Genomic DNA, 288,358 nt, shown 5'->3' on the forward strand with positions numbered 1-288,358 from the left:
AGACTCAAGTCATTGATCAGAATTCACAAATATATGAAGTAAAGAGAAGCATCTGACTCCATCATGACTTCATTGGGTGCAATTCAATGTTGAATGTTCTTGACCATTGATTGCAGAGGGGTTAAACTTGTTTAACTCATTTGATAATTCCATCTTCAGCACTCTGTCCAAACTCTAATTTAGGCCATGTATGTGTGGAAACTGTTAGCTTTCATTGTATACTTTGGAAGCCAATTCTACTGGTGGGCAGAAGGTAGATATTGGGATCTACTGGTAAATCTCTCAGTGATTTACAGTAGATCACAAAGTGTTCCAATTCCTAATTGTTTAACTGCAAAACTTTAACAGTGGCGGCAGCAACAACCAACAGGCTTCTCCCCTTTTAAATGAGGCTGCTGAAATGAAGAAAGTTTTGAAATTAACCCTCTTTTGACTCACCTCATGTTACCAGCCAAGTGCTTTAGATTTCCCTTGCAGATGTGAGACAGAGAAACTCTTTTGACAGGAGATGACATGGGAAAGTTCTAATGAAGTGCACCATCATGTTGAAGTATTGTGACATCACAATCCTGGCTACATTGTCTGTTGAGCCTTGGTTTCTCATTCACAGGTGTTGTTTCTCCACACAGGTATTGGTAATGTAAAATCTGTTTCATAAATCTGTTATAACTACTGTACTTGCATCTGTGACCATGTTCTCTAATGGGCATGTTGCCCTGGTTGAATACGCATTGGCTCCCCATTAAACTGAGCCATTGGTTTTGAGCCTTTGAGGGAGTCTCAGTGAGGATGCTTCCTCCCAGGTTGAACCCATGAACCTGAGATGATGCGGGCAAGAGTCTCTGCCTGTATTCCCCCCCCCTTTCTAATTAAACATTAGGACTAGACAAGGCCCCTGATTTGGTTCATGGCCAAAACCGGCCCTATCAGGATCACCACATTGGACCCCAAACCAAATCAGGGAGATCTCTCACATTTTGTTTGCGTTTCTAAGCATTACTTACATGTTTACTTTCAATATGTGAATTTGTGCAAAATTTGATATACCCACCTAGCGAGTTTCTTTGTCTCTCCCTACTTTGTACAAACAAATGTGTGCTGTTGATCTGCTTGTTTTTTCTTCAACTGCTGGAATGGATTACTTGTTTCTATAGCTGGGTCATTAGTCTTGGACTACTCAGTTATCACATTCTTTCTTTTCACCCAATTTGCACAGGACTTGGAGCCACAGTGCTCCTTGGGAGACTGCCATGGTGTCTACACAACACAACACAACCTCTTGTGCCACTTGCCCATTCCAAGTCAGATTATGTCTCATTAATTGGACATTCCAGAATCATGTGCTTGCATAAGCTATATGTAAATGAGCTTAGCCTTAATGTGTCTGTTAATGAAAAAGATTCACTAGGAAATTAAAGAAGGGTTTATTTAACTTAGTTTAATTTAAAGGCCACTTAACACACTGAGCATTAATGATGCAGTCTACGGTAAATGTATCTCCTCTGTCTGCCAGCATTGCTGCAGCGGGGGCTGCATTGCGCACATGGGGCTGAATCCAACAAACTACTCAGAGTAAATCCATTGAAATTAGTGGACCTAAGTTAGTAATGTTTATTAATTTCAATGTGTCTACTCTTGAGTATGACTAGCACTGGATAGAAAAAGAAATAGAAAATTGTCTAGGGTAGAGGTCACACCAGTCACCTGCTAAAGATAATATTAAGATAATGATTTTGTTTTCCCAGCCTTAAAGAAGAGAGAGGCCACATTTGAACTGAATCTTTTGACTATTTTACTATTTTGACCACCTTATTTTTTGCTGCTTTTCTCAATGGTTCCATTTTGTTTAGACTCTGAGTCTGGATAGAGTAAGTTGCATGGTTTGAGGAAGCTATGCTTCCAGGTGTCATAAGAAAGCTGCAGAGATAGTGCAGGATAGTGTGCACCCCAGAAATGATCTCTTTCAGCTTCTGCCTTCTGGAAGAGGGTACAGGGTTATAAAGACTAGGATTAGCCGCCTGAAAAAGTTTCTATCCAAATGCGATTTTGGTTTTAAACGCAGTATAAGGTAGTCTCTATGGGAGTATATTGTATTTCATTACGGGGTATCAGAGTTTTTAGGGGGTTAACCAGGCTGGGATAGCAGGCATGTTAGTTTTTGAATGTCTGGTGTAGATTTTTTCAATTTTGTTGTTCTGTATGGGACAATGACAATAAAGTATCGTATTGTATCATCCTAAGAGCTCTGCAGACAATTTTAAAACATTTGTATTCCTGGGTCACAATGTTCAGTTGTATAGAAATTATTTGAAAAGTAAAAGATCACAAAAAATGTAACTGGGTGAGGTAAGAGGAAGGTTCAGAAAACTGCACGCATTCAGAATGTTTGTGATGATGGACAGTGCTTTTTTCTGGGGGGACGCAGGGCTACACATACCCCTAAACATTTTGTGAATCTTTGTACTTTTGTCCATTTACTGTATTTATTTTTCCCGACTTGAACTATAAAATGGTGATTTTCTTGAGTCAAAATGAGAGTACCCCTAAACATTTTTAAAGAAAAAAAGCACTGATGATGGAAGCATCAGTAGAAGGCTTAACAGAAGTGTAGAAGGCTTAATTTCAGAACTGAATAAGACTGATTGGAATTTTGGTGCAATATTGGAATTAGAACCACATAATTAGACTCATATTTCCATGCTTAAAAGAATTTTGTTACAACCTATTTATAAAATTACGCATTTGCTCTTATACAGTATCTGTCTCATGTTTTGTGATGAAAACCATCCACTCTACACTGAAATATTGGCCAAAATTCATTTCAAATGCATGGTGATGGCTTTCAGTTGCTCTCTGGATTACTCTCTCCTAGCAGACATATCACATTTAAATGAAGGATTTATAGACATTTTCAGCTCTTTGTGGCATTTCAAGCTTTATGTTCAGCTGGTGTTTTTGGATTTGGAACCAACTTTCTACCCAACTTTTTATGAGCAGGATCATGGAATTGGTTAAAGCTCAATAACTGTTTTCTTGCACACAGTGTTTGTAGCAGCTCACTGCATTGTCACACAATTCCTTCTCCTAAGGTGCCTTTGGCAAGAATGCATTTCCCAGAAGGTACTGGGCTCTCCTTAAAATGAATAATTGGTGTTCAGTACAGTCTGATCAATATGCATTATTGCTTTATATACTCTACTGTACTATCAGTGAATAAGCAAGAGGCATTGTTAGTATCAACAGAATAAATGGAAAGACCACACATAGAGAAGTCAATCTAATGCTGGTTTCATTGCTATCCAAATTGCAAAATGGGGAAGACTGGCTGAACCAACCCATCTCTTGAGAGAAGACGTTGCTCCTCTTAAGAAGGGTAACATGCAAATAGACTGTGGTGGGGAGGTGTGTGTTTCAGAACAAATATGTCAAACACACTTTTGAATGGTTAGTTATGTATACGTATCCTAGTCAACCTTTTTTTCAAGGAGCTCAAGACAACCTATATGATGTCCCTTCCATTTTCTTTCAGCAGAAGGAAAATTTTGATTTATCCATTTTTATTGTTTTAATGACTCTATTTTTTACTTTTAAATGTTGTTTTGTATTTCTCTTTGTAAGACTCTTAGAGAATTTTATGTAAATTTAATAAAATAATCATAATTGTTAATTAGCCGTTTGTAGTTGTCCAGGCTGGGAGAGTATGATAGGCCAGAGGCCAAGTGGAGATTTGAGCTTGAGTCTTCCTTGTCTTAGTCCAACACCCTAACCATTACACTATGCTGGCCACACCATGTCCTTGGGCATACAAGCATGTGATGAGAGATCTGTTGAAGGGCTGTTAAAAATAAATCAGTTTAACTAATGGCTGCTGGGAGGACCATAGCACCCACACATGAAGGAAGATGGGGCCCAGAGTTTGTTCTGGGAGTGTCTCCTTACAGCTTGTCTCTTCTCTCTGTATGTGGCTAATTCTGCTGTGTCTTTGCATTTAGGGCAGCTGAATGAACCAATCACACCTGAAGCAGAGATGCAGCACAATTGCTTTCCATCCCTCAGAGCTGTTTGTTGTATCTCTGCATTAGTTACCTCTGAGCTCGCCTTTTTTCCTATCAGGGCAGGGACTCATGCAGAGACACCAGGGGTGGCTTCCTCTGTAGAAAGATAATTTTTTACTTTTTCACATGCGTAATGTAAACCTTTTGGGATATGAAAGTGAAGTATATCTCCAGTTTTAAGAAGCTTGGGAAAAACTGGATTAGATGCTAATCAATACCATGTTCATTTCCCTCTCCCCTCCACACACTCCTTTCAGAGGATTATACTGCTTGTTTTCAATGCCTCTCTCTTGAGTGACATCCATCTTATTTGCATTGATCAGAAATAATGGCTGATGAAGCCTGCTGTCTACTGTGATCCAAGCCAATTTGTGCAAGTATTTTTTAAATGCCGAAATCAAATAGTTGACCTTTTCTGATGACTGTTGGCAGTTTGAATGGTCTTGATAAAGCAGATGTGAAGCAGCTCCTAGGTGGTGGGTTTCAAAAAGTGGGTTTAAAACATGATCAGGGTAATGTTCAACGTGTGTGTGTGTGTGCGTGCGTGCGTGCATGAGCTTAAAATGTACTTGGGAAATGGCAGGCTTCTATTAGCAATGTTATTTTTTCAGAATAAACAGACCAGACTTCATTGTGATTTACTATTCAAAAGGACAATTCATTATGTTGGTGAATTCCACATCTGGGGGGGGAAACTATTATTAGTTATTGAATTTTTGTTTATTGAATTTATAGCCCACATTTCCTTTCAAAGTAGCCCAGGATGGCAAACAGATACACAATTTAAAAGCAAAAACCAAGCAAAAGCTTTTTTTTGTGTGTGTAAACTACTTTGAGGGGTTTTTTACAATCAAGGGGTGTAGAAATTTTATGAAATAAATAAATGAAAAACATTCTAAAACAGTTTAAATATTCTGAGTTATGAAGCTTTTCAGTTGTGTCAATTAATTTATCCAATAGCAGGCAATAGACAAGCCCTGAATGAAGATGGAACTTCACAATCAGTGGATGTTCCTCTGTGGACACAAATTTTCCACTAACTTTCCTTCCAGCATAACTCCTTAATGCATTCACCAGGTATATATCTATCACATGGAAAGTATGGCAATCCTGATTAATCCCACCTACAGATGAACAACTGAGAGATTAAATTAGCCAATGTCCAAGTCAACTGGCTTAATATCCTGTACTTTGTTTCCAAGAGGAAGGTTCAGGAGCAAGACTCTAGAGATCTCATGCCTTTTGAGGCATTGGTTTTTAGCATGGCAGATGTGTCAAGGCACCTGGTTTTAAAGATATACTGTGTATCTGCATTAACAAAAGAGAGCATGGGAATGATAGTTGGTCAGAGGCAGGTTTAGGCATAGATATTAGTCTATGAGGATAACATCCAGAAGAAGAGCAATAAAGCTCCTACTATAGCCCTCTGGTTCAGCAAACTTTAGGAAATTGCCAGTGTGGAGATGTGTACTATATGTGTCAAATCGATGTCATCAAGGGGCGAGGAAAACAGGATTTCTGTTTTGCAGAATGGAAGAGTTTTATTTTTAATACTAGTAAGACTCACAGTGCAAGGACACTTCCAGTCCAATGTGTGACAGTTTGTGGAAAAAATAATTAATGATTCAGGTGTCTGTTGATTTTTCATCAGTTAATGTTGTTTATGAGGCCTTAATTCCCTCTGTCTAATGAATAGGACATTTCAGAACTTTGTGTTCAGCAGGTCAACATGTCATAGGAGGAATCTGCACACATATTAAAAATGCTTTTAAAAAAATGTTTTGAAAAATACACTGAATTTTTCATAGTGTAACATTTGTATATTGCACATTATAACACATTTATAATGTTTTGTTTGCAGCTGTGTAGCTGAGTCCCTAGTTGACATGTTGCCTGCCAGTTGCATCATCTGGATGAACTCAACAAGCCTGAGTGAATTGTTGGGCTAGGATGTAGCTAGGAGGAGAATTTCTGATAAATTTAGTTTCACTTTGAAATAATCTCAGCTAAGCCTGACATTTGCACCAGGTTTAAAACAAGCTCTGGACAGTTTTATAAGAAGCTATCTCCAAACCGATACGATGTTTAACATGAGATGGGGAGTAGAATATTGATTTTTATTTCATTTATTTTTTTGGTCTAGCCTTCCAGTGTTTGGTCTGCAGTTTGAAAATGTGATTATTTCTAAAAAGTGTCCAGTCCAGTTAACAGCAATGTTCTTACTTGCCTTTTAGTTTTCATTGGTTTGTATTTCCTTTGATTATAGAGTTTGAAGTACGAATGTTCTTTTTTCCTTTACAGTTTCGTATTTATGCACACTTTGAATGACAATGCCCAATACCCATTTGTAAGAAAACTTCCCTTTTTGCATGTTAGAAGGGCATCTAGTGAGGAATGGAGCGGCCTGGGTTTGAACACCAAAGGGAGGGAAATGGCCTCCATACCTCAGGCAGAAACATTACAGGGTATTTTAATCAGATGTGATACCTCCAACTGCTCTAAAAAGGCATTTCAAATCAAGTGCTAGGGAGGGGTTTTTTATTATTAGGAGAGGAAGCAGACTGAACAAAGCAGAACCAATAGACATCTCCACTCATACATTTGCTTGACAGAAATATATCTGAAGTATAAAAATTATAGTCAGAAATGGGAATCTCAATTACCTGCAGAGCTTTCAGTATGATGCAGCTCTTCATATCAGGACCTGAAAATTATCTCTCTGTGTCTCAGTTTGTTAGGGTATGATAAATCTCATTTTAGGGGTTGACCAGTTCAGCCATGAGAAGGAAGGGATTTCATGTAGGCAGTTTTCTCTGTCTTGCTTGTTTCCCAAAATAGGAGAGCATCAGTGTAGTTATACTTAACTGGTTGCTACTCTCTGAGGATGTGACAATGAATTATTGGCTTTGGTAGATAATACATAATTTATCTGATTGATTTCACAGATTTTAAGCTTTCCAGTTGTTGAATTATTGAAAGTTTTGATATTTCAGATCTAGTAGCACCATTTCAATCACCCTCCATGTCCCATTTCAGCCAAGGCTCCATAATGTGGCAAAGCGGCGGCATGTATACAGGAGGGTATTTTCCGGTGCATTCGATCAAATGAATGAACCCTGGCTGGCATGAAGTGCTGTGTGATGAGGTTTTTGTAATCTTTCCCATTAAGGTAAAGGTAAAGGTACCCCTGCCTGTACGGGCCAGTCATGTCCAACTCTAGGGTTGTGCGCCCATCTCACTTAAGAGGCCGGGGGCCAGCACTGTCCGGAGACACTTCCAGGTCACGTGGCCAGCATGACGAAGCTGCTCTGACGAGCCAGCACCAGTGCAGCACACGGAAACGCTGTTTACCTTCCCGCTATACAGCAGTACCTATTTATCTACTTGCACTTAGGGGTGCTTTCGAACTGCTAGGTGGGCAGGAGCTGGGACCGAAAGACGGGAGCTCACACCGCCGCGGGGATTCGAACCACCGACCATGCGATCGGCAAGCCCTAGGCGCTGAGGTTTTACCCACAGCGCCACGCGTCTTTCCCATTAGCTTGCTACTAATTTGCGAACTGGTCAGGATCAGCTCAATGGAGAATGCATTGTGAAAGCACTCGGAGGTGATTTGGACACAATGTGAGCTTACTTTGATAGCCAGTCGACAGTTTTTCACGTGTACCTTTAATATACAACTAGTGGGCATAATGTAAGGTAACCAGATGTCCCTGTTTCCCGGGGACAGTCCCTGGATTTACAAATTAGTCCCCATACAAAATCCACTGAAGTTGAAAAGTGTCCCCAGATTCACTGAAAAAAATCTGGTAACCTTAGCATAATGTCCAGTTCAAGCTATGGTCACACTGGCAATTATTATGCACTCACTCTGTTTCCAGTGCTGGGTTTTTGATCTGTGGTTACACAACAATATCCAAAATGCATATGCATCAAGTTGTTGTTGTTACTGTTTAATATGTTGATTATCAAACCTGTTTGACACCAATTGGAGTCTTTAAGATGTTCCTAATTTGTCTCCAGTCAAGTTGTAAACAACCTTGCTAAAGTGTTCCCTTCTGCCTCTTCTCTAACCTCCATCTCCCCCGCCTTGTGTACTTTCAACTTTAAGCAGTAAACAATTTTATATTTGTAGTACCACCCATGGCTGAGCAGCCATTTAGTGATCCAGCTCCACAACTGGATGGTGGGATCCTGCAAGTACAAGGGGGGCAGCAATGAGAATCTTAAGTAAAGGGGAGGAGGATTTGTTGCCTATCTGACAAACACATGCAAAGGTTGAAATTATATGTAATGTTGCCTTATATGTAAATGTCTAAACATATATTTTCATCAAACGTTTTTGGACACAGTCCACCTGGACCTGCTCTGTTGAAAACCCTGTGCAAATGGAAACAGTACTGCAGAAAGAAAAGGTTCTGCTCTTGCATAACTCTGCTCCATAAACCAGTGAGGTTTATGAAGCAGAGATTCCATGTGGATTTCATCCTTTTATAACTAAAAATGGTGTGGATGGATAAACTGGAAGCAAAGTGGTATAAGGGGCACCCTTTCCATTCATAAATAAATGTAAAGGGTACCCTTCTGGCACATTATATGTACAGTTAATTTATAAGAGAAGCACAGGTTGCTAAATTTTCCTTTACACTGGGAAAGTGTGACGAAACTGCTGGGGAAAAGACCAGTAATGTGTAATATTGCTTCCCCACCCTTACTTTGAAGGCAGTCAACTCTAAATAATCTGATTATTCATAATTCACTGAGAATAAATAATTAGTTTTTTCATTAACTAAAGCTTTTGTGTAATAACATATGTTTTATTTTAAAGTCAATTTAATATTAATTACAGGTTCAGCTAGTGGAACTTCTGGAGAAATTACTCCAAGGTGACGTATGCCATCTAGGAGACTGGATATTAGTCTCTTTGGGGCCTCCTGGACTATACAGTCTGCTTTCCTTCTTTGGGATTTGGTCTGGAAGATAAGGGATCCAAATCGTGCAGGGACCCCAGAAGCAACTTTAGCTCACATTGCCTAGCAGACCCAGTTTGACTGGCACAAACTCAAACTGATTTATTTGTTATTGTATATATTTCAACAAGCCCAAAGTTTGAGAGTCAGTAGCACAGATGTTGTAAAGGTGTGGTGATCTGTCATGGAACAACCCCACTGAAGAAGATAACAGTGGTTACCCAGACCTTGATGCTGTTGCGAAGGGGCCCTGTGACTGTTCAAGCTCCAAAAATATAGGTCCACCATTGAGAACAGACTGCGGTTGGTGGGACAGTGCCCCATTAGCCCTAATGGACCAGCCATCATTGTTAGGAAGTGGAATTCAGCCACCAAACTAAAGTGCAAGTTGCTACTGAAAGTATATAGCAAAAATGAGTGGTGTTGGCAGTGGCTGGCAATCTTACCTTAATGGAAACGCAACAATATATATTTACATATATATTTACTTGAAGGGTACATTTGCCCTGAGAGATTATTTAGAATCCAGTGGTTCAGCTAATATCAAGAGTTTTTTATTTCTTTTCTGTCAACCCATTTAACTCTTCTCTGGAAGAAAAGCAACATTATATCCTTTGAACTTAAAAAAATTATTTTTATTTTTGGAACCAATAAAATTATGGTAAATATTTACAAATAATTATCTCACATAAAGGTTACATAAAATCAAAATGTCCACAAGTAACAGTCACTCTCATGAAAAGACACACAGATATTGAAACTACGCCAATCTTATTGCATGTTTCTTCAACTAATCTAAAATAAAATGTTTGCAGTCAACCATTTAACTTAGAATAAAAATCACAGTCCAGTATTGACAAGAAAATTGAGAACCAAAGCAAAAAGAAATCAATTTATTCCCCAAACACCCCTCCCTTTGACCCACACCTTAAACACCCACCCAGCTAAAAAAAAAAATCAAACAAAAACATCCCAAAACCCAAAACAAAATTAAACAAAACAAAGTGTTCGACATCTTTGGCAAATTGGCACTGCTGTCATTACATTCAAATATTATTACACACAAAAGCAACACACAACACTAAGAAAAAAACACCAAGATTTCAAGTCAGTTCTTTTCCTACTAGAAAAAAAGAATACAAAACATACACATTTTAAGAAGCAATTTTATCTGTGTGGAGACAGTCATCTCCTACGTTCAAAGGCAATTCAATTGTATTTTTATGTTTTTTTATTTGTTTTGTCTATTTTGTTGGTTTTCAAAAGTAAGCTTCTAAACAGCCATCAGAGACTTTGGTGAATACAATCAACATTTATTTCTTTGATGCTGGATACCCTTCATAAAGGGAGTTTGTCTTTGAAAAAAAATTAGCATTCACTCAGAAAGGAATCCATTTGCAATGTAACATGTTTCTGTGTTTTTAAAGGCCACTAGAAAGTGACAGACCAGGACAGTGTCTTTTCCAATGCAGGTCTGAGCAAAACAAAAGAAAGAAGAGGTTTGTTCATGCATTATGTTTTTTGCAGGATTCATTCCAGGGGAGAATTAGATTTATCCTTTATTAGTTGCCAGCTGTTTACATTGGCCAGGATCCAAAGCACAGCGCAACTAGTTCCATGCCCCCAAGAAGGCTTTGGGCTCGTGTTTCTCAGGTAGCAGCCTCCAGTGTTTTATGGCAAGTCACTATTGAAATGAAGGGGACTTTCCAAAGCTAATTGTGATATGGCATAGGCATCTGCTGTTGAAAACGGAAATGGTTTTAGCATCACATTGGACACAACCGAGCACTCAGGGACCCCTTATGTACCACTTAGGACCTCCACATTACACTTAGGTTTTCCATGACCTCCCTCATAGAGTTTCTTTCAGAGGTGAATTACCTCTATGAATTGTTTGGAGATAGACTTAAAGCTACTTTGCAGCAGGACAATAATTACCTCCCAATACAAAAACAAGGAGTAAAAAAAATGATGTGCATGCAAGTGCCCACCTGACTTAAGTTTGCCTTGCAAGGCAGGGTGAAAAAATCTCAAAGACTGGCAGTGTAATTGCAGACCTCACAAACACGCTGGAAAATCCAGGATTGTAATGGACTTTGGACCAATTCCAATAGGGATGTGTACGCATCCACACGAAGATGCAAGCATTGGCCAACAAATGCTCTTTGTGCTGTCTTGGCTGTTATATTGAAACATAGAGTACACAGTGATATTGAAAGAGGGACAATGGGTTGGATCCAGAGTTTTCTCCCATCGGTGGTGGCATCCACTGAACCAGGTTTCACTCAGGATGTTCTTGCCAGCGGAAGAGATGAGAGGCATTTGTTTTTGGCCAATTTTCCCATCCCCCTGCCATTTCAGTGTCATCTCTCATGCTGTTCCAGAGAGTCCTCCAACCTTCCAGAGTAGATCTGAGGGGGCAAAGGGGACTGCAGGGGAAGGGAGAACCAGCAAAATCATATTCTGGAATTGCTTTTCCATTGGTGGGATTCCTCTGCTAAATCAGAAGCCTCCCATGGATGGAAGCAGCTTTTCTCTTCAGAAACCAAGTCTGGATACTGTCCAGCATGTAAAGATGGTCACATGATCTGACAGCCAAGCTAGCTGATGAATACTGATTTTAGACTCTGCATCATAGACTTATGGAGCGCTACTTTTAATGTAAATAAGTATATATGAAACTTTGGATTGCGTCTACTGCTTCTGTCCCTTGGTGCTGTTTTTATTGTTATTTCTGTTGTCTGGTCTTTGACTGTAATAAAGAGTAACTAAGCTATCCGACATTAATGATATTTCTGGTACTGTGCCTTGCATGGTGTATTTTGTTTGGCATTGTCATGTTGACACCAGTCATAAAATGATAGCATGTAGGATGGAACCAGATTTTACACACACACACACACACACACACACATATTTCAGGTGTATTCTGGTATATACAGTGTAGCAATTAAAAGTTGACTATTGATTACTCAGAAAGTTTAGCTTGCCACATTCATAAATTGATAGTTGCAGCCTGAGCGGGGGGAAAATGTGTGGTTTCATTTATGAGCTTCCTCCCTGTTTCAATTCCAAGGAAAATGGAAATATGATGGATTAAATATCAGACCATAAATGAGAAAATACATTGTCAGGCAGGTCCACAGATATAGTCTGTGAACCCCTTTATTCAGCACAGTTAATTTTGGTGGAGATATTTGAAATACTTCCTGCTGGTTTGGGGTAGGCTAAAATCAGGGAATCCCCATACATTCAGAGACCTTAGAAACAGATAAAGTGACACAAGTCACTTTACTATTGAAAAACTAGAAATTTAATTTAATTTCCTTTGTCTAATGCCCCCATGCCCCAAAAGCCAACTTTTGTTCAGAACATAAAGTCTAAAAAAAATTAACCAATTTAATATTGAAAATTAATTTTATATCTATATATGTATAGTACTGACAACAGAACACTCCAGAAGGAATTGAAACTTCAAATTCTAAAACTTCATAAAGTTTATCAAATTCAGTTTTCTACATACGAAATCTGCCAATATTTTTTAATAAAGGAGTCCTATCCTGGTTAAAATCTTCTAGAGAAGCTGTAAAAATATGATCGTATAAAGATACATTATATAAAGTATATATTTTTCTCTCTGAGAAATAATATATTTAATGTAGCTCCACTGGAAAAAGCTTTGAGGTCGGGAAAGGGGATAGAAAAGTTAAACCTCAAAAGAACTGGAGATGGTTCAGATAAGCATCCACTCTTTTTAGGGCTTATCAAAAGAGAGTCACACCTCCAGATCTTTTGAGAGTGACCGATCAATATTCAACAGATGTAAATGATTGCTTTCACTATCAAACCATGTACTTCCCAGTTAAAGCTGGAGGGACTCTCTCAGAGTAAGCAGTTTCAGGACTGGAGATATTTGCCACCAACTTTCCTTCCATAAACAATAGGACTCCTTTAATAATATTCTGGTTAAGCTTGGGACACCAATGTCCATTGCAGAGTAAACACAGAAGAGCACTGAGTGCTAAGCCACCTGCAAAGTATCTCTAGAAGAAGAGAAATGTGTTCTCTTTTGCACCGTTAAGGCAGTGGATACAGGACTTCTACTAAAACCCCAAACGTTTTCTGGATCTTTAGTTGATATATATTGACCTATCTTCACTAATGTGAGTGTAGACTTGCTAGATAAAACAACAAAAGACTCTTGTGGCACCTGAAGAGCAAATAAATATATTGTGGGCATAAGCTTTTGTTGATTCTAGTCCATGAAAGCTTGCGCTTTAATAAATTAGCTAGTTTGTAAAGTACCACAAGACTCTGTTGTTTTTGCTAACAGCTAACACAGCTACAGCTACCCCTTTGGATGAAAAAGTTCCTAAGGCCTTTTCAGCAGTCGAAAAGACTGTAATTACAGCATTACTTTTGCAGCATGGAAACGGCTTCAGCATTGTCTAGTTCATAGGTGAAGACTATGATCCATAGGGCACGATAGAGTCCACCGCCATCACATTTTGCACAGCTCACACAAGGTGCTAGCACCCTCAGCCAACTGCCAAGTCATCCCTCCTCCCCCCCCCTTTCAGTGCCCAGTGCCAGAAGTGAGGACCCTGATAGGACCACCTTTTCATGATGGCATTTATATTAGAGAGGAGAATGCCTTTCCTCCTTCACACCCAGCAAAAAGCACCCTTCAAGGCATTCTGAGTTGTGAACTGGCCGCCCTGGTATCAGTATCAGTAGCACCGGAGCCAACAATTTTAGCCCTTGCTCTCCCACAGTGTTTCACGCATAATAGAACTGTGGGGGAACAGACCACGCTGAGGCAGCTTTCAAACTGGAAAGGTAAAGCTTGAATTGGATCTCAAGAGTATCTGTTGACCTGATAGTTAGCAATTGATAATATTTTTCCCCTCAATAAACTTGCTTCTATTGACAGAATAATAGACTGTTGTGAGCTGGTCCACACGCTTGTTTACCTGGGAGTTTTGTGTACATGGTTGGGGCAATGAATGTATGCCTCAACCACAAATTATTTTATTGTGGGAGCTGAAGTCCCCATGGCCCTTAGGAGTTGGCTCTTATGCATACATGTACATCTGCTCCTTGCAAGTCTTAATATCTGAAAAAGGTTAGATCCTAGGAATCTGTCAAAGATATATGCAAATGAATGCTTATTTGTTGTCCTGCTATGTTTATGGGGTTACAAGAGAGGCAAAGGGTTGAATGAGCTGTAAATGTGGTGGTTCATCTGTCCTCATTGTGTTATCTTACATGGCTGATTTTATCATATATTAATAAATATGATTGTCTAAACTGGCTGTGAGGAAACATTATAAAATGAATGTTGCATGTGCATGATGACTTTAAAAAAAAAATCAGTATCATTGAAATGCGTGTTGTGGGGATGTAATGAATAATTGTTTTTTCAGATGTTCATAAAGCCCAGTGGACATTGTAGACTTAGAATTAAGGGTGGAGGTGCATATTCTTTCTCCAAGTACATGTATATCAATGGTAACCTTAGAAATTGCAGTGTACAATACATCTCTGAATGGGAACGGAGCTGCAGGCTGCTCTTGCTGAATATTCCCTCCAGCGTCTTCACCCTGCTTTTCTCATAAGCTCTGCTCCTATACTTCAGCTGTACATGTGAGGGACTAGAACCTAGTCAATAGGTGATAGCAGAACCAGTAGTGTGGAATTTTCAAAGGCTGCATACATAAAGGTCTGCCTAATCTACCGCAAGCTGTTGAAAAGCTCCTAGTTGTGTTGGGGCACCATGCCAAATCAGATAATGCTTGAATGCTCCTTATCCTGTTTTGCCCCACCAACGTGCAAAGTATGTATGGCAACATCAAATACTCAGCAAGTCAAAAGCATTTTAATATTGCCACACAGAATAAGTGAGGGTGTTTTTGGCTGCCTGCACCTAGGAAGAATAAAAGCTTACCTCAGCTGACCCTCAGAAGCCACACATTTGTGGTAGAGGAAGAAAAGGTTCTTGGTTTGCTATCTTGAGGAGTGGCTGCCTTTGTGAGTTATGGACACCTTAACTATTTAGTATGGCACTAAAAAGCGGACGTGAGAGCCTGTTATAAGAACATTGCCTTCATTGTTAATCCATAGTTTGAAAGTAACCAATTTGGGCTAGAGCTTGGTTAAAGCACCCCCCTTTTTTTGTTCTAACACCTTCCCTAGGAACACCTGCTCTTCAAAGTTGAATCAGAGATTTAAATTGCCATTTGCTCAGATTCTGCTTTAAAGAGCAGGTTTTTTGCAGGGAAAGCTGGGGGGGGCAACTCAGTCACACAGTATTAAAGTGCAGACTAAGAGCAGGGCAAATAGAAAATGTGGGAAAGATCTAATGGATGGTTTTTTTAGTGTGAAGCCAGCAGATCTAGGCCATTCCACCCCATGTTAAAATTCCTGCCATTCCTGTAAATATCATAGTGTTATTTTTCACATTTGCAGACTGTACATTGTGTGTGTCCACTGAGAATGCCATGCAAAATCAAATCTACCTACACACAGAAGACTGGCACAAAGGGGACTGCTTGGTCAGTTTTTTATTTCAATAAGACCAAAGGTGCAGGTGGGAAGCAAGAGTTTGCAGCAATCTGAGCCTTGCTTTGACCCCTCTGTACATAGTGGAAGGGCAGCCACAATCCTACAAAATTGTGGCCACAGCCTACCTGGAATTTGTGTAAGTCTCACAATGCAATCCTCTACATGCCTACTCAGAAGCATAAGGTGCCAGCTCCCTGGGTGCCTGAGCACCCACAAAATTCCCCATGAAGGGGGTGGGCACCCACAAATTTCGGCGCCAGAACCAAGCATGCTGCATGGCACCCATGGCCCTGGGCACCCACAGTAGGGAGCAAGCCCTGGCGCTGATGCTCAGAAGTCGGTCTCATTAGGTTCAATGGCCCTTGCTCCCTGGGAAGTGAGTGTTGGATTGCAGTCTCATTCATACAGAAGGTCGCAATGAACTGTGTCTAGAAAAGCAATTTCTTAAAGCTTCTTGCTGCATACTTGGTATAAAGATAAACCAAATTTTGTATAACTCCTCTGGCTATACAGTTTGAATTGTTCAATTTAACTAGAAATAAAGAGTCGTTGGCTAAAATTCTTCATGTGCTAAAATTCCAGATTACCTGTTCACACACCCCCTCCCCTCCATTTTATCTTTTTTTTAAAGCACAGGTTAAGAGAACTTTTTAAGCTTATATATTGACTGCCCAATTCAACTGAACTGTGCTTTGTTCCTGATTTTACCCCCAGGTAAAAAATACTATAATTTTTCACAAATAAAGGATTACAGTGGTACCAGCAAAGATGAAATATGGAGAAACATGGACTTTTAAAATAGCACCCAGTTGTTTCTGGTAGTAAAAGCTAACATTTGGTGTACCACTTCTTAATTTTTTGAAATATTCTTAGAAATCAGGAAAAATAATTTCCCCTTCAGTTACAGATGAAACTCTTATTTTCAACCCTCTCCTTGCTTTCATACAAACACATTGAAAGTTAGGCCAAAATGTGTTTCTCTTGAGCTATGAAACTGAATGGTCACACGTAGGTTTGTAAATCAATTTTCCTTCCAGCTAGCAATGAGCATACTGAATCAGACAAAGATCCAGTAGTTGCCATGCAGGCTTTTGATACCGAACATGTCACTAGTATTATGCAGTTAGACTTATTAAAATGTGTGTGCTTTTTATACTAAGGCCTCTTTAATTTTGTTACTGTAAATATTCTTGAATCCCTTTCATATATTATAGTTCTAAAATGGGGACCAATAGCAATCTATAATGGAAATGAGGAATTGGACGATGAAGGTTTTATACATGCATCTTATTAGACAGCAAATAGAATATGGGGAATGCATGAGATATGGCTTTTGTTAGCATGCCTACCTCTGGAACATATCCCAGAGGTCCTCTTTGGGACTAGAAGGCATTACACAAAATCTCATCCATCTCACAGTTCTGCATTGTTCTTGTTAACTCCTGTAGGGTTTGAAGTTAATCTACTGGTTATCTGTGTACTGTATATTTAGTTTGTATTACCAAATAGCATTTTTTACATCAAAATGTTGAAATAAGAAATTCTGATATGATCAACAGAAAATGAAGTTTTTCTTCAATAGCTTATTTGAAGCGAAAGATGCAAAAGGGAGTTGCAATTTTACAGGCTAAGGGACAAATCAAAGTTTCAGTGGAGAAACAGGTCTGGCAAACATGTAAAGAGCAGTAGTGGGAGGGTCTGATTTGAAGAAGAGCACAGCAGGTGGGTGAGGGGGATGCTTAATCGTTCATATATTATCTCTCTACTGCACTTCTCTCCAATAGTAATATTTCTCATAGCCATAGCTAACACCTGGAACTTTGACTGGGGGAAGGTGGCAGAAGGAGGGCAAATCAGGAAAGACCTGGTGGATGTGGGAAGGGCTAAGAACTTAACTCCCTGTGAAGTTCTCCCCCCGACACATTTTAGATAGTCAGCAAGGCCCCAGGATCCCAGTCAGACGTCACATTTCATCTTAAAACAGGACTCAGAGCTGCTGTTCTTGAAAGTGATGGATTGCCTGAGAAGCAGTGCAAAAGCATGTGATGCTGAGCATCACTTACAGGTCTACTCAAATAGAAGGAGATCCCATTGTATTGAAAAGGGCTTTCTCCCAGGGAAGTGGATATAAGATTGCCTAAGTAATGCAAAAACAAAACAAAGAAATTGAAATGTTTGTACAGAAACAACACACATGCCAGGCAGCCACATGAAACATTCACTAACACCATTCAACATTTATTCCATTGGCTTCTGTGAAAAAGGAGCTATTTCTTCTCTTGTAATTTTCCTTTCTTTAGACAGGCCATCACTGGGTCATATTTTTATTTTTTTTAAGAGGAATAAAATGACTGTTTTTTGAGTTAAGGGAATTTTATGGCACCACAGTTGATTGATGCCCATCTTTTCCACCACTTGTAAACTTCATTCTGTATGGATTGGGGTGCATGGAACATGAAATAAAATGTCGAAGAACTATTAGTTCCTTCAGGGGGCAGTGTTGAAGATGAGAATCTACACACTTCATGGTGTAAACGCATTCCTAGTGAAATTATGGCAGCTTCAGATGATTTTATTTTTTCACTGTATGTTGTGTTGTTTCCAAGGTGCCTTGAGAAATGTGAGCAATTTAGGTATCCCCTAATGACATGACTTCTGTCACAGCCTAGTTTTAGAAAGCAGAATGCTGTAAACCTCATTCACACGTGTAACCAAAGTCCGAAAGGGAATCTGGTTGACAGTAAGGGGAGTGGAATGCTAAGAGAGGGAAGGAGTGCCAATTGGGAAGGTCAATTGGTGGATTAGAGGAAGATGAGACAGACAGTGAGAGGAAGGGTACAATGAAATACATTTATAAGAGAGATAGGATAGTTGTAGAGACTCGAGAGCAGACATGCTTAGGCAGGACGTTAGAATTACAACTGTGTAGATGTTACTTGCCTGCACTGGTGGGTGGGTTCCTCAATTAAATAAAAGTTCAAGCTTCAGAACTTGAAAGGATGAATTCTGGTCTGGGTAGATTCTAACATAAACTATGCCACTTGCCCGCTGCCTATCGTGCCATGGGTGATGGAGAAAAGTCCTTCCGCTGTCCAAGTAGGTAGGTCATGGTAACCGATATGTTTGAGAAAGGTCAGGACTAAGTGGAGTAGCTGAGGGACTGACCTTTAATGACAACCTGGGGAGAAACCTTGTGATGGACCCTGGGGGTGTCACAATGTGTTATGCTCATGAAGAGATTCACATGATTAAAGGATCAGTAGTATGGTCACAATATTGGCTCTGCCCCTTAAGTTGTGCAGCTTTTTGGACAGACACACACACACACACATGTCCATGTATCAAGCAGGGATGTCTACATGGGAAAGCCCATGTGTGTGGACTTCAGAACATGTAACCTGATCATGTGGAAGAACCTGGCAGTGTGAATCAGCTCTTAGTTGGATAGAAAAGGATAATGGTGCACATGTCAAGCACAGTGGCTAAGAACAGCCAACACTGCCACAACATTCGATTTGTGCACAGTGGTAGAACTTGCAGCAGTCAAAAACAGTAAACCTAAGTGATTAAGAGGCTTAACCAGTCCTTCTTCCATATCAGAGATCATAACTATTTTTATCAAGCCTTAGAAATTTTGTAAAAATGTTTGAGGAAGGGGCATAGCTCAGTAGTAGAGCACATGTGCAAATGGTCTTGAGGTAAATATGTCACATTTCCAGGGTGGATATACAAAGGCTCCCTGGAAGACTGCTGCCAGTCTATACAATAGTGAGCAAAAGGAACCAGTGGCCAGAGGGTGATGGAAGGTAGTTTTCTAAGTTCTTAAGAAATAAGCAGATCCAGAGTGCAGGGGGGCCAGGCGAAAGGAACAGACTTGCACTAGGGTTTTGTTTCAGGGGTTTTGTTGGGAGAGGGGTTGTTGTTGATATTAATTTTTTGTATCTTCATTTTTATATCTTTTTAGAGTTATGTGGGAAATGTTCAATTTGGTTGTTTAGTTTTTGATTTGTTTATTGTTTATGACTACTTTTGTTATGTTTGTAATTGTGCACTTTTTCATGTAAGCAGCCTTGAGCATGGTTTTAACTATGGAAAGATGGCATACAATAAAATGATTGATTGATTGATTGATTAAGTAATTAATTAATTAATGCAAAAGGGGCTCTAGTCGAGGTCTGTAACCTCCATGAGTTCTAGTTATCTTAAGATGTTTACACACAGGAGGAAATTTGATTTATTGTGCATTTACAGCCGAACCTATCAAATTTGCTGTTTCTGAAACAATATGTAAACCAAAACATAGCTATTCTTAGAAATTTGCACTAATCTGAATTTTGTGGTGTCGTTCTTCAATCAGCGTTTACAAAAGTGCATTTTAGAGGGAAGTGTGAATAAAAATGAATCTATTAGTGAAAATAATATACAGAAAATTGCTTGCAAACTGTGTATTAGTCAAAACTGCATATAAAAATATGAAATTCACAGTAAAATAATGAATTTTTACACTTTTTTTGAGAGAAAAAAATTGCTGCAAAGTGTGGAGGACTAAATTTAATATTGGAGAAATTGAGAAAACCCAAACTGACAGATCCTTCCATCCCAACTCAACACCTAGACATTTGGGTCAGGGAGCTGATCAACCTTGGACCACTGCCCCTTTATTAATGTGAAGGGAACTTTAGTGTAGCTTTCATAGTGGCCCCCAGTTGCCACTGTTTAAGCAGTTTGGAAAAAGTACCACCTTAAATTTCTGCAATTGCAATAAACATAAGGCTTTCGTTATATGGAATCTCTTCTGTAACATTTAGCTAAAGCTACAGCCAGTGTGTGTGTAACTTTGCTAACAGTGACTGCAAATAAGCATAAATTAATATTCAGCAGTTAAAACGTCGCTAATTGCCCATGTCTGTCATTTGCTCACATGTTCAATGCCAACATATGGTGCATATATGCCCACATGACCATCAGATTTGAATTATGTATCAAGAAAGAACAACAGCCCCAGAAATAGCCACAATGAATGTTAACCTGGTTCAAAGTTGGTTTAAAGCTTACTGAATTCTTGGAGTCAGTGCACCAGTATCAAAACACATTTTCCCACTGTATTTTAAACTCCTCATTTGTCCCTTGATGCTGTTTATGCTATACCACTCCATAGTAACACAAAGAAGTAAGTTATTTACATTGGTGCTTTGTCATTTGAGCGGACCATTTTTCCCCCCTTAATGCCCTCTCCCTAAAATAAACTTCAACCCATACAGTCCATGTTGAATCACGCAACATTAAAGAGAGACATTCAGTGGAGGACTGCTCAACATTTAGAACTGCTTTGGTTCCCCTGACATGGTCAGGAGAACAGAGAACCAGCTAGTTAGTCCAGAAGCAAGAAGACTGTGCGTATCACATGGCTACTGCATCTTGCAAACCACAGGGAATGTCAGCAAAACTGATTCTTTGTTTGTTCTGTGTTTTTTTAATGGGAGATTCAGTTAAGGTCACTAGAATTTCAATGATTAAAAACAGTAATAAGTGGTTCACCTAGCTGAAAGAATAACATTCCAATTGTTGCATGGGTTCATGCGGGTTATTTTCTCTTATCCATCCTTGTAGTCTGATTTCTGCAGTTACATGCTAGGTGGTTCCAGTTGTGTCATCCGGCATAATGTGTTTAATAAGTGCTTCTTGGTTCCATGTGTCAGTGGCGATCATAAGCAGCAGCGGCTGCTGGAGGTGCTGCTCCCCGGGCCGCAGCACTGTAATAGTAAGGAGAGCCTAGAAGAGAAGAGATGCCATGGTGTAAATCACAAATCTTCAGAGGTGTTACTCATCACCAAGCAAATGAAGGAGTTAGAGAAAGAGTAACAAAGCCATCCTCCTCAGTGTCTTGTCCATCACCTAACATATTACTTAGTCCGTGTTTCTCAGATCAGAGTGTAAACACAAGGTGCCAGGAAAACCTACAGGATAAATAATACAGACAACTGTAGCATATACCCAGGTGTCTCAAGTTGCACATCCGTAGTCCACACTTGTCCCTAGACCAGCTTGCATACCTACTCAGAGTGGGTGGATTGATTTAAATTAGTGATAGGCCAACTATCCCTGTTACCATGGCCATGACCGAGCACACCCAAATGTTTTTTTAAAAAGGGAGGCAGAAGGAAACAGATAGAGAGCAGGCAGGGGGGAAATGCTGGAATGGATCTCCAGCCTCTGCCTACTGCAGATCCATTCCAGTCTTTTTCTTCTGCCTGCTTCTGGCTCTGTCATTGTCTGAGCTACTTTCACTACCTTTTGCTCACACCCGGTAAGCGCTGTCTCATTCACTAGAAGAAACAATCTGTTTTGGTCAACTTGGGTTAGCTCATTATATGATTAAAGATAAAGATCATGAAAATTGACAGTATATTTGTATATGCCTAGTTATCACTACAGCAAATAAATTGTATTTTTAATCTCATTTTTAAGTTAGTATTTTTAAAGTAATGTTTAGAGGTCAATTTGAAAAAAAGTTTTAGTTTATTTAGTTTGATCGAGGAATAAAAAAAAAAGATGCAATGCTGCTAGAATTTTAGGGGGCTTTTTGGTCAAATGGGCTCCTGGCCAGTTCCCTCAGACTGTGCCTTTTTTGTTTGGGCATTGCCTTCTGTCTGTGACTGCATTTCAGGTTACACTGAGAAGCTCATTGGGCTTAGGGGACAGCAGATTCAACTTAACAGCTGCCCCATCCCTAGTTTGTGCCCGCTTTTTGTGATGAAGGCATATATCAGCAGGCCTTGGTTATTTATTTGTTCTTGAGTAAGAGTCCAGGGGCATGGGTGGCGCTGTGGGTTAAACCACAGGGCCTAAGACTTGCCGATCAGAAGGTTGGCGGTTCGAATCCCCACGACGGGGTGAGCTCCCGTTGCTCCTCGGTCCCTGCTCCTGCCAACCTAGCAGTTCGAAAGCATGTAAAAGTGCAAGTAGATAAATAGGTACCATTCCAGCTGCTCTGGTTCGCCAGAAGTGGCTTAGTCATGCTGGCCACATGACCCGGAAGCTGTATGCCGGCTCCCTCGGCCAATAAAGCGAGATGAGCGCCGCAACCCCAGAGTCGGCCACGACTGGACCTAATGGTCAAGGGTCCCTTTACCTTTACCTTAAGAGTCCACCCCTTACAGAGTTTCAGTTTTGGAATGTGTTAAGCAATGGCATTGTTCAGCATGGTGCAGCAGCAAAATGAGCAAAGCATATGTGATTGCCTCACCAGGAGCCCACACGCTCACACATTCCTTTTAAACCCTGGTTTTGCCTTGCATGATATCTGAACTAGGCCATGGTCAAACAGAAAACAAACAAGTTCCAATAGCCTGGTACAGATTCAGAAGATCAAGGTAACAGTGAATCATACAGAAATCCCCTGAAGAACAAAAACGAGTAAACAGCACAAGAATGTGAACTAAAAGAGGGTACCTTTGCTTAGGAAGTACTTGATAGAAAGCCTGCCCCAATGCACTAGCTTTCCAAATGCAATGAGATTTTTGCATGAAAGTGAATTCAAAATACACCATCCTGGGACACCTATATCACATGCTTTTTTTCTGAACAACAAATTGTCCATAAGAAGCAGACAATAAACATGGGAGTTAGATCTGGCAGCTTAATAAATCTCTCACAACAGAAGCGAAAGATGTTCTAGAGAGCACGATAATAGTGTGTGAATGTGTGTTCCAAATTCTTTTTTTAAAATGACTCAAACTTTCTCAGAAGCCTGTTTTCAAATCAAAACATATACATCTTCTCCATACTGTAAAAGCAATGAAATTGCTAACCAGCAAACCTTCCCTATTGTAGAGGACTCTACTGACAGTTTTAAAGGAGGAGAAACAGGGAGAAATCAATACTATAGTGACAGACATCATGGAGAAGTCACAAAGTTCAAGACATGTGTAAGGGACCAATATTTCAAACAGATGAGCTTGTGAAAGGAGACTAGAGGCACCGTTGCACGGCACTGATGAAAAAGACTTTCTATATAATACTTAAGGGGAGGCAATTGGCACATATTTCAAAACAGGAAAGACCTTTCATCAGACGGCATGCTTGCCACAGTAGGGGCAAGAGTAAATAAGTAACGTCTTTCCAAGCATTCCTTGAGAATATCTGTAATAAACTGATCTGTGCTCATTGAGAACGTTCTGAGGTTTCCCTGGATGAACTGCAACCTCAGAAACCAATGCAGCAATACACTTACTGCAGAATGTGCTGCTACAAAAGCAATAAGGTTCCTGTTGCAGCAGCTTATGCAACATTATATTTCATAGTTTTTTAAGCATCCACCACACTATGTTGCAATGTTTACCATATTTTGAACCTTATGGTTCTGACCCCCACCTTAATCTTTTTGTTTGTTTGAAGTATTTTTGCATGACCTTTCAGGTCATACAGCACTATCAAGGTGCTTCACATCATAAAATAAAAGTATAAAATACAAATTTAACAATAACAATTCAGTCTTTTTTTAAAAAAAAAAATAGCAGTTAAGTTAAAAGCCCAGACCAGTCCTTAATTAATTGTTTCAAAGTGGATGCAAACAGCCAGGTCTTTAGAGGAGAACTAACAGAGCCACACAACCCACACCCATTCCCAAGGTAACGTATCCACCAGGTCAACGTATCCACCAGATCTACCAGATCAGAAACCAGACACTGGCCAATAGTTGTCCAAGATTTGTTTGCTTTTTAAACATGGGACTAACCAGTAGCAGTCAGCAGGATAAGGCTCACCTGACCTGTAGCCTGTGTCACTGCTTCTTATTGGGAAATTGAATGGAGTGAGGAGATGGTGTGCTAGTACTTTGGTGGAACCAAATCAGTGCTTCCACCGGTGTGTTTGCACTTCATCGACTACACTGCCACTTTGCCCCTTCCCCTCTACCTCCTGGAGTAGCAACACAAGCAGCAGGAAGTCAGGTGAGTACCACTGCCCAGCAGACCACCACTGAGTCTAACTGCTTCCTCTTTGAGGGTAGTGGGCACTACACTCAAAAAAGCATTAACTACTTCTGAGGTTCATGTGGTGAGTCCTAACCTGACAGGTTAATTTTTAAAATAACCAAGAAGGGCAGGGTTCTCTAGGACAGGTTGTAGTTCTCAAACCTCCAAGAATTGTTTTGCATGTCATCAGGCTGTGCAGATTTATCTGCTGCTGAAATCTATCCAAGGCAACATGATTAAATGGGACCCTAGCTGCATCCCTCCCTGGCTGGTAAAACAGCGTTATCTGGGGTCAGAAGAAATATGAGTAATTTTTATCTTTAAAATGTAAAACAAATCCATCAGTCTCTAAAGACCACAACTGCTTTCCCACCCCTGCAGGTATGTCAGTGGACAAAAGCAGTGGTGGTTAGTGCTCATTGGGACTGGCAATGTAGGTAGCAGGTGGGGACTGGCTGGCTGCAGACTGGGGTTGGTGGGACAATGCTCCATTCACTCGAATGGACCAGCATCCACTGGAAAATAGATCCAGGTGGGACGGGAAGGGGAGAATGTAACATTTTAGGTGTGTGGTTATCTGTATCTAGTATCAGGGTTCATGTACTCTATCTTGTTTGATACTCAAGTTAACAATATGTGTGAATGAACTATTCTGTATTAACTACCACAAATATAATTTTCAGATCGCCCAGTTTTGCATACACAATATATTTCAATGAGACACAATTGACACATTCAGCTCGGAGGCATCAACTGATGAGAGATTAAGTGCACATGAGTAAAATAACTATCAGAAGCACATAGCCATAGTCATATTCTGTTGAACAGAGCTATCCACTGTTTGCCTCTATCAGCTTCCACACCCAGAAATATTTGTTTGAACTTTTCTTTGACACAGCAGTTGGTCTCAATCAGGATCAGAGGTTTTTTAGCAACTGACATTTGAAAAAAATAAAATGAGTAAAGACTAGGAAAACAGTATTAGAACAACTTCCTTCGGATGAAAATGGTTCTATAGGCCACTATTTTTCCTTATCTTCCAAATTTGACCTTCTGTCTCATTTCTTACATGTGATATTTTTAACATAATCAGACTATTAAAATATAATTTTTCTCTGCAGCTCCCTGACAGCGTTTTATATATCTCCAGGGTTTGACTTTCCCCTCCTATTCACATTTCTGTAGTGAAATCAAAAAGGCCTGCATTTAAACTGAAAAATGAAAACTTCACATTGCAAAACATTCACTCTTTCACCCTGTCATTACACTCTCCTCTAGAATAAACTTGTCCATTCTTCTGTCATTTTTCCCTTTAATTCATATTATCATCAATTTATTTCTTGACACAGTCATTTCTGGCTCATACTTGTTCTCTAATCCTTTTATAGAAACCCATAGAAGTACTGATTCTAATCCTAATTGACTGGTTTCAAACCTTTTCACCTCATATGAAGCCATGCCAATATTGTCAATCTTGTGACCCCGTCCTCTGTAACAACAGCTATATATATAGCTCAGGTGTAGCCAAAAGGGAGCCCTGTCAGGCTCACTTACATTTCACAATGTGCACAAATCACATCAGTTCAGAAGAGAGAACAGTGCATCAAACAAGATCTGCCATGATCAACATCAAGTCGAAAGTAATGAGTGAAAATGGTAAAGAAGTTATTACAACAAACCAGCATGAAATTGAATCATTTTTCTTCATTAGACTGTGTTGCTATTATCCACTTTTAGCATGTTTGTATTAAGTAGACTTTAAACACGCAAGCTCGCTAGGCTTCAGTGACTGAAACCTCTTGGGGTATGTGTGTGTGTGTGTGTGTGTGTGTGAGAGAGAGAGAGAGAGAGAGAGAGAGTTAGTTTTCATAAAAACCAAGGCAGCCATTATTATTTCAGTGCTTGTATGCCATACACAGTTTTCTCAAATATTTCTAAATTCATAGCTGTGTCAAGTTAGAAAAGCTGGACATTAAAAACCAATAAAGTCAGGCAATAAGATCTAATCATTGCTTCTGCAGTACTAGGTGTGTCTGGTGCTGTACAAATGTAGAAATTAATTCAAGACCTTGCTTGAAAATAACATAGACTACACAAAGAAGAGAGTATGCAGTGGAAGCAAAATACAGAGGGGGGAAAGTGGTTAAAAGTACGATTTTAGTAAATGCATATGCATAATTCAAGGCTAAATTCAAATTCCTAGGCTTGAATTAGCAGCAAGATTGCTTCAAGCAAAGGTAGTTGTGAAAACCCCTTAGGCTTCAGCAACACAATTGAGCATTTTCTTACTAGAATCTGAAATGAATGAGCCTGTGAGTTATGACACATGGCAGGTGCCAGTCAGGTCATTTAAGAAGCCGCAGGAAGGCGCTCATATACCACAGTGATGGGTTGCAGTCAGGCCCTGCATAGTACAAATAGTATTATGCTGAGATTACTGACATCAGCAACATGATTTATGTCATCTTTAGATGTTCTTATAACTGATGTGCTTATCAGATGACATTCCAAATAGTGAAGTAAGGAAATACATATCAGAAATCTGATTAGATTGCTTCAGTTTGATCCATCTTTTTGCTTGCTGTAGCCCTCAAGTATGGCATTCAGAAGAACAGGCTGGGGAGTAAACAATGCTATGGGAATCTATCACACTCATTAGAAAAGTTACTCGAAGACAAAAAACATATTAAAGCATTTCTGGTCTATGTATTAAAATAATTGGTGGGGAAGGGAGGGATGTGTCCGCACTGGTTGAGTTCAGCTTTATCACAGATAAGTGGGAAGGCTATATAAAATATAAAATTCTAAATTAAGGGTAGCATTTGTCCTTAAAAAAATTATTTGTTGTTTTCATAAAATGTCCTATAACTGAAAGATAATTGATAAAATGTACAGGTTGGGGGGGGATGAAATTTTTGGCTGGGCATAGTGTGTGTGTGTGTGTGTGTGTGTTTGTAATATTTAAATTATATCTTGTTCATTTTACAACCTCCTATTGTGGGAGGAAATAGAAATGAAAATTATCCATGCAAAGCACAAAGAGCAATATTTTGGGACCTATTGTTCAGAACAGAAATTAAGTGAACAATAATGGTCTGTCCGATTTGTACAACACTGTTTCCCCAACAAGATCATGATCACCAGTGTAGCTTATCTCTTCTATTTTCTCAACCCTATAATATGTCTAAAAAATAGTGACCTACCAAAGTCTATTCAGTCTGCAATTCTATCTTTATTTCCCCATGAGTAACCCTCAATGGGACTTATTTGTGGGTAGACATAACTGGGCTGAGCTATCAATGAGCTTGCACTAAGTGTAGGGATTTGAAGGCAGGCATCTAAGGCCTTATCCACATTTGAGCATTATCTAGCTGTTTTCCCCCATTAGAATGATACTGGATTAGTCCACACCCAGATTTATTGGAATTAGTTTATGAGGTGCAACTTCAGTCTTTCCTGTTCATACCAGTAGGGTCTTCCCTTTGGTCAAGGTTCCTCCTTCTAAATTCTTAATTCTGTTATGCCAATTCAGTACCAACAGGGCATGTGCACAAATAGATATGTGCACTTTTCTTTCAGGAGCATGCCATAAATCTTTTCTAGCATAGCGAAAAAAGAAATTAAAAGCACCATTTTCAGTTTGCTGCCCAATATCTGGTTATTATTTTTTAAATGTGGTTTACTTGTGTAGGGTTCTGGTTTTGTGCAAATGCATGGGATGAGAAGAAAAAACAACAACAAGGCTATGCTCCTCCATTCAGGAGTGAGCCAGAAAGTATTACAAGAACAGCCAGAAAAAAACATTGAGGAAGTACTGGACATGGAAAGGAGAGCAGCAGAGCAAGGTTTGGGATTTGTGTTGTTTGAGGGTGATGTCATGTGGACTAGGCGAATTAAATGGAAACACAAAGAGCTGCAAACACACAGTAAACAAGCCTTGCAGTGAGCCAGTGTGGTGTAGTGGTTAAGAGCGGTAGTCTCGTAATCTGGGGAACCGGGTTCGCGTCTCCGCTCCTCCACATGCAGCTGCTGGGTGACCCTGGGCTAGTCACACTTCTCTGAAGTCTCTCAGCCCCACTCACCTCACAGAGTGTTTGTTGTGGGGGAGGAAGGGAAAGGAGAATGTCAGCCGCTTTGAGACTCCTTAAAGGGAGTGAAAGGCGGGATATCAAATCCAAATCCAAACTTCAGCATTCTAATCCATTATATTAAAATAATGGTATCAACCTCAAATTGTATCAAGAACCAGTGATTTTTGTATAATTTAAATAGTACAAATCAGAAAGGGGTGATATTTTATGGAGGTCATGACAAAGACCTTACTAACAATCTTATAACATTGTGCTATGTGCTGATGTGCTGGCAAGTATGTGCCATGTGGGGCAGCTGACAGAACACCAAGTCCTGTGGCATTGCACTGGCTCTACCAGCCAGCCAAGAACACGCTTTCAATGCAACCTTGACATAGTTTATGCAAGAGCCCTAAATAAATAAGGCTTCCACATGGGCACAAGTCACCAAGTTGCTGTAGCAGTTATTAGTTTTAAGAGCTGCTACAGCCACACATGGCCAACCTTTTACCTTCTCAGCATCTCTAGTCTGTGCTAATTTGTCCCCCCCCCCGGGCAAATAACTATTCTCATTTCACCCCTCTATTGCCTTTTGGGGAGACACAGGGGGCAGCATTTTGTTTGTGGGCAGTAAACAAGCAATCACTAGAGATCTTCAAAGTTTCAGTCCTCCCAGAGGCCTCTAGAAGGTAATGTACAGAAAGGAAGGCACTCAGATGCAAAATGCCCTCCCCATAACTGTCTAGCAGATAATAAATATTGCTGAATGTGTTTGAGTTAGCTTGAACTTTAAGCTATCTATAGGTACAACTAGATTAATTTTGTGATTAAGCATTCTGTTAAACATTATTAGGTTTCTTTTTTAAAAAAAAAAGAAAAAGAATCTTGTTATGATCAGTTTAGTTACAAACCTTCAGCAGGCAGTGCAGGGCAGACTATTGCTCAACATATGAATAAAATATACAGTAGCAGGGAGAGAGTCTTCAGCAATATGTAGGGAATGTTGAGGAGCCCTGGCAGTGATTTCTGATTGGATGGTTTGGTATTGCAGGGAACTATGGCCTGTCTGTGATATGCTAGCTTTTTACTTACAGGGAGTTATACATGTGGGAGATTGTTGTTTTTCAAAGCATCCTCTCAAACTGCATTCTAAAGTGGCACAACCCATTCTCAGGACCATACCACTTCACTGTGCTATACATATGTAGACCAGGTGTTTGCCATTGGTCCCCAAGTGCTAAATAACCAAGTAATGAGAAGTCAAATTATGTACATGTGTGTGAGAACCAGCCCTAAGAGCTGCCCTCCATGCCTTTTTTAACCTCAAATGACACTTCAATCCACTCTACATGGGATTATGGCTTTCATACAGAGGTTTGAAACTAGCATTGAGTAGAGTGACAAAACGGTAATAGGAAACAGCTTCCCATTTGGGCAACAAAAAGACCCTTAGCTCTAGCATAGTAAATGGCAATTTTGTACTGTAAAAAGCAGTGCAACACAGAATGCTATAGCCATCAATTACTCCCAAAGGATTTAAGGGCAAGGAATGTGATGGGTAGAGCTTAGGTGGCTCAATTACTTAGGGACTCAATTACTTAAAACAAAGAAACTGAATTTTAAAAAATGACAAAAATTCAAAATTATTTCTCTGCTAGAGGTCGCACATAACAACCTTGACATCCATAAATCTGGAAGTCTCTAAGGCACAATATCTCTCTGCTAGAGAGGTGACAATTAATTGGTATTTTACTTACCTCATCCGTATAGATTATGCAGGAGAATTCTAATCACCATGTGCTACACACATGTAAGGTCAGGGTGGGCCAGACTTTGACAGTAGTATAAAATGGATGTTGCTTATCCTCCTTATTAAAGTGAGGGAGTGGGTGTGCTACTCAGGGATTTGCTATAGCAGAAGCCAAGGGCCTGCCAGGAGATTTTCCAGAGCCAATGGGATTCTGCCTAACTGCAAAAGTATGTTGCTGAAACAGGCCATGCATACACTGGACTGCACATTTGTAAGGGAAATCAAAATGAACAGGCAAGAGATTGAAGAAGGTGGGGGAGACCCTGGAAGAAAGGCGTTGTTGTTTTTTAAGAAGCTAAACTGCTTTATTTTATAGTGTCAGAAAAACTGAAGACTACGTGGCACAAATATATTTGGATCTCAATGTGGAGAAATACCTTTTTTCCAGTCAAAAATCAGTATGTGCATGGATTCATATACCCTATTATTCTCCCTTCAGCATTTTGCAATTTAAAAACTGAAAACAAACACTATAAAGCATAGCACGTAGCAAAAACTGATTACTGCCAATAGTTCTTAAGGGAGTTCAAATGGGCTTATGAAAAGTTTTGGCTTCCTGATGAACACATTTCTTCTGCTGTTAAACAGGTTTTCCAGAGTTTCACATTATTTAGCAGAGAGGAAAGTGGAGCAAATATATATGTTAAGGGAATGTAAGTTGAGTGGTTAATGTGCATAATAACCAGCTAATGAATATGAGAATCTCCCTCCCTCCTTCTCTCTATATATACAGTCCTACCTTGGAAGTCGAACAGAATCCATTCTGGAAGTCCGTTCAACTTCCAAAATGTTTGGAAACCAAAGCATGGCTTCTGATTGGCTGCAGGAAGCTCCTGCAGCCAATCAGAAGCCCAGAAGCCCGGTTGGATGTTCAGGTTCCAAAAGAACCTTCACAAACCGGAACAATCACTTCTGGGTTTGCGGCGTTTGGGAGCCAAAACGTCAGAGTTCCAGGGCATTTGGGATCCAAGGTACGACTGTATATATAATTTTTTACCACTATTTATAAAAAGTATCAGAGTGGTTTATTCATAAAAAAATATTAGAGTGGTTTACAACAGTTATAACACCACACAATAAAAACCACATAAAAATGTTAAAATCAGAAACCATCTAGCTATTCTAAAAATATGCAATATGCATCCATCATTGCCTGCATAAACCTGATGGTACCTAAAAGTTTTCAGCGGGTCTTTTGAAAGTTGAAACAGGAGGCACTGGCTCAATTTCCATTGGCAAAGTGTTCTACAATACTGGACCAATGACATGAAAGGTTCAGTTTCTTGTTATCAAATGAGCTTTACCAACCAATGATGTTTCTGCAGATGATCTCAGTGATCAAGCTGGTATATAAGGGTCAGGAAGTGCACATAATCCTTCCATACACATTTCCCAGTAAATATACATAATCTCCAACAGCCCTTGGAAACTGTACATATAACAACTGAATTTTGTACTTTATACTCTTTCTCTCCCAGCTAGGTTTCCCTTAAGCCCTTCCTAAATGTTTAAATCTTCCCTCCCCTGTGATTCTCATGGTGATTGACTCCATGGTGCTATTAAGCATTTTCCCTTCCTTAATAGCAGCATGGGGATAATTTCCATCTGTGTGGTGGAAATGGGAGAGAAGATTTAAAAATTTCATCTCCCTGCAACACCCCTTGTGCTGCTCAGCAAGCTGAGGAACAGCTGAAAATGATGAAAAGGGTGCTGGCCTGGAGAAAAAGTTAATATTTAGCTGGAGCCCCCCTTAAACCTCTTTGCTGCTCAGCAGGAGGGTGTATTGTGGGCCATGTAAGAATAGGCATTGGGCTACAGGCATCCTGGGAACAGAGACTGTACACTTCTGCACATGAAATAGAAAAAAAATGCATGTTTCTTGGAAACTCTGTATGCAGACTGGAGATTGTACATATTGTCCAGGAAATGTACAAAATTCAGAGATCATACAAATTTCAGTCACATGCACATTTCCAAAGTTCTCTTGGAAATTATGTCTCTTGACAGGGAAATGTGCATAATTCCCTCTTCATAGAAGAATTATGTGCACATTTTCTATGAGGCCTAGTGAGTGTGCACAGTGGCCAGTTGTTATGCACTTTAACTGCTCAATCAGCGTGGCACTCTGAAACTGCCTTTAACTCCAAAATAAATGTGGCTGAATTTGTGCATAACCAGTGTTACAAAGACAACCTGCAGGAAGACTTGGGCTCTCATGCTCTACCCTTCTCCATTTTGGCTCCATGGAGGGGTTAAAAAGCTTTTGCTCTTTCATTTGAAATTAACTACAACTTGTTGTTAAGTTCAAAGGTAAACATATTGTAGTTAATCTTAATTAACCATGGGTTGCGAAGCAAGCTTACCACAGCAAACCATAACTAAGATAAGCCACCATTGAGGGTTTATATGTAACACTAAACTCCTATTAATCTAAATGGAAGCAGAAGCTTTCAAAGGCTGTGCTGGGGGAGTAGAGGGGAGCCAGAAAATTCAAGGCTTGTTGGAGTTCATCCTCATAATGCTAAACTCACCATTATGCGCAAACAAAACTTTTGCCAGTCCCCATCTTCTACAGAGTTAAAGTAAGTATACATTTCCATTTTAAACAGAATTCCTTAAAACTAAATCCCATGGAAATCAGAAAGGCTTCTGAGTAAAGTTTAAACTTATTTAGGAGTTTACAGATTGCTGCTGAGCATGGATAATGAAAGGATGTGAAGCTATAGAAAAGTCATTCCAGAAAGTGGCCTTATATGCTTCAAAGATAATGGCATATGTGTAGTACTGCATGGGCTGTACTGCATTTGCACCAGTGCCTTTGGAAGCATAAGTAATAAATTGTTCATTGTCAAGCTAAAATCTGGCATATTTCAATGCTCTTTCTTTTCTTGGTGGCGATAATTTATATGATATAGTTCAAAGTAAGCTATACACTCTTTAGGCTAGAGAGGGCTGCACTGTCTTTTGGTTTAGTAGCTCCACTGGTGTTAGCCTCTTTTGGTGCCTAGCAAGTGTATAGATGTCAACTTCCCTAGAGATGGGGGATAAATCTGGTTCCATTCACCTTTTGTGCACTTCCTGATTTGCACTTCCTGAAACAATACACAAACTGAAACATATCTATCTTTCAGAAGTCATACTTCTCCAAATTTTGTGAAACAGCCCTACAACCAAATAAAATACATACAAAAGTCCATATACTGAAGTGTGCAAAACAAAACATGCATTGATGAAACTAACATACAAAATATATTAGGGAAAACTGCATGCAAAAATTTCCACATTGGGAGACATATACACTAAATGCTGACAAATTCTCATAACTTTGTTTTTTTAAAACAACAACAACAACACAAACTGATGGAGAAATGTGGGGAAAATATGGGGGACTGCACTTTAGAATAGAAAAACAAAAAGCTAAGAGAAAGTGAAAATGGTTGATTCATCCATCCCCATCACTACTCATCTTTCCCAGTTATAGCCAGTATGGCAGCCCCATGCTTGCCCCCACTTGCCTTTTGAACTATGCTGCTGATGGTCCAGTTGTAGTGGGGGGAACTTACCTAGCAATCCGGGATTAGGAAATCTCCAGGAATCATTGTATGTGGAATACTGTGGATGGCTATATGGACTTCCAGAAAACTCACTCCCTGCATTCAAAAAGAAAGGGAATATTATATAAAATTTAATAATCAAGATCAAGATTAAAGTAATTGACTGATGGAAACATATTGAATTCTAGCAGATGACTTGATAGTAAGAAACAGCTTTCTTGGTAGTAGAACCTAATGTGTGGTCTGCTCTCCCCAGAGAGGATTGTCTGCTGCCCACACTTCTTTGGTGTAATAAATACCTTTATTATTTTCCAAGACTTTTTAAACTGCTAGTGATGCCGATATTATACTGCAGTTGCACCTGCTGTTCTTATTCTAGTAGTATTTTATCTGTGTTACAGTTGTTATTATTTTATTGCTTTTGTATTGCTAGCCACCTTTGAAATACTTGTATTGAAGAAACAGGATGAAAATCTATAAAAGTTAACTGCACATATAGGCATATATGGGGGAAATCCCTGTTGACCACAAGGTTGGAGACAAGCGTTCTCTAGGCGTTATTTTCACACCTGAATTGCAAATAAAGTTTCTGTCTTAGATTGATTTTCACAAGCAAGCAGCAAATAAATGGAGTTGAAAATAATTTTAATTTCCGTGTCTACAAATCCCAAATGTGATTTGACAGCATTTGAATATCTGAATGGCAGTTTCTGAATAAAATTCAACAGCATGAACTTTCGCATTTTCCATGTATTTGCTTTCTCAAGTTTTCAGGTTCACTATTTGACATAGCAAAAAGACTGCCTAACTAATCCAGAAAGGGAGATCTGTGTGTAGAAACATACCAAGTCAGACATTGATCCATCAAACTCAGTATTGTCTACACTGACTGAGATTTTCCCAACCCTGCCTGGAGTTTCTGGGGATTGAACCTGAGACACAGCCTTCCACCAAGGAAAGTAGTCTTCACTGCATGGTAGCAGCTGAGAATACAAATGTGCACCTGGATGTGCATCCCCATTCACACTGTGATGCCTGCTAAAGCTCCTTTGAACTGGCTAGATACATCTTTTGATCTGCGTTCTATCCAGGGTCGCCACTTTAGCATCTTTTGCTGTGTGTGTACTGTGCTGCTTTCCTCTTGGGTTGTGTACTATAACTTTTCTTTAGAACCATGGTTGGTATTCAACCATGTTTCACTCAGAACAGACCTTCTGAAATGACTCCCCATGACTAAGGAGGGTCTACTTTCTACAGTGAGTTGAATACTAACACTACTCTTCATCTGGAAGCCACTACCTGTACTAACACAACTAGGGAAGGAGGCCAACTTTTTCTATGCCACCAAGCAAACTAGACATAGGCCTAACCATTAAATATATGGTTAAAAATGTGTTGGTACAAAATCAGTTGTCTGGTAGAAGTTTGTGTTAGAATAACACCAGCAAGACAACAAGGGAAAATATGGCACTCCCCTACAGTGGTACCTCGGGTTACATATGCTTCAGGTTACATATGCTTCAGGTTACAGACGCTTCAGGTTACAGACTCCACTAACCCAAAAATAGTACCTTGGGTTAAGAACTTTGCTTCAGGATGAGAACAGAAATCATGCTCCGGCAGAGTGGCAGCAGCGGGAGGCCCCATTAGCTAAAGTGGTGCTTCCGGTTAAGAAGAGTTTCAGGTTAAGAACGGACCTCTGGAATGAATTAAGTTCTTAACCCGAGGTACCACTGTATTTATTTATTTTCAAGAAAGAGAAACTGGCAAATGACACAAACTCTGTTTAGTCAACTTATCTGTGTGGAATGAATCTGTGTGAGTGGGGAGGGAACTTATCCACTGGCTCCTACCACAACAATCATGCTTTCATCATAGCTTCAAAACAGAATGTTTTCGCCTAGGCTCTGCTTGCCTGATCTGTATCCTGCATTTTTATGACCTCCATCATAGGTGCATGATAAAACAAAAAGTGCTTTAAAGGACTAGTATCACATAGTAATTTTTCACAGTTTTTTCTCCACACACCTGGGGTTGTGTAGTAAGATGTGTGCTTCACATCTTCTCTACAAATTATTCTGATCAAGGGTGATTGGGAGGAAATTTGACATGACAGGGAGGGAACAGGTCATTTATTGATACTTAACATGAATCTGTGGTTAAGGTATCGGCTTTGGGTACACTCTGGCTGAGGGGGTCAGGAAATTTACCAGACTTCACATTCAAACCCCATCAAGATAGTTCAGGATGTGTCTGAAGGTGAATCAACACTGCTTCCCCACCAATAAAAATATATACTTCAAATATTAACTGGCTAAGCTGGTATGGTCCATCTACAAGATTTCTGACCTCAGTTTAATGGGGAGCATTGCTTTTGGAAGCTGCCCCATATATCTCTTTGTGAGGTAGAAGGAACTGACGTAAGGTGTAATGTGCAAACAATGACTCCCCATCTCCAAATGAAACTTGAGGTGTAAAGTCCCAGAATGAACCGTGGCTTCAACTGAGCATGAAAATAATGTAGGAATTGTTTTTGTATGAAGTAGCACCAAAATAGGTTGATTTTAGCTGTGCCAGCAAAACAAGCTCTTTCAGGGGTGGGGGAAGCATAGCTGGACTGGATAAATCAGCCCAAACTCCTTAGGAGCCACTTCACACAGAGAAAAGGGCCCTTTCACTTTATCTTTTCTGTTTCAGCCACGCTGCCAGCACCATGTGGGAAAAAGGTATTTACGTTTCTTTTTTAACTGGAAGGCAAGAACTAGATTGAATACCTAAATAAACCTGCAATGTGCCCCAGCATAAGAACCAAATTTAAACAATATTTCAATCTTAGAAATGGTTCTGTTGGCAAAACTCTACATCTGACTCCTTTTCCTTTCCTGCTTGCTCAACTCAAACCCCGTCTTCCTTCCTTTCAACATGCAACTGACCCCCTCTTCGTCTGGGACTACTAGTGGCTCTCTCAGATGTTGTCCCATTGGCAGTTGGCTTTAGTAGCAAAGCCTATGGGATAACAAGATGTTTATTAAGTGCCTGAATGAGTAACATGCTTATCTCCTTATCTAAAGTGTTTGGGGAACAGTGCCTCCTCATGATATTTATTATGCAAAAGTTATCTGAGCATGGAGATACATTTTGTAAGCTTTCTGCCTTGACCACAATCGCCTATATTGCTATATTCCCACTGGCAAGAAAATGTCCCAATGTATCCAAATAAGGTTTGTAACTTCTTCACTTGCAAGTTGTTTCACGCGGTTTGAAGTTACCCAGGCAACGGGGATGGGCCTCCTTGTTACATCCACTGTCTTTAGCTGAAATGTCCACCAATTAAATCCAAATCCAAATTAGTTTTATTTACCTTCACTCAGCTAGAATCTTTTATTTTGAAAGGATTCTTGCAGCAGGTCGGAGCTCGAGACTTCGCTCCCACAGAGACTTGATATTGCAAAGTTTGCTGGCTCACTCGCCATTCCCCCCCCCTTGCTCCTTTCAGACAGGAGTTTAGGAGGTTGCTTGAGAGCCTTTTGCAAGCCGCTGGACCCTTTGGAACCTCAGGAGAGCCTCCTGAGGCTTTTTAGGAGGTGCAACTCGTCTTGTTGCTTCCCCCCTCTCTCTATGGGGCTCAAGCCCGTATCTCTTTATCAGAGCAAACGGACTTGCACTCCATTCTCCATTAGCAAGAAGCAGAAGTCCCCTTAACACAACATATTCTAATTGGGTATTGTCTTAATTACTTTTTTAAAAAAATCACATTGACATTGGTATATATAACAAATACTATTAAGATGTAACTTCATGTATCAGTGGGGAGGTGACCATTTTCTATATTGGCATACAGCACTTTGCCTTTACTCAGGTATCTGCTTCTATTCCATGCAAGGGTTGATTAACCATATTCTACAAATTAAAGTCATTATACAAATATTACCTCTATATCTTTAACATATATAAGCATTACACACAGACACACACCATACGGCGCAAACTGGATTGGTACAGCCCATAGAGTTAGCTGTGGCATTATGTGAGCCAGTTTGCTCATTCCTGACTCCTTGGTGAACCTAGTACATGAAGGAAGCAAGTGGGATAATAGTATATTCCGGGACACCCTAACAAAGAACAAAAGTTCAGAACTTGCCTCAGTTTCCCTAAAAGGGAGCTATGATAACAAACAGGTTTATTATTCTCAATATCTGAAATGCAACTCCATTCCTAAAGGACCTTGCATGTTTCTTGCACCACCTCTTCACACAACGGGGAGCTTTTTAAGAGGAGTTATTCCATCATCGCCATATGGTATGGGGGGGGAGGCCCACTGCAAGTCTCATGAACTCTCCCCGCCTCTGGCTCAGGTAAATCTCCTCCATACTCCTGCAGCTAGCTAATCAGGAACAGCCAGACTGCCATTCTCCTGCCTGTGTGTTGTAAAGCAGGAAACTTCACTTTTCTAACAATAATCAACACTCCTGCACAAGTATCAGTTGAAGTAAGCTGACATTTCATGCTCTGATTTTGTTCCCACCACTACTTCCACCTCTACTCGCTGCTATCCTCTCTCCCTCTCTCTCTCTCCCTCTCCCTCTCACTCTCTCTCTCTCTCCCTCTACACACACACACACACACACACATCTCTAGGCGTCTCTGGGGGACGCTCTAGTGCCTGACAGGCTGAGGCTTCCAATTCTCTGTTTTTTATGCCTCAGTGGTCAGGGTGTCAGGCTCCTGCAGTACAGACCAGCCAAGAGCTAGAGGAGTCACTGAATACCATCAGTTCGGTGACAGTATTGCTCGCTTCATCCCACATACTCTGCATATCCATCAGCCATGCAAAAGGAAAAAAAGCGGAGTGGGGCGGGGGGGGGGAGAAGCACGCACGAAACAGAATGGGTAGGAAGAGACTAAAAGGAAAGCCACCGGCCCTCCTATTAGCATCACAGGCCTTGGACAGACAAATGGAGCAGGAGTACAGTGAAACTAAACGAGATGAATGAACACTGCATGAGTGCCTCGTGATTTCCAGCAGATACTCCTGCACCCATCAGATATACTTCTTGACAGCACTGTTTAATGATCAGCCCAGTCAAAAGCAATACTATGCATCAGCTACCCAGGGGAGTTGTGTGTGCTTGTCTGTAGGGAGGGGTGCTAGTGAGAGAGGTAGACGATTAGGAAGATGAAATATTTTGCAAAAGGATGGTTCAATACATTGCGGAGGGTTTTTTTCTTAGTGATTATGCAGCTATGCCCTTCATTAAGACAGCACCTTTTTAAAGATTACCATGTCACCCACCTACAATACAGAAATGTTTTTCAGCCAATAACACACAAAGAAACGGCACAATGATTTCCATTGCCTATGACCCACGACTCTAAAAAATGCTTCTAATGTTTTCCATAGAAAGGTCAAGATTTATTATAACTGTAATTCAGGACCATTGACCTAGCTGACAACCTGCTAGACTTAGTATTAAGTATCATTCATTTAAATTGTGGCAGTACAGGGCAACAGGGCTTGTCAGATTCAAATTTGGTCAACAAAAATACATGTCTGGTTGGCTGGCAGTATTTAAGACTTACAATGTTCTACACTCACCACTTTCTGGAGTGGTAAGAAGTTTCAGGACAATTTTGCAGGGTAAGTTTTGTTATGAGGTGACTAGTGAAGTACCTGCATATTTACAAATATATAGAACAAGAGGAATGCAAACAGAAACACAAACAGGCAGTTCTAGTTGCAAAGTAGCATTACTCACCCACCCCAAAGCAACATAGACCCTTGCAGCTCCTCAAGGCTGCTTCTTGCAGCCATCCCCCGCCCCATCCACATTTTCTTCATCTAGCCAGATTTTTTAAATGCAACCCTATCAAACTCCCTGCCCACTCAGCTCTCTTGACCAAACTAGTTTCAGCCCAAAACTTAAGAAATAAAGAACCTGCATAAAGAACCTTCAAGAACAGAAATTTTATACATCTCAGATACTGATACTCTCAAAGTGGAGACCACATTAGAATGGAGCCAAGTGAGGATGAGCCTATGTTTGGCTTGACTAATCCTGAGACATCTTTACTGGTCACAAAACTAAAAACTCAATCTGTTTTGCATTCACTTTGTGTCTTGCCAGTTTAACTTATGAATCAGGTCTGAATCAGGTGGTGGTGGTGATAACAATAATAATAATAATTGTTGTTATTATCATTATTACTGTACCCCACCCATCTGACTGTGTTGCCCCAGCCACTTTGAGCGGCTTCCAACAAAATATAATGGGACAAACATTAAACATTAGATATGATAAATCCAAAGCTCTTCCCCACACCCAGCAGTGAGGAATCTTTAAAAAAAGCCAAGCTCTGACTTCACAGACCTTGTTAATGGTGCAATCTGACTCAGACACGTGAAAACCTCATGTAAATCTCCACCCCCCTTGCCTCATAATTCAGGTTGTGCATAGAGCTGATGCACACACCTAGTAGATACTAACTTGGCATTTAATAACATCAAGTTAAAAAAGACAGTTGTGAAACTCTAATTCTAGTTATCCCCTATAACTCTTCCACTATCTTGTACTAACTGTTCTTTCTTAAAACATGTTGAAAGAATGGATTCCCACCCACTTTTCTGTCTTTTAGTATATACTTGTAGAAATTGTAACCGTATGCTTCCACTTCCTTTTTTCAATTATATGTACAGAAGTATACATATAATAATTAAAAGATGTAAAAATATGACAAAAATTGTCTCTATTTCTCATAAGATACCTTGTATTTCTAAGACAGAGGGATGGAGGCAACCATTTAACCATTTGTAAAGTATAAATAGCAGAGACATCACCTTGCCAACAAAGGTCCATATAGTTAAAGCTATGGTTTCCCCAGTCGTGATGTATGGAAGTGAGAGCTGGACCATAAAGAAGGCTGATCGCCGAAGAATTGATGCTTTTGAATTATGGTGTTGGAGGAGACTCTTGAGAGTCCCATGGACTGCAAGAAGATCAAACCTATCATTCTGAAGGAAATCAGCCCTGAGTGCTCACTGGAAGGACAGATCCTGAAGGTGAGGCTCCAATACTTTGGCCACCTCATGAGAAGAGAAGACTCCCTGGAAAAGACCCTGATTTGGGAAAGATTGAGGGCACAAGGAGAAGGGGACGACAGAGGACAAGATGGCTGGACAGTGTTCTCGAAGCTACCAGCATGAATTTGACCAAACTGCGGGAGGCAGTGGAAGACAGGAGTGCCTGGCGTGCTCTGGTCCATGGGGTCACGAAGAGTCGGACACGAGTAAATGACTAAACAACAATAACAAAGTATAATTGTATCCACAACCCTAGTATAATATTAATAAAATTGATGGTGCCTCTATCTGAAACAAAATTTCCAGATTCAAATGTTGGGGAAAAATTGCAATTTGGCTAACTTGTTTTTCTGCTATTCTTTAAAAATAAATCCCAAGCTTTGCCAGTTTTGAGATAATGATATTAAATATTAACTTGCAAATGTATATATAACTAAGTTCCATAAGTGAACAGACTTTTTGGTATTCTGTCTTTAACATTCGTCTCTTTTTTTGGAGGAACGTGGCTCATAATTCCCCCCCCCCAGTAGTCATTAACCAGGGCGTTGTGATATGCATGGCTGCATGGAGAACAGGGCTAAATACTACATTTAGCAAACTAAGTATACTAAAACAGTTTGCTTTTTATGTATTCTCATTATGAAATAGCAGTTAAAACACACACAGCTTTAAAATCTATTACTAAAAGAGGGCTGTTTGCAAGTGGACTTAAATACAATGAGGGGAAGTTTCAGTGGATAAACTAAAAAGCTGCAAAGTTCCTCTGTTTAAGAAGAGTATTTCCCTGCAATTGTTAATCTGAACTACTGGTATTTTAAATCTAGCCATTTGTGCCATAGGAAATGCCAGGACAGTGCCATATTTTTTAGCTGTTGCAATGACAGTCTATACTACAATAAAGCAAAGTAATTATGTCCAACATTATGAAACACTGTTTGAAGCAAACTGTGACCCAAATACAAAACCAATGATTAGAACTGCCGTTGGGTTTTCAGTTCATGTATTTTGCACATGCAGCACTGTCCTGTTATCATTTTATCTAAAGAATCCTACCCATGTGCCATTCTAATTCCTTAACAGAATTTGTTTAGTTATAGAAATACCACAATCGTCTCACATTTACCACTTTGTTAAGATACATTTATTTATTTATTTATTTACCTCATTTATATCTGTCTTTCTGTGCTATCAGATGCCTCTTTCAATGTGAATCCCAACTATAAATTAATTTTGCAAATACATTAGGGATGGTTCACACAAGAGTTCTTCACCTGCAGCATCAAACAATATCATAACATGTTAGGGTGACTTTAGATGACCAAATTACTAAGTAGTTAAATGGTTGGAAGTTTGCTGGGTCCTTAAAGCACTGGTGGACAACAACATTTGAGAGATTGTTGGATTCCCACCTCCATCAGCCCCAGCCATCTTGGTTAATGGTCAGAGATGATGGAAGCTGTAATCCAATAACATCTGGAGAACCAGAGGTTCCCAATTCCTTCATTAAAGGAAATGGCAATACTTCCACTGGGGGGAACTTTATTGTACCCAGAAGATATGAACATCCAGTGGCTAATGTTCCTTTCCTGGGCAGTGTGCTCAAATGTGTAGTTGCTGGCCAGCTCCAGGTATTCTTTGATAAAACTGATTCTCTAGATCCGTTTCAGTTAGGTTTCAAGCTTGGTTTTGGAACAGAAACTTCTTTGGTTGCCTGTGGGGTGTTTGCCTATAGAAGAATAGGGGAAGTATGACCCTGCTGATTCTTTCATGCCTGTCAACACCTTTTGATACCATCAGCCACGGTGACTTTCTTGATAAGCTAGCCAGGTTGAGTGTTGGAGGTACTGTTTTACAGTGGTTCTGTTCCCACTGAGGCAGCTGATTCCAGAAGAAGGTGCTGGAGGAATTCTGCTTGATTTCATGGCATTGGAGTCCCACAGAGTTCTATGTTATCTCCCATGCTGTTTGATATTTACATGAATTACTGAGTAAGATTACCCAGACATTTAGAGTATGGTGTCATCAGTATGCAGATGACATCCAACTCTACTTTTCTTTTTCTACTTCTCTCTTTTTTTCTTTTTCTTTTTTTGGAATGAGGTCCAATAAATAGCTGCTCAAGAGAGCGGTACTGTTAGTGAGTGGTTCATCTGTCCAGGCAAGTAGTGCCAAAGCTGTTCTGGATGGTGTAACTCTGCCTGTAAAGGAATAGTTTGGAGGTGCTCATTGATCCATCTTTGTCACAGAGGTACATGTGGTTTAGGCTGGCACACCATCTACAACACTACCTGGACAGAGATAGCCTGGCTTCAGTGACCTATGCCCTGATATTAAAAGGTGTTCCTGTGCAAAACATGCAGAAACTTCACCAAACAGCAAATATTAAAATATTTCAAAATATTTTAAGAATAGAAATCTGAAATTTGTAACTGAAAATATAAAAACCCATGGAGAAAAAAGCAAGGGAAATAAATTATTCCTTAAAAACAATTCCAGCCAAGATACCCAGTTGCTCAGGATAATGTTTTCCCCATTCAGTATTTTATGTCATAGATTTACCAAGGGATAGGTGTGGGAACGTGGGTGGCGCTGTGGGTTAAACCACAGAGCCTAGGACTTGCCGACCAGAAGGTTGGCGGTTCGAATCCCCGCGACGGGGTGAGCTCCCGTTGCTCAGTCCCTGCTCCTGCCAACCTAGCAGTTCGAAAGTACATCAAAGTGCAAGTAGATAAATAGGTACCGCTCTGGCGGGAAGGTAAACGGCGTTTCCGTGCGCTGCTCTAGTTCGCCAGAAGCGGCTTAGTTATGCTGGCCACATGACCCGGAAGCTGCACGCCGGCTCCCTCGGCCAGTAAAGCAAGATGAGCGCCGCAACCCCAGAGTGAGTCACGACTGGACCTAATGGTCAGGGGTCCCTTTACCTTTACCTAGGTGTGTGAAAGCCTTGCCACTTGGTATGTCTGCTTAGTGAGGAAGCCTCTTGTATTCAAGGAGACTCCTCTGCATTTTGGAACTTCCTCTCTAAAATGTGTCATGCATCAATGTTATTGGCATTTCATCAACAGGTTAAGATTTACCTCCTTGCCTAGGCCTTTGGGAGAGGGTGAGGTTTAGTGTCTGAAGCTGTGTTATCTGAATTATTTGTTTGCCTGCCTTCATGAAGGATGATGTTGGGTTTTTTAAAGTATTGATTTACTATTTTTATGTGCATGATATGTTGTTAATTAGTGTTTTAACATTGTATGCATTCCTGCCCCAGGACCATGCAATGAGCGGTATGTTATAAATGTTGGCAATTAACAAATAAATAATAAAACCAGGGTTCTAAAACATGCAGGAACCTTTATGAGTACAGGTGGCTTCCTCACTGCAGCCAGTTGCCCTGGAAAACATGGAGGGCAATGGAGATAAGGTGCGCTCAGGCACACTCTTCCCATCTTGCATGTTTGTTAAGCATTATTGTGCAGTGCTTTTGTGAGCTGTCCATTTTTTATGGCATAGAGACAAATGCCCATTTGGGAAGGTTTCTATGGAAAGTGCTTCCCTATTTCTAACACCTCAAATTATTCTTAAAACGAAGAGGAAGAGCGTGGGGCTGTTTAAGAATGGGAGTTACATGTTCCTGGCAACCCTCCCCAGTCAGGAATTGGGCAGCAACATTCTGCAGCATCTGGAGTTTCTGGACAATATCCAAAGGAAAGACCATACACTATGCATTATAATAGTAACCAATCCTGAAGGTTAGCAAAGCATAGCAGCAAACTGGCGAAGTCCATATGCTTCAGGAAGGTGAAGTGGCCAATCAGATATAACGAGTGATCCCATCTATCCATCAGCAACTCCCCCACTATCACAAACAGTTCAAACCTGTACATGTTTATTCAGAAGTCTCACGATGTTTAGCAAGACGTACTCATAAGGAGTGTGTGTCAAACTGCAGCCTTTAATTGAATCTAATCTCTGTAATCTAGTTTATCACAACCCTCAGATACCAATTCAGGACATCAACCACTGCATCCACATGAAAATTGGATTTGGGTGTACATCAGTAAAGTTAGGGTTGCCATATTTCAAGCAGTGAAAATCCAGACAGAAAAGTTGTTTAGCTTTTTTGTCAAAATTGCCCCCCAAAAAGCTGGTTTTGAGCTATTTTTAAGGAAAATCGGCAAAAACGGCACTGGCATATGTCTGGATTTTCCCTGACATTTCATCGATTTCTGCAAAGACACTACTAGAGACAGCAGTATTCCAGATATGTCTGGGAAATTCTGGACGTATTGCAACCCTAAGTAAGGTACTCCAAATATTCTGAGAATTACAGTAAAACACTCACACGTGTCTAAGACATCTGGAGAGATACACCATATATAGATGCTTATATGCTAATGCTAGAAGCCTCTAAGCTAAGCAGGGTGAGCTGAGGCGCTTTGTCTTAAAGGAGAGCATAGAGATATAGAAGGCATAACCTGGTGGAATGAAGAGAACCCAAGCCAGGAAGCCAACTGCTTATAGTTTGTTGTGTATTGAATTTGCAGGCACAGCACAGCAGCAGAGCAGTCAGGAATTAGTTAAGGGAGGTAGTGAGTGCTTTTAATTAGCTTCACCTGGGTTGGGTCGTCCTAGCCCAGGTGCCTATATATAGCAGCAGGGCTGGGGGGTTTGTGTGTCTTTCTACTTGCTTGCTGCCATGAATAAAGATGTTACCATACCACCACTGGCTGGACTCACTATGTAATATAGTTCAAGGCTACTGGTGCTTCAAGTTATCTTTTATGGCTTACCATCCAGTCCACTAAGCTTAAGACCTTTCTGAGCTGAACAGTGCTAAAAAGAAAACCACAGAAGGAAAAATAGCAGCTGCAATCATATAAGCTGTTAGTTATCTTCCAATTTAGAAAACTAATCTTAGTTTAGGCATAGCCAACTTTCTTGTTCTCTCCCACACCCTACTTTTTGTTATATTAAAATTAAATGCTATGTTTAAAACACACACGCAGTAGGCTTATAGCAACTGCAGATGTAGTATCAACTTGTCTCCCTGGAAAGACCGTCTTGAGATATTTCATAAAGATGTCCAAGGCAACATTAAATTTTTATGGCAGGCAGCACAGGTCAAGAATGGCACAGTGGCTTCACAGCAAGGTTTGCCCACCTTAATCCACAACTAATTAGTCACTGGTAGGTAATTGTTGTTCCTTGCAGCTCTGCAGCAAAAAACAGGAATTATTAAAATGTTGCAAGTTCCTGAAGTTTCTAAGTTATTTCAAACTACTGATCACAATTATTATTTTTTGCCTGGGGAGGGGATAGAAAAGAAAGAATGTATTAGTATACTTAGTGAAATATAGATCAAATAATATAACCCCTGCTTATTATATCATTCCTAGCCTCCAACTACTTCACTTTGGGGTAGGGGAGCAGTCAGGGAGGTCAGGTTTTTCAAAAAATGTAAAGCCAAGATAAATATTATGGGCTGTATTGATTGTGATCTGCAAGCTGATTAATATTTTTTTACCCACACAAAATATGAAATTTGGAATTGAAGATTGGCTAGTGCTGAACAGTTTTGCTTTCCCACTCCTAAATTGTCAGGATCAGATGAGCAAGAGGAAACTTCATATGAGGAATTTGTGGTGGGGACTTTATTTAGTAGGGTAGGAGAACTGGGGGGGGGGGCAGGGATTAGAATCTGGCAACAATACATGGGCAGACGAGTCTAAAAAGCCCCAGACACAAATTTTCACAGCCCTCTAGTGGCTATGGTGGCTCATTTACCAGAAGTAATGTATTTAGCATTAACTCTGGAGGTGTATCCTCGATTCTGACCAAACTAATCCTCCTAGGATGTATGATAATGGCATGAGCATTAATTCACCAAAGCCCAACTACTGGTGTATTCTGGAAGTGGGGTATACATTTTTATTTAAATTGGCTTTTGGTTGTCAGGGGTTGCGTAAAGCAAGACAATGTCAGATTTAAAGTAATTGGGAGTATTTTAATTTACATAAAATCTATGGAGCCTACCCCAGTCCATGGGATGGGAAATTCTGTTTCTTACTCTTTTTTGATAGGAAAAGGCCAATGTTTAGGTAAAACTATTATTTATTCATTACACTTGAATCGCACCCTTCCTCCAAGGATTTCAGCATTCATGGTTCTTCTCTCTCTTTTTATCCTCACAACAACCTTACTGTGGGCAGGTTAGACTGGGAAATAGTGACTGGTCCAAGACCATCCAGTAAACATCTTGGCAGACTGAGAATTTGAACCTGACGCAGGGGTTGCCAGCGTGGTGCCTGTGGGCACAATGGTGCCTTTGAGGTCTTACCCTGGTGCTACAAAGCCTCTGAGCCCCACCCTCTCAATTTCACTGCCTCCTTTTCCATGAGGTGGTGAGGGTGGCTACACTATTCTCCCTCGAGAAGAACATAGAGCTTCCTCTTTCAGTTCTATGTGCTCTCTAAATTTCAGAATAATTCAACTGGATCCCATTTTACTCAGGTCCCCGGGAAAGCAAAGTGTTATGTGTTCTCATTTTTTCCTCTTTCTGTCTCCTTGTGGGAGCCAATAAGGAGAAGAGGGGAGAAAAGTGTCTGCAGGGGGTGGTGCTTACGGCAGTTGCTCATCTGAATGATGTGTCCAAAGACCTACAATGCTGGCAACCCCTGCTCTTCCCTCTATACCAAATTCAGAACTTTGCTGAGGCATAGCCTAAGTGTTTGACAATGGGCCACATTTTAAACTGACTGCATTCAAACAAATCAGCACGCAAAACCAGAATTGGGCCTTTTCCGCCTTCCACTAATCTTCCACCACCATAACCTTGTTTCTTTACTAATATGTGGCAGCCGCTTCAATTACTCTGCATGAACTTAGCTGCTGCAAAAGAAGGCAAGGGCCTTCAGCTTGATGCAAAAAGGAATTACTACGAACACAAGCTTTCTCCTATTAGTTCTAAACACCTATGAATGGGAAGTCTTTTTGCGGTGCACACTGTGAAAATCAATATCTGAATACAAAAATCTTTTGATGCACTCCCTTGCCCCCACAGGCAATGTTTCAAACAAATTGTTTAGGGAGCACCAGGAGACCTATGTTCCCTGCTGCAGGCCTTTGATGGGCCACGGAAAGTTTGGGTTATTGGGTCTGCTGGAAAAGGCTGGCCTCCTGGCCCTCTCTCCCCCTTCCCCTCCAGCGTAGCTTGCTCACTGCTACCAGTTGACGTGACTGATTTATTTGACTGAAGCTGGCCAAACTGTCACTCAGTAAGTGCCCCCTTGGTGCCTCCTCTGGCTGGAACTACTTGAGGGTGGGATTGCATAAACCGGTCCTGTCAGGGATTTCAAATGGAAACAAGCCACTGAATGTGAATCTGACAGCTCGAGTACTGAATTAGGGCTATTTGCATGCTAATTTTCACCGTGCTTAACTCACTGGCAGACCTAGAGCGAGGAGCAGTCTCCGCATGTTTGGAACAATGCTTGACTGATCTAGCTGCGTTAACGAGCAAATTATGGTAATTTTGTTATTACAAATGCATAGAAATTTCCAAAGAGTGGAGCAATACAATATGTTTTTCTCTCCTCCTTCCCATTTCTAAATATGGAGGCTTTTGTTTATACACACTTTGCCTTGCTTACTTATGTTTAGATATGCATAATGTTTCACTTTAAAAAGGGAGGAGGAAAAAATGAGGCTATAGAGCAAAGAGAAGTAGACTAGCTCTTCTGTACACATTACCAAGTCCTTGAGTGGTGTGAATCAGCACAGGTCTACATAAGTCAAAATAGAACTCTGCCACTTTATACCCACTGAGAATCCACCTCATTAAAAAAAAAAAATACTGCTTGTGAAGGATGGAGTTACCCTATCTGTCTCTACCAAAGTAACTTCAGAATAATAATGATGATGATGATAAATATGAGGACATTATACTAAATGCAGTATTATATTGATTCTATACAAATCAGAAAATATTGTTACAAAAGCCCAGTGCCTCACCCTCTTTCTGCCAAGCGGTGGCTAGAGCACATGGGCCACAGGCGCGCACACACAGGGTGTGTGTCCCTTTGGAGAATGGAAGGCATGGCAAAGACTGTCGTATTTTAAGAAATATGGTTTTATTCACATATTTACACCTTCAGTCTGCATGGAAGGAGTCCAGATCTTACAGCATGGCCCAGAGCACTGCAGGCAGTCCTTCCTTCTCCCTCGCCAAGATGGATCCTCCCTCCCTTCCTTCCTTCCTCCTCCTTTTTCTGAGAAGCTCCTTGTCCTCCACAGAGTAGTTACCCTGGCAACCTTCCAACTCTCCAGTCGCTGGTCACACCTGGGGCTAGAAGTGCCATTGTCTTGTTAACGACCCACAATGGCTCTCTTAACAGCCCTAGGTTGACCAGGCTACCCAGGAATTCCATTGCAGCTTATATTCTCCCTTCTTATTATAAATAACCCAAAACCAGGGCCGTCTTAAGCATATCCAGCGCCGTGGAGCAAAGCTCCCTCTGGCACACACACCCCGTTTCCCAGAGGTTTTTTAGGGTGGACAGCGCTGCCAGCAGGGCTGGAGGAGGCAGGCAGCAGCTGGAGGGCGACTCCTCCGGCGGAGAAGAGGCAGAGGCTGGACGTGGCACCTCCCAGCTCAGCTCACCACTTTGTGCCATGGTGGCCATGGCAGACGGAGGCTCAGGGTGCGGCGCTGCTTCGGCACGGCATGGCAGAGGTGGGCAAGGGCGGCGAGCTGGTGCCAGGAGGCGCTGTGTCCAGCCTCCGCCTCTTCCCTGGCACCCTGGCACCCCGCGCCACTAGCCTCTGTGGGTAAGATGCCCCTGCCCAAAATCCTAGCCTTTATTAATTTCAGAGTTTGGGGGGACCCCTCCCAGTTCTGTAACACCATCAAGAAAACAAAAATTATGTTTCTTACTGTAGCATATTCAAGTTGTATATACTATCTATGGACAAATATTGACAGCACAATCCTAACCATGTCTGCTAAGGGCTCACCCACACTTTCGCTTTGGCGGTAAACCATGGGTTTTCCGAGGGGAAAGCAGTGGGGCAAGCAGAGGTGTGGACAAGCCCTCAGAAGTCCTATCAGATTCAACAGGGATTCCTCGCAGGTGAGGTTAGGACTGCAGACTGGGAGTGAGCCTCACTGAACACAGTAGGACTTCTTGCCTGTATTACTTCTGAGTAAGCATGCATAGGATTGCACTGCAATTCAAACAGCAAATTAGCAAAGGAAGTTGTCAGGCGAATTAATCTGATTAATGAGGCTTATGATGGTATGCTTGCCATGTCACCCACAACTCTTCCCATCTTTATGAATAGATTAAAAATATCTGAAATGTGCTTTTCAGTTTGGCTCACAGCAATAAAACACAAAAAATAAGTTAAAACAGCAGCAGTGAACCGAATTTTAAAAAGTCAAATCAATATGTATTTAAATGTCTGAAAACAACACTGTCTGAATCTGATGTCTGAATGTCATCAAAGAGTGTGCCAGACCAAGGGACCAGGGACAGTGTTCCATACACAAAGTACAAGTTTGTATGGAAGCCAGCCTCATATTTTGACAAAGCTACGTGTAGCATTAAATGTGTCTTTTCAAGTTAAAACAGCAATACAGTGAATATGGCACTTATTTCTGTGGGTTCCAGTTTTCACAAAGGCTCACCTGTGCATGGCATCTCTGAGCTAGAAGTAGGAGCCCTGAAGGGCAGGCACCCATTTTTTCCTCCACTAGGACACTGGTGGGAAGAGAGTCCTAGTGGGGAAATGGTCCAGAAAAGCCAAACTCTGCTCCATTTCCTGCTATAAGTTTCAAGATAGACAGTTAGGTATAGTGAATAGAATTTTGGGCTTGGACAGGAGAAACCCGAGTTCAGTTCCCACTCGGCCATGAAGCATGCTAGATTTACCTTGGGCCAGTCACTCTCTCTTTCTGCCCCACCTACTTTACAGGGTTGTTGTGAGTAAAATGGGACAGCTCACAAATATGTACACCACACACAAATGTCTTAATTATAACAGGGCCTCTGCTGCACTCTCAGTCAGGGGTGGCCCTGCCAATAGGCAACGTGAGGCAACTGCTTCAGGCGACAGGTGTCAGGGGCAGCAACAGCAGTCCACTGTCTGTTCTCCTTAGCCCCAAGGACATTCCCCTCTGTTTAAGGACAGAGCTGTGCACACTACACCCCCAGTAGGTGCATCACTCCTGTTGAAGAAAGATTCAACTGCTGGTCCAGTTCACAGTCTGGACAACTAGTTGCTCTCAGGCATCATTGACAGGTACTTCCAGTACTCTTGTACTGCCTGCTGCCCCTCATTGACCCTGGCTTGCCCAGCCTGCTACATGCCTTGACCACAGGAAGTCAACCACAGCTCCCTCTCTTTACCCTTGCCTGTCTGAAATCACCTGCAGCCTGTCCATCCACCAGAACTGGTCCCTGAAAGGTGACTCAGGTATTGAATACCTGGCATCTCATTATATGGAGTACAGCAACACAAAGAGATCATACAAATGTTTTCTCTGTCATTGCATATATTCTGCTATTGCTTATATTCTGATCCATGTACCCTCAATACACATTGCCAGTGGCCTAGAGAGAAGCATTCCCTTGCCAAATGCTTAACTTCAAAATACTTCTGCCAGGTAAACAGGTCCATGGCCGAAAGGATGAATCCTTTATATTTATGCTAACATATCCTTACCTCAGGGATAATGCATGCCAGTATCTAGAGGTGAATTCTCAGAAATGGTTGCATTTCCCCCCTTTGAAGCTCCACATGTGTGTTACTTTACATGGGTTGCTTTAAGTGAGGATAAGGTCTTTTTAAAATTAAATTTAAAAAATTAAAAGCATGGGTGGTGGATATGGATCAAGACTGCAATGCACAAGGAGAAGAGGTTTAACCATGATCCTGAAAAAGTATCACCATCACTCCTTGTGCGGCAAACAGGGTGGTAAAAACAAAGAGAAAAGATTTTCTCTTGGGTGTGTTTTTTTACTATTGCTATTTGCTGCCGGGAATGGGTTTGAGTTTTTTCCATTATTGTGGCAGGGGAGGTAAAGGCCTTCCTGTGCACTGTGATCCTGATCTGGATAGGAATGGCAAGGGTGGGGGGCATGGCTCAATTAAAAAAACAACAACACCCTGATGTCTCTGGAAGTGCTGTATTAAAAGCAACACAGAGATAACAGGTGCCTTAAGCATTCTAACCCCAACCCTAAAGCACGGGTGGCTTTCTGGATGCCTTGGCTACATCAGACTGTTGATTGTTTCCCAGAAAGTAGTCTAAAAGGCAAAAGGGGGGGATTCCAGAAAACCACAGAGGCAATGCATGTGTACTATTATGCACATTAGAGTGGTACTACATCATACAGCAGTGTAGTGTAGTGGTTAAAGAGTTGGACCTGGGAGACCAAGGTTAAAATCCCCACTCAGCCTCAAACTCATTGCCTCTCAGCTTAACTTGCCGAGGGGGGAGAACGTTATATGCCACCTTGAGCTCTTTGGAAAGGTGAGATAGGTGAAATATAAATTAAACAAATAAAATAAATGGTTGGGACTAGACTTAAGTGGCTCAAGACTAATTTACATTACATGTTTTGCCTTTTAATCTAAGTAGGGATGTTAGTGGAATCTGCTACAAGCAGACGAAGCCTCAAACAGGCACATGGTCTCTTTGTGAAGCAGTCTTGATTGAAGTGACTTTCTGCAGATTCCCCAGACATCAGGTGGGGTTTTACAAAATAATTTTTCAAATGTGACAACATTTGTCCCAGTAAGATTTAGTCAGCTACCAGTCACCATCAAAATTTGATCTTAACTGTTTGCGAACTGGGTACTGCTGAAATGTGTATTCACTTTAACTTCTGCCTCATTGCTTCACTGTGGAGGTGATTATATTGGCTATTAACCAGCATTAATGTTCATTGTTTTATTGCTAAACTTTCCCACACTTTTTTGCCCTCTGTGACTTAGCCAAACTACAGCCAGAAACTGCAGTCAATGTCACCAAAAAGGGTTTTACTTGCGCCTCATGCTAAAGAACAGTAAGAGAGGTGGCGTGTCCCTCACCTCCTCATCTTCACTTGAACAGACAGTAACCCCGAGGCAAGATGCATACTTCAGTGGGCAGTTACTGGCTCATTGAGTTTTCAGCCAGCTCTGAAATGGTCATTAGAAAACAAACAGTAACATTATTTTTGAAAAGATAAAAATAGCAAAGTAAAAACTGAAGCTAAATGATATGGGTGATGAGACAATCAAAATGTAATCCAAACTAGTACCTAGAATTGGATCACATCCCTAATCTTAAACCACAAAATATAGTGAAGTGTGTAGGAAATTAATCTCTACCTTCCAATAGAAGCTGAATTATTTGCCAATACACTTCTTTTTTAATTTCCCAGTTTTGTTTCCTGTGCAGCATTCCACACAACAATAAGGGGGCACAATTAAATAATTGTGAACCATATGGGGAAAGATCAAGAGCTATAAGTTAAATCTGGTGTGGAAAAAGTCTGTGCAGATCCTTACTTGGAGCCTGCTGATGCCAAGGGCCTTTAAGTTGATTTTACTAGCCTTTAAATAGAATCTGGAAAAGATGTTATATGTCTTTATCGGCCCCGTTGTTGCCTAATCTTCCTGATGCAAACAGGACAAGGATTTCTGAAAAATTATTATAGCAGTTTAGCAACTCATGACAAAGCAGAGCACATAGGATTATCCTATATTGTACTCACAGCACACTGTGAGGTAGGTTAGACTAAGACCCAAGCCCACTCAGTATGTATCATGTGCAAAGATTTGAAGCCAATTCTACCGTTCTGTTTCATAATGTTGTCTTTTTAAAATGAGTACAATTAGGCGGATATCTTGTTGCATACTAGTATAGCAAATGGAACACTACCTCAGTCCTATGACTTTGCCACAAAAGCCAGCTGAATTGTTCCAGGCACACAATGATGTACATCACCAACTACTTACAAGCAAGGGGGTGGGGGAAGCAATGGTTGTCATGCCCTCTTCATCAGTTTCCAGAGGCATTTGGATGACCAGTGTTGGGAGACATAATGCTAGTCAGACCTTGGCCTGATCCTGCCAGGTAGTGCTTAAGTTCCTACATGAATACACTCCAAAAGCTACTAGCAGCTCACTTTACAGCAACACATACGCCTTGACCATGAATTTTCTGTTTTTATACTTAATAGAAAATCTATCTGGAGCAAATGAGAAAGAGAGGCATACAGCTTGCACAGTTAGCGCTTAGAGCCTGTAAAATGTTGCTTTTGCTAGAGCACAATATAAGCTCCCACCACAAGAGTGTTGAAAAACCATTTGTCACACTATCGGTTTATGAAGCAGAGCTGGGACAGCGAACAGTTGGATTGAAAAGAGCATGTGTCTCCTTCCACTCACATCTGTGTAATTCTAAATTCAATAAAGTCACACCCGTGTAAAAGTTATGTAAGCCAGAAGGAAAATAAAACACTGGTTTCCAATACTGCCGCCTCAGCCACTAGGAGTCAGCACTGGCTCCTGCAGTTGAAAAGCATAGGCGACTTTCACTTCCTACGCCTCTTGGAAGATTCAAAGTGGCTAAATGCTAAGCACTACTTTATAATTTCACAACTGATGTTATGTTCATGTAAATGTTCTCAAGAGAGGTAGCTTGGTGGCAGAGCATTGTCCTTGCATTCAATCCCTGGCATCTCCGGGTCGGACTGGGAGTATTCCCTATCTGAAATCCTGGAGAATTGCTACCAGTCAGTGTAAAAAAACATTGAGCTATTCATCTGACTCATTATAAGGCAGCCACCTGTGTTCCTATGTCCATGGAGGAAAAAGATGCTATAGGAGATCCTATGTTCTTGAGACCTCAAGTCCAACTCAACTGCATTGGACCCAGAGAGAATATGTGCTGTGTTTTCTTTTCTGGGGGAGCTTGAGAATATATTTCTTTGCAGGTTTAGTTGAATTGTAGAGTGTTTTCACATTTAAAATTTAAATTGCCTCATTCAATTTACATAAATATTTTATTGTTAATGTAGAAAAGAGCCATTTGTCATTTGAATTAAGTTTTGGCCGACATAGATTTTTAAATTTGTATTAAAAGTCCATTGAAGCAAGAACCGTTCTAAGCCTCACAAGTGAAAATGCTTGGAGTTTCACAACTGAATTAATCTAATAATGAAAACAACTCTTTTTCTTGATTACTCTTCTCAAATATGATTTCCCACCTTCTTCTTACTTACCCCTAACTCCTATGCATGTGGTTCTAGAGGTCTTTTGAATGCTGTGTGTTTTTGACCCAGCAATTCAAACAAAAGGGTATTAGGCTGTAGCTACTGTATGTTTTAGTGAACCCTAGGTTTGAATTTGATCATTTTCAGATCCCTTTATTCGGGTAATTGCACACATAGACTTCGTATAAAGGAAATTCATTTGTTCAGGGTCACTGCATGGTTTTTCATTAAAAACAAATTACCAATGTTCAGAAAGGACATCTGGGTTTCCAGAGTCCCATTAATGACTATATTTTCAGCATCACTATCCCGGACGGTCTATCCTTTCCTGTCACCCTCCGTTTAGAGCCCCAAGAGGACAATGAGAATGACAGTCGAGTGAATGGCAAAGCATGAGGGATGAGGCCAAAACCTTAGTCCCCAGGGAAAGGAAGAAGGTACAAGTGAAATAAAAAAAAATATCCAGAGGGTAACAGGGGCCATTGTCTCAGCTTTTCCAATACAAGAACCAGAACAAATATTTAAATGAACAAGCATGATTATTTAAGCATAAGCTTATTCCAATTCAATTATAAAACACGACAAGCCCTCAGGGCAAGGCAAGCTTGGGTGATGTTTAGAAAGTTTTCATGCTGAAAATACTAGTCAAAAACATGTTATTTCTGCAGACAAAATTCCTTGATCAAAAGTAACACCTAGAGAAAGCAGGCTTCATGGTGTGATATTATGATGCATAGAATGCATGAGTACTTTGATAGAAATTGCAAAGGACAATGTTTTCCAACCTGAGAGGAGTGAATTGAGTGCATGCATGTACACATAGAGCACACTTGCTATGCAGATCTGAACCAGTCACTCAGAGGTATCCTATTCTCCATGTAAAAACAAGGAGAATGACTGATGCTGCATTATGACTGAATGAAAGGCATTAACAACACAAAACAAAAAAAATCTTATATCCAGTGTTGCTGCTCCTGCCATTTTAGAAGTAACACATTTCTTTGGAAAGCAACGGTAAAATATACAGTTTCCTCCTCATACTGGATGTGCCCAGCCCATGTATGTAAATATTTTTATTTCTGACCCTTGGAGGGCTAGGAAATTGTAGCAAGCTCTCCTCAGGTGTAGGCAGGTATTTGTTCAAATTAACTTGCTGTTTGCATATCACACTTGAAGGTTAGGAGGAAAATTGAATTAAACACTAATATTAAGGAGGTAGGATTAAAAAAACAAACACCATGGATTAGCCAGTATCAAACGGGTTGCTAACTAGTTTTGTGCACCCAATATATTTTAGTCATGTGTTGCTCAAACAGCACCTCTTTTCAATAAGTTCAATTCTATAATTTTGGGTCTATTGTGAAGAATCACTCTGCTTATTTTGAAAAAATTTAAGCTCATACCTCAGGATAAATACGCTTCAGGATAAGTATTTTCGGGTTGCGTTCTGCGGTGACCCATAAGTAACGGAGCGTGTTACTTCCGGGTTTGGCCACTCGCGCATGCGCAGACGGTCAAAATGACGTCACGTGCACGCGCGAAGCGGCGACCCACGCACGCGCAGATGTGCAGTTGCATCTTACGTTCTGTTCAGGATGTGAACGGGGCTCCGGAACAGATCCCGTTCACATCTCGAGGTACCACTGTACTTGTATTGTCACAGACCATGAGTTGTATCCAAAACTGCATATGCAGCGTTCCACTCATGTAATGGGACTTCGCCTTCCTCTTCTCTCCCTGTGCACCCCCAAAAGCCACTCCAGAGGGTATCCCAACCATCTGGAGATTTTTGAGGGTACACAGGGAGCTGCAGCAGAGAAGAGGGGGTATAGAAGTTCTGTTGCACAAGCAGAACTCTGTTGTGCAAGCAGAATGGCACCACTGGATATAGCCCTATACTTATTTCTATGTCATTGCCATGTAAAGCAAACAGTTACATTTTCCCTTGTTTACATCCATGTGTATGTGTGTGTGCGTGTGTCCTTGCAAATTGTGGATTACACTTCATGCATCATTTAAATTGGGCTCTAGTCTATGAAAGTGTATGCCATTGTAAATTTGTTTATTTTTAAGTGTTGATTTAGCAGCAAATATCTGTGGATATAAACTCTATAGGAAGGATGAGGAAGGGCATACTGCCAGTGGTGTTACTCTTTATGTCAAAGATGGCATTGAGTCCAGCAAGCTAGAAAACCAAAAAGAGCCAGCCACAGAATCATTGTGGGTGGTGATACCAGGCTCAGCAATAATTGAGTGGAGGGGACGTGCTATTGTCCCCCTGATCAAAATGCTTAGGGAGATCTTGTAGTAGTAGGAAACTTCAACTACCCTCATGTAATCTGACTATGTATTTGTTCCAGTTATGACAAAGAGGTAGCATTTCTAGATATGCAATACATAGTTAAATTATCAATCTCACTTCCACAGGAGGCAGTGATGGCCACCAACTTGGATGGCCTCAAAAAAGGATTAAACTAATTCATGGAGAGAGTTGTCAATGGCTACTATGAAATGATTCAGCAGAGGAAACACAGCCCAGAATAACTAAGGAGATAGTACAAGAATACTTGGCTAGTTTAGATGTATTCAAGTCTCCAGGGCCAGATGAACTGCATCCAAGAGTATTAAAAGAACTGGCAGATGTGATCTCAGAACCACTGGCAGTCATCTTTGAGAATTCCTGGAGAACAGGTGAAGTCCCGGCAGACTGGAGGAGGGCAAATGTTGTCCCTATTTTCAAAAAGGGGAAAAGAGAGGACCCAAATAATTACTGCCCAGTCAGTCTGACATCAATACCAGCGAAGATTCTGGAGCAGATCATTAAGCAAACAGTCTGTGAGCACCTAGAAAGGAATGCTGTGATCACCAATAGTCAGCATGGATTTCTGAAAAATAAGTCATGTCAGACTAACCCGATCTCGTTTTTTGACAGAATTACAAGCCTGGTAGATGAAGGGAACGCAGTGGATGTAGCCTACCTTGATTTCAGCAAGGCATTTGACAAGGTGCCCCCTGATATTCTTGTAAAGAAGCTGGTAAAATGCGGTCTTCACTATGCTACCACTCAGTGGATTTGTAACTGGCTGACTGACCGAACCCAAAGGGTGCTCATCAATGGTTCCTCTTCATCCTGGAGAAGAGTGACTAGTGGGGTGCCATAGGGTTCTGTCTTGGGCCCGGTCTTATTCAACATCTTTATCAACGACTTGGATGATGGATTCAAGGGCATCCTGATCAAATTTGCAGATGACACCAAACTGGGAGGGGTGGCTAACACCCCAGAGGACAGGATCACACTTCAAAATGACCTTGACAGATTAGAGAACTGGGCCAAAACAAACAAGATGAATTTTAACAGGGAGAAATGTAAAGTATTGCACTTGGGCAAAAAAAATGAGAGGCACAAATACAAGATGGGTGACACCTGGCTTGAGAGCAGTACATGTGAAAAGGATCTAGGAGTCTTGGTTGACCACAAACTTGACATGAGCCAACAGTGTGACGCGGCAGCTAAAAAAGCCAATGCAATTCTGGGCTGCATCAATAGGAGTAGAGCCTCTAGATCAAGGGAAGTAATAGTGCCACTGTATTCTGTTCTGGTCAGACCTCACCTGGAGTACTGTGTCCAGTTCTGGGCACCACAGTTCAAGAAGGACACTGACAAACTGGAACGTGTCCAGAGGAGGGCAACCAAAATGGTCAAAGGCCTGGAAACGATGCCTTATGAGGAACGGCTAAGGGAGCTGGGCATGTTTAGCCTGGAGAAGAGGAGGTTAAGGGGTGATATGATAGCCATGTTCAAATATATAAAAGGATGTCACATAGAAGAGGGAGAAAGGTTGTTTTCTGCTGCTCCAGAGAAGCGGACACGGAGCAATGGATCCAAACTACAAGAAAGAAGATTCCACCTAAACATTAGGAAGAACTTCCTGACAGTAAGAGCTGTTTGACAGTGGAATTTGCTGCCAAGGAGTGTGGTGGAGTCTCCTTCTTTGGAGGTCTTTAAGCAGAGGCTTGACAACCATATGTCAGGAGTGCTCTGATGGTGTTTCCTGCTTGGCAGGGGGTTGGACTCAATGGCCCTTGTGGTCTCTTCCAACTATGATTCTATGATTCTATGATTCTACTAGCCATGATGACTATGCTCTGCCCTCAAAGTTGGATGCCACAGTGTTTCCAAACACATGTGCTCATGTTCAGCTTGCTCCCTTCCCACAGGCATCTGGTTGGCCACTGGGGCTGGGTAGGCTATTCGGCTGATCCAGCCCACTCTTCTAATGTTCTTAGCTGCATTTACCTTGACTTGTTTCCACCAACCACTTTTTATAGTGCATTGTAAGGGAAGACTGACAATGGTGGACAAACTGTCTGCCATTCCTGGTCTTCTCACTTTTGAACCCTTGACAAGCTTTCAGAGAACACTAGATTTCCTCTGACAACCTTTGGTTTACTTTAGTGCTTGGATTCCAATTACAGATCAACCTCGGCCAGCATGACCAGTGGTCAGAGATGATGGGAGCTGTAGTCCTACAACATCTGGAGGGCCACAGGTTATCCACAACTACTTTACTGTATGGTAATAGTCTGTAACATTGGATCCTCTTTCTACACAGTATCTTCTGTTTTAAAGGCAGCTTATTCCATCTATGTATTCTGATTGAACTACTAGCATAACTGATGTGCAGAGGCAAATATATTGCTTTGTTCTTTATGGTTCATTGAATTAATCTCTTTGACCATTCTTGCCTTCTGTGTTCACAGTAAAAGACAAAAAGCATACAAAATGTGGAACATTTCTGTGGGACATATTCAGTGATTCCATAAAAATGCATCCTCAAACCTTGTTAACCTGTAATAGAACTCACGCTTTTACATATCCATCCATGAAATGGTTTGACAGTTTCAGTGTCAAAATAGGAATCATAGATGATAGAATACAAAAACTGGAAATGATCTGAAGAAACGAAACATTAGAGCTACCCTCTTGCTTTAAGAAAGAATCCTCAACAAATTAAGACATAACACCACACATTAATCCAACCAATAACATCACACACCCATATCTCCCAAGATATAGCATGCTGCAGGAACAAAGCAAGAATGGACAAAACGACTTGTTGGATCTCTATACAGTCTGTCCAGTGCACAAACTAATCACTGTATGGAGATAACAAAGGACCAATTCAGATTTGGAGCCAAAAGGACATAGGTCACACTCAGTAGCTTCTTCCCATGATGTGCCACCAGTAAAGTGTTTATGAAGGAATTATGTGGGTGGGGTCAAATACATATTTTATTCATGCAAATATAATATCCCCTCCCCCCATATGTACATGCTAGAGTAATGTAGTAGTTAAGAGCAGTGGACTTGTAATCTGGTTAACCAGGTTCATGTCTCCGCTCCTCCACATGCAGCTGCTGGGTGACCTTGGGCTAGTCACACTTCTCTGAAGTCTCTCACTCACCTCACAGAGTGTTTGTTGTGGGGGAGGAAGGGAAAGGAGAATGTTAGCCACATTGAGACTCCTTAAGGGGAGTGAAAGGCGGGATATCAAGTCCAAACTCCTCCTCCTCCTCCTCCTCCTCCTCCTCTTCTGCATAGCCAATTAATGTTTGTATGGAACCAAATGACATTATTGATCCATACCCTTTTTGTTCCTTCTTGATCTTGTTATGGGAAAGGCATAGGAAGAAGCTGTGTGAAAGTGTCACTGCCATTAAGGGTCAACCAGCCTGAAGCACAGTTTTCATGTTACTTCTGCAAAGTGGTTGCTGCTGCAACACTGTTCACCTGCACATGCCCCACACTCTCATAAAAGCACTAACCACATTGTCTGCCTGCATCACAATGTGGCTCCAGTGGAAGTGCAGAACATGTGATAAATAGTCTTACAAATTACTAACAAGAATATGCTGAATCAAACCAAGAGTCCACCTGTCTCCTACAGTCACCTGCAAGATGGCCTCAGAAAGCTCACAAGCAAAGCATGACAGCCATCTCCTGTTGCTTGCTGCCAGAGTCTGGTTAAAAACAAACAGGCAGACATTTAATAGCTCTGCTTGTCTTTCCAGCACCCAAAAGCTCCACCTATTATACTTACATCTTGCTTTTCCTTCAAAAGTCTCAAAGTGCATAGGAATAGAGGAAGCTGCCTAATAGCGAGTCAAACCCATTGGTCCATCTAGCTCAGAACTATTTAGCAGTACTTCTCCAGGGTTTCAGGCAGGATTCCAGGGATGGAATCAGGGAGTTTCTGCATGCAAAACATATATTTGCTCCACCACTGAGCTCTTTCCCCTAAAGGACTCCTAGTGATTTACCATGAGATCTCACCTTGGGAAACATTTTTGCAAAAGCAACCACACCACAAAGCAGTAATATATGCATTGCATCTTAGCTACTTGAGTGCAAAAACAACAACTGGAAATGCTGTCATGTTAGAACTGGTTTTAAATCCCAATAAGTAAATGAGCAGACCAAAACAAAAAGCATGTTTGTAACCATCTACCATAGGTCTACACCATCATTTGTGAGAATCTAATACATGGGAGAATAATAGTACAATCTCCACAAGTGCATGCACATTGAGAAGCACATATGTAACGACACGTTAAATGAGATAATCTACATCCAGCCTGGGAACTGTGGGCTGTGTAACCACTGAGAGGCCATCTACAAATTCAGGTTCACACAGTATTTATGTATATCATGCTAACCTCTCTGCTTATTGGATCATGCTCCACATTTCATATTATTTCCTAAATATATGCCACAGAGGGCCAATTTAGACATTGTTCTCCCAAAAGAAGACTGCAGGAATGGAAACTACCTTGCTCATGCCATCGCTCAGGAGAGTAACATCTGAAAGAACCATATATGGTGCAGTTCTTCACATGAGTAGTAGCTGCATACCAGCACTACTGTTACCTAGCAGTTCAAAAGCACACCAGTGCAAGTAGATAAATAGGTACTGCTGTGACGGGAAGGTAAATGGTGTTTCTGTGAGCTCTGGCACCTGTCACAGTGTTCCATGCACCAGAAATGGCTTAGTCATCCTGGCCGCATGACCTGGAAAAGCTGTCTGTGGACAAACGATGGCTCCCTTGACCTGAAAGCGGAGATGAGTGCCATACCCCATAGTTGAATTTGAAATTTTTAAAACCAGCAGATAACTTTCACTTTTGTAGAGCAGAACGTTGCTATTAGAAGAAAACATGGAACTTTATCTGTGTAGGTGTATGTTGTTAGAAACATAGTTATCCATCCAATGTAGTACTAAGCAACTGTCGCATCGCCCGGCTAGCTCAGTTGGTAGAGCATGAGATTAAGCAACTGTCCCATCAGTGCAATGATTTATGCTTGTGCAGCAGGGCTCCCCCCCTCCACATGCACCCTTCCCTCTCCCCAAATCTGCTCTAGAGGGTTGGGGAAAACCCAGAACAGATTTAGGGGATGCATGGAGGTGAAGGGGAGAAGTAGTGTTGCACAACTGTAAACCTTGCACCGACAGGACAGTTACTTTGTGCTGTGTTTGATACAATTTAGGGTCTTAAAAGTTAATCCAACCCTGGGGGAGGGTCAGGACAAACCCTAGAACAGCTCACTGGGGAACGATCATATTTGTGTAACACTTGTGTAGCATATGTATACACAACCTTTATGACAATACTTCAGCCCCCAATGCACTTTTACCAATATATGAATATATATGGGGGAGGGGGCCAAAAACAATCCAATGAGGGCTGAATATGCCCATTACATACAGAACTGTGACTGGCTGTTGCTGGACAAGAATAAAATGGAATGTCTTAAGAAATTGCTTGGCTGGCTGGCTGAAATCTTAAACAGGAGCACTCCATACTACAGGTCCTAATTCATGTGACTTGACACCAAATACTTGCTTTGGTTTTTAACATTTTAATAGCAACTCATCATGAGCGATGGGCCAACCATTTTTAAAACTCAGAAGTTTTAAAAGGAGCTTGTAATATGGCAGAGGAACAGACTGCTAGTAAAAGAAAAAAAGGGGGGGAGAGACTGCCCAGTATGCAGAACATTTGTCTAAAGGATCAGCCTGAATTATGACCATACTCTCCAATTAGTCCATGTTGTGTGTAATGATTGTAAGAAAATATGCCTATTCTGAGAGTGTGAAAGAGGATTTCAGGAAGCCGGTACAACATTCAGTTCGCATAAGCTAGGTAACCGGCCAGGCAGTGGGGATTCAGTTCCATTCACATTTTCGTGTGGCTCCCTAATTCATTCTCAAACCACACACAACCCAAAATTCGGTGATCCTTTAATATCAGCACTTATCCAAATTTTGCAATGCAGTTCACCAAGCAAATAACGTGTAGAAAAATACATTTTCTACGCTTGTGCAAATAGTATACAAAATGCAACTTAGGGGAATTGCTTGCAAAAATTAGGAGAATGCACATTAAAATGCTTACAAATGCTCTTGAAAACTTTTTTTAAAATAATGGAAGCTGATGCAGGAATGTGGGAGCGGGATTTAAGATTGGGAAAATGAGAAACTAGGAGATTCTGAACATGACAGATTCATTCATCCCTAAAGCCAGGTGCATGTGTGAAGTAGCACTATAGCAGAGAAGATCTTTGGGATTTTCAAATTATATTTTTAATTTGAGCTAGGGAAGAATAGAGGGGTTGGTTTATGTTGGTAACAATGAATTTGGTGGGGGGGGGGGACTCAGTTATTTAATCCATCATAGACTCACTGAACAAAAAGTCCATGGCAATGGGGAGAAGAGTAGGTGATGTTGCTTATATTACTTGTGTTTGGACCAATAAACTTTGACTGCCTGAATGGCCAGAGGAAGCAGAGTGCAGTTGTCAAGGATGGAACATTCCTGAATCTTTTTCCCAGTGAATTGAAAATGTGGCTTTCCAGTGGGGGAAGAGAAGTATCTTTTCTAAATATATGAGAAATTCCGCCAGTCCTTCTCTGTAAACAGTAACAGTTTTCTTAAATTTAATATTTCTACTACTTCACTACAGTTCTAAATATGGGCAATAATTCACCATTTCCTAATGTTACTAAATACTGCCCAGTATGCATGCATTATTAAAGTCTGATGTTACAAAGTACTGAGTAAAACTTTTTCAACTCTTCCCCACTGTCAGAAAAATTTGAAAGCCCTGCTCCTGGCAGAGGGCACTTTCAATTATCATAGCCAAGCTTGAGATGTTCTTACATCAAATAACAGCTCAGGAAATGGTTGGCTTCTTTTAAAGCAAATATAAGAAAGACCAAAGGTGAACAAAAGGGAACATTAGGTGATTCACTGGAGACATTAATGGCTAAGATCTCATGTGTGAAAAGCCTTGGAAGAGATCATTTGCAGGCACCCATATTAAGCAGCATAATTTCAAAGTATGAGATTCCTCTGGCACAATTGCAAGAAATGCTTATAGCAAAGTTAATTAAAATGATTCACATGACAAAAATTCAGAGAAGTGAGGTAACTCTGAGATTAACCTTATGTACATTTTATCATGTGTATCGAACAGCCATGCAGCAAGGCTAGACACTTCTTTTCCTACATGTTTTGACCGAATAAATTCTCTTTTTCCAGTCTACAGTCCTATGTAACCCAAGGCATATGAATTTAAGTCTCCCTCTAACTTCAAGTAGTCCTAAACCAGCTTGAACTCAGTTTACTTGAGCTATAGAACAGCAGCCTAGGTGAAATTAAAAGACTGTGAGAAAGGCAGTAGTTCAATTTGCCTGTTTTACATCTCCTCTTTCATTCAGTGCCATTACTATGCCTGCCAATGGTATGAAAGCGGAACACAAAGGCAGCACTTGGCTTTGCTGCTAAAAGACTGTTTCTTTCTTTTCTTTCTTTTTTTAAATGGAAACTCACCAGGCACCATCCCTGTCAGCGTTGGAGCAGAGTAGCTGCCCTGTCCAGCAGGGGGGACGTGCGGAGGGTATCCAGGGAGGGTTGTGCTTGCCAAATCACGACCTGAAGAATCAAACCAACAAATCACCATGTGAGCATTCACAACAACTAGACATGTTTTTACATTTCCCTTAACACTCAGAACACAGGCCATGCATTTGTCATAACTGTACTGCGAATACCAAAGTGGGATGTTTTCCCCCCAGCCTTAGCTTTGGCAGAAATGAGAAAGATTTCCCTTTCTTTATAAGCTGCCACAAAGTAAGAGACTGAGAGCAATGGCAAACAGCACTGCAAACAGGTTAGTAGCAAACCAGCTTTGAACTCTACTTGTTCCTGCTTATTCTTAAGTTTCTTTGCAGATCTGACATGTCAAACAGATTGAAAACAGATTTATTTTTCTGAGCGATGTGAGGACCCTTTTCTAGATCTAAAAAAGTTAATGTAAGAGGCAAAACAAACCCCCCAAAATAAAACAATCTTCAATCAAGGTATAGGTAAAATATACTCTTATTAAATAGAAACAGAAGCACTTCTAGACTATTGTCAACTGCATACCAGCAAATTCAGGTTGCAAAATTAAATGGATTTTGCACCCTTGCACAAAACCAGTTCAAAAAGGGAAAAAAGCTCTCTTAGTGGTAAGGATAAGGAAATGCACTGGAAAATATGGGATAACAATTCTTTGATGTGACATCATATAACCTCCCAGCAGACAACTCAGAATGAATGCTCAATAAACAGGTTGACTGAAAAAGACTGCCAGAAGATAACATAGCCTGAATGAAGGACACAACTAGTGTGAGAGCTATCTCAATAACTCATTGAAAAAGTACTGGTGAAATGTGTGGCATCTGAGAAAGACCATCATTGACATACTGAATTAAAGGATACCATGTTATAAAAGCAAATCTGCTACAGTCTGTTCTTCTGAGGGTTTGAACTAATGTATTAACTTTCCTGACAAGGCTAAGTGCCATACTCTTTGACACCTTTTGGCTATTTCAAGTCAAGTTATTTGACTAAAAAAAGGTTATGACAAGCTCACTTATGTGATTTATTTTATCATTTTTGATACTTCAGCAAAAAAGCTGTACTACAAAAGTATATTACAATTTTATATTCCCACTACATATGATAAAATAAGCCCTTTTCTTGACACCCCCATCACCATTCTGGTTTGGTTAAGACTTGTGATTAACAACACAGTGAGGTGAGCTACCAAGAGTGCAAGATTTTCAGTGTCTTTTCCCTAATGACTGAAAAAGAGAACGCAAACTGAAGACCTCTCTGATAAGAAGGGCTATTTAAATATGCACAAGAAATGTAGAACGGAACCTGCAAATTCATTATGTTCTGAATATATCTGAACAGAATTCTATCATCATTCATCCTAAAGGACATAAGGATGAAAGAAACAGAAATGCCCTAAATATGCCCAATTTCCAAAAACATACCATTTATTGTGAACAGCTAAAATATGTTGTCAAATAAAAGAAATTTCAACATTCAGCTCCTGTGGATATCCATTACTCATCTGTGAATGGAAAAACCAGGGGCTTGAAACTCATTGATTCTAATAAGTGGTTTTGTTTATTCTGGGATGGATCTGTCACAAATATTATGATCTTGTAACCATGGAGTCATCAACACACTCCTAACTGCTGCAATGATGTCTTTGAGGACCTCTTAGGGTGCCTGTGAAACCTCTGAGCACCCCAACTAAAATAAGGGTCCTACTTACTGTCCCTTCATCATGGTGTGGAAAGCGTAATTACCTTCCCCCATGTGAAAAGTATATATTGCTGAAGGTGGAAGTTGGAAGAAAACTCTTTCTTACTTTCTCCTTCAGCTCTGTGTACTTTGCAAGGCTCAGATTAACACCTGAAGAAGCAACATTATCAAAAAGAAAGGAGGGAAAGGGAAGGTTTCAAACCTATTGAACCTAAGGAAAAGGAATTTGACAGAGACTTTGCTGAAATTATGAAACTATGAAATGTTACATCGCATGCTGTATTTTAGTTGCATTGTATTCAGGTTGCTATAAAGAATACTTTAAGCACGTAGCCAGTATTTTTCCATATGGATTGTGGTAGCCTACCTTGTGACTGAGTTTTACGTTTGGATCACAAGTTAAATCACAAGGCAGGGGTGAGAGAAGCTGTTACCTGAGTACCTTTGCTAGTGTTTATATATGCAGATGAAGCTGCTTGCATCACACAAACACAGAAATAAATCCATGTAGCTGTTGGTCTTTGGGTGTTGGCCAAAATACATGCAGCAGAAAGAGCAAGACATAGTATTTTGATCTATAGCTAGAAAGCTACTTTTTAGTAAAATATATTTAGAGGCTCACAATGGGACCAGTTTTACGTTTGTAAAACTGAAAACAATGTATCTTTGTTATTTTATAACATTTGAAACAAGTTCTGCAAGTAAAGTTTTGAAACCTTATTTCTAGTGTTGAAGAAGATTTACTTCTGTGTGAAAGTAAGATCAGAGATCTTCCGCTGTTACAATGCTTACATTTGTCTTTGTCAAAAGTTCAAATAAACATCAAATGCAATATTTGGACATTATTATCCTTAGGGGCCAAAAAAAGGATAACGTAACCATTACCGCTCAGTTACATTCAGCAACATTTCTTGCCATGAGAGCAATCTACTCATTCAGAACGGGCACATGGTATAAACATTCTGGAACTTTACCACTTCCAAAGTCAAAAGGAGCATTGCCTGTTTCAGTGCCAGAACTGCCAGCCTGAAATTGTCTCACTTTGCCTAATGGTAAGGCCAGCCTTGCATGGGAGATAAGAGTATCGGGACATTGAGCTCTAGTTCAACCTTCTTTTTGGCAAAGTAGGTTTTACATGCAAGGAGTTTTGAAAGGAGCAAACTGAAAATTCAAATATGGCATTACACACCTACATTCTGAAATAATGCAGCCTCAGCAGTGCTGTAGCACATGCTTTTCTTGAGTATTTGGAGAACTGGACATTAATCTGCAGACAATAAAGCTTTAAATAATTCTTGGTATTGCTACACACACACACACAAGATGAGAAAATAGTCCATAAACAGTTCCACTGGAGGAAAAGGTCAAGTACTGGCTGGGGTTTTTTTAAAGCTATCAGAGTAAGGTATAGCAACAACCTGGACATAATGAAATCAGAAAAAATAAGCTGCAGATGTAAGGAGGCTTTATATTCAATAGACTTTTAATGAACCGATGAACTGATATTTGCTTTGCAATGTTTATGCTACTACACACTCTAATACTCACACTCCCAGTGTATTACAACAATAATGACAATAAATTATTCTATACAGGCATACCTATAGTTTCAGAGGCAATCAGCAAGGGTAGGCTTTAAATCAGCCAACCAATCAGCAATGACCTTCCTCTATGGCATGTACTGTTAGTAACTACCTGCCATGTTGATGATGGCTTGACTGAATGTCTTTTTTGAAGGTCTGAGTAGGTGAGAGTGATCTTACGGTTTTTTCCACATTTCTAAAACTGAACACTTGAGAGGTATTAAATGTTAGCAACCACACACTCATAATTCCCCCAATCCCCTCAAAAAAACACCCTGCATTTTTTAATGATGGTTGCTCAGAAAAGTTTCATGAAAGACATGCAAGAGACTGAAAGCCTAAAGTCATACAGATGCTTCAACAACCACCCTGTCTTCCCAATACTTTCCTGACAAAAGTGGCTCACACCTACCCCAAATCCCACTCCTCCTCTCTTAAAGCTTCATTCACTTTAGGGTTACCAAGAACACCTCTTCACCAAACTAGCTGGGAACTTAAGTCCAAACCGCAAGGGCACACAGAGAAGATAACAATGTTATCCTTGTAGCAGAACTCTCTTTTCTTAGAGGTAGCAAAAGCATGGCTGGTTCTGCAAAGTTAACCCTGTTCGTTTTCAAACTGCCACATTTCTATCTCTACCTAAGCTTTACTTTTCAGAGCACTGTTGATCATAGCAAACAGTCATTGTTCTTTAATCAACTTGTCAAACCACTACCAGGAATTATCCACCGACAAATTGTTTCTTATGATGTCAGCAGGATTTGATTTGAAATAAATAATTTGTGAGGTTGCAATGCAGAGAAAGCCATACATACATACATTCAATAGTTGTCAGTCTCAACAATGTATCAGATTTGTGCTGTATGCCTATTGGGTTTTCAGTACTATAAAGCATCTGCTGCATTTTTGGCATAAATGGCAGCTCCTTATATCGGGCGCACAGTCCAAAAGGATATTTATCCTGCCACAGGCCACACTGAAATGAATCAGAGTTCTACGAGACCCAAGTAGTGCCTGGTGACTCAAAAGATCTACTCACAAAATAAAGACAGAATTAAAATCAATAGAAAAATCTCAACCTGGCCCAAAGACTCTCATGAGTGTATCTTCTAACAGGGACCTCACCCAAGAATCATGCCTCACATTCTCTGAATATTCCAGAAACAGAGTATATATTTCTGAGAAGAATATGAGCCTCTGCCTGGCAGCTCAGGCCTTTTGAGTAAGGACTGATGAGTCTGAGTCAATCTGCCACCCAAGGCTATTGGCTCACTTGAGTCATCCCTAATCAAGGTTACAGAAGATACAAAGGCTCAGCCTTCAGCATTAAGCAATAGAATACAACTGAAAACACAATATGCTAAGATAACAATCTGCAGCATATAAATGTCCAAAGGGAAGAATAAAAGCAAGTAACCAGAATCTACACAACACATAAACAGTGGTTTAGAATATAGTAACATTTTGTAAAGGTATTCCAGGTCTCCCTGGGGAAGGTATTCCACAACTTGGCTACCACCACCTACAAGACCCTTCCTTGGTAGCCGCCACCCATTTAACTTAAATCCCATGCTTGCTTTGATATCTAAGACATTTAATTTAGATAGGAATGTACCTACTGCTATATATACCTTCTTGCTCAGAGTTTTGGGTGGGTAAAACATTGTACACATAAACTATAAATGTAATATTTTGCAGAAATACTGTATGTACAACTAATATACCCCAATGAATCATAATAAAGAAATACGTGATAAGCTGCAAGAAGTAGGCATAAAAAGCAACGAGATAGAGGAAAGAGATATTTAAAAGTCCAATGCAGAGGCGCCAACTTGCTCCCAAGATTGAGGGGGCCCAGTGCACATCGTGCACATGTGACATCAAGCACACGATGCTGCATCATTGGGAGGAGGCTGAGTGAGGAGCCCCCATGGCATGGCTTCAGTGGCCAGTGGCTCCTCCTCTCTCACGCTCAAGAGGAGCCAGCCACTGAAGCCGCTCCACTGGCCTCCTCTGTCCCCTCAGCCTTGTGGGGGCCTGGCCCTCTCCCAACAAATATTGGGAGACCGAACACACTCTTTTGCCTGCCCCCCTTATTTTTTGTTTTTACTTTCAGTTCCCTTTTGGGGTTCTTATTTTTCTTGTATTTTAGTAAGCTGTTGTCCTTAAGAAACCCATTGGTGGCCCGCTAACCACCCACTTGTGTGATTAATTGTTTTTCACAGGGAGACTTTTCTGTCACTGATGGGTTAATGCCTACACATATTTAAAAAGCAATCCAAGCTATAGAAAACCAGTCTCATATTGAAATCAAATATGTAAATCCACCTTAAGAAGAATGCCATTGAACCCTGATATTATGTGTGAGATGCTAGCTTCCCAGACAAGAACCATGTAGCTTCTATGTTATGAACAATGCTCTACACACTATAGGTTCTATATAACTACAGTGCACTAGTAGAAGCAGCAGCAGTCAAATTAGTTGCAAGCTTATACTTTCTCTATCACTTAAAATATAGGATTCATTCAGAAGTCAAATACACTGAACATGGAACGGTCCTGAGATGTCCCATTAAACTGGGTGGGAGGGATAAAAATCAATTGCTGAATTATTACCTATTAGCAGCCCCTAATTGGCTGAGAACTGGGAGTTGAACCAACAGTTAGCTAGAAATGTTGGCCTTTATTGTTCATCAAAATTAAATCAGAAAAGAGAAGAAAGGACAGGGTATAGGAATCAGGAAATTCATTGACTCAATCTCCACAAGCTCAAGAAACTCGGTAACAAAGGAATGTAAAACAGATCACAGGAGCCAGTGGAGTTTGTAATATCATAGTTTAAAAATGCCAGCCGACAGTTCTTAGAGCTGCCCAGTCTCACTGGGAAGGAAAAGATGACCTTATGTCAGCTCAAACAGGGCTGACTGTATGTCATTGTCAGTGACAGAGGGAACATATACAGCTCACTCTTGTCTATCCGTAACAGGAGTATTGTCTACTGTTAGCACTGAGCCCTCCAGATAATTGATTAGCTGACAAATGGCAGTTTATATTTTGCTGATAATCAACTGCTTTCCACCTTCTGTGAAAACGCAAATATGTTATTACAACTGTTACTTTACTCTCTTTAATGTTAAACACTATAAAAGGAAGGTTCCTAAGCACTTCTGCACATTTATATGAGAGCCATAGAAAATGTTCACACAAAAACAGCACTGTGCCCTTCTGGGTGCTTTGTGCCAGTTGTGTTCTTATGCAATTCCTATTCATTCTAATGTATCTTGACAAACTTTGGTGGATTATATCCCATTTCAGTCCTAATGAAACCTGCTACCTAGGTACTATATGACTGCAGCTAAAGCAATCCACTGTCTCCATTGTCTGGTGCCACTGGCTACATGAAATAACTTGCTGCAAAGGTCATACTGCCTTATAATGCCAACAATAATAATAGCAACAAGGATTTATTCAAAAATAAGCATGTCATCCACTATATGCAGAGTCAGCAGCACAATAAACAACTAATATTTGATATATCCATGGGCTATACACAATACTAGAAAGTCACCAAATCCTTTAAAATTGTTATTTTGTTCATCATAACAACTTTCCTATTATAAGGTATCTTAAAAGTCATATTAAACAAATTAATATTTATATACCATTTAACTGGCATGTCATTAAAAATGAATGAATATCACAATAACCAAATACTAGGGTTGCCAGATTTCAAAAAGTGAAAATCCGGACACAAAAGTTGTTGCCATACATCTGTATTTTGACGATTTCCACCCAGACACTGCATCCAACATATCAGACATTGGTTTCTCATTCCTGGATTTGATGTTCTTGTAGCGTTTTACCCACAAGTGAGTCTTAAATAACGGCATGCCACATAGTAGCATATTAAGGAAAATGTTTAAGAGATGGCTATGACTGTACAGAAATTCTGCGGATTGCACCAAATATGAAGAGGCAGGGGAAAGACTGCTGGAACCCTTTCCTGTATATTGCAAAAAATTAGAAACTCAGTAACACTGAAAATTATCAATAAACATTTATGTTTTGAAGTTCTATAATACAAATCAATCAGTGTATTGTTCAAATAAACCACACTGAAAGGCACAAGACAGTAAGGAACTAAGATTGTACACCAATAATTTGTCTTCTGGCAGTCATACACTTGGTACAGCTAATTTCTTCTGTGAGATTCTGAATTTCAGGAGAAAAATGACTGAGGAAATAATCTTAAACTCTGTGGGAAGGTACCTGAGGAGTCACTGGATGCTCTGAACTCCTTCCCCTCTTTGTGAACAGAAACCTCCTTGTTTCAGCAGTACAAAACTGTACTGTGATTGCTGTCCCACCAGCAGTGCTGGAGGTGGGCACAAATCCGGGGCATGTTATAAGAGGCCATGGATTAAAACTATACCAGCCCTGGGCCAGGCAGAGTTGTGGAGGGGGGTTCAAAATAGTTTATTAAGATTTTCCATATCAAATGGGGGGAACCAATAACAATAGCAATGTGGAGCATATGCACCTCTACATTTGTTTTCAGCAAACATAATAGTACACACTGCAGTGAGGGATGGATGTCATTCCCATTCCTCATCTTCTGCCCTTGGTGAGCTGAAGGTAAAGGGACCCCTGACCATTAGGTCCAGCCGTGGCCGACTCTGGGGTTGCGGTGCTCATCCCGCTTTTATTGGCCAAGGGAGCCGCATACAGCTTCTGGGTCATGTGGCCAGCATGACTAAGCTGCTTCTGGTGAACCAGAGCAGCGCACGGAAACACCATTTACCTTCCCACTGGAGTGGTAGCTATTTATCTACTTGCACTTTGAGGTGCTTTCGAACTGCTAGGTTGGCAGGAGCAGAGACCGAGCAACGGGAGCTCATCCCATCGCGGGGATTCGAACCGCCGACCTTCTGATCAGCAAGTCCTAGGCTCTGTGGTTTAACCCACAGCGCCACCTGTGTCCCAGATTGGCAGTAGATCTGCCAAAAAAGTGTCTCCCCACCACCACAGCTTTGCTGGATTACAACTCCTGACATTCCTCACCATTGGCCATGCTGTCTAGGGCTGATGGCAGTTGGAGTCCAACAACATTTAGAGAACTGTGAGAGAAGGAGATTTCCACCTTCCTCCTATAGCCCCTCATGCCCACTCTTCCAGAGGGCCCCCCACCAATCCTCCATAGTACATATTCAGAAGGTAGAGGAGGTTAGGAGAAATGAAGAACAAGACACACAGCAGTGAAATGAGTGGAATTCTGTTCATGAAAATCTGTTCTGAGTAAGGTTTTTGCACATTCTACAATAAGCAAACAAGCTATAAAAAATTAAGTGTTGTTTACAATGTCATAACTAATATACAGTGGTGCCTCGCAAGACGAAATTAATTCGTTCTGTGAGTTTTTTCATCTTGCGAATTTTTCATTTTGCGAAGCACAGTCAAGTCGCAACTGCACCTCTTCAAGCGGTTTTAAGAAAAAGGAAACAAACTTGCAAGACGTTTTCGTCTTGCGAAGCAAGCCCATAGGGAAATTCGTCTTGCGAAGCAACTCAAAAAACGAAAAACTCTTTTGTCTTCCGAGGCATTCGTCTTCCGAGGTACCACTGTATGTTAGCAGGCATGTGAAACAAGGAGGTGAACACAATATGGACTTGTCCTGGCAGAAATTTGCATTCTAAAAAGTGTTTGTGGCACTGGATGAAAGTTTTAAATCACTGCTAAAAATCACTGCAACAAGAAAAGAACATGTGCCTCTAGCTGAAGAAGAGAATAAAACATGTTTCTATAAATGTTTTGTCATTTTTTGGAAAACACTGCAAAGTTCTGAGGTCTTATGTTTCCATTTTTACCTCATTTCTTGCACCCTGAGCTAAATATCAGGAAGCTATATACCCTGTTGTTGTATGTATTTCCTCTCCTGAAATGAACACTATCACAAAACTGGATATCAGGCTTCATGGACCACTGATCTGACCTTGCCAGTCTTCCCCTGTGTGCTGCAAGCCTGTACACACAGTCTGTCTGTTTAAACTGTATTAACTTCAGTAGGAGCAGGCTCCAGTCCCATGCACATTTACCTGGGAGTAAGTTCCATTGATCTCAGTGGGACTAGCCTCTGAGCAGATAGACCTCCAGCTGAACATTATAAAGTAGTGGAAGGCTGCAGCAAAGGTTTTATAAAAAAAGCCATTGGGGAGTGTGTGTGTGTGTGTGTGTGTGTAGAAATATATAGGTATGAAGACATAAAAGCTAAGACAATGGGGTCTTTTTCTGTGCCTTGCTTACACACAACTGTCTTCTCACAAAAAAAAAGAGCCTTTCTGGGTGTATCTTTGTATACTAATGGGTGAAAATGTGAATCCAATTAACTTCAAATTTAGCTCATAATGAACTTATCTCATTTTGCTACCAGCTCAGCTCTCATCCGTGGCAGTAATTAACCACTGGGGGTTGTCACTCCCAGGCACATGACACAGAGAGAGTCCCCCCACACTCAAGCGCTTCAAACCCTTGCAGAATTCATTACCCTGACAGTGTGAAAACCCTTCACTTTTAATACCATAGGGCACCAACATTTTTTTTCACTTTATCTACCTGATTGCCAGCAACAGTATGAAAGAAAGGAATCCACAAGAGATGTAATTAATTACTGCAAAAGATACATTAGAAAATGAGGAGGGGGTGCAGGTGGTAGTAGGATGGGTTGTAAAGCCACTTACTTACCCATGCTACGGATACTTATTTACGCAGGCTTTTTGCTTCATTCCTAAATTATACCATACTGAAAAAAGAAACATTCCCTAGTATAGGCATTTATCAGTTAATGTGAGAATTTGTTTTCTTTTTCATGGCTACTGGTAAAATTACACAATAGGAGCCAAGATCAGGTACTACATAACAGTGTATTGGATTAATATACTAACCTCTCTTCCCTAGGGATCAGAGTTCAGATTTAGAATAGGTCACACGTAAAAATGATTTTGATTGTCACAGATTAATCCCTAGCGAGTTTTTGTGCAACTCACAAGCATCACAAAGTTGTCAGATTCTGAAAGAACCTGGTTTGATGAACCTTCATGCTCCTGCTATCTAATCACAGCCAGTAAAACTACTTAAAGCTACACAGTAAACACAAAACTACAGAAGTACCGTAAAGATTCGTGTTCAAGAGGCCTCATTTATATTTCACAGTACAATGTATTTGCATCTTGCTTCCCCCATTCCCCAAAAGCTTCAGGGGTTGAGCTGCAGTTCAGACTTGAAATGCAGAATTGTGACCTAAACATGAATCCCAGCTTTCAGTCTGATGCCTCAATCTTTTTATGTACAGTGGTACCTTGGGTTAAGTATTTAATTCGTTCCGGAGGTCCGTACTTAACCTGAAACTGTTTTTAACCTGAAGCCCCACTTTAGCTAATGGGGCCTCCTGCTGCTGCTGCGCCGCCAGAGCACGATTTCTGTTCTCATCCTGAAGCAAAGTTCTTAACCTGAAGCACTATTTCTGGGTTAGCGGAGTCTGTAACCTGAAGCGTATGTAACCTGAAGCATATGTAACCCGAGGTACCACTGTACTTTACGTGGTATGTGAATGCACACTTATGCAGAGGTGCCTCATATTCTTATTTTGTTATGAATCAATAAACAATATACAATTAATCTCATAGTTGTAGATATGAATAAAAATAGAAATGATGGCTACCTTAGTATTGGAGACCACATAGAGAAATATAATGTTTGAGGTGTGCCATGGAGGCTGATCCATTAGGGCAAATGGGACACTGCCCCACCTACCGCAGTATGTTCTTAGCCAATCTCGACCTGCCTACTCTCTTAATTACTTATTCTCAGCTTCTTCCTCCTTAGTGTCAGTGTTAGAATTCCACTGTCAATATACAACAGCAGGAAAACCTAGATGAAAGGGCATGTGGAACTCTGTACTGACCTATATTCCAGCATGCCTATATCCCTCCAGCTGAAGGAAGGGCTTTTTGAAAACCAAAATACAGATACAGCTTCTTTTACTCTCATCCTTATTCATCCTTCCTTGTCATCACCCCCCCCCATTTTTCTTTGATTGGGGGGTGGCATTGTACATCTTGGCCTTACAAGTTTTGAGAATTTTTTTAATAATATGAATAACAGTCACCATGCTCAGTATTTTTAAAGGAGTTCAGTCCAAGGGGCAGGATTGGTATAATGTATTCCAGCCCAGAACTGGTGGCAGCAAAAAGCAGCTCTGGCTCCCTTAGCCCTACCCATTGCCACCCCACCACCGCACATACCTGACGTGGGGGTTCTGGATCGCAGGCTCTACTGGTCAGAATGGGAGCATAAGCAATCCCCTCTCCCACCGGAAACAAACCAGGACTGCTCCAAGAAAACGCGCATGGCAAAAAGGAGCATTAGGACTTGGTGTGCCACCCCCTTACCTGCTTTTGATTGGCCAAGTGGATAGCCAGTCAATCAGGATTTTAAATAAAATAAATAAATGATTCCCCCCCCCCTTCACTTTTCACTTCCCTCTGTGGCCCCCCATTTATGCATTTTTCACCTGTGGCCACCCTGGAATATCCTGGGACTCCCCAGGGAGCTATATGGCCCCCGGTTGGGAAACACTGATCTGCATTCTTTGTGCTGTTGTAGCTCCAGTAAGACAGGATTTATTTAGTCTCTGGTGGAGAACCATACATGGTGGGTAAGTTGATGCTTTGCTACTTGTACAAACCTGAATTAATCTTAATTCTCTTCTTTTTTATACGTTCATGCTCCTGACTTTTGATGTTTCCTTAGGGTATATGGACAGTTACACAATGTTTTAAAGCATAGGACCCTGTCTAGTCAAAGTTAAGCCTTTTAAAAAACATAATAGTAGCTTTGTTGGATCAGACCAAAGAGCAGTTTAGTCCAGCATCAAATTTCCCACAGTAGCCAACCAGTTACCTTTGAGAAGCTGCAAATAGGACATAAATGCAATAGTATTCTTTCTATTATGATATATGTGTGTTGTTTCTAAGGACTTACTTTAAATTAAAATCAGTGGATTTTAAGTACTTTCAGCTTTGACCAAAATCTCACTTCCCTCTTTCTATAAAGCCTTTCTTCTTTGGATTTCCAACTTAATTTTGGAAAACATTAAACCTGATTTGTATCTCCTTCTGGCCCTTAATACTTCTGTCATATTAATCTAGTAAAGTGTGCCAAACAATCTCATTTTTCTTCCTTTCAGTATAGTTTCTTCTTCTGTTACTTGCATTTCTCTTTTTCATTCATCTGTTTTTAGTGACTTAACTTTTAAATATATGAATTTATTTTTCTTCTCAAAGAAAAACCAGAGCTCTAATTCAGCTAGTGAGTACTTTCATATGGAAACAGGGTTCCCTGTATGTACCTCCCAAGATAAACATTAAAGAGGCTTCACAGGATGGAGGGATCCTCTTGAAGTAGTAATGGGGAAATAATTCATTCAGTCTGCCTTTAACAGTGGACCAACATGATTTGATGTTCCCAAACCTGCAGTTCAGAACATGACTATCAATTGGATTTCCTATTTCTGCAGATTTTTTGATGCAGTTTCAGGCCCCAGAAGTGCACAAAAAAGATACATTTTACTTTAAAAAAATGTTTTTGGGGAAAATGCATTGAAAAGCACTTCAATACATTGAGGAATGCATATTTTACAAGAAGAGTGTGAACAATTTACATGCAGATTTTTGATGTGCTCATTTGGACCTATGACTGAGGAACAAGTAAAACTGTAATGGAACAGACGTAGGCTGTCTATCCATCCCTACCTTGAAGTAGCACCTGGGATTTCATGCATAGTATTCACTCCAATCTAGAGATCCATGAACGCAGCAGGAAGCTGAATACCTGCCAGTGTGCTTATGGATTCACCCCACCCTAGATCAGACTTCCCCTCTCCCTTACCAGGTGATCAGTTTGAAAGCTTGCAGCAATTTCAATATGAGAGGCTATACTGGGATAGATGTGCTCATGACCCTTTAGACTTGAGATAAGAATGCATCTTCAAATTCTTCAACAGTATATTATGGTGCTTCAAACCAGAAATGATGTATTACTTGGTTTTTAAGAGGGGAAGGATCAAACTTTGATTCAAAGTTTGCAGAAAAATAGAAACCCCCATATATGGAAATATAGCACACTTGCATTGCTCAGTGGCAATGCATTTTGGTTTGTTTGTCATTGTTGTTGTTTCAGATGCTCAGTACAACCCATCATTTGATCTAAGATATGGACAAGATACTCCATTATTTGAAACACTTAGCTCTGTGGGACTGTAAATCTATGTAATGTTTTGAGTGTTCATTGGACAAATATACAGGTGACTGCATTTAAGCATTCAAATCTGACTTTGAAAGCAGTTATCATTATACAGTCAGCTCAATACTGCGAGAAACATTATGGCAGAAATTATTAAAGTTATTTTATGGTTTCCTTATGTCCTCTTTTTCCAGGACATGTCCTCTTTTTCATGGGTATTGTCAAATGAGAGTCATCATAACGATCCATAGTTAAAAGTAGAAGTCAGCAAATGTGTCCTCTTATTTTGCTGTTCAAAATATGGCAACCCTACACCCAAAGTCTAATCCAACATCTATTGAAAGCAATTATGAGAATTTTGGCTAGCTTATTTTACAGAATGGAAAAATAATAGTGGGGAGTTCTCTCTGAAGGTGATCACTCCTACAGTCCCAGAGTTTAGCAGATCTTCCAGAATGATATTCTCCTTCATTTTCTGCTGGTCAGAGTAATTGGAAACAGCATGAAGCCCTGTAGGGCATAGGTGGTAGCAGATTGCCATGCCCTATGATTAGAGGGGCCCACAGTTGAACTAGTGAAGCACGTCATGTGCAGAAAGTGCAACAGCAAAGAATATGCAAATCAAGTATGCAAAACCATGGACAGCTCCCTGGCACACAACTTTCCTGACAACCACCAGATTACAACTGATTCAAGCACCACTGCTCAATGAGGATCAGATTTCTCAAACAGGCTACACTCTAGCATTCCTTTGGCATTCTGTAGCCTCTTGGCAGGCTATCTCAGATAAAGAAAAACTGGAGAATACTGTGTTCGTGAAACAGCTCATTAGAGAATTTGAGCTACTGTCTTGGGTAGTCTAGGCTGAGTCCCTGCCTGGCAAAAAGGGTCTCTTCTCTACTAGAATGCATCTTCATTGCTAGATTGGATTTCAGGACCTATGGGGCATGCCATGTGACCTGGTTCTGCATTTCCAGGTCAGTATCCACACAAGGATTACTATTCTGGACCACTTATGTGGCAGCATGTTCAACTGAGTTTGTACATAACTAATTGACGGAGGCCATGGCACACTTCAATTACTATCTTAATGCCACATCCTGGTGATGCTCACGTATGTATTTTTTTCCTTTCTCCTTTTTTTTTAACAAAATCCAAAGCAGAAGATGCCAATAAGTCAGAACTGGTCCAAGATGTTTTGCTGCCTGAGACAGAATAGCAAATTGCAAACCACCACACCAAGTCAAGGTGCAAGCTAACCAAGTGATTTTGGTTTCTGAAGCATATAAACCCCAAGCGTTTATCCCAATTATTGTGTTGTAAAAATAACAATAAGATTAAATTCAGTAACTGGCCATTTGTTGCCCTTTAAAAAGGTAAAGGTACCCCTGCCCGTACGGGCCAGTCTTGACAGACTCTAGGGTTGTGCGCCCATCTCACTCAAGAGGCCGGGGGCCAGCGCTGTCCGGAGACACTTCCGGGTCACGTGGCCAGCATGACAAAGCTGCATCTGGCGAGCCAGAGCCGCACACGGAAACGCCGTTTACCTTCCCGCTAGTAAGCGGTCCCTATTTATCTACTTGCACCCAGGGGTGCTTTCGAACTGCTAGGTTGGCAAGCGCTGGGACCGAACAACGGGAGCGCACCCCGCCGCGGGGATTCGAACCACCGACCTTTCGATCGGCAAGCCCTAGGCGCTGAGGCTTTTACCCACAGCGCCACCCACGTCCCTTAAATGGTACTAAAACCAGGTGCCTATGGAAGGCACCTCACTCAGTCTAAATGATAAGATCAACTCTGACACAGGGGCAGACAATTTTTAATCCCTCTCCCCTTCAGCATTTTTTTCTGCAAAAGTTCTTCCCCCAGCAAGGGAAAATATAAATGTTACCCATATCATTCCCACAGCATAAGTTAAAGCAATTAGAATGTTGATTTTAGTGGGGGAAATGCCAGAAGGAAAACGGTTAAGAGACCACTCCTCTCAAATGAGTCTTCCACTGAAAATTGCATCCTCTGCAGTTCATAGAGGTAGGTGTGTGGAAACGGGGGGGGGGGTGTCCTACATGTGAGGCAACAATACATGTATTTTAGCCCCCAGACTCAAGATCCCACTTGCATAAAGAGATGTATCCTTTGAAACAGACACATCAAGTTCATAGCCAGAAACTTTGCTAAGGCAGATTTGCTAAAGAAGGGGCAATTTTAGCAGTTGCATCTTGCCATGGAGAAATGACTCTGGAATCCTTTTTATCCTGAAGAAACCTTATTTTTGAAGAAGAAAAGAACCTTTTAGGTTCCATTTAGCAGTTCCAAACAACCTTTTTTAAAGTCTGTGTGATGTTGCTCTTAGTACAATATTTGACTCTATAAATAAAACGTGTAAACGATTACTACCACCAAAAATCAGTTCCTATTGCAAAATTTATGTTGGATCCAAGACTGACATTTCTTCTTCCAAAAACAAGTCAAGAGCAACTGGTTTGTGTGTATACTGCTGTATCCAAAAACAAAGGCATAAAAAGGGCTGAGAGTGTTAGGAGATTAAATTAAATAAAAATACCCAAATGAACTTGTCAAAATGTCCTTTTTTCCCCTTATCACATTGCCCAGCAAATATGTATGGGCATCAAATCTAGTGTAGCATGCTTACTATGATCTGCTACCTCTCTTGCACCTAATTAGGAGAGAGATAAAACAGTGGTAACACACAGATCAGCTGTAATGATTTTGTTAGCTCGATTATTCTTCTGACAATTAGGTCCGGCTGCCATGGCCTCACAGGAATGTCAAAGTCTTCTTTCTACAAAGCAGGTAATGTCACAGGTGTGACCGTGAAATCAATAATGAGGCATAGCTCTTTGCAGAGGGCATCCAGGTCAGACAGAACAGCCCTTAAATTAAACATTGATAAGCAGAACACAATTATCCATCATGTTTAAGTGCCTGCGTGAAATTAGCAGCCAGGGAATGGGAGCAGTGGGGGAAAGATTAGCAGAGGATGTGTTGAAATGCACAGTGCCCACCAACACTGTTGCTGTTTGTCTCTGACAGCAGTATTCATAGCTGATATCTAAAGCCGTAAAATTCAAATTACAAACACGGCAGAAATCATGGTCCAGATGCTGCTTTGTTTATTCTTGCTATAAAACAGCAACATCAAGGTGTGGAACTTACCTTTTAGAGTTGTTGGCCATGCTTTACCCACACAGAAATGTAGGGAAATGAAACATACATTTGTCATTGCAAGAAAGATGGTGGAGACAAATTGACATTGGCTTTTATTTAGCTGGCTCAGTTCCCTATGTGGGGAATGTAGTGAAACTGTTTAGCTTAAATTTTATGTTTCCATATAACATAAAATTATTTTACTGAAATTTAAGCTAAGTTGAAGCAGAATGGTTTAAGCTGAAATGTATCATCAATATGGTTTTACTAAATTGGTTTTTCATCACTATTTAAACAAGCTCTAAAGGAGTAGGTCTTAAAGTTTTTATAGTGGGATCCCACAAAACAAGAAAAAATAAAAGAGTGCTAAGCACTATTTGACTAAATATTACTTAAATGTACCAGAAGGAATAATTAACTTGGTTCATTAAATATCATAAAAGCCATAAATGTCTATTTAGCAAAAAGAAAGCAAGATTTGCAATATTTTACAACAATGTGCCCATTCCTTCTTATACCTTCCATCGCTTGAGCTCTGCGAGTGCAGCTTTCTCCCGACTGAAGTGCAGAGTGTTTGAGGACCGCGACATTCGCAGGGAAACCAAAAGGCTTTTTTACAAAGCTATTGTACTACCAACCTTACTATATGCTTGTGAAACATGGACCACTTATAAACGCCATCTCCAACTCCTCAAAAGATTCCATCAACGGTGTCTCCAAAAAAAATTACACATCACTTGGGAAGACAGGTGAACTAATATCAGTGTACTGGAAGAAGCAAAGATCACCAATGTTGAAGCAATGATTCTTCAACATCAACTTTGTTGGACTGGTCATGTTGTGCGGATGTCTGATGATCGTCTTCCAAAGCAACTACTCTATTCCGAACTTAAAAATAGAAAGCGTAATGCTGGTGGTCAACAAAAGAGGTTTAAAGACTGTCTCAAGGCAAATCTTTAAAAATGTAGTATAAACACTGACAACTGGGAAACACTGGCCTGCGAGCGCTCCAGTTGGAGAACAGCCTTTACCAAAGGTGTCATGGGCTTTGAAGACACTCGAACTCAGGATGTGAGGGAGAAACGTGCTAAGAGGAAGGCACGCTTGGCAAATCCACACCGTGATCAACTCCTGCCTGGAAACCAATGTCCCCACTGTAGAAGGACGTGTGGATCCAGAATTGGCCTCCACAGTCACTTATGGACTCATTGTTAAAACCATGTTTATGGAAGACAATCTTACTCGGCTACGCGTGATTGCCAAAGAAGAAGAAGATACCTTCCACATCCTTTCTAATATATTCACAACCTTCCCCCATCCCAGCCCCCAGTTTTTTACAGTTTGAAGGTATTATTTGTCAATCATAGCAAATTTAAGTCAGGATTGGTAGAATCACTAGATTCTGCTTCAGAATATTTTGGCAAACCCTGAGGTGAACTAATCCCAATATTTCCAAATTCCAGAGTGGACAACAGAATGTGTTTTACAATTCACAGGCCATTCTGAATGGCCTCCACACATGTAGGAACAGCAGTAGCAATCTGCCTAAATGCCAGAGAACTTCTCTGGCCTCCACTAAGCTAAGGTTTCATTTTGACAGAGCTCTGTGCAAATCACAACCCCAAAGTACATTTAGAATGCTATGGTACATATGTAGGAAAGAGCTGCTTGTCATGACCACGGATGGCCAAGTGGTCACCCACAGGCTCATTTCCATTCCTAATAAAACTTTATTAGGTTCTTAACTTGCCCTCATCAAATCCCATATTTTCTGTGAAACCTTTGGCGCAACCCCCTGATCCCCATACTAGACCTAAGCACATGCAACTGAAACAAACAGCTGTCAGCTGCTAGTAAGTTAAGACTTTCCTCCATCATGGTCTGCTGTTCAGTCCCACATCCTCGCCTGAGAGATCATCAGTGGAATAGTAAAAGTCCGTTTGTCCACTTAAGCTGTTTTGAGGGATAGGAAATTATCAACTCTGGATTGCTTCACATGTGGTTTAGACATCATGTCACTAAAGGAACTGCATCTCTTCCTGCCTCTCATAGTCCCTTGAGCCCCAAAAGATGTCTAGAGCACCAGAACCAGAGATTAAGTCACCAAATAATTTCAAAATAAGTTTTAATTTAAAAAAAAAACAAAAGACATTAACTTCCTTAAGAGATCCTCCAGTGGTTTAACCAAGAAATACTGTAAAAAAAAATCTAACATTTAAAAAGTTTGAAGCACTTTATGATAGCTCCTCACAAGTATGTAAAATCATGTTCTTGCTTGATACTGTTCAATGGAAGGATCCTGCTCACAATTATACGTTTACTTTCATTCTTGCATTGCAAATAAGCATTTTGCACCAGTGCTGCTAAAGTGACAAACCACATCTGGCAATGGAGACACAGCTGTCCAGTTCCCAAGCTGACCAAAGAAACCACTTATATAGAATTCAGCTGCATGAGTTGTACCATAACTATGAGTCACTGCATTTAATGTAACAGGGGCTGTTTCGTAATACAGGGGCTGATACTGCCTGGGACTCAATTCTAATCTCCTTGCATTAAAAATGTGGGCAGATACCTGTGCCAAATAAAGGCCAGTGGTTCATCTGGCACAATACAATAGATGGCTTTGACTTTCTGGGGTTTAAGGCAGGAGTCTTTCCCAGTGCTACCTAAAGACATGGGGAACAGAACCTGGGAACTTCTGCATGCAAAGCTTGTTCTGATACACACACACTGAGACCCTTATGCGTGATTGTGGAAGCCATTTTAATTTCATTAAAGATGTATAAAAGAGCATATATATTTTCCTCCACATACACAATAGAAATAAGAATTGCATCAAAGGCCCTGTAGAATCAAGACAGTTCTGTTTAAACTTTTTCTTCCACTGCCTTTCATAAAAATTTGCTCAATGTAGTGAACAATTTAGCTCACAAAGTGATGTTGAAGAAAAGGTAAAGAATGCTAACTCTATAAAAAACCTTTGGTGTCAATTACACAGAACTACAATTTTGAACAATTTCAGGAGGGAATTCTTCCCCTGTACATTGGTGTTTTGCTTGGCAATCTGTGTTAGTTTTGAACTGACATCAGGAGTTACCTTCAAAGGCAAAAAAAAGCAAGACAAAACCCAACAACAATGTGTCTATTCACTTGAGAGCCCAGTTCACCTACTCCCGTCATAGAGACATGTTGAAAACTGAAACAAAAGGAAGCTTTTTTTAACAAAAGAAAAGCAACTGGTTTTACCACAAATGGTGAGCTTAAATGCCACAAAATGATCTTCTTTATACAAGATGAGCTATGTTCATCTCTGAGTTTTGCAATCAGAAATGAAATGAAAATTTAATCTAACGAATAACTTCCAAACAGATATAAAATATTAATAACTGGAGCAAACTCATGGGGAAGGGCCATTTTCTGCATTTGTGCAATGTGCACCGTTTATTTCATATCTACTTCCATTTCAGTATCGAACTGCCCTGATGCACCTCACCACCACTGCCAAATTAAAGATGGGTTTTTTTCACCCCATTATTTCTGAAATGTACTGCAGCCAGCATGCTATATGCAGTGAATGGAAGAACTAGGAGAATTAAAACCACGCAATGAAACAGCTTTTTGACGGATAAAGCTATGGAAATTTTAGGCTCCATTTACTTCTCAATCTAATTTTGCCCTCTGATGCACATTATGCCCGAAATGGGATCTCATGTGGTTTGATCAGTGCTCTTAACGCGTGCCGGAGCAACACATTCACTCTATTGTTGTTTCCTTTCAGTGGCACAGCAATACTTTTAATAAGAGCAGCTCAGCAGGCACTTAAAGGACATCTCCCTACTATCTCTCCACCAGTATCAGGAACTGCAAAGATTTTAAAGATAACCTCCCATTTGAAATATCAACTTACAAAGTTTTATGCAATCCTGATGCAGTTAATAAGATTATGTTTACAATGATATTTGGGGGCAATTAATTAAACTATTGAAAATAATTTGAGCAGCTCAAGCCACAACTTCTGTAAAAATTCTTTAGCACTGGCAGCAAAGGCATTTATATTCATTGATTAGTATTCCATATTTCCAACATTTTAGGAGGAAACTCAAAGCCTAAACAGAAGAAGAGAGATTACTAAAAGCTTCATAGTCAGTCCTTCTGTTAGACTTCCTTAGTGCACAGTAAAACCTGAAACTCTATTTTCTATCCACCTTTGAACTCTTTTTAAGGTCAGCTTAATTTAAAGAGGATTCTAATTACGTAGGGAGGACTATGGTAGAGAAAATATTGTTTACTCTTAGTTCACACATGCCTATATCTATCTCACTTGATGATGTACCATTCCATGTAGCTTGTAAAAAGCATTGTGTTTAAAATGATGTGAAGTGATCTGTATGTTTTGGCTGTGGCATTTGATGACATGTGATGGATCATTCATGGTGTGCTCATTGTCTACTGTTGTTTGTTTTATGTTTTTTGGTTGTCTGGTTTTATTTTATGCTCTGCATCCCACCCTAGAATCTATAGATGAATGTTATAAATATTAAATAAATCAAAGTCATTCTCACTTAGAAGTCATCATTTGGTCCTACTGCTTTGGGTTTGATTCAGTCTGGTAAGAGAAGATCTCTCACTCCGACTTTATCCTAACCCCATCCTCAAAAGGTGGAAGGGCACATGGGTGTGCAAGCTATGTTCATATGTAGGGTTTCTGTGTGTGGGCAGCAGCTGCTATTTAAGGCAATCCCACCCCACAGCCCTTTCTCTTTGGCTTTGGGCACTCACCCATCCCTTAAGTGAGTATAGGATTAACCAGATACCTGTTAGGGAACTAAGGAGGAATTTTCAGGTGATTCTCTCAATTGGCCTCAGGAGCACCTTTCCCCACATTTTGCATACTCTCAGTCATCAGGGATGATGGGCTAATTTGGCTGACAGGTTGTTAGACCACCACAGACTGGTAGTTCAGGCAGGGAGGAATCTTAGAGTGCTCTGGTGCACATTAGGATTAACTGTCTTGGTGTGCATGGTGAATGGAGGACTGCCTAACCTAGACAGCTCCTGACTCTAGCCCCCTGCCCTCCTGAAAAGCTGTTCCTGAAAGTTGAGGGACCCTCTGGAACATGGTGGGATGGGGCTTGAGGGGCTGTTGCGGGAGGGAGGAGCTGCCAAAATGTGAGCAGAGGTTCTGCATATTGCAGCAATCACTGTGGGGGAGTAGAGGCTCTGTGTATTGCATCTCACTAGTGTTATATGGACATAGCAGAACAAGTCAAGAATGAAAGAAGGGTTAAAGCCTATCTAGTTTAGCATCCTGCTCTCACAGTGACCAAGTAGATGCCTATGGGAAAACCAGAAGCAGGACATGAGCCACGCAGGTTCCCAAGATTTCCAGAGGCACGGTGCCTCTGATACGGGGATGGCCTTATTCCTCATTAATTTCTCTAATCCTCTTCTAAAGCAATCCAAGTTGGTTATCATCACCACATCTTGTAACAGCAAATTCCATGGTTAATCCCTCAGTCAACCAGGAAACATTTTGCTCATCAGCAGGATTGTCCCCAAGTAGGACACTTTATTTTTTCCCCAGACTGAATGGCAGACATTAGCATATGAGGGGAAACAAAGGGATTGCATTCAGGGTTACTGGGAGGGTGGGGGGAGAATCAAGCTGGCTGTTGGGTGAGAGACAACTGTGACACAGATTGCAACTTTTACATATCTGATGAAGTGAACTATAGCTTGCCCAAACTTGTACTACAATAATTTTGCTGGGAACCTTCCATACTAGATGTTTACTGCGGAAGTACCACACTTTGTTCACTCCATTTCTTTTTCTATTATTTACACAATATTGTCATCAAATTGTTGTCCACCTGCGGTTTTCTGTGTTTCCAACTTTTCTCAGACTGCAGCTTTTGCCACAAACTGAACAATAGCACAACCTCCAGATCACCTTAGTGCTGGTGTCCCCAAAATGGGAACCATGTCACCCTCAGACATCTCCCAGTACCCAACAAGGCCTCTTACACCTTCCAATTTTATTTTATTAAAATGAGTTTAATAGGACTTAGGGGTTGCTTGGCTGGGAGCTGCCTACTTTTATCCCTCTTTCAACAAATATTCAAAGAAAATATCAAAGTGAAATGAAAGGAATTTACAGACATCTGAATGCAGTTATGTAAAAACTGAATGAATAGAAGCATAAGACATAACATTCAGAACCTCTCTGACAAGACACAGCACTCTGTCTTAAGAATCTTAACCTCTCTCAAAGGAGCCAACTCCTAGAGGCCGTGGTGGTTTCAACCCCCACAATAAAATATTTGAGGGGGATGGGCTCGCACAAAGTTGATGGGCACTCCCATTTAAATGGTGTATGTGTGTGTACTATGTCATGTCTGCTTTTTTTTTTTAAGGAATACTCTGGACATGTGCAGTTTCACATTTTAAACTCACTTAAATCATTGCACCAACATGACTGACAAAAAAAAATGGAGTTTAAGGTCTCATCTGCATTATACATTCATATTGATTTTATGCCACTTTAACCATCATGGCTTTCCCCAACAACTGTGAATTGTTAGGTGACTCCTTCCCCACTCACAGAGCTACAATTCTGAGTTCCCTGAGAAGAGGAGTTGATCACTGAACAGGTTTAAGCCTGTGGCAGGGAAAGGCATCTCCTAAGGGCTGAGCCCTTTTGCCCCCCTAATATTTTTGGGAGGAGGCATGCCCCCCCCCAGGTTCAGAGGGAGTGGAGGAGGCCAAGTGCAGAACCGAGTGCATCGCAGCTTCAGTGCTGCCATGTAGGGAAAGGAGCGGCAAAGCAGTCCCTGGCCAGTGTTGAAGGCATGAGGAGCCACCAGCCATTGAAGCCACGCTGTCATCACATTTGGCTCCACTCCTGGCTCCTCCCAACATCCTGACGTCACGCACACAATGTCCCCCCTCCCCATTCTCCCTCAGAATTTGGTGCCTCTGATCTGTGGTCTGGATGTGCCCAAGATCTGCTGCCCTGCTGGTAAATAAGTACCATTTTGCTATAGAAAGTGACAATATACTTTTAAAGTGAAAATTGGGGGGGGGGGCATCTGTAATCATATACATGCCCAGCTAGCTGACTTGTGACTATAAAATGGTGCTGATTCATAACCCGTTTCTCACTGCCCTTTATCTGCCATTCTGGGTGGTGATTTTAGGGAGAGGGTCTTGGCTGTAGGTTCCTTTAGCCCAAAGACAATCACTAGTTACATAATTGTCCTTTGCTACAACATAATTACCTTCACCAGGGATATTTTTGGAGAAGGATGGGATATCACAGGAAAGAATCTTCAAAATTACAAATTAGCATAAATAATTCACTAAAGAAATGTTCCATAATACAGAGTCAGAATTATGAACCAGAAAGATATATTATAAGTCAATGATTAAAGTAACAACAAAAGCCTTGGGAATGAAAACTTCAATTGGTTTATGTCACAGAGGAGTTAATCCCGTGTTAAATTTCCTATTTCAGAAAAATCAATATTTATGATCTGCATCTCTGGAATTAATTTGGAATGGAGAGACATCAAAATTCAGAATGATTTTAAATGCAATGAATAGAGGTTTTAATACTGGGGTTGGGGGGGGGAATAAACTTAGCCCTAACCTTAACATCTGATTTGAATGCATGATGGTCTTGCCTCAATAATTATTGCTAGGCCACCACATACAGGAGAATCACCAATGCCTGTTTGCTTTTTTGGTCAGCAAAAAAAAAAAGGTGGCACAGTGAAAATAATGGTGATTACCAGTTTCAGTTTTTTGGCCAGCCAAATGCAGTTAGGAAATGAGTGCAGAAAAAGAAAAACTCACAACTGAAAAGCAGTCATCTTAGATTTCAGGTTACTTTTTAATTGACTACAACTCCCATAATCTGTAATTTTATTTTATTTTAATTTTATTTTAATGCCTCCCATCTGACTGGGTTTCCCCAGCCACTCTGGGTGGCTCTCAACAGAGTATTAAAAACACAATAAAACATCAAACATTAAAAACTTCCCTGCCTTCAGCAACCGCTGTCTATGGTTGATGGGGCCCAACATCCAAAGGCCCGCAGGTTCCCCACCCTCACTTTACAGTGACCAATGAAGCTGTGGGTTTATCATTAAGTGACTGGTAAAGGTTTAGTCATTTCCTGTAAACTTAAGGGTGATAGCTGAAAAATAATAAAGGCATGCTACTGCCGCTGTTAATAGGGAGACTTGCCCCTGTTAAACTGTTGAAGAATTTCTCTTCCCACTGAAGGGATTTGGTGAAGGAGGAGCAGAGCCTTTTCACTGACAGCACCTTCCGTATGGAATTTTCTGCCTATTGAGGCCTGCCTAGCAGTTTGCTGAGTTCAATCAGGAAGAATGGAAACACAGCCCAGAATAACTAAGGAGATAGTACAAGAATACTTGGCTAGTCTAGATGTATTCAAGTCTCCAGGGCCAGATGAACTGCATCCAAGGGTATTAAAAGAACTGGCAGATGTGATTTCAGAACCACTGGCAGTCATCTTTGAGAATTCCTGGAGAACAGGCGAAGTCCCGGCAGACTGGAGGAGGGCAAATGTTGTCCCTATTTTCAAAAAGGGGAAAAGAGAGGACCCAAATAATTACCGCCCAGTCAGTCTGACATCAATACCAGGGAAGATTCTGGAGCAGATCATTAAGCAAACAGTCTGTGAGCACCTGGAAAGGAATGCTGTGATCACCAATAGTCAGCATGGATTTCTGAAAAATAAGTCATGTCAGACTAACCTGATCTCGTTTTTTGACAGAATTACAAGCCTGGTAGATGAAGGGAACGCAGTGGATGTAGCCTACCTTGATTTCAGCAAGGCATTTGACAAGGTGCCCCATGATATTCTTGTAAAGAAGCTGGTAAAATGCGGTCTTGACTATGCTACCACTCAGTGGATTTGTAACTGGCTGACTGACCGAACCCAAAGGGTGCTCATCAATGGTTCCTCTTCATCCTGGAGAAGAGTGACTAGTGGGGTGCCACAGGGTTCTGTCTTGGGCCCGGTCTTATTCAACATCTTTATCAACGACTTGGATGATGGACTCAAGGGCATCCTGATCAAATTTGCAGATGACACCAAACTGGGAGGGGTGGCTAACACCCCAGAGGACAGGAACACACTTCAAAACGACCTTGACAGATTAGAGAACTGGGCCAAAACAAACAAGATGAATTTTAACAGGGAGAAATGTAAAGTATTGCACTTGGGCAAAAAAAATGAGAGGCACAAATACAAGATGGGTGACACCTGGCTTGAGAGCACTACATGTGAAAAGGATCTAGGAGTCTTGGTTGACCACAAACTTGACATGAGCCAACAGTGTGACGCGGCAGCTAAAAAAGCCAATGCAATTCTGGGCTGCATCAATAGGAGTATCGCATCTAGATCAAGGGAAGTAATAGTGCCACTGTATTCTGCTCTGGTCAGACCTCACCTGGAGTACTGTGTCCAGTTCTGGGCACCACAGTTCAAGAAGGACATTGACAAACTGGAACGTGTCCAGAGGAGGGCAACCAAAATGGTCAAAGGCCTGGAAACGATGCCTTATGAGGAACGGCTAAGGGAGCTGGGCATGTTTAGCCTGGAGAAGAGGAGGTTAAGGGGTGATATGATAGCCATGTTCAAATATATAAAAGGATGTCACATAGAGGAGGGAGAAAGGTTGTTTTCTGCTGCTCCAGAGAAGCGGACACGGAGCAATGGATCCAAACTACAAGAAAGAAGATTCCACCTAAACATTAGGAAGAACTTCCTGACAGTAAGAGCTGTTCGACAGTGGAATTTGCTGCCAAGGAGTGTGGTGGAGTCTCCTTCTTTGGAGGTCTTTAAGCAGAGGCTTGACAACCATATGTCAGGAGTGCTCTGATGGTGTTTCCTGCTTGGCAGGGGGTTGGACTCGATGGCCCTTGTGGTCTCTTCCAACTCTATGATTCTATGATTCTATGATTCTATGAATGTGAAAAAAGTTTCTGTTTAGGGAGGACTTTGGTTGATGTGGCTGCTGCTGCTGTTAATGTCTTTGTTCTGACTTGCTTGGTAGTTGTTGGGGCTTTTCTAGTTTAAATGCTTTAACTGTTTTTATTACATTTTGTTTGTTTTAATTAATCGTTAGTGGAAACGAGAGCTTTTAAAGTGTTAAAAATTAGAATGAATAAATACTTTGGCTTTTAAAGAACACTGCCATTACTTCATTGAACCAACCAGTAAAACAGCTCAGGAAGATAATCTGGATGAGGGTATGAAGCAGCAATCAACTTAGAACCCAATTGACAAAAGTGGGTTCTTAAATCTCAAGTCCTTTTTACCATCGCAAACACAGTGGTGTTTACTTCTGAGTAGACATGCATAGAATTGTAGTATAAGAATCTCATAGCAACCATTTTTGGGAAATCTGGACTGGCAAAACCTTTTCCATTTCTTTTCCAGGCTGCACAATCACAATCCACCAGGCTCTGACCATCACCTACCAGAATTCATCCTAACTCCATTCGCTCCTGTCCTCTCCCTCCCAACCCTTCACCTTCTTTTAGAATCAAACATTGACCACCCTATTTCCAGCACCAGCAGAATGGATTGTACTCTGTGCCATTTATCAACAGCTCCTGAAAAGCAGTTCTAAATGTTTGTTTTGTAAATATTGTTTTAATTAATTAATTAAACTTGTTGCTTTTTTTAACAAAAGTAACTCAAAGTGACTTACAACGCTAAACACTTTTGATAAAATAATTAGTTTCCTTTTATTTTCTTTGTAATTCCTGGTATCCACTCACCAAGGAATAAATCCTTTAAAAATGTATGTTAATCAAATAATGATTTCAGAAACTTTTTGTAATTATATTTTGGGTTTCAGAAATACAATGTATGTTCATAGTTTGGTACAAGTTTGGGGGGTGAGGTTATCAACATGTGTAAAACAAGTTAACCATAATGGAGGGATGTTTCTTAAAAGCCTTTAAGTCCGTTTTAAACTTACTTTCCCTTATCAGAGTCTGGTAACATGAGAATGGATTGTCTGATCTACCAAGAGGTGCTTCCCTTAATGCCTGTGATGTAAACTGCCCATATCTATAGTCCTTATCTAGCACTGTTCTTACATGGACTGTCTGGCATTGCTGAAATCCCAGGTTAGCATTGCAATTTGAAAGCCCAGTGTAATTACCCATTTGATGTGATCCCTGCCCCACCTCTCCCCACTAGTCTCTGCCTCCCCTCTTGAGCATCTGGTGGAGATTTTGGCTGTTGGGGACTCCCATGCTTTTAAATTACAGTCTGAATGCTACCCTCTGATGAGTATAATAGTGACAGTCAAGCAAAGAGCTGCGAAAAGGGAGAATCTATAAAAGTTTAATGAAGATGGGGGTGAAGGGAGGGGTGGTTGGCCAGAGCAGTTCATTCTGCAGGAGAGTGGGTGACGTCAGGATTTATAACTGTATTAAACGCCATGACAGTGAGCCATGATAAATCAGTTCCCCCTTCTTCCCAAATCACAGACAATAAAAGCTTTGGCAGTGAAAGTCATTCATCATCATAAAGACTGGAGACGTTCTAGTCATCAATTTCACTCACATCCCTAATACTCTGGAGAGGAGTGCAGGAGTTTGAGGGGGGTGGGGTTGGGGAAGGGAAAAACAACACGAAGAAAGATTGAACAGGAATAATTATAAAGGTCAAAAGAAAGAATCCCTCCAGGAAACAAGTTTGTATTTTGGCAGACAGAACGACCACAGCACTGACACTTGAAGAGTGCTATTCCTGTAAAGCCATGCTGCATCCAGTGTCAAGAGTACACACAGACAGACAGGTAAAGAGATAGGGGAACACCAAACCTCGTCTTTGAGCATGTATGTGACCCATAAATAAGGACTACCTTCTCCCATAGGAACCCGCTTGGCTATAGAAATCTCTTGCAAAGGTGTTGTCTCTGTGTAGTGTGTCTTAAGGTCCAACTCTGCTTACCCCACTACAGAGCTGCTCCATAAAAGACAGTATAGCCCTTCCCCGCCAGGTTGTCTCCACACCAGGCTCCTGGTCATGTAGCATAGCAGCCAGGTCATTCTCCCCATGGCAAGGTCCTTCCATACTTTCCCCCAAAACAGGGATGGAGAGCATGGGGGTCACCATGGCCAATGGGCAAGGATGATGGGAGTTGTAATCCAGAAACATGGAAAACTGCTTTATCATGAGTCAGACTATTGGTCCATCTAGCTCTGTATTGCCTACACTGACTGACAGTGGCTTGCCAGGGTTTCATGGAGGAACATGTCCCAGTTGTATCTGGAGATATCAGAGGCTGGATCTGAGACCTTCCTTTACCATGAGCTGTGGCTTTTTCTTCTTTGTGCTTTGCACATCACCACAGGCAGTCTGAAACTGGAAAAGTCAAGTGACAAGCCTTTTTTAATCTCTGAATCTTATTTGGCAGGGGCTAATTTGGTCACTGCAACTCCAAGGCACTCAGAACACTTCAGAGGGGCAAGGCAAAACCAACAAGTCCCTGCCCATATAACTAGGGATCAACACATTTTGTCTAACTTTTGTGGACAGCCACTAATTTGTTGTTCCCTCCTGCAAGGAATGGTGCCTGGTTCCAGACCTTGCACTCCACCTTCAAAACTGTGTGAGCTCAAAAATAATCTCTTACTTCCCTTTCTAGCCCCAAGCTTGGAGCTAGGGAGGGAGCTGGGGACTGTTCCTAGCTCTCCTCTTGGAAGTGTAGAAAGGGCATAGCTGTCAACCTTCCCTTTTTTTGCGGGAAATTCCCTTATTCCAGTGCTGTTTCCTGCTGCTTCCTGCTGCCATCCCGGATTGTTATATATCCCATAGACTGTCCCCAGGACAGGTGAGGCTGCTGATCCCTTATTTTCGAGGCTGCTGGTCCCTTATTTTCAAATCTGAAAGCTGACAGCTATGAGAAAGGGATGAATATCATCCCCACAGTTGCATTACACTTTGAAGGGCCTTGGAAGCCTGGCAGTAAGAATTATGCAGTAAGGATATGGTGTGTTGCCCCGAGGCCAAAAGCTGGTGTGCAGGGTGGGAGGCAGCCCACAAAAACAGCAAAACAAGCAAGAGGCAGTTTCAGAGTTGCCAACTTGAATAAAATATGAGAGGGGCAGGTAAACCCCACCCCGCATAATCAATCATATGATGTGGTGCATGCACACCATTTGAATGGCAATTCCCATCAACTCTATAGGGGCCAAGCCCCCTCAAATATTTTATTAGGGGGGTGAAGACCCCTCGGCCCCTAGGAATTGGCTCCTATGGGCAGTTTTATTAGGAATAAGAGTTTCAATATCTTTTGAAGACACTAGCTAACCCAGTGTAAACCCTGTGTGGTTACTTACACCCTGAGACTTATGCCTTAGGTCACTTTTCTCACAGTTCCCTGCCATTATATCAGATTCACAGAATATGCACACAAATAAAAAGCCAAATATTATCCTCCTCCTGGCATTGATCATATTATGGCCATATTCATTTCTGCTACTTAGTAAGTGGTCTGAAGTCAAGATGGTTACTTATGCATGGAACTGTCAGTCCTCAGGAAGCTATAAATAGTACAGAGCATCATGACCCCCTCTGCAAAACTGGTTATTGTTAGCACACTGGCCTTATTTCTTGATTCCTCATCATACATATTTAAACCTTACATTCCTTCCTTAAAGTCTCGTGATACAGGAAATATTTTTAAAGTCTCCAAGATGGGGACCCTAAGCAACAGTTCTGCCTGCCAAGGAACTGTAGCTGCCTCATCCAAAGGTGGCTCCAGTTTCTGTGGAAGACGTTTGTTTAATGTTGCATCTTCTAGCTCCATCCAACTAGATTTCTTCATTTAAAAATCATTAAAAGGTAGGATGTCAGTGTGCTGGTTTATGATATTATCCTTCCAATAGAAGTGTTGAACTTTAATTATAAGATAGGTCAGTATTTAGTGGCTCAATTTTGAACCAGTCCCAGTGTGTTACTTAGGACTTAGTCAGAGGTGCCCTTTCATTTAGTGTGCCCCAGAAAGTAATTAGTTCTGTTGTCAATAAATTGCCTTTCTTAACAGATTAAAGTCATAGCAGAACATAGTTATTATTTGGGCAATTGAATTTGCCCATTATTACTTTCCAGGGTAGTTTTTATTTTATTTTATTTTTAAAAACCCTCTCTCATTGCTGTCATCATAGAAGATTTTTATTGTTCTCTTGATCTCTAGACTAGCTGTTAAATATTGTTCTAATGACTCAGCGTCTGTATGCCTAAGTTTTTTTTTAAATGTACAGACCATTCTGTCCAGAAATTTTATTTCAAGGAAACAATGGAATCTTTAACCTTTCGTGCTGTACTACTCTTTTATTTCAGAAACTATCATTCAGCACTAATTTCTTCATTAGCTAGACCATTTCTCTCTATATTATCTTTATTTCCACCCCAGGGAACAAGACAGATTTACCTTGAGTCACACAGGGCCAAGGTTGCCAAAGGCTCAGCGGCCTACTATCCTCTGCTCAGCTCAGCTCATATTGCTTCATCCTATGGCCACCCTGAATGTCCCCTGGCCCATGAGTCACCTAGCCCCTCTGCCCTTGACAGGAGATTTCCTTGGTGGAAGTAAAACACTAATTGCAGATTCGGGGGGGGGGGGGACCCAGGATAACTCTGCCTGATTGACCACCTCATCGTAACTCCATGTTTAACCATTAATTACCCAGGTAGTTAAAGGCTCAGAAGATGTTATCTGCTACCATACTACCCCATTCGTCATGGCCAGAGGAATTGTTAACCACTTATTTGCATAAGTTACTAGAGTGAACCTGACATGGAGCTCATGCAGATTGCTAGGAACACCTTACTCAACATGGAAATGGGGTCATTTCCTGTCTGCAAGACTACATAAACATTAAGTTCTCCCTCCTGGAAAGTTGACTATGTCATACCCTCCAACATTTTTCTGATGAAAATAGGGACATCCTATTTCAGTAGTAGTAGTAGTAGTAGTAGTAGTAGTAGTAGTAGTAGTAATATTTTAAACTTCAGATATCTTCTAAAGGTTGTATAGTTGCTTATCTCCTTGGTTCAGAGGTTGCCTAACTCAATATCCTCCAACATTTCTCTGATGAAAATAGGGTCATCCTAAGGAAAAGCGGGACGTTCTGGGATCAAATCAGAAACCGAGATGGCTTCTGTAAATTTGGAGCTGTCCCTAGAAAATAGGGACACTTGGAAGGTCTGCTATGTGTGACTTTGTTTATCAACCCCAGTATCAGCTTTTGTCCACAAATTACAAATCTGAGCCAAGATCAGAGATGGCCATTTGGGGAAGTGTGGGGAGTGGGTCACAGCAAGACAAATCCTTTCTAGTGTGTTCTCCAATAAATATCAAGCCATCCATATGTTGCAGTAGTGCACTGGCAGGAAAGACAGACAAAAGCACAGATCTAATTCTGTGTTGACAGTTCACAATTTATGATCCACCAAGCTGAATGCAGCTATGTATTGTGTCCTCCCAAGTGCTTGACAAACCCATGTTTTTGCAATCCCAGGAGCAGGGAACAAAACCAGAAGGTGGGCTGCCATACACAGTTTGCTGGTGGGCTGCATTCAGCTAAAACCATTCTGTTTCTGCCCAGGTGAAGAAGAAGAAGAAGAGTTTGGATTTGATATCCCGCTTTATCACTACCCGAAGGAGTCTCAAAGCGGCTAACATTCTCCTTTCCCTTCCTCCCCCACAACAAACACTCTGTGAGGTGAGTGGGGCTGAGAGACTTCAAAGAAGTGTGACTGGCCCAAGGTCACCCAGCAGCTGCATGTGGAGGAGCGGAGACGCGAACCCGGTTCCCCAGATTACGAGACTACCGCTCTTAACCACTACACCACACTGGCTCTCACCAAAAATACCACGAATGGTATGAATAAGGCAGCAAAGGTCCCACACTGGAAACCTAGTTCTTGTCTAATGGAGAGACAAGAGCACTTAAATATGACACTTCTGGTTTTTGAAACTGGCTGCTGTTTGAAGAGAGTTTATGTGCCTCTTTGCCAAGTCCTTAACATGACAGGCCCCATTTGGAGTGACAAATAGATTATTGGAAAATGCATCTGCACTTTTATCTATTAAGTACAGTGAGAGGGAGCTGTAAATCTGGTATTGTGCTGCTCTTGGAGAAGGCATCTACTAACACCCAACTGTATACGATAGTGCAGATCAACACTCTACAGTCTTACAACAAGATTATATTTCAGTATCATTCAAATGCCCCAACAGAAATAGCTGTTTTGTTTGTTTATCTGCTATTATCAGCCCAAGCCTGTTTACAATTTTAGTATTAGCGTTCAAAGAAGGTTTCAGCACCTTGATTTTTCAGAACAAAACTTGGTATATGCTTTCCCTGCCAGGGGCTATGGCCTCTATACCCAAGACCAATCCTGAAGTGTGTCTTCTCCAATCCAGGATTCCTGAGCTCAGTGTCTGGTGCTAAGGGCTTCCCCCACCCCCCTTTTTATCCGTTTTAAAAAAGTTATGTAATTACCAGGCATCTAAGGGCTAAACTAGATGTGACATTAATTGTGCAATTGCAATTAATGGGACTATTTAAAAAAAAAAATGAAATAACAGGGAGGGGCCAAGATTGATATTGTGGTGCAGGGGGAGGGGTGTCTAACCCTTTCCCTTCCGTGCAAAGATCCTAATGACCCAGGAGGAAAGCGTCTATTTTCACCATTGCAGCTTGCTTTCTAGGGCAATAGTAATTTGGGACAGAGCAAATTTCATAGGGATGTCAGTGTTGGGGAAAATAATTAACCTCCTCCTTGCACACTGTGAATTTGATTGTGGTTCACCACCTGCATCCACAACTATAGCTTCAGTTTAATTTATTAATATTATCGCCTGGCTGTGAGTGCTGAAGGCCACTCCCTGCAAGGCCCTTTCCACCTGGCCTAGGGGGCGGGGCCCAGACTCACCCAGCTCTACTAAAGAGGCGCCTGGTGAGTCTGGAGGGACACCGCTATGCCTGACAACAAATCCTAACAATTGGATTCTTTTGCCCCATCTTTTTGTGCCTGCCAAACAGCCGTGTCATGTTTATGATCATATTTTATTCTCTTGTTAATTATGCTTTTTTAAAATGTGTTTTTTATATTTGACTTTACTTAGCAATTTTTCTTTTTTGAAATGTTTAAGAGTTTTGTTAACTTTGTTTGTGATAAATATGTATTCTGTAGTTGACCTCCTTTGTAATGTTTTATTTTGAAATTTTTAAGATAATATTTTAGCTTTCTGTTAATTATGTTGCTTTGACTGTATACTCTATATTTGACTTTCTTCAGAAATGTTTGATTCTGGATTGTTTTGTTGATGTTTTAATATGCTGTAAACCACTTTGAGATTTTTCTTAAAAATATAAAGCGGTACAGAAATGAAATGAAATGAAATGAATAATAATAATAATAACAACAACAACAACATAGACACATCCTTTGCAATCACACATTTAACATCACATCTAGTTTGGCAACTAAACCAAGAATGTGAGACGAGCCCTGCTGGATCAGGCCAAAGACCCACCTGGTCCGGCATCCTGTTCTCACAGTGGTAAACCAATGTAAGAACAAATCTCCCCACTTTTGATTCTGAGCAACTGCATACTGCCTCCGACTGTGGGGGGAGAAGGTGGCTGTAATAGAGCAACTTTTTCCCCAAAAAAACAGTGTGGTTGTAAAAGGTTTCTCTACGATATAGATTGTAATAAACCTGGGCTATCTTTTAGGCTGCTACCTTTCTTTAAAATAAAAAGGTTTGCTTCATTATTCCTCCTTAAGATTTTATCACCATATGTTTTATAAATAAAATTAGCATAAACCACATAGCAAGTTATGGAAATATCCCATTGCATCAATCACTGTCCACCAGCTCAATGGTCTTCTAAAAAAAATGCATGCCAGTCCATCAGCTTAGCTGGCATCCACCATCCCAAAAGTGCACATAAAGCTGCTCAGGTACCCTAACGAGAGCTTGCATTGGCTCCTTGCAAAGGCAAGAGAGGCTCTTATAAAGCATGCCTACCACAGAAGTCAGACAGAAGGAGAGAATCAAGCCTGTACCAGTTCTGAAGTGCCTCCCCAGTAAATCAGCACAGCTGCCCAGGGCTTATGATGGTTCCCTCACTCTCCATTATTTACACAAAACATCTTGGTTCCATTGGTAGTAGAGAACTACATGTGATCAGTTCTTTGAATCTTTTTAGCTATGGCAATTGGTGTTATAAAATACAGCCACTGAAGCTGCAATTTAAAAGTGAGATCAGTGTGGTCTCCACAGCTGAACCTCTATGCTAAATAAAGAGTCCCATCATACACTAATATGAAGCAAGCCCCCAGTGCTCCCTCTCAGATGCTCCCAAACTCCATTCTGTTCCATCCCCTACATTCTCTTTTCTTTTCCTATTCTTGGCTCTTTGAAGGCTATGGTCACAGGGACAGTTGTTTGGTGGTCATTGCTGCTGTGGTGAGAGTAAATGGAAACAGAAGGAATTTAATATTTTAAACACTGGAAACAAAAAAGATTTAATGTAAAAGAAAACACCAATAAACTTGGTTATTTCTCATTCCCTCTTTTGTTTTTCTTCTACCCTCTCCTCCACCTTTCACTTTCACATTACACTTTCAATTTGACACAAAAGGAATTTAGCTATTTTGGATCATCATCCAAAAACAGGTCATAAAAGGCAGGTCAAATAAGGTGGTCTAACTAAATGATAAATGGCCCTTTCGTCGCTTCTTTGGCATCAATCCCAGAGGGGTTGAAGGGAGCAGAGCACTATCTGTTAGTTAAACTTTTTTCTTCTCCTTTCATCATGACTAGAATGAAGAAGAGATAAGGTGGGGGGGGGAGAACAGCTGTGATGATATGGAATGAACCTGTTTGTGAAACCCATGAAAGAAATAAAAAAGCATTTACTCTAGGCAAGTGGTATAAATTGTTTTACCAACACATACAAGCCTATTCTGTGAAAATCACGTTTTGCTTTGATGTAGTCTACCACACGGCAGGACTTTCTTTCTTTCTTTCCTTCTTTCTTTGTCTTATTCATCAAAATATTTATACACCGCTGTATCATGAAAAAGTGCTACTCTCTAGACACAACCTTGAAGATACAAACAGAAACACTGTAATAGTGCACCTCCAATGCCCAACTCACTAAGTCGTTCTAGGAGGATACCATGGTCAATGGTCTCAAAAGCTGCTGAGAGATCAAGCAAAAATAAGAGGATCACACTGCCCCTGTCCCTCACACAATAAACGTCATCCAATAAACGTTAGGGCGACCAAGGCTGATTCAGTTCGAAAGCCAGGTCTGGACCAAGATTGTAGTAGATCTAAATAATCAGTCTCTTCTGGGAATACCTGCAGTTGCTCCACAACCACCCTCTTCACTACCTCTGCAAAGAAAGGGGTGTTGGTGATCAGTCTATAGTTGCTACACTCAATTGTGTCTAGGGTGGGCTTTTTGAGGAGTGGATGTACCACTGCCTCTTTAAGGGCAGTGGGCACCACTCCATTATGCAAGGATGCATTTACCACACCCTTGGCCCATTCAGTCATTCCCCCCACCCAACTAGCTTTAATAAGCCAGGATGAACAAGAATCTATGGAGCAGGTGGTCAAGTACATCACTGTAAGTATCCTGTCCACATCCTCAGGCCACATCAACTGGAAATGATCTCAGAACACCGGGCTCAATGTTAAATCAGACACTTCAGGTGATACTGTCACAATAGCAGCATCTAAATCACTGTGGAGCCAAGCAACTTTATCCTTGAAGTGTTTAGGCATCCACTTACAGCCAGTTACTGTGTGCTCCAGAGGTTTGCACACACACATCTCACCTGGTCAGGGGTAATAGAAAAGAACCCTATGGGACCCCAAAGCATAACTGCCATGGATTCCCCAGCACCATCTTCTAAAACTGGTGCTCAAGATAGGAGTGAAAGCACTGCAAAACTGTACCTCCAACATTCAGCTTGGATCACCTACGCAGAAGGTCACCATTGTCAATAGTACTGAAAGCCACCAAGAGGTCCAAGAGAATGAACAGAGCTGTACTCTCCCCAATCAGCAAAGGTCATTCCACTGGCCAATGAGGCCAGTTTCTATTCCAGAACCGGGCCTGAAACCCAAGTGAAATGGATCTCAATCAGTTTCATGCAAGAGTGCCTGGAGTTGGCCAGCAACCTCTCACATAAGCACCTTGGGGGTTTAAAGCATATCATGTTATATGTTTTCCATGTAAGCGATTATCAAATTGGAAGAAAAGGATAAGATGGTCTTGTCATACAGTATTTGTAAGGTGGGAAGGGTGGGTAGGCGTACTTTAAAAAATCAGATGACACAATCTCCCCCAAGCACTGCCAACTAATAAATTATACAGTTTGGCGTTTTAAGAGAGGAGAGTGATAGCATGTTACTTCTTCAAATGTACATAAGCACACAGAAAGTTTTGCCTTATAATATTAGAAATCAGAGATACAAATGGAGAGAGATAATTGGATTTCATCAGCATATTGATGAAGGCGAACTCCAAAATGACCTCTCACAGCAGCTTCACATAGATATTAAACAGCATGTGGGGTAAGATCAAACTTTTGTGGCACCTTGCAGGACAGCTCCTACAGGGTGGAACAATTCTAGCCAAGCATACTTTTCTGCATCCTTGACAGGTAGGAATGGAAGCATTGCAACATGCTATCTCCAACGCTGCCAAGCAGCATAGAAGGATGCTATAGTTCATGATATCAAAGAAGAATCAGCATTGCAAGGTCGTTCTCTCTCTTCACCAGCTCCCACTCTTATTGCTAGTGAACATAATCCACCAATATGACCAAGGCAATAACATTATAATATGAAGCCAGAATAATAAAATGGATTCATGTACAGTAGCTTCTCTTTCATTCGCCTGCCTTCCTTAACCATTCTTTTTAAATGTTGGTTATTTCACAGCCTTTGCTGGTTTGTCTGGGTAGCTTCCTGCTTGATAAATACCAGCAGTTCTAGATTTGCTTTACTCTATAGCTTGCAGGCGTTTTTTTCTGCATCTGAACATGACTTCTGCTTCACTAGTTACAAGGATACACATCAATTGTTTACATTTGCCTCCTAGATATCATATTACTAAGCATACTGCAAAATATATTATGGTTATTCTGATAAATCTTATTTGTAAGGTAAAGGTAAAGGACTCCTGGCAGTTAAGTCCAGTCGCGAACAACTCTGGGGTTGTGGCGCTCATCTCGTTTTACTGGCCAAGGGACCCAATGTTTGTCCGCAGACAGTTTTTCCGGGTCATATGGCCAGCATGACTAAGCCGCTTCTGGCAAAACCAGAGCAGCGTACGGAAATGCCCAAGCAACGGGAGCTCACCCCATCGTGGGGATTCGAACCTCTGACCTTCCGATCAGCAAGCCCTAGGCTCAGTGGTTTAGACCACAGCGCCACCCGCATCCCATTACTCATGTAGACTTGCATATAGAAAGTAGTATAAATTTCACCCATGATACAATGTTATGTCAGTATCTGGTCACCAGAGGTGGATGGCATTCACCTAGAAGTCCTTAGAGATCCTGTCTCGTCAGAAGTAATCCCTATTTAATTCAATGGAGTGTACTATAATACGAAATTATTTATCTTTTTACCCAAATAACATAATTTCTCACTAAAACCAGCCTCCTTCAAATATTTTTAATTGAAGATTATTAAAATCAAAACCAATTTCCAAAAAAGGGGAAGGGGGTTCAGAAAATTAACTACCCCCAGTTATGTTGCTTTGTAGTATTCCCACGCATTATCTCAGTATGCCTTACAAAAGCCCCTGTGAAGCAGAATTAATACACAGAGCACGTGTTGCTATATGAGAGGGCAAACGCATTTCAGCCAGGGGCAGTGCCCTCACTGTACATCAGTTTAAACTGAAGTTGTGAATGAAATATTGTAGGTGACTGGGTCCTCCTCATAGAGCCCATAGAAAGTAATACAACATGACTGACATCCAGCCATGCCTCCCCCTCTGTGGTTTGATATGACATTTTTCAAGGGGACTTTGCTCCCAGCTTTATGCCAGCTCCTCTTTCTCTGTGCATTTAGGTATGTGCATTGTGGTGGGTGCCAGGGTCATGGCTTCTAGGTGCTCCTTTTGGCCCTTCTATTTCTGGGGAACGGGCTGGGCTCCCCTGATGTCCCAAAAGCACAGAGCTTTGGGGACGAGGCAGGAGGACTCCAGCATCCTGTCAGAAGCCTGGCACCTCCTTCCCAAAGCCCGGGAAGCTTCTGCCTGGCTTAGGGAGGGAGGTGTGGTGCTCCAACGGGGTCCTAGAGCCCTCTTTCCACCTTCCCAAAGCCTGGCTCCAGCCCCTCCTGATGACACATGTGCAATGTCACATACACCCCAATCACCCACACAAGCTGGACCCTATGGTGGGTCAAAGCCTGTCATAGTGAGTAGGAATGCTTTCTATTATGGCCAGGGTGTGGGGCTGCAGGCAACCATAGCACAATCTAGACCTATTGTGTAATCACTGTTCTGACACTTGTGACCTGCCACCCCAGATCAGCTGGGGGGTCTGGTCTAGAGCAGGCTGGCTGAAGTTCAGCAGATAGAAGCCTCTATTCTGTTGGCCCAGCAAGGACTTCTGGAAATTGTAGCAGGCCCAGACAATCCAGAGGCTTTATACTTCTTGTCAATCACAGGGATCACAGGGGCCAGTGTTGCACATGGCAATACTCCTCTGCTTTGCTTAAAGAAGATGCTGGTACCAAGACTGAGTCCCAGTTCAACCCCATGTGAGGTTCCCTGGCACTATGAATACAAAGTGAGCAGTAACTTCACTGCTGCAGCTGAAGAATCATAAGATTGTGATCCTCTCTTCATTTCTCTATATCTCTCTGAGGGTGCAGACACAGAGGACCTTTTCATGGGCACTTGAAAGGTTGGGGGCAAATCAATAAAATACAATGTTGGCAAAGATAAGTTATTTCACTCTGTTTTTAAAAGGTGTATGTGTGCATGTGTCTGTGTCTGTGTGCGTGCAAACACACTCATTTATTATTAGTGAAGATGTAATATGGAAACAAGGGACGCGGGTGGCGCTGTGGGTTAAACCACAGAGCCTAGGACTTGCTGATCTGAAGGTCAGCGATTCGAATCCCTGCGACGGAGTGAGCTCCCGTTGCTCGGTCCCTGCTCCTGCCAACCTAGCAGTTCGAAAACACGTCAAAGTGCAAGTAAATAAATAGGTACCGCTCCGGCGGGAAGGTAAACAGCGTTTCCGTGTGCTGCTCTGGTTCGCTAGAAGCGGCTTAGTCATACTGGCCACATGACCCGGAAGCTGTACGCCGGCTCCCTCGGCCAGTAAAGTGAGATGAGCACCGCAACCCCAGAGTCAGCCACGACTGGACCTAATGGTCAGGGGTCCCTTTACCTTTTTAATATGGAAACACAGGAGCCCCCTTCAAGTGACATCACTTGATAAGGGAGCATGAGCAGAACAGGGCTGAAGGGGTGATGCCCATTTAGCCTCCCCCCCCCACCTGCGCGTGCACACACACACAAGTTTCTGATAAACTTCTTCAATGGGGAGCACTGTGTATCAAGGCTCCCTCCCCACCGCTTAGGTTAGTTGTAAATGGGTCAATCTCTCAGCTCCAGCCCTGCTCTGTCTACGTTCCCTCTTTGGACAGTAATGCCTAAAAGAATACCAAGTTTGTTCCCCTGAAAGGTTCACAGCTTCTGGATTCACTTCTAGATATTTGCCCTGCAAGTATCTTCTCTAGAAAACAGACTTTTCTCATTTTATGGCTGAGATCCCAAGAGGCTCATGTGCTCATTCAACCATTTTCCACGTATGCATCATTAATCTCCCAAATTTTCCTTCGATGCTCTTATGTATTTCATTGGAAGCCATGTCTGAGTATTGCTTGCATTTCAGGAGTGGCTTTGGGGGAAGCTGCATGTATTTATGATAACCTTCTGCACGTATTCAAACATATGATTCCCCTACCTACACTCTGAAGTGATGCAGTGCAGGAAAAAACATGAGACTATACTGACTAGATCATTGTGTGGATTGGCTCAGCCACTCATCCAAGAAGGCTACTGAACGTAACACAGCAAGTTATAGCGATAGCATGTTGGGGAAAGAGAGATTTTTCAAATCTTCAAATGCTCTTGAAGAACTAAGTGACCTGGTTTGTCAGTCTGAACAGTCTCTAGAGGCATACCCACAAAGCAGTTATGCCATTTGGAATTGTGTGTTGTACAGTTCACATCTGATCCCGCTGAAGTGAAATATTCTCATATAGTTCCCTTTTTGCTAGGTCGCTTAGCACTCTCATCCACTCATTTCTGGGCACTGCTAATGCAAAGTGACTCTCCAACCAGCTGCAGTCAGAGTTGCCTGTGGATTTGTCAATCTGCCCTCTGTGCCTTATTGGAGAGGCGAGCAAAGGTGTCAATTTCAGTGCCACTTTGTCCTCTCAAAGTGATAGCGACCAAGCTGAAGTCAGCACAGCAGAGCAGAGAAAATGCATCTGCAGGTAATTAGTAACAATCAGGGGCTGCTCAGGAAATGCTGACTACAGCAGTAATGAGCTGGGCACATGTCATTGGCTTGCAAATGGAGAGCACGCTTATGAACCGTGGCAGCAGGCAGTAAGAGCGAGGTTTTTTTTTAACTTAATATTTAATGTGGCATAAAAACGATGGAGAGAAATCAACTAGTTCTCTAATCAGATGTTCAGCCAGTGGTCCATAACCACAAGCAAGTTGGTGGATGAAGCAGTATAGAAAAGTGTCATCAAAATTTCCTTTTACCATAATTTAGGCCCATTTTTATGGACATGCTGATGTGAATGCCAATGTCTAAACAGTACTCCCCACCCCCACCCCCATTCAAATGATATTACTACAGATCAGATCTGCAAATCTGCTAGGAAATGCAAACCTCAGGCTGACACCACAGCTGCACGGAGGATCTTTTACATTATTATTTCTCAATGCTGCTTTCCTACTTCAGCCAAAGGCTTGAAAACAAGAACAATGAAACACTGTGGCCATAATTCTCTTATCTGCATGGTTCTCAGCCTATTTTGCATTGATTAAACTATTTTATGAGTTGGCTTAAGAACTCAGGACTCACAATACAAACTAGACGTAGGTCAGTTTGTGAATGGAAGCCAAGCTCTGTCCCTAGACATTCTCATAAAAACTGCTGAAGCTTGAACTGCAGATCTCAGCCCTATCAAAAGAACCAGATTAGTTTTCTTGGCCACAATAAAACCCATTTCTCAAACTCTCTTCATTCCAGAATATGGGGGCTTTTAAGCATTTTGCACATTAATATCCTGCTGGGTGTTGAATCGTGGAACACTAAGGAATTCAGCGGTTTTATTTTCATGAAACAGAACTACTTCCTCTATTCAGTCAATGACTTCTGGTGCCATTTACAATTCTTTCTTTTTTTAAGCACAACACTACTTTTGGGTCTCCCACACAAAATGAAGATGTAATAACATATAGGTTTGTGATTTTTGAAAGATACAGTATTCTTGCTAGGCTTGCTAACTCCAAATAGCCCAAGATAGGAAATTTCAGATTTTCACAAAGTTCGGTTCTGTTATACATCTTACTTGTGCTCTATGCTATTTTTTTCTTTAATCTTTTTTTTTACTAGAATCTCCATAGTCAAACAATATGTTTTAAATTTACAAATAAGGGTGCAAACTCAAGCTCTCTTAAAAGTTAAGGCATAACTAAAGGTACACTAAGTGACCCTGAGGATCTTATCATTTAACAACTCTGAAAATGCCTTGCACATTCAGACTAGGGCTTCTGTGCATACTACAAAGCATATTCGCAGCACATTCCCCCCCCCCCCCCATAATTCTGGGCATTGTAGTTTAGCCCTCACAGAGTTACAATTCCCAGCAATCCTTAACAAACAGTAGTGCCAATAATTCATTGCAAGAAAGATACCTACCACCAGGCACTAGAGTTCATGGAAAATGAGAGGTAGAAAGAAAAAGGGGGATAGGTAGGACTTTCCTGTCTGGCAAGCTTATGGAAGGAGAAAGAGAATGGGGAAAGTAGGGGTGGGGTGGGGAGCGAGGTAAAGGAATAATAGAAGGGGAAAGGCAAGAATGAAGCAACCAGGACAGCGCTGAAGGGAAGAGAGCACAGCAGAGCAGAAGTGGGGGGCAGGGGGAGAAAACGGAGTGGTTGTAATAGAGAGAAAGTGGACTGCAGCCCCCACAAACCTGGTGTCAATGCTCTTCTAACTCACCAGCTGAAGACAATTGCACTAGATGATTGTGCACAACCCACTACAGAGAAGAGGATTACAAATTTCCTCTTAATAGTGCAGTTTGGTGCACACTTACCTGAGGATTACATCTGAGCAAACACTCATATGATTGAACTACATGTGCTTAAAGGAAATAAAAGCAATTTAGTACTTTCTGTATATTATAATGGTGCTTGCTTGCTTGCTTGCTTGCTTGCTTGCTTGCTTGCTTGCTTGCTTATTAGCTTTCCAAGCTAAACATTTTCTATCTAACTGAAGGCTTTCTATGCCACTAGCTATTTATTATTTTTATTATTTTAAAGGATGAGTAGTTTTCTTTCTTTCTTTCTTTCTTTCTTTCTTTCTTTCTTTTTCTTTCTTGCCAGGGTGGGGGTAGATGTCTTCTTTTCAAATGGCTATTTTTTTGTCACCGAGACAATTCTAATCAATTGATTTTTTTATAATGTGCATGTGCTTAAATAAATCATATGCAAATGAGCACTGACAGATTTTTATTCCCCTCTGGGAAAGGTGGCAACCCTAATTTATTTGCCCTTTTCGAGGCTTCTTTTTATTTCTAGTATATTTTTAAGGTAGAGTATTATAACCAAGAGTAGCTCACTAACATAAGCAGCAGCATAATATGTTGAATATTGATTTACATTCATTTAATAATAATACTAAGGTAATTATGTTTTTTCTTGATATTAACCATAAAAGACGCTCACTGAACTGTGGCACATTGAGACAAAAACACTTTTCAGAGTAGTATTAATATTGCTGCAATGTTTGTTCCCCTGTTAATAGAGAGCTTGGGGTGGCTGAATACCTTTCAGTTTAGGAGTGCAATGGGGCCACCCAAAAATAGGGTAATGATTTCTACATACCCAGAGGCTTACTAAATCTTGCCTTCCTCTACTGTTCCTGCTCCCATTTCCTCTTCCAGCTTTCTTTTCCCTCTGAATCTCCTGCCGTCATTCACCTGTAGCATCCCATTTTCCAGTCTAGCTTTCCTTAAACCCCATTTCCTTTACCACTTCCTCTGCTAAAACATCTCCCTGCCCAGCCCTTCCCAGATCAAAGCAGCTTAGCCAATGACTGCCAAAGGCCCTTCTGTGCCAACTTCATTTTGACTGGCAAGCAGCTAGTTACTGCCAGAGGCACTACTAACCATACAACTGCTCCATTATAGACAGACAGCTGAGCCAATCACTGCCAGACAAGGAGAGCCATCATTGTCACCACCAACAGCACAGAATCTCTTGGCGCATTTTGGCATGGGGGGAAGAAATTCAATTCAGTTCACATTTAAAGGTGAAACTATCAAATCCACACTTTCAGAATAAATAGGAAAGCTAAAATATAGCCATCCTTCAAAATCCACACTTATCCGAATTTTGCACTGCAGTTCTCCAGCCAAACATTGTTTACCAAAATGTATATATTAGTAGAAAATGTGCATCAAAAATTATATAGTAGTGAAAATAACATACAAAAATGCAGTATATTCAGGGGAAATGCTTGCAAAAATGTGTTTTTTAAGGAGAAATTCACATTAAAATACTGAATTTTCATGAGGATTAAAAATAAAATAAAAACAACCACCACAAATTGCTGCAGAAATGTGGAGGACTGAATTTAAGATTAGAAAAATGAGAAACTAAAATAACCAAAATGGGAAGATCTTTTCATTCCTATGTGCATTATCATATAAGTAATGATGTTAACAATTTAGTTTACAGATGTCAGTTAGTCACAGTTGGACCCAGTAAAACTCAACTCTCAACTTTGTTTTTCTAACTACATGTGAGTTGGGGGGGAGGGGCCCACCCATTTGTTCTCTGGCAATGAGCCACTTCCTTTGTTTCCTTAATGGCCTATTACCTCACTAGGAAGCTAGTCTGGCTGTTCCAGGAATAGATTTTAACACTTGCTGGATCCAGAGATTTGAAGGCTCTTGGCATACAGCCTAACCCCCCCCAAAAAAACTCATAACAAACAAAAATAATAACAAACAAAAAAAGCCAAATACAAACAGAATTAAGGTGTCATGAGTCAGAAAGGGGCAGCGGAGAAAGAAAAGCAGTGGCGTGGAGAGAGGCATGATTTATTCTGGACTTTGTATAGCATAAAGGTTTGTGATTACTTAAGACTTATTGTTTGCCTCTTCTCAATCAATCAAGTCTTTATTAACATTTCAGCTAATTAATGTGCCAATTACATTGTGTCCATTTGTCTATAAAGTAAGCACTAGTCTCCAGTTCTACATAGTATCCAAATACAAACCTCTTTGACCCCAAAAGGATTTCAGGCATCGCTTTAAAAATAAACTCAATCTCATCACACGAAATGTGGATCACAAGAAAGAAAGAAAAGGTATATCTCCATGCCCAGAGCTGTTTCTAGCTCATTATCTGCCTGGGACAGGCAACCCTTAACTATCCTCCCCTCCCCACAACTCACCCCCATGGCCCTCATTGCTCAAGCACTAAAATAAACCAGCATAAAACATAGCTAATTACATCCTCATCTTCTTCATCTATTCTGGACTTCCGGCATAAAAGCAAAGCAAATCTTTGCTGCTTGTACTGTATGTATTTAGGTGAGAGGCAGGATGAAAAGGACAGAAGCATTTCTCCTATAAGTCTCCAAAAGCCATTCATCTATACAAACTACAGGCCTGAAACCCTTGAACTCAATGTGTAGTGTAATTTATTTATTTATAAAATAATTTACTGATTGATTTTCTACAACAGGTATTCAAATACTGTAATATATATATATATATATATATATATATATATATATATAAAAAATAAAAGTTTAAACATGCTATAGATGTAGGAACTAGGAATGAAACAGTAGCTAATCATCAGCATAATCCAATAAACCAGTCATCAGCATGATCATGTAATGCTCTTGAGGACAGGAAAGTCTTCAACTATTGGCAAAAGCTGAGCAGGTCATTTGATATTTTGAGGGCAAAGGAGAAGCCCTCGCTCAGTGCTGGATTTATGTATAAGTTAAGTAGGCTGAAGCCTAGGGCTTCTAAATCTAGGGGGCCTCCCCAGACCATCCACCCCCCAGAGGGCAGTCTCCCCTCTCCCAAAATTGCAAACCCAAGACTTCATTCATGTGAGGGCAGGGCAACTCAGGCTAAGCAACTGTGAGACTCTGGACCAGCTAGTGGGGCCCAATTTGAAACTCTAGGGCCCAACTTCAGGGGGAAATGTGGGGCCCTAGTTCACAGCCAAAATCTGCAGAATCTTAGAGATATAAATCTGTGTGCTAGGTCATTTTCACAAGGTCAGCAAAGCCCTTCAGAAATCAGACCTGTTATTGAGTTCTTGGGCAAGTTTGTATAGTTCACTTTGGGTTTTTTAAAGAGAAGATATTGATGAGCTTGAGAAACAAGCAAAAGCCACCTTGCCAAATGTTAACTACAAAACAAGGAGACAAAGAGTGAGGGAACAGCAAAGAAATTATAGAAGTGCACCTGATGCCTTAGATGCACTTTCTTCAAGAGGTAAGTTTAGGATAAAATCCTTTATTCCTCTATTAGATGCACTTGAAGCCAATTTAAAAAGAAGTACTGTGTACAGTGATGTTGCACAATTGTTTTTCCATTCTTGCTATTCTGATAGCATCTAAGCAAGAAATTTGGCCAAGTGTTGAACTGTTGATGGAAGCATACCCAGAAGATGGAAGCATACCTGAAACCTATTGATGAACTTTTGCACTTTCACCTGTACGTGAGACAAAGCCATGGGCTTACAGCAGAGCACTCTTTGTCTCATACAGACCTTTATCAAATTATAAACAAGGAAAAAATTCAGATGACCTTTCCTAATGTGGAAGCAGTTTTGCAGCTATTTCTTAGCTTTATGGTCACTAACTGATTGGGAGAGAGGAGTTTTTCAAGACGCAAAAGAATTAAAAATGAATTAAGGGCCATGATGTCTCAAGAGAGGTTGTCCACATTGAGCATTCTGTACATTGAAAGTGACAAACTTAGACAAACAAATTTTGATGGAGTTTTCTGATGTCCTTTAGAGGAGAAATTGTGAATTGCAGAATTTTAAATACCCATCATCATGCTTAGCTTCATTCAATTTTGTTCATAACACTCTTCCATTTTCTTCTAGTGGTGAGGGTGAGGGATTGGGAGGGGGCTCACAAGTGGAGTAGCCTATCTTCATCTAAATCCAGCCCTGCCCTCACCCAAATTAACTGGGATGGTTTCGCTTCAAATTAGGCCAGAGTCAATTAAACCCACTGAAAAGAAGTGGAGTCCTTTTAGGTCTGCCTGAAAGTAAATTAGATGGCATCCCACCCTCGCCAAAACCCACTTCAAGCACCAAATCAAGGGAATACAGAACAAGGCCTCTCCCATCAATCGCTCAAAGAGTAGAGTTGCCAAGCTCCAAAATAAGGAGACCATAAGAAAATAGCATATGTCAGAAAATTTGTAAGACTTTTAAGGCTATGTTCCTCTTGTAATATTCACCATCATCATTTTAATACATTCAATAGACCAGTAATAATAGTAAAAACAAACACAATGTATGCAGTAACAATTGAAGTCCCAAAAATTATCCTTCCACTGCCACTGGTAAAAATTTAGCCACTACCCATAGAATTTGATGTCCCAGAAAATATTTAATGTAACACTGAGCTGACTTTTCCAATATGTTTGGCCAATATGTATTAATGTTGCCGTTATGGTGCCTCTCACAAACAAATATTTCACTCCTTGAAATAATAACTATATGGCAAACCTATACTGGACATGGGCTGCTTAGAACCTTACATACCATAGGTATCACAGATATCAAACATCAAAACTAAGACAGTTTCAACAAGGAATGACAAAACCTCCTACTGCATCACCATAAGCTCCTCCCACTTCCCATTTCATACAGTATGTCCATTAATAACATGCTCTTGGTAGATCATCTAGTTTTCCTTACCTGTCACAATAGGATATGATTGTGGACCTGGAACACTGGCTCCTATATCTGCTGAAGTAGGGCTTGTTAAATTAGCCTTCATATCATCTAATCCACCAGTTAGTGATGCCATGGCTGAGTATTCTGTTGACTGAGAGCAGAAAAAATGAGATAACTTAATACATCTACTGAGTATAAAAATCAGTGCCTAATACATGATAAAACCAAGCTATAAAGGTGGGTTCCTGTGAAAATTGTTATTATTTTACACAGTATTATTATTATTTGTTTCACATGTCATGTGGGTAGCTTCTCTCTATGATTAGATCATATGCTAACACGCGTTTTGTAAGCTTAAACTATGTAGGTTGATAAGTATGTGCTGGGGGGGGACAGAAAACAAGTTTGCAGAGTGCATAAACATTTTGTTATGCCCAATGTGTTACAGAATTAGGAAATTCCCTCATCAGAGGCAAAACTTGTAAAACATTTTGAGCATAATAAAACACTTTGGCACTTTGAGAACTTATGCACTTGGGGGACTGCTGAATTTGTGTTGGCCGACACAAGTTTAAAACATTAATTTGGGGGAATTATGAAGATGTGACTCCATAAAATTCCTCTTGCTGTGGTAGAAAAATGGTTGCATGTCTAAACAAGGATTTAGCTCTGGCAGAACAACACTGGTGAAAAATAACATGCTTTACTGGTGCATACAGTTAAGTACTGGCAATGTTGATGTTCATCAATGCTTTTCAGGCTTTCCTCTGCCATGACTTTCATTACTATTAGGTTGCCACCTGAAGAGCTTCGTAATACAGAACAGATTGTGAGGCCATAAGAAAATGATGTATTGCATGCCTCAGGACATGAACAATACTTTGTGTAATGTATTAAATCAAAATTGCTTATTGCAGTTATGGTGCATCTCACCAATTCATAAGGTTCATAAATAAGGTCCCATTCCTTGAACTAAGGAGCTGATGGTAAGCCTCCTGTCCAGGACCAAACTAATAATAATAATAATAATAATAATAATAATAATAATAATAATAAATTTTATTTATATCCCGCCCTCCCCAGCCAAAGCTGGGCTCAGGGCGGCTAACAACAATAAAACAATACAAAAGTACAACACAAACAACACTCTAAAATCATTCATTATAAAATTAACTAATACCAGAATCACTGCAAAGAGTAGCAAGCCAGCAGTGTGCGTGACTGTAACAAGTATCGGAAAGGGCTGTCCTGTTTGCCTGACCTTTTGCTTAATGGTTTCTGTTAAATTAATTAGTAGCTGATAATTATTAATGTCATTGTCTTTGGTTATGGATATTGTTTGTTATTATCTATGGACTGTTGGTGCTGCTTTGATTTGCTTTTACTGCTGCTTTTGGATATGGTTTGTGTCTCCTGCTCTTGGGTTTGTACTGCTATCATATTTATACTTCATTAATTTTTCAATGACATGTGAGTTGCCTTGAATATAACTTTGTGGCAGAAAGGAACATTGAAATAAATAAATAACATTAGTTTGCAGTGAAATACTTGCACCCTTATCCTATAGTGCTAGCATGAAAGCAAGTGCCCTAAATTCAATAGGACATACAAATCCATTCCTCCTATACACTGTTGCTTGGAAATGAATCTCACTCATTTCTGTCGCACATGCCTTTAAGCAGGTCGGAACTAGGATTTCCCCTCAAGTCTCAACAAGAGTTCGTAATATAGATTAAGGGCTTGATACATCTAATGAGTCGCACTAGCAGAAGCCTGTGCAAGGATTTCTGCAAGCGCAGTAGGGCTTTCCCCCTCCCTCCTCTCCCTGTGCCCCCTACCTTGAAAATGGCTCAGAACCCCCAGAGCAACACACGGGGGGGGGGGCAGAGAAAGGGTAACATTCTCAAGGACTGCCTGTCCCCCTATGAACCAAACCAAACCCTGTGATCATCTGTGGCCCTTTTTCGTGAGCCTCCTCTGCGAGAGGTCTGGAGGATAGCAACATGAGAACGGCTTGTGTGGACAGAACATTCACCTTAGCCCTATGTTCAATTCCTGCCTATAGTTTTTCAGACCCATCCCACAACCAGGGATATGAGAAACATCCCAGGCTTGATTCACAGATTCACAAAGTCTCTTTAAACAGGACGGTCTTGCTTGTTTTGCATGCTTTCAAAGGTGTGTGTGTGTGTGTGTGTGTGTGCTTATACCCTGGGGAAACCAGAACTACACATCAGCAATGCAATCAGTGCTTCTTCTGCAATAGACATTTTGGTCTGGCTATTGTCATGACCACCTATTAGGGAATGCCCATAGGTCCATACTAAGTAACAAACTTAACTCCATCTCATACTCTCAACAATTATGGAACAGTTTTTGAGGGATATTTACTGTAGATATGTGAAAGCTTATTCATTGATCTGTCAAAGCACTCATACAACTTTTTTAAGGGGAAAAACAATTACAAGATTACCTACTCTCCTGCACAACAATGCTTCACATTTCAAGGGTGTTTGAATTGCTACAGGTCAAAAACAGGGTGCTGTGTAACGCAGCAGTGCTGAGCACCATGACACAATACCCAACAGGTTTCTGTGATATAGCAGAGGTCTCAGAGGCATCCTCTCTTTGTGTGGCAAAACTAGTGAGACAGGGTTGAGCCTTAGAGAATTGCTAGCCTGGCAAAACACAGTGACACTCTCAAGCTTGTCTCCAAAGTTGTCAGTAGTTGTCAACCCCAAATGTTCCAGAAATGTCTGCATTAATCCCTGAAGCTTCTTGTGCTTCCTCACATTAATTGCTAAGAGGACTCTTCTGGCCAGTGGACACAAGTGTGAAGTGCAACTTTGTGGCCAGGATCTAGCCCCGTCACAACTTGACTGGCTTCTGACCTCCCTGGGCAAAAGAAGTTGGTCATTCCTGCTCAAGATCATAAGGCGCAGCAATGTAACTGTGTCTTTGTGGCATAAACAACGTCCACAATATGGACTGTGTTTATCACTTGCCGTGCCACTCAAGGAACATACACCATTGCAAAAATAATAGAAAAATCACAATGGGGAAAAATAGAAGCAGCAGCAGAAATCATCACTATTATTCCTGTCACAATTATTTTCAGAGTATGTAAATACAAATAAGCAAGCAAAAGTTTAAACTTCCTTCCTCAAAGCACCCACAGTGATGTACAATTTAAAACACCAACAGTTTGCAAAAATAGTTGCATACTGTTAAAAAAATTATTTTATTTTATATGTAATCACTCCTAATGTTTCAATCTGAATATGGGGAAAATAAAAGGTGACTGAATCTCCACCCCTAGTGCTGGAAATCCAAAATGGCTACTCTTTCAGTAAAGGGACCCCTGACTGCTAGGTCCAGTCGCGGACGACTCTGGGGTTGTGGCGCTCATCTCGCTTTACTGGCCAAGGGAGCTGGCGTACAGCTTCTGGGTCATGTGGCCAGCATGACTAAGCCGCTTCTGGCGAACCAGAGCAACGCACGGAAACGCCGTTTACCTTCCCGCCAGAGCGGTACCTATTTATCTACTTGCACTTTGACGTGCTTTTGAACTGCTAGGTTGGCAGGAGCAGGGACTGAGCAATGGGAGCTCACCCCGTCGCGGGGATTCGAACTGCCAACCTTCCGATCGGCAAACCCTAGGCTCAGTGGTTTAGACCACAGTGCCACCCATGGCTACTCTTTGGACTGCTGACATTTCACCAGGTGCGGCCGACACGATAGTAATAGTAATAATAACCCACTCTTCACCCTAAGGTCCAGGCATGGGTTGCAACAATTAAAAAACAATGTTAAAACAGTTTTAAACAACTTACAGTTTACCATGTCTTTGCAAACACAAGGTCTGGAAACGTAATCATTTTTTTAAGAAAACTGAAAAGATCAGAATGCTGAAATCTACAGACAAAACCACATTCTGTGGCTTATTTATGCTGCTGTAAACTCACAGCATACATACAACTGTGCACATATTTCCTCGTGCATCACCCTTTTTTCTTCTTCTTGCTACATATTTTATTTGTTCCCTGTGTTTCATTCTTCCACTCTCACCTCTTGATCCTTCTGCCGGATTGCCAGACCCCATTTTGTTGGCAAATTCTTTCCTGAGTTGCAATAATGTTGCCTCTTCTGCACACTCCACTGTCAATTAACTTTGTCATATTCTGTCCTCAACACTATTTTATTGAATTGCCTCTCTGTCCTTAAAATAATGAGCCCCCTTGTGGCAGTGGACAGTCACATGTATAAGTTCAGGTAAACTATACAGTGATACCATGTTATTACTGCATTGCATTGAGAAAAACCCTGCAAAACCTATTGACCAAAGAACAACGTAAGAAGTTAAGAAAAGCCCTGCTGCACCAGGCAAATGGTCCATCTAATCCAATGTCCTATTCTCATAGTGGCCAACCATGCACCTATGGGAAACCTGCGAGAAGAATAGCGCTCTCTGGACTAGTGGGTCCCAGAAATTAATTTTCAGAGGCACACTGCCTCCAGCAACGCAGGTGGAGCCATTACAGATATTTTTCTGAAAAGAAAAGAAATGAACATGTGTACTCTTCAAGCAATGGTTTGTCATACTTTCAGGGTTGTTGTTGTTTTTTCCAAATTAAGTGGTGTGTACATTTTATGCAACAAATAAATAAAATATATACTGCCTTCAAGTCCTTGAAAAAACACCATTCTCCAGCTACACAGAGTCCATTTCAGGCACTATCTGTGCAGGAGAAGGAAGCATAAGTCTACCCAACTTCATGAATTGACCCAGAAGGGGAATACTACCAAATAACCTAAGCTAGAAATCGCTGAACACAATGTTCCTATATATCAGTTGCATAATATTAACAAGGTTTCTGATTTGTTGTTAGTTTATTTCTGGGCCCAATTCAAAGCCCTCACATTAGTGAGCCCTGAATGACTGAGGCCCCAAATCTCTGAAATAACATCTCCTGCCCTTCAGACACTCTCAGGTTCCACAACCCCCAGAAATTCAGAGCAGCTGCCAGGGAGAGGGCATTCTTTGTGGCAGCCCCTAAGCTGTGGTATTCCCTCCCCACAGAGGGTCATCTGGAACCATCGCAGCGCTGGTCAGCAATGTTTTGCTGCTTGAGGCAAAACAGAAAGTGCTGCCTCCCACCACCTTCAAAGCCACCACCCACCGCCACTGCTCAAGCCACCCCCCTGCCAGTGCCAAAACCACACCCACCCAACACAGCAGCCTCCCTCGCCCTTCCATCTTTGGGAGAAAAAAGGAGACTGAAGAGTGAGTGATAGCAACAGAGGAGGAACAGATGATAAACAGCATGGCACACTCCTTGAGGCATGGATCTGCTACCCCTTCCAACTGTTCCCCAGTCTGCCATCTGAGGCAACTGCCTCACTGAGCCCCATGGGCAGGTGAGCACTGCACTTTCTTTATGTAGTTTCCATCATATTCAGAAGATACAACTCTTTTTCCTGGCCTTTGACACCAGATAGATAGATAGATAGATAGATAGATAGATAGATAGATAGATATGGTTGCAGTTTGTTTTAAACTGATTTAAATATTGCATTTTAAATTGCTGTAACCTGCCCTGGGACTTTACAGTGAAGGATAGGTAAGAAATTGAATTATTAATAATATTTCTCAGCAAGAAGAGTAATGCTTCCTCCTCCGTCCTTTAGTCACAGTCACACTCAATGAAGCTTGAACTGAAATCTTTCTCTACACTTCTTAAGTCTGCAGCTCAACCTTATTTCTTCCTCAGCTCCCCTGCATGCATACCTTGATCATCCCAAGCTATTACTGCATTCACCATCCAACTGATTTTGCCAAAAGGATGACATTTTCTTCTTCTTTTATTCCAATCCCCCCCCCTTCAAATAACTGAAGATTATATGATGGAACTAATCGTTGCATTTTATCTGTAAATGCACACCATCTTTCTGATGGGACTAAAGCAACAACACTTGTAATTGGTTACCTGAACAAAATAGACAAAAAGGCAATCTATTCTTCCCTTACTGATTCCTTCTTAAGTAACTCTCCAAAGATTTCTTTTTCCCCTTGGGCTTTACTTGCTTGCTTTCTCCTCCAGTCAGTTAGTGTAAACTTCTATTCAGAATGACTTTGTTTGCCAGGAGTAATAAGCCTTAAGTTTCTTTATTATTTCAACCAGCAGTCTTAACAGACTATTTATTTTTGCACTCCACTGCAATATATATACCAATCTCCAATGCTTTCCATTACAGGCTGTAGTCAAACAGGTTTTGTGATGTTTTTATAGAATTTCAAAAACCTACAAAACTTGTTTGGCCATTGATGACAATGGGACAAAAGCAATGTATGCATTCCTCCCCATTGAGGAAACCACCTCTCCTCGTTTTCCAGGGGAGAAGGGGTGTGGCAAATACACACACACACATGTAAAAGGGGAACAGTACTATTTTTGTACAACTTTTACTTTCAGTTGCTCCTCTTTTAAGCCCTGGCTGATTATTTTGGTATTTTACTCATGAATTCACCACAAAACTGCTGACATGCATACACAATGAATTTTTAAAGTAAGTTGTGGCCTTAGTAAAGCTAATGCATGAAATATGGTGTGGTTTTATGTGCATTCTTGTGGCTTTATTCTATATTGGCTGTTTTAATGAATTATTGTTACATGCCCTGACTTCCTGATGTGATTGTGTGAATAGAACCTTCCTTTGACCAATATTCCACATCTTACCACAAAAGGCAAATAAATGTTCCAAAGGTAATATAAGTTACTTTTGGAACTTATGCAGGCTATAAGCTTTAAGAAAGGCATGCAAAACTAACTAGAGTCAAACTAATCCCATGCCAGGAGCCTGTGGCTATACATAGATCCAGTTTAGCAACTGTGTTTATCACTTTTGGGGCTGATGTCTTGATTTCCAAAAGCTCTTTTTGTTCCAGCTAAACATAAAGTGACATTTCATATAGCCCTAAGCTCTTGTTCTTGCTCCATATTTGTCTAGTCACTTGCTTATGTAGCTGCTCAGTGTTTATCAAGGAACATGCACTTTCAGCTATCATCAAACTGGCTCTGAGCAGTTTAATAAGGCTGCACAGAGAGGGACTAAATCATGAATCATAAGAACTGCTCTGCTGGATCAGATCAAAGCCCATCTAGTCCAACATACTGTTTTCGACAGAATCTGGCCTGCCAGATTCACTGGGGAGCTTACAATTCAGCGTGGAAGTGGTTGCCATTCCCTTGTTTTACCGTAGAGTATACTGCTTCTGTATGTGGAAGCTATGATAGCTAAATCTATTCGCTAACCTATCCTCCATGACAAAATAAAAATTAAAAAAATCATTCAAGTAGCACCTTAGTCTCTAAGGTGCTACTGCAAGGAATTTTTTTTATTTTGTTTCGACTATGGCAGACCAACACAGCTACCTACCTGTAACTAGAACTATCCTCCATGAATGTGTCCAATTCCCTTTCTTAAATACACCTAGGGGAACCTTCACATTCATAGGTGCCAACTCTTAGGGGCCAAGGTCCCATTGGCCCCCCAATAAATATCTGAGAGGACTGGGGAGCCCAAAGTTGATGGGCATTGCCATTCAAATGGTATGTGTGCACCGCGTATTGTGATTGATTATGGGGCTTACCTGCCCCCTCAATTTTTTATTTAAGTTGGCACCCACTTAAGTGGGACCATTTGATGGAACTTACTCCCAAGTAAGCATAGGATTCCAGCCTTTTCTTAGTAATTATGAATATGCTCAACATAATACAAGCCCAAATGGTGGAACACTGAAGGGCATAAGGTCACGGCTTGCCTCATCTATTCCCAGTTGTATTTGATTCACCATTCCTTCCATTTCATATCTATTTCTTGCTTCATCCATATCTCTCTCCGCTTTCTCAATTGTACTATCACTCTAGACCACTGCCTCCTTCCTTCCTATACCTTGTGCTTGAAGAAATCCACACAGAGTTGTAGTACTTGCAACTGTTTGCTGGCCTGCCAGCAACCAGGATGCTGGGATCAGACCACGAGGGTTGCCATGTCAACCCTCCCAGCACAGATGTACCCTACCATGGCAGCTTTTGTGTTTTTTCTTACACATGTTGGTTGCCAGGCAAGCAAATAGGGCTTTTGTGACATCAGCAGTCATTGCCCCATTGCTGCTTTTACCTCTCTCAGATATATTTACCCTTTCCTAAGTGTGTTGGTTATGAGGCACACAAATAAGTCTGTGTTAAGGATAAGTATATTTGTAACAGCTCCCACAAAGGCAAGGGGAGCCAGTGTAATTCCCCACACAGTTTCTGGGAAAGGAATACCTTGGGGAGGCTCTCTCCCAAGTGTCACAAACATAATTATATTCCCCACCCCCTCAAATTTTTAGACAATATATTTCTGTGGGAATCAAAAATATCTATCTACCCTACTAGACAATATTCCTTTCCCCATGCCATAGTTCTAATTATGGACCTTAATCAAATGCAAATCAAAAGCTCTGCTGGTCAATCCAAATGTGCTGCTATTGGCCTATATTTCAAAATGAGTTGAAACAAACCCAAACCATTTGTCTGTCACAATTTAAGCAGAAGAACCATGCACATAATTGGATGTTTAGCTGAAGTTCCTCTGCATGAACTGCTGAAGAGACAAGCCATATCTCCAGTTGAAAGGTGACTGGCCTCTTCAACAATGTGAAATGTTGCCATAGGATTTTTTTGTTTTAAAAAAATCCACCTGCCTGCACTCACATATAGCTTTGTAGATATATGAGTAGCCACTGCATCCTACTGATGTTGAAATATATTTTATTTTAATATCCTGAGTTATCTCATCATTGAACATTCAGAATTGGGGAATTTCTGTACAATTAACCAAATTATTCATACTTCTTTTTAGCTTTATGGACAATATTCCTGCAAATCCTTTCCAAGGTAAATAGCACAATATCCTGTATATAATAAATGGGGGATAGTTTTATTCCAAGGGACAGAAGCTTGCTTGCAGATTGGCGGGGCAGTACTTCCACTGTTTGCTCTTTTCCAACAAATTTACAATGCAGTGTAGTCCAGTACAAGAAAAGGAAAATGAATGGGTTCCAAATAAATAAATAAATAAATAACGCATTGGAGCACTGTTATATAGAGATGTGGAAACAGAGAAGCTATGCTCGCTGGTATTCACCACCATAAAAAGTAACTCAGCTAGGAAATCAATTCTGTGTCCGTGCAACTCTAAGGGCTGTACTATTCATTGCCATTGACATCACAAACTATATTCAGTAGAGGGTTGTGTAGAGCAGCAATGAATGCTCTCTCTGGGGTACAAGAACCACATTTTACCAAATGCAAACTATACCTGGAGAGCTGGGAAAATGCAATGTTTTTCTGCAACAGGTGAATAACCTTACGTTAAACCATGTGGCCTTTGTGTTAAATATCACCAACAACAACAACAAAAACAACCCACCCTGCATTCATTACATTAAAAACTGTGCTGAAAGAGCATTGGTTAACTAAGGGAGACCAAGCCAAATGCAAACTACCAGTCCACTATTGGCTCAATAAGCCTCCTGTTTTTTATACCTGCCTGGAAGTAAAAAAAAACAAAACAAGGAAGTCTCACCTAGGGCCTTATTCATGCTAATATCCTAACTGCCTAAGATTTAAAAAAGTATATGTTACCTTTTCCACCTGCATGGGCTTTGGTGTGGGCGTGAGCAGAATTAGACTGATCCCCAGTCTATCTGGGTACAGCCAGGGTACTCCCGCCATAATTGGGGAATCTGACCTGCTTCATACATGAAAAAGTATGAGACAGGAGTTTGGTATCCTAAGAAATTACCTGAAAAATGACTGCCTGGGGTTGCACCAAGTATTGTCTCATCAGCATGGAGCACCACTGCCATAGCATGAAGGAGAAAAAAAACAGAAATGTAAGGAGAATATATATTTTTAAAAAAATGAGTGCAGTGAGAACTTAATAAATATATATATATTAAATAATGTATTATGAAAGCACTCTCTTTTTCCATAATTCCTGTGCCCCAATCTACTTAACAAGAAACTGACATATAGTTAAGCATTGCATGGTGACCTGAAGCAGGAACTGCAGCTATGGTGTACAGGCCTAGCTATCTCAAACTGCCCAAGCTTGTGACAGGAATATCATTCGAAGGATGGTAAGCCTGCAAAAACTGTGACCCATAAAACTGAACACAGTCCATTAGCTATGCATTGTGGTTTGCCATTGTGCTTGATAACCCCAGTAGGCAGCAAAAGTAAGAGGTTTATCAAATCCCTGATGGGCCACCATACTTGGCTGATGGGCTCTGTTAAGCTTAGTGGGTCACAATTTGCACCAGCCTAAGGTACACGTTTCACAGCAAAAAGCTGAATGCTCCAAAAACACATACAGGAGGTAGCAATATATGAAGAAATCTGTGATACCCTTAGGGATAAGCTATAGCTCATTCAGACATCCTTTGCTTGCAAGAGGACCCAAATCTGACCTTTATCTCTGGACAAAAGGTTTCAGGGAACCTGCAGAGAGCTTCAAGAGCTGCTGCAAAATTCACAGACAGTACTCCAAATGTACTAGCAGACCATGGCCTGACTAAGGGTTAAATCTCCTGCATCTACTCATAAGAATTTGCCCTGGGATGGCAACATATACATCACGCCAACACAACATGTTAGCTACAAGGCTAGACTCAGTCCTCTAGTTATGCCTTGTGGTCTGCAAGGCACTTGCCAGTTGCTGTACTTTCACAGCCCTGAGCAGGCAGAAAAAAACAGGAGGGGCATCTTGCAGGGACATCAGACCTTGCTGGTGGGCTGCATTTGACCTGGGCAGGAGGATCACTATATATGCAAAACTATTTAAATTCATGATGGCTTTCCTCCCACTTCTCTCCCCACCCACCCTGAAACTGGCTTTGGGAAGTAAGAGAACCTGCAGAATGGCACACAGGGAAGAAGCACTATCGTAGTTAGGAGGCAGGAAGTGGACCACCCTGGGCTGTACTTTTGGGTGGCAGAGAGAGAAGAGTTTGCAGCAAATTTACCGCCCCTCTCCTGCCTTCTCTCTTGGGGGGGGCACCCTGCACACACACCCCAGGCAGTGATAACATACACTCTGCCACTGGGGAGCATTCAGGAAGCTAAAAAACTAGTGCTGACAGAATGATTGCCATATCCCTACACTGAATTCATCCCTATGACTTAGTAAACTACAGTCTCCTCTTGAATGTGTATGTTAGTTTCTACTCAACCCTGCCAGACTCAATTGAATAAACGTGTATATGTGCCATATAGAGGCATTTGAAAACTGGGGAAATCTGCCCTCTTTTATTCTTTCTAAAATGAAGCTTCGTAATTCCCTCTGAAACAGGAGTGATAAGATCTCAGGTTTTTAACCCAGAAAATGTCATTTGCAGGCTGTTATGCCTGACAACTTTGAAATTAAATGTTTGAATTAACTGTCAGAAATGTCTAAATAAAAAGCCATCATTTTGATTTTTGAACAATTAGAGAAACTTTTTACTGAAATTATTCTTCAAATGGAATATTCAGTGTGAATGGAACATTCAGTTGATTGACCAGCGCTTAATTTTAACACAGAAGAAAGAGGACATCTAAAACTGCTTTGCTTCCAGCAGCCCTTTGGGGTACCTTTATCCTCATGATATCCCTCAAATAAAAATAACAAGAAATGTGTTGCAATCCAGCTTGGTCGGGGGGTGGGGTGTATAAGCAGGAGTAAGCTGTGATCACATATCACTATCTGGATGAGGCCTCAGGGCTGTGTGTGTAGTTTTCTCCAAATTATCACAGCACCAATCAGCTGTTGAAGAGGATGAAGTAGGCACTCCTTGACAAACTGTGAACATTTTCTGACAGGGTTAGGTACAAATAGCCCTGGTTGTTCCAGGGTGTTCAGCAAGTGTATCTGGGGTGGGGGGTGGGGTTTAGATAGATAGATAGATAGATAGATAGATAGATAGATAGATGATAGATGATAGATAGATAGATAGATAGATAGATAGATAGATAGATAAGATAGATAGATATAGATAATCTGTAAAATCATGCATACTTCCCAAAAAATAAGGGAACAGTCTACATCTACGTTAGAATTGTTTTAAAGATGTTTAAGGTGTATGTGTTTTTTTTTAATATTTTTTATTTGTTTTATCACTTGTTTGCTGCCATGGGTTACTTTGGCAGGAAGGGCAGGTAATGTAATATAGTAATATAATGTAAATCAAAGTGTTCTGGTATATTCTCCTGCACAAGCCCTATTGAGATGAATGAGGAATGTGCAGGTGCAGCTGCTGGGAGATTATGCTCCTAAATGCTTAGCGCAAAACCTTTTCCTCAAGTATGGTACAAAACTTGCATTAGATGTAGAACAGAACATAAAAAGATCTAGAAGGAAAATGGCATCTTTACTGTTTATTAGATCACTTTTTCCAGTAACATGTCTACACAAAAGAGATGTTGATTTTGGCCTTGGAGACATGGGTCAAATAATATTGTCAACAACATACAATATAAGCTTTCATTTAAAACACTCTTCTGACCCTTGAGGCCGAGGAGAGTTAAGAGGTTAGATCCCCGACCAACACATTCTCCATGGCTTATAAATTCTCTCCCCTCATCTCCAGCAAGTGAAAATAGATGCTAGATTAGGGGCACTTCACCATTACTGTAGACTTCCAACAGTGAGTGACCTGTTCAAAGAGACCGAATATTAAGTAGGCTACCTGCCGTGTAAAACTGGTTGCCCATCTGACCTTGTGACATCACAGTAGAGGTAAATACTGTAAATTGTAAGTTCCCCCCCCCTTTTCCTCAGATAGACTTTAACACTTTTCTATCTGTATCCTCGATTCCAAATCCCCATTTAAATATAGGCAAAATAATTTGTTTATACAAATTCATCATCAGGTAATTATTGCCTACAATAATTTGGAGGCTTCTTGGAAAGGCACATAAAAACATACATGCAATTTGTGATGCACTACTTATATGGAGAAGCAGTATTTACAGGTTGCAAATGTAGTTGTTTGTTGAGTCATTTGAATGGTTCCCCATTCTCTTTGCCTACTGAAGTTATTCTTTTTAACATTGTAGCAAGAAGGAAAACAGTATTCCAATTGAAACTATCACTATAAAAATAATAGTTTTTATTTTCTCTTGTTTGGCTTATATATAATACGGTTGGTCTTCATTCCCAAATACTGTATGTATCTCTTTGGAAATTTGAGGCCAAGTGCTCTCTGTTAGCCATGTTTGGTGTCTTTCATCAATTATAATTCATACTTTGGAACCACAAAATTGGACATAGTACTATTTTTACTGTATTTTTGAGATGTGTAACTCATTCTGTTTCTGGTCCATGTCACTTTCACACGTGTTCACCCATAACTGTCATCTGCAGCAGCCATTCCATCTGGTTATAAGAGAGTGAGATAGATGGGGCTTCATGGCCTCTCCACCTGCTCTGCAAAAATCCAGTTCCAACAGGTTCCTCCCTCAACTGTTATCAGAGATGGTATAACCAGTGCTATTGTTTATAGAAAAAGAAGTGCCAAAACTCACCACCAATGCCTCCCTCATTCTCTGATAAGGACAGTGGCACCAACCTCAGTTCCGGCAAGTTCCAACTGAAAAGAAAGCCCTAGGTAGAATCCTCTGAATGACAGTTGCTGGGTAGAATCCTCTGAATGACAGTGGGGAGAGTGCAATTGCTTGTGCGCTTTCTACAGGCATCTTTAAATGGGATCCTCCTATTAGAGGGTCCTGGTTGCGCGCAAGCTCCTGGGATTTCCACCCCCCCCCATAGGAGTCATTGGTGGGGGGAATAGCAAAAGCCCTGGCCACAGCCCCTGGATCACGCCAGGCTGTTTTAGCCAATCCTCAGAGGGTGGCGTGATCTCAGGGGCTTTAAAAAGCACCAGCGTGACTCATGCAAGTAGGGGCACTTGCGTCACGTTGTCAAACACCCGCCTCCCTCCCTAGAATTAGGTATTCTCACCTGGCCTTGCTTTGGTTTGGGTCGCCTGTTTTGGAACAGGGGCTGGGTAGGAATTTTTCCCAAGTGGCAAATTGGCTCTAGTCACTTGGTTTTTGCCTACCCCTTAGCAAATCGTCACAACTTGTAAATTGGTGGTTAGGCATTGGCTCAGTTGGATTGAGGGGAGGGGAGGTGTGGCCAACACCTGCCCCTCCAGGAACTGGGTATTCCATTAAAGGAATCTGGGGGTCCTGGATCTCGTCCGAAGCCCGCTTGAGGGTCTAGGGCCATGCCAGGACCACAGGAACCCCGGGGTGAGCTTCAGTTGGTCCACATCGACGTTGCTCCCTCGTTTGGTTTACCCCATTAGACTATCACCCAGAGAGGTGGGGTCAGTTATAGCCGGGAGTCAATGCCAAACCAAAACCGCTCATGTGATTGTAATTTCAATAAAGTTGTGGCCAAAATTTGCCCCCAAACTTAAAACTAAAATATGTGTCTGAGTGAAGTTATTTTCAGGGGTGAGTCCTGAGAGCCTCGAGGCACAACCATTTCCCTCTCATTCCCGATAGGAGGGAAATCCACTACTCAAGCTCCAGGACTGGAGTACTTTCTTCTCTAGTTTGAAGGCAGGTTGGAGGACTACAGCCTTCAGATAGATAGCCTTACCCTAATCTGCTGCTGGCACACCCCATCTTCAGCCCTGTTGGTGGCAGAGCTCCAACGTTGGTAAAGACTGTAGAGATTTCCATGGCAGCATGAAGGAGGCATTCAACACTGGATTTCTCTCTCCAAAGTAAGAACTCTCTCCACACTTGGAGAGGGACAGGGAGGCCTGTCTCATTTCACCACCTGAAATGGGAATGTAACCGCCCAGCAGGAGCACTGCACACACCAGCCCCACCCCTTGCCACCCCACAGAAGCCTTGCTTACCAGGGTTATGTGGCTGCGACTTCTAGGTTCAAGATCTTGCAAGAGCCTCTCAAGACCTCTCTGAAACCCAGAAGATGCCGCAGCCACTTCTCCAGCGGAGGTGCCCCTTGGATTCCGCCACCTGAGGTGGCTGCCTTAGCCTGCCTTATGGATGGACCAGCCCTGGAGAGTGGCACTTTCCAAGGTACCCTAGGATTGCAGGGTTAAATAATTTCTTAAACATATTTCCCCTCAAATGTACTTCCCCCTCAAAATGTGCATATTGCCTGCCACTTGGATGTCTTGCAGATATGATCACAGAGACACAGGACAATTTTCTTGGACTGAAACAGGCTACAGCTTTATTGATCACAGATGCAAGTGTTTTGGTTTAGGCATTGGGTACTTTCACAATCAGTCAGCCCACCTGCTGACTGCCAGTCCTGGGGTCAATTCTGAGATAGGATTGTCCTAGGACATACATCAAGTAGGAACAGCCCCTCAGAACAAAGCATGACTGCGGTGCTGAAAAAAGAGTCAGGCCTTATTTAAGGCTAGGGAGCAGACCCAAGTGAAAACCCTCAGTGGGTCTTCACTTGGGCCCCACCCTCCCCATGATGCTTAACTTTGTCCGCCTGTGATTGGGCAGTTCCACAGGCAGGCAAATTTTAACTCCCCACAGCCAGCAGGAGAGGTAAACATATCCATTGGGCTTGCGCCATGGACTCCGGCATGCAACAGCCACTCACGAAGAGGTGAGCGGGTCTACTGGTACCTTTTTGAGCCAATAACTATATTGGATCACTTGGGGAGTGCCAGTGAAGAAAGAAGTTTCTATCTGCATAAAGAATTGATATCAGAATTCACAAAGATCAATTTCTTCACATTTCCCTACCAAATATGACTGGATCCAAAATAACACAAAAATGGTTCTGTTGAAAGAATCTCCCTTTTTGCTGTATAAAAATTCTGGTAAATATATTTATTATGATGTCTTTGTATTTCTTGATACACACATATAGTGAAAGTATTTTAAACCCAAGAAATTAACATATTTAGAAATTATCTGTATGTTGCACTGGAACTGTCTACATGTTCATTGCGTCAACAACCATGAGCAATGTTGTGTTGCCCAAACTGAGTGGGGAAAATATAAGGATTATATTAGCAACCAGGTTTTCTACAAAAGCTCTGCTGTCAGGCCACAAAGCGGGGGGGGGGGCGGTTGTAACATTTGACATGGTTCACAGATTTTAATCCAAAGCAACTCTAATTAATCTCCCCAGTTTTGCAGAAACCCTGTGCCATGTACAGCTGTATGGGCATTGGTGCTCTTCTGTCTTAAATTTTATAGGAATTGAAATTTGATTACCAAAGCCTCCTCCTTGACTCCCCCAGATCTGAACTGGCAAGGATCTGATGGACCATTTATCAAAAATGAGTCCTCCCCTCACCCCTGTCCTCATCTATCTATCATTTACATCACATTTTCAATTCCACCTTGCACTATCAATGACACTAATTTTTCTTTGGGGTAAATCCTATTTACACAGCCAATTATGGCAGTATTCCAAATCCCCTTTGTTTTACATAACATTTGTCAATTGACTTTTTTAAAAAACGCAGGAGTTCCATATAACACTTGAAATAATATCCTGTTATTATTGTGTTCTGTCACTCAAAACATTTCTAAATCTCCCCTTTGCAGAAGATTTTTGGAGGAAAAAATTAGCAGCTGTATTTCATTTTCACCCAAATCCAATTAGAATCACGACACTCCCTGGAGATCTTTTTTAAAAGAGTGGGAATTATTTAGTGCACCCTGCCATGAACACATTTACTCCGATACTTCAGAATAACTGACCTGTTTTTGACCTAAACCTTATTATTTGCATGCTGAAGCTATATATGCTGCATTTCCTACTAAAATCTGCAAATATATTACAGTCACTAAGAGCCTTTTGTAAAGGGACCCCCAAATCCAATCTAAATGCCTAGAATTTACCTGTTGTTTTTCTTTTATACATATAAATAGCTGCATTTCCATTCTCTCTTTGTTTCTCATTTTCATTTTCTCCTAATATCTGCATGTAAATGTCTGAAAATAGCATCTGTAATTGAGGATTATGAAGTATAGCCAGCTCCTGACAGGCTGCTAAGGAAGATGGATTATCCTCATTTTTCTGTAAATTTTGTCAATTTTGGAATTCATAAGCTATCAACACTGATCAAAATGTGACCGCACAGCTGTGTCAAAAAAGAAAGGAGCAATGACGACGTAGCTCCCTTGTTCACTAAGAAGATTGGTTCTCTAGTCCATCCCCCAGTTCCCCCCCCTCATCCCCCAAGCCCGCTCCTCCAGAGCAGGGAGAGAGAGAGAGAGAGAGAGAGAGAGAGAGAGAACACACACAATAACACTGTATGCAGGCCATCACTGGCAGTTTCAAACACAGCCCCCTCCCACCAACAACCCCCCCCAAAATATTTAGATAAACAAATTGAACGTACACAAATTCTCTAGTGCACTGATTCAAATCACAAAGTATAATTTATTGCGTGTTCTCCCTTCTTTATTTATCCCTAAGTAGTGAACACGATTTCCATTCAGGAGGTTTGTTATGTTCCACTCCTACCAGACAATCACAGCACACTTGAGGCAATTGTTTAGCCTCTTCCTCTCAATTTTCCCATTACTGGGAGTAAGTACTGTTGGGACTCTTTAATAGCCTGACTGCAGCCCATATCAATAACAGATGAGGTTTAATCGTCCAACACAAAAATTATTTAGGCTCGGTAAGGACATTCAATGTCATTTGCATAATGGCATTTCTATCCTGCGCACCTAACCCATCGTGCATAAACAAGGCCCTGGGACCATAAATAATAATAAATCATGACGTCCACGCTCCTCTTGCTGTAATAGGAGCCACTCTTTGTAGAAATTATTTCGGCGGAAAATGGGCACTGTAATTTTAAAGACATGTGACAGGCCACAGATCCGTAAATCACACGCACACTCTCACTCACTCTCTCATACACAAACCAAAGATTTCCAAAATGAACACTGGAATACATGAAATAGCAGAAAAAATATTGGCACTTGTGGCGGCAGTGTTTGCTGTTGACTTTTGTTTACTTTTTGAATAAGAGACCAGAGAATTTATCTCAAACTCAGCTATTTCACACAGTAAGACGAACTGCAATATCAAGCATTTATCGCTTTGCTAGGGCTGTGGCCCATTTAAAAGTACTTGGGTGCAAAAACAAGTAGAAGGAGACAGCAGGAATAGGTCTCTGGAGTCATCAAGAGTGGTGAGTCTCCATGGGCACATAAAAGAAACAATGGCAGGCAATTGAGGGTAGGGTGCATGCAGAAGACTGAGCACTGGGGAAATGGCTCAGTCAGAAAACACATGTAAGAACGAGGGAAAGGGTCAAGCCAATGCAGAACTTATCTGAGGCTCAGGGTGGGAGCTTTGTTAGAATAAAGTTATAAACTTGAACAAAAAAGCAGCTAATTCCAGGCCAGGCCACTGAGACCAAGGGCAAGTCGGGCCAGCTGCCTGCCCCCTCTGCACAGGCCTGGAAAGGGTCATTTGAGTAACAGCACAACATAGTGGGGGAATTAGGAAGAGTAGGCAGAAAATGAGTTAAGCAAGCTTTCTGCTCAAAAAGGCTATTAATAAATAAAGTTACCTAAACAGGTGGTGATTTTTTTTAAGGGGGAAACAGCAAACAGGCAACGAGTGCACATGCCCACATTTCTGAGCATGTACAGAGAGGTAAATGAACCTGACAATACTGAATACATTTTGAACATGTGCAGAACACATTTTGAATTTGATTCCAAAAAAGCATGAGCAGAAGAGCACTAGTGCCTTCTAGTGCTGTTCTACAAATATTTAAACAAGAGTTCACGCAGTGTTGTAGCAGGTAGGTTCTATAGCAGTCCTCATGCATCCATATTTCTGGGAGAGATTGCACAAAGCTCTTGCATAAGTAGAACATCTCTGGTTATACTTTCACTCTTTTCATGCAACATAATGCACCAAAGTGTGTAAATCAGCCCTTTTATAACAGAAGACACTTTCAGCATGCAGAAGAATGCCAACAGCAGGGAAGTTTGAGCAAAGTTTTGGACAAACATTAGAATTTTGAGATAGTGATAGCAGATTTGAAATGGACACACATTTGAAAAACTGTAGCTAGCTGTTCATTGTTGTGGCCTTCATGGTAGAAAACAGGTGGAGGCAACAATTTCTGAGCCTAAGTGGGGAATGAATATATAGTGCAGTGATGTTAGATAGAAAAGGTTTATAAGGAAGAGAGATAATATCATGCTGAGAGAGGGGGGGTAAAGATAAAAGGAATGTTGATGGGAAAATATCAAGATGCAGATATAACTACACATATGAGAGAAAGAGAGAACAGGAAAAGAAAGAGGAGCAAAACAGACACAACAGTGGGCTTTGTTTTATTTTCTACAAATCTCCACTTGTTTCTAAGTAACATGAAATACTATGTGTCTTTATGCAATTAAACTACAGTACTATGCAGTAATAAGCGTATGGATGCGAAGGCCAACAAGCCATTCCACAAAGTGAAGAAAGGAGAGGTGCATCTACTGGAAGAGTATAGTGGAAGACGTAAGCAAGTAGCAAATGACAATGACAGGCTTTCTCTATTGCATCTAGCAAAAAAAGTTCAGTTAGGACGATTTGGGGCACCTTATGGTAAAGCCTAGTTGTCTTAGAGCAGGACTAAAAGTAGCATTAGATTCATGTTTGTCCTTTTATATCTCAAGTGAAACCTGCCTGGATTTGAAAGAGTTAAAAAAAACTTTCTAAGTGCAATGGATGCTGGGGTTTCTCCAGACAATGAACAGAATAGGCCTGGATTGGTTAAGCCTGCTTGCTATAAATACTAGGAGGCTGGGTGAGGCGCCCACCTCAAGCAGCAGAAGTCCAGGGTGCAGAGCCCAACTCACCTCACCTCCACTACCTACCTCTCCACCTCTGCCATCAGTGGAGAAGAGGCACCGGTTACTGGCAAGATCTCATGAGATCTCACTAAAATCTCATGAGTTCTCATAAAGCTCACAAGATCTCACAGGACGCCAGCACCACGGCCAGCACTTCACGGGTGCCAACGCAGGTAAGAGAGGGGCAATGACAGAGCAGCGGCAGGGGCCTGCCATGTTCCTGTTTCACCTCAAGCAGTGAAACAGGATGCACCATCCCTGCATCATCTTGTAAATTTCCACGTCCTCAGAAGCATTTATCTGTTTTTAAAACTCCCGTGGTTATAATTGTTAAGAGGCAGGGAAAACAACATCGTATTAAAGCACTCCAAGAAACAGTTAAACCTGAGCTCATACTGGCAGTCCCCCTCTCTTTTCATAGAGGACAGCTAGATTTCATTCTGTCAAGAGCTCTAGCTGTGTGTTGCACAAGAGAGAAAGAACAGCATTATTCCCATACAGTGGTGCCTCAGGTTAAGTACTTAATTCGTTCCAGAGGTCCGTTCTTAACCAGAAACTGTTCTTATCCTGAAGCACCACTTTAGCTAATGGGGCCTCCTGCTGCTGCCGCACCGCTGCTGCACAATTTCTGTTCTCATCCTGAAGCAAAGTTCTTAACCCGAGGTAATATTTCTGGGTTAGTGGAGTCTGTAACCCGAGGTACCACTGTATTTATTTATTTAGGCAATTTATAACGTGCTTTTCAGCTTAGGTAACGTTTTGAAAACCAGTTCTGACACATGTGATCAGAATGCTGCATGAATGACCAAATGATCGGTAACTGAAACCATGGTTGTGTGAATCCATCCATAAACACATACACAGTATGAGGGGTTGGTACAATCCTCTACAGCTGTCGAATCAGGACTAGCACAAATATAGCACTGAGAATAGAATCTGGGCTTTTTATTATGTGTAAAGACTCCAAGTTTGTCTTTGGATGTATTTTTTTCCAGCAGTTCAACTCTTTTCTCTTAAACATATTTCTGCAAGTCTCATTTAATGCCCTTACAGGTGATGGAATATACTGAATTGGCAAAACTAACAGCAATAGGGGAGAGAAAAAAACACCATGGAAAATGGGATGGGATGTAAAATAAAAAGACAAAAAAGACAAATTTATTATGTATTGAAGTAAACTTATGAAAACATTAAAAAAATTGTGTGTGTATACACACACACCCTACATAACATTTTGGTGGGGTTTTTGCACATAATTAAGAAACATATTTTGGGTAGAATTTTACCTCTGTAAGCAGAATCCTGTATCTGAACAAACATAAGTCTTTAGCATTGTTTGTTTATGGCATCTATATGTCACCTTTCATTCAAGGGGTTGTATATTTAAAATGATAATAAAATTAAATCCAACATTCAAATAGCTGAAGTCAAATAAAACTTAACACATTACAAACAAAAACTACAGCATCACAAGTATACCATAAAAAAGTAAAACGGCTTGGACAATAAAAAGCCACAATCTCTAAAAACTAGTTGATAAAACAGTAACACAATAAAGCGGGCAGAAAAGTCATAAAAATGAACAATAGGACCAGACAGAGTAAAACTAATAAAGTCAATACACAACCAGAAGCAAAAACAGTAAAGTTATTCAAAATTGGTCAAAACTTTGACCACGCTGTACAAAAAACTGACATTTATGATGTCAGTTTCTGTGTTCTAAATCCTAGTGAAGTCCATAGAATGTCATGGTCAGAACCAATGTGATGGCTTCTGATTTGCCAAATCTAGTACCAGCACTGTACAACGTAGCCATATTATTAGACCCTCATGTTAATGATGGTTTCAGAAGATCCTAAATTATGCCATGTTCAAGTGTCCCCAGGTTCTAGAACACAGGAAGAAGGTAGATTGGGATGTGCCAATATACCCCTGGATGATCTACTGACTCTCAGTTATTTAACAATAGCAACAACATAAATTAGGCTTCCTAAATTAAGCTGCTAAGACTAAGGAAGTATGGGAGAAACCAAGCATGGGTTTTAGTGTTAAAATACTATGGGTCGCATCCAACTAAGTTGTACTCAGAATAGATCCACTGAAATGTTAGGGCTCTGTCAAACATTAGACAGAGTAGTCCCATTGAAATTAATGGACATGACTAACAGGTTCATTAATTTCAATGCATCAATTCTGAGTAGGACTTAGCTGGATACATTCCTTTTTTTTTTATCAATCAAACCAGTGACCTTTATTCCAAAGACACTAATCTCTAGGAAACCCTGGAGTTGCGCGACACTTGGCAACTGGGCACACGCGAAAATACATTTCTTTCATCCCACTGTCTCCTTCCTTTTTTTTTTTTTGTATATACTTTTTATTAATTTTCAACCAAAATTGTAGCTGGATACATTCCAAAGGAATTAAGTTAGTAACGTCTATTAATTCCAGTGGGTCTACTCTGACTAACACTAAATACAACTATATGAGCTCTCTTTGAGTAATGAAAACAAATTACTGGGCTGAGTATGTGTTCTGTTACCCAGTTCTTAATTCTATGTCTACCTGCCACCCCAAGCCACTATTTTGCAGTTGTTGGACCATGGGGTGTAGGGGGGAAAACCAAAATTGATCTCACAAGCATGAAGTCTGACCACTTCTGCTGTGCAGCTTTCAATGCTGGGGCACATTTTTGCCTCAGTCATTCAAAAAAGTCTGAAATAATATTGCCAAGTTGTAGAAATGTCTTTAAAAATAATTTACACTACCTCAATACACCATGTTTTAAAGGCTATATGAGAAATGCTGCTTTAAAAATATGTTCCTTTGGAGTGTAAATTGCCTCATAAATGTAGGAAATGCCTACAAAACAAGCTGGAGAGTATTAGCAATTTACAGACCTAAACATGGGAGAATTCTATTCTGGTCTATTCAGAAACAAAAGGGCAGATAATTGCAGAGTTATGCCTTGAACGAATATAGCAGGATTGTCCCGTTAGCTGAGACTGAGTGCAATATTTCTTGCCATTTTCAAAACTCAATTGCAATGCAGCACAAAGACTTTCCGTTTAAATTAGTAGGCTCTGGGTTATCACAGCTTCCCATTATACAAGTCAACAGGCAAGTTTATTTGCTTATAGATTTCTCTTTCACTCTCCTGTAGGGTTAATGTAGACAGCAGGAAGTAGGTCAATGTTGTGTAAAGTGAAGCATCCATATAAAGCAGTATTGTGTTGTCTGTGTTATAATGCCCAGTAGCAGACAGTTCTATATCTATTTTCTGAGTGCAAGTAGTGAACATCACATACACACTGTAAACTGCATGGATGATCTCCCTGGCTCTATTATTTTCCAAAGGCACAAAGACTATGTGAGCAATTATATTGTACTCATCTCACTCATATATTATGTCCTGACATGATATTGAAAATCTGATGGATGGCCAGTAAATCACTACTCTGCCTCAGTTCATGTGCAGAGTCCGTTGTTTCCTTCACTACTATCTATGACATTGGGGACTTATAGAGTTGCCATTTGCTATCTGTCAGAGATATGAATGCTAGGAAAGGAACCATCCTCTTCACAGCTATCATCTTTCTAGTTTTCTTTTGATTGGTTGGGAACGGGCTATTTTAATGCTTGTGCATGGATTTCAACATGTAATTGGTTTAGAAGGAAAACACACTGGGAGTGTTTAATAAGCTGTTAAATGTAACAAGCAATAACTACTACTACTACTACTACTACTACTACTACTACTACTATTTACACCCCTCCCATCCAGCTGGGTTTCCCCAGCCACTCTGGGCAGCTCCCAACAGAATAAAACATCAAATATTAAAAACTTCCCTAATCATTCTCATTGATTTGTGCAAGAGTTTTGTGCTTCATAACATCTACATGGCAATCTCCCTGAGTACATTACTAATTGCTGCAAAAATTCTTTTCCCCTGTTCTGAAGTGATTTTGTATTTGTTGTATTGTTCAGTTGCTGAAATTTTGTTTGTTTTAATCTGTGTTTACTTTGAGAATTTTGATTATATGGCAGCTTATACCTCGTGTATATGAACAAAAATTTGTAGAAAAGCTATATCCTCTGTGGACCTGGTGCAGGGAATCCCAGGCCTATGTCTCAAATAATGTCTTCTTTCTAACTAGTTCCTACCAACATGTTCAGAGCCCCTAAATATATTTGGGTTGAATTTGATTTGGCCCAAGACACATTGTCACATCATCTCACTCAAATGTTTCCAAGGAAAGGTCAAACAACCTGGTGGGCAGAGATGAAGAGGATTCGTTTGTACTTAAAAGCTTACACAGTGGCATAGCGTGGGTTGTCAGCACCCGGGGCAAGGCAAGTAATTTGCGCCCCCTAACCCGTGGATTTGCGCCCCCTAACCCTAACCCCCAGATGTTGCGCCCGGTGCGGCATGCCCCCCTGCACCCCCCACGCTACGCCACTGAGCTTACATATGTGAGTGATTGTGTGTGTGTGTGTGTGCATGCATGCTTGTAAGTGAAAGTACATGTGTGAAAAAATCCATGATTCATATTTATATACATTTGCATAAGTTTGCACATCTATGTGCAAATGAGTGAGAGTTTGCATGCTTGTGTAAAACTGAATGTGAGTTTCTGAGTTGCCACTGGTGATCTCTTGGGTGCAGAACATTGGCCAATTTAAAATCAACAGTTTACAACTAGGCAAAAGAAAGGTTTCTCGCCCCCATTTGAAACCATACAGTCCATAATCTCTGCTATAAATAAGCATACCAACATAGAAGCATGTGAGAAGGAGGAGAAAGCTCTGTTCCAAAACTTAGCTGGACTAAATACGGTAGATGAAGTTCAGCCATGACTATGATATGCATATCTTTTGAACCTGTGCAGCTGGGGCAGTGTGCAGGTTCCCTTCCTTTTGAGTAGCACCCTCTCATCCAGTCAGGAGCTAAGTACACATATAGTCCAGGACAACAGAATTACTAGAAACATCTGAAAAGAGCACATAATATCTGCTTCATAAGCAAGCCACTACACAGAAAGAGTGGGATGTTGGGCTGTGGGTATTCCCTCTTCATTCATGAAGTAGGGATGGAAGGGGCTGTATCAATTTTAAATGAATTTACAATAGGAATTTGGAGGTTCTGAGCTGACAGAGTTTCAGCTGCACTGGACTACCTCTTACATCAAATGCCCACTTATATCTGAGCAGATTGTGCATTGCTGGGTTCTTTTTTCAAATATCTATGTACTTGCAAAATTATTTGCAGAAAATATGTATATTATATTTCTGAGATGTATAAAAGAGTCATGCTGCATGTGGTACCATATTGCTGCAGCATAATTTATATATATTAATACCTAAATCATTGTATATAGTATATGCATTGTTACATGTATCTGGTTTTATGCTGGTTACTTTAAGAAACCTTGCACTTCATGCATATAATATTATAAATATAATAATGCATATAAAAATATGTGCTAATAGTTCATATTCTTAGTGAAACCACAAAAATTAAACAAACTTTATTCTCCTGACATTCCATGAGCACGACTACGGAATCCAATCAACTACTAATGAATCCCATCAGCTGAAGTCCTGAGCAAGGATTTCTGCTAAAGCAAATTGGCTTCCCCCTCTCCTCCCCGTGTGCTCCCCAAAATTGGCTCTGGATGGGGTCAGGAGAACCTCTGAAACAACACATGGGGGAGGAAAGGGAGATTGTTCCAACTAGCAAGCCCAAGTGCTTAAGTTGATAGAACAATTGCCTTATCATCACTGGCGGAGGAAGAGGAGGGGGAGCACACCACCCCCAGCAGCGCGATCCCGGCAGGGTGCCATCGCAGCTGCCCCCCGCCCCTGCAGGTGGTGTGTCATGCCCCCAGGATGCACACCAGCCCTGCCCCTGCCTGCTCTCCGCCCCCCGGGGCTGGAGCATGAAGCTCCACCACTGCTTATCATGATATTTAATTTCACCCAATAATTAGAAAAAAATCTGTTCTGATTTCAATATTTTGAGAAAATTCCATCCCTAACATGAAATAGCCTGAGACTGGGATCTGCAATGATATCCAGGAAAAGAGGGCAAAACATGCACATGTGTTGTTTCCTGCATTGGGAAAGGGTTGGTTTTCAGTAACAGCTGGAAACAGTAGCAGCAGAATATAAACTGTCTTTACCAGCTTCAACTATTGATATATTTTTGATACAATCTGCCCAAAAAACCCAGGACAAGAAGCATTTGCTGAAAGAATCCATGAATAAGAAGCTACTAAGAAGGCAAACAAATAAGAATGTGTTGAATGAAATATTGAAGCACATCTGATCCAGCACATTTGACTACACTGCAGATGACTCTTCACGTCCTGTGATGTTGGACTTGCTTAGGCTGTTATTAGAGGACACCCCATGCTAAGAGCTTGTCTGCTGAAATGGCATGTCTTAGGGATCGTGCTGTTAAGGTTGTGGAGAGCACACAACTGCTTCTAAGTTCACAACGGAGGTCTAAACAGTTTCACAAATGTAGAGACCCTTTCAAAAGCAAACCCTGTTAGCTGCATACATGGGTCCAGCAGGTATTCTTTTCATAATACTTCTCAGCTACCATAATCCAATTGTCATGCAACATGCCAGGCTGCATCAATCATGCTGCGTTATGTTCTGTCACATAACATAACACAATATGACTGATGCCACCCAACATGACATGCTGCAACATGCTACAATGTGTAGGAAATTTTTATACAGTCCTCCAAGAAAACTGCACACACACACACACACACACACACAAAAGCAGCTTGTCAGAAATGGGGGGGGCATAAGATCCCTTGAAGGCTTCAGCTTTCATGCTTAAAAGGGACCATTCACAGGCTATTTATACAACTGTAATCCCTGCATAGGAAATGCAACCAAAACAATTAAATTGGCTGTAAATCACAATTTTCACAGGCAAAAGGCCAGTTAAAAGAATGGTTGTTTCTGCTGTTATGTGAAATGTGCCTCCTGTTTGTTGTGAACCAAACATGTTGTGTGGCTGATCCAGCTGATCGGCGGCAAAGAGGACGCCTTAAATGCAGCAAGCCACACCCCCAGAGCCAGCCGATTGGCTGGCCAGGGGGATGACGCGACAGAGGATTCCCTGATCGCACGGGGCTGGGAGCCAGCCTCCGTGTGAGTGTTGGGGGCGTGAAGCCCGCAACACCACCTCCTCCCAAGGTCAGAAGTGGCTTTCTTTGGTTATGCAAAGTGGGCCTCTGATGCTGGTACAACCTGATCTTGTGTGTGGTCCATGAAGCTGAACATTGCACAAAATCCCAGTTAGCAACGTTGTACTCAAGGGCTTGTGTAGCAGGTACTGAAAGGTATGTGCCTCATGCCCCCAACAAATCTGCTCTGGGGGTTTGGCGGGGCACATAACAGATTTAGAGGGAGTGCTGGGGGAGGAAGGGAAATTCCGTTGTGCAAGCAGAAGTCCTTGTGCTGAGAGGTCAAGTTAGCTGGATACATAGGCGCCAGGTCCTAAGGGCTGAAGCACTTTCGGATCCCCAACTTTTTTTAGGGGGCCGGGCCCCTTCAATGATCAGAGGGCATTCAGTTCTGCTGCCTGGCTCCTTGCAATGTCACATCAGGCTCCCTCAATCATTCTGAAAAGCTGATGCCTCTGGTTGGATACTGTTCACAACTATTTTAACATCAGTATGATAGGGTTAGAATGGACCAAAAGAGTCTTAAGTACCTAGGATGCTCCAGCTTTCAAAGGGTTATTCCAAAAGCTCCAGACAACTAGAAGCAGATAGCCACTGGAACAGATAGCTCTATATTATTTGAATCAGTAAGACAAGTCAAATGCTACATGGAAATTGGTGGAAGAATCATAGAATTGTTAAGAGTTGGAAGGGATCACAAGCATCATCTAGTCCAAACTCCTGCTGTGAAGGAATATTTTGGGGTTTTTTCCAAAAAAAAGATCTGAAATTTCCTGGCTTGGACAAGAAAAATGATTATCCTATCCAGTTCTGATATTATCTCTGCCATCAAAGGAAGATATAAAATTAACTCCAAGAATTTATGTGGTATAGGGAGAACAATGCTAAATGGAGATACTCTCCTATATTGCCACTAATCAAAATACTACTACTACTACTATTAATTATTATTATTATTATGATGATGATGAAGAAAAGTGCTTTTGGCTAGATATCATAAATAAAATGAATGACATCATCAGAAGACCTGAGTTATTTGGCATGGGTTACATGCATTTATCTGTATACAGTGATACCTAAGGTTACATATGCTTCAGGTTACATACGGTTCAGGTTACAGACTCCGCTAACCCAGAAATAGTGCTTCAGGTTAAGAACTTTGCTTCAGGATGAGAACAGAAATTGTGCTCCGGCGGCACAGCGGCAGCAGGAGGCCCCATTAGTTAAAGTGGTGCTTCAGGTTAAGAACAGTTTCAGGTTAAGTACGGACCTCCGGAACGAATTAAGTACTTAACCTGAGGTACTACTGTACTAGACTATGAAGCTTACTAAGTATTGCACTCCACACACTCACATACACTGTAGAAGCCAACCAAATTCCACTGCACACAATGCCCAGCAAGTGCTATCTGAAATATACATGAACATTCTAGTAGATTAGCATGTTAGAAGCATATAGCTAGTCAGGAGAAATCCAACAATGTGGGTTCACCAGCTGTAGATTTCTGTAAAACTGTGCCAAAATTAAAGAAAATATTGTCAATTCTGGATTAAATTAACAACTAGCAGAGGATGCATTCCTTAAAGGGGGGGTGGAGACAGCATAGCAGTTTAACCTCCCCTGACCTTTGAACTCTGAGGGGGGTCATACACATGTCACTGTTCCCAGCTGTCTTTCTGACACTCTGCCCATTGCAGGGCCTTAGCCCTTTCCATTTTGTAGCGGTATTGATCTGTTGGCAGCAATGGGCTGGATAATTAGCCAGGAATTAGGGTTTCTATTACAGCCAGGAGGTTGCCCCAGCTGATTTATCACCTGAATAATTTACTGTGATTGAAAGGAAATTAAAATGAACTCCATTCGACAACTGTGCACTTGTATGGGCTTTAGTGAAGACTCAAAATCCAAATTAATAGCCTTGTGCTGTTTAATAGTCTACTGAGAGTAAATATGGGAAGGTTTTCTCTGCTGCTGATGTGCTTTCTCGTGCTGGATTTAGAAGTTGCTCCTCCTCCCCCCCTCCCAAGATAACTACTGACAGACCCAAAGGTATTATTTACTTGAAAGAGACACGAATTAGTGACTAAACTGTTACAAATGTGTGTAAAAAAACCAAAAAAACCCTCTAGTTCTATTTGCACTTTCCTTTATTGTTAGCTTTCGGTCTGGAGGCAAAGTTAAGGCTAATCATTTGAAAACAAAATGGGATGCATCCTACATTTTCATTCACAGGAAGACACATATAAGCCATGGGTAAAATTAAAAATTTTGCAAGGGAAATAATAGATATATCTGTTCCCCTGCCAAGCACAGGTAGATCTACAGATCTGAAAGTCATTTGTATCTGCCTCGTAAAACAGTTTATTTCTCCTTCCTACGTTACAAGTTTCAGTGCAATAGTTACTTTTGTACTTTTGGTCCCACAAACAAAAACATTCTTTTTCTAGAAAAACAGGTGCTGGTACTCACCATGAAGTTGTTATAGTAAGTGCCACACTTTTTAACAACAACAAAAAGAGGTGCCAGTACTGCGTACCCTTGAGTGTTCCCGGGGGGGGGGGGGAGCACTGCCTACATCTATAACAGCGTTCTTCTTTACAGTAAGCTCAACTTCCCAGTGGGACGCGGGTGGCGCTGTGGGTAAAAGCCTCAGCGCCTAGGGCTTGCCGATTGAAAGGTCGGTGGTTCGAATCCCCACGGCGGGGTGCGCTCCCGTTGCTCGGTCCCAGCGCCTGCCAACCTAGCAGTTTGAAAGCACCCCCAAGTGCAAGTAGATAAATAGGGACCGCTTACTAGCGGGAAGGTAAACGGCGTTTCCGTGTGCGGCTCTGGCTCGCCAGAGCATCGATGTCACGCTGGCCACGTGACCCGGAAGTGTCTCCGGACAGCGCTGGCCCCTGGCCTCTTAAGCGAGATGGGCGCACAACCCCAGAGTCTGTCAAGACTGGCCCGTACGGGCAGGGGTACCTTTACCTTTACCTTACAACTTCCCAGTATTACTATGTATGCAAATTCTGAATGTGGAATTCTGAATTTGAATTTTGAGTTTCAAAAGAGAAATTTTACGACCCCACCCCCACTCAGCACTCCCCCCTCTTTCCCCGTTATTCTTCCTAATGCAACACTAACACCTCAACAAATGAAACTGATCTGTAGAAAATGTAACTTGAAAAAAGAGACACTGCACATACTTTTGTAAACCAAGAAATCTTTAATAAAAATACATTTTTTAAAAAAAGAGAAATTTTATCTCAAAATTCTGGGTCTTTAGACTTGTTAGCAACTCTTGTTGTTTGTATTTGGCCAGTGTCAAATATCTGTTCTCACAAGCTGTAAACTGACAAAAGCTGTCAGTTTATGAATACCATTTGAATGTAATATGCGAAGAGTGTCAATGTGGTATAGCAGTTAGTGTGTCTGGATAGGATTGGGGAGACCAAGGTTCAAGTCCTCACTCAGCTGTGACGTTCACTGGGCAATCCCAAGTCACTAGGTCTCAGCCTAACCTACAGGATTGTTGTGGGGATAAAACAGGAGAGAATGGAATCTTGAATGCCATCCTGAGCCCCTTGGTGAGTTCTAAATATCAAACACTGTTAATCAAATATTACTTATTGAAATAAAGTATTATTGCTAAGATTGGGGGTTTCATCAGGAGTAGATTAACTGAGCCAGGATTGATTAAAGTTGGTCAGTTAGCGAGATCTATATATACTCTTGTTAGCGAGATTACTGGCTAAATGGCCCGCGGGTGCTTTCTAGAATATATCTGAAAAGTCCTGAAAGGGGCACTTTCCTTCCTCTACTTTTCTTTTCCCCATTTCTATGTAAGGATGATGTAACTGAAGTCTGAATATGAAAAGAAATAATATAGACCATGCAGTTTAGGTTGGAAAGGAAGACAGACTACTAAGAGGGGACAGCTGATTTTTTGGCTCTGGAAAGTGCCTTTTGGGAAGAACTGCCTCTTTGTGGAGATCTGGTGTGGGGTAGTGGATTTGGCTGTCTGTTGCAGTGTTTAAACTGTGCTTTCACCTATGCTCAGCCTTTGTATTTGTAAATAAACTCAACTATTACAAATGCCATAAGCCTCCCAGTGAGATTTCCAAAGGAAACAAGGCCCAGGTAAACAATGCACCCATGGAACTTCTCACCACTAGGGTAGGCATAATGGGACCCAATATTAAAACCAAATATCCTCACATGTCAAAGGTAGATATATCAAGTTTATTATGAATGTTATTTCAAATCTATTTATTACTCCAAAGCATTCAGGTAAATAAGACTGTATAACTGTTGTGTAAGCTATAGGAGCAAATATCTATGGGAAATTCCCAAACCAATCCAATGCTTGTGGAAAACAGCAGGAGCCTTTTGGTATTTCTCTCTCTCATACCATTTCTAATTTCCTTAGGATTTTTCAGTCTTTCCCATTTTTGGCCCCATACGTATACATTTGCATGCTGCTGTACAAGAGATTTCTTCCACCAAACAAAATGGTGCTTCCATCAGCTTTAGCAGCATTAATCAACAGAAGGGGGAACAGCTATCTGAAATCATACTACCACTACCGCCACCCAGTGATCAGTACTGTCAAAGCTAACAGCAGACACAGACAATTGTTTAAAAGAGGATTCTAAACATTTTCTCAACCAATAACAACAAAATGACCACCTTGAATGTTCTGGTGTCATAAGAAATTTTGGTCACCTCACTGCTCACCCCAACTCCAGCTCACTTATGTACAAGATTAAGAGCATATTGGTACTGGGGCGAACCCACTTCTTATATCCCCCATAGTAAGATCACTTCCTACTTAAATCCCAGCCCAAGGGTCAGATGGAGATGCAAATTGCCCCCTCTCTAGACACCAGAATGGTAATTTCATGAGCACAGAGGCGCAACAACTCCCTTCCACAGCTGAGCTGCAAAAGGAGCTCTATATGTCCTGTAAGTACATATGGTGCATGCAATGACCACACACACTTCTGGTCACATGCAGCACTGGAATTTACTCCCCAGAATTGTTGGCCAAAGGTTAATGCAGCCCTTGGGCCAATAGAACCGCACATTTTTTGTGCGAAAAATAAATGAGTTGTTGTTCTTGTGCGAAAAATAAATGAGTTGTTGTTATCAGATTTTGTTCAACAGATGTGTGCTGCAGTGTTCACTAGGTCTATGTGAGGTTCCTAGTGATCATTTAATATGCCTTGTAGACACTACTTCCACTTAACTTTTTAAAAAGTTGTCTGAAATACGCAATAAAACAATTATTACAGTGCCTTTTCTCAAAATGTTGCTTCCTCTAAATTCAGTTCAATACTCTGAAGTTGATGGGTTAAAGAAGACCTGATAAAGAAGGCAACTTTGTGTATTTCTTATAAAAATAAAACACCCTGAGATCTGGGCTTCTGCTGTGCTAGTCTTAACAAAGTATCACCACCAACAACAATGGCAAAGTGAACTCCACCTAATGGTACACAAAAGCATTTCACTCTTTACTGTTTCACACACGTGCAAAAACCAGAGCACTTATTCGCTTAATATTTCCATGAAGCATACTATTGTGTGAATGTTTTCAGCTTCTGTACAAATACATTAGATTTATATTCAGTGCAAACCCATAAATTAAGCAGAAACCTTTTCTCCTTAATATGAGGATGATAATTTCTCTGTAATGATAATCAGAACTGTCACTCTAGGAATTTTATGTCAATGTATACTTTCCATTTTTAGAGCATCAGCCAAAACATCTGCTTCATCCTGCAGTTTTCATACTATATCTCAGCACATGATGAGGAATTACTCAGGGCATAATTCAGGCAGAATTAAATCACCCCCTTAGCCTAGGGATAAGTAAAAATATGTAAAAGCTGCAATCTTATACTCACCTGCGAATAAGTTCCATGGAACTTTTGAGTGTGGTGCAATTTACATCAGCAGGGGGGGGCAGTAGGGTGTGCTGGACCATTGTCTTGCCTTTCAGTAAGGGACTGGATGAGAGCCAGTCCAGATAAGATGGAGGCACTGTTAGTGGGTGGTTTCCTAGACTGGATGGAAGGGAGGTTGCCTGCTCTTGATAAGGTCACACTCCCTCTGAAGGAGTGGGTACACAGCTTGGGGGTACTTCTGTTTTCGCTTGAGGCTCAGGTAGCCGTGGTGGCACAGAGTGCTTTGGCTGGTGGTCCAGCTGAACAACTATCTGGACAGGGACAACCTAACTTCTGTTGTCTATGCTCTGGTAACCTCTAGGTTAGATTACTGCAATGTATTATACATGGGGCTGCCTCTGAAGACTGTTCAGAAACTTAAGTGGCTTGGTTGCTCACTGGGACAAGATATTTGAACGTATAACACCAATCCTGGCCCAACTGCACCAGCTGCCAATTAGGTTTTAGGCCCAATTCAAAGTGCTGGTTTTGACCTATAAAACCTTAAAATGCTCAGGTCCGCAATACTTCAAGGACCACAATACCTCATGGACCATCTCTTCCTGACCAGACCATGCAATCATCTGAGGCAAAAAGTCTGGAGGGTGGTGGCAACATAAGAACAGGTATTTTCTGCAGTGGCTCACTGCTTGTGGAATGCTCTCCTCAGGGAGGCTCATGCGGTACCTTTGTTATACAGTGGTACCTCAGTTTTCGAACCTCTCCGTTGCTGAACATTTTGGTTTTTGAATGCCATAAACTTGGAGGTAAATCCTTTGGTTTTTGAACGCACTTCAGAAGTCAAACCAAAAACATAGCTTCCATATTGAGTTTTCTGTTTTGAGGCTTCCATACTGAGTTTTTGGTTTTTTAACGTTTCAGATCTCAAAGAGTCTTATGGAATGGATTACGTTAGAAAACCGAGGTACCGCTGTATATTTTCAGCCACCAGGCAAAAACATTCCTCTTCTCCCAGACCTTTGGCTAATTAAACAATCTGTGGCATTTCAAAAAGTGGAGTATTGTTTTTGTTTGTTGTTATGCTGTGTATTTTTGTGTTTTTATATTGTAAAACACCATGTGATCTTTGGATGAATGGCAGTATAAAAATTTAATAATGTTTTTTTCAAAAAAAATGTGAAGACAGACTCCAGCAGATTGAGCAGGCGAGACTAATAATGAATCCAACCATCAAGCAGGCAGTTTCTGCACGTGCTATAGAGGGAAGTGAGGTGCAGATGGGGCTCACCAACCTTGGAAGGTAGCCAATTTAGGAGAAGGGAAACTCTGATCTTAAACCTCCACTGCCTTGTGATACATCTTATGGGGAAGAAAAAGCTAAGGTGTAAACTCTATATACAAATCCAGAGTGGAATCCCTAAGAAGATTGGATGGTGTGTTGCACGCCTCTTTCTGGCAACTCCTGCAGCCAAGCTGGTGTCAAACATGATGCTTTTCTCTTTTTTTGGGACCACATCATCTGGGCAACCCAGGACCTCCATACACATTGCCCAACCTTGTGCCCCAGGGAAGTCACTTCAGTGCTGCTAACGTAGTGGTTTGACTTCACCTGCAGAGACTCACTCCATTGTCTTAAGACAGACGGATGCCAACAACTATCAGATACAGTTTATCCGATACTGAAGAGTATCAAATTCAGTCCCAAATATTAAATGTCAAAATTGAAAGACTAGATACAAAACAAGAGTTGATGAACTAGAAGTAGATATGGAGACAAAACTCAGGCAGATTAGTTTCAGCTCCAAATATTACCTGCTCTGGTTTGATGGGTTCAGTTGTTGTGAAGATATCAGAATAATGCTGTCTTTCAAAGACTCGATCCAACACTTCTAGCTGCTGCTGGGTGAAAAGATCTCCCCGCATTTGTTTCCGGAGGAAGTCTCTACCCGGAAGAGAATGGCCATTTGGTACTGGAGACTCCTGAATGCCTTTCCAAGAGGTAAAAAAATACAGAAACAGATATATAGCTATTACAGTGATAATCACAATTTCTTTTTCTCTTGTTTTTTTAACAGCATAACATAAAATAATACAAATATAGGCAGCTTCAATTTTAAAATGTATCTTGTTTAATTTTCCTGTTACCTTTGCTTACATCTATGTATTTACATTCAGAAGATAAATTAATCCTTGAAGAGTTTATGGGGAATTGCTTTAAGATGATACAGCAGCTGGATAGCTGATCATAGAAGATACTTAATTATATGTAATAGAAGCCAACAGCATGAAAATCTAGATCCATCAAAAATCACCAAAATGCACAATGCTCTGCTTTTGTAGTAAAACTATAGTACTGCATGGTTAGTATAACATAGTTATATATAGTCATATACCCAACCTGGGCTCTTTTCAGTGAAAAATATTTACTGCAATTTCCCCCAGAATGCTAAAATGTGGTATGGGTGGTGGTGAATATTTCTTTCTTGCCATATATTGGTCTTCATTTGAAAATTAATGAAGCATTGTTGCTTCAATTTAAGAAAGAGATAAATATCTAAGGTATGAATGCAAAACTGATTGATCTGGCCACATCTCCTCCTGGTTTGAAGAATAGAGTAGCCCCTGAAAATACAGAAGTTGGCTACACCTGATCTAAGGTATAATAAATGGACCTTGTTCAAACATCCAGGCAACATAATCACAATGTTCAAATTTTGTCCAACGGCACAAAACAATCTGTGGATTCTGTGGTGATCTTGTACATGTGGGCATGATACTGATGGTACACACCAATAATAACTATTGTTTTTACTTCTGTTCAGTTTTCACCATGCTAGCTTGAGACAAAAAGGTAATTTGTTCAGGTACTTGCACTGAGGGAAGCTTGAACTTGTGTAAGAATTACATTATGGCATACAGAGGGCGGAAAAGTGCAAATATATAAAAAGCAGATTATCTTTTTCCCACATTCCCAAATTATATCATGTCTAGCAGAACGAGTGCTGGGTTTAATCAACCATAGCTTATAAAATTAAAAGTCTGGTAGGAAGCTGCATGTTACCAAACGACCAGGTAACAGAGCATGGAAATGCTTGTTTTAAAATTCCAGGTTAAACCAATATTATTTGCAGTTGGGCTTTAAAAGTCATGCATTTACATTTTTCTGGCGAAATGGAAACAAAAAGATTCTGCTTCTACTTTACTGAAATCCATTGCACCTTCAGTTACTTTCATGGAGCACACTCATCAATTACCTAAAGTTATACACATACAGAATGCATTATTAATGTGAGTTGAAGTTTGAGCAAATTATCTTTACTCATTTATTCCTGCATTGAAGGGGAGTTGGACTAGATGACCCTTCTGGTCCCTTCCAACCCTACAACTCTATGATTCCATGAAGCTGAAACAGCCTCAGGCCTGGGATATGACCAGAAGGTACATGATGCAGTTCTACTGCTGAACCCGATCAGGCCTGACTACCTGATTAGCTTGCATGAAAGATACCCTGTGTGCCACATATGAGCTTCTCTGAGTTCTTTAAAGTAAAAGTGGAAAAATAATACAGTACTGTCTCTGATCCAGGAGGTTCCACATAGCCATCCTGGCTTGTAGCCATTGGCAGATTTACCCTTCATTAAAATGTATTAATTCCCTTTTAAAGCCATCTAAACCAGTAGCCATCATCTCATGGCAATGGATTAATGATGTCAGAACAAATTGCTGCTACATTTGCTTCCAAGCCATTTGCAGCAATACCACAAATTCACCTGCCACTACTTTCTGCCCTTGCCCCTGTGTCTATAACAGCAACCTGCCATATATATATGTATTTGTGGGAGCTGTTCCTGGCATGGCTAATGCTGCACTCCTAACCCCACTTTATCTGGGAGTAAGCCCCTCTGCATTCAGCAGAACTTACTTCTGAGTAGACAAGTTTAGGATTACACTGTAAATGTCTGTGTTTCAAAATGTTCTTTAAAGCACAGGATAAGGGACAGGGGTCTGTTTATTTTTTAAAAACCACAACCCCAGCCACAATTCCTTAGTGAACCAGTATGCACAGGTTGGTCTTGTCAACAGAGTGGATTATAGGCCCGCTTCCATGCATGGTCCTATAATCCAAATTGTTAGTCTTCTCTCATTGCAATTGGTTGCTTCCAGTATATTGGTTTGCTTTAGCTTCTAAACACTATCTTTAAGAATCGAAGAAAAAGAAATTAAATATGAAGAAGCCAAAACATTGGAGGCATTCTGACAGCCTAGCACTTTACCACTGATTGACTGTTGAATATATTTGTAGGATTGCCACTACTGCATGTGTCTGCCTAGCAGTTGTTAAATTATTGCTAGAAGATTCAGCGATAATTTCTTCCAGTTTCCCCTGAAATGCTAATAGATGGTGTGGACACTTCAGCAACTACTCCTGTCTTCCTGGGCAGAAAGAGATGGGTAGAGTATCCTTTTAAAAGGCTCTCTTGTTTACTGAATAGGATTATGGGATGGCCAACATCTTGCTTCTCAGCTATATGGGCAAAGCAAAGAGGAACAGCAGTAGTTTATTTGTCACTGAAACAGTAGTGCAGACAGCACAGAAATCAACTACTTTATTGCTGAATTAATGTGGGAGTAAATCACTGCTTTTTTTGGAAAGGTAAATAAACTCTTGTCTGCAGCAATAGGATGTTCATGGGTGGGGGGAAGCATTTCATCAGATGCAATGATTTTGTATTTATGTATTTGTAGATATCTCCATTTAGAAAGAATAGTGTTCAGGCATATTTTTCACAGGTGTAATCATGAGGAAAGGTGCCCAAAGGCTGCAATCTTATACATGTTTTCTTAGAAGTATGTACCACTGAAATCTACTAAATTTGAGTAGGCCGGATGAAAATAATTCTGAGGGCTAAATACATTGACTGATTAATTACCTAGAATTAACAGTTCTATTGCTGACTGAACAACGTAGGAATGATCAAACGGCAAGCCTGCAGGACCTGGTAGTCAGTCTCCTTTTTATTATTTTCCATGCATTCATTGAACTAGATGGAGTAACATTGTATAGAAAATAGTGGAATGGAAAGCATCCTGCGAGCAGTACTGGGGGGGGGGGGAGGTCACACCACCGAATTATTATTATTTGTCTGTGTAATGGGACTCAATGCCATAATAAGGCAGCAAGAACCAAGTTTTCGAGTTAATGGGTTTTGTGTAAAAGGGTATGTTGTTGTTGTTCTAAGCAAAAAGTAACTGGAATTGGGACAGGGAACAGAATTCACATCTAGGCAATAGGAGTTTCAATGTCTGAGCTGTAGCTCCAAGTGTACTATCAGTCAGACCACACACCCTCCATAATAAAGGTATTTCACCAGATTTCTCAGATGTGGCTGCAATTTCCATAGTAGATTTATCAGAAATAGCTTACAAAAATAGTCAGTCAACCTCTCCAGCTCTCAAACCCAAAGGTGGACAATGGTTTATTTTTCCCCTGCTGCATTCCCTCAGAAGTAAGCTGTTGGGAACTACACAATGGCAGGACTGGGACCAAAAAGTGGACAGGGCTGGAGACAAAGGCTGGGGGTGGAGCCCTTCTATTGGCAACTCCCCTTGCATACCTCCCCTTCCCCCTCCTTGCCACTTCCATAAAAAAGGTTTTATGAAGCCCTAGAGCCACAGGTTTCCAACCCCTTTCAAAATGCTTGTCTCAGCTCCAAAAAAACAAATGCAAGGTATTATTAATGGTCACACACGTGTTGCTCAAATCTAGGGAAATAGTTGATTTGCCTTTGTGGGGGTATTTCACTTGTTCCCTGCATTCTTTCAATTCAATCCAGTTATACAAATTGCTTTGAGAGTACACATGGCCTTCTCAAAGTGAGATATTTCCTAATTAATTCTTTAATTCAGTTTCATTTGACAGGTGCCATTTTGGGAATAATTCTGCTTTTCATCTCTCTGAATAGACCCCACCAACACTTTGTTCTGTTTTTTACACATGTATTAACTAGGTAAGCGGGTAAAGAAATAGAGAGACAGAACTATTTCCTTATGGCCAAATTAGACATGCAATTAAATATGTGACTGGCTCTTGCACGCTTTTTTATCATGAAAGGACCAGTTCTGGTTTCAGATCATGGTGTTTCAATGGGGGGGGGCGGGGATTAGATTTAACTACAGTCCTCTTGATACTGATCCTCCTTTGTCCTCAGCTGCCAATTTCCCTAGGAAAAAAGCTGACACTGATACTAATGACACCCCCCCCCTTATAAGTAGCAGCCATGGAAGCCCAAATATGGATCATGACTGAAGTAGGAACAAAGGGTTAAAATTTCTTATCTTTCCATGCTGCAGTCCAGATTCACAGTTGGAGGTCTAGCTGCTACAGCTAACTCACAACTTACGTGCTTTTTACTTGTACTCAGTCAGCTTTATGTGCCTTGCAAAAGGGGGGGGGAGAGCAGATCTCTGTGGGGGGAATGTTGGCAAACCCACCTGCCATTGCACCCAATATATTTTGACTTTATACAATTCTGGCTTTATGCCCTACCTGGAACATAGCCCCCATGTAAGTTGAGGGTCACCAAGCAAAGAACAAGCACACAAGTGCTGATCACATGCTTAGTGTCACATTGCTGACCAGTTTCAGACTGTGCCTATTTTTGCAAACTTTACCTTCCACACCAACTGCTATAGATACCCACAAACATGTGCACAGTCATGCACCTGTACACAGTTTTTAAATTTTAGTCAGGAATAGTAATATTAATTTTGACTTAATATAAAAGGATGGCAGTTTAATAAGTTATCATCTGACACGAAGGAAACTGCTAGGCATTACTGTGATGTGCTTTTAAAGCTTGTTACATTTCCTTAGGAAGGTTTCAATAAGCTATTAATAACCCTGTTCTTATAAGTACTTCAGGTATAACGAAAAATGAACATTCAAAGGAGTTTTAGGGCCTACTGTAAGTATACAGACTTAAGCCTGAAATTAATTCAATGTTAAATTTGAAATAACACTATAAATAATTAAAATAATTAATGCTAAATTTTTATATTCACAAAACCTGAAGTTTCAGGAACTCAAAAACTGGGTTTTGCAACCAAAACACGAATTTTGTAACAAAAATCAAAGTTCTGTACTATTTGGAGCAATTTGTGACAATTCAGATTTGAATTTGACAATCACGAATGCTGGGAATTTGTCAAATTTTCAATTCCCATGGTAATTCATTTCAACACTCACATAAATGTGAGATAATTACCATTACCATCAGACATTGTTTGACTACACCAGAACATCTCTGATAATTAAAAATACTGTTGGCAGACTTCTAACAGTTTAAATTATAAATATGCTCCAGGGAGCGGTAAAGGAATTCTTCATCCAGTCATTCCATCACTTAGGAAAAGCATGCTTCCATGGCAATAGCACTAGTGCTATACTCATAGGTAGATTTATTTAGGAGTAAGCTCCCATTAAACTCAGGGAGATTTACTTTTCAGTAAACACAGGCCTTGATCCAAAGAACCAGTAAAGCAAAGGAGCTTTACAGCTGCAGGGCAAACTGTTTTTGAAGCCAAGGAGAGGGACCCACCAGTTTTTACTGAGTATGCATCATTATTATGATCAGAGAGCCAGTGTGGTGTAGTGGTTAAGAGTGGTAGTCTCGTAATCTGGTGAACCAGGTTCAATTCCCTGCTCCTCCACATGCAGCTGCTGGGTGACCTTGGGCTAGTCACACTTCTCTGAAGTCTCTCAGCCCCACTCACCTCACAGAGTGTTTGTTGTGGGGGAGGAAGGGAAAAGAGAATGTTAGCCACTTTGAGACTCCTTAGGGTAGTGATAAAGCGGTATATCAAATCCAAACTCTTCTTCTTCTTCTATTTGGGCTTACTATATTATTGTTGATGCTATATGTGATCACACTTTCAACGCTGTTTGTTCCTACAGAAAGTTGGGGGGCAGTCACACTGCTTCATTTGCAATAGATACATGCCCCATAGTTACTTGCTAAAATCTTGTAATTTGTTATAACACAAATGTTCAGCGGGGGGGGGGGCATTCTTCTGCTTTTGTTGTGCTGTAGTGTAAGAGCACCCCTCCAGCTGGCAATAATGTAGCAACACTGGGGAACCACTGCGGAACTAATAAAGTGGAACAATGTGTGAATGATCCAGTATAAATCCACAACTTGGGGCTTATCTATATTTACTTTATCCCTATCTCTTTCCAGACAAAGGTCCATATTTTAAAGCTCTGTGTCTGAGCTTCCCCAAGAAAACCTGCTCTTTAAAGCTGAATCAGAGTGAACAGCTGTTATAGTCTTCTGTGGATTGCCGTTTCCTACAATTCAGCTTTAGAGAGCAGGTTTTCGTGGGAAAAGCTCTGCAGCAAAACAAAAAAGGACGGGCACTCCAACATGGAGCCTGTACATGGAGTACAGATTGTGCCTGGAAAGAGCAGAGGAAAGGTAAGTTAGGATAAGCCCTAAAGCACTATTATTGCATCAATGACTTGCTGCAGAGTGTACTTGCAAAACAACAGCAGCAGCAGCAGCAGCAGGTGTAAAGTTGCAAAAGCAATTCATTACATGATATAAATACAAGATACTCTAAAACAAAAAGTTGAAAATTCCACTAGCAGAGCACAAGTCTTCACGGTTGTTGCATAAACTTGCCCTTAGTAACATTGCTTATTTAAAACTATGCTAATACTAACTTCCTTCAAATATGGCTGGACTATGGAGAAAAATAAGGAAGATGGCCAACTCCGTAACAGCAGCAGCAGTCTGTGTGGTGAGGTGGAGCCATCCTCCCAACACTGGTATCACTGCAGTTTATCTGGATGTGGCTAAAAGGCAAGGCTAAGTGGTAGTGAGGCATAGGCTCACTGACATGAATCAGCTCTGCTGGTACAGTCACCGCACAGAAACCCTGAAATTTCAATGATTTCCATGGGATTTATTCCCAGGTCAGTGTGCACAGGATTGTAGTCATATTCATTCCAATGTCCATCCCACATCATCTTTAAGTCTCAAGGCAGGTTGCCTTTTACAAATAATTAATATAAAGGTAAAGGTAAAGGGACCCCTGACCGTTAAGTCCAGTCACGGATGACTCTGGGGTTGTGGTGCTCATCTCGCTTTACTGGCCGAAGGAGCCGGCGTTTGTCCGCAGACACCTTCCGGGTCATGTGGCCAGCATGACTAAGCCACTTCTTGAGAACCAGAGCAGCGCATGGAAGCGCCATTTACCTTCCCACTAGAGCGGTACCTATTTATCTATTTGCACTTGACGTGCTTTTGAACTGCTAGGTTGGCAGGAGCTGGGAAAGAGCAACGGGAGCTCACCCCGTCATGGGGATTCGAACCGCTGACCTTCTGATCGGCAAGCCCTAGGCTCTGTAGTTTAGACCATATAAAAGAGCAGACCAAATCCCAAATGTATGCTAGAGCCGCAAGCCCTAGCCACTCATAACACCTGAAAAGTTTCTAGCAGTAAAAGTGATACTCCTTTTACAATGTAAAATATGGAATGTACATATTGTCTTTGAGTTCAGGCAGCAAAATATCTTGGACGAGCCCTGGAGATACAGTCAGTGGGCATAATCCCAATCTGCTGCCCAAACCCACTTGCTGACTACACCGATTTTGAGGTCATCTGCACTATGCTCCACATAAAAGGAACTAGCTGAAGCCAAATCTAACTCTGTAGTGTAGCTGCTGAGATGCATTGGCTATCAGTTAGCATTCTAGATAGTAACAGAAGGCAATTATTTAAGAGGAAATGCAGTTACAAAACATGAAGAAATCAAAAGTGGAGAGAGATAGTAGCTGAAATGCATTTTTAAATCTTATATATTTGTCCCCCACTTGAAATTGCTATTATTATGGAAAAGCCAAATACAGTGGTACCTTGGGTTACATACGCTTCAGGTTACATACACTTCAGGTTACAGACTCTGCTAACCCAGAAATATTACCTCGGGTTAAGAACTTTGCTTCAGGATGAGAACAGAAATCAAGCAGCAGCAGCGCAGCAGCAGGCCCCATTAGCTAAAGTGGTGCTTCAGGTTAAGAACAGTTTCAGGTTAAGAACAGACCTCCAGAACAAATTAAGTTCTTAACCCAAGGTACCACCGTACAAAGAAGTGGAGTAAGATATAAGGAATTCCTTTCTGATGTTATGAAATAAGTGATATAAAACAACATTAGGAGAGTATCTTTTATTTTCCTAAGTGGTTTTCATAATGCTAATTTAAGAAATAAAGAAACAATGGGATATAATGCTATGTCAGTAGCCCTTGTTCATGAAAAATGCCGTTTTTCAAATCTCAGGCCTACACTTTCCAATTTGATTAGCTGATAATATAACCAAATTATTTCACCTGATAAGAAGATGCAGGTTAGCTAACAAAGGTGTTAATTACAGGTTTTAAAACTGTGAAAGCAAGACATTAGCATGATACAAAAACTGCCATTCTTTTTCCTGCTGCATTTTCTTCTAATTGAGACTAGGAAACACTTGGTTTAATTACCACTTGGGAAGCTTTGTTTACAAGCTAAAGTGCACTGCAGTCCTGAAATCTCCCACCTTTATCTGGCAAGCAGTATAGCCACTTTCTATTAAGTAGCAAAGCTGTGATTTAAAAATCATAAACACTGGGAGAGTTCTTTGCACGTGCTCTATTTGTGCTTCCTAAGTGCTATCTGTTTGTTTTTGTTTTTTCTTCTAAAGGATAATATTACAAAAAAGCCTTATATTTTGCAGTGTATGCAGCTGATCATTGCACAAATATTTTCTAAAGAAATCACTATATTTCTCCAAGATGGGTATGGGCTTTTGCTGTAGATCAAAGTGAGGAGCGGGGGGAGGTTGGGGAGAGAGAAAGAAAGATAAATCATCAGAGATCCAAAAATACTTTTCATTTGGAGAAGATATCAGACCATTTTGATGGCACTGATAGAGTCTCAGCTCTGTCTCCATTACCCACTGAAGGCAGCCGGAGTCAGGAGCTGACAACACTAGATTATATTCCCTATAAGATGGTCACCAATATATATATATATGATCTTCAACCTCTATTGATTGACCAATTTCACAAGCAAAGACTGGTGAAATGAAGCTGAAATGAACATCATGCTTTAACTCATTGAACCTATCAGGCCTGAGTTAATCTCACTGTCCACTGTCTCTGATAGAATTCAATTGATCAATCATGTTTCGGTGATAGTACCATTTCACTGGCTTATTGCTTCTTCATTTCAAAGCTTGACCTGTTAGATATACTTGGACCACTGCTGGTCTCAGATACATAGAGATCAGCATCACTACCAAAGTCTATTGTCTTATGTCCAAGTTTATAAGAACTCGGAATCCACACACACACACCCCCGTCTTTCACCTCATGCATACTTGTGGTCTCACAGCCATAATGACTAGGAAATAAAACTCCACAAATCACACTAGACTGACTATAAAAATTCTTTCCATCACTCCTTCCTTTTGCTTTCATGTCTATAATATTCCATTCACTGTAGTTACCTGAATAAATACAATGAATTTAATTTCCCACCATTTGTATACAGAAGCATCTGAAAAGGCTACGGCCTGGGATTGGATTCATTATAGATCTAGCAGTGTGTGTGTGTATGTGTGTGTGTGTGTGTGTGTGTTTAAAAAAAGTTTTAATAGATCTAGCAATTTTTTTAAAAGTTTACCAAAAAAGACATTTTGTGCTTAGAAGCTACTATAGAACACAAAGGCTGGGCACAGGTAGTAGTTTTTCAGAGACTTAAAGACAGTATTGTTACCTTTTACCTATTTGATATATTCATTTTTTCTGTTCCAACAGATTTCACAAGTTTAGCAGTGCTTCAAAAATATGCAAAATCTAATTGGCCAAAGATCACAGAGGCAGCAGAGAAAGCAAAGATGTGTACTACCAATTACTGCTGAAAGGAAAGACCAGCCTGCATTTCCTTTTTCATTCTCTAACATACCATTACCAAAATAGCCTGCGAAATAAACACATGCCTTGTTTGCCCAGGCTAATTAATCAAGGGGCACGGCAATTAAAAACCTTGATCCAGCACACGGTGGGGAGAGGTGTCCCTCCACCTCGCTGCACCAGGCTCAGCTGCCATGGAGGTCCTTGCTCCATCCATCAAAGGAGGGGACAGGTAGAGGCTTCCACTGGCAATGCTCCCCTGTCAGTAGGCAACACCACCATTCAGAAAGACACATGCCCTTCCCTCCAAAAAATATGTCCCAGTACACTGTGTGCTGGACCACCCTGAGAGTTCAAAGTTCCCAACTGAACAAATCTGACCTCATTTCTGATTAAATGTGCAAGCTGTCAGTGGCTTGTGGTCATTGGACTAAGGGGACTAGGCTACTCACCTAAATGTTCCCCTTGTGCCTCCTTTCCAGAGCCCAGGAAGCTTTTGCCCAGCTTAGGGAGGGAGGCTCAATGCTCCGATGGGTCCAGGATCCATCCTACCATCTTCCCAAAGCCCATCTACCTTTAGGAAGGAGGGCTCCAGCCTCCTGTCAGAGCCCTGGCACCTCCTTTGCAAAGCCCAGGAAGCTTCTGCCTGGCTTAAGGAGGGAGGCACAATGCATGTGTGTGACATCATAACATCACACGCAGCGGTGGAGCAAGTCGATCGGGCGCCTGGGGCGGTGTGCATGCCCTGCGCCTAGGGGTGGGGCCAGCCACCCACAGGGTGGGGCCAGCCAGGGCAGGACACACTGTGGGGCCTCCAAGGAGTCTGCCTGCATCCTCCCACTCAGCCGCCCTACAGCTGAGGGGGAGGCAGCGGGCGGGCTGTTTGGGGCAGCGCAGAGCCTGTGGGCACCCAAGCCACAGCGTCACTCCCAAGAGAGACACATGGCTCGGGTGCGCTGCAGGCCCCACAATGAGTGCCGCCTGGCATTTTGTCACCCCCCCCCCCCAGTGGTGACACCCTGGGTGACCCATCCCCACCGCACCCCCTTCCTCCACCCCTGGTGACATTGACCCCCCTCACAAGCCAGTGCCTCTGGCCCCAACTGTTCTACTATGAAAAATTTTACCGCACGCCACTGCAAGCTGTGAAAGTGAAATTTAGTAGCTGCCAGCAAACGTGAACAGAAACTAAAAGTGCCAGTCAGAATTTCCCTCTTGATGCAAATTGCAGCTTTGAAGGAATAATTTTTTGAAGACTAGAGCAGAGAAGGAAAGAGTTAGACTTCCTTTCCTCACACCAGCTGCAATTTCTATAATTATCAGACCTGCCTACTCCCCCACCCACTGCAGTAGCTGCTATTTGCATATTAATGCAAAGACACATTTCACTTTGCAAGCATGTGATTGAATAACAACAGCCACCCTACTCCACTTTATTCTGGAAAAGCCACTTCAGGAGTGGGGCAATTTGTTGCTTTGCCAAATGCACAGTTCTAAGATAACACTTGTATGTATAAAATCATCTGCAGGTAAAGTAGCTGGAGATAGGAATTTGGAACAAAGAATGGTAGATGAGCGAAGGGTTAAGTGCCCTCTCCACTGAGTTTCTGCACAACATCTTCCCCATTTAAAGCAGCACTTGGAACGGGGTAGGTAGAAAGGGCCACTGTGGTTTGGTTACACACATCTGAATGTAATGTGCAGTTAGACCCTGAACACCTATCTGTGCTGCAAATATATTACTTTAATTATTAATCAACTGTCATTGCTTTCCTCAGTATATCCTTAAAAATTGTAATTTGGATAGTTTGATGAGGGTGGTGATGATTCTCGGTTAAAGGTTTTTTGGCCCCAGTGACAGAGTTACAGTTCCTGAGGGCAGGGGAGGTTGAGGAGAGGGAATGGCAGGTGAACCAAAGTTGAAGACCACAGCATAGAATGACTCTAGGAGTGCGTTCACATGTTCATTTTGTGTCACATGGTCCAACAGAAGGTGACCAGGAAGACTGAAAAATCAGGCTTGCCCAGTCTATGTCAGCTGGCCTGCCGTCTGAAAACGACTGGATGATTCTCATGATTTAGTTCTCCATGGAACCAACTACAGCAAATAATAGTGGGGGCAAGAGACATGGCATGAATTCAGCATACATTTTGCTTTAGAGTGCAATGGCCTTCGAAAGAGAAAAAAGAAAGTTCATATATAGCAAATGTTACATTTACGTATGGCATGCACTCATTCACTTTGGGCTATGCTTTGGGCCAAAGTGAGGAATTTGCTTGGGGCAACAGAAGGATTTTGTCTGTTTGGTCCCTTCCTTTTCCTTTCAAACACTATGCTTGTTACTACAAGGAAGCAGAGATGCTGAGTAACTAGACAGTATTGGGGTGGGGTGCGGGTGCAGGAGGAAAAGTGTTGTTTCTCTGAAAGTCTTGCAGTATCAATACATCTCAAGCTTCTTAACTGTAGCTTTGTCCCAGATATAATATATATACAGGGAGACTAATGAACAAGAGGAGCTAGCTCTCCCACGATGACTAGCTCCTGCATCCAGTATATATATATATATATATATATATATATATATATGAAGAAGAAGAAGAATCATAATAATGAATCTTGGAAGTCCGTGCCCGAGAAGGCAGTGCTTCATCCCAGCTCCTCATGCTTTGCCCCTGGCTCCATCAGCGCAAGGTGGAATCACTCAGGCTTATTGACACTTCATCTGCCAAAGCATTCCCGCTGCATGTGGATCATCTGGTACACTGCCCGGCTTCTGGCGGCTGGACTCCACACTAAAACACCTCCCCTGAGCCTCTAGGAAAGCTGGCATCAGTTGTTACCATAACAAACTCAATTGTTCTCAGCAGTGCTCCGGCAAATAAAGTCATTAATTATGGCCCTCTCTCTTGGCCGCCGTTGGCTGGAGCGGCAATCAATGTGAAACCGCTCATTGCCTTCTCTCGGGGAGAGGAGGCAGACGCCATAAAAATAAACTGCAGCCCGAGCAGAACCCTGCCAGTAAGGCAGCAGCAGGCTGCAACCAGTAACGGCCATCACGCTGGTTCTGTGTGCCTGGCTACATTTATTTGGCCTGCCTCAGCCATGGGGGAAGGTATCCCATTAAGCAATTATTTTTATCTTATAACGTCAATTTACTTATACTGATTGGCTTCCTGCCGCCAAATATCAATTAAATTGCAAATGCCTGCAAAAACTGATTTTCTATCTTTGTGTCCCTCCCTCCCCCCCCCGCACACACTTTCCCCTTTTTACCTCGCTGTATTTCCCCCCTTCTCCTTTCCCTCCCTCTCCTTTTCTTATAAACTATGTTCCAACATAATTTAATTTATTTCCCTTTCCATATCTCAAAGGAAAATCTATATCTCCTCCTGGAAGGCCATTTGCCCTATGTTATTGGGAGCTGAGGTATCACACTATCGGACCATTTGTTTCAGCTGACTATCGGCAGCCCATCAGTGCTTCTAAAGACCTCTGCCATCTCCATGCAATTGTATCCAGGATTGCTCAGTTTATAATTTGTTATAATATATATAATACATGCAACACACACACACAGAAACCTATGTCACCATCAGGCTTCTATGTTTTTCTTTAACTTCATTAGCTCCCCTCCACCCACACCACCAATACAAGCAACTTGCTTGATGAGATCTGCTTTATTAGTAAACTTGAAAAGAACTGGCTGTCATTTATTTTAACACTGTTCTTTTCTTTAAAAGATGGGGATCTAAAGAGGAGATGGGGATATCAAGAGAGGCTAGTGCCTTCTGGCAGTGTGTTCTTGTGTGATAACTGAATGAAAGGCCTTTGGAAAATGAAAAAAGGCAGGTGGGGGAAAGTGAATTCTCTGTGTGTAAACCATCAGTGGCCTCTGTGAACTCTAAAGGCTATATAACAGGCTGTGTCCATGCAGCTTGAGAGCAAAAAGCATTCACATATAGACATAACCACGGATCTGTAGTTTGCATTTGTTCAGAATGCAATCCAATACATGGCTGGGAAAGATGCACATTTTTTGTCTGTGTCCATAATCAGAAGATTCTAGATGCTGTAGCTTGGTTACATAGAAGACAAAATTTCAGTAGCTACAGCTTTTCTCCCCCCTGCTAAAACTCCTTCTTATCCACAACAGTTGAATGGGCAGGAGCCCCTTTGCATCTGATCATCTTACCTTTTAAGACTTAAACACTGTGTACAAATTTACCAATGCTATGGGTCTGGTTTTTCCATATATTTTCAGCTGCAGGTCAGAGCCACCAACAGGTTTTTAAAGCTCTGCAGAAAGAACTTTTAACTGGCAACATCTTGGTTCAGACACAAACCATGTACAAAAGTGGAATTTGATGCAGATGGCCCTCTCAGAGTCCCTTGAGATGTAAGGACTAAGAGAGCCGATGGTCTTCTTATCTAGTTTCCTGTTAATAAACATTATAGATTGGTTTCATAATGCATCAGTGTTGCACCTAGAAATAGTGGAACTCATACATCCTACCATTACTGTAACAATGCAGATATCAATAAAAAATGCCTTCTGAATCCACACCTGAGCATCATGGATGGCTGCATGCCCAACTTTACAGCAAAATAGCCAATGATCTTAATTGTGCCAGCAATTTATTACAATGTGCAACAACAAAAAAGGAACTGAGGAAAGTTTGAACAACTGGCAATGTTCAGATTATAAGTAAGACAGAGAGCTGAAGCCAACTAAATGCACCATAAGTGCAAACCCATTTGAATTGATGGAACTATGGTAGCCATATTCATTGAATTCAATGAGTGTGCTCTGTGTATGATTAGCAGTGGATATAGCCCATATCTATATGTTTTTGCAGCTGTAACACTATAGAATTAGATTCTGTATAGTTGCTAGTAACAAAAAATATGCCCTAAATATTATAATAGGATTTCCTGCCAGGTTGATGAGTGCCATAAGAGCTACTAACATTGTGGGAAAGTGTGTGTGTGTGTGTGTGTGTGTGTCTATCTCAGTTTTTGCATTTCCGAAAGATAAACAGAGTAGATGGATCTTAGAAATCAAAGTTGGTTATACCAGTATAATATTTTCCCCCCTATCTCATTTAAATAAAAAAATCTTTCTAAAAACAAGAAAAAGAGAAATCAAAGTGACTGGAGCAAATTAAAAGGCAATTAATGACCAGCACTTGTTCTGGGCCATTCTTCAACAAGCAGATTCCTGGAGGCAGTCAGCTGCCCCTTGCTCCATTGGCTGCTACTGTTATATGCCAGGTTGGGGAGGGGGGACGGGACACCAGTACAAGAGTGGAGTCCAAATTGGAAAGAATGCAAGCTATTATCTGCAGGTGCTTCACAAACCTGTCAGGCCTTCTAAAAAAAACAAACTCCACTGGATGGAACTGGGTGAATGCAATGGTGTCTTGTCTAGCCAAGTTTTGTTAATATACAGCAATTCAGCCTGTTCATCCAGAGATTGGCAGAGACTGGAAAGTTTGTTTTAAAAAGGAACTAGTTCTAGTTCTAATTCAACATGTCCAAAAAAAAAGGAATTAATTCTAGTTCACATTCACCCCTTTACAAAACAAAGTAATTTGATTCACTTTCAGGTCACAGTTTAAATTAATCCAAATGATCCAGAGAGAGAGAGAGAGAGAGAGAGAGAGAGAGAGAGAGAGAGAGAGAGAGAGAGAGATTGCATGCAGAATGTTACTACCTACTGTGCAGAAATACAAAATATACTTAAAACAACTAAAAAAACATTAAAACACAGAAACAGTGGAATGTTAATTACTGAATTTATTTCCCCCAACAATTATTATATTTATACTTAAAGGCCCAATGAGCCTAAGGAGAACAAAGGACACATAAGGGAATGAATTTGAATATGAAATCAAAGTACTACCCTAAACAAACTTGTGTTCAGTTCACTCGGCAATAATAGGAACGGCTTTCAGGTATAGTTCAGAAATTTTCAAACTAATTCAGTGAACTTTGTTAAGCCAAAGTAGGTCATTCCAAGAACTGCATGTTGGACAGTTACATTATTGCTCTCAAATGACCTTTTCCACTAGAAAGAATGCAATGGACTGATACTATAACTGGAAGCTGAAGAGAACGATGTAGCAAAGGCAATAGCTGAAGCAGAAGTAGAGAAAACTTATGATGAATCGTGCCAAACACAAGTTAGAGCAGTGGTCCTGCAACTTTTCTCTCCATGGACCACTTTAAAATTGCCGAGGGTCTTGGTGGACCACTTAATGAGTTTTCTGACAGTTTTAGCAATTGTAATATTTTGTGCTGTGCTAGATGCTTTATGAATTTTAATTGTATTTTTACAGACATGCTGCAGACCACTTGAATGAAGCTCGTGGACCACTGGTGGTGCCTGGACCACAGTTTGGAAACCCCTGATTCAGAGCTCATTTTAAAGCCTATGCATAGATAAGTGTTCTTATTTCTCTGCCATTACTACATTTTTCTCAGTGCCTGCGTCATAATCACATTTTTTTTTCATTTTAAAATTCTTACAGTTGATTTTTTTAGTTGTCCTTTTAGATATTCCACATTGGGACATTATAGAAAACTGTTTTTATGATATTTTAATTTGCAGTTATATTTTGTTTTATTTGCATGAATTAGGGTTTTTAATTACATTTTGAAGATTGTTCCTTTCTTTTACTTTTGGCAGTGGCAGGTAAAGTGGATTGTTTTAAATCAAGGTGATTTAAATCAGCAGGGCAGGAGGAAAGAATGATTTGAATCCTTGAGCCATTTTGTGCTGATACCAATGACAATTTCTCAGATTTCTAAATGTGTTCTTTGGTCCAAAAATTTGGGGGCCCTGGTGCATACAATGCTGCCCCTTTCCATTTTTCTTTGCATAATTCTTTAAAGATTGTTTCTTGTTCAGACTAGAGAGAGGCCACTGATGCAGAAATGAAAGAGGAAACTATGGAAGGTCACTAAAAAAATGTATTTTTAGCCCACCGTGTTTTGAGTCAATAACTCTTCTCCAGGATTACTGGTTGAACAAAGCAGCCTTCTGTACTGTCTCATTCTTTATTAAAACAAGGGATAATTTTAGTCACAGGGTCGCTCTTTCTTTCCCCCTTCAGCAATTTCAAGGCCTCAAAAAAATAAAAATAAATCCAGACCGTGGGCAAAAGCATAATCTGCCTTTTAGTAAATCTGGTTCTGAGTGAAATCTGAATTAGGAACTTTCCAGTTTACACTCCTAGGGCATTTTCACACATGCAGCTTAAAGACCTATAAAGTTGATAATATGAATTGGAAAACTGTGTTGAATGGAGCATTTGTGTTACAAATGCTTTCCCTCTGTTTCCTCTTGTGCATCAATTAGCACAGGGGAGGCTCAGTGCCAATTTAAGCTTCATGTATCAATATGCTGTTAAACACTTAACTACAGTGGTTCATGTGGCGATTCTGGAGCTTTTCATTTCAGAAACTGCAGCAAACAATCCTGGGAATCAGGTCCTCTCTTCACCCCTCGTGGAATACTGCATGATGTGGTTTCCAGACAACCTGTTTTCTGTTCATTCCCCTTGACTTGTTTGCACATAGTTTGCAGGATAGTTAGACAATGTCAGCTATTTATTGAGCATTCATTCTGATTAGTTTGTGGGGAGGTTAAATGATGTTGTATCAAGCAAAAACCTCAGAATAATAACGTAAGGAGCATATTTTTAACACATTCACCACTGAAATAATAAACTGGCAACAAGCCACTGTTATCAAATTATGAATTTAATAAAACTTCCTGCTTGATTGGGCTGTTTGTTCACACACAAAATGCACATAGAAGTATAATCTTAATTCAGAAATCCAACCATTGCTGCATTTGCTGGGGTCACATAGCACAAATCACATATCCATGTTCTTTAAAGGATTATCAGATGGAAAACTGAGTGGATGTATTAAACCCTGAATGCCAGCAGTTTATAAGCTGCTTTTGCCAAATGTAATTAATACTGGAAGAGTTACAAAACAGAATCTCTCAGGAAAATAAGGCAGCATAAATTTTATTACAGGACAGAACAGTTATTTATTTCAGCAAGGCAGAACAGTTACCCTCATGGCAAGCAAGAGAGGACGTAGGGTTCTGAGCATAAAGTAGCTGGCAGCCTGCCACAGTAACAGATAGACCATTTGCCTCAAGGTCATAACTACCCTGATGATCTGTCCTGCTGCATGAGCAAAGGAAGCTATTTGAAAGAAGCCAAGACCTTTCCCCTGTAAAGGAAAAAGAAGGACTTGCACCCTACTTCAGAGACTCCTCTGCACTAGCACATTACAGCCATTGTGCCAGCATCATATCACAAATCATGTTATAGCAAAAACACAGGTAAAATCAGCAACAATATTCTTTCTGACTCAGTCCAGTCTACACTACAAATGCAAACCAATTTAAATCTGTTTGGAGTTTTTGGTTCTCTGCCTGCAAGTCCATTTTGGCCAAGCCACATCCATCTGCCCTACACCTGTCTTCATCTTGGGCATCTGCTTGGGGCAGGTAAAGACATAGCTCCCTGCCAAAAACAGAATTTGTGGACAATGCTGATCAATTCATTGTTGGTGCTTGCAATGCCCTGTGCCTCTGTAAGTACCAACCCATCATGGATGATTGCAAAGGGAAAGCAGGGTGTTCCAGGCATCAATAACCATATGAGCAAAGGAAAATGGGCTACCTGACATCATTCTGATGTCCATGATTGGCAGATGGGCAGTCCCACAAAAGGTGCAGGAGGTAGGGATCGGGCCTTCATAAGTCTCCACCAGCATGATGGAATGCATAGACTTAGAGTGTTGGACTACAACTGGTGAGATGTTAGTTCAAATTCCTGTGCACTTTCCCCTTCCTCCTTCAACCCCCAACTCCAATTAAGCTCAGGGGTGGAGGTTAGGAAAATCCTTAGAACAGCATGTGTAGGGAGGAGATAGAAAGTCAGGGAAGCTTGCGTTGATGAAATGTTTGTCTTAGCACAACCTTGAAATCCTCCCCAGCTGACCTTGAGTTAGTCATCAACCTATCATACCTCACAGGGTTGTTCTGGGGATAAAATGGAGGTGAGAGAGAAATATGTGGGCTGCCCTGGGCTCCTCAGAGTAAGTGTGTAACATAAACATAATAAATAAATAGCGTGAGTGCTGAGAAGGCAGGAAATGAATGCAGAAAAGCAGCTTAAACCCATGGATCAACAATTAGATTTGTTGGCTCAAACTATAATTGGGGTCCTAAATTATGGTTAGTGGAAATCATTATTTCTAGTGATGTCTGAGTTGAGCCATATGTAATAGACGTGACATCAGGGGGTAATAATGAAAAGTCAAAAGGTGTGTTTTCCATTTCCTCAGTGATTGATTCAATTTTCATTGGCCGTCTGAACATGTTGCATAACTTAAATAGCAAGGTAAAAAAAACCTTAAAGAACCCCTGGATGGTTAAGTCCAGTCAAAGGCAACTATAGGGTGTGGCGCTCATCTCGCTTCAGGCTGAGGGAGCTGGCATTTGTTCACAGATGACTTTCTGGGTCATGTGGCCAGTATGACTAAATCACTTCTGGCGCAACAGAACACCTTGACGGAAGCCAGAGTGCCCGGTAATGTCGTTTACCTTCCTGCTGCAGCAGTACCTATTTATCTACTTGCACTGGCATGCTTTTGAACTACTAGGTTGGCAGAATCTGGGACAGAGCAACGGGAGTTCACCCCGTCATACAAATTCGAACCACTAACCTTCCAATTGACAAGCCCAAGAGGCTCAGTGGTTTAGACCACAGCGCCACCAGCATCCCACCCAACTTATATAGCATAAGGATGTCAACCAAGTTGCTGCAGCTTAAGTATCTACTGCCTCTCAACAGCTCCTGCAGAAATTCAGGTCTGAGCTTTAAGCAAAATGCCAGTGTGTTATATATAAACAATTAATTTCATCATCTCAGCCTGAAAACTCTTGAAGAAGAGTGGGGAGGTAACATATTGCTGTACAAGTTCCTCATTAAGCTATGTAAGTGATTTAAGTATGTATATACCAGTTAATTACCTCTTTTTTTTCTTTATAGAATCACAAATTGTTTACTCCATTATTTTGACAAAGTCAGCATTAGTGCAACAGTTTTAAATCTCACTGCGTCATTTGTTTTATTGGAGAGAAGGGTGTGCGCACACACGTATTTTCCACACTCCTATTTCAGTTACATTTACTGTACAGATGTAAACCAGTTTAAAACCAGTTCAGCTGTCATAAGCTTATCAGTAAGAGGTCAAACAATGTTAAGAAAACCTCTTGTTCTTTCATGGAAATACAATGCCCAGAGTTTCCTGGGTGAGAGCCATGAAAGTTAAACTTTGGATGCAAAGTTAGGATTGGCTCAGAATCTTAGGAAAAATAAATAAAGTTATGCAGCCTGTCCTATGTCTGTTCACGTAGAAGTCTAAGACTTCTTTCAAAGGAAGTGTGCATAGGATTGCAACATAAGTAGCGCTGAATGCCACTGGCCATTTGTTTGCTACTTATATCAATTAGTTTAGAACTAATTTTGCTGCATTGGTGCAACACTGCAATGTGTGATGTTGCAGTAGTAAGGTGGCTATCCTATCCCCTTCCTTCCCCAAACACAAAACATAGGTTCAGACTGTTGGGCACACATCACACAACTATGGAATAATACTAGGATTTCCACTAATTCTTTTTAATAGTTTTAATCCCTTTGGAGCCTTCTTAAGACAAGTACCAACGACAGGATAGGAGTTGACAACACACCCATGGAAGAAAATGACACTTAACTAAATCAATTAAAGTGTCTGAGGAAAGATGCACACAAGAAAGGGCAAGCAAAGGGCAACACTGTGTATACTTGGTGTGTGTTTATAAGGAAACAAACCCTAGAAACTGAATAAAACAGTCCTATCAGACTTATTAGTGAATACATACAACTGACCTCAGTCCATACCTCTCAGTAAAGATTCGTAGGTTCTGACTGTAAGAACCAGAATGAGCAAGCAATTTAAATATGGGACATTCATGATCAGATCTCTGAATGCTTTCTTTAAATAACAATTTAAGAAGCATCCATAGGGGCATGGGATGAACTGGGTCAGGGCTGCAATGTTGTGGGGGAGTGATTTAACCCTTTCCCTCATGTCATTTCCAGTGGCAGACTTTGGGCTTTCAAATTTCAATGGCACCTTTACAGCGCCAAAATTTGGTGCCCCCCACCTCTCACCTTTCATTCTAACTCACTGTTGTGGTGCCCCCCTGAGCCACCCTCTCAGCTTGGCATCCAGTGGAAGCAAACCGGTTGTGCTCCCCTAAATCCACCTGTGCCATTTCTTCATCTAATATTCCTTTCTCAAAAGTTGCTATTGGTCTCCTGGCAAAGCATACCTCAGGTTTTCTCCAGCAGAGAAAATACATTTGTGGGGAGGGGGGATGATGTAGATAAGAAAAATAGTAAAGTGGGAAAAGGTTAAACTCCCTCTTCCTCAACTTCATGGTCCCAATCTAATTCTGAAGGCAGCCCTGTTTAGGGAAGCTTTTAATGTCTGATGCATTGCTGTATTTTGATATTTTGTTGGAAGCCACCCAGAGTGGCTGGAGAAGCCCAGCCAGATGGGCGGGGTATATATTATCTTATATTATATTATATTATATTATATTATATTATATTATATTATATTATATTATATTATATTATATTATATTATTATTATTATTATTATTTCCCCCTCCCCAATCCTTTGTGATTAGCTTTTATAGGGCCAAAATACACATGAAGAGGAATTGTGTGTATTTTTAAACACCTTTGCACTATCTGCATTTAAAGTGAGGGTGTTTTACACCAAGTAGAGTTGCATATAAAACCCATCCCATCCCCGTGCTTACTTTGTGGCACTCTATCACTTTCCACCATTTTCTCCCAGATCATGGACAAGAGGACTTGTAGCCCAACATCTGGAGAGCCACAACTAGAAATTAGTTGCCCCTCAGTTAAGCCCATTCTTCCCCCCCAGGATCCCTGCCTGCTGTGGGAGGACAGGTCTCTAGCTTTGCCCCAAGGATTGGAGTAAAGCGTAGAAATAGCAGTTTCATCCTCATTAAGTAGTACAGACCCTATCTTTAGGCATGGAACCGGCATTCCTGCCAAGAAGATAACAACAAAGTTAAGTAGCAAATTCAATTAAGTTTCTTTAAAGAAAACAACAACACAGAAACAATTGTGGACTCTTGTGTAAGCAGATTATAGAAAGCAGCAGAGACTTTGGAAATTTAAATGTAAGTCAGTAGTGAGACAGGGAAAGAATGAATTTAATGGCAAATCACTGGAAATATCATGAGTGACAACAACAAAAGGTATTTAAAATGCACCAGAAGCAGAAAGCTAACCGGGGAGGGTTATGTGAGAGAAGAGTAAAAAAAATTCTGCTAATAGAAAATGCAGAAACAGTTTTCTTTTTAAAAAATGAGCATGGTCCAATCAAAGTTAAGCCATAGCTGTTTAACTGAGTGAACGCTTTGCATGTGGGAGGTATCAGGTGGAATCTCCAGTATCTATATAGTCAGAAGTCTTTCCCAGGTAAGAGAAGTGTGCGTTTCTGTGCTCTAAGCCTCAAAAAAAGGAATGCCTGGCAGAACAGTGGCCCTGGTAATATACTCTGGAGATACACACACACACACACACACACACACACACACACGGACAAATTCCTCCCATATAAACCAGCCAGCCCACTACAATCATCATCAGAAGACCTGCTCCAGGTGCCACAACCAGCGGATATAGTAGGCTGGGACGGGGCACAGTCCCAACCAACTCAGTTGTGGTGCCTCAATTCAGGAATTCCCACTAGGCCTTTGACCCGTTTAAAATTCTTCCTATCTTTTGTCTGTCTGTTTTAATGTTCTAACTTTTTAGTTTTTGTATTGTACGCCCCTAATGTTGGAAGCCACCATGAAGGCCCTTTTCGGGACCAAATAAATAAGTTTATAAACTAACTAAAGACAATGGCAGTAAGGACTTTTTTTCCTGGCTTAAACAAACAGTCAACTCAGATGTTTATACTGCTCTTTCCCCTCCTTTTGGTGGTGCAGGCCAAGAGCAAACACAAAGTACCGTAATGAGTAGAAAACGTCCCAAAGTCATGTGCTTGATTTAAAGAATAAGCTGTCTGGATATGAGGGTGAGGATGTGACATATGTAAAATACAGGCAAGTCCCAGCTAGTAATATCCATAACATATTGGCCAGCCTATAGTATCTGTGGCTTGTCTCATTAAGAGACATGTCTGGTATGTGTAATAGCTGAATGAGAGCTATGTAGTCTTGCCTATACAGCAAGTCACATCTGCTATGCGAAATTATTGTTCCACTGTCCATGAATAAAAAGAACTACTGAAGCTCTCCTGACTCCTGCTGCTTCCTGCTACTAGGGCAGACCCATTGCAAGGTTTCCTCATACATTGCATACCCTTCCCCGAAACACTGGATGCTACCCAGCCCTTAACAGCTGCTGAATATGAAGATGGATTATTTTAGGGACTCGTTACAGAAGCAACAAGAAGCAAAGAAGAAGAAGCAAAGGTTCATCAAGAAACAAACAAGTTTCACAATAGAGAGAGCTAAAAAAGTAGTTATGACTTCTGCCTTGCAAGCCCTTCTCGGGATTGTTATCATTCAGGGATTTTTTTCTACATTCTAATAAAGGCCAGTTCACACTAGAGACTAAGCTGAGGCCACTCAAAATAGTTTCATTTCCACCTAGGATGAATAATGTCTCTGCTTCCTTGGAGATTTAGCTGGTTTTTCTTTTATTTATTTGCCAGTTTCACTTCCCTTGGAACTTTATGTCTTTTAAGACTGGAAGCTACTTTTCCCAAAACAGTCGCATAAACATTTTTCCCCGCACATCAGTTAACTATTACTATTATTTTTAACCAAAAGTTAACCGGTGCAGTTCACAGGGCCACGTGACACCAATTTTGTTCCAGTTGCACTGTATCCAAATATGCAAGACTTTTCACATTGAACCGGGGGTTCCCATGCTGTAAATATTAAATATTTAGTCTGCCACTTTCTGTATTTTATATATTATTAAATATACAGCATGTCACTCCCTATATTTGCTTGTTTGTTTATGCTTTCGGTATTTTTAATAGAAAAGCAGTATACAGATTTTAAATATATATATGACGTCCATGTCCAAAAGATGACACCGCTCCTCTGGTTTGATTGCTTCCCTTTCCTATTTATTAAACAGAGGGAGAAGAAAGAGTAAAAGAGCACAGCCAGGAATAATTCTACACCTACCCTGCAGCAGAATTTTTAATGGGTTCTAAATGCATAATTGGTCGTGTCGTAAGCTTCCTTTTTAAATGAGAATGTCAGCAGGCTGCGGCAAAATGTAATGTTCTGGGCTGCTCCACTCAAGCCTGGCAGCAGGTGTCACAATTCACCTCCTTATACTTGGCCCATTGAAAGCAGATTTTATCCAATTGACCTTCACTAAGAGGTCAACTGACCCATAATTACAAAACTGAAGTTGCTTGGCTGGAACTGTTTTACGGGCCTGCACCTGCAGATTTGCACCAGCCACTGAACACACTGATCTCTTTCTCCTTTAATGTAAGGCCTACTAGCACTGCATAGCTGAGCAGTAGACATATGATTAGATTTATTTTACAAGTCAAACTAAATCTATTGTCAGGTTTTGGAATTTACTTATAGGGACAGAACAGAGTGCACATAAATCTTACCTTTTCCTTGCTTTTCATCCCTTCACCCCTTAATGCCACTACTGTAATTTGTTGCTTTTGTCTAACACCAATGGATTACAAAAAATTTCTCAAGAAAATAAATTATTGTTGAACTCTAAAATATCAGAACAAGAGGTTGAAGGTGCCATACAGACTATGCAACTGGGAAAATCTCCAGGGCCTGATGGATTAACCTCCAAATACTACAGAACTTTGAAGGACTATTTGATTCAACCACTAAAGGAGGTTTGCAACGAAATCATGGAGGGGAAAAAGGCGCCGGAGTCGTGGAAAGAAGCCTTCATCACACTTATGCCTAAAACTGAGTCTGAGAAGACACAACTCAAGAACTATCACCCCATATCCCTGCTTAATGTGGATTACAAAATTTTTGCTGATATTTTGGCTAAAAGACTTAAAAAAGTTTTAGCAGAAATGATACATAAAGACCAGGCTGGCTTTCTCCCTGGTAGACATTTATCTGATAATATGAGAAATGTAATTAACATTTTGGAAAAGTTACAAGTGAATATTAATACAAAAGCGGTTTTGATATTCGTAGATGCGGAGAAAGCCTTTGACAATATCTCTTGGATTTTTATGAAGAAAAATCTGCAGGGGATGGGGGTTGGACAAAATTTTGAAAATGGTATAGGTGCGATTTATTCTGAACAAAAGGCTAAACTTATACTTAATAACATAGTGACAGAAGAATTTAAAATTGAGAAAGGGACATGACAAGGCTGCCCAATTTCCCCACTGCTCTTTATTTCGGTCCTGGAGGTTTTGCTAAATATGATAAGAAGGGACCAGCTGATTCATGGTATTCAGGTCGGAGCAAAACAATATAAACTTAAAGCCTTTGCAGATGATCTTGTATTGACATTACAAGAGCCAGTACCTAGTACCAAGAGGGCTTTAGAATTAATCCAGGAGTTTGGTCGTGTGGCAGGCTTTAAGTTAAACAAGTTAAAAACTAAGGTTTTGGAGAAAAACTTGACGCCGATGGAGAGAGAGAGGTTTCAGAAAGAGACAGATCTGACATTAGTAAAGAAGGTAAAATACTTGGGGGTGAATATGAGTGCTAAGAATGCAAATTTATTTAAAGATAATTATGAGAAATGTTGGTCAGAAGTGAAGAAAGATTTAGAGATTTGGTCGAATTTGAAGCTTTCCTTGCTGGGTCGGATTGCTGTCATTAATATGAATGTACTGCCGAGAATGTTGTTTTTGTTTCAATCATTACAAATCATTGACAAGATGGACTGTTTCAAGAGGTGGCAAAGAGATATCTCTAGATTTGTCTGGCAGGGCAAAAAGCCCAGAATAAAATTTAAGATACTTACTGATGCTAAAGACAGAGGGGGGTTTGCCCTGCCGGACTTTAAACTTTATTATGAATCAGCAGCTTTTTGCTGGTTGAAGGAATGGCTACTTCTTGAGAACACTGACATCCTAGATCTTGAAGGTCATGATAATGTATTTGGGTGGCATGCATATTTGTGGTATGGCAAGGTTAAAGCGCATAAAGCATTCAAAAACCATATTGTCAGGAAAGCACTATTTAATGTCTGGACAAGATATAAAGATTTTTTGGAGAACAAAACCCCAAGGTGGTTATCACCTATGGAAGCGAAAGCTATGAAAAAACTTAATATGGAGGCAAAATGGCCAAAGTATTGTGAAATTTTGGAACAGGAAGGTGACAAGCTGAAATTGCAGAGTTATGAGAAGCTCAAAGGGAAGGTGCGAGACTGGTTACATTATTTTCAAATAAGAGAGGTTTATAATCAAGATAAAAAAAATGGTTTTCAGGTGGAAAAATCAAAGTTGGAAACAGAATTGTTAGAACCCAATGCTAAGATATTATCAAGAATGTATAATTTGCTGTTGAAATGGAGTACTGAGGAAGAAATGGTAAAATCTGCTATGATTAAATGGGCACAAGATATAGGACACAATATCATGTTTGCTGACTGGGAGCAGTTGTGGACCACTGGGATTAAATTTACGGCATGTAATGCCCTAAGAGAGAATATTATGAAAATGATGTATAGGTGGTACATGACCCCAGTCAAGCTTGCAAAAATATACCACTTGCCCGATAATAAATGTTGGAAATGTAAAGAAATTGAAGGTACATTCTTTCACCTTTGGTGGACGTGCCCGAGGATTAAGGCTTTCTGGGAGACGATTTATAATGAAATAAAAAAGGTACTTAAATACACTTTTGTGAAGAAACCAGAGGCCTTTCTCCTGGGCATAGTTGGCCAATTGGTGCCAAAGAAGGATAGAACTTTCTTTATGTATGCTACAGCAGCAGCAAGAATACTCATCGCAAAGCATTGGAAGACACAAGAATTACCCACCTTGGAAGAATGGCAGATGCAAGTAATTGACTATATGGAAATGGCTGAGATGACTGGCAGAATCCGAGATCAGGGAGAAGAGTTGGTGGAAGAAGATTGGAGGAAATTTAAAATTTATTTACAGAAGTACTGTAAAAGTTATGAATGTTGATGACATTGAAATAAAATGAAGGGGTTCTAGTAACAAGAGATAAAAATTTGAAATTATAAATTTGGGAGGTAAAATATATAAGGACAAAGTAGTAGGATACGAATTTGCTGAACTAACTGTTAAAAAGGGATATAAAAAAGGGAGGCGTGAGGAAGTCAGGAAAATAAGTTAATTAAAGATGAACAATTAGAAAAGAGTGATTTGTGTTTTTTCCTATTCTATTTTTTATGTGTTGACTGATTTTTTTTTCCCCTTGTTAGGTTAAATGTTTGTATTTTATGTATTGTGAAAGCTTGTATTGTTGTGTTTTATATTTTCCCTGTGTTTTTACTGTTCTATGTTTGGTTGTATCTTTTTATTGTTAAACTTAATAAAATATTGTTATAAAAAAAAAATTGTTGCTTTTGTATAACAAATTGAAAATAAAAAGTCATTATTGTAAAGTGGTCCAAAGAGGAATTGTATACAGTTGAGTCTCAAAGAAACAGAAATAGGTGTGGAAATGAATATAAAATATTTTTTTCCTCAAAGTAATATTCACTTCTGACACAAAACAGAAAAATTCTATAAGCACAATAATTTCTGACATAATTCTGGAACTTTTAATAGGTGCACAGAAAATATATTTTTTTTGGCACTAATGGTAAAATAATGTGGGAAATTACAGCTGCTAAAATTCTACATAAAATCATGAGCGCTTTCTTGTATATGAATCTGCTAATCCTAGTAAATTGGTCAGCCTATTGTTTAATCAAGTAGGTCTGTGGTTCACAGAGTTTGACCTCTTACTGTTGCTCAAGCCAAGCCTTGTTATGCTTCCCTAACTTTCCTCCAACTCGGGCCACTGAGACAGCAGCAACCTTTTTTCTCCAGTTTCAAACTACTGATTTTCATTCATATGTTTGTAGCCTCAAGACTAGAATATGATTAATACATTCTTCTAGGGGTTGTCCTTCAGGAATACTTCAAACCTATAGCTAATGCAGAATGTGGTTCTTCCTGATTGGTGGTGAGTCTTCAGGAGCTCATTATAATGTGTTCCAGGGTTCACATAAGAGTATGGCAATTACTTTGCTGTATCAGAGCAGGATTGTGTCCACACTAGCCCTTTGTTCTTGAATTGCCATCCTCTGTTCACACATTGGGAATTCACAAAACATTGTTTTCAAATAATTGCATTTCAGTGTTTTCTATGTTTTTATGATTTGTGACTCTTTTCATTCTCTTCAGCTAATAACAAAATTGCAACACCAGCCTCTCCAATGTGGATAGGCAAATTTGTTATTGAGGCTTTTCAGGTAAATTCTCATTTAAAGTGAAAGCTTCCTGTTTGCAGAATCAGTCCATTTTATTGCTTCCCAGTCAACGTGGCTGAGGGAATTAATAGACAATTTAGTCTTTTCATAAGTCTAAGAAATATTTTAAAGTACAGTGATTTAAATAATAATTTTGAATATATCCTAGACCAAGCCATTGAGAGCCAAGTTTAGAGATGGCTCTAAAGAGGTGTAAAAACTAGAAAGAAAAGCCCTACCAAAGTCTGTTCACTCTATCATCCAGGATTTCCCTAACATACTGTATACTCCACTTTCTATTTATTCTATAATCTGCTTGGGGGCAGGGATCGACATTTGTCCATTCAGCCACCCTGACACTACCATATAAAAATAGGTAAAAAGGTAATGGTAAAGGACCCCTGGACAGTTAAGCCCAGTGAAAGGCAACTATGGGGTTGTGGTGCTCATCCTGCTTTCAGGTCGAGGGAGCCATCATTTGTCCACAGACAGCTTTCTGGGTCACATGGCCAGCATGACTAAACTGCTTCTGGCACCACGGAACACCGTGACAGAAACCAGAGCAGCGCATGGAAACACCGTTTACCTTCCGACCACAGCGGTACCTATTTATCTATTTGCACTGGCATGCTTTCAAACTGCTAAGTTAGCAGGAGCTGGGACAGAGCAATGGGAGCTCACCCTGTCGCACGGATTCGAACTGTCAACCTTCTGATCAGCAAGCCCAAGAGGCTCAGTGGTTTAGACCACAGTGCCACCCGCTTCCCTCTCATATAAAAAAATAAGTAACATGTCAGCGGTATATAATATAAGGCAGAACCATAACTAATTTACTAGAATAAGTTTGCATCCTAATAAAGTGGCATCCCCATCCACTCATTTTATCCTCTTATTAGTTTGGGGGTTGATGTGGAGAAAGTAAGCCAACAGAAGTAGTTTGACATCATAACCAACAGAATGGATAAGAGCTTTCCATCATATGAAATAGATAAGAAAAAACAACCCCTTTTCTCTCCCACCTTTAAGCTTGCGTGGGGTTTTTTTAGTCATTTTCAGATAATTTACATATTGTAGAGCTAAGCAACTAAACGCCAAGTACATGAGGAGTTTAACTAATTTAATGTATCCACATGGTGTGATTTGGATTGCTTACTGCAGGAAATGAACATATAAATATTTCTGAATGTTTAAGGAAGGAAAGTGTTTAATGCTCTATTTTAAGTTGCCACTTTCTACCCCTGTGTAAAAAAAAAAAGCAGAACACATGTAATAAAATTTGTGTGTGTGTGTGTGTGTGTATGTACGTTTTAATATTTCCAGTAAAAAAAACCTCACTCACTACTATTTGCCTATAAGGCATAAACTAAGATGTTTTTTTCTTTCCGTTCCTCTTTTATTAGGGGAGCGGATGGGTATTAGATGGAAGGCATTAGCATTTAGCTGAGCATCCTGTGCATGTTTCTGTATGTGTGGGGGGGGAGGGGTTCTGCCTGGGGGAGGGGAAAGAAGGCTTCAATAGGTGGCCCTGAGAGGCCTAGCAGAAACCAACACTCCCAAAGATCAAAGTCACAGCCACAGAACAGAGCGGCAGCAGTGCTGCTTGCCACCCGGTCACTCTTTCAATGCGGGCAGCTATTCATCGGCAGATCATGCCTGTCATTGCTGTTTGCACCCTCCACCATCAGCACCACTACCATTCCTTCCCAGAGAAGGAGGGGGGTAGAATTCATTATCCATTAATGAGCTCTTCACAGAACCTGATCCCCGTGGCAAACACGGTTCCATTCATAAAACCTCTCAGAGGCTAGCCAAAAGGGGACACAAAAGCAGCCATTTCACAGCCAGATAGCACACCATCTTGTTCTGGTTTGCCCCCAAATATACACACACAGCAGTTGTGAATGGAAGGGTAACAAACAGAAAAGAAGTGAAGGAGAGAAAGGCAACAGTGATGGAGTTATATCTGACAAACATACACACACACACATGCACTCAGCAGAGCTAGCTTCCCAGAGCTGTCAAATAAACTGAAACTATTGTCACCCCAAAGAACTGGATTTATTGATGTAGGGCCAGAAATAGGGCATCAGATTAATTAAACAGTGTTTGTAAGATCGTTTAGAACTTATTAAGGATGAGAAAAAGCTGGTGGGGGTTAGCAGGAGAATCAAGCATTTGTTACTACTTATTTGGGGCTTTGTGGTTGGATATTCTTTCCATAGAGTGTTACAATAAAAAATATAAATACTTGTTACAATAAAATACATAACATTAGCACCAGCCACATCCAATTAGCTAGTGTTGTGTAATTAAGGCTGCAATCCTATGCTCACCTACCTGGGAGTAAGCCCCATGGGTTGTGAGCCAGGAATTGCCTGATTTGACTCTCACCTCTTATATTGTCAAACTTGCCTTTGAGAAACTGCCCTCAGCCTCAATCACCGCCTGCAATCTATGATATGAGAATAATAATGTTGCCCTACTATGCAATGATATTGTTTCTGGGATAATACATATAAAATACTTTGAGCACTTTTGAAAAGATTAAAAACAAGAAGAAGAAACCACAGCTAGAACTCTAAATTTTAAAATGCAGGCAGCTGAGTGAACGTTCACGTCAACACACTAATGTTTAAAACTTTTTAAACCAATGGTTAATTCTAATGTGGGACGTGGGTGGCGCTGTGGGTAAAAGCCTCAGTGCCTAGGACTTGCCGATCGTCAGGTCGGCGGTTCGAATCCCCGCGGCGGGGTGCGCTCCCGTTGTTCGGTCCCAGCGCCTGCCAACCTAGCAGTTCGAAAGCACCCCCAAGTGCAAGTAGATAAATAGGGACCGCTTAGTAGCGGGAAGGTAAACGGCGTTTCCGTGTGCTGTGCTGGCTCACCAGATGCAGCTTGTCACGCTGGCCACGTGACCCGGAAGTGTCTCCGGACAGCGCTGGCCCCCGGCCTTTTAAGTGAGATGGGCGCACAACCCTAGAGTCGGACACGACTGGCCCGTACGGGCAGGGGTACCTTTACCTTTACCTAATTCTAATGTAGGTTCTACCACATGTAGACATGACCACCTAATGTACAATAAGCATGGAAGCAACACACACAGTTCAGAAGGAAATCCTTCAAAGAACACCTAACCATTGAAGTACTGGTTCTCACTGTGGTACCCATTTTGGGCAACATGAGAATGGGCCTTTTCCGTGGGGGCTCCCCACTTGTGGAATGCTCTCCCCAGGAAGGCTTGCCTGGCACCTTACTTGCATATTTTTAGGCACCAAGCAAAAACCTTTCTCTTCTAGCGCCAGTGTGGTGTAGTGGTTAAGAGCGGTGGACTCGTATTCTGGTGAACCGGGTTCGATTCCCTGCTCCTCCACATGCAGCTGCTGGGTGACCTTGGGCTAGTCACACTTCTCTGAAGTCTCTCGGCCCCACTCACCTCACAGAGTGTTTGTTGTGGGGAGGAAGGGAAAGGAGATTGTTAGCCACTTTGAGACTCTTTCGGGTAGTGATAAAGCAGGATATCAAATCCAAACTCTTCTCCCAGGCCTTTGCCTAATTAAACAGTCTATGACCTTTTAAACTGGGGGGATTGTGTAATTAATAATAATAATAATTTATACCCCACCCATCTGGCTGGGTTTCCCCAGCTACTCTGGGCAGCTTACAGCACATATTAAAACATAGTAAAATATCAAACATTAAAAACCGGGCTGCCTTGTGTAGTTCTTTATCTCCTTGACATCTGATGGGACAGCATTCCACAGGGAGGGTGCCACTGAAAGCCTTGGATGAAGGGTGGTACAGAAATTTAATAAATAAAATGCCCCCCAGCAGAACAGATCTGGATTTGCATTCTCAGCATCCCTACCTTCCCAACCTGATTGAGAAAGAAACAAACCCAGAGACCACTGCTTTTTTTCTAATGACATTTCAATGTGTATTTTGTGTAAGGAGTGGGTCAGATCCCAGCATAGGAAACGTGCTCACCTATGGAAAAGATTATTGGAGTTGGGTCACAGTATAAAAATACGTTCAGGAGAGACAAGCCCCCTGGAGTTGGCTCCTATGTATGAAACAGTATTAAAAACTATTTCTCATGCTTGTGGATGAGACATCAAAGAAGCAGCAGCCAATATCCATCACACCTTTTTTAAACATATAAGTGTTGCACTTGGTATTTCCCGGATCAAGATACTGCATTCTGCCTGAGTGCTCCTCATTTGATGTTTTGAGTGGACAGATTCCCTGGCTGACTTCTCAGGATATCTTTAAACCTGAACTAAAAAACTGGTTCAACTACATCTCAAATGCTCTGAAGATCAGGTCTCTTTCTGAGAGGTGGGGAGTTTAGGATCATCTTGAACAACATTTTAAAGTTTTATGAACAGGCTTGTAGCAGCTAGAGATATTCTACAAAGTAAGGCCTGCACTGGTAGAGCATGAGATTCTTAATCTCAGATGGATCCGAGTCCCATTTGGGCAAAATATTCCTGTATTGCATGGAGTTGACTAGATGACCCTCATGGTCCCTACCAACTCTACAATTCCTTGATGCTATTATTCTATGATCAGGCCATACCATATATCCATCCTTAACTGTGTAGTGGAGAGCAGAGGATCAAAATTATGTATAAACTGAATTTTCACAAATTTGCAATGTTAAGAATGTAAGAGAAAGTGCCCCCTCTCACATGTATTTACAGTCGTTAGGATACTGCAACACATCGCAAATTATACTGAAATGGTTACATATCTATATTGCTTATAAAGACTAAGGCCTTCTCAGGACCAAAACTATTTTATATTTATCCTGTCAAAAATTGTGTTTTGTGCTGAAATTTAAGTTCTGTTACCAATATTTCAGCATTTTGCTCACACACCAAGAAATATATTCTGATAGTGTCCTCTTTTACTGCACGTGTGTGTGCAAAGTAACTTAAAGTTGTTGGATCTGAAGTTTCAAATGTTTTTGCCTCCTTCTCTAGGGTCTCCAAGTAAAATCTTAGGGGCAGGTGCCAGGCATTTTTTGATTGGGATGATGAGAATATTTGCTTTTGGCTCCACTTCTGTGTCTATCAAGTTGCATTCCTGAATCACCAGACTGTGCCACAGGCTCCAGCCACCAATCAGCTGGGCACCATCCATTATCTCCTAGGGTCCTTTCTCTGAGTTATAGGGACTACAGCTCTAGAAACTTGGCAAATCTATCTACACTTCATGTCTGTACTGCTCTCCTGCAGATGGTAGTAATCACATTGCAACATGAGGGATACAGTCTTTGTGCATCCTAAACTGAAGCTGGCATGAGATAGATGCTCTTATTTGCTATATTGTTCATTTGTCTAGAGTTACTGGGCTTCTGTTTAAGAGAGTCAAAGGCAATACAGTAGTTTTTCAAAAGCTTGATCTGGCTAATCCAGCCACATTCCCACTGAGATGTTGTTGTTGTTTTGGTCATGTTATTACTATAAAAATTGAATTTGTATTTTTCCCCCTCATGGCTGCCAATATTTTTAGATTGGGTACATTATCTTGCAAGGAGAGGATTGTTGCGAGAGTTTTATGTGCAAGCTAACAGGTAGCAAGATAATCCCCAGTGTTAATGTTCCTTCCTCCTTTTAATCTTTTGAAGCTGTTTGTGTACTGATGGCCAAACTGAAGAACGACCGTATTTTTCTGCCTATAAGACGCCCCCTATTTGGGGGGACTCCAAATTAAGAAAACACCCCTCAGCACTACCTGTGTATAAGACGAGCCCCAATTTTAAACCAAATTTTTGGGTAAAATAACCTAGTCTTATACACGGAAAAATACAGTATTTCCTGCCTATCTGCTGGTCTCTCAAACCAGTAGAAGGAACTAAAGCAATGGTGTGAAGACTTATTGTACGCAGAGCAGAAGATTGCCAGCAGTTCAAGTCTTGTAAGAGGAATGCAGAACTCTGCAGTTCTAGGATCTTAGAGTCTTGAGGAAAGAGGACAGTGTTAGAACCAGTATGGGGCAGTGTAGATTGGTGGACAAGGACTAGCCAGACCCAGGTTCAAATCCCTATTCAGAGAAGGGGATGGAGAAAAGGGAGAGGTGGAATCTCAAAGATATCCAGGAACAAAAATTTAATAGCTCAACACATTTCATATACAGTATATTCTTCCTCAGGGGCACTTAGATACAGCATGCTGTGTCCTCAGCTGAGTTTCTGTGTACTTTTGAGATGCCAGCTTTCCTTCTCTCATATTGGTGCCATTCCCATTTTTTCCTTTTCAAATCCAGATGAAGATCATGAGGATAAAATGGAGGATAAGACAGCAAGAACCTCAGCAACACTGCTCTGAGTTCTTTGGAGAAAGGGTGAGATTAAATTGTGTGGAAGTTACTCATTTTATCTCACAACACCTTTGTGAGGTAGGTTAGGCTAAGGTCACCCAGATTGTTTCCTGGCAACTGGGAATTGGAAACCAGGCCCACTCATTCACCGGGTCCCAGTCCTGCATTCTAACCACTATATCATCCAGGCTTTCCAAATTATAATATTCCAGATATTTAATATTTGTCATTCTGCATCTTATACTCTGTTTCTCTGGGCAGCCCCCAAATATAACATCCAGACACCCTTGGAGGATGTTTGGAATAACACAACCATCTACAGGCTCCTTCAGACAACCTGTTTAGCATTCATCCTGATTTGCTCACACAACATCAGAGAGTTAGACTATACCCACTCTTTAATGAGCATTCCTTCTGAGTTGTTTGCACGGTAGTTATTCAACAGTCAATGAGCGTTCATATTGATTTGCTTACCGGGGTTTTCATACATCTTCCTGTTAATCATTTGTTCACCCTAAACTTTTCAGAGTATTTCCCCATCACTTTCCTAACAGCAAAAAGTATGTGTGTATTTCTAAGTGGTTTTGTTGCAGAATATTTTAATCCACTGTAAATTTCTGGTATGTGCTTGAATCAGTTCCACAAAAGTAGTGAGATACTTGAGGCACCCTACAAGTCTGCACTGGTGTGAAAGGCACAGACCATAGCAAATTCTACAGGGACAGAGGCTATACTCTTATAGCCGCCCAAAACAAGAATTTCAGATAATGGCAAGGTGGCAGCTCATGTGCCTCTTTGAAAAGAGACATAGGCTGTTTATCCAATAAGAAAATCACCCTCATCCTAGGAAGAGGTTGTGAAACAATCACAAAAGACTGTGTACAGTCCAGCTCAAAACCCAGATAGCACTGCAGGCAAAGCTCAACAATATACACATTCCAATATATACATGGAATTCCAGTGTACACATGGAATTCTTGGCAACACGAAATATAAACACCCAGGAGCACATATCCATACATGCATATGCACACACAGCAAAAACTGCCCTGCAAAAAAAGAAAGGAATCAGAAGGCAAATAATAAAGTAAGAAAAATTACAAAGAAGCCCATACTTTATCCCCAGCATCTCTCTCTATAAAGAAGTTATTAAACAAATTTCTAGTGATATATTTAACATACCATGAACGCATAAACAAAATGTAAAATATATAATTGCATGAAGTATAATAAAGAAATTCCCCAACCCTTCTCAACATTATGAATATTCTTTATACTAGCGAATTAGAACTATCACCTAAGCAGCTTTGATTGGTTTGGAAAAGGGGTGGGTATTTCAATCCAGTTTTGATTTCTTCTTAGGTAATGGAGTGGTAGGTGTTCAGCAAATGCATGCATCTTGCACATTTATAACACAGTGTGTTAAGCTTTATTGTCCTTCTTTTAATAGTGTATACCAGCAGGGGGCGGGGGGGGAGTCACAGGAACTAGGAGAAATATTTGCAAAGATCAGTTTGTAAGTATAATTAGTCACTTGTTGTGCCTCTAAATTTTATATATGCAGACACAACTTGCATATATTAGATTGTTCACTGGCATTATTTGGCTATTCTTTGGCAAATAATAAGTGAAAAATACTGCCTTCAAATTATGCACTATCAATACTACTTCAGTGGTACCTCTGGTTACGAACTTAATTCGCTCCAGAGGTCCGTTCTGAAGCTGAAACTGTTCTTATCCTGAGGCGCGCTTTCGCTAATGGGGCCTCCTGCTGCGCACATGCCTCCAGCACACGATTTCCATTTGCATCCTGGGGCAAAGTTCACAACCAGGAGCAGCTACTTCCGGGTTAGCAGAGTTTGTAACCTATGCAATTTCAGTGTAGTAAACAGCTAAAGTCACATTTATTTAGGGTTGCCATATTTCAAACAGTGAAAATCTGGACAGAAAAGCTGGGCTTTTTTTGGCAAAATCGGGGGGGGGGAATGCCAGTTTTGAACTATTTTTATGGGAAATTGGCAAAAACGGCACTGCTGCCATGGGCTGCCATACATCCGGATTTTCCCGGACATTTTTACTGATTTCTGTCCAGACACGATTGCAGACTGCATTATTCCTTATACATCTAGGAAATTCCAGATGTATGGCAACCCTACAGTTATTTATAATTATACCACTTAATGTAATTAAAATCTCTAAGCCGTTTATAGAAACAATAATAATACAACATTCAATAGCATTTCCTTAAAAGAGTCCAAGAAGAGCCCCACTCATCCCCCTGGTTTCTCTGTACGCTGTGACTTTTCCAGTCAGCCTCTATGGGGGGAAAGTAATTCTGTGGCACCTCTGCATTGCAGTCTCTGAAAAATTTCTTTTTGTAACTCGTGTAAATGTTACATCCAGATTTGTTTCTCAAATCCAAAAGTCACGGGGCACACCTTTTTGTTTAAATAAGTATCTGTTTCTGTATACTGTAGTAGCTTACACTCATTTCTCTCTCATACTAGGACCTTGCCGAACAGAAGAAACATTAACAAAACCAAGTAAGAATAGAGATTAATTATATAACTTGTCTTGTACAAATCTCAACAGACTAACACAGCCACCCATCTGAAATTTTGTTTTTTAGATGTTCGCATTTGAAACTATTTGGAAAGAAAATTATATATTTGGAAAAAATATATATAATTTACTTTCCAGAGAGCTTAAAATGTGAACATTTTAAAAACAAAATTTCAGATGGGTGGCAGTGTTGGTCTTTTGCATAAAAAAAAAAAGAGCCTTGCTGTACTAATTAAAAAGTCTTGAAGAAGTCGATCTAATTTTATCTTGGAATAAGCTTTTATGTCCACCTCATCATATGCATTATTTTTTTAAAAATATTCATTCCATAAAGCAGGGGCAACTGCTAAAACAGGGATGAGAAACCAATATTGGGATTGCAGCTCCCCTCATCCCTGGCTATTAGTCATGGAAGTTGGGGCTGTTGGAAGTTTCAGTCCAATGATATGGAGGTCCTGCAGGTTCCCAACCCTGACCTAAAGTCTCTAAAGAAGAGGAAAGTTCAGCCACGCTGATGGATTTCCAGAGCTACCAACATTCCTGCCAGCAGAGGGAGCAACAGCAGCACTTGAATGCAAATGAAAATATTTTCATTAAAGAAGTCTCTTGTCCTCGTTTTCCAATAGGTGTGGCATAGGATCCACCTTACCTTGAACAGATTACATTAAGAACGTAAAAGGAAAAAAAGAAAACCCCCTCCTTCTCTGCCTTCTGGACCTTTTATTTCTTGTTGCAAAACAAAATAAGTCAAAATTAAAATGGATGTGACCAGTTGGGTGGCTTTGCCAACACCTTCGAAGCACAGAATGCCCTGCACACTCTGCTCAAGCAGACAAGATAAACAGATAAACCGGATAATCTATGGGACGGCATATTCTTTGGGGACTGAAAGTATTTCCTTCCCTGCTGCCTACAGGTGGCTTTCTCTGCAGCTTCATTGACTGGGCCACAATGAAACAGAAAATATATGTATGTAATGCATTGCACAAAAATACAGCCTTAGACACATGTATTTAATTCCAACTCAGACTGAATGTCTACACGCTCAAACACTGTGCAGAATGTTTTGTTTGATTATTGGCTCTAGTTTTCTTGGATGCATAAATCCCTTCTGATCCATATCTGCTCCCATGTCCTCTTTATTCCTCTCGGGTTAGGTACACATTAGCAACTTAAAATGCAACAAGGTTGTTTCCCACCATTGCATTACAAGTCATATCTCCACATTGCTGTACACACCAGAGAGGGAGCCAACATGTCTTTAGCTGATGCACATTGTCGTTTTTTGTTTCCTTGCCCCTGCAGACCACCACCCCCACCCCCTGGAACACCTATATATGAAACTGTCATCTGTGCTTTCAGATTGAAGCTAATTAAACAGCAGTTTTTCTCACGAAAATACAGGAGAGCGCTACATCATGGGTAGCGTCATGTGTACATGAGATATAAGGGCTGTGGTGGGTGGCGTGTGGTCTAAACCACTGAGCCTCTTGGGCTTGCCAATCAGAAGGTCGGCGGTTTGAATCCCCATGATGGGGTGAGCTCCTGTTGCTCTGTCCCAGCTCCTGCCAACCTAGCAGTTCGAAAGCATGCCAGTGATAGTTTCTGTGCACTCTGGTTTAGTCATGCTGGCCACATGACCCGGAAAGCTGTCTGTGGACAAACATTGGCTCCCTTGGCCAGAAAGCAAGATGAGCTCCACAACCCCATAGTCACCTTTGACTGGACTTAACCATCCAGGGGTCCTTTACCTTTTTTTTGTTACATGAGAGTACAACGTACCCAGAGTAAATAGCAGTGTGTACACAGCCTTAATCAACCACGTATCACAGGACTAAGGCTGAATATGAGATGTGGAGGACAAACAGGAGATGGCTATAACTATCATGCCTTGCTTGTGAGCTTCTCTGAGGCCTTTTGCAGGTCTGCTGATGCAAAAAGAACAATTGACAAGGTAAAATTTGGCCCATCAAGGCCAAATGCTTTTACATCATATTGTCAGTATTAGTACCACCAAGACTGGTGTATTCCTTATAACTGGATTCATGTATCTCAGGAAAATGTTTGTATTCATGTATCTCAGGAAAATGTTTGTATTCATGTATCTCAGGAAAATGTTTGCATTCATGTATCTCAGGAAAATGTTTGTATATTAGTGGATCTATCATCTATCTATTTCTGGGAAGTACTGAAATGTTAACAAAATATCTTCTGCACACTAAAAACTTGCTTGCAATGTTTGACACAGTACTGTTGAGTGTTTTTTTCACATGATCAAAATCTGCATTCCACCAGTTTAATATTGAGATGCTATGGGACCTATTCCCTACAGTGGGTATTTATAAGAAGCATGTATTAAGCTAGCAACTTCTATGTGGGCAGGTGGCGACATGAATGAACTAGTCAAGGTATCTTCTAGTCATGTTAATAGGAACAGTACTTTAAGAGTACTATATGTTTGTTTGTTTAAAATATCTATATACTATCTTTCCTCAGAAGAGCTCATGGTAAAACCCATGAATAAAAATTTAAAAACATCAGTTATAAACTAACTCTAAAACAAGAACAGAAAAATAGCATTATACAGCAGAAATAATAATCACAGAAGGCATTCACCTGGTATCCTCTTAAAATTAGACTCATCTCCATTGTTCCCACTCTGAATACCTTGAAAACATAGCCATTTGTAACATTTAAAAAGCATTTATTTCTCTACTAATTTATAGCATATAATAAACCACAATTCATTTTCACATGGCCAGTTGTTATACCATATGACTTCCCATGCAACTTTGAAACTATAAAATAAAATGACTACATTTTCTTCTGTAGCTTTTCTTTGCCAATATGCATTGTTAACTTGGGGGGGGTGGTTGCAGTGGAAAATTAGCAAAGTTTAAGCGAGTTAACATGTTCAAGAACACCACTGTGGCTAAAAGTATCTGCCTTTTAAGAAGGGGGGGAGGTGAAGAATTCATCTCTATTTAGCAACCATCTACTGTCTGGTTGCTGTCCATGTCCTGCTTCTTTTGTCAGTCTCCAGTAGTGTGTCCTTTAGTTATAAGTGAAAACAACCGATCCCCCACTAAGACACATCTGCTCTGAATTCATATTACAACAGGAGGGGAAAATGACACCTTCAGCTACATAAACCAATAAAGATTGTCTGATATAGTTTGCCCCTGTTGCTACCAGACATGCAACCCACTGAGTTAAAGACTGGTGACATCTGCTAAAGAATGTCAATGGTGAGGTGAACAGAAAAAGGTAATGAATCATAGTGTGTCATGGATACAGTTTATGAGTTCTAAGGACAGAGCCTGTTCTATACCACTAGCTAGCCCTGCTCACACAGCACCTGCAAGCAGAACATAATTACTGCCTAGTATTTCCCAACATATTTGAGCAGAGCTGTGAATATATCAACTATGCAAAAATGATATTTAAGGCTGAATGTTGCACTTTGGAAAAGTTAAAAAAATGTTAACTTGGCCCCCTTCTGTATATTATGCATTATACTGCTCCCTATAATTAAATGACCATATCCTCCTTCTTTTTTCCACCAAAATTCTGATAGCATTCAAACTGGGAAATTCATTTTGGGGCAACTCTTTGGCCCGAATCTACAGCCATTTTTCAGTGTGGGCATTTTGCAGCACATGTCCTGAGTTCAATAGGGCTTACTCCCAAATGTATTAATAGGAATGCATTTCCAAGTTTCTCTTTTTTAATTTGTTAGAGGAACCTAACAGAAGGAAAATGTTTTGTTGTTTTAGGATTCCACACACAAGAAAGAGATTGCTGGGGTCAATTTGTTTATCTTTCTATAACGAGTTGGTTCCCCTCCACTAATGTAAGGCTAAGGGATCCTGCTAAGCCCTCTATCAGCTGAATAGGGATTGGGCAATCTTCAATACCTAAGCAGCTCTGTCCCTACAAAACATAAACACACTGGCCAAAAACTGATCCTCAAAAATAAATGAGTAAAATACTACTTTGTAGTAGATGTAGCAGGTATGCACATGTACCCTAACCTACAATACAAAGGAAATATTAAACATCAGTGGATTAGTATATCTCATGGGTAGGCACGGGTGGCGCTGTGGTCTAAACCACAGAGCCTAGGGCTTGCCATTCAGAAGGTCGGCGGTTCGAATCCCTGCAATGGGGTGAGCTCCCATTGCTCGGTCCCTGCTCCTGCCAACCTAGCATTTCGAAAGCATGTCAAAGTGCAAGTAGATAAATAGGTACTGCTCCAGCGAGAAGGTAAACGGCGTTTCCGTACGCTGCTCTGGTTTGCTAGAAGCGGCTTAATCATGCTGGCCACATGAGCCGGAAGCTGTACGCCAGCTCCCTTGGCCAATAAAGTGAGGTGAGCGCCGCAACCCCAGAGTTGTCCATGACTGGACCTAATAGTCAGGGGTCCCTTTACCTTTATGGGTGGGCAGATTAAGGCCTGGGGGCCAGATCTGGCCCAATCTCCTTCTAAATCTAGCCCACGGATGGTCTGGGAATTAGCGTGTTTTTACATGAGTAGAATGTGTCCTTTTATTTAAAATGCATCTCTGGGTTATTTGTGGGGCATAGGAATTCATTCATTATTATTTTTCAAAATTTAGTCCTGGCCCCCCAAGGTCTGAGGGTTTGCTGAGAAGGTTTGATGACCCCTGGAGGACTTCCCCCCTACATTTGGTCACAGTTAATGCAGATTGTTATGCTTGTAGATGTTACAATAAATGTACGTTGACTAAGTGTTTTTATCTATTATCTGTTTATCAGCTACGGTGCCTGTTTTGTCTATAACTTATTTGTTATGGGTGAAACAAACTGAACAGTTAATGAGGCTATATGATTTCAATAAAGCATCATTTTTTCCTTATGCATTATATATTATTATGTGCTGTTGAGAATTGTTGCATTGTGGTGGAGAGCACTGCTGTGGCCAAGGAAAACCTGGTTCAATTCTCACCTCAGTTGTAAATTCACTAAATATATTTATGTAGACTTTTAATATCTCTATGCCTGCCTGCAAGGTAATACTGACCTAACTTATTGGATGATTGCAATAATTGCTGTCATGATGTGTGTAAAGTGCTTTGAACCTTCAATGAGCAGCAAATGCTTGCTAAGCATTAGTTCTATATCTGTGGAACTGTTAGATTAGGCCAAGTTCCATCAAAACAGATGGTGAGAACAGATTATAACTAAAATGATTTCCAACTCAGAAGTTTTGCACTCAATACTAGTTCACACATGCACATCCATAACTGGACTGCTCAGCGACTGGTGACTCACGGCTGAATTTGTGACTTACTTCAATTGAAAACCCTTTGGGGAGCAGTGATATGAACATGTTAGTTCTCTGGTGACTCATTGCACACATTTAAGCAAACCGCTTTATATGTTCATGAACTTCTGATGAGCATACAGTTGTAAACAACCCTAAACCTAAAACACTTCCTCTGCAGAAAGCGGAACTGGACTAGAGCAACATTGGGTGCACCCTGTTCACGTTGCAAGCAGGCTCCCCACGCCTTTCAGTGGAAGGGTCGAGTTTCATTTACATGCATCAGTGCTTTCACGTTTATTGAGAATTACTGGATCATCAAAGTGACTATTTCTGGCAGCTGAAAAGCTTGTTTCCAAACCCTAGTTTTACTTGTATTATTATAATCATAGAATTCAGTTCACTGGCATCAGGGACAGACATCTGTGGGCATCCTCAAAGATCACACCATAGGATGGCTTATACAGATTGGGCAAGGTATTTAATTGCAATGACAGCAGGTGTGCCCTTTTAGGAAGAGGGCCCAATGAGTGCACTTTACATAAAAGCCCTCCAAAACTGGAGGCAGCACTGTCTGTTCACATGTGGGGGGGGGGGTTGTGTTCCAAAGCCAACGTGAGTTGACTTTTCATCAGATTTGTGCACACTAAGTGCACACTAGAATTTTAAAAACTACATGATCATAGTACTAACTGCCTGTTAATTGGTAACTGATCAGTTTAATTTGAATGACATTGCACATTATCAGAACCTCACCATAGGTGGTTTGTTTGTTTTTTTTTGAGATATTTGAGATATTTAAGGATGTATAAACATAACTTAAATGGACATAACTTCCCCTCTTTTTTGAACAGAATATAATCTTTAATATTTTCTCTTCTTTTTTATAAAAAAATCCCAGTTTTATTAGCATACAAACCAAAACATATTGCTTCATGAGCTGCTGAGAATTTTTGTTATGGGTAAGCTATGAAAATGTAAGAAAATAATAAACCAAAATGTGTTTTTAATTCATACCTCTATTGTTAAAAATTGGTCATACAAATTAATCAACCAAACTTCAGTTGATTAATCTACAAATCCAACCAAATACAGATTTCAGTCATAGCACAGACAGATCCAGCCTAGTGCAGTAAATGGTTTTAATTCAAAATGCAACTGGGCACATTCTGAAAAGTCTTTAGAAAGTGACTTGAACCAGGAAATGCTGAATGAAGTTGATGCTAATGAACTTGTGCTGAACCATTCAAAAGCCTCATTCAACAAAAGCAAGTCTATTTAAACAAAAGGTTTATCTTGTGCCACCTCTATTTGCCACAATGCTTTCTGTACCCAGGCAGTTTTAAATTATTCAGAAATCTACAAAATAAAAAAGTCAGCATTAAAAACCATAATGTGAATCTACCCTCAGTCAAACTGATCATGCAAGAAGAGTCAGAGGCATTGCCCAGTTCTCATATTAAAATGATTATGCAACAGAAGGTGTTTTACCATGTTGTCAATTCATACAGTAATTGGTGTTGGAAAGCCGCAAGCCCCTATCATTTTAGTCAAGAGGAAATATGTCAGAATCTCATGCTTTTTCCTCCCACTTAGTTCTTAAGTAAAATTAAAATAGTCACATCACTAGACAAAAAGTTCGCAACTGTGTCCTCCAAAATGGTATGGCAAAGGAGGCAGATTCCAAGCCTTTTCAAATCTTTGTTTTGTTGATAGTTTGGCTCCTAATTTCCAAATGGGTTATTTTGAAATTATAATTTTTACTGATATAGAAATTTATTAGCTCCTATCTGCGTGTGTGTGTGTGTTAATTCAAATTAACATACAAAGAAAATTGGTATCTCTAAGTGGGAAACAGGTTTGTAGCGAGAAGGAGATAATTAATTTTGCAGCAGAGATTGAGGATAAAATTTCACTCTTTCTATAAACTATAAAAAAAAGAATATGAAAGGAATATGTGTTTATTCTTACCTTCATCTCTTTTACGTTTGTTGCTTTCAGCACTGGGAGAGGTAATTCCCAGAATTCCACTAATGGAGTAGGAGGAGCCTGCTGAGTCTGTGCTTACTGAGGACACTTGTGTCACGGAACCCGTGGAAGCTGTAATTTAGAAACAAACCAATCAGTACACATATCCACACAAGAGAGGAAGCCATGCAAACAACTTTTCCATGACTGCCATCTTTGATAGTTGTGTTTCAATACCACTACCTACAACCAGGAGGCTGGGAGAGGGGGAACAGGGAAATTTGCAGCCTGGATACCTTTCTTGAACATTTAAATTTCATTTTCTGCCATGTCTTACAGCCCAGCCCTATCTTATTAGCTTTTGTTGCTGACAGAAAGACCAGCTTTATACAGCAGCAAGCTAAATTAGCATCAGGTACCTATCAAGCATTGCAAAAATATTCTGCCCTGTCTATTTTCATATATACACAAAGTAGACCCACAACATATGTGCATTTAACTTGTGCGCATTCAGCTTCAAGGGCTTGGCAAATGATTTTTAAAAATAAAAGGCGGGAGGGGTGGGCCTCTGGGGGAAAAGACTGGCAATTCCACCCACCATTCCACCCAATATATTTTGACTATAAGTGATTTTGACTTTATGCACTATCCCTGCAACATAACCCCTGCCTAAGTTGAGAGTCAGCTGTGTATACCATGAGAACAATGGTAGAGATCTGTGCCATTAACTAACCCATACCACAAGGTTAACCAGTGTGGTGCCCTCCAGATGTCATGAACTACAACTCCCATCATTCTCAACCATTTGCCATGATGGGAGTTGTAGTCTAAGACATCTGGTGGTCACCATGTTAGCTACCCTTGTCACAGGATATAGCACTTTTCAAAACTGCTCAAAATGCTTCATGTTTGTTTTATCAGTAACTGATACAACAACTCTGTACCATAGGCTAGTGTTATATTACCCCCATGTTAAAATGAGAAGTAGCTGCCTAAGGGAATCCATTGATGTCATAGAGGTCATGGCTGAAATGAGATAAGAACTACAGATAAGTAGCTTACAGCTCATGTTCTTAAACATTATGCTATATTACTTCACAAAAGATTGCTGGTTGCATCTCCAAGGCATTCAGGTCAACATATATGGCGTCATCCTGCAAGATGCATCAGTCTAAAAGTTTGTTATGATTATTTTGCCTGGACAAATAAACCCCTGGACAAGCAGAGATTTGAGCCGACATCTCCCACCATTTATGTCCAACGCAATAAAGCACCTGCCTGCAACCTGGCGCTCTCTGGGTGTTTTGGACTACAATTCCCATCAGGCATAGTCTTGCCAGCTGAGGCTGATGGGAATTATAGTCAAAAGCATCTGGGGGTTTGGAAAAGCTGCTCTAAATTGACAGTAGATTGCATTCTTGCTAGGACCCCTGATACTAGGAAATCTATGATATGACTGGTAATCTGCAACTCTTTCAGCATTTAAGGACTTGAGTAAGACAAAGATAGCACTGGGGGCACTAGATCCTCTGAACCACTGCCTCAACACAGTGCATATGGTGCCCAGACCAAGAGCCAAAAGTATAATAATAGATTAAATAACTAACAATTTGCTGTCCTCTTATAGCATCCAAAATATGGCTCCTGAGATAGGCACCTCAGTCTGCCAAATACTAAGGACAGCCCGGTCCAATACTTGAAGCTCTGTAGAGTTCACTGGGAATCCTGGATATGGTAGAACTGCATCAATTGGACTTATGATGCAGGGTATGTTTTGAGTGGTCTCTTTCATATTAAATTTTGTGGTTGGTAGACATTCTAGTTTGTGTATTTAGGAAACTGGTTTAGAGGCTTATTTAAACCATCGCTCATATGTCTTATATATTCATGCAATTCAGAAATACCGAAATGTACGCTGCAAGTTGTCTGAAATCTCCTATATGTTGAGAGAGTTACCACTTCATACATGAGATTCACTCCAGATTCTAAAATTGGACTCAGGATTTTTATTCCAGAGTAAATGGTTAGAGGATTGCTTGCCTGTAGTCCAGTCCATAATTTTTAATGAAATATGTGGATTTAAACCAATTTAGTCCCTACTGAAATCACTGAGATTAACTGTCTTGAATCTAAGAACTTCATTTTAGCTGGACTGTGGATTAGGTTGTTAGTATTCTAAAATGCTGACAGCTCAGAAAATATGGAGATTTTTCAAGATAAAATTTAGTGAATTCAGTTCTAAAGGATTAGGCAGAGGAAAAATTTGAAAATCTGCAGTGAAGAGAAAAGAGGCGGTGAATATTAAGCCAAAGTGGTCTATGGAAGCATGCCTTACAACCCAGTTAAGCCGAAGTACTTTGACTTCACTCATTTGGTTCAACAGGACTACAGAAGCTTGAATATATTATAAAAGTAGTTTGAGTTAACAGGGCTTATTTTAAGCAAGGTTATGCTCATCTGTCAGAGACTCCACAAGAAAAAAAAGCCCTAATATAAAGTCCATCACTCTTCAATGACTAGAGTTAGATGGTCTGCATGTGAATTAGGCAAAGAAGAAGAAGAAAACGCAGTAAAAAGTTTTCAAAGTTTTGCTACCTCTTCACTCAAAATTGCAAGTGCACAAAGAATTATGGAAGGGTTGGTTGATAGAAGAAAAAAACACATTCAAAACTACTTACTGACTAATGATGCAGAAAATGTTATGAATAACTATCCCTTTCTTGATTTATTACTTTAATTATCTGACATTCTATAGACCCCCATTAGTGGGATGATATTTTTTTTTTTTTTTTGGTTTAGATTTCAATTTTCTGTCTCATGGTGAAAGCTATTTATCATAATAATCAGTAAAATTCAAAACCTTTTAGCAGTATTTATAAAATTCATTTACCATGTTCAGCCCTTGGAGAATGACAAAGAAGGTGCATTAGTACGTGTGCTGAAGTGTTCTGTGCAGAATTATCTGCCCATAAGAGTGATTAAAAGTTCTTTAGAATGAATTGCATTATATATTTTTAAGTATATTTTTAAAAAAGTTACCTATGCTGTGACTGGAGGCTGGGACTTGCTGGTTGGGTGGTTGCTGTACCTTTGTCCGTATAATCCTGCATATAGACAAATGGCTACTTACTATTAGGTATACAACAATAGAGCAAAAAAACAGCTATGCAGGTAAACAATAACTAAGCATGATGAGTGTCCAAGAAAATTATTCCTCTTCATTACTATTATATTTCCCAAATTGAAAACCAAAAAGATGCACTGAGCTGAGAACTGCCTAAATGTGTTATCAGCCATAGCTGAAAAGTTGGGAAATGCATGTCTAGTTAAATACATTCACAAAACTGGAATTGCCCACTTTCATGTGTGAATGTCATCATTCACAATGCTTGGACATTCACTGTAACTCATATATGTAATCACCCCATCAAGAGAGACTGAAAGAATTGCAGCTGAGCAAATGGACCAAAGCCAAATATACAATATAAACAACACAGTGTCCAAAACGCAGGATCTAAGTACTTAAATTCCATTGACTTCCAATGGATATAAAATAACTGCAATAATAATAATTACACATATTATTGATCTCAATAATACCTTGTCTCATTAATTTCAACTGGAGTTAAGCATGACTAATTTATCCAGATTGGGGCAAAATGTGGACCCTGGTGCAGGTTTGTGGGTGATTGCTGCTTTTCCTCACAGCGCCAAATATTCAGTGAGCAAAATCTGCACAGTTCTAAACCCTCGCAACAGGAAATGTCTCATTAACTACCGTAAGTAATTCTGTGGTGTTTCCTCTCTGCTCATTCCTGTTGGCTGAACACAACAGACTTGTAGAAATGCCCTAAACATTAACATCAACATAAATTAAGGTTTTTGTGCCAACTTACTTATACATACATATCTAGAATCATATCTACTTTCAAAATATTTGCTAACACATTTTAGGCAGCAAAATGTGTTTGTGTGCTACATATGGTTTAGGCTTTTGTTAATGCTGGGTTGGAGAACTGAAGTTAGCATAAAATAAAATAAATTGTTAATGCATCTCCACGGTGGATTTTCCATTGTTAAGAGCCCTGAACGCAGGAGGTCGTCTCTGTATATTTTCCTAGTGACGCAAATGGAGATCTTGCCATTGATTTAAATAAGAACAAGATTGATGCACTCACTATAGAACGGTCTTTTATCAAATAGCACACAGTTAATTGATATAATTCTCCACACAGTATATATGCCTGTTTTAATATAATATTTTAGCTGGCAGCTTGTGGCCTGATGAGTTCCTGGCCACACTCCCAGCTTTTGCCTGGTTGTCTTCCAGATTTGTTTTTTCGTGTTTAGTATGTTCACAGAACACTCTCCTGTCATTTAAAAAAACAAAACATTTTCCTCTTTGGCATTTCAGAACATCAACTCATAAAGTGACAGTGCCAAATTACTGTTATCTGCCTCTTCCTTTGCACCATTTAGCAAAATGTAGATGATTATGATGGGTGGTACTCAACTAAGGTTTACTCAGAGTAGACCCCCTGAAATTAATAGGCATAATGTTAGTTGTGCTTGTTAATTTCAGTGGGCTTACTCCAAGTTCCACCTGAAGCGTTTGGTTGTAGTTGTTGTGTTGTGTTAATACTTAATGAACAATTCAGGATGGGCCCTCTTTGAGTAATACTATATTTCCAAAAGTTTTGAAAGCTGAAGCACATTTCAAAGAAATAAGTAAAACTGAAAACTCCTGTACACTAAAGAGTTTGCATTTTAAGAGTTTGTGACCCCCAATTCTAGTTCAAGGCCTGTTTCAGGCCTGAACATAGTTTTAGACTGTACAAGCCCAGGGAACAGAGCAGTGAGCCGTGCAGAAGGTGGTTAATTCTGCTCTGTCTTTGCATCATGGGTGACTAAGCTGATCTGATCACACCTAATGCAGAGATACAGCAAAGTGCCCACCTCTAGAAGAGTTTGATTAGAAGAAAGCAAGGTAAGAGCAGTAAATCATACAATAACACAGCGAGCAGCCTTCTTACATGGGTAGGAACCGAGGCACACCTAAAAGTAACAGGAACCCATAGTTGAGAATTTCAGTCTGAAGATGATGAGGCAGCACGAGCCTCTACTTCTTAGGTCTGCTCTGCTAGTATTCTCTGAATGTACAGCAGCTTCTCCACTAGAAGCCTTGCACACTTTCTAGCTAGAATGAAGGTCTGGAGGCTGTATCTGCACTGCCGCAAATCGGCTGCTACATTTCACATAGCCTGCATCTCAGCATGCAACTGACCTGTTCATTCCGCACAAGGCTGTAGAGTGGTTTTGCACTGAGTAAATGGCCTTGGGAACCAAACAGGTGACTGGTGCAATTCCTACACACCAGTCACTCTGCTGGCATCTGTACAGGGTTCAGAGCAGGGCTGGTGTTGGATCTTTCACACAGCACTTAATTTAAAGTAATCTCTCTCTCTCTCTTTAGGTATAAGAAAGAAGCACATGTATTTATTTTAAAGTATTTTGCCCAGTGTTTGCCCAAAAAGGCTTCCAGGGTGGCTTCCTGATCAATTAAAATAAAATACATTTTTTAGTATATACAAAATTCACTTCCTCCTTACTGAGCATCCTCAAACAATCCCATGCACATATGGGATTGTTCAGAGCACGGAAGAGATGGTGGTGCCTTCCAGACAGGCCAGGGACCAACCTGGCACTTCTTATTTTAATATATAAGGCAGAATGCCCCATATGTCTCCTTTCTGCTATGTGCTTCCACACAGGACATAGCTTTCTCCATTTTACAGAGCAATACTATGTGGAGTGTAAGCTAGTCAAGGCAGGTGGGGAGGTTCTTCTGTGGGGGCAACTGGTTAGAGAAGACTGGCCTTGAATGAACTGATGATTGTGACTCCCTGTTGCGTGTCCACCCTATGCTTACAGGCACACATCCTCATTTCATGCTTTCAAGCATCAAACACTACATGCAAAACACGAATGCCACCTGAATTATGAATCATCCCTAAATATTTTGCTAGATTTTATTAGGTTTTCAAATAACATTCAGATGGACCTGCTTTCTTTGCCCTGCAAACTCTATTTATTTACACATTTTCAATTTATTCTGCATCTTATAAATTAAAATATCTGATCAACATATTTCCTGCTATACAAAAATATGTACTTGGTGAAAGAGACATAGTCGCTTCTTCAAAGGACACCAGTTTGCCCTCTCCTAGAAACTGTTAAGTTGTGCAGTAGATGACAGAAGCATGCACTTTTTCTGTGTCAGAATGTGCACGGATCTGCCCATTTGCTATTGTCTCTCCACTTATACCTTATCTTCCCAGAACTATAAAGCATTTCATTCACTAGGGGTGAATTCAAGTTTACTTGTCATCTTGCAAACATTTTTTTATATATCCACAGTAGACAAATGACGTAAGCAGGGGCCCAGCTGAGCTGGCACTGTGTTTTATCTATTATTGGTGTAGGATCAAAACTCTGCTGCGAATACCAGACCTAGAGGAATGAATTGAAAGAAACAAACAACTAGAACACCTCAGTCCCAGACACATAAGTCAGGATTGAGATTTAATTCTCTCTCTCTCTCTTTCTCTGAAATGTAAAAATCAACAAGGTACCAACTTTCCTTTAGGCCCCTCATGTATGTACATAAATGTGTGTATGAAAAGAGACAGAAAGAGAGAGATTGAACAGATTGCAGCAGGGGGTTTATCTCATGCAAACTGTACCAACCTGTTTTGCGACTTATTTATTCGGAACTTAGCTGCTTATCATTTTAAGTAATTAGGCAGTAATATTCAAAAATAATACAGCAAGAGTAACTGAAAGGGGGGGAAATATGCAAAAAATTTACCCGTGCCTGCTCTTTTTATGAACATAATATGTGCCTTGCAGTTGAAGACCAAAGGTATATATCTAGTTCAGCAGTGTTACCAGCTGTGGCCAGACAGGTACGATTGTGTTCTCACAAGCAGAGCATGAAGTTAATAGGTTTCCCTTGTTACTGGTCACCAACAGCTGGTGTTCTAAGGCTTACAGCCAAACTCTGTATTTTTCACCCATGAGTTTACAAAAGAGAATTTTGGGAAATAAAAAAAAAAGTAAATACATGTACCTGCATTTACTCTCATCCATCCTCTATTACCTTAGCCGCTCTGATGTGCCCAGAGACTAACGTGGAGCTGCATGACACAGCTCTATATTGAAGTGTGTGTGTGTGTGTGTGTGTGTGTGTGTGTGTGTGTGTACACATCTATGTTTAAGGACCCATATTTAATGCAACCACATGGGTTTCAGTGCAATAAATAAATTCCTCCCTCCTTTTGTTGTTTTGTTATTCTACATTCCCCCTTCCCTCATTTCTGCTGTGTTTTCCCCTTCACTACTTAACTTAGACTTAAAGCTTTTTGGGTAGAAACCTGTCTATTCATGTATGATATTCTACAAAGCAGCCTTCCCCAATCTGGTGGCCTCCAGATAAAGAGAAGGAAGAAAGTTAATAATACTCAGTTCTAGGGTTGCCATATTTCAAAGAGGGAAAATCTGGACAGAAAAGTTTTTTAAGGAAAATCGCTGAAAATGACACTGCTGACATGGGTTGCCATACACCCGGAATTTCTTGGACATTAAGTGATTTCCCTCCTAGACACTGCTTCCAAGTGCAGTATTCCGAATATGTTCACAAAATCCCGGACGTATGGCAACCCTACTCAGTTCTTCAAAGTCTCTGCAGTATCAGCAGGTCTGTATTATAATATATAAAAGCTATGTATTACGATACATAACTTTTTCAGTATTCTTCATTAACAATTTCATTTGGGGCAGGTAGCAGAAGTCAAAACGTTAAGTAACTTGCTAGTTATGCATAGAATCAGGATACGTGCCTTGTAACAGTATAACTAGTAGTATGACTATAGCTGATTGCAGAGCTGGGCCGGTGGTTTCTAGTGCACATAAAAGATAAATGTTGTTTTCAGGCAAAAAATAGTTCAGACAGCCCAAACCAACCCAGGAATATTTGGGCTTCTGCCAGCTTTGCCATATTGACATCAATGGGACTAAATTGGTTTAAGTCCATGTACTTTCCTTTAATTGGCCTATAGGCCAAGCTGTTGTTTTACTTCTCAGTTTTAGCCAAACATTTTAAATAAATGACTTTGCAATATGCAAAAATAGGACAGCCTCATTTTAGCCAGACACTTTCTGAACACATAATTTTGCCCACAGTCCTGCAATGATCATAGCAACAGGGCACGTAAATACCAAATAACCAAAGCATATGGAAAGGCAGATAAATTAGGTTATGCTCTATTGTCATATAGAGACAATAGAGCATAACCTAATTTATCTGCCTTTCCAGTGCTTGAGATTTCATTCTGTTTAGGAAACAGAAGCCAATGTTCTGAATGGCATTAGAATTAAAAGTTGGAGCCAAAGTGAAGCCGCTTGCACTTAACATCTATTGAATTCAATGGGACATAAATCAATTGCAATATCAGGTGACCCACTTATTGAGCATTTATCATTATTCGTCTGCACAAAGTTCTTAAGGAGATTAGGTGATATCAGCAATTTATTGGGCATTCATTCTCATTTGCTTGTGGGGAGGTTAAATGATGTTGCATCCAGCAAATTTTATCCCATACTTTCTAGCACAATTTCCCATCACTTTCCTTATTTTAAAAAGGTCAGTCTGGAGGTGAAGCTGGTTTGCCGTGCAAGACCTCCCAATCAACTTTAATTGTACAACCTGAATTTGCCAGTACAATATGTGATTGAGTCTCATCCAATAATAGTGAAAATCAGGAAGTGCTTTAAATTACCCTGTTAATTTCAACAGGACTAACTTTCTTCATATTATTAATATGTGCAAAGCTGTATATTCTCACTGCAAAATATCTGGTGATAATATGCAATTAGATTAGTAACCAGTCAAAAAGCAGCAATTTTTGTACCCTAACCTTTTAAAAAAACATTTTAAAATCCTATGAGGAAATTACTAAGTATTTAGTGAGTGTTCCAAAGATGCTTGGATATCGAAAAGAACAAATAAAATAATTTTGCAGCTATATATTACACGTCCAGCAATACAAATAGTGTGTTATTGTTAGATAAAGTTAGAGCATTTAAATGAAATTCCATGAAAATTTTCTTTGGGGTGGTTGTTTCTAATACAGAAAAGTAGTCCACTTATGTGAATTTTCTAAATTTAAAATAAGTTGTATATTTTTTAAAAAATCCTAATATCCCAATTTAAGCTGTGCTGCTACCTTAAACACGAGACACTTCCCACTAATGGGGCTTGGTTTCTCAGGATTTAACATAAAAATTCACAAAGGATGTGATCTGCAAGCCATCTATTTCAGGGTAACAAGGTGGACTTAACTAGAACTACTGTGAAGTAAACTGTAGCTCATAGCTGAATTATCTTTCAGTTCTCCTATGAAATATATACTTAACTTTTGATGTGATGAACTACAATTATGCACATTGGGACAGTGATTGTTTCTTGAGAAAAGCAGTAATTGACACACTGTTCATAAGCATGACTGTTCATGCACCGGACAAGTACAAATTACAGAAACTTCATAATACACAATCTAAGATAGCACTTTGTATGCAAGAATCTCAAAAGAATTTTGCAAAATTAATCATCCCTCTGCATAAGATTTAATAGACACATTGCACAGGTGACTAAACTGGAGGACACTCTAGATTCTACCACACTTGTTTCTATTAGCAGATGCACTACTGATCTACCCAGGTTCACTTTCAATTAATCAATAATAAAGATGGATGGTAAATCTAGCAAAATATGACCACATGGTCCTTGTCCTAGACTAGTTCTTCCTTATTTCCCAGTCCACATTCCAAAGTTATATACTCACACTTTTTTGCATTAGAACGGTCTTAGACGGCAGAAAAATGGAAATTCAAGACAGAGACAATGGGCGTTGTGGAGAAAGAAATGTTCGTATTTATTTATTTTGTATATTCATTTTTCCCTTGCCTTTCAGAAAATTTCTTACAAGTTCCTTCTTCCAGCTATGCTCAGTCTCCAAACATTGCATGAGAAACAGATCACAAAATGGCTATGAATGCCTTTTACACATGTGAAGAGCCCTGCAAATAATCAAAATTGACCCATTCCATTTTCAGACAATTGTAAGAAACACTGCCCACATGCATCTCCATTGTACCGCCCAAAAGATCCTTACCTGTTAATTGAGCTAACGCTGGGTACTGTGTCGTTGTCACATACTCGCTCTGCTAAAAGCCTGTCCCTGATCTCCCAGGCAAACATGGTGGGGTTTTGGCGTTTATATTCTGCAATCTTTTCTACTACTTTGGGTGTGGCGACCTTTGGTTTTGACCCCCCAATAACTCCAGGCTTAATGCTTCCAGTCTCATAGTACCTACAACAAAATTTCAGGAAAGAGGGAGGAAAATTAAAATCAATTCAGGAATGCATTTTCAGTGGTCATTCCCATTATATATTCTAATGTAATGAACCCCTAGTAAATTACAACCCATGTATTTAATTCTCCCACTGAAATCAATAAGACTTAGAAGTGTTTAACGTCACATGATTTGTGTCCTAATTCTTTTTTAAATTTGCCATTATAGATTGTTTGATATATAACTATAGGTGCATGTGTGTTTTCCTTCATGGCCAGAAGGCAATAAAAATGATGTGATTTTAAAGGGCAAGTGAAAATTGAAAATTAACTGAAAATGTGTGTTATTAATCTGTATAGCAACAATAATAAAAAGAAATTGGCACTGGCATAATTTTTTTACTTAAATAGGGGTGGGGAGCATTGGTCCCATTTGTAGTAAATTACTATTAAGACTTACCATCTTTTTGCAACTAAGTGGTAAAACAATATCATGGAAAGATAAGTGCAGTCAAAACAATGCACGATTTTCTCTCCTTTTTCTTCATTCCTTTTTCTTCATAATTGTGAAGGGCAAAAATTAAAACACATTTTTCCTGACTGCTATCTTCGGGGTAGGTAGAATTTTTGAACTACTGGCTTTACTGTTAAACTCCCATTCTCCTCGGTAACCCATTGCAATTTACTGATGCAAATGAAAGAAGAATCTACAAAGCACTTTTCCTATACAGGCACCAGTAAAATGGACATGGTTACATTACAGAAAATTTAGGTAATGTGCACCCTTTGAGTCTAATGCTCAGCTACTGTAGACTAAAGACTATCAAGGTCTCTGGACTAACCTTGTTGAGAACAGCCATGATAACAAACCAGCGGTGTCCCAACAGAAGTTCAACGCAGAAAACCCAATTATTTGTATACCAACCAAAGGCTCTCTAACTAGCAATATCATAAATCTGTATTATTTTTCTATACAGAAGGCTCAGACACACATCATATTAAAATAAGATGAATTTACAATTTTGGGCTGCATTTTGGACCCAGCACTTTGGTGCCCATCATATTTTCATTTAACTACACAATTTCAGCTGGGCGCCTTCTTTCTGAGAGCCCTTTGTCAGGGCCTAATATCCTTCTTCACCACACTGGCAAGACACTGAAGTGAGATTAGAACCATTAAAATCAATGAGGGTTTTGCTGTTGATTTCAATAGGATATGTAGCTCAGTTACATCCTGTGTTTATGTTTTCCTATTGGGTTTTTAAAGAAATTGTCTGTTGTACAACTCTTTAGCTGAGAAATACTGGTGAAACAAGACAGTGCTGGCTAGGCCTGATGGGAACTGTAGTTCTGAACATCTGGAAGGCACCAGGATGGGGAAGGCTGGATTAAGCTTGCTATTAGAGCCTTCTGAAATATTGCACTGAGTCTAATGAAGCTGCAAAGTTTTCATGTACAGTGGTACCTCTGGTTACGAACTTAATTTGTTCTGGAGTTCCGATCTTAACATGAAACCGTTCTTAACCGTTCTTAACTTTAGCTAATAGGGCCTCCCGCTGCTGCCGCCGCCACGGCACAATGCGATTTCTGTTCTCATCCTGGGGCAAAGTTCTTAACCCGAGGTACTACTTCCAGGATAGTGGAGTCTGCAACCCGAAGTGTTTGTAACCCAAGGTACCACTGTATATACAATGAATATCATAAAATAATTGATAGTGTACATTTGTATGACAAAACAATGCATAAGAAATGCCTTCATGGACTCTCCTGTTTTAATCAGCCATGGCTGATCTCAACTCAGTTAAGGAAAATAACTTTAATTTAATTTAAATTCTTCTCATCAAAGTCAATAGTACCGGGCTGATAAAGTACTTAAGAAGAAAGTCGCCCCTCATCAGTCACTGTGTTTATGAGGAGTACTTTTTATTTTTACAATAGTTTATTTTCTACATATCCTTTTGCACTCATTGTCCCTCTGTAGCTGATTTAGAAATCATTTTTATTTACTATATATACCTCTCACTTTTTTATTTTATCTTACCTTTCACTACTCCATGGAGCTCAAAACAGCATACAGTACATGCTGCCATTTCCCCTTCTATTTTCCCCTCACAACAACTCTGTGAGGTAGGTGAGGCAGAGAGAGTGATTGGCGCAAGGACACCCAGTCAGCTTTATGGCCAAGCAGGGATTTGAATTCTGATTTTCCCACCCAGAGAATGGTCTGGGAGCCTGCAATAGCCTGAACCATGTGAAGTGAAGTCTAAATTGCTATAAAAAGTATAGCAAGGGCCTGAGCATCAGAAAGAATGGCTTGTCTTAAGTCACCGAGTGAAAGGGCAGTGGTGAGATTTAAACCAGGGACTTGCTCATTAATAGGTCAGCGTTCAAGCCATAACCCTGTGTTACCTAATGCTATTACACTATTTAAACTAAGCAGGTTTGGAATAGACCTGATCTGAGAGCACTGTTTTTTATTATTAGGTTAAAATGTCACTAATATTTTAAGCATGATAGTAAACAGGATTCTGCATCAGACTGGCTTCTGGGCCTCAAACAGTACAGCAAAATAGGTGGATCTGGTTCTATGGATAGTGAATTACTGGGCGATTAAAACATCATTCTTATTTTCATCTAATGCTAGGGTCAGTAAATTAACAAACTTGTATCAAACCAAGTAATGACAAATAATTTCATTTGTGCTGTGAACAACCACCATAAGACAAACTGCACCCATTCATAACTTAACTTATAGTCTGAGAGGACCAAACATCCCAGAATGCAATGTCCAGTCTTGGGAAGAATCTAGACCCATATTCAGGATGCTGGCATTGTTATTGGGCTAAAATGCATTGCCTATACAGATCCCATTATATTCACAAGCAGTATCAGTTAAACAATCATAGTTAAGATGGCTCAGCAACAAACTATTAAATATAGAAATAATTTGCTAGTGTTGACATCTTTGAAAGGTTTGCCACTGTTGCTATTTATTTTGTGCCAGTGTTTAACTGTTGTAAATTAAGAAATATTGATTCCTAAATGTAGAATCAAGCATATTTTCTGTGCGTGTTCCATATATATATATATATATATATATATATATATATATATTCACAGAGAGAGAGAGTGCTCCAATTACAGTGACATTTTACCAACTGTAATTATTAGTTATGAAAATAATGAGCTATGAAATTCCAATTTATTGTTGACAACTTAAATGACAAAGCTCTGGAACTCAATTCTTAGCTCCACAGCAATGCAAATATATCTAGTGACAAATCTATTCAGAAACAGTAAAACTTTTAGATGTTCTTTCTTATTGGTAAGGAGTTGCTTGTTTATTAGTTTTATTCATTGGCTAATAGAAATAGTAAGCTAAAAGTTAAATTTTGATGTGACTGCCATCGAGGTGGGATGAAGTAGCAAAGATAAAATGTCACAAAACTGACTGCTGCCATTGACACTGGTAATTTTAGAAACTGCACTTAAATAACATTCCTGAGACCATACATATTGGCCTCCTCCGGCATCACAAACAAAAATCTGAAAAATCTCCAGTTGTGCAATCTTAACACTACCAGTGTCTTTGATAGGCTTTTCGCTGAGTTTCCTAACTTGCCTCTTTTAAGAAATATCAACAATATTAGAATGCTTAAGGATACAGTCCTGAAACTACTTACTCAAGAGTATTTCCATTAAAGTTAGCAGAGCAGCATCTATGGCTTGTTTTTTGTCTTTTCACACATGGCAGTATAAAATCAAGACTCCTTCCCTTTAATCCAGTGAACTGACATTTTGTCAAATAGATGTAAGACAGAAAAGATCCAGGTCTACTTGTATCTGCTGACCTTCGCTATATCCCACTATTGACTCTGAGGATTTCGCACAGAGAACGGGGATACTGAAAGGATTCACATGCACAGAACACTATAAAGAATGTAATTTTACTGCAGAATTTTTGTATTTTAATATAAATGGGACTGGTTTTGCATCCATGGTCAAAAGTTCCTTTTTATGTAGTGAGATGGAAAGATGACCTTATTAAAAAAGGAACCATAATTTACCAAATTTACTTGAGAATTTGGCTCTAGTTAGTGTGAAATTGCACAACTTTCTAAAGAAACTATATTTGTGCAGCACTAACTACAAATCTTTACGTCTGCTTATGAATAGCTTTTTTTATATGTCAGTGGAAGTACAGAAGTCATAGTAGTGAAAATGAAATTTAAGATATTTATATACTGTTGAAAAATCAGTGATAAACATTTAAGAGTTCTATCTATGCATGGTTACTCAGAAGTAATCCCCACTATGTGCAATGGGACTTCCACAAAAGCATGAATTGGATTACAGCTGAAATTATTCAAATGCAAATTATTTTAACTTTTTCTAGGTTAGGCAGGTGAAAAACAAAGAAGTGATAGATAACAAAATAACCTATCCAGATTTTATTCAAAGTTACTGGGGAATGGGTGGACGGAGAGACAATACAGAATCCGGCAGTACCTTAAAGACTAATATATTACGGTATATGCTTTGTGTGACTAAAGAAAAGAGTATCATTGTGATGGGAAGCAGAGTAACATGGTACATTAACAAACTCTCCTTTGCAAGAGCCAATACTTGATTATTGTGATCTTAACCAAGTTACATTAGTTTAATGCGCCTGATTAATTTATTTAAAAAATTGGAGCATTATATCATAGCATGTTCAAAATCATTGTGTCCACAATCATACTGTTCCTCGGCCTAGGTCAAGTAGTACTTTACATACTGAAACAACAGAAGCTTCCCTTTCTTTCTTTTTTAAGTATTCTGCTGTTGCTACACAGTTAGAGCATCTCCACTGTGAACAGATAGGTTCACTTAAAGTTCAGTAATTAAGATTATTAATAATTACACTGATTTTTATTTATTATATGCAAATTAAATAATTAAATGAATAAAAATGGCTTGCTTTTTAAGTGAGCATTTGTTGATTTCAGGCGGGTTTCAATGTGGCTTACTTAGTTCTGTTGAGTGTGCCTCAACTATTTACTAAATAGTAATTTTCCATAATATTGAGATGACTCATGGATTTGCCAGTATATTCAGTAGGAAGCATATAATAAATAGTTTCATAATCAATAACTTCTTAATTATAAAAATAAACTTCTAAATAATCTATTTCTAAAACATATCTTAGATTTGGTTGTTGATAGATGATAGATAGATAGATAGATAGATAGATAGATAGATAGATAATGGATTTCTCTGAAATTCTTGTCATCATTGGGTTAGCTCCCAAGAATCTGCCTAGTCACAAACCGAAATGTTTTTTAAAACACATTCCAATAACAAACAGCATGGTATTTTCTCTTTAAGAATCAATGAGATTCACTTATCTCCTTTTACCTGCCAAGAATTTTGCTGACACAGCCATGGCTGACCCGTAGTTGCCTGGAAATGTCGCAGGGTCTGACACCTTGATGGGCAAGTTCCACAATCCTTTGGCGGACTACGTCAGGGAGTGGTCGACCATTCACAAAAACACCCCCTAACTGATTCACTCCTCCATGTCCTGAAACATATGGGGGGAAACAAAAACAAAAACAAAAACAAGCAGAGAAAAAAATACATCTTTGTGACTGTTTAGAAGATGCTTACACAAGGCCTGTTTCAGCTGTAGATCAAGCACTGGGCAAATTCTTAAACAAGAGTTTCAGTTTCAGTTCACCATTTCTGAAATGATGGCTATGGTTTATTTGCTGAGAGGAGGAGGAACAATGTTATTTACTGAGACCTAATTTGACATTGATAGCAATTTTACACTTGTGTAACTCTAATTACTTCAATAATTACCCAGGATTATGTGGCATGAGAATCAGGCCTCTGATTTGCAAAACCATCTCTCAAAAGTTATTTTTAGGCCAATGCCTGAAATCATCAGGCAATGTAAAATCAGTCATGATGCCTAACTGATAGGGTGGATATAAAGGCTGAAAATCCTTAGCACACTCACTTTTAAGTACCATTAAGCTCAATGAGACCTACTTTCCAGTAAACGTGCTTAGGATCAGGGGTCCTATCTCACATGGTTAGAAAAGAAGGCCCAAATATTATCCCATAAGGGGGAAATATGGGCAAATTTAGCAAAATTTATTCAAAGATGAAATTTGCCAAGCATTCACTTTTACTTTGAAAATCACAGTTTAATTATGTATGTCCTCAAGATACATGTATGTATGTATGTATGTATGTATGTATGTATAGTCAAGAACTTCTAGCTGATAGAATGTAGAAGAGCCTCTATAAATATTAGGAGCCTACAGAGCCTGGTTCAGACAAACTAAATAGATTACTCTTTCTCTGTGTGTATTTTCACTACTCTCCTTTAGCAAGGTGAAACATCTATCTGTTGTGAAATGGTTCTCAACTAGATGAATAGCAGCTAACTGGGCAAAATCAATGAGCGCGAAATATAATGACATGTAGCTAACTGAGAAAATATAATTAACTCCCAAATTGTTAATCATGCAAACTACTTATAATAGAGAAATTGCAATGTTGAAAACAAATAATTGCAATAACCAGCATCATTGGCAACAACTGAGCAAAAGTAATAAGCTAATCTCTCTATTTACAGAGGACTTGAACTGTTCAGAATCAGTTGACAAGGCAAACCGTTTCTGTATTAAACAAACCAGTTACATATATAAAACACTTGTATTTTAAACCCAATAATTTCCCAGTTCATAAATTGCTGTCAAACTTTGGAGTATGTCAGAACATATGAAAAATCCACAATAACTTGGTTGTTAAAGTAATTTGTGTCAACCAAGCACAGACTCTTACTGTAGCTACTCATTTTAAAAACTGAATCTTTTATTTTTCAGCTGACTAGTTATGACTAAATATGTTCTGCCCTTAAAATGAAGTTTGGTGAGTCCACTTTTTGCTTTCTTTGTTTTATTGGTGCCTTCATTTTGAGCTTTAAAATACTGTCTGGAGCAGGAAGGAAGGAAGGAAGGAGCTTTTTAAAAAAAATTAAAGGGTTCAGCTGTTGAAAGAACATGGTTTTCAGTCATTATTTTTACCCCAGTGAATGTGCTTTAACAATATTAAGCATTATTTAATAGAAATATTGTTCACTATGCTGGCTGCGTAAGAATCCTCAAAGATTACAAATTGCAAAGTCAAAATTAGGCAAAGGGACTGTGTACTTTTAGGTCTTGGTTAGCTATACATTTGGATGCAATCTCTATTGATTTAAAATCCTGGTTAATATTGCAGCAACCAGGAAAGGGGTCAGATTTATCAGTTAACATAGACAGCCGTATATCCCTGCTCTTAGAAGTTATGTAGTGTAGAGTAGTTCCAGCTTCCCAGTTGAAACAGATAAGTATGCTGAAAGAAAATGAAACCCAGCTGAAATTAACAAACTTGGGAGTACCTAGACTAGTTAGGCAAGGGCAAAGAAGGAAGCACTGTAGTCTCCCAAGTGAACAAAGTTGCAACCAGGTGACTACTGTTACTGTAATATCCAAATATAAGGACGATTTATGAGAGGAAAAGAAGGCAGAGACAGAAAAAGAGTGGGGATAACAGAGGGGAGAATTCCCTCGCATCCTAGTGTATAAAGGTTCACTAAGAAGGCTATGGAACATTTTAATTCTAATAATCAAGACTATTGCTCCTGGATGTGCCATTGATGTTTGAAGGTTTAAGCAGCCCAACAGTGCACATGATTGGAGCAAAATCAAACAATTGATATTCCACCTTTGTAAAAGGTTTGCAGGGGTGAGATAGTTATCACATTTCCTGAATTACGGACCTTGAGTGTATATAACGCTTGGTCCTTATGGAGGGTGGGGAGGGTTAAGGAAATAAACTAAGGAGCTCAATGCTAATGGATAGTAAAAATGAGTTAGGAAGTTTAAACAAGTGGATGTTTTAGGAAAACTAACAGACAAAGACACACACACACATACATACATACATACATACATACAGTAGACACAGACAGGGGCACATGATATTCTGCTTCCAAAAATATTACCTTCTTCCCCACCCACAATGGCCAATTTCAAACCTAAAGCCTTTTGGTTTTCATCCAGTACAAAATGAAGGGGAGTAAGAAGCTATTCCAAAGCTATATGGACTGAGGAGAATGCCAGGAAAATGATCCTTTCCTACCCAAGGCCTGGATGGGTTGTTTGCTGTTAATCCTGACCGACCTGCACTCTCTTCCTTGGTGGGCTGGATCTGCAGTTGTCCCGTGACACCAAAGTGCAAGCTGGGCTAAGGAAACGACGCACAAGTCATTCCTGAGTCTCTTGCTGGCAGTTAAAGGGGACTACGGATTTATGTCGGTCATCTTACTAGCTGGGGGAAATTTATGGGACGGAAAGGGAATAACTAGTTTAAATGAAAAGAAAACGATCCATCCGTGGGGAAGCTGCAGTGTGTGCCTTCCTTATTATCAGGCAGAAATTCTCTATTATCAGATAGAAGTTATCGGTGTTTCAATTTACTTAAATAATAAAAAAGCACTAATTCAGAAAGGGAAAGCGAGCTGATGAGACCTTCGTTGCTTCAAGGATCAGCCAAGCACATTAAAACACTCGAGATACAGAAAGATCAGATAGTTCTTTCTCAGAATGCAAGTTAGCTCAGCTCTTATAAGATACTGTTCGTTGTTCTGCCCAGTATAAGATTCCTTGTCTTCTTGGGATAATTGGTCTGCCCAGGAGAAATCAGGTTGCAGATATTTAGTAAGGCTGGAACAATAAATGTCGACTCTAGAATTAGCTACTCGAAAAACTTCCACAAGAAAGCTGGGTGCGTCTGTGTGTGAGAGAGAGTGTGTGATGCTATGTGCCGGTGTCGCAAGTTCGGCATGAATCTTTCTCATTTTCTGCCCATGTGCTTGCCGGTGATCAGTATTAGATATCTGCATACAAAACAGGCTGAATTAAGTATGTGTACCCGTGGCTAAATGTATTGCTATATAGCTGTGCCTGCGTGTTACGCAGCTGTTTTTATTTATTTAACTGATCATATTTTTATTCCATGCTTCCTTCAGGGACGATAGAAGATAGATGATAGATAGATGATAGATAGATAGATAGATAGATAGATAGATAGATAGACAGATTCCTAAACCGCCAAGAAAAGTAGAAAAAAATCTGTACATATGCATACAATGAGTCAGTCCGCCTGTTTGGATACAAAGTTTTACAAGACTGATGAATCGCCAACGCTGGTTCCTGACTGAAGTGTAGCATGACAGATAACAGGTTATGTGGGGCGAGGGGGTGCAAGCACGCGCATCCAATGGGAGAAAACTCATTAGCAATCAATAAACAAACATCTAATACACTATCTATTTCAGTTTCACTGTCACTTGGTTTTTGTTTTTTTAAGGAACAGGTAAGAACACTCATACAGGCCTAGATGGGCGTTTTGAAATTCATGTTTTTTCTTTTTGGCTATTGCACATGATTTTATTTTGGCACGTCCAAGACTTAACTGTCTCCGGCATTATCTGGTCCAGTTGGTTATCTGGTCCATTGAAGGGGGGTTCATTTTGATCATATGCAGAGCCTGATTTGTAGTCCATCCTCAAAAGTATCCCTTATGTTGATCAACTATTATCTACACACACCTAATAATTGCTTTAATTCCGAATAACTTATTCTCTTAATTTTCATTTTCTCAACGTACTCCAGCCTTCCTATACACACTATAGAGAGCAAGGCTTATTATATATTGCAGATGGGGTGGCAAATATTGGTGCAACTGAGATTTTTGGCTTGGGAGCGCTCCATAATTTGAACGAGCCATCACAGAGGACGTCAGCTGAAACATCAACACCCCCAGATGCCCTTTCTTCCGTCTGTGTTTCAGTGTGCCTTTACACGTAAACTAACTGTTGGCGTCGGCAGCGAATGAAGGAATAGTGAGTTAAAAGAGAAAAAACTTTATATGGAAGGAAGCGGCAGCCAAGAGAAGAAGAAAAAGTTTTCTTCATATATGAAGCTGGGAGAGATTGTCCAGTTTTAATCTCCTCGTTAACCAGAAGTAACTGAAAGGTCTCTTCCCCCAAGCCTGCCCAGCTCTATCATGCTAATTGAAAAGCCAGGTCAGCTCAAGCTAATGCATCGAGTATGCGAAACGTGCGATTTAAAACTCCGGCTATCAACTAGTTTCATCTATGTAGAAAATGTGCAGAGTGAATTATGGGTGAGGATGCGAACTACCATAAAGGAACAGAGAGGGGGAGTCGGAGATACGACAGGGTTGTATGCAGGCAGCAGGCAGGCTCACTCCTCCCTGGTTGTCTGTCCACCTACAAAGGTCTGGTCCCCCCCCCCCAAAGATGCTGCTAGAATGTAGCACGGGGCATGAAGGTTTTCTCCTGCCTGTGTGTTTTGACCCTGGTGATGGTTAACGTGAGAAAACGCGTGTTCCCTTCCACCCACCCGGGACCAAAACATATATCGAGGCTGTTATAAAGACCTCCACTAGCAGCCATCAGATTTGTCCGGAGGGGATTTTGGTGCCTTTTTGCGCACGGCTTTCGAGCCGTTTCCGTGTTTATATTTCCAGGGAGTTCCCTCATTGAAGAGAATGCTAATCTAGCGCCCAGTGCTGCCATGGTTCGAAGCGAATCTAAAACAGATTTCTGGGAAACAGATTCTTCTAGTACTACGGATTTCTTTATAATCAAAGGCTGTGTCTGGTTTAGAAGGCGATTCTTCTGGCTGGGCAGGGGAGGAAACTGCGAGGGCTCTTTTCCCTTCTGCGCATTTGAACCGAAGTTTCGGCGCCTCCTGCAGAACAAAATACGTTTCCTGGCAGAAAGGAGCGCGCTGGTGTTAATGTCCAGTAAAGATATCAGTCACATTTCCTACCCGCTACTTTGGGAAAGGAGAGCAACAACTGGCTTCTTTTTGACGGCGCAGCTTTAAAATAACAAGATCGTGAAGGGACTGGGGTGGTGGGGAAGTATAAGACGCTGGGTGAGGGTCCTATCCCCCGCCCCCTCCACTCTCTCTTTTCCGCGTTTGTTTTCCTTCTTAAATTCCTGAAGAAGTTATCGATTTATCATTATTTAGGTTAATGGTGGAAACCCCTAGTCCCCTGGTAGCTTCCACGCATATGCGCGCGCTCTCGCTCTCTCTTCAAATTAGCACAAAGGCAACTCCAGGAGAGAGGGGGGAAGAGGGGGGGAGAAAAGAGAAGACCCCTTTTGATGTTCGTATTTTAAAGCCTCTCTCCTCCGATGCAGGGCTGAGCGGGCGCGCATCAGTAGCCTTAACCTTTCCAGACAATTTCAGCTCTGGAGGCTGTGTTCCTCTGCCACTTTTATCTGTAGGTGACGGCTCTTGTATACTTTCCAATCGAATCTGCAGCCTGCCTGCCCTACGTTGTGCTTTCTGCATGCATCCAATGATCTAGTATGAAATTGTTTTATTGGGGAGGGAATGGATGAATAGATAGATAGATCACATCCATCTCGCCGCCGGATGGATGGATGGATGAATAGATAGATAGATCACATGGATTCCCCCCCCCCCTTTTTTTCTAGAAAAGAAAATCCGTCTTGGCTAAAAGGCCCTTGTGCATAAGGGAAATGCGATTAGTTCTACCCTATATTTCCTTGAAATCTCTGGATCTAATCCGGCGTTTAACTCACCATGAGAGAAGATGTCATTTCACATAACACTGTGTTAATGGATAAATCTCCTCTAGCCCTCTCAAGCACAACAAATCTCAAGCAAACACATTACACACGACCTGCTAACTTAAAACAGCCAACTTCCAATATTTAAGGCCTTTTTAAACATCCTGTCTTATTCAGTCGTCACATATTTGCCTTTTTAAAATAATTTTCAAGGGAGAACGAATCCTTATACTGCATTTTAAAACTGCTGGTCATTTTTATTTCTAAAACTTGTGTTAAGAAAACATTGCCAACAATATACTACAGACAAAACTTTTTTTATTTTGGGGTGGGGGTGTGTGACTCTTAAATCCAAGTTTGTATTTTATATACGGAAGGAGTTTTTATTTAGAAAGGTGTTAAAATAATCTGGTGGTCACTGTGGTTGTAATTATATTTTCTTCTTAGGCGTTTTCTCCCTCCCATGCATAACTGCAGAATAAACAGGGAAGGGGGAAGTCAAGTAGGGCTACCCTGAACTTCGAAAAAGACACACAAAGACAGAGAGAAAGTAAGACACACAAAAACAGAAGTGGATGGAGGAAAGGGGGGAAACATAGTTTAAAAATAATAATAATGAAAACCCTGCTTGTGGAAGGTTCCTATAGGTTAAAAAAAATACTGTAAGGATACAATCCTATGCACGCTTACCTGAAAGTAAGCCCTATGGAACTCAGTGAGGCTTATTTCTGAGTAGACATGCATAGGAACACCCTGCTGGGTAGATTCGTTATGCAAAAGTAAGCAATTTAGAAATCAATGCTATCTACCTGAATACATTTAGGATAGATAGGGATGCCTGTTATATTAGAAGCTGCTCTTTTGCTCAAGCTCTGGCTTTCGTTTCCTGGTCTAACAGCACTTAATCTGCGTTGGAGACAAAGGCAAGGCTACTCTCTGCTGAGTTTATTATTATTATCATTATTATTATTATTATTAAAAAGTGGTGATGATTATAATTATGGTGACGATGCTTTAACAGAACACAACCCAGTCGAAGAGAATCTCTTCTTAAGTTCCCCAGCGCTGGAAGGAGGAGTTAGAGCACATGCTTCAAACCCTCCCCCTGAAATCACTTGGACTTCGAAAATGTTTCGCTCTGGCTGGATCGTGTCCTAAAGCAAAAGGGAGAACGCTTTCCATTCATTCCCTACATACTGTGGCCCAAGACGTGTGTTTGTGCATAGAGAGGAGGATGTCCGTGTGGCTCTTTTGTTTTGCTTTGCTTTAACTCCTCTGAAACCACAAAGGGAACAAACCGGACAGAGGAGGCTGCGAGCCGGGCAAGCGCCCCGCTCGCTCGCTCCTGCTCTGCCCTCGTCCGCTCCCGGCTGCCAAGAGCAGGTCAAATACCGTCGTCGTGCCTCCCGAGCAATGGCCAAAGGCATCCCCGGCCCCGCAGCCCGTTCCTCCTTCCCTCCCACACCTCCCAGTTAAACCACTTCGGGGAGCGGGGCGAAGGCACGGCGGCCAGCTCAATCCTTCTACGCCAGAGAAAGAGGGACAGGGAGAGACAGAGAGAAAGGGAACCAGCCGCCTCTACTTACTATGCATCGCTGCAAACGGGTCGTGCTTACAGTGTATTTCCATCTGGGCAGCCGATCCACGGAGCTCGAGGCTTTTGTTTTGTTTTGCTTTCAGGTCACCTTAAGCTAAACTCCCTGGGATCGCTTTTTGTTTTGTTGTGTCTGGGGCAAGGGGGGTGAGTTTGTTTGTTTTTTCGAGTGGAAAGGTCAAGCAGAGGGTCGCTGGCAGGGATGTCGTTCGGCTGCAAATCGGAAACAAAAACACCCCGCGCGACTTCCCAAAGGCAAGAAGCTCCCCCTCGGAGCCCGGAGCCCAAGAAGCACGGCAATCCTCGCGGAAGTTATTCCTCTGCAGCGGAAGGGGCTCGGGGGGGCTCGAGGCCGGGCGCCCCGGAGTCGCCCTTCCCCCCTCCCCGCCCCCCGCGTCCCCCTGGCCAGGCTCGGCCGCCTCCGGGCTCCGACGAGGCTCGGGCTTGCGCGGCGGCGGCGGAGGAAGCCTTATTTCTCCCACCTCCAGGAGGAAAAAGCCATCAATCCCGTCCGGTGCTTCAGAAGAAGAAAAAAGAAAGGGGGAAAATGAAGATGAAGAGGAGCTGGGGGGGGGAAGAGTCTCCCCACAGGCAGCGCTTCTTCAAGTCCGAGGTCGTCCAAGGTAGAGGCAGAGACGCGGGCAGGGACGGGTCAGCTGCCAAGATCCACGGGGGCTACTTTTCAACGGACATCTCCTTTCTTTTTCCCCACCGCGACGAAGGCAAGGGCTACCTCAGGGGGCGGGAAGTGCCCCGGGTCAGTCTTTTGTCTGAGGCGAGGTGGCGCGTTGGGGGCGAGCGAGCGGGTCCCCCTCCGTCGTCGTCGCCGCCCTCCTCCGCCGTCTCCTCAGCCGGCAAGCCAAGCTGGAGGTCTCCGCTCCGGCGACGGCTCTGAGGCGACGGCTTCTTTCCCAGAGAGGGCGCGAAGGCTACGGACAGGTGTCTCCCTCGGCGGCGCGTACGTCTGCGGGTCTCGCTCGGCGGGCGTCCCAAGTCCTGAGGAGAACCGCGCGGCGGAGGAAAGAAGTCCGTTCTCCCCTTCTCCTTTGGTTTCTCCCACCGGGCAGGCGACGACCTCCGTCGGCCGGGCGCCCTCAGAGCCCCCGAAGTTGGCGGGAAGTTGGGCTTGGAGAGGCGCCAGAGGAGGTGAGGAGAAAGCGGCGGTGGCGGCGGCGGCGGCGGCTGGAGCCTGCCAGCGGCATCCCCGCCGCGCGACGAGGAGAGGGAGCGAGAGAGAGAAGGCGGGAGGGAGCGAGGGAGGCGGCGTTTTGCTCGCGGCGCGCTTGGCCACCTCACGCGCCCACTTCCGCGCGCGCTTAAAGTTTGCCGCGCTCCTCGGGCGCCCGGCGTCGCGGCTCTCCCATGGCCAAGCGCGCGCGTGCGCTCTCCCGCCTCAGGCTGCGGAGGGAGCTTCCCTCTCTCTCTCTCTCGCGAAGGGAGCCGGCTCTAGTTGCGCGCCTGTGTGCTGCTGGCGCGCGTGTGTGCGCGCGTGTGTCTCCACCTGGCCAGCTCTCGCGGGAGGGTCCCCTCACCCACCCACTCCGCGCGCGCGCACTCGCGCTCCCTCTCTCTCCCTCACACACCTGGGCGCTCAAGCTCCAGGCGCCTGAGGGAATCTCTCCTCAGGAGCGCCGGGCTCGCTCGCTCCTCCTCGGCCGGCCGTCGCAGTCCTGCGGCTCCCTCGCCCGCTCTCCCTCAGCGGAGAAGCGCGCTTCTCGGCCAAAGCAGCTTTCAGGACCCAGTTTCGTGTGGACAGCGGCTGCGGGGGGCTGCAGCCTCTGCTGGGAGCCCGAGGCGGGGGGGGGGGGAGGGAAGGAGGCAAGGGAGGGCAAGCGCTGCCGGCCGCTGCCGCCGGGCCGGCCCGTCACTCAGCTCGCCGAGCGCCAATCAGAAAAGTAAAGTTACGGCCCTGCGCGCATTGGCTGCGGGGCTGGGGAGCTCCGAGGGGAGGGGGCGAAGCGAAGGCGGGGGCGGCGGGGGAGGAGGCGCCTGATTAGCCAGCGGCGGAGCAATCAGCGAGGGCGGCGGGCGGAGCCCCGCGGGGGAGGCGGATTCATTGACAAACTGGAGGGGATGGCGGGCTGGGGGGGGGGGGTGTTTGCCCCGAGCGACTGTGGGTCTGTAAGAAGCAAGAGGGCTGATGAAGGCAACTGCGGGGGGGGGGATAGTGCCGGGGTGCGTGTATCAATCAGCAAAGCCCCTCGTAGCCGGACTATATGCAGAAGTCTTGCCCTCAGTGAGGGCTTACGCTCAAGTAAACGCCTTTAGGATGGCAGCCCGTGGAACCCGACCCTCGGAAGTAAATCCCGCAGAATACAAGGGATCCCGTGAAACCCAAAGCAGTGCATATAAGATTGCTGCTCGCGAGGCCGGCATCGCAAACACACACAGACACACACGAGCTTTTGTTTCGTTCTCCTTTTCTCCAGCAAAAGTGAAATCTCCAGCAAAATGCCGGAGCCGTCACACGCGCGGAAGCCGAGAGTGGGGTCAATGCGGGCTTTGATGTGTTTCTGAGCTGGGCGGGAGTTGAACTTGGGGTTGCGAAGGGTCTCGACGGGGCTGATCAAAACACAATATGGGAGAGGTGGGAGAGAAAGGGAGGGGGCTGCTCATTAAGGGCAGGCAGTGGGCCTGTGCATTTCATTTGTCCCTTTCCTTCCTGTCCCCATTATTCAAGGCTTGTCCTTTTTGTGCGGGAGAAGAAACCTTCCGCCCCGGCTCCCCAACATTGAAAGCTTCCGTTTCCTGGTTCACTTGTGGAAATGTGTGATTTTGTGTATGTGTGTGTGAGAGAGAGAGAGAGAGAGAAGCGCATCTAAAAATGTTTGCTTACATTTGTAAGCCTCTGAAAGGTTTGTTTTTCCCCTTGCTAGCTGCCACGTCGAGCCATTATTTTCAGGAGGTGAAGATTGGCTACCTCAGATTTATCACCGCAGACGGGGCTTCACTTTCCGCCCCGCGTCAGGATGCTTCTCTACGTTCAGACGTCACTCATCAAGTGTCGTCATGTAGGAAGCTGATGCGCGCTGCATGTGTGAACCAGGCCTTAGAAAATGTCCCTGTACTTCCTCCTGCCTTGGCATTTGTGTATAAGAATGTGTTCTGACTGAAAGTATTGCCTGTGTACGAACGTGTGTCTATGCCTGCAATCCTGTGCGCAAGGTGTGAGACTTGCAGGATTGCGTTGCGTGCAGTTGAACCCGCGCGAGAGAGCTAAATATATACTTATCCGTTTTGACACGTGTGTGTGTGAGAGAGAGAGAGAGAGAGAGAGAATGAGCTATAGGAGCCAATTCCTAGGGGCTGAGAGGTCTTCGGGCCCCCCCCCACACACACCCATAAAATATTTGAGGGGGCAGGGACGGGTCCCTCCCAGGTTGATGGGCATTGCCATTCAAATAGTGTGCGTGCATGTGATCGATTATGCGGGGCGGGGCTTACCTGCCCCCCCTGTTTTATTCAAAGGTACCCCTGGAATAAGAGCACACTTACATGTGTGTTGGAGAATGAAATGTGTTTTGTGTCGCCCCTTTCTTTGAGCTGGGAGATGGAGAGCATCAGCCAAGCATCTGCAAGCCTCTCTCAGCTCCAGCCTTGTGTTCCTTCGGTCCCCATAGAGGGAGCCTCCAGAACGTCCTCCCCGGGCGCGGAGAATGGAGCGGGGTGTGTGGGGAGGAGCTGGGACACTGGTGCTCGGGGAAAGGAACTTGTTTCCTTTCATCAGAGGTTAGGAAAGTTCGCTCCCTTTTGAGGGAGGGTCTTGGGTTCGCCTGGAGACGCCGCTGCCCGCCGGTAATTCCAAGCGCGTCTCCTTCCGTCTCACCACCTGCCAAGTCCGACCTCATCGATTTTGCCATTGAACTCCCATCAACAGCCGGGGAAACCCGTCTCGCAAGAGGCCTCAGGGCTGCCCTAGCCACTGACGCAGGCGGTTGAGGCGGAGGACGCGATCCACTCGTGCCCTGCGCGCAACGAAAGGCCTCCACTAGTCGCCCAGTCCTGAACTTGTTCCCTCTCCAGTAGCAAGTGAGTCCCACTTGTCACTGTATGCATTTTAGTAAAACCCCATTAAGACGGGTGTGTGAACATTTTAAGTCTTTTTTTTTAAAAAAAAACACACAACCCTATTGCGATTGTTTTTAAAACTGTAGCTACACACAGAGAGATAAATATATAAAATCAGAGTGCTCCTTTTTATAAAGCGGGCTTCAAAATGAGAGAAGCGAGATAAGGATCATTAAATATAGGGAGCAACCGCTCGTTCGCTCGTCTCTTTGGCTTTAGAAATAGCACATGACTCGCCGCCCTAAAGTGACTCGATACGGTCTCTTTTCGCCTGCTTTATTCAGAATTCATGAAATGTACAGTTATTACCGGATATGGTTTCATATGCATGGCAGAACTAAGTAACTATGCTCTTTGTCATTCTACTTTGTGGGGAAAATAACAAAATAAAAACGCGAGGACTGGATCCCCGTGCATTGTCGGTAATATTTTGAAAATATTCCTATGTGCATAGAAATACAGGCGCGCGCCTCTGAAGCGAGGAACAACGTACAGCCCTGTTAAGGTATATGGTTAAGGGGTTAAGACTTACTGAAACCCCAAATAAGAAATAAAATGAATTCCTTCTGCATGAACATCGTTAGGATCCGAATGCACCGCCGAAGTTCCACAGAAATTAATGAATGAGACTTGCTTCCAAGTGCAAGTGTTTCGCAGTAAGCTACAGGCAAATGGGGACAGCGCCTGATTTTATGCCTGGATATGTGTGAACACACATTCATACCCACATTTGTTCTGCTGTCCTGTATTTACTGTAATATAATAGGCATAACAGTGTCTGCACCTAAAACATTGTGGTACACGTGATGGAAAACACACAGAGCAATATTGGTCATATGACTCAAGGTGTCATATGACGTGCTTGCGCCTATACAACCTTCATGGCCTTCTATATGTGAATATGCTTATGTCTTGTATAACTGCCATTTTATATTTCCCCTGTTTTCACATAGTATACATACGTACACGCTCAAGATAGCATAGCATTATCACTGAGATGTAATATAAGTTTTTGTATCAATGGGCGTTTGCACCTAATTAAAGCATCGTAAATGCACACTTAGCAGTGTACTGCGTTTAGTTGAATACATCGTTGCACTCCTTTCTGCTACAGGAGCACAGGTGAATATTTGCGGCCGCAGGCACAGTCACTCCCAGATTGCACGCCAAAAAACCAGTAAGTATCGTTTTACGTCGATACGACTCATCCTTGGAATCAGAAGGAAAAACCCCATTGACTCTAACAGAGCTGGATCTGAATGCCTCTTGCTCAGCTGCAGTCATGTCTGGGAGTTCCTTTAAAAATAAAAATAAAAACCCACACCGTCCTCCCAGGATGCCTTTCTTTCTACAGCTGCAGTTAATAGTGTGGCGATTTCGAAAGGGTCCCTTTAGCAAAGAAACACAGGCTACATTTCTGTGTCTGTCTGAACAAAGAGTTGTTACCAAAGGGTACAATTCACAGTATGTCTTGACACACAAAAATGTAACGCACACACCTAGCAAAGACGCAAGCAAAAAGGATCACTGAAAAACCCTGTGTGAAATGTGGACAGCAAGGCCCCCAAATTGTGCGCACGTTTCCCCACCATGAAGAGGTGCTCCTCCATCTATAGGTTGGCCTATTGAACATGGCGCTCTTGATATCTCGGGTTGCTGTGACTGAGCAGTGTTGTGTGCGAGGAGGCCTGAGGACAGACCTTTTTGTGCGCAGCGGCATGAGAAGCTATTAAAGCTTTTGCTCAAGCAGATCTTAAGCATGGAGAGCTCCAAACTTAGCGAAAAGCGGCAGCAAAGGTCACGAGGCTTTGGCAGAAAGGAACATTCCCAGCAAAGATGCTGCTGCTTCCCCGCCGGCCGGCCCATCCAATGCAAGGATGGAAAAAACAGCCCCATTTTCCCAGTTAGCGAGGATGAGCGCGAGAACCTTGCGCGTCCCACCACTATGAGTCCGCCTGGCAAGGATCTAGGGGTGTTGTTTGTGAGGCGGTGGGGAAATTCACTCCTAACGCGAGGCCTTCGAAAGTAGGCCCTGTCCCCCCCTCTCTTTCCAGAGTACTTCCAGAATTAATCGCCCCAAGGTGCGCGCAAAGATCGATAGCTGAGGGAGGTCGAGGGCGCACCAAGCTGCGATCCTAATCGTCCTGATCAGGAAGCGAATTTCCCGGAAATCGTAAGAGGCGAGTCTCTCCGGGGAGACGCTGAAGTGGCGACGAATTAGAGCCCATAGGGAGAAGGGTAGGGGGACGAAAGAGGGCGGTGTCAGAAGCCAAAGTTGGCTTATCTGAAGGACAGAACTTCCTCTTGCGAGGCGTCACAAGTGTGGCTTCTTCTTGGCCCCTTGCTGACAGTGGAAATCAGGACACACGCACACACGCCTATCTCTCTTTCTGATGGTCATCCACCCGTCCTCAAGCATCCCCAAGAATGATCAGACTGACAAGAGCTGCTCGAAAAGGTATGCAGGTTTAGAGGGTCGACTGGAAGACAGCGAGGATCCTAAGCGCCTCTATTCAGACGTTCCCACTTAGTTCCCAGCTTGCTCTTTAGGACTGCAGCTTAAAATGGTGAGAGTAAGAGGACTGCATTTTTTAGCACTTTCCCACAAATTTAACCCCGCCCCGCCCCAACTTCTGCCTGCACACAGAAAACTAGCATATCATGGATAAAGACTTAGTTTAGCTCACCAGTCCTCGGGCGCTGTTGCTGGGTTTTTTTTACGTGAGGACAGGGGTCAACAAAACCATCACCCACCCACCCCTCACCTGCAGTTTGAAGCCCAGAATCCGTCCACAGAATTCTCGGTAAATGCCACAAGGTCCATTAATATTATGGTAGTGCCCGGATTAATACTAGCTGCAAAAATAGTGCTAGAACAGTTTAAATCTTAGGCCATTCAGATTCACTGGACAGCGGCTGTCCCTAACCACTGCCAATAACCTGTTCCCCCTCCATTGTGTTGGGAACGGTCTGTGTGTTTTGAAAAGAGTGGTGGAGTTTGTGTGTGAGTAAAGTTCAGAGATGGCTTTGTAGTCCTTAAACCAATTCTTGCTTATTTGTTTTCGATGGATGTCAGCGGGAGAGGCAAAGCGCCCAGTCCATGGTTAAGACCACAGTTCTGGATGGGCAGGGTAGGAAATGGGGAGCTGGTGCTCTGGGTGTTTGCTTTTATGCATTATGTTTGCAGAGTGTCCCTCTCTCCATAAGAAGCACAAGCCAAAGACAATTTTTAGACAAACTCCACACCCCACTGGTCTGGGTAGGTGTTGTCTCTGAGTAAAGATAGTATATAGGAGTTTTCTCCCTTTTGAGGGAAGCTCTTGGGTTCTCCTGGAGTATATGGGAGTTCTATTTCTGATTTTTGTGGTACTGGTGGAGTGTGAGGGGGTATCTTTTGGTGGGCTGGATAAGACTCATAGGAAAGATCTGCTTTTGAACCTATCTAAAAGGTCTGACTCCCAGGCATTTACAAACCAAGCTGCATGTTTTTAAAGAGCTTTTCTGGTGGCTGAAGGTAAACTTAAGGAATAATCACATATGGTCTGAAACACAAGAAAGACAATTGCCTCGCTGTTTAAATAGCCCTCCAACTGTGCGTTTTATCAGGGGTGGGCTTTTTTCACATGCAGCTTTGACTAATTATTTGTTTATTTGATCTTATGTTTCATTCATAGAGTAAGCCCAGGGATGTCATTTAGAGAGGCACACACACACACCACCTCAAATTTAAGGCCACTTGGCTGTCCTTACAAATCACTTATATTTCAGGTAAACTGACTCACTAGGCTTCTACTGTGGTTACATTAAATGGGCCTATACCCTATGGCAAAGCCACAGATCCGTTGACTTAAACAAAAGGAGTATGGCTGATATACTGATATAATAAGGCATTTTAAAATTCACCAAAAAATTGTCTTAAAATGTACTGGATATTTTTTTTCATTTCAACCATTGGGACTTACTTCTGAGCAGAAGTATTTAATGTATTCAATATTGAATATTGAATATAATATCAAATAGCCAGTGTTTGATTCTTGCAGGGCAGAGTATGTTTGGCAGGATTATCAGAGGGAGCACGACTCAAAGGCCTGCTCTTGGATAAACTAACTGCCAGAAACAATTTTCTTCAGATCATTGGCATGTTACTTTTATACCTCATGTTAGCATGTAGTTCATCTGTCTGAAATGCAGGGTGCTATCCTGTGCTCCTTAAATGTTGCCACTGAATCTGCTCCTTCTCTCTCTCTCTCCCTCTCCCTCTCCCCCCCCCCACACAGTGTGAATGAAATCTAAAATGACACTCCTAGTTAGATCTAAAGCTCAGAGAAGCATGTTTTTAAATAACAACAACAGAGGGTGAAGGGCACTTTTACAAAGGAAAGGAAACGTCTCAGAATGTGATCTTTCAGCTCCATAGTAACCCCAAACCGCATTTGTCAAGGACCTTGAGAGGAGACACCCACTGTAAGAGTGAGTTCCTCTAGGCCTCTTTCCGCTGCAAAATCACTTCTGATCACCCTTTCCACAAAACACAGTCAAATGGTATTCTTAAGTTCAAGTGTGCTTTCGTTGTGAGTGGGATATGAACCAGGCTGTGAATTTTCAACGTGTATTCATTTGCAAGGAACTTTAGGTGAGGAAAAGGGAGAGAAAATGAAACAACACAAAGATCTCTCAGGGCACAGAGACCAGTGTCTCGGTTTTCTTTTCTTTCCCTCTTCCCCCACCCCCTTTCCCAGCTCAACAGCCTTTGAAGATGGTTCCCTTTTGTATTCAAGCTTGGACACTTTCTTCCGGTCATTGATGAACGCCTCTCCCCATACAAACTTGCTGCACCCATATGCTCTCACCAGAGTCAATGCTAACCATTTCATATTACCCTCCACTCCATGTCAGCGCCTTGCCAGAATTTTCAGCAAGCTGTATGTGCATCAGTTCTCAAATCTGTCTCTTTTTCCTGAAGAAAACATGGGGCTGACTTTTGTCCAGACTGAGAGTGACTTTTTAGAGTATGTTTATGTCTGATTATTTCTAAAGCTAAGCCTCACCGTGGACTGTTTAATTTTGCTCCCACGTTAGGAGAAACAGCCCGTGTCCTGCATAAGGAAGGCCAACAACAGCCTTAGGCATTTCAAATCCTCACTTTGCTGTTATAATAGAATGTTCTTGGACATTAATTAAAAATAACAGTTTATTCAGCAAGGAAAGGGAATGACTGCATTCAAGGTTCTGTTTTGAATCAGTTGAGTTCAGCGACATTAGGCCACCACCCACAAAACAGCTGATCAAAAACACATTGGATTTAAGTCCATTGTTAAGTTAATTTAGGCTGCAATCCTATGCACATTCATTTGATAATTTTGCTCTGGAATAGGCACACAAAGGGTTGCATCGTTCAGGGGGTGCCAATTTGAATAAAATATTGGGGGACTCAGGTAAGCCCTGCCCTGCACAATCAATCACAAAATGTGGCGCGCACACCATTTGAATGTAACTGCCTATCAACTTGGGAGGGCCCCAGCTCCCTCAAATATTTTATTATGGGGGCCAAAGGGACCTCAGCCCCTAGAAGTTGGCTCCTATGGAACTGTTAGTGGTTTTTAATCACTTCTAAAGGGATTCTGCAGCCTGTTTTCACACATTACAGAGTCACATATCTGTTTTCTACTGAGTGTACAATTAGCAGGAAGTCACAGCCAATACCTGTGTGGTATCAGTGTTTTCAAACACCTGTATGAGTTCTTTTCAGTACAGTGGTACCTTGAGTTAAGTACTTAATTCGTTCCGGAGGTCCGTTCGTAACCTGAAACTGTTCTTAACCTGAAGCACCACTTTAGCTAATGGGGCCTCCTGCTGCTGGTGCGCTGCCACCGCACGATTTCTATTCTCATCCTGAAGCAAAGTTCTTAACCCAAGGTACTATTTCTGGGTTAGTGGAGTCTGTAACCTGAAGCGTATGTAACCCGAGGTACCACTGTATATGCTTTACTTAGGTAAAAAAGCCACTTAGGTGTATGTATGTGAAGTAAGAAAGTACTTCTTCATGCAGTGCATAGTTAAAACTATGGAATTCACTTTCACAAGATGTGATGCCACCAACTTGGGTAGGTTTAAAAGATGGTTAGATAAATTCAAGGAGGAAAAGGTTATCAGTCAATAGCTACTAGCCCTGATGGGTATGTTCTACCTCCACTGTCAGAGGGAATATACCTCATTCACACAGGAACAGAAACACTCACACACCTCTCAATACCAGCTGCTGGGAATAACGGGTTGGGAAAGTGCTTTGTGCTGAGGTCCTGCTTACCACAGACATCTGGCTAGCCACTGTGAGAACAAGGCATTAGACCGGAGAGGCCACTGGCCTCAGTGGGCTCTTAAATATAAAGAGGTGCATTCCAAAACACCAAAATCCTTGTTAAAATGTCACCTATCAAATCCCATCAACACCCCTGTACTCCAGCCTCCCACTGCAGCAACCAGCTTTATCTGACCTCAATGGCTAGCAATTCACTCCCACCCAAGAGCTCTTGCTCAGTTGGCTTGCGAATAGAGCCTTCCAGATCTGCCTCTCCACGTTCCCAGGGTTGTAAACTTCGAGTCCTCTAGGCCTTTCCTCCCAAAATATCCACCTGGGGAACAAGTCCCTCGTGCCAGTTCTAACAATATCTCGGATCTAAAAAGAAGTCCATCCAACCCTCCTTGTGATGGTGGGCAACTCACTGCTGCAGCCTTATGGAACTAGCAGCAGGGGGAGTTCCAGTCTGGCAAACCTTCCTTTACCCTGGTTGCACATTCCTCACAACAAAGTTTTTGGATGGAGTCCTCTCTCCACCTAGGTGGCTTCCTACCTGCAAGGTCCTGGGATTTGGTGCTTACCTGGTATTGCTTAGACCTGGTCATAGAAGAGTGTGTGAGTGTGTTTGTGAGAGAGGGAGGAAGGGAGAGATGTGTCCTCCGTTTTTGCCTCGCTCGCTGATTTGAGTGGGAACAGTGACACTCCAATCCTAAATACATTTACTTGCAAACAAAATCCCATTGATTCCCACTGAACTTCCTAGACCTGCAGTGCTATGCACAATTTTCTAGAAGTAAGCTTCATCTGAACACAATGAGATTTATTTCTGAGTGAACACTTGTAGGATTGCACAGTATGTGTATCATGTTTAAAGGTAAAGGTACCCCTGACCATTAGGTCCAGTCGTGGATGACTCTGGGGTTATGCGCTCATCTTGCTCTATTGACCGAGGGAGCCTGCGTTTGTCCGCAGACAGCTTTTCTGGGTCATGTGGCCGCAGACAGCTTTTCCGGGTCATTTGACTAAGCTGGATACAAATAATTCCAAACTCCGTTTCTTTTCCTTCTCCACTCCCATGCTGTGTCCATGCATGTTAACTGGTCAGGTTCAAACCTCTTTAACGGAAATGACTCTCAATCAAGGTTCTTTGTAGGGGCAAAAGGAGTAATATATTCCAAGGATTCTCATAACATTATAAGCCACCAGGTTCCAGGCACCGGTTTGGCCTGATGTTTCAGATTCAGCCAGAGGGTACCCTTGTGCTCCATGTCTTAAAAGGACCTCAGTTGATGGAGATCAGAAATGCAAATGTCGATCAGAAATCGGTTGTAGGTGCAAGTGGGGGGGAATGGGGGGTCAAATACACTCTCTCCTTTAATTTTCAAAGCAGGTGCTGGGAAATTTACAAGGGCAAAGCCCTGATAGACTTAGCTCTAAGATGCTGCTCCATGGGCATAGCCAAGGGGGGGGAAGGGAGGGGCAGCTGTCCCCCAAAATCAATAAAAATAAAAAATAGAGAGCACACTGAGGTTCTGCCCCCCCTAACAAAAGGCCTGCCCCCCTCCAAAAAAATCCTGGCTACGCTCATGTGCAGCCCAATTCCATACAAGCTTATTCGGGAGAAAGTCAAGATAGCCTACATCCTTGGAGGAAAAACACGCGCACAGTTCTGAATGCAAACACCCAAGCGCAATATATACACGCATGGCACATTCATCACTACAGTATGAAGGGGTGACACCCGTATGTCAATGAGCCACCCCAGATCAAAAAAAGACCGAGAGGGCTCTTTCACAGCATGTCGAAATACAATGTCTTTCCATTCCTAGAGCAGTTTCGTTCGTGGGCTTGTTACCCCCACGCCTTGGGCACTGGAAGCCCTCGAGAAAAGAACGTCCACGTCGTGTGAACAGCACACTTGTGTGCTCGTGCTTAAGCCTCGAATACTTTCCTAGACCCCCTTGTGAGCAAACATGTTTAGGATTATGATAGTGGTGGGGCTGTAAAAGTGGCGTAGCACGGCTTCATTCCCCCCGCCCTGCCCTGCCCCCGCTCAGCTCCCCAATGCGCTTGTCACAGCTAGATGGGATTTGGTGAGGATGCCGAAGTTCTTCTAAAGCGCCTGTCGACTTCACTTTTGCTCGCATAGCGTGTACATACTCGACTAAATAGAAAGCAGAGATGTTAGGGGCGTGATCGCGGAGTGGGGGGGGGGCCTCCCTTCCCCTCTACCCTTTCTCTGTTTGCAAAATAATGCTCAGTGTGAGCTGCCATAACAAAATACAGGGCCAGTTTTTACACACACACACACACACACACACACACACACACACACACACTGCGTTCTCAGAGGACTCTAATTCCGCGCGTCTTTGTATCTACGAGGATCAGGCAACCGCTGATTTAAAGGCAGTGTCCTATTTATTGAACCCAGCTCCTCAATCGTGCTAAAATTAGTGGAATTCACAGCTTCAGCCCAAGTGCTTAGGCTTAACTGCGTGAGAGAGCGCTCGTTGTGTCCTCTGACGATGTGTGTGTGAGAGAGATGTTGTAGTATATAAACCCTCTGTCTCTCCGGTCATTCTAGCACTGCTGCTAGAGAGGTGAAACACTTCAACAACAACTGAACAGCAGCAATGATAATGATCACGTTCTGCAACCAACATGGCTGGACACATTAACTTGGAACCAAGCCCTATTGAAAGCAATGGAGTCTTCATTCTAATGACCAATTTTCATTCATTCATTAAGCAACTTTAAATCCCAGTGATTTCAGCCGGAGAGATGTGCACTACGACCCACCACATCTCTTAGGTCCCATTGATTTAATCCTTTTGCTGCTTCCAGCCCAAGTTAAGGGTGTGCCCAGACTGCTGCCTTCCAAGCGCGTGTTGAATGCTCCGATTAAATAACTTTTTAAAAGTGCCCCAGGATATGTGGTTTGGTCGACACTGATTTAGTAGGCAGAATTTACACTGGTCTTTACACTGCTTATTTTCCCCCTCCTCATCCAGAGCATAGCACTTCTCTCCTTCTGCACAGTTCTTTCTCAACCTCACGAATCCTGCTCGGTTTTACACGTACAGATAAAGCTGGAGAGAGATTCACGCAACCCTCCGATTTAAAGGGGGAGTCAGAGGAGATGCATGGAGGGGGTTTCGTTGCTTATCCCCATTGAAAGTATTAGTATTAGTATTATTACTGTCATCATCATCATCATCACCACCACCATCACTACTACTACTACTACTACTATTAGTGTACAGACATTTTGTCTAGACGCAGGAGAATATAAAACACCACAGCTAAATTTGCAAACCTTTGTAGACTACCCTGGAAGAAAGCTCCATTGAACAGTGTGGGCTTTACACACACACAAAAAAAACATACATTGAGTTACTAAACCAACCGTCGTGCAATCAAGTGAGATAAAAGAGCAAGCAGCCATAGCAGCAGAGTTAACGACGAAAATACGTTTAAAACAGAATAATAACCTTGACCATGAGCCTCAAGACCAGTGGCGAACACCCTAGAGAAGGGATTAATGAGGGCTGGAGCCACCACTTAAAAAGTCATGCTTTTTGCCAGCGACCGCCTAGCTTTAAGATCGTCCTGGTGTTCAAAGAGGGAATTCAGAAAATGAGATATCCCAAGGAATCCTGGCTCCAGAATTCGAAAGCCACAGGTGACTGAGATCTATTAGGAAATATAGGTCTCAAACCGTTCTCTTTTCATGCCAGACCTCCCCTTAATTTGTGGATTGGGATCCCACTCGTGAGTCACAGCCATTCGTAACGAAAAGAAGCAACTTTGGCAGATTTTTCAAAGAATCCTTTTTGAAGAAGTCCCACCACACATGCTCCCTTCTTTTCTCTCCCTTGCAAAACGCGCCCATACACAATGTAAACGTTTCGAAACTAGGGCAGCGAGCCTCATGGAGAGAAACGAGGCCAGCGCGGGAGCACTATTCCCATTCATTTCAATGGGAGAACCTCCCTGATGGACTATGGCCTTCGGTGTTAATGGCGCCTAATTTGTTGCCAGTCTTGACCTTCTTACTTTCTTTTTCTTATATTAACTGAAGCAGGTTGAACAACGGGCCGAGGGGTGGGGGAATCTGGCTGCAGGCGCGTTGTGTTTGTACAGAAAGCAAGACTAATTGGATTATATGCAGATCATCTCTCTGAAGTTAAGGCAGGGTGCACGTGCCTCCACAAGATTTCCTGAGCAAAATAAGGAAGGAAGGTAGGACGGAAGAAGACAGGAGATACTCTGTATCAACCCTCATTTTCAGACAATCAACAACCTGGGAAGAAACGTTTTCATATTTCGCCTTTTCTTTCGCATTTTTGCATTGCAGGGCGCGCTTTTCACTTTTTGGCCCATCTGCTGTTGTATTTCCCTGTAGCCAGTTGAGCAGTGGAGCCCGCGGGGTTTGTTTTGGAATGGAAAAGGGAACCTGCAAGCCCCCCCCCACTCCGTGTGCGTGTGTGTGTGTGCGTGTGTGTGTTTGAGAGACGAGAGGAAGAGAGATTTTAAATTCCATGCTAAACTAAACTGAAGCCAGTGTATTAGTAGGCTATTACTTTTACCTTTAATAACATTGTGGTTGCGTAGGTCAAGGGAGTGTGAAACAGCGGGGGGATAGATATTTTCAGCCATGCCTATGTTGCCACCAGCTTTACGCTTGGAGAACTTCGGCCCTCAGAACTCAGCACTAAGGCGCAAAAATATTTGGAGAAGAAGCTTAACTGGGGAGGAGCTTTCCTGTAGTCTGTCGCGGCCTATTTGTATTTAGCACCAGGATGCTGTGCGCGCCTTTAAGTTCCATTTTAAAATCCTCCGCTTGCGAGTAAATATGTTTAGAACCCGGATGGCAATCTTCTTCCACACGTTCCCCGCGTGACTCGCAATCCAGTTACACCTGAACTCAAGAGATGTAGGCCTGTAGGTTATCCGCGCTTGCTGTCATCACTTTAATCCAAGCTCCTTTACTGCAAGTGGTTTGTGCATTGTCAGATTGTCGCTCACCGTTTCCTGACTGCTGGGAGGGGGACACATCAGTGTCATTACTGCAGTCCACACAGACACCCGCGTTTCCAATAATCACCATTGATTATTCTTCAGGAACACTTTCCTCTAAGGCCAACTCCCTGGTTCTACGCAGTTAGTGACAGCCTTCCCCCGCCACCCCGAGCAAAAGCAAAGTGTACAGTCCTCGGTGCAAGGAATATTTTGCTTCTGTTAAAGTGCCAGGCACGCAGAGAGCTATAGCAGCAGCAGCAGCAGCAACGACCATTCTGTATCTTGCAAGCTACCAGCTATCATCTTCATCACCATTATCACCATCCTCACCTTATGTACCGTGTACGTCACAGCAGCAAATCCTTTTACTTCTATAAAAAAATAACAAGGCTGACAGTTTGCCCTTTGAGGTAGAAACGCCTGCCGTTATCAACACTGTCCCTGGTTCATGTAATGTAATAACAAACACACTAAATGAGTATCTCCCTCCATCACCCTCATTCCCAGATTGATTTAAGACGGGTCCTTGCCGACATTTCCCCTTCCACTTAAATCTGGACTGCCCACATTTCCTTTGCGGGCGAAATCTCCCCTGATTTCTGCCCATAGGCCCCAGATACCGCTTAACACACCCTCTCCTGTTCTCCCATAGCTAAATGGTGGGGCTGGTTCCTGCCACCGCCCTCAAGGACAGCCAGATCCCCCCCCCCTTCTCTCTCTTTTACCAGAAAAGGAACTATACCCTACAAAGCGAGGCGAGTAACGATGTTACCCACCCAGGATGGCCCAAGCCGAGAGTGGAAGCGTGGGTCCCACGTGTGTTGCACCCAGGAGTGTGTTTGACAGTGAGATCAGAGCTGAAAGTAAACAATTCTATAGATTATTTCACGGGTCACAGAGGGGAAAAGCGCCTCCCTTAACAGACTGTCTGGATTCAGTGGCACGAGAGGCACCGGGATTGTCCATCAACACGGCGTTGTTCTCAATGAAGGAGAGAGAGAGAGAAAGTTTCGGTGCAGAGAACAAGTGAACTCCCCATAGCCCCCACGCCGTCGATCCGGGGCGGCTCTCAATCGAGCTTCGCCTGGCCTACGTTTTCACGCTCATGGACTTGCATCACTTCCCGGTCCCCAACCAAGCTCACAGTCCTGCTGGAGGTTTTCTAGGGCGGGGGCTGTGTCTGAAATAGGCCTTCTGAACGAAGAATCAGACCTACTTATTTTATTTGGAGCATGGGTAGATGTGACGGGCTCTGTTAAAGCTGCGTGCGCGTAAAGGGGCCTGCATCCAAGGTGCTTCCTTGCAGCATAAGTCCCTTTAGGTTCTGTCCTCGCCACACTTACTAAGGAGTAAACCCATCTGCACTCAGTAGCTTTTATTTCCGAATAAACAAGCTTAGGATCCCATTTGCATGTTTAGAATCACAGCCACGGTACAGCAACTCTGGCCTGGAGCCACGCTTCCATGAAATCAAGGAATATGTCTTCCTTCCAAGTACTAGGTCTGGAATTGACACAGAAGAGGAACATTTGAGCCTAAGCATGATCTTTAAAACCAAGGATGTTTACATTTAGCTCAATTTTACTGGGAGAGGGGAGGAAACACCTATTGTAATCTGGCACGAACTCGGCGGACTTTTCTTCGGAGTAAATAACCAGGTCTTGGGCTGAGCAAATATGGAAAATTGACATGACGCCTTTCCCTCTCTTTCCAAGGGAAAAGTGGCTGAGGCTAGACACAATCCACGGCAAAGAGCAGGCTTTGCACATGGGCCGCTTCCCTAAGTTTCAGTGGGGCTTTGCGCAGAACCTCCCAGTGGATTGAGCCCGTCGTCTGAAATGTAATGGAGCCACCTTCTTGAGAGGATAGTTGCAAGCTAGTCCCGATGGCTTAAACGGAGCTCGAAGCGTCGACTCAGAAGTAAATAATCTGAAGACTGTAGGGGGGAGGGGGACTATTGTATGTATCCTTCTGAAGCTTCTAGTAGAGAGTGGGGGATAGACTTCATTCAGTATGGAAAAGTAGCCCTTCCTTCTTAGCAAAGAGTAGGCTATACAAAATGAGTCCTTCTTTTGCTTTCTCCACCCATTGTCCCCATGCGGTTTGCAAACCCTGCCGGGTAGGTCTTTCTACTTATGTTACTCGATTAAGCGTCATGAACATAATAAACTCTATAAAAGTATTCTCCGCCTCTTGCAAAATATCCTACTACCATACGTCTTCATGTTTTCTCCCCCCTCCCCGCTTTTTTTTTAACAGTTCTGCGACGTGCCCCAATCATTATCACCTCGGGGGTCACCTTTCCATGACCTTTGCTCTGTTTCAGCCAACCCTCCCCGCCCTCTTTACGCAGCGTGTTATGTCTGGCGTTTTACCCCCCCTATACAAACAAACAAGCTGATCTTCCCAGAGCAGAGAAGAATTTCCTAGGCGCACTCTATTTGGAGGCGGGAGTGGGGGACACGACTTGGCTTAAAATCCACCTGTCCTGGGCTGATCTTTGGAACCGAAGAGGGCCCGAAGTGTCCAAAATGTGCGCATTGGCCGCTTTTACGCGCGCTTCCTCAGCGCCATCGCAACCTTAGGGGAGTTTGTTTTTGCCGACTTTTTGCCGTGAGACGACGTTTAAGGGAATGAGACGTAGCTTGCGTCCCCAAAATCAGAGAGTGCTTGAGTGACGAGCAGCGATTTCAAACAGGGAAAGAGAGCGGTGGACCAACTGCCCGCCTTGTACGACGGCGGGTAGGCAAAGATTCTTGGCAAGCGGCCCCAGAAGCCAAGCCAGCAGCCAGCGCGCAGCAGGCGCGGGTGGCGACATTACGTAGGGGGAGGAGAAGGACCGAGAATATCTCTTCCCCACCAGCTCCAAGGAGAGAGACGGGGTGGGGTTTTCGCGCCCCCCCCTTTGCCTTTAATCTCCCCAGTGGGGTTGGGATATCTCTATCGCAGGTTGTCCTACACACACATACACAGAGGCCTTGAGGCTCAGAAGACCCGTTGGCCTGCAGCAGCCACCAGCTCTCCTCGCAACCCGCAGAGAATCAACCCGCGCGCAGCTCCATCCCTGTGCAAAAATAATTGCTAAGTAATCGATCGCGGCGAACTGCGCGGAGACGCTGCTGCGCCGACAGCCCCCTCCTCTCGCCGCCCCACCGACCCAACCAATGCGGAAGGAGATCGGATGGCCGGGAGACGGGCTAGCGAATTGTGCCGGGGGTGAGGAGGAGGACAGGGGGAGGGCTGTCTCTGGTGCTCAGCATGCAAGTCACCTTTGGAATTGCTGACCGGAGGAACGGAGAAGCAGGTGGCGGAGGGAGTGGCACGGAATATATATATTTAAAAAATCCAGTTCTTCACCTCCCTTCCTTGTGGGCCTTCCCAGACCCCCTAACACCCCACCCTGGCCCGGCCCGGAGCTAAGAGCAATGAAATGCTTTATCGATGAAACGATTATTCAGACGATTTAACTAATAAAAGGGCTCATCGATCGCCTTGAAATCACATTATTTATAGACAGCTTGTCAGGGCACTCTCCAGACGCGCGCTCGCCCCCAGAGTTAAGCTTTGGGGCTTTCCCGCTGGAAGGAGAGAAAGGAGACCCTGAGGAGCTGGGAAGATCCCAGGAAAGGCCGCATGACAGGCTCGTCCTAATGTTCGAAAAAGGCTTGTCGAAAAATGTCCTGTTTCGGCTGCTGACCCAATATCTCTCTAGCTCTGAAATCTCTCCTTACACACCGCCACCCCTCTCTGCTCCAGAAGCCAAAGATCTATGGATTTGGTATGCAGAGGCCGTAGAGCTCGAAAGTGGCCGCAGTCATAGCAGCCCATTGGGTAGCCGGGGAACAGGGAAAGAAAAAAGGCAGGCAGGCGGGCAGGTCGTTTTGCTGTCTCTCTCGCTCGCTCTCTCCTGCCCGACAGCCTGCAGGCACCCTGGATCTAGTAGTAGCATCCGTGCCACCTCTTCAGATAATCCGGGTCGACTCTGAAGTCTCTAGCGCCGGATCCGCGCCACCCCAATTAAACCAACATAGAGGAGGTTTCCACTGACTTTTTTAATGGAAAGGGTCTAGCGTTTCCGGTCATGCAGGTTGCAACTTGGGCGTTTCAAGCTGTATTCACAGCAGCCTTGCGGGGGGGGGGGGGAGAGAGAGAAAGAAATCTCAGTCCCAAACGAGAAAGAAATCCTAGCGATGTGGCAGCTGAAATTCCTTCCAGGTTTTAGAATATATTTTGGATCCGGTTACTGCCTTTGTCTCCAGGACATTTATGCACATAAACCTCTTTGAAGAAAATTCTAGACGCACATCGAGAGACAGACAGACAGACAGAATATGTACATCCACGCACCTAAAAGGCGCATACATAGCAGTCACACTGTATGGTTAAATCGTAACTTCTTATTGACACCCGAAATAGCATTTTCTTCAAACTCAGAGCTCCGATTTTTGGCAGGACGTGCTTTGCGAGAAATAAATGCAGTCCGTCAACAATTTACTCCAGAGTAACCCCAATGGAACTTCCCTGCGACTACGCCTGAGTAATATTATTTAAACGGGCAGCCTTTCTATATAAATCTATAAACATCAGGGGTTTTCTATCTGTATATGTGCCTATAGCTTTTGAAACACATGTTAAACCCTAAGATGTTTTTTATTTTAAAAAAATGTTTTCATTTCCATCATTTCAAACGAATAATCTCAGTCCTTACCTGATCTGCCAGTCCTGGGAGTCGTGTAGTTTTTCTCTAATTCCATTCTGATTTTTCAGGACTTGGTGAAATGGACAGAGAGGGGTAAAAAAAAAGTTTCCACTTTTTTCCTTTTTTTTTTAAGGGGCTGCTTGCAGGTTGGAATAATTCAACTCTTCCGCTCCCCGTCGAGCCTTTGCAGCTGATCAGTGAGCTGAAACTAAACGTTTTAGGTGGGAAGAAAGCCTCCGAAGGAACCGTGAAATGATTAAGGAACTAAAGAGCTTCTCGCCATGTGAGATCATGTCCTGTTCTCTAAAAACATCACAAGATGTCCCCAGACGCAGCCAAAACTCAAGAAGCTCTGACATCTGTTGTAGCAGGAATCAAAGTTTGTTTGCAGCCTTAAACTGTTACTGGAGCTGTTTACAGAACAACGTTGTGGAAGGAAGGCGGAGGCAGAAAAGGCGCCATTGATTTAACTGAAACTTACAGAATTTGGAGAAAGTAAAGTAGCCGGTCAACTTTTCATTAAAAACCCCTTCACTACTATTAAATGGGACAATAAATAGAGACTGATGGATACAGAGAGAGAGCGAGCTCTTGGCAGCGTATTCGCCTGGAGTTATTAAAATTGCACGTTGCTCTCCAAAATAAAACCGAACCAAATTTAAAAATAAGAGAATGAGAGAAAGGGGGGGGGACCCTTGCTATTGAAGCCAACGTCTGGGGGGGGGATGGAGATCAAGAAGAAGAAAGAACACGTAAAAAAAAACCCAAACCCAAAGTAATTATATATTTCTTATTTTGAAGTCGAAATATCAGTTTCCCTGGATGAAGGGTTATTTGCTTTCGTGTTTATAAAACGCAACAAAGCCAATGCATGTTTTAGGTGCTGCCATGTTCCAATGGTCCTTATAGGCGGGTGCAATGAAACAATGTCCTCTTTTTAATTCTTTTTATTATTTGTTTCATATGTCAACACAGCCAACTCATCTTTGGTCGTCCCGTCCTCACTAGTCACAGTAGTGCCTCCTAACATAGCTGTACAGAAAGGCACGGAATCTCTGGAAATAACTTCCAGATCTATCCGCGTAAAGGATGTATGGGAAAACGTTCAGTTCTTTCATTCGTCGCGTGTTGGGAGTTGGGGGGAGGGATGGAGAGAGGGAGAAAGAGACTGTATTATCCAAACGTATTAATAGCCCGTATTCTGACCGTCTGTCCCCGCCTTTTTCCACAGAAGATGCTCGATTCTTACACAGGCTGTAAGGCTCTTACGCACACGCCTTCAATTCTAATAAAGAAGGGGTGGCATTTTTTAAAGAGAAAATTAAATATTAGCCACGACACTATGGGGCGGGGGATGGGAAGGAATGGGCTTTGCACTTTAATTTCCTTCACTGTAATAGTCGGCCTGATTAATTTTGAAATATTCATGCCTGTCTAAAATAAATCTACTTGTTCCACCAGGCAGCTAAGCCACTCATTCTTTGCTGTCTGCCATTACAGTTGAACTTGGTATCAAAATAGTTTCTTAATCTAGACCATATACACACACACACACTTCTCTCTCCCTTCGAGTGCAGAAGAGATGGATGCTTCAGTGAGTTCAGTTTTAGGAAAGCGAAGTAGACCGAGCGAATGAACAATATTGGTGGTGAGAAAGACCCCATATCGATAGAATGGCAAACGGTCCATTTATGCAAAATAATTCTCTTCGCCATGCAAAGGGAGGCAAAAATGCATTCTTCCCCTCCCATCTTCTCCTCCTGCTGCTGCTGGGGAGCTAAACTGCTACCTGTCTCCGTTACAGATTGAAAGGTGGTTCTTTGGGTCTTTTAAATTAACCAGCAGGCCGCCTTCTTCAATCACCTTAAGGCACCTTAGGCACAGTTCGTCAACAGGGACATGGGAGAAAATAGCCTGAGTTTCGATAAAGCATCTTCTGCCAAAACAAAAAAGAAAACTAAACCTATGAAGGGATCCCTACATTCCCCAGGATTTAGTCCTATCCACGCAAACGCATGGTAAATTGTTTGGATCATGCTCACAAAACATTTGCCAGTGGAAAATGTGCATGGTGTGTGCTTGTGTACAAGCCTGCTGAGCATGCGCGTGTTTCACAACACAGCCAAATTTAAGTCCTTCCGCTGTCCAGTCCTGCCCCATATTTACTGGAAAGTCATTTCAACTGAGGTCAACTAGATTTACTTCCAAGTCATTGTGCTACATAGCTTGCGACTGTTTAATGGGATAGCTTACTGGGAAGTAATTCAAACAGGGCTCTTACTTGCATGTATTGTGTACGTAGGATTAGGTCCATTGATTTAAACAGGATATATTTAAGCACTTGCTTAATTCTCCCACTGATATTTATGGGGCTGTAATGACTTAAAGGTTGTCTAGATCCTGCCCCCCCAAAAAATCTTTTCAAGGTCTTTGAGGAACAATAGATCACATTTTTAAAGAAGAAGAAAAAGAACCTTGAAGGTATTGACTAACAGTTCGAGGATCCCAGTAAATGATGCCAGTGGTTGTATTGTTTTCAGTAACCCAAAGCTGGAAATTCGCTTATCCGCAATAATGCATCCTTACAAGTGAACTCTGTTCATATAACCAGGATGTAAATCCATGCAAACTCCGGGGAAATAACCATCATACCAATAAAATCGTTCTTTTATTTATTTATTTATTTATTTATTTATTTGCAATAAATCTCCATTGCTTGTAGGTCATGTGCCATTGCAAACAAATTATTTATTTATTTCATAAATATGTGAACCGCCTTTCGCACACAGTACTTACGAAAGCTTAGACCTAAAACTGGATTTTTACACAAGCATAGGGTAACATGCGAGCGCGCACGTTTGAAAATATTAGATTAGATGAAAATAATACAATTGCTTTGTTACAGATGGAGCTAGGTGCAGGTAAGATCGATTAAAACTGATGAGGATGAGGAGAGAGGAAGAGGAAGGAGGAGTATCCTCTGAAAACTAAGGATGATCTGGTTTACTTGAAGTAGAATTCTTTTGCTGCAGTCTATTCTTTCTAAGCAATTTTATTATTTTGAGCCGCCCACGCCCCCTTTGAGGAGGAGGAAGGGCCTCTACATTTGTAATAATAAATAAAATAATACATAAATGTGCAAACCTTTAGGCTAAGCCTCTTTGAAAGTAGTAGGACCCAGGCACATGCACAGGATCCGGATTGATAAACAAGGGGGAAGTGCTTTCCCCCCCTTCAAAATATTGGCGCCTCAGTTCTAACTAAGCGCCCTTGTTTCCAGGCGAATGTATTGGGACCGTGGTGTTTAATGTTTACATCTCCAACACGCTTCCAGGTCTTTCCCACCGCGCCTCCGAGCACTTTTCCTCGGATGGACATTTTTGCACGTCACAGGACACAATCCTCTGCCAAACGCTCTTGCGCAAACCCCACCGCCACGAGTCCCCAACACGCTACAATGGGCCTTGCGCAGGAGAACTGTCCGGAGAATCGCGCCAGTTGTATCCCAAACGTAGTAGATATCAAAATATTTCGAGACGCAGCTATTTGCGTTAAAAAAACAAAGCAAAACAAAACACGCCCGAATTGACTTTCTGCATATTTTGCCTCTGCTTTCAGCTGCATTACTTCCCCTTTTTTCTAACGTCTCAGTCGCCTTATTTGTTTATATATTATATAAATAACACACACACACACGCTGCTTTGGTTACTCTGAAATAAAACCATCCCTTTCGACTTATAAGAGAATGCGGTGTCATATGAAAAACGCTCCTTGTGTAAAGAGGAACTGTTTCTAAACCCAGTAAAAACATATTCGAATTTTACCATTAAAAATGTGTCTGGCTTCCTTGATCCTAGTTTGCAAGGGGGGAAGTTGCTTTGTTTTTCATATCCCTCCCCCCAAAACCCCAACCCTATAAAGATTTTGCACTTGTTTACTTAACCCTCACCCCAATTGCAGAGCGTTACAAGGTATTCAGAAAGGAAGAATGAAAACAACCGGGGCGGCGCGGGTGGGGGCAGGATTTTCGAAGGCAAACAGTTCCTTTGGCAACATCCATCCTCGTGGCTCCTCACCAGCGGGGCTGGACGTCACTGCACCTCTGGCATTGCAGCGTCGTGTACGCGCGCGCGTGTGTATATGCACCCGAGTAAAAGAGACGTTTCATTCCCACCTTGAAACACTCGTGTGCAATCAGATCTAACGCCTTTTTACTAGGAAGTGAACCTCACCGGGAGCAAAAGCACTTGCTTCACAGTAAACATGGCTAGGACCCGGCAGCTGGGTGTATGCTTTATTCTGATCTGTGTGACTAATTCCAAGTAAACCTGTTTAGGATTTGAAAGGGGGAGGGGAGAGATATTTATATAAAGGCATATGTGACTATTTGGGGATACCAATACAGACACCTATTTACGTGTGAATGCATAAATCCTGTATTCTACTTAAGCAGCAGCATTTAGCTTTAAACTGGTGCAGGCTTCTCTCTAGAAATACAATTTTCGGTGGCATAAAATCCCACTGAAATAAAGGTACTAACTATCGAAGAATCAGGTGGGGGGGACAGTCCCAATGAAACTACGCTTTTAACTGGGTTGTGGGTCTGACTGCCCCCTTGCAAATGAAGGCATGTATTGCATTTCTGTACCTATTTTGACCCGTAGCCATGTAAGATACCAGCGCATAGAATGCCCGCGCCCACACCTACGCGTAACAGGCATATCAGCTGACCCACGTTCCATAATGTAGAAACCTGTTCGGAAACAAGCTTGCTGATTATCCATAGATGCCCTTGTATACTTGCATGGATAGGAGTCAGCCCACTCGGTATCAGTCAGGTTGTGGGTTTGGGCGAGCCTATACACACTCACATACACCTTTATGCCTAAACTATTGATTTTCACTCAGTGTGCGCGCAAACCGTTGCGCATTGAATAGCTAGAAAGGGCAAAACCTGTAGTTTGCATCTACACCCGTGGGTAGCGCTCAAATAAATAGATAGTACCCACAATCAATTTCTTCCTAATATTTGTTTTTAAACATAAATGCGTGCGTGCACGTGTGTGTGTGTAATGTTGCCTCTTGAGAGCATGGGTGCCAACAGCACAGGCTCAGGTCAAGAGAATCGCCCCTACCCCCATCAAGAAAGAAACAGTTTCTATCCGGATTCCCACTCACACCCCTTTGAGGATTCCAGATTCAAAGCTTGCAAGCGGAGTAGCTCTTTTGAACTGCTGTACAGTACTGCCATTGGTTTGGGTCCATTCTTCCTCTCGTTTGGTAGTAACCTGTTAGCTAAGGGGGGTGGGGGGTGTGCAGCCCAATCTTTGAGCATTTGAGAAGAAGTTCCCTTATATTTGGTGGTGCTTTTCCCAAGTACATTAAATACACATAGACTTGCAGCCGGGGGAGAAAGTCTCGTAGAATTCCGTGGAACTTTCTTCCAGATGCATAAGGGAGGTTGGCTAGTGCTCACCAGCTGGAAACAGTGGATCAGCATAAGATTGGTATTGATAAACTGAATCCGGACTAGTAGACGAATCAAGGAACTCGGAACGTATATCTTTTCTGCACAAAGAACCTAAACCTTTTCTGGACCCACTGCTGGAGTGACTTTGACTTGGGTGTGGGCTCATTGTCCAGGAAAAGAGGTGACGATTAACCTAGGAGTCCTTTGTGACCAGTGAGCGTTTGAGTCGCGGCCTGTCTTGAACAGGTTCTCTCTTTGTGCAAACCAGTTCCCAAACTGTAAAGGAGTCGCATGTCCTAAGGCTGCTGTAGTGGAGGAGAACGTTAAACATACCAGAGCGTCCTGACAGGATTGTATTTAACCGTAGGAATAACAATAGAAACAAGTCATTACCGACGCAGCAGAACACCCTCGACACGGCTCTTGTCTGCACACTTACTTACCAAGGAAGGGTCAAGCCCCATTGTACTCAGTGGGGCTTACTTTTGAGTAAAGCTGCACAGGATCGCCCTGACCCATTGCGCATTGCATGGTTGCATTGCAGCTGAGCTGGTGTGTGCCATCCCAGGCCAAGGCAAGCTCGGAGCTAGTAAACAACGACACTATCACCAATAAGTTTTTAAGCCACCTTTGCTCGCCTCCCAGTTATGTGCATCACAAACCCAAAATGGGGTTCATTCCACCCATGCACGGAGCATAAATGTCAGCGATTCTCAGCCTAAGGCCTAGTTCCCCTTTCCTTTCATTTTCTCAGTGGCTTTTGAGAACACACACATACAAAACAATCCTCTCCCGGGTTTAGTAGTGGAACTAACACTTTGGAGAAAAAGGCTTCTGAATGGCCTTTGGCGGCACATACTTTGTTAAGTGCTTTCCCGAGGAATCCCCTCCCCCTTTCCAAAGCTAATACCTTGACTGAGTTAAACAAAAAACCACCAGTTGCCACCAGGAAAAAATCCTGCGCATTGTTGTAGCAAAGAAGACAGTTGCACTGTGGAGGGGGGGCGGCGGCGAGGGGTTTGTTGAGAGTCTCTGACCCTTTCAACCCCTCCATGCGGCGTCATAACAATCACAATGTCTTGGCACCTTAATCTTCGGCCTCTTTTTTCGCGCAGTTTGAACAGCACCGCCACACCCGCGCAGGTGGCGCGGCGCAGGGCGCACACGCGCAATCGTTGCCATTTACCAAACATCAGGGCTTTTTTGCCGCTCAGCGGACACACGCTGCAAACAGGTAAGGCGGGCCAGCTAACCCAGAAAATATAAAAGACAGGGGGTTGGGTTGTTGTTATAAATCTCCAGAGATTAGCAACAAAAGGAAATCAAACAGAGAAGAAGAAGAAGAAGAAGAAGAAGAAGAAGAAGAAGAAGAAGAAGAAGAAGAAGAAGAAGAAGAAGAAGAAGAAGGGCAGACAAGGTAGAGTGTGAGTGGGTGCAAACTCTGAAATAGCTGCCCGCGTAGAAACATTTGACATTACGGTAGGGAGGAGGAGGGGAGTGTCAGCTCACAAAAATCACCTTTCACTGACAGTTACTTTTTTTTTAAGGGGAGGAAGGGCAGACACTTAAGTAAAAACAACATCCCACCTGCAGATTTTAAAAAAAGAGTTTACGTCCCGCTGAGCTGACTTTTGAAGAAAATTGTATTGCTATTAATTAGTAGTAGTAGTACTGCATAGGAAACTGCTCAAATATTGAGCGAAGCCGTTGGTTCATCTGGGATAGCTCACTCGGTAGAGCATGAGGGTCCTGCGTTCGAGCCCCACGTTGGGCATAAAATTCCTGTATTGCAAGGGGTTGGACTAGATGACCCCTGGGGTACCTTCCATCTCTACAAATCAGGCTCCGTATTGTCTACTCACTGGCTGCGACCTTCCGGCAGGGATCTTTTCCAGCAGTGGCCATCTGGGAGACTCTTAAGAGGAGGCGCCAGGGGTCAAATCCTGGGCTTCATGCAAACAAAGAACGTGCTCCACCATCAGGCGGTCGCAGCTCCCCTTAATCTACGCGCGTCGGGGCTTTTAGGTGGGAACGGGTGGGAGGAGGACAAACAGGAAGGTCTCTGCCCTGAGGAGCTTATAATCGCCGAGGCTGTTCCAGCCGGAGTTAACGTAGTCGGAGGTGCAAAAAATGTGGGCGAGAATTGTTGGCTAGGAATGGGAAACGGAGCTGAGTTTCAAATCTACTCGGCCCTTGCGGGCAAATGCTTGACTTTAAACCACTTCGGTCCGCAAAAACGGCCCCGACACCGCAGTTTTCGTTTCCCCCCCGTTTTGTTAGTGTTGATTTTTTCCCCAAGTGGAAAAACGAGCAATAAATGTTGTGAAATAAAATAAAATAAAATCCCTCTCCGAGTTATTTCGACGGTAGTGGGCTTGCCGTTCTGCCGGCAGGACCTTTCAGACGACCGAGGTCAAATAAGCGCCGGTCCAGAGGTGGGTTTGTTGTTGTTCAACCTTTTCCAAAGGCAAAGTTTGAAGAAGGGGAGAAGAGAGAGAAGGAAGTTGGGCGGAGAAAAGAGGAGTGGGAAGGCTGTATAGTTCCTGGTGTGTGTCGAGGGGGATGACACACATCTGTCCAGGAGTGCCAACTTGAATAACATATGGGGGACAGGTAAACAATGCCCATTAGCTTTGGGAGGCCGCCCCCTGAAATATTTTACTGGGGGGGGGCCAAGGGACCTCGGCCCCTAGGAGATGGCTTTATCCTATGCTTTGTCTGCTCTGTCCACCTGAAAAGCTGTTGCAACATCTGGACGAAGCTGCCCCTGCGAGTGTTCAACTGCATCCGAGTCAACTCCAGGGAGGGGGAAAAAGAAGGGGGGAAGGGGGGGAGAGGCAAGAGGCGGGGAAAGCCGATTCAAGGCGCAGAAGCCAAGCCGAGACTCAACCGCGACTTTGTGACTTTAATTAAAGCGACTCTGCGGGGGAGGCGGAGGCGGGGGAGGAAGGCCGGCCATTCGCGCCCCTTTCAGCGGAGGAACATTTCCGCTCAGGGGAAACTCGCGTGTTGACTGGATGGGAGGGAAGAAGGGGCAGCATTTTGCGCCCGGATTTCAGAAACCAGATCGAGGAGGGAGGGGCGGGGGGAGGAAATTCCTGCGCGATTAACATTCTCTCTCTCTCTCTCTTTCTTCCCCTCTCTTCTCCGCTCCCCCACCCCCCATGGCTTGCACTTCGGTCGCCTCTTTGAACGGGAGTGGCCTTAAAACTCCCTGGGTTGCACCAGAAAAGACATGACATCCAGCCTGGCTGAAAACCCCTTCGCAGCCGAAGGAACAAACGCTCCTGGGGGAATTTTCTTTCTGAGCCAATAGGATCGCCCATTTAGGACTAGGTTTAGGGGTTTTTCCGCTGTAAGAAGTAGGCCGGCAAACGCACACAAGAACAACCAGAGTATGGACACCCCCTACTTTCCCCTCTTCCTCTAGGAATTAGGGGTGTTCCGATCCACTTGGGTGCCAAAAGTGAGGGGCGGCTATCAAGGGCAACCCAGTCAGATGGGCGGGGTACAAATAAATTAATAAAATAATAATAATAATAATAATAATAATAATAATAATAATAATAGTTGTTATTGTTAATACTGACGGGCGCCCCTTTTGCAGAGTGGAAATGCTCTCCCTCTGGAACGCCCGCAGCTGTCAGTACTTGCTGAAGGAAGCACTCCTCACATGCCCAGAGGCACTCTGTTGTTAATGGAATCGTGTTAACTTAAACCGATTGATTCGTAGTGTGCTACCGTCAGCCTGCTTTGCCAAACAGTTTCTTTGTTTCCTTGCGCCGCAGAAGGCTCCTGTGCGTTTGTGCATCGTTCTGAGGCTCTGGCTTAGACCTCAGTCCGTGCCGGACAAGTTTGTGAACAGAGATGGTCCCTTTCTCCGGATTCTCTTGTGGAATGACCCGCGACAAGGTGTAGGGGTGACCTTTAGGTTAGCTGGCTTAACAAGCCAGCGAATGAAACCGATGAATGGAGCATCATTTCTGAAACGCTCTGGAGCCGCACGAGGTCTTCCTGTTGACGTCTGAACACCCCCAGGGCCCGAAGTCACCTTCCTGCCCGGCTGGTGAACTGGAAACCGAAGGATGCTGGGCTAGACGGACCTTAGTCGGATCCAGCAGGGCAATTCCAATGCTTCATTTGCCACGTCTTCAAGGTGCCACGAGATGTCTTCATTGTTCCTGCTTCTTCTTGCGCAGTGGCATTTCAAAAACAGGTCCTGGAGCTGACTGCAGGGTCTTGCTATTTCCTCGTCGCCCCCTCCCCATCTCCATCTGGCAGAGAAGACAGTTCAGAAACCTTCCCCACCATCACACACAGACACCCCCTTCCGAAAAGAGAGAATGATGGCGCAAACCCACTTTTCAGCAAGTTTTTTTGTTGTGTGTGTTTTTTTTTGTAAACACAAATAGGCTAAACTTCAGGGTGAGCCCATGCTCTTCTTTGCCACCACTGGTCGCCCTCCTGGGAAAAATCAAGGGCAGCTAAACAACTTCCGGGGTTTTCCTCCTCCTCAGTAGGGTCTATCCGAGGTCAAGGTCACTCTCTTCTGAGGAAGAGAAGGGACTCCACAGCGGGAAGGACAATAGCCAGCTCTTTGGAGACCTCCCCCCGGAAAAAAACCTGTTTGAACAGGCACAAAAGAAGTGTTTCAAGTCAGGTGTAAAGCGCCACAGTCCCCCTCCTGCCCCCAGCACCCAAAAGATGGAAGAAATACTGTCTGGTAGGACAATTCCCCTCTGAGCAGATTCATTGAGTATCAAAGGAGTACCCATTCTCACCTTGGTGCTGCTGCGACTAAGCTGAAGCATGTTGCTGCTATCTGTTACTATGACCATGCCTACTACTAACCTGAAGTATGCTTCTGCTATTACTAATAATAATCTGAAGCATGTGGCTGCCGCTATCACTACTACTACTACTAACCTGAAGCATTTTGGTCCTGTTTATTTAAACGGGCAAGTTAACCATGCGTTTTATTTAATGACTGGAATTAGGGGGCTCCAATAACCTTTAACCTTGTCTGGATCGTGCCTTTGACATTTGTTTTATAACTCAAGTGTTGAAAGCATTACACATATATTATTACCCTGATCTACCGTTAAAGGTAGGCGAGTAGTATCATTTGCCTAGCATATATTCGAATTAAGATATCTATTAATGGACCAAGTGAAGGACTGAAGGATTTATATACACACGCAAGCATTCTTTCTACCAGCAGGGCTTTCACAAAAGCAATAATAAATAAAATAGCGATCATTTAGTCGATGGGCGTTGCTTTTCAAATAAATACATCCCAAAGTCTGCTCAGATTCATTCTGGGTTGGTGTCACCGAAGTCTAGGAATGGTGTGATGTGAGCTTATTTTTAATCATCTTAAAACCAGACTCTAATCACATTAACAGTAAAATGGGACTAAAATAGGTAATGTATTTAGGATCGAGTTGTTAGGACTGCAGTTGTAAAAATATTAGGGTGAATATATTCCACTGAACATACTAAGATTACCTTACAAAGCTCGAATTAGAAGCGTATTTATTGAGTATTTTTCTGTTTACTTGAAAATCATTCCCATTTCTTTCTAGACGTATTTACTTCCAAGTAAGTGGCTTGAGGCAGGATTTCTGTTTCTATTTTCAGAGAAGAAACTCCACTGTGCTCAGTGGTACTTACTTTTGAGTAGATAGGATTGCACAACAATCTGATCCTATCTTTGCATGTTCAGCCCCACTTGGATCAATGGAGTTTATGTCCAAAGACTTTTGGGTAGGATTTCAGCCCAAGGCTTACGAATGGAACAAAATACCTTTGAGGAAACTTGCTGAAAATATGTTTAGGACTAGGGTGCCAAGGGCAATCGACAAATCGAACAAAAAAAGCACCCGCCCCACAAAAAGGTACTGGGATTAAGACATTTAAAATCCTATTCGAAATACTTTTCCTTGATTGGTTTTGTTGGCATTTTCTTCCATTGTTTGCTGAAAGAATACGCCTCATTGTACTCAGTACTGTACTGATGTCAGTGGACTAACGTTAGAGACGCCGGATCAAAGCCGCACTAAGCCACGAATTTCAGGAGGTAACTCTCAGCCTAACCTACCTCACAGGGTTGTTGTGAAGATGATAAAAATCTAATCATAATCATAAGTAAAGTTTCCCCTACATGAACAGGACTTACTTCCAGGAAAACATGTCGAAGCTCAATCTGTTAATCGCTTTAAATCCAAGAGTGATCCTAACCATGTTTACTCAGAAGTAAGTCCCGCTAAATTCCACGGGGCTTAAATCCAGGGCTCAGTGTGCTCTGAAGATCCAAGACTTTAACTAAACAATTTCTTAAATCCATCACTTTGAAGAAAAACCACATTTATGGCAAGGGGATTCGTATCCGGAGGAAAAGGTCTTCTTAAAATAATTTAAAAACCAGACCAATCCCTTTTAGAGCAGATTTACCGATGCCTTAGTACGAACTTTACATAGAATTGAACGGAACGCTTCGGGGGGCATTTTAAAATTGCAGTATGGCTTGGCTGTTTGAACGCATACTTACCTCGAAAGTCTACACTCAACGGGGCGTGTCGCTAACTTTCGGACAAGATTGCGATCCTAAACACACGCGCACTCCCCCCCCCCGCAATTCACACGGATATTTTGGATCTAGTGTGCCTAAAAAAAAATGACTGTTTTCGTCCTGTTTCTGTCTTTCTTTTTAAAAGAGTAAATCCTATGGAAAATGGATGCGATTGCTGGTCGGGTTTCGCCGTGTTTACTCGGAAGTAAGCCCCCAAACTGGACATACTTAAGTACGAGTCGAATTGCAGTTAAAGCCAACTTTAGGAATTTAAGCTGAAGAGTCTTATTCCTGACCCTTTTACCCTGGTGCATTTGAAAAATCGCATCATGTCGGCTATCCATTATTTTAAATTAAATGAATTTCGTTTCCCGCGAATCCACTTCCGCCGTCGCCCCCGTCACCCTTTTCGGTTTCACAACGATTTGCAAATGTGCAGAGGATTATTCCACTAAAACAGATTAAGCGGGTTGCCGTTTTGCTACAGAACTAATATTTTGAAGCGAGTTTTTTTTTATTTAAGAAATTCATTGTGGTGGCAAATAAAAGGGAAAGACAAGACTGTATGGAGATGCCTGCCGGGTCACTCTGTAATCTCAGTTTCTGCTTTACTCATAAGTAAATCCGCTAGATTGTTCTATGGGATTTACTTAAGAAAGGCACCCTTAAAACTTCCCTCATGCCACAGCCATGAGCACACAATCCCCAAGCTGAATCTTACGTTGTTGTTTGCTCGGAAGTAAGCCCTACGGAGACCAAAGAGACTTACACTCGAGTAAAAAAAAGTTTAGGATCAGGCTGTGCGCGGTTATTTGATCCATCTGCGTTCTGTTGAAAGTCACACCTGACACTCTAGCACGCTCCTTTGGGAATCAATCTCATTGGAATCAATAGGACTGACTCCCGAGTAAACACTGTTGAGTGCTCAGACCTGCGAGACAGTGCTTAGGAACCTCCTGGGTCGCGTTGCAATGTGCAGAAACCACCTGGATGTTCTCTTGCTGGAATGAATAGAGAGTAATATTGGGTGGCAGCTTGTCTACAGTGCGGGTAGATTTGCCCAGTATTTTTATTAGGGGAAATCTGGTGAGATGTGGCACAGGAGGGCAGTCTAAATAGGCTTATTCAAAGTACTTAAATCGAAGTGGATTGAAGCTTTGGGCAGCAGGATGAACGCATTTTGTAGAAGAAAGTGGGGAGAGTTAAAGGAAGGAAAAAACTTTCTTCTTTTTAAATACACTTTATTTATGTTTATGGTAAATATGGTTTATGGTTCAAAGAGCTTCGGGCACATTCGCAAGAATCCTCGCTAAGGCTGTTAAGTCTGGGCAAGTGTACTTGGAAGTAAACCCATTGAACTGTGGAGGCTTACTTCCTTGGAAAGGTTCGTAGGCTCAATAGTGGCTAGCGAAACCAAGTCAGATGGGCGTAGTATAAATAATAAAAATTATTATTATTACTATTATTAGCTGCGCGAATCTTTCTCCCACCGCGTCCCGATCCATTTCACGTTTCTTCGGGAAAAAGCCCAGCTGCTCTCAGTGGGATTTCTTAGGGTTTGGAGCGTTGGTTAGAAATGTTCTTCCGTTCCCAATCTCCTTCAATTTTGCTGCTCCTACTTCTGGTTTTCTTCTTTGAAGTGTTCTAAGCACCATGATTTTAGACTATAAACAGGCTCAGAGGAAAAAATAAATCCATTCTTGGACCGGACTTGTGGATTTGCCAGGAAAGACATGCAACTCGCTGGAGCCTGCGCCGTGTTAACTTCTTCAAGTGCCCAAAGGAGAAGAAGCGTCCCTACAGACGGTCAAGGCGGCGACTTGACTGCTTAAAGTGAGCAAGAAGGAAGGGAGGCAGGCCCCAAGGAAGTTCGTCTTAGCTCGGCCCCTTTGCGCGGAAGGATTTGGTGACTGGCCAAACCTCAGCGGAGGCTAGCTAGATGCCAACCCCAGGCAGCAGGAGGAAAGTGGAGAAAAGAAATAGGACCGGAGAGTGAAAGAAAGTTCATTTTCTACAGCAGAAACCTAAAATGCGCTGCAACTGATCTCCCTAACTCTCTGAAGCCGAGGAGCTCAGATTTCACCATTTTCTGTTTTCCAACTCTGTGCTCTGACAAGGTGGATTACAAAAATGGGTTTGGAAAGGCAGGATCTGAACCTTATTTCTGGCAAACATTTTTCTACGCCCATATCCTGCATTACCTGGCTAATGCTCTGGATTATTATTATTAAATTAGTTTCCAGGATGGGTAAACAGCAAGAGAGAATCAATGGGGGGGGGGAGAGAATTCAATAGTTTTGGGACCCCCATGATAAAGGGCCGTTCCATGGAAGTGAAAATGCAAAGTTTAGTTTCTGCCATTACTTATTCACTTCATTTAGTTTATATTTATTTATTTAAAATTATTTTAGACTGCTTTCCGTTTAAAGTCTCAAAGGTGGCTTACAAAAAAAAATAACATCAATAAAACAAAACCATTAAAACATCATCAGTATAACAGTGAGGGCCAAGGCTACTGTCACCAGTGATTAGGAAATGTTTGGGCAAAAAGGTGGCATAGAAATAAATACATAATAATAATGATGTGTTTTTAAAAGGCCCTCCACCCCCAAACCATCATTGGTGTTTGTTGTGTTGCACTGGGGAATTTCGTACGAAGGTAGCACACAGGCCCATCTCCACGTTACCTTTAGACAGTGCAATTTTTCTAGAAAAATAGGTGCCAGAACTCACCATGAACACCGCTCTCATTCTATTAAGAGTTCCAGCGAGTTCTGACTGAACTCTAGCTTTAGATAATATAACTGGGTAATGAACTTGTAGTTCTAATATATAGGGAGGGGAGTTTCAGAAAAAGCATGCAATTCTCCTTCACCCTGCCTGTGAAAGTTATCAGTTTTGCTTCCCTAGATGCCCAGGCTCAAACACCTGTTGAGCTGAATGACTAGCAGTAAAGCAGCAAAAGGCGTATTAGAGACAGACACCTTATCCACCTAAACACATGAGTTATTTGCAAGCTATAGGCCATTGATTGAGCGGACCTTATTTCCATGTATTGGGTGCAACCAAGTAAGAATTAGGTCTATTTTTATCCTCATGGACTTCTGCTTAACGTTTAACTTTCTTTCATAGGGTTGCCATATGTCCGGAATTTCCTGGACATATTCGGAATACTGTTGCTGGAAGCAGTGTCTGGGCAGAAATCAGCAAATGTCTGGGAAAATCCGGATGTCTGCAGTGCCATTTTTGGCAATTTTACTTAAACTCAACAACTTTGGGCAAAACTGAAAAAAGCTGAACAATTTTGTGTCCGGATTTCCCTTTTTTGAAATATGGCAACCCTACATCGGGTGGTTGCTACTTAAGAACCAAGTGCAGAATTTTTGCCATTTTTAAAGTGAGATTCAAACTGTGTGTTGGTTTGCAACCCTCAGTTCTGAGAACAAAACAGGAAAGGTGTGTGATCCTTGCACATTGCTTGGCTGTTTAAATCCTGTTGTCTTCAGCAGGATTTAAACACCTAATTAGGTGAAAAAGTTTCAGACAATGGACACAATCCAGCCAAAGTAAAGCATTCTGAAGTCCAAATAGTTTCAACGGGAAAACTGTGCAAAAGACTCCTAAGCAAGTACACTTTGAAATAAGCACCAATTAGTTCTACAGGAATTACTTCCTAATAAGTGTATTTTGAACTGCAGCATTAAGAATGTGATTAACTCCACACAGAAATCAATGGAATTTAAAAGTGTTTACGTGAGACTGGATAACATCATTTGCCTCTAGGATCAAGTGTTGGGTGATTTATTGTGGTACAAATGACTTTCCCGGGGCCGGGGCCGTTTTATTGACTGTTGTTTTACAGACTTCAGTATAATTGGCACCCTCATTCTCAGTAAATCTACTAGGAACCAAGTCCCATGGATCTGAATGGAACATACCTCCATGCAAAGGGCACACCTACACTAAATAGAAACCCCTTTCAAACTGGGTAAACTGATGGTTCATATCCAAGGAACTCTGGGAATTCTGTGAAGTCTTACTGTACATAACCAAGCAGTCTCGCTTTCTCAGTGAAATGGTTTCAGGCAGCTGAACCCAGTATGTGTATAGTAGGAAGTAAGTCCCACTAAATTCAACAGGTTTATTCCCAAGTAGATGTGTGCAGGATTGCATCTTAACAGTGCAATTCTACACATCTGCTCAGAAGTAAGTCCCTTTTAAGTCAATGCTATCTACTCCCAGGTTGGTGGTACAGAATTGCAGGTTTAAAGCTAAGAGGTCTAAAATTGAATCTATCACACCTACTGTACTTGGAAAGTTGTCAGTGGGACAGACTTTCAAGTGGGACAGACACTAGGAATGTGGTGTCAATCATAGCAGGGTTGTGGATTAGGTTGAGAATTTAGGATCATCTTACTGGAAATATTTACATAAAATACATATCGAGTACAAGAAACATATTTTACATCCTTTTTTGCCCTTTAAAACCTTACTTTAATTAGACACAAGCTATTCTATCTCACTTAACCCCTTATTTCCTATGTTTTCAAAGCATCACTCACGATAATTCCAGCACTAAAAGCAAACATGTGAAGTTGCTTTGTTTTTCTGTAAATATAACTCAATGGGGTGGGGGGTGGGGAGAATTGTGCCGCTTGAGAAACCTGATGATGTTTACAGATTCAGGGACACTTTTCTCGTGGCCTAACTAATGGCAGGCTGTTTAGATGGCTCTTAAACCAGGCCTGACCTTTTGTCTTTTGACCTCCCATGCATGAAATTAGGTAGCAAAAGAAAATGTGGAGGAAAGGATAAAAAGACACTTGGAAAAGCACAAACACTCGACAGTGCTCATTGTATCAGCTCACAGCCAAATGACTGGCAACATCCAGCATTATTTGTTTTGTTTTGTTTTTCAAACATTTGACTCCCCAACTACATGCTTGCTTTCATGCATAGGAAATTTGTATTCATTAGTAGGGATTATTCTCCCTTAAGGAACAAACAGCAATATTGCACTGGTGCATCAGCAGTTTAATGCCATTTTCAAAGCATTTGATTTCACTAATTTTCTTGGGAATGTTAGGCTAGTTGAGAGGTGCATGGATAAAACATGGCCGCAGGATTATAGGATCTGTCTCACATTTGGAACAAGTCTACACCTTTTTAAACCTCTATCTATCTATCTATCTATCTATCTATCTATCTATCTATCTATATCTCAGTGTATCTGGTCCTCATAAGCCACAAGAAATCCAAGCACAGGAGACATTAGTTCCCCCTAGCCCAAAATCTGCACAGAATACCAAGGGAAATGTGGAATATGCATATTATCTTGCTGCCTCAAAATAAAGGTCCAGCTAGTTTGGTTCTCTCTCTTCAGAGGAATATGCCTTATACCAAGTCTGTTCATTGGTCCACCTACTGTAGCTCAGTAATGTCTACACTGACTAGGAATTATTCTCAAGGGTCTGCAGAAAATGATATACCATAATTTGCAATGCTGAACATGAATTTCCCACATTTACTGACACAGAACTGAAATTCTCTTGTATTCTCAAGGGTCTTTCCCAACCCCAGCAGGAGAATACAGGGAGAGGGTACCCTTTGCATGCAAGGTCCTTGGCCTGCCACTGAGCTGTGGTCCTTCCCTAACCTTCAGTGCTGAAAGCTGGATCCCCCCTGCAAAACCACAAGGAAAAAGCGATGGAGATAGCCCTTCCCTTTTGTTGTTCTTCCAGCATCACCAATGGCACAGTCCATGCGAGGGAGGGAAGAACGTAACTATTCTTGCCCAATATGTTGTTGTTGTTGGCATCTGTCTGTCTCAAGAGACAATGGAAGAGTGCCTTCGGGGCTGAATCAGGGGTCAGCAGACATTTCCAGCAGGGGGCCGGTCCACTGTCCCTCAGACCTTGTGGGGGGGCTGGACTATATTTTTTTTGGGGGGGGACGACAAATTCCTATGCCCCACAAATAACCCAGAGATGCATTTTAAATAAAAGGACACATTCTACTCATGTAAAAACACGCTGATTCCTGGACCGTCCGCGTGCCGAATTTAGAAGGAGATTGGGGCAGATCTGGCCCCCGGGCCTTAGTTTGCCTACATCGCCTGCTGTGGCTGCAGAGACCAATACACAAAATACATGTTTTATTGCAGGTGGGGCAAATGAAGGTGTCTGGTTTTTGGTGCTACAAGTGCACCATGGCATTTTTCTCTCTGCATTCCTCCCAGCAGTCATTCCTCCTCTGGCCACTGCTGTAGATACACAATCTGTCTGTCTGTCTGTCTGTCTGTCTGTCTGTCTGTCTCCAAGCACTGCAGTCATCTACAAGGAATTCCCATATGGCAGGGTTGATGTTGCCAGCCTCCATGTCATGTCTGCAGACATCTTTGTAATGCAGTATTGGTCTGCCAACAGGCCTAGTGCCTGCCAAGATTGTAAAATAATTCCAAGTACTCCTGGCTGCACTTCTGGCTTTAAGGGAAGATTCCATGGAGACTTGCCCTGGGTGCAGTTATCAAAGTAGATAGAGAAAACTTTTTATTCTTCGTTATCATTGGTGCCATCCAGTTAACTGGAATGTTGAAAGATTCAGGAGAGACTAAGGGAAACAGTTCTTTACACAGCACATAGTTAAAACTATGGAATTTGCTTCCACAAAATGTAATAATGGAGGACTTTAAAACGGATTAGGCAAATCCATGGAGGAAGGCTAGGCGATATCTGGTTTTCAACATCAGGATATACCAATATATCACGATGTCTGTGTCAGGGACCGGACACAGGAGGAGGAATGGAGGAGACAGCGCTCCCTTCTCCTGAACCTTCCTGAGAAGAGGAGGGCAGTATAGATTTACAACGGTGATTTGCAGAAGGTCTTGACTCTGAGGCAGAAGAGGGGAAAAGCTGGGAGATAATGGAAGAGGGGGGGGGGACAGCAGAGCCAGAGCAGCTGGCTGACACATTATCATTAGAAAGCATTCCTGACCCGGCGTGCATTGAGAGTAGTAGAACAGAAAGCTCAGAGGCAGAAAGCACAGATCAGCCAGCACAGGGATGACGTACGATAGAAGAGACGGAGGGGGTGGAACTTTATTCAGAGCAATGCCATTACTGGGATGGCAAGGCACTTTTTAAAGCCTCTCTCTGTGAATATTGAATAAAGGACTTGGTAAGAACTCTTCTTATTATCTGCTTCTTGGCTGCCCACCATGGGAGGGATCAGATTCCCTGAAGCCTGACAGTCTGAAATAAGGATTGAGTTATGTAAAGGTATTGGCTGGCTTCACGGTTTTCCCCGCATCATGATTTCTGCATAACACACACACACACACACACACACACACACACACACACACACACACACATTGTGATTTGCAATATATTGCCAGGTCAAAAATTATGAAATATGAACTTCAAACTGGAAGATACATCGATAACTAAGGCTACCAGTGGCTACTATTCACAATGTCTGTGTTCAGCCTCCACTATTGGATGTAATGCACCTTTGAAAACCAGTTAGTGGAAGTCACAAGTGAGGAGAGTGCTGTTATGTTTAGGTTTGATTTGTGGGCTTACCATGGGCATCTAAGTGGGTACTGCAAGAACTCAATGCTGGGCTAGATTTACCTTTGGCCTCATCCAGCAGGACTCTTCTTAACCACTAAATACCCTTTCCCTTGCATTTATACCACATTCAACAGCCAAAAGGGCTCCCAGAGCAGGTTGTATGCAATCAATCAAGACAAGACAATCCCTGTATGTAGGCTTACAATCTAAAAGACACAGTATCAAAGGCAAAATAGAAGAGAACAAGCAAACTCAGACACCGCTTCTTAAAGTGAAATAGCAGCTCTTGAAATGACTAGCTGGAATGGAAATTGTTCAGGGACAGACAGAGGTGTCAAACAGAGCTGGTCTCTCAGCTGAGCTGATAGAGTAACTCTGTTTCCCATCTCTCCCTTTGCTGCAACCTAATCCAATGGTTGCTACAAAGTATGGAAGATGGAGGCTTTGGCTGGTCAAGGTAAACTGACCAAGCTTTATAAATCCAGACAATACTGGTCACTGCCACCATATTTGGTCTCTGCTTCCTCTCTTCATTTTTTAAATGTAAAAGGCAAAATGTAGTAATTGCCTTTAATATATCAAATATATTTTGCTGCCTGCTCATCTCTTACACTTCTGCATGTTCAGCTGCATGCACAGCTTGATCCTAAGATTTGCCATATTACAGCAGGCAAATGGTAGATTGGTAATGGACACTGCATCCTGACCACTGAACATGCCTGATATCCCAACTCATGGTAACTTTGTTGAAGCTGTAAGGGGTGTGTGTGTGTATAATTACACTGTTGCAGGTAGGTATCCCAGTGTGAATGTTGAATAATGAGATACAAGTGACCAGGACCCAGTACTATGGCAGGCATCCTTTTAGTCAAGTCCAGGGAATATAATGAGAACCAAGCCAGTTGAAAAAGGCCAAAAATCAACAGAATTACTTGAGGCCTCCTTGTACAAATATATAACATTATGTTTTCCAAAATGCTTCCTTAATTAACAGATGTGCAGTTGTTAACCCATAAACTAGTACAATTAATTACACAATTAATAACAGAGTCTAACTTTTGCAGGTTACGTAGGATTGCAGCTGGGGCTCTTCCTTGCCAAATTATACTGAATGCAGGAGATGGCAATATTGTGAAGAACTTGTGAAATAACCTCTTGTAAACAATGCCTTTGGCTGCCTGGTCTGACCTGGAAGTTAATTTAAGCTGCAGCAGAAGCACAGTTATGTGGGTAACTGGAATAAAAGTATTTATTACGATGAAATCCTAACCATATCTAGTCAGTAGTAAATCCTACTGAATTTAATGGGGCTTCCTCTAGGGCAGGAGTGCCCGAACCTTTTCCAAAGAGGGCCAGATTTGATGCGTGACGGCCAACCAAAGTTGTTGAGCTTTTTTTAGGACTGAAGTTGCTGAGAGCTTCTTCTGTAAATTTAACTCAGGGAATATACTACCACAGGAGCTGAATTAAACCAACTGGCGACCCCCGGTAAGTGGGGTTAGGATTGCTGCCTGTATGTCATGAACTGGCAGGACTACAGGGAGGAGGAAGGGGATCCTGGCAAGTGTAGTCAGGACTGGGACACACTGGGGCAAGCAGGGAATGGAGAAGGAAGTACTCACAGGGTGATGGAGGATGGTGAGGAGTTGAAGGTCAAAGCACAGGAACCAGAGCCACAGAACCCAGAGCCAGAGGAGCTCCTATCCCCACAAACATGGCGGGCTCTGAGGTGTAGGGAGCAGCGGGTGTGGCACTCTAGGAGGCTAAGGCAGGTGATTGCTAGCTCTGGAAGGAGGGATGTGATTCCTCAGCTGGAGTAGGCTTGGAACAGGTGAGGGTCACATGCCTCATCAAGCACAGATGCTGCAATCAGCATGCAAAGTACAAAAGGGGACCAGAGCTGAGGTGCTATGTCTGTTCAACTGCCCATTGTGGGTGATGAAGAAGAAGAGTTTGGATTTGATATCCCGCTTTATCACTACCCTAAGGAGTCTCAAAGCAGCTAACAATCTCCTTTCCCTTCCTCCCTCACAACAAACACTCTGTGAAGTGAGTGAGGCTGAGAGACTTCAGAGAAGTGTGACTAGTCCAAGGTCACCCAGCAGCTGCATGTGGAGGAGCGGAGACGTGAACCCGGTTCACCACATTACGAGTCCAGCACTCTTAACCACTACACCACACTGGTTTTTGGATTGGATGCTCCTGGACATCTATGGAACTGTGCTTTGGGTTTGACTCTGGACTGTATTCTGACTGCTGGACTTCAGACTTGGCTACTTGGCTTGACCCTGGACTGTGTTTCCTGACCTTTGGACTTTGCTTGTCTGACTTGACATCCAGACTTTGAACTTGACATACTGACTTGCTGCCAGGTAGGCCAGAGGTTCAAGACACTTAGTCTCTGTCTTTCTTATTAATAAAATTATATCCTGCCCTAAACTGCAAGCATCCTCACGCTGGATCACATAAAAATAATACAAAAACACAGAATAAAAAGGGCTAAAACCATCCTATAATATCATCTGCTCCCTATAGCAATGCCAAGTGGCTCAATATCTCAACCCCTATCCCTACTTAAGCCTGGAGGAAATGAAAAGTTTACAGCTGGTGCCAAAAGCTAAACACTGCTGGTATCAGTCACACATCAAAGGAAAATCATTCTGCAGCCAGGGTGCCACCAACAAGAAGGCCCCATCTTAAGCAAAAAGCACATTGGACTTTGCTCTGTATGGGTAACAAAAGGGACATCCCTGGCAGATCATTAAGCCTGGGTAACGCTGCTTCAGATAACTGGGTCCTAAGGCATTCAGGACTTTGTACATAAGCATTAAAACCTTGAACTGGGCTTGGTAGCAAATAAGCAGCAATGTAAACTGTTTAGAACTGCTGTTACATGGTTCTGACAACCGTATCAGTCAACACCCTGGCTGCTGTATTTTGCATCAGCTACAGTCACTGAAACATCTTCAAGGGCAGCCCCATGATGATTACAGTAATCTAATCCAGAGATTACCAGACTATGGACTACTGTGACCAGAGGGCATGAGCCTGTAAAAAGTTGGCGATCCTATGCTTTAGTTCTGATATCCTCTAAGAAACAGAGCCTGTTGCTATCCTGCATAACTGATTGCCCTTTAAAGTGATCAGCTCAGAGAACAAAACCAAGTTACTTTATGTCCCTTGGAAAAAGGCTTGCAGCACCATGGGGTGCAGGATATTCATCTGCTCAGATAAGATGCAAATAGTGTTCCACCTCAAAGACAGCTAAGCTAACTGCTTTGGGATCACCTTTTCATATAGAAACTAACAGATAATCTGAGAATGCAGACAAACTTAACTGTGTTGACTTTTAGCCAAATGCTGTGTTTCTTGTGGTTTCATGAACCCAATTAAAATACGACAATTTGGATACAGTCCATTCTGGCACACTTCCTCTTTGGATACCATGTGTGTTAAAGTTGATTAGTTATTCATATTGAGGGGATTATGAGTCAAAAATTCCACCTTCCCCTGCAGTAAAATGGAAAGATGCAAATCAGCACACCACCCTTCAGAACTGCTTGTTCATTTGGCTGCCAACACAGTGGGTACAAGGGTGGAATTTTCATTTGTCTTCAGAGTGAGATAAAAGGAAAGATTTCAAAATACAAGCAGAGTGTTTGAATGTCCATTTCCTTTCATCTTCCCCATTGTTGATGGCTACATTGTTGGATTACACATAAATATGGTTCAAAATTGTAATATATTTTTAAAAATAGCATATTTCCTAGCTTTGTGTCACATGTTTCATCTATTGCTTCTCCTGTTTCCCCAAATACACACAGACAACTAAAGCTATTGCAAGTATTGTTTCTTCAGCTATTTTGAAACAATGGAGCCATCCTTGTCACAAATAATGCCCATAAATTCAAACACACTGTTGAGGGTATTTTTTGATGGTTTTTTTTTCCTGGGGAGACCTGGGGTATGACTAAACAATGAATCCCTTTTCCATTTCCAAGATCAATGCAACAACAAGAGGAAGCAGAAATGAAAGATTTCAGCTCAAGAACATTCTGCACTTGAACTTTTGTTCCATCAACTATTATCACTCTGAAAAGGTAAAAATGAATTCCTTTGCTTCATGGGGAAAAAAAAAAATTGAACGATATGAAGCCAAATCTCCAAACAGCCTGCTTCAGACAACGGCAGGCAAAGTGGAAAATACTCATGAAGAAAATAGAGTTTTGATTAAGGAGTAGTTTTGCTGTATTGATCAAAGTGAAAATGCTAGCAAAAGAAAAGCACCTGGAAAGAAGAAATACAAAGAAAATCTAAGTTATTTACAGTGTCATTTGTGTATAAACCTATATTTACTGTTAAAGCTGCTCTAGACTAAAGGACTTTTAGCTGATTAATTTCCTGCCTTTCAATTGATTAAAATTGATTGATCTATTTAAATGTATTTGTAGATCACCAGAACCTCAATACTGGCGCCTTTTCAAAATACTGAAGAAAGTACAGGGTAATTTCTAACTGAGATGGCAAACCTGTCTCTGGGCTGTACCACAACAAAATGAAGCTGATGGCTTGCATGACTCAATACCTTTTCAACAAAAAATAAAAATATTCATCCACCTAGAAAACTGGGATGGTTGGGGAAATGGTACTAGCCTAACCTTTTGCCTGACATGTCAGTTTTCTATAGGCAATGAGTTTTGTTATGTTTATCTGAAGAAGCAGTCAATCAAATGACTTCCTACTGTAATTTCAAGTATACATCAGCATATATCTCTGAACATTTTAAAAAAGATATCATGGCTAATAGGTTATCCTAGGAGTGGTTATGAACTTCAAAGGCTATCGTCTTTAAAATTCTGAAAAAATAAAAAAGGCATTTTCCCCCCTTTGCTCATTCATCTTATGACTCTTACAGCACATGTTACAGCCATGTATTCCAAATTTTTCTGTGCAATAACTAGAAGCAGAAACTCAACCTCTTCAAATTAAAATTGAAATTTCCATAATGTTTGTGGTAGTGAGGGACTAAACCACACCTGGACTCAGATATCATACAGTGGGGATTCTTGTTTCACACAGAATTTTTTTCTTTTTTGAAAAACACAAATGGTTCATTAAAATGAACACAAAAGCTGATTTGGGCTGTAATCCTAATCCAATTTACCTAGGAGTAAGACCATTGAATTCAATGGGATTTACTTCTGAATAGACAGGTTAGGTTTACAACTTTAGTAAGGCATTTTATCAAATGATTAGTAGTTCTCCATATATGTATACCTAAGGGCAAAATACTAATTTTTTTGTAGCAGTTTAATTTTAGCATGGAAACTTTGCTATTCCTTAAAATTTAAGAAAAATGTATATATTGATAAAAAGGAAAGACTTCTATATTTTCAATCCAAACAGCCAAGGTTTGAGTCTTTCACTTTTCAGTGTTATAGCATAATGTCAGAAGGGGCTTTGTGCTGCACAGCTGAATACTCAGCCAAACTGTGACTGACACATTCAAATGTATTAAAAATTTTTTTATTGTCATGAAGCCAAGTGATTAACCACACTGTTGCTAGAAGGCAAATTAGACCTTGGCAAAGAAGATGGCAGGGTTGATGGTAGGTCACTGAGCAATGGTTTCACCTAGAATTAGAATATTTCTTTTTTGTTTTATTCGCATGATGTGATAGGTCCCTGTGTGATTTCAAGAATGCATTTATACCAAGATCTTGTTTTGCTATATTGCATCATTTTCAGTCTTTTCAAATCCTTTTGGTTTATATTGATTTGCTCATGTGATTGTCTGTTTTATGTGTGCTCATACAAATCTGCATGCATGTTTACTGCCAAATGATTGGAAGGGAAATATCACGCATAATTTTTTTTGAATTCCAGTTAATCAAAGACTTTAAGAATAATGTAGTGAAGCGACACTTAACAAAAATCAATTTCATTAATTCCAGATCCTCTTTAGCCCCATTATACAGCTGTATGAAAATTACTAACTGTGAAATATAAAAAAGATTATTCTGTAATTGAAACCTTTTTTGTTTTTAGTTAAATTCTGAAATCAATAAAATTCAAATTAAAATAGAGCAATTTCCTAACTCTTCCCCTGTTGGCTCAATATACAGTCATAATTGCTGTGAAACAAACATATTCAGAAGAGGTGAAAATGATCATGCTGGCTTCTTAATAAACTGTTATGAGTCTTGCTTTCTCCAGCAAACTCTGAACTCAAGCAAACCTGTAAAATAATATGGCAAATAGGACACAACCATGCCAGATAGGAATGTAATGAAAAGGGGATATATCCCCTGGCCCTGCCAAAACTGAAATGAAGCAATTTAGATTTAGGGACACCAATATTGTATTGGCTCTGAATACTAGATCCAGTTTGTAGTGGTAGTAATATACAATTGTCATCATCTTTAAGCTCTGGTCTTGTGCGCTTCCAGAAGCATCTGGCTAACTGCTATTGGAAACAAGGTGCTAGATGAGGTGAACCTTTTGTCTGAAATGCAAGTCTTCTTACATGCTTATGATGGGTGAGCACTTGTATAGATGTCAATGGTATAGAAAAGTGGCTTCTGAGAACCAGCTCAAATCTCTTCACATGCTGAGCTTCTCAAGTACATGGGGGTGTTGAACTGGCTTGATTACCCATTTCCTTTCAAAGTAAGGGGAGGTGACCTTACCAAACCTGGCAGGACAGCTTTCTCCATGGTAGAATTAGGTGTACACATGACTGAATACTGGGCATGGACTAGCACTATAAAATACTGGCTGTGTTGCCATTTTCATTCCCAACCTTCAAGTCTACTTTCCGATTTACTTAAGGACTCCTATAAACCCAGATGGCTCCAACTCATACCCAGCAAAATTAGATCTATTGGTATTGACTTGGAATTATTGTATAATTTTGTTTATCGCAATATCCAAATTAGATTAAAGGATATCGAAAAACAAAACATTGAGTCAACTGTAAATAAATTAATCTCCCACAAGTTCTATGGTTTAAATACAACCAATAACAGGCTCAATTATATCTCAAAGTTAATAATTCCAGCCCAATGTAGGACATTTATGTTAGCCCAGTTGAATATTTCCCCCTCAACTTTTGTAAGGGCAGATATTTAAATATCCATAGAAATAATAGACATTGCAGATATTATTTGAATGGCCGGACACTGTAGAACATATTATTTTCTACTGTCCACTGTACAACCAGCTACACAAATGTGTGTTATCCCCTTTTTTTGGGTAGTTTAACGTCATGGCACAATGAAAATATCAGATTCTACCTGTCTGGTATTAACTTGGAGATAACTGCAAGGGTGGCTGAGTTTCTGTCAATAGTATCTCTTGGCATGGTTTAGCGGGAAGACACTCCAATGAAAATTTCAGTTACAATGTATCTTATATGGCTATTTCTTTGTGGGTGTGGGTGTGGGTGTGGGTGTGTGCGCGCGCGCACGCACACACACAAATTGTATATGGATGTTTTAAGAAGGTCTATATCTGTAATGCCTAATAAAGTTTTGGAGAAAGAGAAAGAAAGCATTAATTAGACTTAAGCATGTTGGTTATATGAGGCTGGTTCTTCAGCAGTCAGGGCTTTTTTTTCTAGAAAAAGAAGTGCCAGAACTTGTTGAGCTTTTTAAGGGAGACATACCCAGAGTCCATCGTGCAAAAACAGAATGCCGTGACACAACACTACAGAGGTGCTGGAACGACCACATTGATGGGTCTCAAACCCTCAGTGAGGGACTTCCCCTGCATGCGAAGACAGACTCTGTTGGATTGAGCAATAGTGGTTTCTGCATGTGCTGTATAAGGAAGTGAGGGGCAGATGGGATTAGTCTACACAAATCCAAAGGCGGAGTCCCTAAAACAACGGGGTGGCACCTTGTACGCCTCCTTCCAGCAAATCCTGCAGCCAAGCTGGTGCCAAACCTATTGCTCTGCTTTGCTTTGGACCACATCAGCAAGAGGGGTGGGGTCAGGGTGGATAAAAATCAATGATTTTTTTAAAAAGAAAAAAATCAGATTTTTAAAATTTAAATCGGATTTATAAAAAAAAATGCTTTTGGAGGAAACATCTTTCTAAAGATAGTTTTCTATTTAAGTTACATTATAGTCCAAAGTCTATTCATCATGAAATAAGGATTTGTTTTTAATTATGTAGCATGAGGCTTTATATGCAGTGTTTAAATGAACTCCATTAATCCATTCACAATGCCATGCCTTTCCAGAGGTTTCTGTAAGATCATGTGGGGCAGTTTTTCTAATGAGGTATCACAGATGCTTGTTCTTGCAGTTCTCAAAAGTGTGAATTTGTGTCTGCAGAGATAACATGTGTTTTCTTCACAGCAAAAATGTTATAAAATAAACATACAGAGTTGAGAGAAAAACCTTAAACCCATCGTTCTTTTGCAAATTTATATACACAGAATCAACCCCTTACCTCTTAAATACTAAGTTCCAAGAGGTTCAATGAATAGATTGTTTGGAGTGGAGTAGGTCTGCAGAAGTAGCTAAGTGTGAAGCAGTAAAAATGAAAGTGCAACCTTGTGAGCAGAATACTCCATGAGTCTTGGGATCTTTGTGTAATAATTGTGCAAGTCAGTTGAATGTCTGTGTAACTCAGACTTGAGGCAAGTGCTGAAGGCACTTCAGGGCTGGCAACCTCTTCCCAATCACACTGGGTTCCAGCAACTGCACTAACACTTAACTGTACAGAATAAGCACCTGAATGTATAAGCAAATCCAAAGAGGGGTGTGTATGGAAATAGTAACTGGGATCTGTAAGTCCTTGGCGACACCTTGAAGTGCTTGCCAGTCAACTAATAAGAGTTCACTGGTTCCAGGCCCTTCTTCCCAGGGCTTGTCTGACATTGTCCAAACAATAAAGTCTCTACCTGGAACTTCAGTCCTGCAGCAGGAATCCCTGAAGTTCTCTGCTCCAGTATTGCACCCAGAGCTCAGAAACTACTCGCGCTAATGAAATTCCCTGTCACAAAATGCACCTAGGACAATGGGAGTTTCAAACACTGGGTGTGGAAGAGGGCTTTGGATGAAGGAGAAGGTGGCAGAAATTGCTGCCTCCCTTAAATGAACGGAGGAGAAACTTAGAATTCAAATTCATTCACAGTAAGTTCTAATACCATCTTTTTTAAAAAAACAATAACTAATAACCTTAATTTCCTGTGACCGGACACACACAATGTAGCTGTTAATCTAACCTTCAAAATGTTAATTTGAAATTTCTTTAGAAGATACAAGAAAAGGCTTCAGATAAATTCTTCCTACATGAAAATTACAAATGATCTTAAAGAGAGCCTTATATGTATATCAGATACCATTTGAAGCAATGCCTGCATTTGTTTAATCTTTCCGGTGTCAAACTAACAGCCCATTTGCAATATCATGCATAATTAATTTGTTTTCCATATAGTAATACGATTAACAACTTCACATTTTACACGGGGTACTGAGTCATGTTCAAATAAAACAAGTTCTAATGAGAAAAATTGGATGTGGCAGCAAACCAGTGTTCCACTAAGCAATCCAGATTCAGATGTGTTTGCCTCTCTTTTCTGCATGTATTTTTGTCAGGATTCCACTGTAAACAAGATAATTTCTTTTGTGTCAGGTTATCCAGAGTAAATGTGTTTTAATGAACAGCTCTTTCATTGTAAATATCGCAATATGTTGAAAAGGTATTTACATATGATGTTTTGGAGATTAAGTACAATCTGCTACATATGAAGACAGATTTGCTCAATGAGGGTCGCTAATGTTAGCCACCTATGTTTTAATTGTTAAAGTCCTATATGCCAAATACATAGTTAATTATTTCAACAGAATGAGTCAATGTTAGCCCTTCTTGCTTTGCCTAAATCTCTCCTAGCTTTCTTTCAAATGCCTCACCTTCATGCCAGTCTTCTGTAAGAGCACACCACCTTTCAAGCTTGCTTTCATAGACCCTGTTTCATTCACCCCTCTTTTTCTAGGATCTTCTGCCTACCTGGACTTCCTATCTACTGGTCCTATCAGACCATCCAATCTACTGCCAGAGGCTTATCTCACTGGCGAGCCCCTTTGGCACAAGGCAGGTAGGTTGCACCTACAACTATCACGGACCCTTCTGCCTAGCCAGCATTTGTGTCACAAGCAGAGAACTGAGCCAAATCTCTTCCAGAGGTTTAATCACCACAAAGTGCCCTAGCGTCCCACAATACGGATGTCAAAACAAAACACAAATGACGTGTCATTTAAGGACACACAGCATGGCAAGGCCAGAAGATAAAAATAGATGCCGAGAGCAGATGGTGAGCAATTCTGTTGCAGATGTAAAGCAGGTCTTGCCTTTCTCATTTAATCCCAACAACAACAACCCTGTAAGATAGGTTTGGATGAGAGGCAGTTACTGGCCCAAGGTAACCCAGTGAGCTTCATGGCCAAGTGGGGAATTTGAACCCTGGTCTATCCAAGTCCTAGTCCGATGCCCGGCCTAACCGCTACACCACACTGACCACAACACATTGTCTTAGAGCAACAGCTGAAATAAGTCACAGCAAGCAGTGCCAATGTCAGGAGAGTGCACTGATGGACACCTGCCAAGGCCCCTCGCTGCAAAGTCACCCACTGTTAAACCACAGAACCTCATAGCCCTGCTGCTCCTCTTCTTTGCTGTCTCTGAGTTGTAGGGATGTATTAAAACCAGGAAAGGATATATTAGTTAGATATTATCATTCCTTGCTCATGTTTGTGAGTTTAGCATATGTCCCTTTGCAGATCAAAATAAGGAAGCTGTTGATAAACTAGCTTTAGCCTTTTAGTTAAGTAATCCAGGATGCTTTAAAGCAGACTACATTTCCTGGTAATTTACCTTTTCTCCCTGAAAAACAATAAACACGCAAAACAGTCTTCTGATAAGTAAAGAAAAATTTACTCATTCAGTTTCACAGAAGCAGTCTTGAGTGGTGACTAAAAGTAGTTGCAGACATATATTGTACTTTAGATTAAAATGGAATCTGAGCTGGCCTACATCCTTAGTTACGGATAAGCAAAGAGAAGAGATGAGTATTTGAATATCAAGAAGCAGAGAAAAGAGAGAGCAGGCCAGGAACATAACCAGCTTTTAGAGCATGGACCCCGCTTACCTGGCAGTACACAACGGGAGTGGCTCTCACAGGTAGGACTGCCAACTTCCTCTGTGTGTGCTTTTCTAGTGAACACGTCTTGTTGGTTTGAGTGCATTGTAAATATCCCACATGAGCAAGTAAGCAGTGGCCATACTGAGGAGATGGAGAAGTTTTTGGCCTCGCACAGGGTGCCATATTATGAAAGATTACCAAAGTCTGCCCCTGAGGAGGTGGAGCTACTCAGAAAGGGTGGCCACCGATGGCATCTTGCCTGAGCACCTGCTCCAGCACTGATGACAGGCTGTGCCCAGTAAATTCCTTCTAAACAATGTGCTACAGAAGAAATCCCAGTCCTTATTGTCACATATAAACAAGTACTGAGTCAAGCTTTCCTACCCTTTTAAACCACCACTCTCTTCCAAATTGGGTCAGATATCCAGCTGAGTTGGAGGGAAGGAGCAATGCTTAATTTACTGGAGCTATGCCAAGGTATACCAGCTGAAGATCCTGTACAGTATCTTTGTTTAAAATCAAAATACTTTAAAAAGCAAATAGTAATAAGATAAGGAAAATCTGCTTTAATGTCCCTGCAGTTGGCAAGAGGAATAAGTTTGCATTAAACATTATCATGAATGGAGGTTCTTAAAGCGGTGGCAGTGTGACGGTGCAGCTGTTGCCCTTTGAGATGCCAAAACTTAATGAAGTAGGATAAACCTTGCCGAGGAGACAAACACATAAATGAGATTTATCCCAAGAAGGATTAACTTCTGTACTTACACATTTCCAAGGACAAATAGCGAGGAAAGCTTTCCACATGTCATCAGACAGTAGGCCTGTGGGGGTGATTTGAGTTTTCACACACGCTGAGAATGTCACAAATCCTCTGGAACATGTTAGAATCAATGTTTCTTGTTGATCCAAGTAGAAGTCTCCAGAGCCCCCAAGTGCTAAGGGGTCATTCAAAAAAGCAAGTCACACATCTAGGGGAAAGGAGAAGGTAGCAAAGTGGTGACAATTTGCAACAAGCAAGAGAAGTTAAAAATGTGGTGGTCTTTCCGGCACAGTCACTTAACGTTGGTCAACATGATACAATCAGAACAGGGATAATTCCAAGAATTGCATCCTCAGTGGGAGCTCCCCACTGCAGGAGGAATTATCCCCCCCCCACCGCCTTGGTCCTGATCTTTCTTGGAATGCAGGTGCAGCGGAAGCCACTTGGGTTTCCCTGACTCCAGCTTTTCAGTAGCTCTTGATCAGGAGGTTGTCAGCAAGCTGTCCACAGCGCCAGTCAGGGGCTCCCTGACTGCACTTCAAGCATACTGTGTTTTAAACATAAAAAACAGCAAAAGAGCAAATCTAATCTTTAGGGCAGATGCAAGGTCTTTTGCTGCCCAAACAGAAGCCATCATAGATTATGAAGGGCTTTTCCACACACAGAAGCCATCATAGATTATGAAGGGATGGTTTTGACCTATAAATATTAATAATCATTTTATTATTTGTACCCCTCCCATCTAACTGGGTTGCCCTAGCTTTAAATGGCTCAGGACTGCAATACCTCAAGGTCTGCCTCTCCCCATTTGCACTGACCTGGATCCTGCAATCATAATCTGAGGCCCTTCTTCATGTGCGTCCTCCACGAGATGTCTAGAGGGTGGCAACATGAGAGCGGGCTTTTTCTGCAGTGGCTCCCTGCTTGTGGAATGCTTTCCCCAAGGAGGTTCGCCTGTCACCTTCATTACACATCTTTATGTGCCAGGCAAAAACGTTCTTCTTATTCCAGGGTTTTGGCTAATTAAACAGTATATGACCTTCTAAAATGTGTATTTATATTGGATGGGGAATATAGTTTTTGCTTGTTACTATGTTATGTATTTTTGTATTTTTATATTGTAAACCACCATGTGATCTTTGGATAAAGGGCTGTATAGAAATGTAATAAAAATCAATAAATGAATGCAGGAATGATAACATCATATACTTTGATTGACTTTTGGTGGGTCTTGTTGTCATTTACTAATCGTGAGGAATGCACCATTTCTGGGCAAGGTACTGGAGCCTGTGGTAGCATCTCAACAACTAGGATCATTAGATTGAGCATTTTCTTACTCCTTTCCCACTACCCCACCATCCCCTGGTGCTACTTTATTTTTAGAAATACTAATCCTCCCCTAAGGTTACAGCATTCTTTCATGGCAATCAACATAGAATAACACACTTGTAAACTGTGAGCAGATTTGATTTGGAACATGCTGATAAATTTGGCAGTAGAAAATAGGTCACTGATTATATTTCCAATTTGCATTTGGCTCTCGTTGACTTTCTGCTAAGTGTGCCAGAAACACAGGTGCTTAAACGGAGTGTTGCAATCTTGGAGTGATATGGTCTATCTTGCTTTCATCACACCATGCCTTAGAGCTACCTTGTGCTGTTTTGATAGAGCTATTAATTTAAATTCTTTAAGGTTTGTCTCTCCTTAAAAAAAACCCTTCAAACAGATTTTCGCATATGAATGGAGTGAAACAAAGAATATAATCTTAACCCCAGTGAATGGTTTTCAGACTGACATCTGTACATTAAGAATATGTAAAAATACCAATTTCATGCTCTGACAGCTTATTCTGCATTGGTGGTAGTGGGATAATACCATGGGAACGCGAAATGTCAAAGCATTACATAATGTCAGCCATTCACATGTTCGTCTGATGAGCTATCATGGAGTGTTCCTTAAGGGACATTCCCCCTCCCTGAAAAATGAGAATGAGGGAGGAAAAGAACCAACAAAACAACAAGAAGAATTAAAAAAACAGGCCTGACTCACAAATTAATATTATTGTCCAAGCCTGGGCAGTGTGTATGGAGGTCCTGGGCTATCCAGACAACAAATCCCCCCTCAGCCTTGCTGATGTGGTCCAAAGTAAAGGAGAGTAATGTTTCGCTGCAGGAGTTGCTGGAAGGAGGCATACAAGGTAACATCAAACCATTTTAGTGACTCCACTGCAGATTTGTGTAGGGTTTACTCCTTAGCCTTTTCTTTTCCCAATGATCTCCCCCAAAGCAGTGGAGGTTTAGGATCCTTCTAGATTGGCTTCCTCTCCATCTGCCCCTCATTTCCCTTTACAGCACATGCAGAAACCACCTTCTTGGCCACGATACTCACTATTGGTCTTTTCCACACAATCTGCTGAAGCCTGTCTTTGCATGCATAGAAATCCCTAACTCACTGAGGGTTTGAGACCCTTGGCTACTCCTCACCTGCTTTAGCCATCCAGTCAAAAATGTTTCCTAGGGTCTGGCTACTGTCACATGCTAATAGCTTATAGGAACCACAGATGAGAGGTAAATGCAGGGTGGGGACCAAAGGTGGACAAAGTACCCCAGAAGGAGCACAATGTGTTCCCCCCACCAGAGATACTACCCCTCCCCTAATACTCCATACACCCCTTGCATGGACTACCTAGCACTTCAGAATATTTGTCCAGGCTAGTACTGGGTGCTAGCTGACTATCAGGGAGCCTTACACTGTGGGAAATTGCTGAATCCTTGCAAGCTCTGACTAAGTTGAAGTGTTTCCATTTCACTGCTTTCTACCTTGATTTGCCTTGTTTTAAGTTTGGTGCTGCTTCTTTTATTATTCATCAGCCACTGTTAATGGTCATAAAAAGTGTGAGAGTGAAAATAAATCCTAAAGAAATGTACCATAATTGTATTTGGCTACACAGTACAATACAACAGCAGGTCTCTGTGCGGATGCTGCAGGCGGGTGATTCCCTATCACTGCAACAGACCCATTTCTACAATTCCACTCAGCCCAATCCTCCTCCTGTAGCAGTATGGACCAAAACATACCATGGTATATTTAAAGTTTTAAAAAATCTATGACATTATAAGCTTATTGAGGCTTATTCTTAATAGGCTGTCATGTTTATTTAAAGGATTTACTAAGGCTTGTGGTTTCATTGAGTTACTTTAAATAGGGTTACTGTTCCTTTATTAAATTTCTATACTACCCTTTATCCGAGGATCACATATAACCATTAAGAATGTAGTTATGGACAAAGGACAATGGCAATAAACTCTCTCTACACACCAGGTCTGGGAATGGAGTGTTGGAAGGTCTACACACACGAAATGGATTTTTATGTTTGGGAAACAACAAAGGTGCTGATTGTAAGGAAACAAAAAAGGCCAGCTATGGAAATGGATTAAAATTAATAGAAGGATAAGAAGGTGATTAAAAAAGAATGAAGTGGCACCATCAGGAAGCATTTGGACTTATGTTTGTAACAGGAATGGGAAACCTAATTATTTTAAAAATTATATTAAATTTAAATAATTTGGATCAGTTTGGATAACATACACACACACACACACACACACACACACAGTGGTACCTCGGCTTCGCAGGACAGGCGCCTCGCTGGGAAGCTGGAGGAGGAATAGGAGACCCTTCTGTCCCTCCTCCAGCTTCCAGGCAGGCGCGTAGCTGAAGGGGCTATGTGCCATGTGTTCAAAATACCAAAATATTTCTGTACAGTGGTACCTCGGGTTGCATACACTTCAGGTTACATACGCTTCAGGTTACAGATTCAGCTAACCCAGAAATAGTACCTCGGGCTTAAGAACTTTGCTTTAGGATGAGAACAAAAATCGTGCTTCGGCTGCATGGCGGCAGCAGGAGGCCCCATTAGCTAAAGTGGTGCTTCAGGTTAAGAACAGTTTCAGGTTAAGAATGGACCTCCAGAACGAAATAAGTTCTTAACCCAAGGTACCACTGGGTGTGTGTGTGTATATATATATATATATATATATATATATATATATATGTGTGTGTGTGTGTGTGTGTGTGTGTGTGTGTGTGTGTACCAGGTTAGTTTTTTCCTCTATTCAAGCCCTAGCAAATTACCCTCCCTCTCTGGTTAACACACAACTCACTACACCCAGAGACTTTTCCAAGTAGTGTTCAACTTGGCACTCACGTCCTTCACTCTTGGGTCCCTTCAGTCTTCTTAGGATTGCTGTACACAACAACAAGCTGGCATTTGGCAATAGCCACAACACCTTGCTCTCCTCCTAGGAGACCTTCAGCTCTTTGCCCTGGCGATACCAGTTCCTCGGTTACATCTCCAACTTCCCTTCAGAAACAAACCTCTTCTCCTAGTTGCTCCCCTAAGCCCTCACTGTTCCACTCCAACAGCTACTCTAGTCTGACCAGTACTGAACCTGGCCTTTTATCACTACCATCTGAGTGAAATCCTGTCCTGAGATTGGTTTGTAGTTATGGGCCAATGAGATGAGGCGGAATGTCCACTTACTGACCAGTTAAAACAGCCCCGCTTTGGTTTTGAATATAAAGCCAGAAACCTCCCCCAATATAGCACCTGGTTGACAGTTTAACTGACACTTTGCTGCTTGCAAGTCAGTTCAGTTAACTCTTTACATGCCTCATAGAATCAGTTCAGTTAACTCTTTACATGCCTCACAGAATCAAACAATAATAGAGCTGTAGAGCTGGAAGGGATGAGAATACAGTGGTACCTCGGGTTAAGAATTTAATTCGTTCTGGAGGTCCGTTCTTAACCTGAAACTGTTCTTAACCTGAGGTACCACTTTAGCTAATGGGGCCTCCCGCTGCTGTCGAGCCGTCGCCACGCGATTTCTGTTCTCATCCTGAAGCAAAGTTCTTAACCCGAGGTACTATTTATGGGTTAGCGGAGTCTGTAACCTGAAGCGTCTGTAACCTGAGGTACCACTGTAATCTAGTCCAACCCTCTGCAATGTAGGAATCTTTCATCCAAAGTGGTGCTCAAACCCATGACCCTGAGATTAAGTCTCAAGCTTTACCAACTGAGCTATCCTGAGTTAGCCTCACATTGTTTAAAAATATATGGACATTTTCATAATAAAACTATCCTAAACTGGAGGCTGGTTTGGGTAGAAGTATTGATTCCAGTCCAAAACGCATTCCAGGCTGGTATGCAACAGGTACTTAAAGTGAAACTGACAAAAGGTGTAGAAAAAGCAGCATTTTCCGAGTGCTCCTGGATTTTAACCAGGAACTTCATGATCCAAGACCAAGGCTAGCAAACTAAGTGGGTCTGTCTTTGTTGAGGCCTCATAGCCTTTTAAATAATGTAAGTACAGTAAACAACACCAGCTCCTGTGATTGGCATACATTATGAAATATCTAATATGGACATGCCTGGTTTAATTATAGAAGCCTCACTTTCTGTCCTTATGTGGACAACAGGGCAGAGCTTTCAGATGATTTCACCTCGTCAAGTAAATCCAAAGACTTTTCTGGATCCAGCTACAAATGTCCTGCTTCTTGGAACACCTTACACACACTTTTAAAGGTATGATGTCATTAAAATAACATTGTCAATTTGATGATCAAGTTTATTAAAAAACTTTCACAAATTTATGTGTCCACTCAACACGCTAAAAAGTCATTTAAAAAGCATTTTTTTAAAAAAGAGGGCAGCTTCAAAGGTAGGTGGCAATATGGTCTGCCATTTAAAATGCCCACAAAGCACACACAAGCCTTTGCACCTACCTAGTATTAGTTCTTAGCCTTTACTATCATAGGGATGTTTATATACTTGTTACATCCTTCCCCTCCCACCAAGGATCACCGCCCAAGCCAGTCTTCTTCTTCATTAGCCATTGCTAAAAGGTCTTCTGGTATTGCATATTCTTTTTTTCTGCAATAAGCCTGGTTAGCATTGGCTTCAGAAGCAGTGTATGTTCATAAACTGACATCACAACCATCACTTTCATCCCAGGATGATGCAAGAGTGTGATAATGGCTGTGATCATATGCACACTTGCTTTGGTGCAAGTTCCATTGATTTCAGTAGGATTCTCTCCAAAACACAGAAGGTAAGAACAGTCCCAATTACAGAATTCATGTACTTTGACCCTCACTTGCCTGGTTCTCAGATCTGCCCTTCTAATTCTATCATGAATTTTTGGTTATGTTATTCTGGTGTTCTAAGAATATACACTGCAGTTTCCATGAGATTTCGTCTTGTAAAGAATAATTAGGTCAGGGTTGGGAAACCTTTTCCAGCCTTTGGGGAAAACCTTTTGGGGGTTGCATGCCACTGGTGGCTGGAGCAACAGATGAGCTTATCTTTGTACAGTAGATTGCAGTCCAACCATGCAAAAGTCAGAGATCTCTACATGTGTATCTCTCAATCCAGGCAAGCAACAGGCATTTATACATTTCAAGGATACATCCCAGCCATGCAAAAGTTCTAGAGATGGATGTGGTGCAGGGGAAATGAGAGGTGTGGTCTGAAAGCCCCAAAACTCCATAGGGTGGCCTGGAGCACCACATTTGGGTTCCACACCTGAGGTCCCCTTCCCCAGTGTAGGAAGAGGTAAAGGTAAAGGGACCCCTGACTATTAGGTCCAGTTGTGACCGACTCTGGGGTTGCAGCGCTCATCTCGCTTTATTGGCTGAGGGAGCTGGCATACAGCTAAGCCGCTTCTGGCGAACCAGAGCAGCGCACATAACCACTGTTTACCTGCCCGCCAGAGTGGTACCTATTTATCTACTTGCACTTTGACAAGCTTTCGAACTGCTAGGTTGGCAAGAGCAGGGACCGAGCAACGGGAGCTCACCCAGTTGCGGGGATTCAAACCTCCGACCTTCTGATCGGCAAGTCCTAGCCTCTGTGGTTTAACCCACAGCGCCACCTGCGTCCAATGTAGGAATACATCAGGACAAATCAAAGCATCTATAGAGTGATTCAACCAAGTGAGATCAGCTCCAAACTCTACCTTTAACCCAACCTACAACTTATATGTCTGTTTTCCCCATACTTATTCCTTTCATTCCTTTATTTTTAAAAAACACCAATAAAAAACAAATAGTTTCCACTAATCCTGTGTCACTTGGGATGCGACTAATACACGGGTTATAAAAGGCAGATGGCTGTAGGTGAAGCAAGCCCAAATGTGATCTGCTGAAGTTGCTCCTCTCAGGAAGATTGGGATCTGCTGCCCGCTTGGATCCTGCTGCCTGAGGCGGTCGCCTCACCTTGCCACGTGGGTAGGACGGCCTTGCATGAAGCACAGACGCTAAGAGGAGATTTTCTTAAAGCGACAACTCTGGTATCACTCCAAACCCCCAAGCGCTACCTTCCCTTCCCTTTTCACCATCCCTGGCGCGCCCCCGCCCCTCTTTTTCACCGCCCAGCCGCCCAGCCCTTCTCCTCCGGCCGCTTCCCTTCACAGACAAGAGCGCCGCCGCCTCCAGCCTCCCACCCCGCCCGCGGCCTCAAGCCAATGACCCGTCAGGTTTGTGTGTGCGCGTGTGAGAGAGACGGGGCGCCAGCGCGCCTGCGCCCTGGCCTCCGTGGCAAGCCGGCGCGCAGGCGCAGCCATGAGCGTCCCGCCCCCTTCTTTGCCTCAGCGGGCGGAAGCGCAGCCCGACGCGAGGGGCGGGAGGAGGAGGTCGTTGGAGGCGCCTGTTCCGGTCGCGAGGGGCTTCCTGGTCGCAGCAGGCAGCGCTAGTGAGTAACGTGCGCGAGGGTGCGAGCTCGAGGTGGCCTTGACCCCCCGGCCCGGCCCGGCCAGCTGTTGGCGCGCCCGCTTTTCCCTCACCCTCGCGCCGACCTTACCCAACTGTCCTCTCCTCAGGTTGCCCAAATTTCATCCTTCTGGCGGGAATAACGCTCGTGTGGGTGGGTGTTTTCTTACGTTTTTACTTTTGTAAAGGATGGTTCTCTGTGGGGGGTGGGAAGCACTCTGCTCATGCTCGAAGGCGTCGGCGTCCTTAACCTCTCCCTCCTGCTTCCCGTCAGGAGGTCAAAGCATGGATGAGCCACAGCCTCCCTCAAACTTGGGTCCAACCAGATGTTGTTGGACTACAAGTCCCATCCTCCCCGACCGCTACTCCTGCTCGCAAGGGTTGATGGGAGTTGTAGTCCCAGCCACAACACCTGGGGACCCACGTTTGAGAGAGGCTGTAGGAAGACATACCATATCGAAGCATTTGTTGGGTCTTGTTTGCCTGTTGCGAGTTGAAGCTTTGTTCTGTTCAGAGAAAACGTATTTTTCACATGCTCTGAGGGCGACAGCACCTGGGATGTTGGGATGCTTGAGAAAAACTATTTGCGGTCCTGTTCAGCGTCAAAGTGTGGAAAGATTTTGTTGGCCACCCCCTCTCTTCCAACACAGCACAGTTGGCAACTGATCTTGGGGAAGGGGAGCGGAGAGTAGTGCCATGAGGCAGAGCTGTAGCTACAGAGGGGGTGGGGGGCTAGCCAAGTTTCTTGCCCTTGGTGAAGCCTCCATAGGGGCGCCAAATGTGTGTTGGGTGTGTGTGTGCCAAACACGGTCTTTGGTCCGGGTGAAATAAAGCCTAGTTTTGCCTGTGCTTGAGGATACTTAGTTCTACAGAGGCATATATGAAGTGTTTATGAAATTAGGAGTACTGAAATATTTTAGGAGTACGTGGTACCTCGGGGTAAGTACTTAATTCATTCCAGAGGTCTGTTCTTATCCTGAAACTGTTCTTAACCTGAAGCACTACTTTAGCTAATGGGGCCTCCTGCTGCCGCCATGCCGCCGGAGCATGAGTTCTGTTCTCATCCTGAAGCAAAGTTCTTAACCTGAGGTAATATTTCTGGGTTAGCAGAATCTGTAACCTGAAGCGTATGCAACCCGAGGTACCACCGTACAGAAATATTTTGGTATCTTGAAGTCATGGCACATTCGTTATTGGCCAGGCTTTCTGTAACCAAGATGTTTGAACTGTGCTAGTGCTAGGTATTATATGGAAGTACAAAATATAAGAAGAGCCGAGTAACCTCAACCACAGTGCTCATTGCACTTAGAAACCAGATTCCTATGAAAAGCCAAGAAGTAGGACATGAGCGCAACAGTACTATCCACACTTGTATACCACTGGTATTGGAGGCTCACTGGCTCTGATAGTGGAGGGTAGAAACTCAGCCATTGTGGTTTGTAGCCATTTGATAGCCCGATCCTCCTGGAATTTGTCTAATCCTCATTTACACCCATCCATTTAAAAAGCCATGGTGGCCACAGCTATATCTTATGGAAGCAAATGCCATAATTTAACTATACACTGTGTGGAGAAGTACTTTCTATTGTGTAACCTGAATCTTCCTGAATTAAGCTTCATTGAATGTCCCCAAGTTCAAGTATTATGTGAGGGAGGAGGGGGGGGAATCTCTCTCCATTTTTCCACACTGTTCACAATTGTATACACCTCTACCACATGGCTTCTTACTTGCCTTTTTTGTAAATTAGAAAGTCCAAAATGTTGTTTCCTCAATTCAAGGGGAGTTGCTCTGACCCATTGATCACTTTGGTTGTCCTTTTCTGAACTTTTCAAGCCCCACAATTTCCTTTTTAAGGGGAGGCAACCAGAACTTTACACAGTATTCAAAATATGCCATAGATATGTGTAATGGTATTATGATACCGACAGTTTTATTTTCAGTTCCATTCCCAATGAACCCTAGCATGGAATTCTCCTTTTTCACAGCTGCCATCTGCTGAGACTGAGTCAACTTCATTGAACTATCCACTACAATCACAATGTCTCGTTCCTGATCAGTCACTGCTAATTTAGAGCACATGAGTATATATGAGAAATTAAGGTGTGTGTCCCCCACCGTCATTCATCCCTTTACACCGACATACACTGAATTACATTTGCCATCTTACTCTCTGTTCACTCAGTTTGGAGAGAACCTTCTGGAACGTTTCACAATCCTGTTTTGTTTTAACCCCCTGGACAATTTGGTGACTTGGCTACTTCGTTGTTCACCCCTAGCTCTTAAGTAATTTTTGAAGATGCTAAAAAACACATCCCAGTACTGATCTTTGGGGAACTCATTCCATCTCTTTATTGGGAGAACTGTCCATTCCTACATTCTGTTTCCTGTTTCTTAAGCAGTTACTGATCCACAGTAAGATCTTTGTCAAAAGCTTTTGGAAAGTTTTAAGTAAGCAGTGTCAATTGGATCACTTCTATCTATATGCTTGTTGACATTCTTGAGTCTAAAAGTTTAATGACACAGGACTTGCCCTTGCTGAAGCCATTCTGGTTCTGGTTCAGGAAGACTTGCTCTTCTGTACTGTATGCTTGTTATTTCTACCAGTTTCCTCAGAGCAAACATTAAGCTAACTAGCCTTTAATTTCCAGAATTCCGCTTGAATCTGTTTTTCAAAATTGATGTTGTATTGGCTGCTTTCCAGCCATCAGGTATGGAGGATGATCTTGGGGAAAGGTTACATATTTTTGTTAGAAGACCAGCAATTTCACATTTGAGTTCTCTGAGAACTCTCAGGTGGATGTCATTTGTCAGTTTTTATTTTTTCTGTTAGAGAACGTCATCTCTTGCCACCCCTTTCTTCCTCAGTTCCTCAGACTCCTATCCTGTGAATATTACCGTATTTTCGCTCCATAGGGCACACCGGACCATAGGGCGCACCTAGTTTTTAGGGGGGGAAATAAAGAGAAAAAAAATTATCCCCCCCAGCTCCAAAGAGGAAAGAAGCCAAGTCTTGGCTTCGTTTTTAGCCGTGGGGCTGGGGCGGGGGAAGCCCAAGCTTCCCCTAACCCCAGCCCCCCAAACAGGTCCAGGAGCGGCGGCAAGATTGCGCACAACCTCGCCGCCGCTCCCGGAGCTTGCGGATAGGTGCCTCTGCGCTCCCTGGGCTTCAGGCTGCAGGCTGCTATCCGCAAGCCTTTGGAGCGCTCCGAAGGCTTGCGGATAGGTGCCTGAAGCCTGGAGAGCGAGATGGGTCGGTGCACACTGACTCCTCTCGCTCTCCAGGCTTCAGTGAAAGCCTGCATTCACTCCATAGGACGCACACACATTTTCCCCTCCAAAAATGAAGGGGAAAAGTGCGTCCTATAGAGCGAAAAATACGTTAGTTCAGGTACACAGTTCTGCCCTATATATTCTGCTGCAGAGACAGATGCAACAAATTCATTCAGCTTCTCTGTAATCTTCTTCAGTATACATTTGAATCTCTTATCATCCAGAAGTCCAGCTGCCTCTCTAGCTGGTCTTCTGCTACAAATGTATTTGAAGAGTTTTTGTTGGTGGTGTTTGTTTATAGCATTGTGCTTCTCAAATTATTTTTTAACATCCCGTTGGCATTTCTTTTGCCAAAGTTTGTTTTCTATTTTGTCCTCCTGTTATAAAACCCACAGAATATCACTTTTATATAGTATATTTCAAATATTCATAGTGCTTCTTGCACAATAATAAACCCTACAGCAGCCCTGCTAGGTTAGTCAGTATTATTATCCCCATGTTGTAGGGTGAATGAGAAAAAGTGGTTTGCTGAAGTCTGTCATTGGTGGGAATTAAATTAGTAGAGTCTTGTTTATGAAAAGTATGCCACAATACATTGGCTGCATGGTGGTGTGTCACTATAAGCCATAAGCCGTGGCTTACCATGAGTGAGCAGTGTGCAAATGAATACTGCTGAATAGCTCCCATTTTGCCCTCATCTTGTTTTGCTGGGAGCAACAAAACGAACCATGCCTTTATGTGTGAACCAGTGCTCCTGGTTTGCTCCTCCCAAACTGTTTGGTAAACCAAGAACAAGCCTTGGCTGAACATCAGAAACAAACAACAGATGCTAGTTACCATGTCACACTAAGTCAAGGCTCATGATTTGTTGGTCCTTGCTTAATGAAGAGAGGTGCAAAATGAGAGTGATTCTGTAGGATGCAGTAGTTCACTGTACACAGCAAGCCACAGTTCATGGATTACCATGGCATATAAATTTGGCCAACAGGTTGGTGCTGGATTCTTTGGGTTTTTTTAGGAAAAATACAATTTGTCATTGTAATAAGATACAGATTTTGTCCATCTTTCAGCTGGAGGTGGGAAGGCCCGGGGTGGTAGGAAACAATGGAAAAATGGGGGGGTGTGCCCCAATTTTTCTGTTTCTCCTCTAATTTGTTCTCAGAAATAAAAAGCCCAGACAAATTTTGAATCATGAGTTTTCTCTCGGTTTTTCCAGTTTCCCTCCCACCTCAGGTCCTTTGCATCTCTCAGATAGGGTTATTGCTTTTTAGCTTGGCCTATTGCAGTTAGTCCAACCATTTACCAGGTCCCTGGAGAAAAACAAGAGCTTATTGTGATCAGACTATATTATAATTACAGACATGGAGACATCATTTTAATTGTTTTTACTATTATAAATACAGAGTTGAAAAGCTGGTAATTAATGGTGGATATAGTTAAAGCAGGCTTTGGCAAACATTACAGTCTAATGCACTTGCACTTGCTGTTGCTTTTTGTTCCTTAAAAATATTGCTATTTTCATCTGGATTTGGAACTTCTTGACTCCCTGAAACCTGGTTGGTGCCTGCAGTATTATCATTCAGATGGCAGCCCAATATTTTGTTTCTTACATTTCCTTTGGCAATTGTTACTGATGTTCAGCTGAGAGATGGCTTATATATTTTGATTTTTATGTATTTTTGTGATTCTATTGATAATAACATTTTATTTCCTCACAGTTTGATTGTTAGCCACCCTGAGATCTTTCACAAAATAGAATAGAGTGGAACAGAAACAGCTTTATTAAATGCCACTAAAAGAAGTTTGTCTAGTAAAAATTTCCCATTTACTTGTCTGTAAGAAGGTTATAGCCCCAGGCACTTTCCTGGCTTCTTCAGGTAGGATTCTGAAAGAACACCCCCCTCCCGCTGAAATGCTGAAGATCTACTACCAGTCAGTGTAGATAGCTAGATTAGCTAGATAGCCTTATCCCATGTCATATCGCTGGTCTATGTTCCTATGTACTGTTTGTGACTTGTGAGTTGTGACTGGCAAGTGAAACACAGATTGCTTTCCCCCAGTATGTGCCAAGATTTTCTCTAGGCATCAGACTTCTTCATATTTTTCTCTGAGTGTAAATCTTCTCTGTTCTTAAAAACTCTATTCTTGTGCTTTAATGAGGAGCCGGGGAACTCTTTAAACAGTATGCCCTATCGCAGGTAATTCCTTGTCTCCATCTTACATTGGTTCACAGATGTTGTGTTGCATCTGTGTAGCATGGCAATATGGCTTGACTTGATAGCCTTGAGTCAACAACCACCCCTTCATCGTCTGCTTTGTATGAAGGGGTGGTTATTAAGTTATTTCCTGTGAGAAATATCCCCACAGTCTAAGGCTCGTATGAATGAGCTCAAAGTGTGGAAAATTAAGCCCCTCACAGCATGCATTGTGTTCTTTTAACTTCAAGGCTTCTACTGTTACCATGCCAGGGCCTGTTAGCTTTACTTAAGATATGAAAGTGGTCCCTGGCTTACTAATGTTGTGTCAGTTTATGGATTTTGTTTGCTATGGAATGAGAAAAGTGCTTTCTATTAGGGGGTATGAGTGATGTTATAAAAATGCCCAGCCAATAATTTTTTGTCAAGTGCCTCAGATCTACACAAAGTGAAAAGGGAGAACAGGCTCTGTCTGCAGGCTTACGTGCTGAAGTATTGCCACACAGCTGAAATTATGGTGCTATCATTTAATATTTCACCATTCTTCCCAGCTCCGTGCATTTATATTTACTACTTTTATTGTAAAAAATCAGTTTCTGTGGAAATTCTTTTGATATTTTCACTGACTACAAACAGGGTGGTGAAGTAAGCATGATTATTTTGTGATATCTTTGGGTTACTGCCAGCTACACATCTTCTGGGTTCTGTTGGTTTGAATCTTATTTATTTATTTATTTATTTATTTATTTATTTTATTGAATTTATATACCGCCCTATACCTGGAGGTCTCAGGGCGGTTCACAGAGTAAAATCAAAATATAAAGCCACAAAATACATAATCGAAATAAAAACAATCCCATAGCCCCCACCCCCTTCTGAATTTATCATGTTGGCAATTGAACTGCATCTTTTAGAAGTAAGTGGAAGAAAAGCAACTTCGTTGATCACCAACCCATATGTCTTGTAGTAGCCATTTCTTTATTCCCTGGGCTAGCTGCCTCTAGTTCCCTTCTTACCCTTGGAGGAAGACAGAGCATCCAGACAGTCAATGTGCCACTTTCGTGTGGCAAGTAGCATTTAGCCCTTTGCAAGCCTATATCTAGTAAAGTGTAAGGATGCCTGGTTGTGTGCCTAAATAACTTGTTCTGACTCTTTAAATCGGGCTGGCAGTGTGAACCATCCCTGGATGACTGTTTGCCAGCCACAGACACAGTGGACCTTTGTGTCACCTGTGTACATACTCTCATTTTTTTTTTAAAAAAAGAGGCCAGTATGTATTTAAAAGCGAGATGCTATGCCTTGTATAAGCACACAGCCTTCATAAACGTGATACGTACACTTTTGTACTCAATTTATCCATAGTTGAATGAGTACCAAATGTTTCATGTGACTTGGCTGTGAGTGGCTAGGGTCAAAGAACAATCTTGCCTAATAGTACCAAACATTGTGACCACCTGCAGAAAATGTAGTGGTTTCTGTATTCTTGAGGGACTTATCAGGTATTCAGAATGAAAGCAAAAGAAAAGGCGAGAGACTAGTTTGAAAGGTTTTGGCCTTGGAGACTTAGGGATCCACTTAGTTTCCAGAATGATTTGGGGTACTTAGGTGGTACCATTGATGCCTCTCTTGTTGTACTAGCAGGATGTGAAATGGGTTTGCTATAGGCAGAGATGCTCCTTGATGCTGTGCATTTCATTGGACCCCAGCTCCATGTTTTAACGAGGAGCCAGGGAACCTGAAGTATACGGAGATGGCTTGAATGCCAATACTGGAAAGACTGTATTGAATCTAACCAACCATTTCATAGTGTCCAATTGCAGACCTGTGTTGTGGTGGCAACAAAGAGGTAGTGTTTCTCTTTTTCTTCATCCTTTGCTTGAGTGAAATTATGTCCATTTGTGTTCTTCCAGGTGGTGAGGGTCTAACCCTAAGGTGCACCAAAGGCTGATCACTGCAATGTCTTGGCTATATTATTTGCTGATAAACTTGCCGACATTGGTCCGACTTGGACACAGCCATAGGGGCAGAATTGAAATTGGCAGTGGTGGACTCAGTCCTCTTGGTGCAGTAGCTAGGATAATTCTGATCTCTTCTACCTTGTGGACGTTGTTCATCTTAGCTAGTGAAAACCTGTCAGTTGCAGCTGAGTAGACCAGTGGCCAGGGTTGTTAATGGTTCATTATTGGATGGTGAAGTTCTTCCAATTTAGCTTAATGGTTGCCATCAATTTGATTTTAATTAATTTTTACAATGAAATGTTTTTAGAATGTTGCACTATTTTATTGTTGTTAGCCGCCCTGAGCCCGGCTTTGGCTGGGGAGGGTGGGATATAAATAAAATTTATTATTATTATTATTATTATTATTATTATTATATTATTATTATTATTATTATTATTATTATTATTATTCCATTTCTGAAGGAAGTGTTATTTCAACTGCTTTTAAAACAGCTTTCGTCAAATCTAATTGAGACGAGTTGGAGGTGACGCTGGTATAAAATTGAAAGTAGTTTGGAGGCAGATTGATTGGACTCCAGTAAACTCCTTAAAACATGCATAGGATTGCACTGTTAAAGTGGTTGGCCTGAGGTTTTGTGCATTTTAAAAGTTGGTACTTGCGTGTAAATGAAATCTTCATTTGGTATTGATTAGCATCATTCATTATTTTGGTTTGTTTGTTTCTTTTGCTAGATGCAAAATACTTTCCACAATGCTTGGTGGATATGATGATATAGAAGCATTTGAAGATGATCTCTACTGTGAAGAGTCTTCTAGTGAAGAAAGTATTGATAGCGAAGTAGAATTTCACCTTTATAGCCAAGTCCATTATGCACAAGGCCATGAGGATGCCATTGGAGAAGAAGAAACTGAAGAACATGGATCTGGGCAAAAGCAGAGTTCAGTTAGTAAAGAGCAAAAAAACAACAACTTTATTATAATTTCAGACAGTGAAGCCACTCATGTTTCTGATAGTCCAGATGTTATCACCTTGTCAGACACCGAAGACAGCATTTACAGAAGCAGACTCCAGAAGCGAACAACACCAGGAGCTCCAGTGCCAGGAAGAACACACAGTCTTGCAGAGCTCACCTTGCCAAAGCCCACTAGACATTCTTCTCGGATTACTCCAAATTCAAAGGGATGGACCACAGGAACTTCAAAAAAGGAGAAAAGGACTAGTGAAAAGTCTATCTCCTTTCATCGTGAAGGTGTTCGCATGATCCACAAGATCTTAGTAATAGAGGACAGCTCTAGTGATGAGAACGCAGATGATGTGAGAAGCATTGCCTCTGAAAGTGATAATGTAGAGAGCTGGATGCTGCTGGGAGGTGCCAGAGACGACAAAGATGACAACATCCTCTTAAACCTCGAGGGCTGTGGAACATTAGCCAGTGAAGGTTAGTATGTTTTTTAGGATTATAACTCCAAATAGAGCTCAGAACTAGGATGAAGATCTGGCTGTTCTGTTGGAAACAATGAGCGATATCCAGTTGTAACAGCATACTTGTGTAATGGGCATTTTGGTAGCAGAAGCCCCATTCTTAGCATAGCTGTTATCTGCTGAATATAAAAGTTCCTTTCAGGACAATTCCTAAAGTGTGTTATTGCTGTTTATTTATTTTTTTTTAAAAAAAACTTTCCTTATCACAGTTTATCATTCTAATACAGGTTACCTTCCAAAAGCTGGAGATTTGCTCAAAGTACACACTGGTAACTTTATTATAAAGTATCTATTGTTTATTTACCACTCGCCAGGGTGTATGGGGTGTTAGGGGAGGCATAGTACCTGTGGTGGGGAACATGTTGTGCTCCTTGTTGAGATAGTTTGTCCACCTTTGGTCCCCACTCTGCACTCAGTTCTCACTTGTGGCTCCTAGCAGCTGCCAGCATGCAACAGCAGTCATACCCTGGGAATGGCTTTGATTAGCTGGTGAGGATAGCTGATGGGCAGATTGAGTGGAAGAGACCAATATTGGGCCCAATGGTCAAGAAGGCAGGTTCTGCACATGCTGTAGAGGAAAGCGAGGGGCAAATGGCGCTTGTCAACCTGGGAAGGTAGCCCATCTAGGAGAAGGAAAACTCTGATCCTAAACCTCTGTTTTGGGGGAGATCATTGGGAATAGCAAAGGCCAAGGAGTAAACCCTACACAAATCCGGACTGGAGTCCCTAAGATGGCTGGATGGTGCCTTATACACCTCCTTCAGGCAACTCTTGGCACCAAGTTGGTGGCAAATGTATTGCTCTGCTTTCCTTTGGACCACATCAGCAAGGCTGAGAGGGAGGTTTTGTAATCTGGGCAGCCCAGGACACTGCCCAGGCTTGCGCTGCTAACATAGCAACATGATTTCACTCCCAGAGGCGCATTCTGTTGTCTCTCGAGACAGACTGATGTCAACAGCAGCCACCAGCCAACTTTATTCTTCCCATTCCCTTACTTTGTTTACCATATAGCCCAGCCTTCCTCAGCCCAGTGCCCTTCAGATGCTTTAGACTACAGTTCACATCTGTCCCAGCCAGCGCAACACAGCCCCATTCTGAGTGAGGCTGAATGATTGTAATCCAAAGTATCTGAAGGGCACCAGGTTGGGGAAGGCTGATCTAGCCTGATGACAAGTTCTGTAACTTGCACACTATTCTGTGACTTTTTGCTTGGCCTAATAAAAGTATTGCTCCAATATGGGATTCGAAATCCTTCCTGAAGTGTGTCTTTCATATGATGCACCCTCAGCTCCTGCTTTGAACACCCTGTAATTTATAACACAATTTATAACAAGAGGAAGGGTAGTCTCTGTACCTGTTGGCACTGAGTTATAATATTAAGTATATTTCAAATATTTGAGCTTTATTGTAAATTGCTAATGTGAACATTTCCTAATTTTCAGAAGTCTTTTGATTTTGCTGGGAAGCAAATACCTAAGTGTGACTTCAGAAGACAGTTTTTCAGGTTTCCTGGTCCCAAGGTTTTAAGGGCTTTAAAAAAGCAAGACGAGTTAATTAACTAACACCTTGGGACCAGGATACCTGAAACACTGTCTTCTTCTACATGTCTGTACCATATGAGCTTCAGAGGCCCTGCTCTGAGTGTCGGCACCAAATAAAAAGAAGGGGATGGCTACCAGAGACAAAGACGTCTCAATGGTTGCATCCAGGCCATGCTATTCCCTCTCCAGAGAGGGTTGGTTGGCACCAACTTTATGGTCAGTTTGGCCTCAGTTAAAGACTTTTTGAAATCTCTCAGGCATTTAAAAAAATCTATTTCTAATGTTCTGAACCACTGCTGCAGATTTTTGGTAGGATGTTTTTATTCTTTCTCTGTTTTTATGCTGCTGTTTTTATGTAAATGTTATGGTATGATATTGTGTATTTACTTACATTTCCATGCTTTATTTGTGAGCTGCCCAGAGAACCATTTATTTTGTGATTAATTATATAAATACGGAGTAAATTCTTATTTCGAACTAAGGTTTTATATGTTTGAGCTATACATGTGTCAAGTTTCCCATGGCTTGTTTTCTGCTCAAGATGTTAGCCTTTGAAAAATAATGGCTGCAAGCCATGGCAATGATCCTAGGCAAACCTTGGGTTCACACGTTCTCCCCTCTTCATTTGTTCTCAAGTGAGCCCTGAAGAGTTCAGAGGTTTTCACTCCTGCTTTCTGTTAACAACAGTTCAGCGTTGCATCCAAACCCTAAACTATGGCTAATCTTAACTGTGGCTTGTTGAAATAAGCCAGCTCCATAACCTACTGTTCTAAGTGGGTTTCTTTGAAAAGAGCCACTGTTAAGACTAACAGTTTGCTGTGTTCAGATGAAACAGCAAGCTGTGGTCAACCAAAGATTGAAGCAGATGTTTCCAAACTCTTCACAAGTTCTGGAAAAGAGAGTTAGCATTGTACATGCCCAAGGTACAGGCTCAAACTGGGATGGTTAATCTCTTACAGCAGTGAAAATATGTACCTCTCCTCTTATTAGGTGTAATTTTTTACCCAATCCCCACCCCCCGCTACTGTGCTGGTCTTCACATTTTTAATATTGGGCAAAAACAGTTTCAGTGCACTAGCAGGCCTGTCCATCTTCATGCTGAAAGCTGCTACAACTTGTTTTTCTTTACAACTAATAGGATGGCTTTTGTAACATTCTCATTCCCTGATGGCATGCAGGAAGGAATATCTAAATCAGAGCTTTCCAAACTTTTCATATTGGTGACACAATTTTTAAACATACTTCATTTCGTGACACAGTAATTCAGTTTTATTAACCCCTTTCCAGCCCTAGGAGGAGCACGGGGAGTGTTCACGTGTCACACCTACAAACTGTAGCCAACACACTAATTTGTCGCAACGCACAGTTTGGGAAGCTCTAAATGTTTCCAGAATAGTCCCTAGTTTATTTCCTTCTCTCCCTCTCTCTGCATGATTTGGGTATTAATTTATCAGCAATACGGTGAAATCCAGTTGTGTCAGTCTGCTAGTGAAACACACTTCTGATTGTTTGATGGGACTATTCTGCTCTCTCTTTCCTCCTAAAGCCCCCTTTGTGTTCTCAAAATGTTCTAGAATGTTGGGGGACCTTCCAGAGTAAATTTGGGTGTGTGTGCTCAAGAGGGAGGAGAAATCCCATTGTGTAAGCAGAAATCCGTTGGTGTGACGTTGGGTCACACTGGATATATACCGGATGCTACTGAATTGTGCTGCATTTTGCAGCAGTTGCTCAGCAGATTGTATGCCTAAGTAAAAGCTTTGGAACCTTTATTGTGGCTTTGG

General features: G+C 41.6%; 2 protein-coding genes and 1 long non-coding RNA gene across 13 annotated transcripts in view; 1 reads left to right on the forward strand and 2 right to left on the reverse strand.

Moving 5' to 3' along the window:
* The window catches only part of LOC128404896 (uncharacterized), a 4,302-nt gene extending 3,789 nt beyond the window's left edge, over nt 1-513 (reverse strand). For all 3 annotated transcript variants that reach the window (XR_008328191.1, XR_008328190.1, XR_008328189.1), the window contains exon 1: nt 439-513. This is a non-coding gene — a long non-coding RNA (uncharacterized LOC128404896). The remainder of the gene's footprint in view (nt 1-438) is intronic.
* Nucleotides 514-21,078: 20,565 nt separating this feature from the next.
* Nucleotides 21,079-236,917, reverse strand: PAX5 (paired box 5). 6 transcript variants are annotated; one of them, XM_053372046.1, is made up of 11 exons: nt 236,838-236,917; nt 208,871-209,036; nt 203,294-203,491; nt 196,101-196,183; nt 193,065-193,193; nt 148,198-148,373; nt 123,215-123,271; nt 113,384-113,513; nt 65,223-65,324; nt 34,008-34,094; nt 21,079-21,361 (listed from the first exon to the last, which is right to left on the reverse strand). In XM_053372046.1, exons 1-11 carry the CDS (start codon nt 236,881-236,883, stop codon nt 21,285-21,287), a joined length of 1,251 nt encoding a protein of 416 aa, XP_053228021.1. In that variant the 5' UTR covers nt 236,884-236,917; the 3' UTR covers nt 21,079-21,284. The 6 variants fall into 6 exon arrangements, with proteins under 6 accessions (XP_053228021.1, XP_053228024.1, XP_053228022.1 ...); XM_053372049.1 differs by having other exon boundaries at nt 196,101-196,165; nt 236,838-236,916; XM_053372047.1 differs by lacking the exon at nt 236,838-236,917 and adding an exon at nt 216,731-217,092.
* A 39,066-nt stretch (nt 236,918-275,983) lies between these two features.
* ZCCHC7 (zinc finger CCHC-type containing 7) overlaps nt 275,984-288,358 on the forward strand; it is a 124,049-nt gene continuing 111,674 nt past the window's right edge. The window contains exons 1-2 of one of the 4 annotated variants that reach the window (XM_053370527.1): nt 275,984-276,110; nt 284,286-284,992. In XM_053370527.1, coding sequence (XP_053226502.1) covers nt 284,305-284,992 — 688 coding nt within the window. In that variant the 5' untranslated portion in view covers nt 275,984-276,110; nt 284,286-284,304. Of the gene's footprint in view, nt 276,111-276,147; nt 276,282-278,113; nt 278,229-284,285; nt 284,993-288,358 lie in introns of those variants that run through there. The other 3 variants (XM_053370529.1, XM_053370530.1, XM_053370526.1) reach the window with 3 other exon arrangements.

The sequence above is a fragment of the Podarcis raffonei genome, chromosome 17 (genome assembly GCF_027172205.1).
Source record: "Podarcis raffonei isolate rPodRaf1 chromosome 17, rPodRaf1.pri, whole genome shotgun sequence".
NCBI lineage: Eukaryota > Metazoa > Chordata > Lepidosauria > Squamata > Lacertidae > Podarcis > Podarcis raffonei.

Excerpts from the sequence above, each read along its gene's own strand:
- PAX5 (XM_053372046.1), bottom strand. The coding sequence starts at position 236,883 with ATGGAATTAGAGAAAAACTACACGACTCCCAGGACTGGCAGATCAG. Across the intron at positions 65,325-113,383 it reads ATCATATCCTATTGTGACAG|GTCGTGATTTGGCAAGCACA; the intron begins GTAAGGAAAACT and ends TTGATTCTTCAG. Across the intron at positions 21,362-34,007 it reads TCCTAATCCCGGATTGCTAG|GCTCTCCTTACTATTACAGT; the intron begins GTAAGTTCCCCC and ends CTTCTCTTCTAG.